General features: G+C 40.2%; 2 protein-coding genes across 4 annotated transcripts; both read left to right on the top strand.

Annotated features, from left to right (window-relative positions):
• Window positions 1–21,837: 21,837 nt before the first annotated feature.
• Window positions 21,838–187,911, top strand: LOC139743780 (plasma membrane calcium-transporting ATPase 4-like). 3 transcript variants are annotated; one of them, XM_071654236.1, is made up of 20 exons: window positions 21,844–21,914; window positions 53,434–53,517; window positions 103,555–103,760; window positions 106,857–107,042; window positions 114,318–114,548; window positions 115,243–115,368; window positions 147,634–147,786; window positions 160,093–160,287; window positions 160,533–160,735; window positions 161,809–162,051; window positions 165,882–166,123; window positions 167,763–168,000; window positions 168,755–168,931; window positions 169,460–169,654; window positions 170,145–170,336; window positions 171,203–171,416; window positions 172,050–172,292; window positions 173,442–173,665; window positions 182,124–182,317; window positions 186,774–187,911. In XM_071654236.1, the coding sequence occupies exons 3-19, from the start codon at window positions 103,586–103,588 to the stop codon at window positions 182,313–182,315; spliced, it is 3,429 nt and encodes a 1,142-aa protein (XP_071510337.1). In that variant the 5' UTR covers window positions 21,844–21,914; window positions 53,434–53,517; window positions 103,555–103,585; the 3' UTR covers window positions 182,316–182,317; window positions 186,774–187,911. The 3 variants fall into 3 exon arrangements, with proteins under 3 accessions (XP_071510335.1, XP_071510337.1, XP_071510336.1); XM_071654234.1 differs by lacking the exons at window positions 53,434–53,517; window positions 173,442–173,665; window positions 182,124–182,317; window positions 186,774–187,911 and having other exon boundaries at window positions 21,838–21,914; window positions 172,050–172,475; XM_071654235.1 differs by lacking the exons at window positions 21,844–21,914; window positions 53,434–53,517; window positions 173,442–173,665; window positions 182,124–182,317; window positions 186,774–187,911 and adding an exon at window positions 80,854–80,958 and having other exon boundaries at window positions 172,050–172,475.
• Window positions 187,912–209,941: 22,030 nt separating this feature from the next.
• On the top strand, window positions 209,942–253,622 carry LOC139743779 (ubiquitin-like modifier-activating enzyme 1). The gene is made up of 24 exons (XM_071654233.1): window positions 209,942–210,110; window positions 219,207–219,311; window positions 219,883–219,944; window positions 220,383–220,551; window positions 223,680–223,814; window positions 227,802–227,999; window positions 228,369–228,452; window positions 228,894–229,040; window positions 229,282–229,428; window positions 230,588–230,764; window positions 232,185–232,292; window positions 233,133–233,213; window positions 236,216–236,371; window positions 236,617–236,782; window positions 237,945–238,206; window positions 241,430–241,478; window positions 242,078–242,224; window positions 242,991–243,065; window positions 244,274–244,409; window positions 249,687–249,835; window positions 250,312–250,404; window positions 251,150–251,341; window positions 251,992–252,194; window positions 253,487–253,622. The coding sequence occupies exons 2-24, from the start codon at window positions 219,207–219,209 to the stop codon at window positions 253,620–253,622; spliced, it is 3,177 nt and encodes a 1,058-aa protein (XP_071510334.1). The 5' UTR covers window positions 209,942–210,110.
• The last annotated feature ends 11,040 nt before the right edge of the window (window positions 253,623–264,662 follow it).

Below are 264,662 nucleotides of genomic sequence, written 5' to 3'. Positions count from 1 at the left end.
GTAGGCAAGTGCTTGTTCAACTTAATACTTGACCATCAGTGGGTTTTAGTTTGCCACGGGCAAGGGAGAAGTGGGCAAGCAGAGGAATTGCAGACTGCAGACTTTAGTGTTTTTCGAACATTGTGTAGAGCTACTGTAGGTTGCTATCTTGAGTTCTATTGAGAACAATTGTCGCGGAATACTTACGCTTTGTTTCAGTTCCTGTTGTTGTGATACCCATATATCACTGTCCATTCCAATGTGTCAGTGAGACATGCAGACTTTCATGTACTTTGCGTAAAACTATGTAGATGCATGCAGACTGCCAAGCCAAATGTGCATACCTTATCTTTAAGTGATCGTGAATTCTATAATCTCATTGGTCAATCAACCACTGAATACATCCCGTATTCCGTGATAAGGTCATATTGTGCACATGCGCTAAATCCACCACTGAATATATTCCGTATTCCGTGATATGACGTCATGATATTACACAGCTAGCTGCGCGTGTACCAAAGACGCTTATAGGAAAGTGCGCGCTAATCCTGTACAAAACAAATGGACAGTGCGCAGTCCTCAAGCGTATTACGCACATAACCTGAGACCACTAGACGCTTGATAAACAACAACAGCAACTTACTACTGCAGTATCTAATGGCGTGTACGTATTTGTATGCGCGCATACAGTAATCAGCTCGAGAGACGTAGGCCTATTAAAGTCAACATGGTCATGGCGCATGGCTGACAGCCGGCGATTTCAACATCATTCAAGAGGGGAAATCAGCGAGAAGAAGGTTAGCACTTACACTTAAGATAAAATCGTTACCCCCTGCTTGTTCTTTATACGAAATATGGGAAATATCTACGGTCTGGTGCCATATTCCATTCGGCCTCCGGCCTCATGGAATATGGCACCAGACCGTGGATATTTGCCCGTATTTCGTGAACAAGCAGGGGGTAACTAATAATACCAAGGACTTTATTTGTCTTTATGCATAGTATAAACCTTGCAATGCTTTGTTGCAGTGTGAATGGAAGAGGTTTTAAAATTGTAATTTTCGTAATACTTATGAGAATGGTCCTAGTACAGTTTATCACTGTGTACTCGTGGTCAAGTTGCGATAGGGTGTCTTTCGCCTACACAAATCGTGTCATATCAAAGTTATGCAGTCTTATCCTTTTCTATCCAATTTTTTTTCCTACTCCCCTTCCTTTATCCTCACCCTCTCTTACGATCTCTGAGAAAAGCTTTCTTCAAATCAATGATACCCTGCAGACAGCCATGGCACTATGGGGTTTGGAAAACAAGACTAGGAGTAGAAATGCCTGGTAGCATATTGCCCAATCCCTGCCAGTAGAAATGAGTTTGTCGCCGTGCATCCACACACAGAGACACACAGTATGTATCGTGGTAATGTGTAGTAGGTATATCTATTTCCTATACTCTCGAAGTATACACATGTGCCACTCGGCTGACCTGATATGCAATTAGTTGCATTAGGATTTTAATCAACCGCGATGGATTATTTTCTGTGTGGCATACTTTGACGGAGGCTGTCGTGTGTTCTACTCGTGCTGATCTGTAGTGCAAAGGTGATTTTCCTTTTTTACCCTTGAAGCATAGCTGCATCATCTCCCAAGGGAGTTGATATGAAGCATGAAGCATTTGATGTGTTGTGATTTTTTTATGTTTTTTTTTAATGTGACGTGAGCGAATGCAGTCTGTGATAAAAAGTGCACTGGTTAAAATATGGATGCCCACGCATACGGTTGGTGTAAATTGTCTTTGGACAACGATTAACCTTCTCATGTATAGTACATTTTTTCATAGTAATTAACAGAGAAGTATATGTGCGCATATTGCATTCATGGTGGGATCGCAGTTGATATTTTCACGTGTTGTTAAATTCACAAATAGCAGCTGACTCATGAAATTCACAAAAATTAAAAACCACACGAAATACATGGTGTACTGTAAATGCAGAAATTTTGCGGTACATTAATTTTCACATAATTCACACTACTTCTAGCTAACAAGAATTCTAAAACCTGCGAAAATATCTTCACAATTTTCTGTGCACATTTTGAATGGGTTGACAATTGTGCAGTGCGAAAATGCTTTTGAGCCACTCAGCGCGCAAAATTAATCACAGAAAAATATTAACGTTCACAGTATTTCTAAGGTAGCACTCACGGTAGCCTTTTCAGTGTTTAAGGCACAGTTTACCTTTGGGAGCAATGATTTTAAAAAAAATTTGAGTTATCACATTTGATGCATATGTGTGGGTCAGTTGTATCACAAAACATCCTATTATATAAAAATTTTGCAATAAAACCTAAAATGTAGGGAGATATCACTGTGTTTCTCATTAAGCCATAACTGTAGACGGTTTTATAGTCTCGAAACAATTTTATCATAACTATTGTTCACATTTTGTATATTTAACAATACTTAACATTGATTATCCTGATTAAAATTTGTACAATGGTTGTTTCTGTGCCTAACTCACATCTTAGAACTATTTTGAAGCACCAAAGCTGGGTTTTTGTTTCATCTGCAAATGGTAAATTATGCCTTTAACTGTTACCCCAGAGGGCCCTGCCAGTATCATTACCCCATCAATGCTAGGTACTCATTTATGTTGTACATCTGGACCACATTCACAGATGTACAACCCTCATAATCGCGATTCGAGGGTTGTCATTGCAGAGCTGCTTTCGGCCGTTCGACCCGGGAAGTAGAAGTCAACTGCATACCACCAAACATGCCTGTATCATGCACACACAAAAATAGGTTGAATGAAGACAAAAATGGCGCACACTTTTAAGAAGTTGACCTTGGCAGCTTGGAGATATAAACGAGTTTCAAAACGGCATTGCATTAATCTACTCACAGAATGATGATCGTAGTCTGAAACACGTTTCAGATCGCCCTTTGAATGGTGTTTCAAAATCGGCGTTTCTAAACACATTTGAAAACATGGTTGCATTAATCTATCACCTTAAAATGCCTCAAATGTGTTTAGGATCGTGATTCTGCCTCAGAAAACTTTTAGATAAACGCACCCTAAGCCATTTAATAGTTGAGATAAAGGGGCTACAGCTACAAATATGCGAAAACCAAGGATAGTTCATGGTTCAGAAGATCCCGTGCTATAAGGAGATTTTGGCACACTTTGCATGCAGGAAATAAGACGTTAATAAGTTGTGACACGTGTACTATTGTGTAAATGGTGCACTTTGACTGGACTTTGCATCTGTTCGGTGTAAAGAAGTTTCTCCTTGTGGAAAATAACCAAAGCATCATCACTTTTTATAGCGCAGGCGAGACGCACGGAACCCGCATTGTGCTGGACTTGGGTGCCGCCCCAACCATAATTGTAATTAGATTCTTGTGAGATAATCATTGAAGCAGAAAGATCTACCAACTGATCTGACTGTATTTGGTGATGTTGCTGGTATAGATAGACTACAGATCCAACATTTATTTCGCTTGTGTAACTGTTACTGGGATTGAAGCCCTGGATTGCAGAAGAGCTTAAAAATTTGATTCGTGGGTGTTTCACTTCGTTCGCTGCCCACTGGGGTACATACAAAAACCACAAAAAGCACCGGTCAGTAAATACGTGCATTGAAATCATTGTGAACGGTTGACTCCGGTCAAGATTCTGCAGCTGTGTGTGTACTAATATAGAGATCTGTGATAAAGCTGCGTACACAATTCCTGTAAGTGTAATACGGAGATTCTTGAATACTGTAAAAGTGGATATTTTCGCGCAACTAATTTTTCGCGCTTGGCGGTAGGAGAAGAGTTTTGCGTGTTTTTAATTCCGTGGAACCAAGACATCAACTACTAGAACATATGGCAAGCAAAATATTCGCATGCTTTTATTTTCGCGCTAGTTTCGGGATGCGCGAAATGCGCGAAAATTTCAACACTGCGAAAATGTCCACTTTTACAGTACAGGACCCAAACCGGGCCAGCTTTCCTACTCCATGAATCCCCACATTACAGGGTCCTTCAGATTCATCGCGTACCCTTGGCTGCGTTTATCATCTTTCCCCTGTTTAAACGGCTTTCAAAAGCCGTTTCCAAAGTCCTTTAGAAACGGCTTCCAAAACAGTTGCATTTATCAACTCTTCACGAACACGATAACCGGCCTGTCACTGCACAGCTGCATGGCGCAATTCGACTTGAGGAGAAGAGGTCATATAAGGCGTGCATGGTTTGTAACTGCAGTACAAAGCCGTTTCAAAACAGCTTTGCGTTTATCTCGCTTCAAAAGGCTTCTAGAAACAGGTTTCTGGAAATCTGTTTAGGAAACCTGTTTCGGAAAGCACAAATTTGCGGCTTTCGAAAAGGCTTTCCAAAAAGGCTTTCATAATAGCTTTGCATTTATCATCTCATAAAAATTCCCTGAAAGCCGTTTGGAAAACCTGTTTCTGCTGAGAAAAAGAGTCGATAAATGCACCCCTTGAGAGATATGTACCTACAATGTATCAACTCTGATTTCAAAGGAGGACATTGTGCAGCAACATGTTAGGTCCTTCTAATGTCATGTTCTTTCTGAGAGAGTATTCACATGGTAAAAGGTTACACTGTTATGCTGTCATGCTTAATTAGTCTCTGTGGTACAATTATCTTCAAGTTGAATGCATTTAGTCAAACACAGGAATTAGTTTTTAGTATCAGTTACCATGGAGAACTGAGAGCTACTTGGGATTCTGTATTCTATAGGTTCTATGTTGGTTTCTAATTAGATACTGGCCAATTTGTATGAAGTCATCATTTGCAGGGTGGATAATGATTAGAAATTAATCTTGATGTGTTTGTAGACAATGAGATGTGATGTTTGTTCCAGGCAACGTGAAAGCTTTGCCCAAGCTTGTCTGACATAGCAACAGTAAATGTATGCAAACTTCCTTTGTATTCAGGTCTATTGAATCACAATGAGTGAAGTATTACAGGGAAGTATCCATGACTTCAGTGAGTTAACAAGCCTACCGTTCTGTGTCATTCCCAGCTAATTTTAGTTGTTTGTGAGTGATAATGGAGAAGAATAGTGCAACAAAGGGGGGGGGTGGGGGGGTTGAGCATTCTAGAATTACCCAGGAAATGAAGTTGTATACTGATATAAAAAATGGATGACCAATTATTTTTGCCCTCCAATTACTGTTCTTGCGTGCTACTAGTTGGCTTTCTGGGCCAGCTAATGATATCGGTGCTATGGCAGTATGCAAGTTGCATTCTAAGTGGGCCAACTTAATTAAAGGTCAATGTAATTCATCATTGTTTCGACTCCCAAAATGAATTCTTATTTCAAGTAATTTCTCAAAAATGGGATTTTGATCCAGAAGAACAAAAACAAATCCATTTTCTGGTGTGTGTAGTTGCCAAAGACACTTTGCGGAGTAGTTTTGAGTCACAGCGTTTATACATGAATGTGAATCAATGCATACACTTGTACTTTTGTTATCCTGTCATTGACCAAAACAAAAATCTGCCGAAAATCAAATAAACGTGGCTCAACTGAGATTGATGGTGATATTTTGCTCAATAACCTGTGGGATGTCAGTTGACATTTAATATTAATGACTAATAAATGAACTGGTGCCTCTGACTTTTGTTTGCTCATTTCATTTGATTCAGAGTATAATTGTGCTTGATATCAGTGATGTATTAAACTTGATTACTGTGATAAAGTGGTCATCTATGAAATTATATTGCCTTACTGTTTTATTACACTGTACTTAAATGAATATTAACATTGATCTGGTCCCTGTTCTTCCATCTGAGCATTGCTTAGCTAATATGCAACACATACGTTGTGTATAGTGTTTTACAATTGTGTGGAATATGTTGTCCTATTTGATGAAGTGTCACGTCTCGATCAACGTGAAAGCCTGTATGTGGGACTGGGGAAATTTTTTAATGGAGCAATATTACAACTTCCAGTCTTCCTGCACACTTGTTTGTCTCAGTTGGTCCTGCACCTTGAAGAAATGGATGTTTAATGGCCAATCCTAGTTCTCTTCACCCCATTTAGGAGACCATGACCGTGCACTTGATGTCCCAGAATGGCTGGTTTTTGCATTAGTCGGTGCCATAGGGCAACATCTGTATGAGCAGACTGTCCACCAAGAGACAGTGCTTCTTAACCCTACGCATGCTGGGAGCGTCAAATGGCCCAGAAAACTTCATAGCACTGTACACACTATTCAGCGTCCCTGTCGCAGAAAAGTTTCTCAGAGTGTCATGAGCATACAATATGAGACTCTCTCAAAGGCTGCGTTTATCTAAAAAATTTCTGAGGCAGAATCACGATCCTTAATGCGTTTGAGCCATTTTCAGGGGTTAGATAAATGCAACCGTGTTTTCAAACGCGTTTAGAAACGCCGTTTCAAAGGGCGTTTTGAAACAGGATTGAGACCACAATCGCCGTTTTGTGAGTAGATAAACGCAATGCTGTTTTGAAACACGTTTTTTTTAAATATATCTCAAGGTCAAATCCCAGCTGTTTCCGGTTGTGCTCCCTACCCATTATTTGTGTGTGACTGAGGAGGCATATTTGGTGGTATGCAGTTGACCTTTACTTCCCGGGTCAAACGGCGCAAAGCAGCTGCGCAGTGACACCACTCGAATCGCGATTGTATGATGGTTAGATAAACGTGGCTCCCCCAGAATCGCGTTTCAAACCACGTTTGCAAACACCGTTCCAAACGCGTTTTGAAATATGATTCTCTCTTTCAAGTTAGATAAACGCAGCCAAAATTTGCTCCTACTGTAAGAGTACTGATGAGTATGCGAATGTGAAGCATGAAACTTTACTGCAGTCAGCAGTATCCTATTGATTCTGCTTCAGTGAGAGCAGTTATGAATCAGAATTGAGAGAACAGCTACTTTGCATGATTCAAGAAGTTCAGCTGGAATTCAGCAACTTATGAAGTACCGGTACAACAAATATTTTAGACATTTTATATCTGTAAGTAGTATCAGCCTAGATCAGCCATTATATACCATACACACATCACGTCTCTACATTTTCATCTAGTCTGTCATTCTTTAATGAGCAAAGCCAGCTCTGAATCTAAATGCCATGTCTATATGCTAGGAAGTTTAACTTCCAAGCTTGATCACACATCTATGAGAATTCAGTAGAATTCAGCTTGTGATGAAAAAAAAAAATAAAACAAAAAATATATAGCATATTATTGCATATGTTTCCACCTAGCAAAAACCTCAGATTGCTCAGCAACCATCACCAAGGGAAGAATGTTCCATGTGCCCTGTACTGTTATATCAGGGAGATCTCACTAGCTGTGGACTTCGGCATTTGAACTGGGAATGATGGGATATCATTCTCACCCAAGATTCTTTCACACTTTCCACACACCTTATACATGTATGGTGAATTTTGTCATGTTTGGGAATTTAAGTGTACTTGTGATTTTGACCTTTATGCTTATTAAAATGAAATAAAAGACAAAAAGAAAGTGTATTATATCTACATGACTACACACGTGCAAGTAGTGGAATTTGGATCATATATAAATGGAACGATCAAAAGTTCAATCCTGTTGATCACGGTATACGTGTGAACGTCTCTTCTGCCACCTAGAGCGTCTTTCAGCAGGGGCCCAATTCATCAAGGATTGCCAACAATGGTATAAACTTCCAGGTGAAATCGAAATCAACCCGTTCGCAACTTGACATCTTGCAAGCTCGTTGGCTGTTGCTATGCGTATAGCACCTGCCATCTTTCGGCAGAAGCCCATGGTAATGAATGTTTTAGGCAGTGGATGTCCTGTATAGATAGTGTATTCCAACTTTTCAAAAGGGGATATCCCTTTTGTATGGATTTCCTTTTAGTGAGGTTTTTCATCTGTCACCACCAAGATTCATGTTGTTTATTCTCGCTGGGTTGGAATATATGCAGTATAACCTCGAAACAGGTCAGAAATCCTGTGATTGTAACCAAGTCAGTCATAGTTAAAACCTCAAAAGGCTGCTATATTTTGTTGGAAATGGCAACCATAATGTGGGTTTTTGTGATAGATAGTGAAAGAGCAAGAGAGAAATAGATTGACCTACAGAGAGAGGAATATTAATATCATGTTTAATATCTTCAATAATCAGTTAAAAGGATTGCTAATTACCCTCGCAGCATCTGCACAAGATCAGCTTGAGAAAATACTTCTTGCATTGAAAACATGAATTTTTTTGAGCTGTTCTTTGAGCACCATTTTAAAGTTCTGCCATCTGGATGTCGAGATGATGATATGCCAGATAGAAACGAGAATCATGCACGTACACATCAGTGACATTTCATTTTCACTTCTATTAGAAATGTGCAGCAGTACATGTGTGCACACATGCAGGTACATTGTAAAGAGTAAAAGCCTGTTGTCATGGCTTTATAGATGATATTGTCACATGATCAGAATGAGCCAGCTTGATCTGTGGAGGGTGAGGACTGGACCTTTGAAATGTCATTGATGCTCCTTTGAGGTGTATCTTGTAGATTTTCACCTACTGTATGTTTGAGAACAGCGCATCTTGAGTACTGTGCCAAATGCCACAAATGTACATCTAACTCTAAACATACCTGTAGGTGGTGAGTATTTGTAAAGGTAGATTTAATCTCCCTGTCATTTACTGCAATGAGTAGCTGACAAATATTTGAGTTTACAAAAATTTAATTCTACTGTTGATATTCACCAAGTAAGCAATGATTTGTCAGCACTTAGCACAAAAATATTCTAACAGACTACTCCAAACTCTGGCCTGTAAGTGATAATTGTAATACTCGAATCCTTCAGATATTACAAATATATACTGCCCTTGCCAGAGATAGCATCTTCACACCACTATGTTACCAATATGATGAACAAAATATGTGAGATTGATATAAGAACAAGCAACTCACATGTTCATTTAAGATTATTCAAATGTACGTGGTAGTTCAGCAGGTTCTGTATCCAATATGTTATGCTCTTTACTGTAGATAACAGACATTTCAAGGCTGTACAAAGGATGTCATTTTTTCCCCTCAAAGTTATTCTTTGACCAATAGTTTTTCTCTCCCTGTACTCGGGAAGGAAAATGTCCCATTCTCCATCAAGTCTATAAAGGGTGTACAACATCTCAGGATAGTAGGCTTATATTGCGAAGCATCGCACAACATGCAGCATATCTCTATTATAATGCATGGCTGGAGGGCCGTGGGATTTATCCAATTACACATGCGTAGGCCTCCCAGTGGCATAGTGTGTACGCCGCATTGGCATAGACTTGTACGTCTTATTAACCATCCTACATCCCCTGCTTAGAGAAGGGCAGAGCTTTTGCTCGCTCCTGAAAAATTGGCAAAAACAAGATGACATACTTTTTTTTTTTTCTGTGTGTGTTTTGAAAAGTTTATGCAGGACAGCACTCACATATCATGGTATGGGGCATGGCTGTGTGTTGGTAACTCCGTCGCACTTGATTTATTTAGCAGCATTTGCAGTTGAGGGTTGTGCTACAAGTAGGGGGCTTTATGACTGGGTTATGCAGTACAGTATGCACTCACATGTAAATAGTACATTGTAGTCCCACATGTGTGTGTACGTGCGGTGAGCAATGAATACCATGCATTGAAATGTAATGTATGATATCTGACATCCCCTTCAGAGATGTTTGCAAAGTATCTTCCTCTCTCTCCATTTGTATTAGTATATTTTTCTGAATTCTCATTGACATACACTGTCCATAATTGTACATGCTGTATGTATCACCAAAACTCACATCATATGCAAACACACACACACTCATGCACAGACATATTTTTTCTCCCAATATTTATTCAATTCTATTCAAGTCCATTCAAATGATGCTGATCAAAACAATACACTCCCACCCACCCATCCATCCCCACACAAATTATTCCACATTCACCCACTCATATCAATTTTCGTAGAAACATTACAGGAAATTTAATGTCAAAGAATTTGCCAAACTCCTGAGTTAGTTGAATATCACAACATGTGTGAAGAAATTTTCCTGAGATCGTTATATGCTAATTGATAGTTCAGGAAAAGTAATAAACATTTCAGATACAGTTACAATTGTGTGTGGCAGCTGTGTTACACGACCCACATTTTTTCAATGGCAAGAATCCGCCAACTGCAGTCTCAGTCGTTGTGGAAGCTTTGGGAAAAAGAATATTAATTTCTCTGACGTCTGAAGCTATTACAGGTGCTGGTACTCCAAATCTGTTCATGTGTGTTGCGTAAGCAAGTGGTTATTGACGCTGCAAAAATAGGAAGTGGTATTGATGCATTGTCTCACTATGACAGATGGGCTTTTTACAGCCAGTGGCTTGTAGCTGCAAGATTTGGTTGCCCAACCCCACATTATTGTCTGTTACTGGTCTTGCACCTCTGATTTCATGTATTTCCCCATACATAAAAATGTACAAATTCACGAAATTCAGATTCTTCCGTCGAGGTGTTTTTATCGCAACTGATTGACAATCAGTAGGGCACAATTTGTCAATCAGCTGCAATAAAAATGTACACTGTATATTGAAAAATTAGAGAGAGAGAAAGAGAGAGAGAGAGAGAGAGAAAGGTAGCGAAGACAGAGATTGTCAAAAGTTTGTGATAGGTTGTAAAGTGTCATAGGTTCATATCCTCTGGTAGTCAACTTTTTTGGTAGGAAAAAAATGAACTTGTATGTGGAAGATTTGATATTAATGTTCTGAAAATCTAATCGAATGTCCTAGACTTTGGGCATAATGTTCTATCACTAGCATCTTATCCATCTTCTTTTTTAACAAGGAAGTTTGTAGTAGAAATTCATTTCTTATTAGACTTCAGCAAAGTAAAAAAAAAAAAAATGTTTTAGCTTCCCCGCCTGCTTCCTTTTTTGAGGCCACCTCTTTTTTTTTTTTTTTAAAAGAGCATCATTGTTAACATCTGAATGCAAGCAACATTCTTTTCAAAAGCTGTGCCAAAAAGCAGTGGACTGTCATTCAACAAGAGACGTCTTTGTGCACTCATTCACTACATGTACAATGTGTATAGAGTCGGCATGATTATGCATGCATTGTTTGCGGAATTGTATACAAGGTCAAGCCTACACTTCTCATCCTTGATCATTTCATTTTTTAGAGGTCAGACTTGTTCAGACTGCAAACATGCATCCAGATTCAGGCTCAACTTAATGGGAAACTACCTCATCCTGGTCTGGACGGGCCACATGTGTTTTGAGACGTGTATGGGAGAAATGTATCATTTTTGTTGCTCTTAGACTTTATAAACTATACATTCCATTGGCATGAAATATGTTCTAACATGTTTACAATTGTGCTGTTCTAAACATATTTACAAACTTTTTTGGTTTGTTTTCATATAAGTATGAAACCCCGGGGAAATAAAAATAATCCTGAAAGAGAAAGTTTGTTTCTGTGTGTAGATAAAGCACATGTATGTGGTATAAACTATAAATGTAGCAACATGCATATACGGTACCATTTGTTTGGGCCACACTTGTTAATGATTGACAGTCATCAAATTTCTCATGTAGTTGATCTCCAGCCAGAAGTGTCATGGACCCAAACTTGTATTGGTGCTCAAGTTGTGCCACACTGACAAACTTGTGAACATCTCTTTATGTAACGCTCATCATCAAAGGGTAGGTGCTCTGTTTCAACTCCAAACCAGGACGTCACCATCCCTCCCTTATCTTGGCAATCAGATCTGCGGGCTGGTTTTGGTTCGTGGGTGACAATGACGAGGAAAGGCAATTAACTCACGCCCTAGATACCATGACGTTTGATGACAAACAGGGTTATGTATAGTGCTTTGCATTTATATCTCTTTGTGTGTGCCATACATTATACGTGCTTCCCAGTCGCGATGCTCTGGTTTGGGGATGAACTACATGATATTGATAAAACGTAGGTGCATAGATTGAACGTGATTACCTCCCCACAAACAAGCCGACAAATTAGCAGGGTATTCTTATATTTGATAAATAGGCTGCCGGCAGAGCCATCCTTTAAACGTTGGTTCAGTCCTGTCATATAATTGAAATAACTTTTGACATTCCGTATCTCCCCTAAAGAGCATTCTGGTTGAAGTTATGTTGCATATTTTCTGGCATCATGAAGCATCATCTCTTAAGATAAACATCAAACCAATGATTCCGAGGCGAATTCGTTTGATGTTTTTATGACAAACAGACACGGGTTTGCCACCTTGTTTCCCTATTTATGCTGCAAATGTCGTATTCACGTATGCAGCGTTGCTGTGAGAAACGCATCACCTGTGGCGTCACCAGAGCGTGTGTGTGTTATATTCACACGCCATTTTCTAGTAGAATTGTGACTCTGTGATTTTTACAAGTCTCTAAATATTATTTCTATTTCTGTCAGGTCTGTACAGACTTTTTTTTTTTTTTTTTTTTTGGTTAGTCCAAGGTTACAGACCTGTCTCCAGTTATTGAAATGCGTTGAACTGTAAAACTAAATTTGCCAAAATTTTCACGTCTGGACTGAAATTTGAATGTGTCCAGTCTTGCTCCACAGGAAAGCAAACAAATAGTTCCTTTTTTGTCCCTCTTCGTTTTTCTTACATTCTCTCTTTGCAATCATCGTGGGCAAATCAAAACAGAAAGGCATAGAACAGTTTTTGTGGACAATCAATGATAGTTCACATAATGTGACTTTTAATCAAGTATAAGGGATTATCAGGGCCAAATATTGCTGGACAAAACTAAAAAAAAAAAAGTGAAGCTCTGTCAAAAGCTTTGCTTTAAAACAGCTTCTAAACATTTTTTCTGTTTTGTTCAATAAGTGTATTATATCTTCATTTTTCATTTCAGTGGTTAAAATTAAGCTCTTGACTTCCCTGTGTGCATGATACATTCAACATATTGAAAATTTAATCTGACAAATTCTCATGGGTTGCTGACTAACAACTATTTGACGTGGTCATTCACATTAACTCTGCAGGAATTCCGTATTTGCTGTTATGGTAATGATGACATTTATCCAGGGTAGCCCCTGAGTGTTGCCACTGCTCTACTGAGAAGGCTGTGCATATTACCACCACAATAACACGTACAATGTACACTGTGTCCACGTTTTACATACGAGTGAAGAAGGATATTAGGAGCAGAACATCTTGTCCAAGAATGAGTGTACTTTCAGGGATATATGAATCTAGAACTTTCTGGTTAAAAATTCAGAGAATATTATCCAATGCTACTACAAGTCGCCATCCACAAAGCCTTTTGGTAGAGACTTGTAATATATAACATTGCAGAATATCAATTTGTTATTATTTTCTCTTTTTTCAACTGGGCAGGTGTTTATGATGAAAACATTATGGTGTCTTCTACATTTAAGATTAAAAAGGAGGCAGAATAATATTGATCCCATACTATATCGTCTCCTGCAACCCCCCCCCCCCTTCCATCTGCAGGTACATAATGTGTAGTGTATCATAATACTGATTTTTTTTTTCCCCCATTGTAGAAATGCAAGGCACATTTCAAGTGAAGCTTATAAATTTAATGTACAGATTCGTAATCTTATTATTCTTTCTATATGCACTTTGCAGTAATTCATGTGAATTTGGTATACATATTCTTTATATTCATAACCCCAAAGCGGCATTTTTGTAGACATATATTTACTTAATTCAGGGTCTGAAGGAGTAAAGAAAAAAGAAAATCAACAATCATTTGAAGCTATTAGGTCCATCTAAGAGAGGTTTTTTTTAAATACAGCCTTCAAAAGGAGCATCTGATTAAATGATTTCCATATTCCCACATTACAAATTATACATTAATTACGACCCTGAAACATCAAAAGTGAGGAAACAACAGCTGGTTTGTTTGTTTGTTTGTTTGTTTATTTATTTCTTATTTTTCTTGGGGTGTGGGGTACATGTTATAACACATACCCTCATCTCTCTCTCTGTAAAAAAAAAAGTGCTTGTTCAAGAAAGGTCATGCAAAGCTATGTGGGTTTAAGGCTCATTGTAAATCAATTTTACATTCAAAGGTTGATCAAAGGAGAAAACAAGAAACCCTTTGAGGAAAAAACAACACTAACAATTTCTATATGTTTCCTACTTCCTCTTCCGTGTGTTATTTTGGCCTGCTGTGCGATTCTTTTACCCTGCTTCCCCTAGAGCCATGGATGATATACAAAGGCCCGATGATATAAAGAGGTGCAGTTTAGGGAAACAACCAACAAAAGCAATGTGATACGAAACTCGGCCTGTTCTGTGATGAAAATGGAAGATACATGGCACAGGTGCAAGGAAGATCTAGACAAGAAATTTGCTGGAGGACGAAGTCTTCATGTTGAAATTTCATATTTGGGGGATAAGATATGATTCGTGAGCATGTATGGAGTATACTGTGCTCAGAAAAGCTGCCTTGCAAAAAAAAAAAAAAAAAATTGACATTGAGGAGGTGCTACAATGTGTGTGTTGAGCAAGTCAATAGGAAATCAAATAAAAACAACATCTTTGCATGGTGCGCAGTGCTTCAGGCTTTGAGCAAGACACTTCAGTAATGTAGTCGAGAGTGAAACATCTCCTGTTGCAATATATTCACTTTCATATTAAAGTCAACAGCAAGGGTATGTGTATGCAGTGTATGTGTACAAATATTTCCAGAGTTTCTGCTGTCATGGAAAAAAAAATGTCATCGAAAATTATTTGTTTTTCTTAATTTCTTGTGCGTGTGTTTGTCTATTGAAATGTTTTGACGTCAAAGACTGCAGAACAATGACTACTGGTAGTTGGTTTTCGTGGTTATCGAAAGAAGGATTGTCAGCCCTGCACTCTGTCTTATACACATGGCAGCAAATTGGTTGGAGAATATCTGCCTGTAAAACACATGCACGTATTGTACCAGTTATCCACTGCACGACCCATAGGCATAGTAGCTCTTTTTTGCTCCTTTATCTTTTTTTTTGCATTTATTGTTTATGAATGAATAAATATTCACTCTATCCTGATGAGAAGGTTTGACCATACACTCCAATTGGTCAAGGAAATACCAAGGGAACGCCGAATAGAAAGAGACGGTCCTACTCTGACAAGGGGGTGTATGATATCCCCTAGTGCTTGGTGGGCTGTTATGTAATGCCACAAATCTGTACATGTTTGGTTAGTAAATACAGATGTGATACTGCAAGGAGTTACGTGTAGAAAGCCACATGCTTACGTAAACGGTTGTGTCAGTAACTTAAACATGCATTATCCTGCTGGTCTTTTACAAGGTCAGCGCATACCATGCAGGGTTTAACAAGGTCGGTGCATACCCTGGATAGGGCGTTGCGGTGCACAAATTATTTTTGTCTTTGATGGGGTACATCTAATTGGGTATTTGCAAGATTTCATTTTTTTAGTTGCTGTGCACCCAACATTTGTCTACTGCATGGTATTTATAGATGTTTTGATGGTGAAGTGAATACGCTGGGAATATTTGCATATATTCATAGTAGCCTTCAGTTCATGTTTTCATGACAATCCAGTTTTAGGTATTTTTTCCCCTTCAGATTGATATAATATGTACATGTACAGTATTTTGTTTGGATGGCATGCCATGAACATAGATTTACAACTTCTTTCTGTGAACTACAATAGTGAAAGAATATTTTATTGATCATATCAAATTCTTGCTACTGCAATGATCATGTACGACCATCAACACACAACAGCAAAAAGTGTGCTATTTGAAAAATCACAACTCTATGGTGAAAGTCACATTAATTCCTGAAGAATCCCACACTGGAGTGTGATATTTCTGATACCATGTGAAGTGTGCTGTGACGGTTTGCAGTTCAAGAACCCTATTGTTAATGTTGAACATCCGTGGTTGAATGCAAACTGCTGAGCCGATCATGCATGTATGCGCATGTCTGTAACAAAACTTCACAAAATTTTTCAAGTGCTATGACATGGCGAGTTCTGTTGCAGTATGCACGAATAGGTCAAGCTGTGAGAGTATTATTGGTGCAATATATCTCATTATTTATGGGCCATTTGAATTATCAGTCTAATAATCTATCTAGCCAAATATATGATTTAGACAGTGTGCTCTAGTGTCATGTTTGACATTCCTTGATCAGCAGACAGGTTATCTGCCACAAATATAACGACTTTGCAAGTAGCAATTGATGCATTACATCTGTATCTCGCCATTTTTGTTTATGCAGGGTTATCATTTTGTCTGTGGCTTTCCAAAACAGCACATGAGCAAAAAAAAAGATTCAGTCTATGGAGATTTACAGAAGTATTTGCTGTATATACTTTGAGACATCAACAAACAATTGCAAACCTGTATTTGCGAAGAAAAAGCTAATGCAACTCGTTAGCATCTGTTCCCTACCCCCCCCCCCCCCCAGTGAGTGAGAAAATATCACTTCAGCTCAAATGTGTTATTTTTGTCTCCATTTGCTTCTTTCCTGGCTGCCTTTGAGTGCCATTGTATGTCTTCAAACTACCCACACGTACAGCATTTTAAAGAGGAAGTGGATCCCATCAAATTTGCTTGCTAAGCCTGACGTCACGCGTGTTGTAATCCACAGAATGGGTTTGCTTTGCCATGGAAACGTCACAACCTCCACAACCACGCGTCTACCAAGGTGACTGGTAGTGTGACACAAAGCACAAGGCACACCAGAGAGAAAGCAAGATCAAAAGCTGGCTGGAGAAACAAAAAACACTCACACGCAAAAAAAAAAGGAGAAAAAAAGAATTGATGGATATTACCAGTATTACAAGGGGCTTTATGGCATAACAATGCATGTAATCTACTGCTAATGCCTCGGTTTTCCAACAGTCAATTCATGTGCGTCAAATGCGCTGGAAGGTTTACACTGTGCCGTATGTTCTGTAGTTTCTCAGTGGCAGACACTACATTGTATGTGAAAGGTCTTGAAACCTCTGCAGTAAGCTTATTGAAAAGAAAAAGAGGTATTTATTAACCAGAAATTTGCATTCAAATTTCATGATTCATGCATTGGTTTTGTTTGTTTGTTTGTGTGTTTGTTCAGGGGAGGGTGTTGTTGTCGTTGTTGTTTTTTGATGCCAGCATATCCACCTGACGGCATCAAAATATTCACTACTACACAAAAACACTGAGCAGTAGGTGTTTATTTACATCGATGAAGGGCAATTTGTCATTCAGTTGCAATTAAAAATGTCCCAGAAATTTGTAGTGAAGCCATGTCAGTACCAGTGGAGACCTGTTGCATGTTTTGAAATGGTGGTATAACAAGGGTTAATCTAATTGCTGATGTGGGAACATTTTGATTTAAGCCTATTTGTGAGTCACATTAAAAACAATGTAGCTCATCTATATTTTTCCATCTTCAGAGCCACTCTGACATATTGTTGATTTGTAATTCCACTTTGCACATGAGCCGAAAAGGTCATTAGTGATAACTGGACAGAAATGCTACCATCGTTTTCGAATTCATTAAGATGATAATATGATTATTCAAGTAATGCTTATAAATGTCTGGGAAACACTAGTATTTGGAAATATGTAGAGAGTTTGTTAGTGCAGTCAATGCAAAACAGTGAAGTGCAAAAGTGAACGGCAAAAGTGTGACCCCTCTTGACCTTTCCATGTTGTGAGTGGACGCGTAAGACCACCTCATTCATTTGTGCGTAGCGTATGGCTAGCTTATGGACCCGACCGTTAGCTACGGAATGTACAATATACTTGTTGTTCATATGGTAATAAGGAGAACTAGAGATTGTAATTTGTCATTACTGACAAATTAAGGTGATCCGATTTTTTTTTAATCAATGATTCGAGTCCTGATCACAATAGGCATGACTATACAGGTTTCATCTGTGTTTAGAGACATTGGCCGTGTGATGTTTGGATTCTCATTTAGAAAAGGGAGTCAGACCTGCCATCTTTGGTACCGAATTCCGTATACACTAACGGAAATACAGAATGAAGTATATTTGACCTTTGACCTCACTTTGCACACCCAAGATGGCGTCTGAGCAAAAAGTGATTATTTTATAAAATGATTCTTGTAACATGGTCTTTGCGTGTGCAAAATATGAAAAGGAAAGATAGGACATGTATTCACCAAGATACAGGATGAAACATTTATGACCTTTGACCCTACTTTACATACCCAAGATGGTGTCCGATCAAGTAGTTGTTATTTTATGAAATAATGTACGTGACATGAACTAAACATGTGCAAAATATTAGGGTGATAGAGTATGTTTTTCTTGAGTTATTGCAAAGAAAGTTGTAGAAAGAAAGAAATATCTCAATACATCGAAGATAAACTTTAATTTCAACCATGTTTTTCACGTGATCCCGACACCGTATGAAAATTGAAAGGCATGCATATGATAGCGCAAAGTCTCAGCTACAACATATTAAAATCTGGGAGAAATTCACCTAAGCATAAGTGAGCTAGTGCTCGATAAAGACAATCATGTCAATTTTCACATCTAGAAAAAATCCCTCCCATAGAGATAACACGTCATAACGAAGATAAAGAAAGAAATACATTTGACCTTTGACCCCACTTTGCACAGACAAGATGGCATCTGAGCAAAAAGTAGTTATTTTGTGAAATGATTCTTGTAACATGTTCTTTACGTGTGCAAAATATGGGAAAGATAAGACATTTATTTACCAAGATACAGGATAAAACATTTATGACCTTTGACCCTAATTTACATACCCAAGATGGTGTCCGATCAAGTAGTTGTTATTTTATGAAATAATGTACGTGACATGAACTAAATATGCGCAAAATATTGGGCTGATAAGGCTTGTTTTTCTTGAGTTATTGCAAAGAAAGTTGCAAAAAGAAACGAATATGAAAATACATCGAAGATAAGCTTTAATTTCAGCCAAGTTTTTGGACGTGATCCCGACTCCGTATGAAAAAACTAAGGGCACATTAACCATAGCCCAAAGTCTCAACTACAACATATTAAAATCTGGGAGAAATTCACCGAAGCATAAGTGAGGTAGTACTCGATAAACATAGTCATGTCAATTTTCATTTCCAGAAAAACTGCACTCCCATAGAGATAACACGTAAACTGGTCAAATTTGACAAGATTACTTTTAATCCATTTTTCCGAGGTGATGCCGTCATCCAATCAAAATTATGTTATTACATGAGTGAAAGAGCATTTAATAAGCTACAACATACTGAAATCTGGGTGAAAATTGGCAAAGGATAAGTTAGATACGCTCGAGTGAACTTGAAATTTGATGACGTTATTTTGAAAATTTACTTTTTTTATTTTATTTAGAAATCTGATATCTTTTAGTCATTTCTCCAGCATCGCAAACCCATGAAATGACATGTACAAGTCATTAGCTTTCAGAATATGTAAAGAATGTGGGGGGTCACCGTCCATCCTGACGAGTAAAATCGGATTTAAAATTGGCGGTATTTTGGCATTGTTGCACTGTATATCGCCATTGACGCGCGCGCGGAATTCCAACTTTGACGGGCCCGTATGACGTCATAGTGAGTCAGATCGATTTGAAACTTGGTAGAAATATTCCCTGACATTTTAGACATCCGATCTGTGTGAAAAAACGGGAAATTTCTGTTGCATATGAACTGTGCGTGCGTATATGCGCGCGCGCGTACGCGTCCGTCCGATTTTTTCAATTTTTCAAAAAATGCTCCAAATGGTCTGAAACGTGTGCAAAAAAATTTTGAGCTCGATTTGAGCATACAAATATTTCAACGCGCGCGTACGCGCACGTTTTAAAGTATAGATGAATTTTGAGAATATGACTAGAATGCGCTTGACTTGAAATATATGTGACGTAAATTTCATTGAAAAATTCCATTCCATTAATGGGATATGATTGAGAATGTGTTTTCATATAATGACGTCATAGTGACGTCACGGTCGACTGATCACTTTGATTTTAGTTCGATTGTCGTCTTTTCGACACGATACATATATGGTATAAGTTTGACATTCATAGACTATGCACTTTCTGAGCTAACCTCTACACAACTTTTGGGGAGAAATAAAGAAAAAGAAAGAAAGAATCCGTACAGATACAGAAGGTGATCCGAGAGGATACTCGGATCACCTAATTACAAACTAGCTTATAGTACCAGATTGGGTAGAGGTTGTATGGGGGTGGGGTAGCCTCAAAGAGATATGAGCTTGTTTGAACTTGAAGTGGCAGCTGGTATGGTAGAGGTCACAGTGGGTAGAGCGTGTGTCATTGCCATGGTGACATTCCAATCAATGCATATTTTATGCGTACATTGATTTAATTGTGTGGCTGCTTGAAGGTGCTAATAAAGTGCTTGAATAGTAACAAGAGTGTTGCACACATTATTTACATCAGATTGCTATTGAAATGCGTGATTAGGGTGATCAGAAATGTGGCATGTGTTATTCCAAGGCTAAGTTGTGTCTTTGGATGAGGTCTTCAGGCAAAAAAGATAATAATAAAGAAAGAAAAGAAAAGGGATTTGAAATGCAAGTGCCAGAGCAAAAGAACGATGTCATTATACAACACTCAATGCTTTTGCAATGCGATAAGAAAATCAATCATTCCTGTATGTGGACACAATAATAGAAAAATGCAATGTGTGTGGCAATCCAAAAATCAGTTCATTTTGTTACCAGGTTGAAACCCTCATGATAGAAAGATTTTGATAGATTTTGAAAGATTTTTGAGTGCAGCTGGATCGAGAATCCGACTGATGTTAACTTGATATTACAACTGGTAAACATGGATGGTGATTCTGAAGAGATCTTGTGAGATATTAACCCGTTCTGTTTGGGAACCTGGTGGCCTGTGTATTAAGTGTATGGGCATTTCAGAATTCAGTATGGAACGGGTTAAGACTTCATCTCCTAGTGACGGTCAAAGTCATCAAGTCGACTTCTCTCCTGTAAAGAGTTGAAGAGCATCCAGTGTAGACAAACCATCAATACTGCCAACAGTGATGTAATACTCTGTGGCTGTCAGATTTGGCTTCCATATGTTTCCCTCCATTTGAATCTCTCAGTAATACATTATTTCTCTTGTACTTGCCTTTCCTAGTAATCATTATTATTTTCATATGTATCAGACCTCCGGACCATTTTGAATTTGGAAGAAAGAATCTGAATAGTCACCATTCCCAGCTCTTGTTTCAGTAGGAGTTCCTCATTTTTCCTCATAATTTTACTACACACTCCTGTAGGAAATATTCTTCTTTCCTACTTTTGACACAACTCATCCCTATTTTTCGGTTAGAAAGGTTGGGAGGTCTGCTTTATTTTATCATCATCACCATCACTATCATCATCATCATCATCATCATCATATCATCAGTGGTGATGATATTACTTTGAAGAAGATGCAGGTGGTTATAGATGACAAGGATGAAGATGGCCCATTGAATTCATGAATACCTGATGGTTGGAATGTCATTACATATCTATGCCTATTTTGAAGAGACGTATAGACCCGATTAAAGATTCATGTGAAAGTTGATGGGGAATGAAGAGCGTTCGCATTGCCAGTGTTTGTCTCAATGCGGATGGTTATCTCAGGGCTGCACGAAATGGATTGTTAGTCATTAATATGGATATAAGATTTGCCTGTGCAGACCACAATGAATAGCTTTATATTCCCCCCCCCCCCCCCCCCAAGCTCATGATATCCACACACCCGATTCCATCCCTGGCAAGACGATTATGTTGGTGAGGTGGTATGATTTATATGTGCATGCTAATGAGGGATTCATGATAGTGTTGGGTCAGTCACACAGGCAGCCATACATGTACTTACCACAGTTTCTCTGATTTGTGTGTTTCTGTATTACAGTCACAGGTTTGAACTGACTTCTTTCTACTGAGGAGGTGCCTTTGACTGGGGGGCATCGCAACATTTCTTTTTCTCGGTAAGTGAATGTTACTTTAAACATTATCTTCTTTCTCTCTCTTTCTCTCCGCCCCCCCTTTTTTTTTTGCCTGGTTATGTCTTTATCTATCTTTCATCGATCCATCTTTCATTATGTGTGCTAACACAGTTGATTTGAATCGCTGCAGAGCATCTGATTGTAAACATGCCAATAGTGCCCAGAATGCAGTTGGATATCATAAGACCATGAATGCCTCGATTGGTGAGAACATGAAGGAGTGGTTTAGTTTAACCCCTCAACTCCTGCCATGGGAATGTCGGTGCAAAAAAGTGTCATTCTATCATCATCAAATTGGCACCTCTGAATGTTATTACATACCCTATATTGGCAAAAGATCAGATGGCAAAAGATTCAGCAAGCCTGAAACAGACATTTCCTTTCAGGCATTGTATTTGCATGTTTGGGTTTGTACCAAATTTAATTCCTCAACACGAATGAAAAGAACTACAATGTTTCTTTGTTGAGAGGGCTGTAGTGTTTCTGTTTAATGACAGAGCTGCCCATTGGATCTGTAAGATGTATGTACAGTGCCTCAATTGGCTTTGCGATAGTTGTTCTCAATGAAAGTGCTAAATCTCATGTACTCCAACCTGATATATCATCTTTTAAGTATAACCCTAGTAACATAAACATGTGGTCGAAATTGTTGACAAGCTATTGTGAGAGATTGAATGCAAGTTGGTGAAAGAGTGTGCTCAGTGTGAATTTAACCGATCAAGTACTGTTACTGGTTTTGAGATGCAAATTTGCAACTCTTTCATCGAGGACAAATCAAATTATTTCATAGAGACAGAAATAGATGAGTGAGTGAATTGCAGATTTTAAAGTATCAACATCTCGGTGCTTGATGAATGCGCAAAAGCAGCAGATACGTGAAACTTTGCATAACAATCGATGACTAATGGAAAGTTATGACTTCTCAAATGTGGGCTTGCCATACTCTTGAGAAGTTCAAAAGGCATTTCAAAATAGTGATAAACCTGGATCGTGTAACTGATATTGTCTGTCCAACATTTGTAGTCTACTGTCAGTCAGGAAGTGTCATTGCTTTGTAGCTTTTTGTGCTTGCTTTCTCCCTCATACCCTGTTTAAATCATCTGAAAAATATGCATCCACCTTGTTGATTTCTTTGCATTAAATCATAAGGAGAATTCTATGGCAATGACATCAAAGATTTTGTGATCAGGATGGCCATTTTTAACCCCCCAAGATTCCATGTTGGGTAACATACAATGTAGCATCACACAGGTAGCTCGGCCTGCTGTCAATCGTACTTTGTAGATTTGTTGATTTTGCTCTAACACAAGATGTTGCTTCTCTGTCACAACCTTCTTCCAAAATGGAATGTCTCTCTGAGACAGTGTCCCCCTTTAAGAAAAAGTAACAGCTTGCTGAGATGTTGCTCTGATTCTTTTTCTGCTTTTGTCCAAAGCGGAATGTCCATCCAAGATGATAAATCTTTGTAAAAAATAAAGGGAGTTCGCTGCCAAATGATGAGAAACTCAGGGTCCCACTTAAATATAGCAGCGTTGCAAAGATCAATGTAGCAGTAAATTTTCGGTGGCATACTTTGCCGTGGGGGAAGAGGGACGTGAATACCAAATTAAGCTAGGCAGGGGGACAAACAAGTTGTTACTTCTTCTATGAGACTGGTAGACCGAGAAATCAATACCATAACCGAGGAGGCATCCCTGGGAAGAAGGGCGAGACCGGCCGGGAGACCCCAACGACGACTGCAGCCATGCTCGGGGAGCCGTCCTTCGCCCGCATGCTGATGTACGTCTGATGCAATTTGGAAACAGCTGAATTCATCGTGATGTCAGGGTCCACTGCTTCCACAGCTTGGACGAGAGAGGGGGGCATGGAGGATGGAGATAATCTTTTTCTTGGGCCTTTCATCCCTACATCCACGTCGTCGATATGTACTGAAAATGTAATTCCATCAAGACAGCTGTCTTGCGTGCATTTGCATTTGTACCAAAGAAATGGGTTCCTCCCCTCCATGCATGCTCTCCTTGATGTGGTTGAGCCAGGGTGGCCACTGCCCCCCTCCCCCTTCTCCTCACCCCCTATCAAATCCTCAGGTAGCCCTAATCCTCCCCAATCCTAGACTTCCACCAGTGGCTGAGGAAGAAAGGTAAAAAAACTGGTAACATTTTTGTACATTTTCATCTTTTATTACATATCTGCAATTTCATTCCCCTTTTGAAAGCTGATGTCCCTGTGCTTCAGTTAAAAAAAAAAAAAAAAAAAAACTTTTACTGTGAGGTAAATTTGCTAGTATGACTGTCAAAGCTCTGCAGTATGAAGTACTCACATCTCCTTTTCTATCTGGCATGAAATATCCAAGGGGCTATTTAGAAATACCTGTCATGTCCATATGAATAAGTTTACTCATCCAATGCACGTACTGTAAAAGTTGAAATATTCACACATTTCATGTGACCAGAAACTAGTGTGAAAATAAAAGCACAGGAAATTTTTTGTTTGTTCATATATGTTTTTAACTGATTAATGTCTGGATTTCAAGGGGTTAAAAACATGTGAAATTAATTTTACCCAGCCAAGCGTGAAAAATTACTCGCGTGAAAATATTCACATTTACAGTAGTGTATATTCATGACTTGGGGGCCAAGGCTTTATATTGTATGTGCCTACATGTATATGGCTTGCCAAATGTGATTAATGAGACAATGACTCATTGCGATGAGAATTGATTTGTTGCACACGGATGAAGGAAAAGCTATTAGTGCACATCACATTCCATGTACAGGAGGAGAATTTGAAGAGAAAGATTGAGATAAATGGATTTATTGTGCCAGCAATGATGGCTTTACCACACAGAACCAACAGCTGTCACAAACAAGGGTATAGATGAAATGTGGCATAGAATACAACAGATTATAGATTTGATGCCCCTTAACCCGTCGAGGACGAGTCCCGAGTATACTCGGGCAGGTGTCTATGGGAAATGTGTGTTGTAGCAAAATCAAACCGTCCTCAACAGGTTAAAGGGACTGTACAGTACTGGTTAAGGTGAGGATACAGGTTTTTAACATTTTAGGTGAGATGATGAGAAACCTCTCATGAAATATGAAAGAGGGTGTGATTTCAAGAGGGATTCAGCATGTATTTGATGAAAGTTTGCCTTGAAATGGCTGAGATATCCAAAAAGCGATCATAATGAAATTGACAGGCCACAACTTTTATTAGGATCTGTTTGTTTTTCCTTGTTTTTAGATATCTCAGTCATTTCAAAACCAATTTTTATCAAATAAATTTTCGATTCCCCTTGGAATTGTTCTTTAACATTTCATAGAGTGGTTTCTAATATCTCGTACTGACATTACAAGCTGAATCCTCACCTCAACCAGTGCTGTACAGTCCCTTTAATGTGAACTGTCTTTAACCCTACCAGGTCTGAACACTCTCTTGGAATTTCAATGTTAAAACCTAGTAGTTTTGCCTGAGGCTTTGAAGGGGTTAATAAGAATAGAGAGTAACATGTATTTTTTTTTTGTACAAGAACTTGCATACAATGTAATCGGACTTGCAAAAAAGAGAACGGTTTTGCTACATTTAGATTAATTTATTTAACTTCAAAAATATGCAAAAATGGCAAAGAGGAAAACAAATTTTAATTGTGGCCCAGCAATCAAATTTTATGCTCCCTAAAAGAAAGAAAATTATTGATAATGTAATCATTCAATGAAATAGTAAAATGATATAAACCTTTTCAATAAATCATGAAAATTGGCAGGCATGATTAAGTTCTTCAAATATCACTGTGAATACGATAACACACGATATTTTCGTGTCGTGAAATTTTCGCGAATTGGAGCCGACAGTCTTTTATGCAGCATGATATTTTCGTGGGTTGCCTCTAACATGCAATGCATAGTGTAGACAAGAACTTTTGTGTGCATTTTAATTTCACGAATCGTGCCTCTTGCGAAATTTGCGAAATTAAAATGCATGCGAACATTCCTCGTTTTACAGCAAGAAAGAAAAAAAAAAGCATTCACAAATGAAAGCATGTAATAAAACATTTTGAATACCACATATTGTGATTCACTTTACTCGCAATGTTGAATTTAGGCATAAGTATGAATTTCCATGACACCATGTATTCATGAATAGCATTGGGCTATACATGATTGTACCTTGTTCTATTATTTGATAGATGGGTTGAAATAAAGTCAAATTTGAGCAAGATATCTCTGACAATAAATGGACGCTGATATTTTCATTATACCATTTCATGAATAAACCTTGGCCCTATGTATCAAAAGATAAAATTGATTGTAAATTCCCTTACCACACAGGCTTCCATAGACTTATGATAGAAATCAACTAATCAATTATAACTCTTCATAAAACAGGGCCCAGGACTGCATAGCCCATCAAATTTATTGCTTTGTAGCCAATACTTTTATTATTTATTCATTTAATGCCATCAGCCGAGGATTATCTGTCCCAACTGTGATGAATCCAGCCTTTCACTGAATACTTTTTTGAAAGGCATTGTCAGTCTTCATCTGGGATGAAGAAGTAAGCTTGTAGACTCCTTTCTATGCAAGTAGCAGTTGTCTAATGCTATGGAGATTCTAATCACTGCAATCTTGCAAATTCTTTTGTTGTTGTAGTTGTTTTTGGTCAAAGAAATACTTTCTATCATTAATTTTGCATCCCGCAAGCATTCATTTTCAAGTGATCTGGTTTAAAACACAGAAGAAAACATTGCCCAGGGATTCTGTCTGGGTGAGAAATTCACGGCTCATTGGCTTTATATATATGTATATGCTGTCCACCCCAGATTTGTGATGTGGGCTTGTTTCCAAATTTCCAATTATTTTCCGTCATTACGATGCCCGTCGGAGGGTCCTCGAGTCCCATGATGTAATGATCACCGATCTGTCAATCTCATTGTTAATGCATGCGTCGGAGCTGGGATGCGGCGTGGGGAACGCAGAAAACTGGGCGGGAGGCTGTATGGGAGAGTTTGGAGGGCTGCAAATCTGTCTGGCACCTCATCTTCTCTTTGTTTCCCCTGTCTACCCTCCATCCCCACCCCATTCACTCTCTCTATCACCCCACCCCAAATAAGCAAGCAACTTTTTAAGTTCTGCAAGTGACAGGGTGAGAGATGGGTCGGGGTGAAAGGACAATGCGATGATGCCGGACTGGGGGATGATCACTCACCAAGAAATGGACCGCATCTTTCGGCAGCATATAACTAGGAGGATGGATAGGGGAGACTCAAAGGAAGGGGGGGGGGGCAGGGGGATGGAGAGGGTTTGATGAGTTTGATGGTTGACACATTCATTGCAGTATTAGGGGAATGATCATTTTGGGGCACAGACCTCATTTCTTTAAGATAGTGATGTATGGTTGAAACTGTGAAAGGATGATGGAAATTAGAGAGGATGAGAATTTGCAGTTAATGAGAATGGAGGAACTCGCCGTGGAGTCGCTCCATGGTAAATGCAACATCCGGGATTGCATCTTCAGATTGGGGCTGTGATGAAGATAAGCTACATCTCCAGAGGTATTCAGAGCCGAAAACAAACTCCATATCTCTCAAAATCATTTGTGAAATTGAACTAATTGTTGAGTCAGTACCCCCCCCCCCCCCCCCCCCTTGATGGATGGGGACCCTGATATACCTTTCTTTGTGGAACTGGAAGTTTGCTTATTAAATAATAATAATAATAATAATAATGCATTTTAAATGAAATCTACATGCATTCTCCAGTGGAAAATCTATTGATCACATTGCCGTATAGAGCCTTTCTAACTTGCCAAGTAACTGTATTTGTTACCATGTTTAATACATGCTTACCACTCCGACTGAGGATTTTTTGCTTTGTGTGTGTTTGTGTGTGTGTGTGTGTGTGTGTGCATTATAATAATAAAAGCACACTAGAATTTGGTTTCTGTCATATATACAATTTCTCTAATCATGTCCAGCCAAATGTGTTTTAGAGGTTTTCACCAATTGATTTGTACTTGATTTTGGATTCTTGTTTACAGGCTTTAGTTAAAGAGGGTTTACTCTGAAACAAGTGGAAGGTGGAGCTTATATGGCATGACTTTGTAATCACTCAACACAGTTTGTGCGTAAATGTTCTCTTACATAATAAGCTATTAAGGGTTACATGTTTTATTGAGAGGCCATTAATACAGCTGTTGAGTGAAATATAGTTTGCATTGGATAATTGGGCAGGAGATTCATTGTAGCGTCTCTACACTTTCCATGCACAGTACACTTTAATCTTTTGTATGTTCTAGAAATGGTTTATAAATGCATGGTTACAAATGAGTTCGATTGTTGATGTGACACCTCAGAGTTTATTCCCCTTGTGTGTGAGTTTCAGGGTAAAGGGTTACCTCATCACATGAAGCACATTGAAAGGAAGAAGTAACCAGCTGCCATCTGTCTACACGTGATGCATCCAGAATACATTGATCTGATGTGATTGCTTGCTGTGGAATTAGAGGTGATATCTTTCATGAATGTCTTGAATGAGAATCTGTTTTAGTGCTGGTGTGCCATGCCTGGCTTGCGTGAAAAGTCTTGAACCTTTTAATCTTAATCCCAGTCAGCCCAAGATCATGGATTCATCCCTAATCCCTCTCCAGTTCCGTCGATCTCGCAGCAAATTCTTGAAACGTAAGGTCAGTGAAAGGTGTGCTGTTCTGTCGATCTTTAGATGAAGAATAGGAGGAAAGAAGAAGGATGTTCGGTAATTATAGAATCCCGGTGATTCAGCTGAATACGTAACATTTGGCAAGCTCCCATACATTCACCAATTTGGGTCTCAATGTAGCCGAGCTTGTTTTTCCATTCTCGTGGCTTTCCCTGCAGCCCCCCCCCCCCCAACACACACACACAACCTCCTGCGCACATTGTTCATCCCTGAAAATGGAAATTGCCTGTCAAAATAAAGTAGATCAGAGCTGAGATCTGAAGATGGAGGAAAGTTCAGGGGGGTGCAATGGTACATTTAGAAAAAGCACAGCTGTTCATGTGGTGTGGGGGAGGGGGAGTTGCTCTGAAGAACATACGTCCTCTAATTTGATTATATTGGACTTGTTATAATTGTCTTTCTCTCTATGGCTTTTCTCTTGGTTCTTCCTTTTTTTTTTTTTTTTGCTGCTTGCCTTCAGTCTCTCTTCTTAGCCTCACCATTCCTTGTATTTTCTCAAATCATAGGATAGTATTTCTGCTGGAAAGGTCTTTCTGCCCAATTCTCCCTGTCACGTGTAACTGTAAACATGCCGTTCGCGGTCGGGTCCGTACGTTGGCAATATGCAACATGCGAATGAATAAGGTAATCTTGCACACCCGTATGCAATGCATGGAGGTCAAGCGGGGTCACATTTTCTGTGTGGACTGTGCACGTCAGGTTCCAGTTATTCTGAGTTACTGTGCAGCAGGCACGGGCAGAGCGTATTTATGCAGTAGTCGCATCAAATTTTCCCCTTGTTATCATGACTACAACATTGTCACTTCACAGTAGAAATGCATTTTCAGAGCTTTTAATTTGGTACAATTTCTTTTTCTGACATATAACAACTGCTGAGAACATCTTCAAACCTATGACAGTTTGGAGATACATTTGTAGAGATAGTGCTCCACGGTTTTCGTGCACAATCAAATAGATCTTGCACTGTGCACCGGCACAGCAATGTCAGTACATTGTAATGAAAATTAGATAGTGCCACAGCTGTGTGAGTTTTTGAAGTTATATGCAATTGGGAGAATTCTGTTCGTTGATATGTTGTCCTCGTGTTTTGATCTTGGGACCACAAGACTGAGAGTCTCTGGTCTTATCCACCAAACCACAATGGCTTGATATGACTGGAAGTTTGTTAGAAACACAGTGCTCATGATTTGGAGTTCGTGTATAATGCATGTAAAGTATGTAGGGTCAGGGAGGCGGGGTGCCTCTCCGGTAGGATGTTACCCCAGCAACCTGCACTGGGGTTTGCCATCAGACTTCATCTAGGATGCTGAGGCAGTCTTCAGGACCACGCCCACCATGTGCTCCTCTTCCACCACGGATCTCCCTTGGTTGTCTTGGGTCTTAAAGGTCAGACAGTTCAGCAGCCATTGCATGCAGTCCTGGTTCATTGCATCTTTGACCAAAGCGTTGACCACGTATTTCACCATTTCAAACCTTCAAATTAGTTTTAAGCAGGAATAGAATAACAATGTTCAAATAAATGTAGTCAGAGATGATCTCTTCCAACATTTATACCATGATCTAGATCTTTTTCTGCGTTTTCTTGTATGATAGCACATTCCCTAGGTGTGTTTAAGGCACCTGTTATTTTCCTCTTCTTTCGGGGTCAAAGTATCTAGACTAGAAATCAAAATCCATTTGTAATGAAGTAAGTGATGACACAGTGAAATCTGGTGAAATCTGATCATCTTTCCATGGCAATTAAACAGAAGCGCCAAAATCTTGGTGACAGTCTGAAATCCCTATGTAGTCTTCATGTGCAGCCCCTAGTGTGCTCACAGCTTGCCTGAGCTAACACCCCAACAGCACTGACCTGTATGTATTAGATGAAGTCTCAGCAATGAGAAGTACAAATGTATTGACATCGAGAAACCCCTTTTGAGGGGCTGCGTGCTGGCCAACTAGAGAAATGAGAGAACAGTCCTTCCTCGTTGGTCACAAAAGAAGGGCTTGGAGGTTCCTCATGGTCTGTGTATGAGGGAGGCCCTTGACACCCGGTGAATCACATGCACAGCCCAGCCCCCTACCCCCCCCCCCCCCACCTCCGCCTTTGCTCCAAATCTCTCCCACGCGTGCAGGCCGAGACGAGCAGGGCAGCTATATTTAGGGAGCCATCTACGTCAACTGCGCAGGTGGCGTGTCAAAAGTGCCGCGTACGAAATTGGCGAGCGCACATCTGAGACGAGGCAACGTGGGGAGGGGGGGGGGGGGGAGGGGAATGGATGGGAAAGTTGTAGAAAGTATAAAGAGTTTGAATGTCACGGGTTGACCCAGGCGCATTGTGAGGTGATGCGTTTGTCCTGTAACCATTCACATTTTACCATCCCACGTTTCATCAGTGAATAAAAGAGTCTGAAGGTTGGATGGATGTCACTGGCAGATGCTGCGGCCTAAAAATACACAGGCTTGCCTCTGAACATAATCTGTATCTAATGCCTGCGAATTTACCCTGCCCACGGCCTGGGGAACTTCCCTCACACTGTGACGAAACCCAGATTTTGTGAGGTCAGAACACTTACAGCACTGTGGGCGCAGTATACATCACACCTGTGTTGCATTTTTTCCATTGTCATGACGAGATTTGAGGCAAGATTTCTGTCTTTTAGTGTATAGTCCTGAAATTATGCTCTCTTCCTCATTCAAAAGCTGTCATTCATGGAAAACAACAACAGCAAATATTGTTGAAGGCAGGGGAATAAGAAGTGTGACTTCATGGATTTTCAGTCTGTGAAATCGGGCTTAACACATTAATTTCAGATTGACTCATAGGTTTGTCACTGTAAAGTCAAGGATTCTAAAAAGATAGAAACAGAGAAGGGAAGAGTGGAAGCGATGGGGATGAAGGGGAAGAAAAAATAAAGATAATGAAACCAGTTCTGTGAATGAATTCTCTTCGCCCAACACATTGTAATGGATATCTGCTTTACTTGAACTTCATTTAATTCCATTTGTACATGCTGACTGATCAGACTGCATAATTATGTGTTGACAGGTTGGGCACGTTTGAAATGAAAGGAAGTATCAGTAAGAGGTACGTAGGATACTTATGGATGACATATTTGGGGCAGGTATGCATACAAATTTGAAGACACGGACACAAAATGAAATACCCTTCATGACTTCATTGGCAGAGCAATCATAATATCTTTGCTACGTACAAATATGTCCTTTTTCGATTGAAAATAACACTCACATCAACTTTTGTCACCCTTAATGGATGACAGTTATGGTTCTGTGTGAGCACCGAGGTAAAGAAATGTGATTATCGCTTGTGAAATTGAGATCGTTGGCCCTCAAAAAAGAAAGAAGGACAGAAAAGGAAGAGAGTAGGGCTGGGGCTGAAATATAATGGGGACTCCCGTGTGTGGGAAGGTGTGGGTATTTTAGGTTTTGTTTACACGTTGCTTGATGTTCAACGGTGAGATCAGGATCATCTCTGTGCCCATGGAGACAAAGGTCTGACCCCTCAGCACAAAACAAGGATGTGAATCTTAGAAGACTGATACCGTGGGCAGTCAATTAGTGGCTGTTTAACCCATTGAGGACGGGCTGATTTTGCTACAACACGCATTTCCCATAGACGCCTGCCCGAGTACTTGGTATACTCTGGACTCGTCCTCAACGGCAACAATCCATTCTCTAGGTGTGAAACTTTGGTTGTTTTGCAATCACTCCAGACTACAAGTGCAATTACCTACTTCCTGAGGTCAAAGGTCACAATCTTCAATGGCACATATATTCTGAAAGTGAAACTCCACTTCTCTTTTAATCTTGACTTAAATGACCAAAAGATAAACAGCATAAACATTAGATTATTTCATGTTATTTTGCAATGACCTCAGTTGTTTTGTGATCCAGTGATGTTTTGATGACTGTAACAATCGCAACTACTTTTTATTCCATTCAAGCACACCGTGGGTGTGGCTAGAATCAGTAGAAATGTTGAATAATGTCCTATGAAAGATGTACTTTTCTCTGTTTGAATTCACAACAAGGGCAAATTCAATGAAGATTTGTAGATATATGCAAAACATGTGAAACTAAATATCCATGACTGTCTCGTTTTCCTTCCAATTATGGCGAAACTTAACCATCCTTTGTGTTTAACTCAAGTCTTAATACTGATGTCAACTTGAGCTCAGCGTTGAGTTTCCCTTTAAAATCATCATTGTAGCTAGTAAAAGGTAAGATGATCCGCCCCAGAGAAGGTACATGTAGGACGAGGCGGACATTGTAAGTGGATGGACTATAAAATGCTATTAAGGTATGCACAGTGGGTCCCACACAAATGAATCTCTAAGGCCTGTTCATACAACCCCCAAAATAATGCTTTTCAAAAATTCATATTTGAAATGTGATGCAAAAACCAAAAAGTCTTCTGTCATGCTTTGGTCATTGTTAAGGCAAGCACAGTTTAGTGAATCTGCAAAGTGATTCCATAGTTTGTAACAGAATGATTTTTTTTTCCCATGTGTGAATGGTAGGGAATGGAATAACGTTTTTGCATTGAGATCCAAAGCCTATCAATTCTTATGTGTCTTCTGTAAAAGAAAAAAAAAAGGCATCTACAATTATGGGTCAGGGCCGTATACTTTTAATAGCAACCAAGAACTCATCTATTTTACTTTCCCCATTAAAGTAGTAAAGCACTTTGCCACTGTATTTATTCATTAAAAGGTTGTAGAAGTGTCAATAGTGCTTTTTGTACAGTATATTACTTAAATACAATTTGTACTTTGTTTTCAGATTCCTCCAATAATGTTTGTTAATGAATCAGAAAAAAACTGCAGTTATGTTCATTACAAATTAAAAAATCAGGGAAGCAAATGAGTATGAGATCCACCATGAAACAAATGCGATATATATTCAGCATCCTGTAGCAACAGAGCAAGAGCCTCTCATATTTATTCAAACACAGGTTTTGTGGATAGTAGACTGTTTTGTTCAATCTCAGAACTTCGTTCAGGCTTACATGCTATAAAAGTGGACATTTTCACGATGTTGAAATTTTTCGCGCATTTCGCGCAACAAGAAACTAGCGTGAAAATAAAAGCACGTGAATATTTTTACTTTGCCATAATTATGTTCCAGTGTTTGATGTCTTGATTTCCACGGAATAAAAAACACACGAAATTCTTCTTACCTTGCTGATTAGTTGTGTGAAAATGTCCACTTTTACAGTACCATAGCTGTTAGTTTTATTTGGAATCTGACTTGTCTGTCAAAACATGTTTTGTGGCTGGCACTCATGGCCTGAAATATTGGTCAGTTTTATATGTGTAGTGATGATATCAAATAGTAAATATTAGTCAAGTTATTGGATTAAAACATTACCATTAATTTAAGAAATCGTTTTGTAATATACTCCTGTAGGCAGAATAGTATAGTATGTACTCACGACAAGAAAACACTGCTGTGTGATGCAAAATTATGCCAGGCACAATCAATAGTATACTTTGCATCCAGTGGGAAGCCCTGAGCTTCTCGTGTTTTTCGACAGCACACTTGTGTAGTTGGGTTCTCTCCTTTGGGTATGCATTGCGTGGGCACAAGGAGCAAAGATACTGAAGCTGCATTCTGCACATATCACTTAGCCGTGGGCTCAGTGGTGATGCGCCGCAAAATGGCTACCACAGATAATTCAAGTTGAAGGTACAGTATGTCTTGCTATCAAAGTACTTTGAGTGACCCCTATGACATAACAGAACGGGAAGAATGTTTGCAGAATGTTCTAAACTCGGGGTTGGAAATGCAATTCTGGAATGCTTACGCGTCCCTTAATAGCCCTTTAAAAATTCTCTGGGACATTAGATTTCATCTGTGCACTCCTCTTTGAGGCATGGTGTGTCCATACCAAGTGTTCTGATTCTTGGTGGTCGCTTTATATTCCATCAGTTGTTTCTCCCGAAATACAGGATCATTTTGTAACTATTATTAGATCATTTGTGATCTAGCAAAGGTTTATTTTCCTAGAACATTATTGCAGGTGTGTGTGTCAGTGCATGAGCATTCAAATTTCATTGTTTTCTGTGCCGTATGAATACAGAGCTATGGAAGTACAAATTGTACAAACAAACACCCACAATAACCTTTATTTGGAAAAGTTTAATTGCTTGCTCGGATGAAAATGATTCATTCTGGCAATTTTTATATGTATCCTATCAAACTGTTCAGAGAATAAAGAAGGTAGGTACCATATCAACCTCATGAAGAGTCTATGTTTAAGGACTTGTCATTTCTTGTTTTAATACCATGCTGGTCGCTAAACTGTTGTTTTATGGGGCAATGAGATCGTCACTCCCAATTCCACCCCTATTTCAATGATGCATCAAGAATCGCAAGCTAGAGTAATAGTAAGTAGTCATAATATTCTTTCCAGGCATATAACTATGCAAGGGTCGTTATATTTTGTGTGTGTTTGTACATTGCCTGTGTGGATGGTGCTACATTCAGAAGCCATAGTTCGCAAAGCGTCATATCTTTTTATGGGGGGTGGGGGGAGCAGAGCCCACGCATACTGTACTGTATGTGTGCATGCATGGTTCGTGTTGGCAGCATGGCACGGTTAATCGTGATAACCCACAGGAGACAGAAGGCAATATCGTTTGACGAAGATGATCAGATTTCTTGCCAGACGTCAATGTGTACTTGCCCTTCTTTTCTTGCTCTTTTTGCCTTCTTTTCATCTCTGGGTCTCTTCTCAGCATTCTCTTTAGAGTGTGTCTCTATTGCTGCTCTTGTCCTTTTGTTTTACCTCGTATTCCTGGCACATGTGAAGTGGCTGTTAGGTAATTTTCCATCCCACCAGGTTGCCCTTCAGTCAATTCCGCTTGCTGCTTTAAATTTCTTTGCTCTCACTGAACCATCTTCTGTTATCTTTCCTTCCAGCAGTTCATTGTCATGAATTTTGAATGATTGGGAAGAACGTGCCAAGACCAGTCAGTAACAAGTGAGGAATAAATTAAGGTCATGTCTACAAAATGATGGGTAACAACCCTTTTGCCCTTTCCCTCTCCATCCCCTGAAAAAAAAAAGCATTAGCTGTACGAAAGATGCTGTGGCGTGAATTGATACCGAACAGAGACTTTGCAAATCAATAAATAAATTCCCATTCTGCTCTTCAGCAACCTTGACAGAACATGGCACACCCCGGCAAAAGAAAGGTGGAGATTTAAGATCTGCTTGTCGTCGTCATTTCGGAATGCATTTGTATCGATTTTCAGCATACGTGGATATGGATGAATTTGCTCAGTGGCGGCTGCTCTTCATGCAGATAACCATCTCTAGATCTGGGCCATATACAGTTAGCAAGTTGCACAGCGAGCAGCAACCACGTCGACTAGCATTAAAGTTGATTGCTTGATGTGGAGGCACAGTGTGCTTCGCGTTTCTCGTAGATGAACTTGACCTCTCGCTGAATTCCCCGAGCACCGCACCGCGAAAAGCGATGGCATAGATTGATTTATTGTGCAACGGCGTGACATGAAAAATGCAAATGCGCAATGTTGCAGGTCGGAGATGTGCAAGGAGGCAAAGGTAAATCTCTTGGGGATTGGAAGCTAAACATTTCTCTCCTACCGTCACCAGAGACCAAACTTTGCTTTCATTTAGTAATCAGGCAAGAGTATAGTAAAGCAACAATTTTTCATTTTTATGTCTCCATATGTCCTTATCTGCCATCATTCCTCTGCAGTGATGGCTTAGCCACTACATTTTTGGGAGATGGTGAGATGGATTCACTTTTGCACTCTGTCCTAATAGATGACCAGGTGATCATTTGTAGCATGTTAGAGATGCTAGTGTAAACATGTTCCCAAAAGGCAGTGCTACTTGTCATATTCACTTCAACATTGTCTGCATGATAACTCATAAAATCATGAGGTGATTTTTGCAGCATAAATTACCATCTGGTTGGTATTTGATATCTTGGCAAGTCTGAATTCTTATCCATTTCCTATATCCAGAGAAACAATGACATAAATCTAGTTTAAATTTAGAAGTCTGCACACATCAGAAGAGAATAACCTAACAAACATGCGAATTTGAGAGAGAAACAATAGCTGTCATTTTTAAAGAAAATTGTTGCTAATTTAAAGATCATGTTTAAATGAGTGACATACAGGTTTTTGCTGATTCTTCAAGAAAAAATGGTAAAGACACAAAAGGGGCTCTAAATGAAAGAGAAGTTTGATTTTTTTCCTTCATACTGTTAATGAATGACCAAGCTGGATAAATACATTCAGCAATTTAAAGGACAAGTTCACCTTCATAAACATAAGGATTGAGAGAATGTAGCAATATTAGTAGAACACATCATTGAAAGTTTGAGGAAAATCGGACAATCCGTTCAAAAGTTATGAATTTTTGAAGTTTTTGTGCAGTAACCGCTGGATGAGAAGACTACTGCAGTGTGTGAAAAACTTAGATGTCACTTGCGTACAACAATATAAGGAAAATATAAAGAGAATTTCACAAAATTTCATCTTATGAAAAAAGTACACATTCCCCCGACTCGTTACCGACAAATGTTATGGGTAATATTATTCCCCCTGCCTTTAGAAAGAGGCAAGTCAAGTGCTCTTTTATTATGCGAAAAAAGTGAAAATATGTTGAATTTTCTTTATATTTTCTTAATACTGTTGTACGCATATGACTCACAAGCTGTAGTAGTCTCCTCAGCCAGCGGTTCCAACACAAAAATTTTAAAAATTCATAACTTTTGCATCGATTGTCCAATTTTCCTCAAACTTTCACTGATGTGTTCTACTAATTTTGTTGCATTCTCTCAATCCTTATGTTTATGAAGGTGAACTTGTCCTTTAACCACAGATTGGATTCTAGGATTTGATAGGTTGATTAATCCCTTCCCTTTTTAAATGGTAAACAGGAGTTTCACCCTGCTGAAGCTGCCCTTTCTTAACGATGCAGTAAATTTATCCATCTTTCCATATTCCTCGTCCCTTTATAGTCATGTGACCTCGAGAAGAAGGGTCAAAATAAATATCGTCCAACCCCCTTCTTGATACACCCTGCAATAAGAAGGTGGCCATAAAAAGTTGATATAATGCCTTCAGCAACAAGATATCAGCCCCCCAACTTGGCAATGATATTGACGTCATTGGAAGAGCTGAAAAGATACGAGGAAGGTACTCATGAAATAGGCCAAAAATTTAGCCATAAAAAAGTAAGTGCACCATGGACGGAAGTTTCTCCCATGCCCGATGCGTTTTGTGACTTTGATACTGTTTGCATCATATACAGCAACACAGAGAATACATGTATTATGCATGTTTGTAAGGGGGGAATCAAATCTCAGAATAAATTTGCTTCCAAAAATACCGACCTCCCAAAGTCTGCCGAGTTCGTTATTCATAAAGGACAGCCGGCAATTTGGTGACGTCATTCCGCTCCAAAACAGTTTGCCCCACAGCGGCGAGTAAAACTGGCGTGGATTGCGGAGGGGCTTTATTCACCCATCCCACAGATGCATATTTTGTGCATTTCTCGTGCAATTTTCTGCCTGCCGAACATAATATACACTGCAAGACATATGATTCACATGCGGTGTGCCACTCTCGCCCATTGTAGCTCGACGGATTGCGTAGAATGTAGAGAGGGATTTTGCAAAGTGCATGTTGATCATTTTGTGCCATACTTTGTATGGATGGTGATAAAGCAGACATATTTGAAAGGGGTATTAGTGGATGTTCTTATTGGTTTATGGTTTTTTTTTTTGTGTATGTGTGTGTGTGTGTTTGTGGTATTTTACCATCTTTTACCACAATTCAGAAAAGAATAGTAGAAAGTATTGAAGAAGAAAAGAAATTGGCAATTGCTAGAGGGAAATTAGGGTTGCTTTTAATGAAGTGGGAATATATTTATTAATTGAAATATTTTAATAGATTAGTGAAAGAAGCATTCTAAAGTTTATGTTTATTGATTGGTAGAGAGCGGCTGGGGCTTTGTAAGGAGATAGTTAAGTTTTATAATGGTTCAAATTTATGTGTTTTTTTCTCTGTTGCTTGTTGTAAATGCCTATTCTTTTCGCTGCTGCTTACTGCTAGCACCTGTGATTTGTAATTAGATTACATCTGTTACCCGGGTCTCGGGTAACTGGGTTGAATTTACACTCCAATACCACTCTTGATCTGTATGCAGAGAAAGATAACACACGTCCAGTCAAGATGGATGCAGGGATGAAAGTGTTTCTCTTTATTCTTGTATAAATCATATCAAATTTCAATAATGATCATATAAATCGCAATCAAAGTAATTATCAATACTTCTTTTCATCAACACAACGTGAATGACACATGCAAATTGTTGATATGAATATCTAATTCTTCTTCAGTGTAATTGATAATTTACCTTGCTCAATATTATGATGCTTGATTTATACCTCAAAGAGTCTCTAAAATCAAAGGTTAATTATGACACTTACTCGTAACAATCAATCTTAATATTCCTTTGTAGTAAGCATAATTAACTGTAACAAAACTTTAACAAAAGCAACCTTATAGCTTAACATTAACCAATCACTTAAAATACAATTGATTTAATCAAATAAACACAACTACATATCATTTGATTAATCTCTGTTTGTATCCATAAACCGAAACACAAATGATTAAATAAACCTAAACCTGGAATGCATTCACTTCTTTGGTAAGAATTGTTTTGAAAGCAGGCCGGAAAACTAGTCATCTTGGTACACTGCAAAACAAATCTAACTTCTTTAGTTTTCCTTTGTTTCTCTAAAAGCCAGGTTTTCTCTCTCTTTCCTGCTCGTTCCTATATTTTATTCCTCTCATATAAAACAAAACGCTTCTATAACATCTTTTACAGCATAAACTTTAACAACATCTGAGATGATCCCTGCCGTCAGGCAAAAGCGAAAGTATTTCGGGAATGTTACTACAGTCGCTCTGAAGACCAAACTTTGGGGACGATCCCTGAATAATTCCTTTTAATTTCTTTATACCAAGTGAGGGACTGGCCAAAAAGTGAGGAACTGAGAAGCTGGGAAAGTGAGAGAGACACTGACCACAACTATAAACACACCGTCCAGAGAGCTAGTGGTCAGAGCTCTGGCCGATAAGGTGCGGAGGTTGGCGTGAGTCATCCAAACTGTGTTCACACCGACCCTCCGTCTCTATCTCTATTCTACCTGTATCTACAAATGTACACTATTAACATCATCCGTCACTGTTTCCATTCTGCACAATGCTACACTACTATTCCATAAGCATCATGCCAACCATCCATGTATTTACAATTAGCACACTTGTTAAGGCATTTGGGCTTTCAGTCAGAATAACATATACAATGTATGTCAGTCACTTCACAGTTATTCCCAAGATAGCCTAAAGGTCAACGGACTCTTACACGGCGCACCGCCTAGGAATGTTTACACTGACCGTTCTACTCTTTCTCTTCCACAGGACAGTACAGCCTATGGCTTGTTCACACTCGCACAAGCAGCACTTAATCCGGAATTAAATCAGCTTAAGTTGTAATTTCAACTCTTACATCATGAAAAGTACTAAATCACTACACAAATATAACAGTAACACCATTTCTATTATTCACTAACAATAGCATACCAGTCTATCTAGCTGTAAGTGACAATAGATTTGTACAAATACATATACTTAATAACTTCACTGAGAACACCATTGGTGTTCAGAATTCCCTTTTTCTGAAGGAATAATTACTACATTCAACTACCAAACACTAAATATCATAGAATCACCAGATTTACCAATCGGAAGGAATGATTTTGAATAATTGAAAAGGGGTAAAAGCAAGGTTTCTTACCTGTATGCAGAGAAAGATAACACACGTCCAGTCAAGATGGATGCAGGGATGAAAGTGTGCTCAAAACCACATCCATCTGAGTGATGTCATTTTTCTCTGAATTTCAAGCAGTTTGGTTAACTCCACTCCGGGCTTTAGGGGTGGATGGATCAAGTTTGTGAGGGTATGTTCTTTCTTTTAAATCAGTGCAATTGTCCAAAACTTCTAAAAAATGGGGGGGGGGGGGTCTATTTTCTTGGGGTATCACATCTTTCCCTCCTGAAAGAAATGTCGTCCTCGACATTTACACAATAACTAGGGTTGATGCTATCAATGGATGGATTACAAAAATGTATGTTCAGATTAAAGTCAATAAAATCCATACCATATCATTGTCAACTGACATTATCTCATCTCTTAACCGTCTATTCCTACAACACAGTAAACAAATAACTTCAAATGTAACATCATAATAACATATCCTGACACATGGCGCTCCTCCACATCACACTTTGCATTTCACTTTCGCAGGGTTAAACCCCTTACATATGCTACATTGTATAGCACACTAAGAAGTAATACAGCTTCCCAGGCGCGCGTTCCTGAGAGTGTATTCTTCTGATCCTTACAGATCCACAAGCGAAATATTATAGTTTTACTCTATATTCCAATACAAAAATGATATGGCGAAAAGAAATGACTCTTGATCTGTAGAACTTCATAACTAGCGAAACAAAATAAAGTTCTCCCACTTTTACACTGCGCAGTGTTTCTTTTCTGTTCATTTCTTTTACAATTTATCTTTGCCACATGATTCAGGGGTATAGTTTCTGAGAGAAACTGCTTTCCACAGAGGTTTAAACCACTGGTTACCTAAATCACAACTACCTTCATTCGACGAATCATCGTCTTACTCAGCGTACCCCTCCACTATGGGGCACACATAATGTTCGGCGTATTGGTCAACTGCATGGTTCACTGTTGATTTCCCACCTGTTGTCCGTGGTTATACATTGTGGGGAATGCAAACGGCATTCCGTAAGGTACAAAAGGGTTATACCAGGGGTAGTTATAGGTCGGGTTCATAGGTAGGTTGGGAGGATACATATTATTATTTGGTGGCCTTGATACCTCGGGCATGGCAGGGTTTATGTCATTGATATACAATGGCATGCAATGGGGGGAAGGATTTCCGAGATTGTGGTATGTTAGGGTATTTGGGGGTTGCCTGTTTCTGCGAGGGCGGCCTGAGCTGAAGGATGCGTCGTCAGGTGGCGTTGTCTGGGGTGCCGCAGGGGGTCCCTCAGGGTTCGTAGTCATTTCTGACTCCCGGTTGAGAGCAGCATGTTGTGGCGGCACTATCGTCTGCTGCCCATCTCCATCGATCGGGGTGTCCTCGTTATGATGACCCTCAGTATCTGCGTTGATTTCCCGGTCTGGCCGGTGGTGACCCTCAGGGGCTGGTACCGTGGTGATTTCCCGGTCTGGGTGGTGGTGACCCTCAGCGTCCGGTGCTGCGGTGGCCTCCCGGTCTGGTTGGGGCTGGGCGTCCGGTGGGGGTACTGGTTCTGGCTCGGGTTGTACCTGTTGTGCCTGGTGACGGGTTTCAGTGAGGGTCTCTTGACGGCCTTCCTGCTCTCCATACCCACGGCTGTACCATTCATGATGGAGATCATCGTCAGAGCTTTCCTCCATGCAGGCATCGGAGGGATCTGGGGTCTCATTTCGGTGTCGGTCAGGAAGGTGTCGTTTTTGTCGTCTGCTCCTTTCCGGTGCTCCTCTCCCACTTCTCTCTACAGCCGGTCTTACAGAGGGAGTTTGTCGGTCAGCGAGTAGCGTGTCGCAGGGGAACAAGAGACTACGATGAAGTGTACGAGTCCTACCCTTACCATCGTCTGGCTGAATGTCGTAGACGGGGAGGTCACCCTTCTTGGACACAACAGTGTATACTCTGTCCTCAAAGTATGACCGTAACTTTCCAGGTCCTGCTTTCGGGGAGCAGTCTTTGACGAGAACCCGATCGCCCGGCATCAGCACCGTACTCGCTGGTCTCTTGTCGTGGTACTTTTTTCCTCTCTCTGAAGCCTTCTGTGCATTCTTACGTGCAAGGTCATAAGCCTCTTCCAGTCTGGTTTTCCACTTTTGAACATACTCTGGAAGATTCTGACACTTTGCCTGTTCTGAAGTTGTCAGACCGAATGCTAGGTCAATAGGGAGCCTTGGTGAGTAGCCGAAGAGTAGGTAGTGGGGTGAGTAGTTGGTAGCATCATGTCGTGTGTTGTTGTAGGCATGGACGACTTTATTGATGTGGCGTTTCCAATCGTGCTTCTGCTCCTCTGCCAGGGTTCGTAGCATGGCTAGCAGGGTCCGATTGAACCTTTCCACTTGTCCGTTGCCTTGGGGATGATACGGGGATGTCCTGGAGGCTGTGATCCCAGAAAGTTGTTGTAGTCGGGTGAAGAGTTGGTTCTCAAACTCCCTTCCCTGGTCGTGATGAAGCCGTTTCGGGAACCCGAACTTCAATATGAAGTCATTGAAGATTCGGTCCGCAGCGGTCTTGCCAGACTTGTTCGTAGTCGGGTAGGCCTGCGCAAACCGCGTGAAGTGGTCCATCACGACCAGCACATACTCTTCACCTCCTCGACTGCGTTCTAGGTGGAGGAAGTCGATGCATACGAGTTCAAATGGTTCAGAGGTGGTGATGGGGACTAACGGAACTTTGGTGTTCTGAGCAGGTTTCTTCTGCATGATGCATTTACATTGCCTGGTGATGTATGTCTCGATGAAGCGCTCCATGCGGGGCCAGTAGAACCGTTGCCGGGCGAGGTCAACTGTTCTGTCAGTCCCCAGATGGCCCATCTTATCGTGCAGCTCGGTACACGCCAAATTCCGCCACTTCAAGGGGAGAACAAGTTGTGTTTTTGTTTTCGTTCTCCGCCTGAGAATTCCATCATGTCCAACCTCTAGTCTCCTCCATTCGTGCATCATTGCTCTGGTTTCTGGAGATTCGTCTGTTCGTTCATCTGCACGTGGCCACCTTCCCTTTCGCTTGTATAGGAGCACTCGTGAGATGACTGGGTCTTCCTGCTGGGCTGTCTTGATGTCAGTCATGGAGAAGGAGGTAATGGATTCTGGAGGCATGTCTGTTTGGGTGTCAGTGGGCTGTATGAATAGTGCCTGGACCAACGCCATTTCATCCTGGGCCTGGTGAAGGGAACCTCTCAGCGCGGCCTTGGTAGTCGTTGTCGTGATCTCCTGCGTACAAGATTCCTGCCGTTGGGTGGGGCTCAGGGGCATTCTAGATAGAGCATCAGCATCGCCGTTCTTCCTTCCTGGTCTGTACTTGATTGAGAAGTTGAAATCAGCGAGCTCACCAACCCATCGATGCCCTGTGGCGTTGAGCTTTGCCGTGCTGAGGATGTAGGTCAACGGATTATTATCCGTATACACGGTGAAAGACTCAGCATAGAGGAGGTAGTTTCGGAATTGCTCAGTAATCGCCCACTTGAGCGCCAGGAACTCAAGTTTCCCTGAGTGGAGATGGTAGTTTTTCTCCGCGGGTGTCAGGGTTCGCGATCCGTAGGCGATCACCCTGAGCTTCCCATCACTCTCCTGGTACAGTACCGCTCCCAGTCCCTCCTGTGAAGCATCAGTGTGTAGGATGTACGGTGCACTGAAGTTCGGGTACATCATCACAGGGGGCTGCACAAGGTCATCGATGAAGGAGTTCACGATTTCCTGATGAGAGGGTGTCCAGGTGATTGGGGTGTTGGAGGGGGCTTGTCCGTGGTGCTTTGTCTTTTTTGTCCGTTTGGTAGGTCTGTATGTCCGTGGTTTTGCGTCCCTTGTCATCACTGGTGCCTTTAAGAGGTCATAGAGTGGTTTGGCACGCTTTGCGTAGTCCTTGAGGTATCTGCGATAGTAACCAGTCAGGCCAAGTATCTTGCGCAGGTCTCCTACCATCTTCGGGGTGTGGCTCTTAAGTGAAGTGAGGGCCTCTGTTTCACTTGGGTCCGCCTTGTACCCTTCCCCAGAGATCACTTTACCCAGGAACTTCACTTCCTGCTGGAAGAAGCTGCACTTTGCTGGCTTCAGCTTCACTCCATTTTCCCGAAGACGCTGCAAAACTGTCTGGACATGCCTGAGGTGGTCATTGAAGGTCTGGCTGTAGATAACAATGTCGTCCAGGTACACCTCACAGATGTTGTGGTTGAGGCCCTCGAGGATTGTCTCCATGCACCTTTGGTATGCAGCTGGTGCATTCTTCAATCCGAATGGAATTCTATTCCACTCGTGGAGACCCCATGGAGTGATAAATGCAGTCATCTGTTGGCATTCCTCGGCGATGAAACCTTGGTGGTACGCCTTACCCTGGTCTAGGGTAGTGAACCACCGGTTTCCTCCCAGTCCGTCAATCAGGTCCTGCATTCTCGGTATTGGTTGTCGGTCAGGTATTGTTTTTTTGTTAAGTCCGCGGTAGTCGATACAAAGACGGAGGCTTCCATCTTTTTTTCGCACACACACTACTGGAGAGGCGTAGGGTGATTCAGATTTCCTGATCCAGCCGCGGTCAAGGAGGTCCTGTAGGTAGAGTTTCACCTCTTGGTAGAGTGGTCGGGGAATAGACTGGTAGGTCTTCTGTACCGGGACGTTGTCGGTGAGTCTGATGGTCATCTTGAGGTCGGGGATACATCCCATGTCCTGGTCACCCGATGAGAAACTCTCTATTTCCTGGTGAAGGAGTCCTTCCACAGCCTTCTTCTCCTCTGCTGCCAAGTGGTCAAGCTTGAAGGAGGGTCCTTCCATTTTCTCATCGGTACCTGACACTGAGGCGATGTAACCATCGGTTTGGGGTTGGTAGTTGGTGGGTTGTGGGTCACGTGGATAGTCAGGGAGTATCGAATGCATTGATTGTAGTCTTCCCAATTGCGTATACCGAGGGACTACAATCGTATTCTTGGAGTAGTTGTACACAGGGATGTCTAGACGAGGAGACTGACCTTGGGAGACTTGTACAACACAGGAGGGAACTTCTACATCTTCGGGCAGGTTGCTGTTGATTCCTGGCTCGAACAGTAGTGTCTCTTCCCTCATGTTCCCAGGGCTCACCATTACTGTCACCTTCGTCCAGGACTCCGGGCGCAAGAGGATTGGGGAACGACCAGTTCTTACGGTGCACAACTCTTCTGGTGGTCCTGTCCTCAGTAGGGAGATTACTTGGTCAGCTGCTCTAGGTGACACTTGCATTGAGCTTCCAAGCTGTCGTGTGATGCCAGGAAGGCATCCAATTGGTGTTGCTTTGACCAGCTCACTGATCACATTGTACCCAATGATGGTCTCAGGCAGCTCCTCGGGTGTCACTAGAAAAGGTACGAGTATGGTTGATGATGTGTTGGTGTCAGGGTCGAGGCTAAACCAGACTTCTATCCAGCCTTTGTATGGTAAGGAAGTGCCGTTAGCCGCCTTGAGCTGGAGGTCAGTATCTAGTATTTCCTGGACTTCCCTCAGTTTGACTCGTGGAAGCACCTCTCGATAAATTCTCTCTGGCATCACCGAGACCTGGGCTCCTGTGTCCCAGAGAGCTGTAGACGGAATCCCATTCAAGGAGCATTTAACTAGGCACCTATCACCAACAAGGTTCACAACACGTCCCCTTTGTTTTGATGTGGTGACATGGCCAGGGCTTTGTTGGAAAATCTGGTTTACGTTTGGTTGTCCGGGTCTGGTCGTGGTTGGGGATCCTGGTCTTGGTTGGGTTACACCCTGTCCCCGCTGGGTGCCCCCTGGTCGTTTCCCTGTCGTTTTCTGCATCCCCGAGCGAAGTGTTCACTGCTTCCACACTTATAACAGTGCTGACAATCATCCCCTGTCCCTTCTTTGTGGCATGATGGGCAGCCCCTTGGTCGCTGAGGCGGTCGACGTCCGGATCCTTGTGGTTGTTGTGGTTGTTGTGGGGAGCGCTGAGATGTCGACATTTTCCCCTGAAGAGCTTCAATACTCGCTCTCAATTCTGCAATCTGGGCAGCCATCTCTTCGCGCAGGTCTGGCTTCCGTTCCTTGGGAGTTTTGGGTGGGGGCTCCTCCGTCGTGATTGTGTTGATTCTTTGAGGTTTTACCCCAACCTTCTGGAGACGCTTTGCTTCTAGTGCTGCAGCCGTGGTCAGTTTCTCCAAAAGTTCTTCATCAGACACCCCTGGGGTGAGGGACTGCTTAATGTCCTGTCGGATGTTATCGTTCGTTAACCCCGTGACCACTGCATGTTCAAACATGCTCTGGACGAGGTGGGGGTCATACCTCAACCCAGCGGTGGAGTCCTCAGATGCGAGAAGAACCCTTTGTTTCAGGTCAAGTGCCCTCATGACGAATGCTTGCGCTGTTTCGTTCTTCAGCTGGCTGATATTCGACAGCTCTTGGTAGACTTCAGTGGCGTCCTTCTCCTGAAAATGGGCCTTCAAAACCGTCCTCAGAGTGACCAAGGTCAGGCGGGTGTGATTCTCAAGGTAGGACCTTAAGCGTAGTCCTGGGGTGATGGCCCTCACTACTGCCTCGATCACTTCCCTCTCACTGTAGCCCTTTGAGAGGGCAGCCTCGATCTGGTGGTTGAGGCTGGTGTAGGTTAAACGGTCTTTCTGGTTGGGTTCCCCGATCTGCCCACTGATCCGCAGTTCCTTCCGGAAAAGTGGAGGGACAGTCGAGGGAGTCGTGGTCGGCATTGCGTGGTCGGGGATGGTGGCAGCAGGTGGTGGGGTGGAAGGAGGCAAGGAATGCGGTTCATCTTTCCGATGCGTGTTCTCATCAGCCCGGGCTTCCAAACGACGCAACCTCTCCTGGAAGTCACTCTCCAGCTGGCTCATCCTGGCCTTGTGAGCCTCTATCAGAACCTGCATCTCATCCTTGTCATCACTGGAGCCTTGCTTAATCGCGTCAATCCGCGATTTCAAGGTCTCCAGCTTTTTCTTGTCTTCCTCCTCCTCCGAGCTTAATTTTCGAAGGGAAGACTGCACAATCCGTACCAGAGCTTGTCTGGTCCGATCCTCATCTGGTGTGGGTATGCCCAAGAGAGGACATACCTGCCGTAGCTCCTCGATTCGAAGACCAAACAGCTGCTCTTCTATTTTGAACTGAGATTCCTCGAAGGCTTCCATGTCGAAAGTGTCGAATCCTCGGATCTACAAGGTCAGGCTCTCCCGGCAGCTGCTTTGCTGATATCCTGCCCCTATCTGGCCTTGAAGACGAGTTGTCCTTCGCTTTCACCCAAGCCTTCGCCGTGGAGTCTCAGTACGTATAGCTGTTAGCCAATTCGTCGTCGCATCACGAGGTTAACTGCTCATACCAGGTTCAGTGTCCAAGGACAGCAAGTCTTCATCCTTCAAACCCGTTGATTTGCTGTCCTGGCAGGGTCGCCAGAAAATGTTACCCGGGTCTCGGGTAACTGGGTTGAATTTACACTCCAATACCACTCTTGATCTGTATGCAGAGAAAGATAACACACGTCCAGTCAAGATGGATGCAGGGATGAAAGTGTTTCTCTTTATTCTTGTATAAATCATATCAAATTTCAATAATGATCATATAAATCGCAATCAAAGTAATTATCAATACTTCTTTTCATCAACACAACGTGAATGACACATGCAAATTGTTGATATGAATATCTAATTCTTCTTCAGTGTAATTGATAATTTACCTTGCTCAATATTATGATGCTTGATTTATACCTCAAAGAGTCTCTAAAATCAAAGGTTAATTATGACACTTACTCGTAACAATCAATCTTAATATTCCTTTGTAGTAAGCATAATTAACTGTAACAAAACTTTAACAAAAGCAACCTTATAGCTTAACATTAACCAATCACTTAAAATACAATTGATTTAATCAAATAAACACAACTACATATCATTTGATTAATCTCTGTTTGTATCCATAAACCGAAACACAAATGATTAAATAAACCTAAACCTGGAATGCATTCACTTCTTTGGTAAGAATTGTTTTGAAAGCAGGCCGGAAAACTAGTCATCTTGGTACACTGCAAAACAAATCTAACTTCTTTAGTTTTCCTTTGTTTCTCTAAAAGCCAGGTTTTCTCTCTCTTTCCTGCTCGTTCCTATATTTTATTCCTCTCATATAAAACAAAACGCTTCTATAACATCTTTTACAGCATAAACTTTAACAACATCTGAGATGATCCCTGCCGTCAGGCAAAAGCGAAAGTATTTCGGGAATGTTACTACAGTCGCTCTGAAGACCAAACTTTGGGGACGATCCCTGAATAATTCCTTTTAATTTCTTTATACCAAGTGAGGGACTGGCCAAAAAGTGAGGAACTGAGAAGCTGGGAAAGTGAGAGAGACACTGACCACAACTATAAACACACCGTCCAGAGAGCTAGTGGTCAGAGCTCTGGCCGATAAGGTGCGGAGGTTGGCGTGAGTCATCCAAACTGTGTTCACACCGACCCTCCGTCTCTATCTCTATTCTACCTGTATCTACAAATGTACACTATTAACATCATCCGTCACTGTTTCCATTCTGCACAATGCTACACTACTATTCCATAAGCATCATGCCAACCATCCATGTATTTACAATTAGCACACTTGTTAAGGCATTTGGGCTTTCAGTCAGAATAACATATACAATGTATGTCAGTCACTTCACAGTTATTCCCAAGATAGCCTAAAGGTCAACGGACTCTTACACGGCGCACCGCCTAGGAATGTTTACACTGACCGTTCTACTCTTTCTCTTCCACAGGACAGTACAGCCTATGGCTTGTTCACACTCGCACAAGCAGCACTTAATCCGGAATTAAATCAGCTTAAGTTGTAATTTCAACTCTTACATCATGAAAAGTACTAAATCACTACACAAATATAACAGTAACACCATTTCTATTATTCACTAACAATAGCATACCAGTCTATCTAGCTGTAAGTGACAATAGATTTGTACAAATACATATACTTAATAACTTCACTGAGAACACCATTGGTGTTCAGAATTCCCTTTTTCTGAAGGAATAATTACTACATTCAACTACCAAACACTAAATATCATAGAATCACCAGATTTACCAATCGGAAGGAATGATTTTGAATAATTGAAAAGGGGTAAAAGCAAGGTTTCTTACCTGTATGCAGAGAAAGATAACACACGTCCAGTCAAGATGGATGCAGGGATGAAAGTGTGCTCAAAACCACATCCATCTGAGTGATGTCATTTTTCTCTGAATTTCAAGCAGTTTGGTTAACTCCACTCCGGGCTTTAGGGGTGGATGGATCAAGTTTGTGAGGGTATGTTCTTTCTTTTAAATCAGTGCAATTGTCCAAAACTTCTAAAAAATGGGGGGGGGGGGGTCTATTTTCTTGGGGTATCACATCAATTAGTATAGGGTTATGGGCGGTGGATATATTATGGAATTTTATGATGATTAAAGGTAATTTATTGAAGTGTTGGATTTGGATGTGAGCGAGTACCCTAGAATATGGGGGTAGGGTAGGTCAGGAGAGGTTTGTGTGTGTGTGTGTGTGTGTGTGTGTGTGTGTGTGTGTGTGAGTGTGTTCAAGTAAGTTTGTGTATGAATTCAAGATGTATGGGTTATGTATTGATTGATCATTGTTCATTTGATTAATTATTATTGATTGAATGCGGTTGCATACATTTAAGATGAATGTTTTGTTATGTAAAATTATAAAATCAAGTGAAAATCACTGAAAAAAAGTGTGTGTGTTTGTGTGTGTATGTTTGTTTGTCAGTAAACAACAGGGATGTTGTCTGTACTCTAGACCGCAAATCTATTTACCCATCTACACTGTAGTCACAAGAACCACATACACAGTCCCAATCCCTCTCTTTCAGCAGAAGTCGTGTTCATCGGTATTAAGCGTTGCAATTCAACCAAGATTAAATTTGACCCATGAAGCATTAATTCATCAAAACTGCTTGTATCTGACAGCAAACTGCCTCGTTTTGTTAAGTGAATGAATAGATACATTGGCAGCAGTGATTATAAGCAGAATGCCGAGACTTGAAGTTAGTTTAAGATATGAAAACTTTTGCGATTTCAGCGTGTGTCTGCCCAACATCCAGATGTTCAGATACAGTTGTGACCTGTTGTTTGTATAATATGCCTACTTTTGTACTGGTGCACTACTGATTTGGTGATTAGAACATATACAGTTTATGGTGAAAAGATTAATCTTGCATCAAACAAATGATGAAACCATTTGAATTTACCCATGGCACCATCTGCAGTGAACAGTGACCTGTGTAGCGAGAGAAATTTTACTTTGAAGAGGGAGAGTACAGTAGGTGAAAGAAAGAGTGGGAGAGAGGTGTGAGAAAGCGAGAGTTTTCAATATTGTAGTGCTATACATGTTATAAGTAGCAGATCGTTGAAAACTTGAATAAATTTAGCCCACAGTGATATCCAGTAATGGTGGTAAAAAGGAAAGTGGGTAAGCGGTGAATATGGTGTCCTGTGGCTTGTGAGTGATAGTAGAATGACATTTTGCTCAGTATAAAACAAATAATGAACATATTGCAAGCAGGAACCACAGTTATGTGACCTAGAATGACATTTTGCTTAATATAAAACAAATAATGAACATAAATTGCAAGCAGGAACCACAGTCATGTGACCGAGACAGCTGATTCTCTGTGTGCATTGGCTGTCATGTTCCACGACCCACAGACATTGAAATGCTTATTACAATTTTTGTAAATCTTATCAATTTCTTCTCATGTTTTGAATTAGAATCTTTCCTCTGCTACAATTTGTAGTATTCACGCATAACATGAATATCTTCCTGGTATTATTATGGCTCTGTGTGTCTATATTATATGAAGACACTGATATACCAAGATTTTATGATGCCAATGAAGGAAAAAATACAATTGCAAAATACAATTAGGTAGACAACCACAGAGTTGAAACACAATGCTTCATGTACGGGTTCTTTCCGTCATAGAGAGCCGTAACTAGTCTGAGGTATACTGGCACGACATGTGATTCTTGGCAGCTAGCTAGTCTGTTGGCTCAGACCCAAAGCATGACTCAACCAGCCCCAATAAATACGCACCCCCAATAAATACCCACCGGTAATCTTGATCAAGCCACATGTCTGCAGGCTGCACTGTATGTGTTTTTAACATGAATACAGTGTGGCTGTATTACATTACACAGGGCAGCCCAGTGTTATGTGCCATACATTGTAATACTAGTAAGTCATCAGACACAATTTTAACAATCAGATACATTTCTCAGACATCAAAATATTTTGCATGGTTCAGAAACAAAAGGTAAGATTATGTGGTCTGTGCATTAATTTTTTCGGTGAATGAATTCCCCTGTGGCATCCTGTATTGAAGGGAAAAATAAACCAAACTAATGTATCAGTGTCTATGTTGTACTGATATGAGGTTAATGCAAAGGCATGGTTAAGTTCAACCAACAGGGGTCTTTCACATTATCAGTTTATTCCAGCATCACCAGAGACTTCCAGTACTGTAAAACACAATTTTTTCGTGGCATGAAATTTTCGTGAATGGGAGCTGATGGCCTTAATCCCAGCATGAAGTTTTTGCGAGTTGCCTCTAACATTCAATGCATATAGTGTAGACGAGATCTTCAGTGTACATTTTAATTTCACAGAATTTGGCTCTCGCGAAATTTGCGAAATTAGAATGCACATGTACATTCCTCGTTTTACAGTAAATCGTTAGGTCACTGTCCCCAAGAACCAATCCTGTATTGACTCATTATTATCATCATCCCTTCAAATGCTTCAAACCCTGTTCAGACTTTTTCAGTGAATTGGTGTAGACTCTGTACATCCAAGAGGGGAAACAGCTTGACTTCCTTGGAAAGGATATTTCATAATAGTTATCCTTTTCAGGATTTGTTATAGATATGATTCAGTCGCATTAATTTTTCATTCATAATGTGGTCTTTTTGTCAAGTGGTTGGCCTGTTTCTAAATGGGGTTGCCTAATATTGATATTCTGAGATTTTTCTGAAAAAATTATATGCATATTAAAGATATTAATAGATAGGAATAATAGATATGAATATTTGTGTTCAATGATATAGAATTTTGCTTGTTTTTAGGTGAAGAGCCATTTCCTTATCATTTTATGTTCTCTATGTTTATGTAACTACAAGCTTGTATTTTACTATGAAGAGTTTGGTGTATTTCTTGATAGACAGCAATTTGTCTCTGTGTTATTAGATATCATTCTCTCTCTCTTGTCTTGGTCAAATTCAGAGATTTATGTGAATTATGAGGTGATACATGGGTATCATCTTTTGGTGTGTGAAAGTGTGATGGAACTGTCTGTTACTGTATTCTGACTTAACGAAATGGTATTGATGCATGTGAAGTATGTCTAGCCTGTAATTATCTTGATGGCAACCATACCTTTTGATGATGTGATTGCCCTTTCACTACCAGCAATTTGTTCACTGGCAGTAGTTTGTTAAATCCATCCATGTCAGAAATGTAAATGCACCACTTCCAAGAAATGATTTGGGAAACTTTGCCTGGCAGTGGTGACATGCGATGTTCAGGGTCATTGAGCAAGTGAAGAAAGAGCAAGGAATATTTCACGTCTTTAATTTTACCACTTGACTATAAGAAAGCTTCCGAAAGCACTTTTTTGTTGTTCTATCTTTTTGTGTGTATCTGACAGCAATATCAGTCATAATGTTAAGCGTTGTTTTGTTCCATTCATGTCATTTCTTTGATTGCTTTTTATCTGAGTTGTAAATGAATGGTAGATTGATCAGTATTTGTCAGTTTTTGCTCTTTGAGTTACATTTTTAAGGAAAGCACAAATGATAGCAATAAAATGCATTTCTATTCAAGTGTTGAAGACACCATGAGCAAGCTCAACTTATTGTGTGTGACCCATCTTGTGACCACTCTCTTTCTTCCTTGTCCCCTCAGACAGGAGTTTTAGATTCCAGTCCAGCGCCCTCTGCTGGCCAGCGACGTCCTCTCTTTCTCACCGGCCCGGCGGAGAGGAGAGAGGTATGACGGCTTGCACCAAATGCAAATAGAGAAACCAATACCTCTGTTCCCTGGTGAAACAGTGTATCCCCTCGTAACAGCTCGGCATGACCTAACCCTTTACACCGAAGAATGCTGACTCTCCTTTACATACCTAATCTTTTATTTTTTTTCCCCACCATATTTTATTCACTCTAATGTGGACTTCAAAGCTGCCTGACGCTAACCATCTGCATATGACATGTACCTTGGAATGCTGCCTGATTCATGAAAAGCCTGTCTGTGTACATCTCATGTGAGCAATTATGCCCCGCATCACTGCTCAAAATATATTCGTGCAATAAGGCACTCACTTTGATAAACCACCGCATATCTTTCTACACACGGGACTAAACATACTGCGGAGAGCTTCACGCAAGTTCATGCACTCGGGTTATCACAGTAATTGGGTGGTATAAAGCACATATCTCAGTGAGGCAAGTCTTTTACTGTATCATATTTCATAAGTTGGGCCTGAAATATCTACAAATTATACCTTTCAGTGAGGGCAATAATATCCAAACTCACTCTATAATTCTAGGAAAATTTTCTCTCTCCAACCAGTCACTACTACTACATGCTCATATAAATTCACTGTCCCTTCATGTACAAGAGTGTTTAGTTGCTATATTTCTTCCTTCTTTTTCTCTTCCTCCTTTTTCTTCTGGTACTTTTTTCTCTCCTTGCACTATTAAAAAGTAAATTCACTAATCTTTTCATGGATGTCTCAATTTGGCATAGAGACAGAGTAGAGAGGGGATTAGAGATTATCCAGATTAGGAAGATTTGTCAGTGGAAGAAAACCCTTGTGAGAACATTAATCTTCTGCTAAGTAACCATGTTCCTGGATACTTCATCATAATTAGTATTGAATGTTATGTTTAAATTCATTAAATATTTCCGTTATTTTTTTTTTTTTTTTTTTTTGGGGGGGGGTAACTTCACAAGATTGACAACTTTGTCTCTTCTTTGGTTTAAAAAGTATACAAGGCCAAGGGGGGGGGGGGGGCAATTTACTGGTATGTGATACTATGTAATTCAGGATCATCCCCAACCCTTTTTGCTTGTAACATGACTTCTCATCATCAAAACAAATCATGAATTGAAGTCAATATAATCATCATCAGCTAAAGAAAGATCCAAACAAACCAAACAAAAAAAAAACAGAAGCCTACCTACAAACAACATTTCTTTCAGTAGTGCTTTGCAGTTAGGTTTCCTCAAATAACTTAAAAAACAAACAAACATACTGCCATCCCTGTACAACTCCATTACCTGGAACATCGAGCACAAAACTGCAAAATTGTTTAACCAGCCTATGACCCAACACAATAAGCCGTATGCACGAGCATGATTTCTGATTATTAATAGTTTCTAAGGGATGCTACAAGGTCCAGATTGAGAACTTGTGATCTCAGCTCATAGATGATATGCATGCAGTGTGTGTTCGTTTGCAGTCTGCAAGGGAAATTAGTGAAAGAAAAGAAAAGTCATTGGTGTCAGTGCTGTTAATAGTTGACAACTCATCATAACGCACGCTCACATTATGTTTGAAACAAAATTATATATTAAAGGTTTATGTTTGTATACATGAATAAATGTGTAGGATTTTAGTGTTTGTACTCTGAGAGTATATACCGAAATGTCAGACTATAGATTACTAAATTTCATGAAATTTTTCTTGGATTACTGCTGCGTGTGTGTGTGTGTGTGTGTGTGTGTGTGTGTGTGTGTGCATTCAAATATTCATATATTTACCGACACAAACTTCCTTTACTTCCGCAACATACTGGAAGGCTAAAGCAAATTTATCTAAAAAGGGCAATAATTGACTTCTGAACATCTAAATTCCATCAAATTGCATCTTTGTCTCTCCTATCATAATGTGGAAAATAATAGGATTAGATAGGAACTCTCCTGAGAGGGGCTATAATATCGGAGCACAACATTTGGAATTGACCATTCCGCCATGATATCCATCCACAGTGTCTTGACAAGAGATGGGCAGTTTTCGGATTAGCACTCGTTATGCATTTGATATAGGTCTATAGGTAATAGAGTCATTTGTCGTTCGGAAAGGAAAGATGCTCGCAGTTATTGGAAATTCAGAAGCTTTGAGGAGGAACAAGGGAATAATGGACAGTTTTATCTTATCTCCAGGAGTCATTATCGTCCATGTGATTCATTTCGTCATGAGGAGAGGGGTGTTTGCTAAGAGGGGGAAAGGATTTGACATTTTGATTCTTTGCATTTGATGATTCATAGAGGTATGGATATTATGGATAGAAATATGGGTATTTACGGATAGAAATATGGATATTTACGGATAGAAATGGATAGTTATGAGGGGCATTTTGCCACCATTATGGCCTGAGCACTGCAGGTTGTTTGAGGTAATAACATGCATGAAAATGAGACTCTTGAATTCGTGACTCACTAACCCTAAAACAATGGCATGAAGTGAGATGGTGGGATAACATGTAAACCTGAGTTATATACTCTAGTCACCTTTAGTGTCTTTAATTTTGCCCATTTGTCTCCTCAGTTTCTTCCATTCCTTATTAATATGCCGATTCTTTTTGGTAGATAAAGAATCCTACTGTGGTCATCAAAGACCTCCCCCTACATTTGTTTTTGCTGTGAAGTATTCATCCGGCAAAAGTTAGTTCATTGTTCGATGTATATTAATACAGCTCGTATTACAGTCTTGCCAGTAGTCTAGTCTGAAACCCAACCCACTTTTTCTTTTCTGTGAAGTTTATTTAGATGCTTTAGCCTCTATGAAATGTGATTTTGTGTTAATGATGACAAAAATGTGAACATAGTGTTGATCAATGTTGTAAAACCAAAAACATTTGTAACATGATTCTCTCGTGAATCGGAGTGTATGGCCTTTTTCACGGCACGAAACTTCCACGAATCGTCACTGGCATTCAGTGCGTTGTGTAGACAAACGTTTTTGTGAATCTTGGCGCCTCGTGAAATTTGTGAAAGTAACTTGTACGCAAAAATGTCTGGTTTTACAGCATTGCATGCAAAGTGATGATAAAGAGTCGGTAGGAGCAGTTTATAAATGATGTGATGCTGAGATTCATGCGACAGATGGCAGCATTTAATTGCCTTCAGTTTTCCCTCTCTATGAATCGAGAAATTCATGAGAAGGGATGTGCAGGTCTAGTGACAGTGGAATGATGCAATACAGACCATAGTTTCTGTATCGACACCGAAAAACATCGACGCAGATAGCTGAAAAATGTGATGACATGAAAATGGATAGTATTCCAGCAGGTCTTGGATGAGCTTTCCCACTCCCCACCCCCCCCCCCTCCCCCTTGCATCATCTTCTAATAGTGATGGTGACCTTTTGCCAAGTTTATGTAAACCGCTTTTTTCCGGCTATGATGAACACTCCTCTTCGGGTGGTTTAACCTGGTGAAGAGACAAGTTTCTCATGCCTGCGTTGGTTGTGAGTACAAAATGTAGCATCATCATCATGGGATCAATTGACTTATTCTGTCATTTCTTTCCAAAGGATGTAAGTATCAAGATGCTACATCAAGTTAGATAATCCATCCAACAAAGTTGTATAATTCAGGGTCTTAAATAAGCATTCATAGCACTGTGCATCATATGCTGTGATTAAAGTAGTGATTACCATGGCAACAGATTTGATTCTTTTTCTTGTTCTTTTTTTACTGCCAAGCCTGTACTGTTGACCCACAGTAAGAATCCATAAAACATGCATTGCCCAATGCCTCCACTGGCAGATGCTACAGAGACAGCCTACTTTACTGCACAGGCACAGTGGTGATGGCGCCGTCTGTCCCGCTGTGTGAACTCTGACCTTCTTGGAAGACATTGAGCGTGAAATGCAAGCCGCTCTGCTGCCCTCGTGTGGTGCATGCCGCCTCTCCAGACCCCCAGGCCATCTAAAATATTAGCTCCACTCTTAGCCCCAGTGCGTGTGGCTGATTAGGAGTGCATAACCAAGGATATATGCACACACACATACACACACACACACACACCCTCTTATATACACACGCACATCGGCACATATGCACATACACTCGGCAGATGCACCTAGTTTCACACACACACACACACACACATATGTGTACACATAAAAAAAACACACCCACACAGGGCTAAGACAAATCAAAGGGGTTAAGTTGCTTAACAACAACAACAACAAAACACCTAACACCATGTATAAAGACAAAGTTTTACTTCTACATTGCACTCCTGTTCGCCAACACATAGGTATAGATAGTGCATATGAGAATAGAATCAAAAGTAAAATTCAAACAGTAGGTAAACATTCTTTACATGTTCTTGAATCCATTATATGGGTGCTGTTTGCCTTAGTTTATGCTACAATAAAAGGGAATTGTGAGCATCACACATAGATTGTACGTCATATCTGTGTTTGCAGCGGAAGATAATCGTATTCCTTCAAAACTCTTTATACATTAGTCATCACCTGTGTATGTGTGTGTGTGTGTGTTTTATGGGGGATTTGTTTGCCATACTTGTAAAAACAAAACAGAAATATTCTCGGGAGGTGATTCATCACTTTCAGCTGAAAGCCCTGCAGGGTCCAGACAATGGTGGCATAAAATTTTTGAATCTGTAACTAAACCCAAATATTCCCGTCTGGACTTTGGTGAGTGCCAATGATGTGAGGAAATAAGTTCATATCTCATGCTGATAAATGTATCAGCGATTTTTCTGGCGCCGCTGCAACAACACTGTTGCTTTGCCTGCAGCTCTGTACAGAATACGCACACAAAGAGAATTCCCTTCTGAAGACCGGTGGAAAGAAATGTTTAAACCTCATGAATGTAGGCTACACACCAAAAAAAAAAAAAGGGGGGGGGGAGAACAACTCAAGTGTGAGAGCATCATTGCGACAATGTTTGTTTCTTGCCTGCAGTCATGATGCACGGGGTATAATATGAGTTCAATCCAGAGTCTGCTTTCTCAAGAGAGATAGATGGATAGATAGATAGAGATAGATAGATAGATAGAGAGAGAGATAGATAGAAAGAGATAGATAGATATAGAGAGATAGATACATAGATAGAAATAGATAGATAACAATGTAGATAGATAGATAGAAAGAGATAGATACATAGATAGATAGAGATAGATAGATAACTATGTAGATAGATAGATAGAAAGAGATAGATAGAGAGATAGATACATCGATAGAGAGAGATAGATACATAGAGAGAGATAGATATATAGTAGAGAGGGAGGGAGATATTGACCATGATGGAACTTTTAAACAAAAAGAGCAATCTGAAGATTACAGAAATACTTCTTGCTTCCTACATTTATGTGAATTCATGTGATTGTCTTTCTCTTCCTTCTCTCTTTGTAGCTATATATGCCTATATAGCGTATAAACATTCATATACATGGTGTATATATTATATATTGTATATATGTATCTGGAATGAAAGGTTTAGATTTCAATGAAAAAACATGATTTATTTGTAATATGCTTGCCTGAATGAGCAATGACACATTTGTCAGATAAATCTCTTATAGGTATTACAGGTATATTTGATAAACTACCTCCCCCTTAAAAAAAAAACCAACACAAATAAACAAACAAAAACAAAACAAATATATCAAAAACACCCCAAATGATAATCTGTATAGTTGCATAACAGAATTTTGTCGAAACTAAAAATATTTGGAATACAGACTGCCGAAAGTACTGGCAAATATTTACTCAGTGATGTACCCTTTGACATATGAAATTTATTTCTCACTGTCCACACACAGTTTGCTGCACTTAATCTCATATTTAGGAATTGTGTGTTATTTTGGCAAAATACAAATGGGTCACATGGGTGAAATTTAGGTCAAATTTTGCCTGAAGAAGGAAGCGACAAAATAAGAAATTGCATCGTGGAGCAATAATATTCCTGGCTGCTGCTACAGTAGCATCTTCTGCCACCTCGTTGCATCGAACGGCATACCCTGCGCACACAGACCCCACCGCAAGCTTGCGTGAGTGACATTAATTATTCTCAATACCTCAACCCCGGGCCTGTGAATGAGCACACCATGCGAAAAACACAGGACACCCTCTCGGTAGACTTCTGTGACAGTTGTTAAGTCAAAAACCTCATGCGGTGGTGAGAATTCTCTCTGCCATTATGTGCCTGGCAGTGGAGGGAGGGGGGGGGGGGGATATTTACAGGAGGCTGGTTTCCACTCTAGCGTGCATTATCACTGAGCATGCATAAACAACACAGAGACTTGGAAAATAATCACAGCATATGAGTTGCTCGTTATGGCCATATCATCAAGTGATGGTCGCCCACTGATACGCTGGGCACTGCCTGTGATGTGAAAATAAACCTGTGCAGCTGTGCATTTCAAATCTCGGTGTAGTGGTGGGGCTCTACCATGCTAGAATTGTGTCACCAGGTTTTTTATTTTTGTTGAAGCAAAGCTGTTTCCATCATTAACATCTTCAAAGTCCCATGTTTATTTTGCTAAAAACTTTAAAAAGACAATTCAACAAAGGAACCGAGGATGTAGTATAGTGATCAAGTATAATGTTTCATTAAAAAAAAAACAACAACAACACAAGTATTGCATATTAGAATTATAATCTTTGCTGATACCTTGAAGAATTAGTTCTGATAATCATGACTGAATGCATGTAGCTTATGTTTACTGAGGCCTGGGCTGAAATAACATTTGTGATTTCAGATAATATAGTGGGAGGGAGAGAATAATTGGCTTGTTTAGAAAATCAGTGAAGAATTGCCAGTCGTGATATTGGTGGGAGACACAGAAAAAGTGGCTTGTTGTAATCATGAGTAATAGCAAACAGCATTTTCAATCCAGATGCCCAATGTATATTACACATCCAAAAGTCCTAAAGAGCTTTTTATTTTATTTTTTTATGTATTCATTCTCCACTCATGGGATGGATTGCCCTGGTCAGCTAAAAGCTGGTTTTCACAGGGGTCCAACCAAAATACAAAACATGCCATCAGTACAAACAACAAATCAATCAATAATGTACAACTGAAATTACATAAAAAGCCAGAATGGCATGAGCTATACAATTTAACTAAGGAAAAAAAACCTACATACTAAGGAATTAGAAACAATATAATCAACATTAAAAATCGGGGAATGGGGGTGGGGGAGGGGTGAGAAAAATCGTTCTCGTACAATCTCAAATAATCTACTAATTGCGTTGACTCATTATCCTGCGAAAATAGGTATGTCGGGGTCTTATTTTATATTTGAATCTTTTTGACAGCTGTTGTCAACTTTCATGCAGAAGTTCAAATGTTGGTCATCTCTTTTTCAGGCGCTACATGGCTTTAGATAAACATTGAACAAATAAATTCAATGGAAATTTGTCAAGCAGGGGGAACAATAGATTACTCCTCTATAGTGAGAGTGCTATATATGATATTACTTGCAACATGAGAAATAACTCCCCAGTCTTGCCCTTCTTCAAACATTTTTAGCCCATCTGCCCAATCATAGCCCCTCATAGAAACAGTCAAGGTTTTAGACTACCATATACAATGTATACCTCTCCCTCGTTTTCCCCCTCCCCATCATGTACCAATTGCCCAGGCACAAATGCACTGCCGATGTGCACACGCACAAGTGTGGATTAGACGCGCTGGAAACATACAGCTATTTGACCTTTTGGGGAGCGTGAACAGCTAGCTCGCTCTCTCCCTTCCTTTCTCTCATCATGACCTGTGAGCAGACAGCATGTATTCTGTCTCTCTTACTCTGTGTCTTCCCATCTCTCTCCCTGTCCTGGTAATTAAACCGCCCAAACGGCAGAGTTAGACATGGCCATGTTAGACATGGCCATAAGGAGGGTACAAAATATTGGCCTTTGCTGGTAGGCCATGAAACCGGCCCCCTGGGCTGTCACTTGTAATTGTACACATCAAAACTTCCCTCTCTCCCTCCCTCATTTGCTCTATCTCTCTCTCCCTCTTTTATCTCTGTTTTTTTTTTCCATAGAACCTTTGTTCAGAGAACGTGATTCTGAATTTCAGTCGGCTCTGTACAAAGCATGTGCAAATTTCAGATGTTTATTCATTTCCACTGGTATGTGTTAAATGCTTTAAATTCCTACCATTCCTTCAAGGTCATTGTGTATCAGTTGAAGCATTGTTGTAGTTTTCTAGATTGTAAATATGATGCATCATGCGTTACCCCGGGTACTGTAGTACCCCGGGGTACCACGTTGTGTAGCGCCACCTCATGTCCACTTGAGGACAGCCGCAGAGAAATGCATGCACTGTGTGTGCGCGTACATAGTCATTCCCATGCCACTGCATGTCATACTATGGATGCATGGCACGCTGTGCTAGCAATAGCGTGTGCTTCAGTGCAGTGCAGTGTAGTGGCTAGCGCTCGCTAGCTCCAGCACCAAAATAATTTCCACTTTTTGGCAACCCAGGGTACAACCTCTTTAAAAGAATAAATAATTCAATGAAATGGCTGATTTTTATTTGGTACCCCGGGATACCATTTATGTGATCATATGCTACTGGAATAGGGTAAGGGTTTTTTTATCGTTACTTTTTTTTTTTTTTTCATTTTAGTCAGATACTCAAAGATGAAGTACGAATGAAATATTCATAACAAAGTGATTCAGCCTCGTATAAATGTCTTTTGAAAGTATGAGGGAAGATCTGGTTATCTGTTTCAATCTCTTGGAATAAGATACAGATAGGGGTTATCAAGATCATATGAAAGAAACATACCATTCACATGCATTCTGCTTCTTTGCATCAATTACAGTGACTCTTTTTTTGTGATACCCAGTATGGTCCAAGATTCACAAAGATCCCGATTCGTTCTGTTGAAGCAAATATGAATTCCTGCAAAAGTTTATCTCTGAATGCTGAAAAATGTGGCACTCTTTAGCAGGAGCGGATAAAACTTTATTATTTTTTTTAAACAACAGAATGTGCAATGTAATGATTGAAATTGGACATGCACTGAAGTGATACCCAACAAAGACTACAACCAGCTGATTAGCAGGATGATTAGTGACAAATGCAAATGAGATCATAGTTTGTAGTTAAGATACAACTAAATGCATCATTTACTGTCACATCCCACTTGGAGTTATACGTTAAGAGTTAACTGCAATGATGAAAATATTGGAAAATTAGTGCCACAGGTTTGTAATCGTCTAATTAATTTGATTTCCAATCCGCTCATTATAGCCTGTTATGAGTTTCTCATCTAATCAATCGACCAATGAGATCTCTGAGGATTCCTATAGTCCTTGTCTAAGGGGAGATGTGGGGGGGGGGGGGGGGGGGGGGGGGGGGGTAATGAAAAGTTGGTAGGCCAGTTCATCTAGCAGCTATCCTACCGCAAAATGGTTCACAATCACATTGTTCAAATAATTTAATTGGCTTAGCCAAAAAGGTTCCAGAATATGAGCTCTGCATCCTGGATAATGAACAGATTCATCACATTTCAGTGGAATTGATTCAATCAATTTGCCGCGGTATGAACGTCATCTTGGCGGGCATGACTTGGAAGATATTGTCGAGTGAACTTGAAGGCCAGAGAGCCGGTGGTGATGAAACATTAACAAGTTCCTGCCGTAGAACAATTTGGCGGAGACATGGGACCTGACAGCCGTGTGAAAGGCACATGGCGCGTGCCTCGTGCAGTTCGCACCTCACTAAATACTGTCCAGCACTACACACTTCTCCTGATGTATGCAGGACTGACTCTTGTGCTCCTGGACAGCTAATGGAGTTAGTCTCAGAGTCAAGAGTCTCAGGATGCTGTTCGCTTTTCAGCTCCAGTCGGGACCTCTTCTCTCGGACCACTTTCGTTGATGTGAAAGCTGTTCTCCTACCCTATTTCTTAAGATGTCATGTGAGGATTCCCAACAGAAATTTTGCCCTTATCAGCTCAAAGTGGACCACTCTTGGTAGTGAACCTGTCCCAACATAAGGCTCGGGATCATAATGTTTCAATTTTCTTCCGAGAAATGATGTCGGGACTCATCTTGGTGGGAACAAAGAAGATTTCCAGGACTGAGAAGGTTGGGAAAGTTTCAGACAATTTCTTTGGTTTCTCTTTGCCAAACCTGCTCATTAATTTGAGCTAAGATTTGAAACACATTAACAATATAACACATGAGCAGAAAATCAGGTTATGCCTGTGCTAGATACTCTTATTTTGAAGTGCGGTACTACACTGGCAATAAGTGGAGTGTGGCAGTATCACTCATTCTGAGTGCCTCATATATGCTGAAAATGTTTCTATGAGTTAGTTGAATTGCAGCCAAACAGAGAGTGGATTACTGCTGGACCTACATAATCCTGAGAGGTAGATTATTCAAGCTAGCTTCTTATCTTACTTTGTCAAAGATGTAGGAGACAGCTAATGTTTGATGATTCGAGGAGTATTTGTGAGTGTCACACTCTTATCTATTCTGTGAGGCCATGAGCCACGAAGTTCTGACGTTCACAAGTTCACAGCAATAACGTCAGGACCTGTACAAGTGCATCATGTGCTGTTTCATCGATGTTCGATACTGTGGCTCGATAGATCAATGTAATATGTGCAGATGCTGAGCAGTGAACTTGTCTCTGGGCAATAGCCAGAGAAATGATTTGTAAGTGTGGCAGTGAAGCTATCACTACAAGCTATTCACATGATCATTGTCAAACCATTGTCTAGATGGCAGAGAACTGAAAGGATACAGTTTTCCCCAAACCTTTTGACCACATTACTGAGATCCTTGTCTGCGTTTGGCGACTGATGTACTTTGTAATCAGAGTGATGAAGTTAGCAGCGTAATTTGCCCTGTTGCGTCAGCGTGGCAAGACACTCGATACTGTAAAATTTCCTTGACTGACAGCATAGCATGTCGAATATGCAGTGGGATTTCTAGCATGTGATTTTACAGCCCCATCCTGGACTTCAAAAATTGTTTCAAGCTCCAACGAGCAGGTTCACTGGAAATGGCATTCTTGAGGGTTGATAAAACGATTTAATATGGACATGACCCGGAATGAATCGTAAACATGTGGCTGTCAAAAGGGCGATGTACTTTTCTGGAAAGTCGGGGACCATGCAGATAATCCTTGGCCGGGGCAAAGTTGGAATCGGTCACGTAAGAGGCATTCCTCGCAAGCTCCGTGCTGCTGGAAGATGCGGGGTATTTCACGGCCTGGTAGGTTTCATGCATTTTGCACTCAATCGTGGTTAAGGTGCAAATTTATTGTCAACCTCAGAAAGCGTCAATGTGGAACAGGCTAGCCTGTGATGTGTATATGTGTGCGAAATACAAAAAAAAAAACAAAACCAAAAACTGCATACACTCATAGACACATGTTCAGATTATGCAGTCACTGGAATGCCTATCTCCTTTAAATGCAGGTTGCTCCGTCATTCAAAAGAGAACTTTGATAGCGAGAAATTCAAATGCAAATGTCTAAATGCTCCCTTGGGAAGTTTTTTTTTTTTATGAGCAATGCCTAATCATGCTGAAATTCACAGAAAACCTCAGCGTAGCACATAAAAATGTATATATGTTTGTTTGTTTCTTTTTTTATTAAGAGCAATGCTTACATTCGAGAGGCTACCATGGCTAAACGAGACCATTATTATTAATACAAATCAAGTACTAAAGGTTAATAGATACTAAGGAGCAGGTGACACAGAAGTGCATGTATGTCACCAGGGCCCCGTTTTATCAAAAGATAAAATCGATTTTAAATTTCCTTACCACACAGGCTGCCATAGACTTACAGTAGAAATCAACTATATAATCAATTTTAACTCTTCATAAAACAGGGCCCAGATATTTGTCATGTACCTCCAATACTCCAAACCCTTCGATATACTATATCAGGATAATATGCAAAGAATCTATGAAAGTTAGCCGCATCATACATACTTGTATGGAGAATCCTCCAAATTACCCTTCAGTTCAACTCTTGTGCGTCAGAAGCCCCGTGCTAGTTTACAATTTCATAAACATCCCACTCTTGTTACATTTTAATTTTTTCACTCCGAAGGGTTTACATGCATGTCATGTTGTCTGCTACATGGGACATGCCATCCGAGTGCTGTTTGTTATGGGTAGCCTCAAGCCCATATGGGCTGATATGATAGTCCCATGGTACTGCAGTCAAAGTGAAAAGGCTACATGGAGCGAGATTGTTCTGAAATGTTGGACACTACCTACCTGCTGTTGCGCAGCTTAGCTCTGATCCACTCGGATCACGAACCTCTCCCTTTTCCGGGAATCGCAGCCATGCATGGAAGAGCTGCTAAATATACACCCCGGTAGCAGTATCGGTTTGTTTGCTCCGCACAGAGTGGTCAAACACAGTCTCTGCAGAGCTCGCCATTACAGCACGGACTGACGGAAATTGAATATGCTATTTGCAGTTTTATGCTGCTCATGCATTTGGGATTAGAACTATATTTTTATGTATGCCACATGCTGTTTGCTTTGCTCAGAAATTCTGAATGAGCATATCTTTTGGGGCTTTTTCTGCCTCTTTGGAGTGGGTTAACCACTTGGAAAGGGGAAGTTTCCCCATTTATACATCATGTGGATTGAGTGAATGCAGCAATAAAATGTGACCCTGCATCACAAAACCAACAAAAAGTCGCCAGGCATGGATTTTTAGTTAAAGGCAGATTCTGAAGGAGCAAAAAATGATGTATTTTTATAACTCAATTCAATCTTCCTATCTATGAACAAATTGAACGCGCATTATACATTTTTTTTTTTTGGTGTTTATGTACATAATATGTGTACGTTATCCATACTGGACGTCCCAGTCAAGCTTTTCATAGCTTATGACGATCCAGACAAAATGTGTAATATGTTTCATGAACAAACTATGTGCATATTTGTGAATAATGTATGTATATGTATTGTGAATAAATCAAATCAAATCAAATCAAATCAAATCAAATCAAGTGGACTCTTCCAACCTATCTAAATATAGCTGTGAGATGAATGGGACGAAAAACAGAATGTAAACTGCCAGAGCAACAACAACGAAGAGATTATCAGATTAAGCTGAAATTGAGCATGCTCTATCAACACATTCTGTCCATGATAAATGCCAACTTTCAAAATAGAAGTATTATCCTTTCAAGAGTTATCAGAGAGTTATAAGTGAAGAGTGTGCAAAGGATTTCAAGATTAACACGATTGTACATTGTACAGTTTTATGCATCACCTTTAAATGTGAACAGAAGAAATAAGAGACTTGATGTGAGAATCATTTCGTAGGGGTCACCTGACTTCTGGAATTGTCATATGACAAACACACACACACACACACACACACACACACACACACACACGTGGGCGCGCGCGTGCTCTTAGGTGGCATAGAAGTTTTGGGGCTGGCTTCAGACCGTAATGGCTTGGTCAAGAGTGAGGGGGTGGCTCACTCGGCATGACTTCCTTACTCCTCCGGTCATTAGATTAGGAGCGATGTGCCCGCACTGAACACCCTCTGCAGTTGATGCATTGGTATTTACACAAGAACTCCGCATCTCCAGCGGCGGTAGGCACCGTTTATAAACAGGTCCAGGGCGCTGCGGAGTCGTGGATGGCGAAAATATTGCGTGGCACAGAGAGAAAATGGATTCGTCTGTAAACCCGAAGTTGCTTTCAGAATGGCAAATGTTACTTTTTATGTCCACCGGCATTTATTGACTATTCCTGAGATGAAGACATCCATGCCAAAATCAGAATTTGGGGCAAGACAGGTTATGATTTTTTTTTCTTCAAACATATACTGGGAGCAGCTTCTATTCGAATGTACAGAAATTTGATGATATGAAAAGCAATTGCAAGAAATTGAAAAATAGGTGTGATAAGGAGTAAAGATAGTATTTGATAACGTTTTATGAAGTACATTATTGTTTTATGCCATTGTGCTTAAAAGTGGTTCTTTGCAAAGTACAGTACTTGCAGATTCTTCACTTGTTTCCTGTTTAAAAAACAAATTCAACTTCATAGTTACAACTGGTAAGAAAGCGACAATATGCTCCTCGTTAATATAATTGACCGATGATCTGTATGTTCAAATGAATCATTTCATTGGTGTTTAAAAATGCCACTGGAAGGCAATTGTTTGTCTAGTCCTATGAAGAGAAGCTGAAGCGTAAGATTTCTTTACAACAGCAGCAGAGAACGAGTTACTGTGGAGAATGCCTTAGAGTGTAGAACAAGGAATGGCAGATGCATGCTTGAAGAAGTGCAGTCCATGTGTTCACCAGTTGATTAAATGCCCATGTGGAGGTTTGCGTGCTGAATGCAGCAGGATTTGATTCGATAGAAAAGGTGCGGCAACTGTATGCTAAGCTTTATCAGGCAAAACGGTATTGTCGATAAATTTTCAGGACTCGTCGAAGGGCATTGCTTGCGTTTGTTCTGTAATTTAGGGAATCTGTCGTGCTTATGGGCAATGGCAGGCAATTAACAGATCAATCTTGCTTCACCCCCCCCCCCCTCCCTGCCTACAATTGCTGAGCATCTAGTTTGCTTTGCTCATCAAACTGCCCGTCCCAGCCCCACACTCCGGTGATGGAGTAATAAGGATAATGGCCGCTTTGTCAGATCGTGCAAGAAATCATGCGGCAGTGAAGAAGGCGTTTTCATCTTTATTTTCATCTTCTTCTCCCCCCTTGTCTTGCCTTGTTCCTTCTGCGGGGCAATCAAGTCGTCGATACTTTGCCGCTGGACACTAGCACCCGCAGCTTTGGGAGACCTGGGAATGATCGGTTAAATTGGCCACTCTGAACTGAGCTTGTGCATGCTGGGCCACGGCCGCAAACTGCTTCCTACTTTCATGTCGATTCTTTGAAACGCTGTTCTGATGTCACCATCATTGTGATGTCACAGATACATGTACATGCTTGGATCTCCATCAAATAGCACATAGAGATGAGAAGAAGATATGGAGGGAAGTGCTCTCTGGAATGCGAGAGTGGTGTGCAAATGGATGAAGTCACTCCTTAATGCCTGGTACTTGTGCATCAAAGTAATGTCTCCACAAGATGTATTCTCCAGTTTGATACAGAAAAAGAAAAAAACAACCAAAACACAGAAATAATGACTGCAAGATGTCACAAACGAGATATGAGACCCAGAGACGTTGTGACAAGTAGTGATAGTGAGCAGTGAATCTTGATCAGTAGATGCATTTTGTAAATGTCATAGTCTGTGGGCTTTTCTGTGAGCTACATACATGCCTCCTTGCAGCAGTTTTTATGTGGTGTGAACAGTGTGTATCGAAGTCATTACTTGTTACATGGAATATCTGTGGTCCTTCATGGGACAGGTTAATATACTCTTGAAACTTGAATCTGTGTAGCATTTGATACATTTAATTTACTTAACTGCAGGGCACACACTCAATATCCTGCATCAATACTGTAGCAAATGAGATTTTAGTGTCAAAAACAATGTAAGAATGTTGTAGTTATCCATTTCATGATGAGCATTCTCAGTGCTAGGATAATATTAGATATAAATATATTATTTCTGGCAAAGTGCACATACAACAGACCGTTTTCATAACACATCAAAATTTGTAAATGTATCTTTTCATATCCTATTAATGAACCATTTCTTTCATTTCATTCTTCCTTTTAAGTTTCTTAAGCAGGTATTCACTTCGCATTAATCAGATTTTGCTAAGTTGGGCGAGCCTCCGGCAAGCTCTGTGGTGGTTGGTCCTGTCTTGTCTGAACTAAGCATTCATTGAATTTGAATACAGCAATGCAATGCTCTATCGGCTATCTACAGTGGCATGTCAGGAATTTCATGAATGTGAAATCACATATTTTCCTCTCCTCTCCTCTTTTTGTTTTTGTTTTTCCTTGCATTTAAAAAAAAAGGAGGAGAAAAACCTGATGATGAATTGATGTTGCGTATTTTCCCCTGGCAGGGTGCAGAATAACACACTTGTCGCGTATGTTCTCTCAGGTAGCCATGCATTGTTAATGAAATATTCAGGCCCCCCCCCCCCTTCTCAAGCGATCTTCCTAAATGAATGAGGACACGATGTCGAGGAACGTGCATTCGCATGAGTCATGCTCCTTCTGAGTCAGAAAGAACTCAATCAATATGCCATCTTTTTTTTCTTTAAAAAAAAAAGGGAGGGAAGATAAATATAGGAGAATGTTAGAGTTGCTCCAACATCCCCCATGTGTTGGGTTTAGATAAGCAATTTGTGTCAAGATGTCGCTGCGCCATCGATCGGCAGCTCGATATTTTATGGACACCGTGCGGATACTGTGCATTTCTCTTTTTGAAAGGGGATTATCACCAGTAAAGGCTTCTCTTATCTACGTGTTGGGAAGAGCTTCTTTGCGCCCAGAGCCAGCCATGCAGGTGGAATTGCAAGAAAAAGCCCAATAGAAAGAGAAATAAATCCAGTGGAGCTCACATCGCAGCGCTCCCAGCAGGGAGCACGGTTTCAGAATTGGGTCTTCTTCTGTTGTGTCAGCAGTGCTTCAGCATGAAATATCCGCGGAGCGCGTTCGAGAACCATGATTGAAATCAGTCGTGGTGGGGAAGTGTTGGGAGGCAGCGGCTCACAGATCGGTGTCAGTTTGAGTGACGGGAATATTCATTGAATCAGAAACTAATTGTGAAACAGTATGACTCAACAACGTGTTACGGGCATGTTTGGCACATTTTAATTAATCAATAATGATGCTTAGTTTAACGACTAAATTATGAAAGAAATGACAGATTATGTGTTATGGTGGGATTATATTGATGATGGAATTACAGAAAAGTGTGGAATTCTTCATAAGGTTATCAGTCTAATGACATTCATATGACCTAATCAGAAAGGAATCATTGTCATTTCACACTTCTGAGGTTAATCAATATATGACAAACATATCTATAAAAAAAAATCAAATAGTTGCAACAGATGGCAGAGCATTCTGCAGAAATTAACATTAAATGTTAATTGCAGTAGCATGCTCTGCCATCTGTGTTCATGGTCATTGGCATCAGTGTACTATCTATCTGGCTTTGAATAGGTAAATTAGGTATTCATGTTGTTCTTTCCACTCTGAAAGCCAAATATTTCGTTGATTTGCTGTAAGTGGTGATCATCTGGCTAATTATTAAAAGGAATGAAATTCTGTTCATATTTGCGTGGAAGGAATGCAATAATTGTGTCCAATGTATGGCAGGAAACCTTTTAAAAACTTTAAAACTCTTTTAAGTTGGTACAATGATTGTGCTCAAACTGCATGATATAAAAGAACCAAGCAGGTGGTTTTTATTGGATCTAGCAGACACATGCATTGAATGAATGTATTATGTACCTGGGTATTTGATATGGATTAGTGCCTCATTTTATAGAAGACCCACAGTATGCTGCTAATCCAGTTTATCATAGATTATCCCACTAGCAAATTTTTCTGATCTGTTAAATTATCAAAACTGTATTGGCCATAATGCTGAAGTAGTACTTCAATATCTACAGTGGATAACCAACATGAACTGCGCATGTACTGTAGTCTCTTTTGTTCTCCTTTCCTTTTCTTTTCCTTTTTGTGTCACAACACCACCATACCTCATAGGCTGTGCAGGCAGAATTGAACCTGATTGGGTGACATTTTCACCGGCATTGTCGACATGGTTCTGATAGCCGGCGCTGGGGCACATCTCAGCGTGCCATTAAGGCCTAGTTCCTGATTGATTGGCTGGCCAATGAGATCAGAGCCCATTGGTTTGAATCCCCTTGGCAGAACTCATATGTTTGATTTTGTTGTTTGCCTCAGAATGTCATCTTCACTGGCAAATTGTTTGTTAGATTGCACGGGGGGAGCTGTTACAGTTTTGATTTGTGCATGGAGCAGAGTGGATAGGAAAAGTAGGTCTAAGGTTCCTGTTCCTATAGCATGTGAAAAGGGCTATGCAGGGCACAGTTGCGCAGGATTGAATTTTGAGAGTGATGTATAACATGATGGCTGATTGTGTATTAAAAACGTTAATTGGGTAAATTATTGCTCAGTTGGGCTACATTTCTGCTCGATTCATGCTCCATATGAAGTCATTATCTCCAAAAAGACATTCTCCAGAGCCTTATTTTATGGAGCATCTTTTTTTTAGCATACCAGAATGACTTTAGACAAAGTAGATGAATCTTCACAGTGCTCTCTTTCTCTGTCAGACTGAATTAGTTTTTGAATGCGAATTGGGTCTCCATTCGTGTACAAGTATGTTCACTTGAATATCCGTACTATGGCCCCATTCTCTCCCAGAAAATAACCAAACGAAAGAGCAAAAGATGTAGCTGACACTCTGTCTAACCCATTGCTTCTGAATCATGGCAAATTCTTTGTAGATTTGATGCATGGAACATCAAATTCTAGTGTGCAAAGGGTTAATGTGCAGCATTCTACATATAGCTCCACAGAGACCTGAGGAATGAATAATCTGGCCTGACTAGTATCTCTGTCCCAACCCTCCCTTGGTGAAATGTTTCATACTCATGTTCAGTGGTTAGATCTTTAATAGTGAAGGCTTGAAAGGAGAGTGTGAATCGATGTTTGATTTGACATGCTCATGTTCCCGCTGTGAAATGAACTGTCATCCTCTTCGCTCTTACCTTACACCAGTAGCCACCGTTTCTCTTCCCTTCATCCCCTTCTAAGGCCTCCCCAAGAGATTTCTTGTTCTCTTTCTCTTACCGGCCCCTGAAGGGAAGGAGGGCGTGTGGGTTTATGGGGGGGGGGGGGGGGGGGGGGAGGGGAGGGGGGTGATGGGGAGCAGGGGGAGGAAGATTGGTCTACCCACTTTTGAGGCCACTCTAATAATGCTGGGCTGCTTGTGCATACAGGTCAGAGGCCAATGTATATTGATTGCTCACCCCGCTTGCCCTTTAGGCTCCAGTCCAGCTTGGCCTCCCCTCCCCTGCCATCCGAGGCCCCCCCCCCCCCCCCAACATCCCAAACCCCTAGTCCATCTAGTTGGTATGACCAGGCCGTAGAATTTGCAATTACACGCTGCCGTCCCTCGCGCCATTTGCGGGTCATCGCGTGTCACGTCTCGTTCGACCGGCGTTACATCTCAAACGGGGCAACCGGGCAGCGAGGTAGAGGTTGTTTTTTAACCGCTGCAAATAGGGATTCTGCCAAGATCTATTGATTGGTACATAGTGTGTGATTTGTGTGCCTCCTGCAGTAAGGAAACATCTACAGGGATATGTAGCACTGCTTTAAAGATAGGTCATCCCTTTTGCATGCAGATTTTTGAAAATTTGGTGAGAACACCCAGGTATTGAAGAAAACACCATTTTGAAACCTCCTGTAAATTTTGAACTCGAGAGGGTCTTTATTTGTTGAGTTAAATTGACCGTTAAGATTGGAATGATTATTTTGTACTACGAAAAAATTACAAATCTAAACTACTAGTCTAGTTTTACAGACCTGTGTGATGCACTTATGTAGTTCATGTAAGTGGTGTGTTGTTATTTGCCACATATCACAAAGTAAAAGAAGCTAGTGAATTCTTCCTCTCTGACAGCTTTAACATGCATTTCTTTTGTTCGAAGTATAAGTATAATATTACAACCACAGGAGGAGTAGTATATATATGCAGCTGTGCCTCGTACACAGAATACGTTACGGTGAGCATTTGGTGCATTATTTGAATTTTAACATCTAACAACCTTCAAATATCACAGAAATGTTATAGCTTTACGGTAGTCTTGTCATTCTGGTGGAATATATCATGTTCTGTGCTATTTGGGAAGGAGTGCAAAAGGGATGGCCCATCTTTAAGATCAGATTACATGACCAACAAATAAAATCTAGAAAATGAGGATAAGGCTTGCTTAATCCCTTCAAGACTACTCCACCAATGAATTGACAGTGCTATTGTGCAAGATCGACTTCACATTGGCATTGATGGTGGTGAAGGAAATTTTATTTCCCAGATTATTTTTATCTATATGTAGGTGTAGCGTACTTGACTTGTAATATGATGAGGCTAGATACACACACTGTGTATTTCATTCCTGTATGTCATACAGAGTCTTGTGTACAGATCATCGTGTTATCAAGAGTGTACAGTCTTACAAATGGGATACTGCTATCATTCGCTTTTTCGTGCAAAAGGCTTGGAGAAAATTGTTTTAGAATAGCTCTTGGTAACAACTGTTTCTGTATAGCGGGCAGAAAAAAGAGATGATAAATGGAGCAAGAGAAAGAGAGAGAGATAGAGCAAGGGAGAAAGGAAAAGAGAGAGAGAAAGAGACAGAGGGGGAGATACAAGAAGATGGGAAAGCGAGGAGAGGTGATTCCCGCCCCCCCCCCCCCCCCATTTCACTATTTGTGTGCCCTCTTGGCTACTGGGATTCCGTGAGCTATATGAGAAGGCTAAACTGGACACAGTCCAATGGGTCAGCAAGGTCCTGTGAGAGGTCCGTCCAGACTGTGTGCAAACAGAGACTGTGAGGGACTAGAGATGGTCAGTTGTCGGTCAATGATCGTCCTTGTCCTTCGGTATCCCCTTCTTCCCTGACCATCTATCTCCTCATCTCTCTTCTTCTCTTACTGGATTTGCCTTTAAACCTCCATAACAGCCGATTTGAAGTATGATATATTTTGCTGCCCATGGCAGTATAGTTTCCCTTGATAATGACAGGATTATAGTGGCATGCTGGAACCAGGTCTCAACAGAGGTAGATACATGTAGATAGATAGATAGATAGATAGATGGATGGATAGATAGATAGATAGCAATAGATAGATAGATAGATAAGTAGATAGGTAGATATAGATAGAGAGATAGATAGAGATAGGTAGATAGATAGATATAGATAGAGATAGGTAGGTAGATAGAATAGATAGATAGATAGGTAGATAGAGATTTGTAAGTAGATACAGATGAGATAGATAGATAGATGAATAGATTTATAGAGAGATAGAGGTAGATAGATGGGGAGAGAGAGAGGAAAAACAAACTTTTATAGAAGGATGACTTGCCTTTAGTGTGAAGAGTCTCTAGCTGAAATACATTTACAGCATCCATTTGATAGGCATACAGTAATACCGTGATCATCCACGCCAAGGCAAACACCACAGTTTGACAATGTAATATTTCTCCTACCCAGTGCAAAACAGTATAGTCCTTCGAAAGGGATGATTGGGTTTGAAAACAATTTGTTGTACAACTTACCATAGCTATAATGGTCAACTTGTATCTGCGCTATAAAATTGAGAATGTTTGGAAGATCATTTGTTGAAATTAGGAAAAAAGGAAGCCACTTAGTGGAGCAGAGATGGCATAGTATGACTTCATGTGTGAGTGTTTTATGTAGGCAGTGTGAGTATTCCATTCAAGGTCTGTTACTTTCTCTAAATGAGGTACAATGAACCAACTTCAGGTGTGAGAGGCGCAGGAGAGTGGTAGTGTAGGTGTGTCCACGGTAACAGGAGGCGGGGGTCAAAAGTGGGTCAACTTCAATTTCATTAGAGTGGAATGCTCAGAAGTGTACGCCTCTGCTTAATGAGATTGTCAAGTGTCCAAGGTTTCGGGTAACTTATTAAGCTGAGTGTTTTGCCTGCTTTTCTATGCAAGAATTGTTTTGGTCTACTCATATTGAGATGGGAACAAAGTTTTGAGATGAGAAAGAAGGAGTTAAACACTCACTTCATTGACCTTGTTATTCAGCCGAAGCATTGGCAAGTGCATGGCATGTTAGACTGAGCCGGATTCATTCGGGGAAGAAATGTAGGCCCTGCTTGTCTAGTGATCGCGGGAGTAAAATCCGGGACTTTCGTGCCCCACGATAATTTGAGAACTTTGTTTGTACACTGCTTTGAGAACTACAGGCAAATGGATTATTTCTGCCTGCAAATAATCGATCATCATTATTCGACCATGGTATGTTTGAAAATGATTTGTTTTTTTGTACGCCAGCCGCCCCAATTATGCCCAATTTGCTGGGCTGGCCAGGGTGCATGCTTGGTTAGTCCGGGTGACGAATGCATGCCATTAGAAGATCAATATTGTGGAAGGTTACGAACATTTTCTTTTTTCCTCCCACCTTTTACGTCAGATTTTCTGTCTTATCTAGTAAATCTGGTCAGGCCAAAAATGCAGAAACTATGCTTCTAAATGCTCATGGTGCCTTCTTAATATCTTATGCCAGGATGCCAACACATTGTGACATGGAAATTAAGAAAATGTAAGAAATATGTGAGCACTACTAAAAAAAAAAAGAGAGAGAGCTTCATTTAAGCATTATGTTACAGTATCAATTATGATCATGGGGGGGGGGGGGGGGATGGTCATGAACATTGTCTGTTTTATTTGCTCAATTCAGTGATAATATGTATGAAAAATTGTAGTACGTGCTTTATTTAGTATAAGAGTACAGTTCATGAAAGCTGGTGAATTTCAAGGATTATATTCTTGGGGACTTTGACAGCAGACTGTAAAAGGTAGAACTTTGAATTGACGTGAAATAAACAGAATGAGTTGAAAGTAATACTTCCAAGCTCGGAGGTAGATTTAGAGAGCTCTTCAAACCTTGTGAGTTCTTTAGCCGTTTTGTCGTCATCTGCTCATATTTTTAGCATTCCTTGTTGACTGCAGCTGCATTCCCAAATTATGCAAACGGCTCCTTGTAAATTGTCCCTATCAATCCAGACTTAGGCAAGGTGGTGATGCTCCTTCATGTTGGAGTAGGAGTGACATGCATGCATAACACCACTAAGTCAGCGGTTGATGCCTGCTGTTGTAACGAAGAACCCCCCCCCCCCTTCCAACCATTGTAGCATTTACACAAATACACACACCTTCACCTACAATACAACACACACACTCACACACGACACACACACACAAATATATATATATATATATATATATATATATATATATATATATATATATATAGATAGATAGATAGATATATAGATATAGATATATATATATATACACACATATGTTATATATATTCTCTCTTTGTCTTCTTCTATCTCTCCCCCTATCTCTTTCTCTTCCTGTCACATCAACTGTCCTTCATACTGCAATCTGTGAAATCCATGATCTGAGCCAGAGTGCCCAACAATCGTTATCTGCTGAAGATATTAACATGTTTCGTTTGTTTGGGTTCTTTTCTTTTTCTTTTCACCATCCCAATTTGGAGATGTGCATCCAATTGCTACGCACAAATCTGGTTTTCCTATCACTTGTCCATTTAGAAGTTGGATGAGCATTTGCAAAAATGTCATGCCATTTGGGGAAAACAAAGAGTGTTTCCACATTTTGCAAAAAGGTACTCTTCTCTTTGTCAACTATGGTGAAAGAAATGTCAATATTTGTGTGTGCATTCGGTGATATTTATGTATATATATATATATATATATATATATATACACATATGCACATATATATATATATTTATATATATATATATATTTTTTTTTTTTGTGCTTTTCTTTAGGCAGGCAGTACGCTCATCTCATGTTTTCTAAAATAAATTTCAAAATTGATGTGTATTTAATGAAGCGTCTGGTGCATTTACTCTTACTGGTGACTTTGAATGTTTCTTATTTCACTCAGCAAGCAACTCAAAGTGACATATGTAGAGCAACCTTTGCTGAATATACTGTAAGCTGTTATCATTCGGGTACTTCTTGAACCCCCTTCCAGAAAATGACGGCGACAACAACAACAACAACATATTATGATGCAACTGTATGACAAAAATCTATGCCAACATATACAAGGTTTGTAGTCTGTTTTATTCCTATATAGTTGTGATGGAAGCGGTAGATGCTTCATGGTCGTAAAAAAATACCCCTTTTGGCCGTAGGGTTCATTCATTGGGAGCAGAGGTTGAGAAATGATTGAATCAAAATGAAATCATGTAAAGATTTTGCTTTTCATTGGAACCACATCAAAGCAGGTCAGGTCATTTTTGCTCGCACTCTGCAGTCAGAATTTCTCATTACTAGTTGCTTTAGCTCTCGAGGAGGTTTTAATTGGTGCGTTCTGACTTGAGTATGCGCAGAATTGCAAACGGCGTATGCGTTTTATCTTAAAACAAATTGGCCATGACAGTGCCAGTATTCAAGAATAATAGAAGGAAAACGGGGCCCGACCAGCAGACTTGCGATTACATGTCACGTAAACTGCTACGGAGGAAAAGGGCAGTGGATCCGTTGTACTCCGTCCAATCATCTTGCGGGGATATAATGTAAATGTAGCCTCAACTTTGATTATAATGCAATTCTGCAACCGGCACTGATAATGGAGGGTTGGATTAGATTGATGATGGGGGAAGGCTTTCAACATGCTTGCAAAGGCTGTTCATTCTATGTGCCACAAGACTCTACCATCGTAGTAGGGAGATGAAGTCTTGAGCAATTCATTGTAGTACTCCTTTATTATTTTCTAAGTCAAGGTCACCATTATTATGTAGGCTTTCATATTTTTTTTGTCCATATTTTATGTGTGTGTGCATCTAGATTGAAGTGTCTTCATATTTTTTGCATGCTGGCAATTATGGCCACACGTTAGGCAGCACGGCTGTTCATTAGCAGCCGCAGCTGATGCGGGTGCATGCTCGGGTTTGTGCGTCTGTATGCCGAGCAGAGCTATATTTAGACTGCAGGCTACTTGCTGTGAGAGATATACTTGAATATTTCATCAAGGAGGCAGAATGGAAGAAAGAGATAGAGAGAGAGATGGAGAGTTGCCAAGATAGAGAGAGAGAGAGAGAGAGAGAGAGAGAATTAATGAGTTGCCAAGAGAGAAAGAAAAAGATTTGACAAAATGGAAATAGAAAGAGATAGAATGGAAAGGGCTCGTTCTTACATCCCTCTATTTGTTGAGAATGAAATCAGATCAGTTAAGACTTTTCAGAGCTCACCACATTTCTCTTTGTATGAATCTCTCATTGTCTTTCGTTGTGGTGATGTTTCTCTGTGTGGAATCCTTGTGGACTTAAAGGGATGATGTGGTGTTGGTTGAGATGAGGATTGAGCTTTAAACTTTTTGCAAGGCACTGAGAAATCACTTATAAACTGCTACAGAGCATACAATTCTAATTCAAAGTTTATTTGATAAAAAGTTTTGAAATGGCTGAGATATCTAAGAACAAAGCAAGCCTAATAAAAGGTAGGTCCAACCTTTTATGAGGATCCCTTTATTTTGGATATCCCTGCCATTTCAAAACCAATTTCCATCAAATAAACTTTGAATCCCTCTTAGAGTTACATGCTCTTTCATACTTTATTATGAGGTTCTCGTCTCACAAAAAAAAGGAAAAAAGTTTGAAACCTGAAGCCCCATCTCAACCAAAACTATACCATATCTTTAAATCTGTTATCTGGCATGGAGGCATGTGCTTGTGCTTATAACAGTTTTAGTGGCAAATGCACATATATGGACTATTATAAACAGAAAATGTAGAAATAGATTTCTTCATTTGTGGTGCTATGCCCTTTTACAAGAGCAAGATGCTGATGTGTCTGTCAGGAAAACCAGGTATCCCTCTCTAATGACTAAATACTTGTTCTGTTTCCAATGTAAATACTGTAAATGTGGAAATTTTTCGCGATGTGGAAATTTTCACGCATATTACGCGCCCAGAAACCAGCTCGAAAATAGAAACGCAAATTTTTTGCATGTCGTATGTTCCACTAATATTCTATCTTGAATCCACTGAATTAAAAACTTGCAAAATTCTTCTCACCCAGCCGCATGCAAAAAAAAAAATACTAGCGCGAAAATAACCACTTTTTACAGTACCACCTTGTACAGTACTCTATTATGCTTTTTACTTTAAAGTAGGCTGTTATTGTATTCGTTGGACAAGGCATTGTAATGGGAATACTCATTACATGAATAATCCTGTTGCTGCTAATGATCATGCCATGTCTGAAACTTGTGAGATATTATCTTAGTCAATTCAATGATATTTTACTGTCCCCCCCCCCCCCTCCCCTTTACCTGTTGTATGGAGAAAGCTTGTAGCACCAACACAGGAGCAAAGCTCTGACTTAATTTCAACACAGCATCATCATTAATCATTTGAGACTGTCACGTTTCTGGAATACCGTGTCCTACTCTCACACATTTTACTCCTGGAGAGGCGTGGCAGATGGAGAAGTAGATGAATAGGAATAGGGTAGACGAAGAGAGAGACAGAGAAAGAGTATTCAAATAGAGAGATTAAAAAAAAGGGAGAGATGATGATATATAAAAGAGGAGAGAGTATTTTTAATGGAGGAGGGATAAGAAAAAAGAGAGTCTTAAGATCTTATTCCACATACTAACTACAGCAGGACATTCAGAGCGCAAAGTCATCTGCATGTCTTGGTGCAAAGGCACACTTGCAGGAAATACTCTCCCCATCTCTCTTTCATTCTCTCTCTCTCCTCTTACACACACACACACACACACACACACACACACACACACACTTACACTCATGCAAACAAATGCAAACATGCGCTATACACATATATATACACACACACACATACACACACACACATATACGCAGCGTAGCCAACGTGTATTGCTTGCCTGCAAGCTCCCATTCTGCCCATTGTCATATGCACAGACAGAGAGGCGGCGAGGGACACAGAGGGGTCCCATAATCTATGCGTGTGACGCACAGGCCGGTTGCCCACATGTGCCAGAGCACTTTGGCGGATCGGGCTCCGAGTGCAGGGGGAAAAGAAAGCACACTGTAGGCTTGGCTGTAGTCGACGGCGCATTGGACTATACCGCCATCATGGCCACCGAAGCTGCAGCTTGCCTCTGAAGGAGCGAGGAGAGGGGACGAGGGAGGAAAAAAAAAAGGAAAGAGCATCTCCGTGGATACCTCATGGGTTTAAGATCGCATCACCCCACCTATGCCCTCTGACTCCATCTCGACACGTTTGCCGACTGATTGTTCTTCTTTCATGTGTAATTGTATGCGTGTGGTGTTTGTGCGAGGTTCAATCTTGGGATTATCGCTCAGTTTACCCGGATTCTTCCCCACTCGCCGTGTGCTGTTGACACCGCTTTTCTTGGATAAAGAGTTATTTTGTGGTCATCTCGAGAGTGCAGCAGCAGTCATCTTACTGTGTGGAAATTTACAAGGATCAATCTCGTCCCATTCTCTCTCTATCTCTCTCGTCGTCGATTGCTCCTAACCGTGTCGGCGCACCAGAAATCGCATCAGGGTGACGTCAGAGGGGACATAGAGCACCTTCCACTGGCCCTCCCCTTATCACCCTCCTGTGTTCAAAGACACACTCCTAACTGGCTCTCATCAGTGTAAATCTGGCGGATTCTAGAGGGGATTTGTCAAGCTAATTATGAGGTGTTGGCTTGGGGTCGGATTAAAGCAAGAATACGTAAGTATATGCAGAAAGAGAAGAAGAGTAATGGGATACCCAGAATCTTGTGTGCAAGAATTTAGAAAAATGCTGCTTCTACACTAACAATCATGTTCTATCCATGCATCAAGAACAGGGATTGAAAAAGTCTAATACTGTTTACTCATTGGTAACATTACACAAAGACAAAATATATTGCTCACATATTATATATCATTGCCATGATCTCTCTGTAAGAGATATTTCAGAGGTAGATTTTTTTAATGATTTCCCTTTCAAACGGTATTGTATCAGTTGCAGCCTTAGTTTTGAATAATTAAAGATAACATTGGGGCCCGTTGACTGTAGAGAGTTGAGTATACATTGAAAAATGTAGGTTTGATTACTATGATTAAAATTTCACTATCATTACATGTATGTCACTTATTCTCTGTTTTCACAACTAAACAGGATAAAAGTAAAACCTGTTGCACTATTCTCGCAGCTTTAGAAACACCTCCTGCTCCAATTGCATAGTTTTGAATTGCAAAGTCCCCTTTTTAGGTGAATTTTTTCGTAATGGCAGGTGTCAACCTTAGTTTTAATTCTGAATGCAACCTTAGTTTTAAATTCTGAATGTCAAGGGGCTACCCCGTGGCCCAAACTCCATTACCTATGGTTCAGCATGAATGCTGTATAAATAGTGTGCACACAGGGACACCAAAATAAAAAGATTGTCATTACCAAATGAATGAGATGTTTTGCGTGCAGTTTTGTCAATTCGTATATCATTTTACGTTGCATTTGCAATCATGTATCACGTTAAGCCTCCCTAGCAGAAAAAGAAAAAGAAAGGTCAAATGCAGTGGGGTTTTCTGTGCTAATCGGCTCTCAAAGCATGCAAATGGTTGAATGAATGGACTCTGTCATGGAGTATTTCTCAATTGCGCACAAGGTCACAATCGTCATGAAGAGAATATGGCCCTATTTGCTCAGGGTAACCTCGTAGTGATAACACTGCTCTCCCAGACAGTTGTCCAATTATTATCAATACCCCAACATTTTCAGATATATATCCATTTATACGCCTGTCTACAGGGGTATCTCATGGGCAAAATCATCTTGTGCGAGAATGAACACACATCAGGTGGGATTTGAACCCAGACCTTCTGTTTACAAATCAAGGGACCTATCCACTTACTGTAACCTATTCACTGAAACACGAGATGATTTCTTCTTAGCTAAACCCCCCCCCCCCTTCTACAGCGATAGTCCTTGTAGATGGATTTTTTTTCTTTTCTGGATAATTCCACTGATTATACTATTTTATAGGTGCCCTTTTTTTTTACAGTCCTTCCCACCGAATGATGTAAATGTAGAATAGTTCACAAGATGGAAATTTTTCCTAATGTGATGCACCACAAGTGTTTTTGGTACAATTCATACGTTATCTGCAGGAAGCGACAAAGGTGTTCATGCTGCAATGAAAATGCCCTTCTAGCTCCAATGTGATCATATTCAACTATTAAATCTAGGCCATGGCTGATGCATGGCTATCAATTTGGTGCACACCTCCATGCGAGTTCTATGTGTGTTGCTGTATTGACATTGCAGATCTTGTAGAAAACAACAACTGCATTTATTATTATGCAAACACTAAGGGTCCAGACTTTGGTGCATTACTGCCTAAATGTTCTCTCGGTGTTGGGATAATGTGATTGATGGTTGTGGTTACAAGTGGACAGAAACACAAAGAGATTGATTTTTTTTTTCTTCGGGGGGGGGGGGGGGGGTTAGGGGGGAGGGGTAGGGAAGGGGGGAACTAGCAAGTCCGATGTATACCTGACTGTACACTTCCATTCTTTCAGAGGCATTAAATCCAAGCGCTGGTTGTTGATGGAACGAGCACACACTCTCAGCATACATAATATATGACAGGAGGGAGAGCGGTTGAAAAGCAACACAATCAATCTTACAACGAACGGCACATCGACAGACCGACAGAACTGGGAAGGGGGAAGGAGAAGAGATAAAAAGGAGGAACAGCGACCCCTCCCAAAACAAGACAACGGCTACGCCTTCTCTGGCTGCCCTAATGGCATACGTTGTTTTTTCCAATCTGGGTTTCACAGTTAATGCATAATTGTCGCCATGTTTGTCCCCTGATTGTCGGTGGCTTTTTCCAGTTTCTCTCTGTCTTAGATTGTGTGTTGATGTAATTGATTTCCAGGAATCCTCAAATGCAAGCTGAGCTATCTCAGCTTTATGGGAACTTGATAAAGGAAAGATCAACAAATCATGAGTTTCTTCCCCCAAATCAGCTACACCACCATTTTGCTCACTTCAGGCTTAGTAAATCCCTTCAATTCTCTTTGATATTGGTTACGTGATGGCCAATTATATGATTACGAAAGGGCATGGAAGACTGCAGTATGGAGTATGTGTATATACATGTGTGTGTGTGTGTGTGTGTGTGTGAGTATTTCTGTGTATTGTATGATCACATTTTGAAGTGAAATTTGATTAATGTTGTAGCTTCACATTTATATGATTCAGATTTGAAATATGTAGCTAGTCTTTTCATTCTTAGGTATTGTCTCAAAATTGTGTCATTACCGTGTACCTATAGGCATACATTGTAGGTCTGTACTCTAGGGATAACTTGAAATGGTAATAGTGCTCTGATTTTAGGTTGATTCCATAGTCTTCTGTTATCAGCTTTGTAAGCAATCCGGTTTGATCATGTCTGTATGCTTCAGAATATGTATAGTGTCTTTTCACATCAAAAGTGTAAAAAGCTCTGGTAATAATGACATGTGCATGCTTTTTTTTCTTCTTCTTCAGAAAGAAGATGAAAAATACTGTGAGGGTGAAGACATTTTTCTATCTCTCTTTACAAAAACCATCATCTGTAATTCCATGTAAATATTTAAGTATAACTGTAAGTTGAATGCTGAATGATGACCCATTTTTTTCCTTGGCACAGACTGGACAGTTTGTGCCACAACCTCCCACAATCCTTTGCCAGTGTAGCCTCTGCTGCCTGATTCGATCGATGATTTGACAGGCTATCGGCCGAGTGGGAACTTGTTATAGTGTCTTCCTGTCTTTTGGTTTGAAGCGTGAAATTCTACACACCTCTTTAGTTGCAGCGTGGCATGCATCATCATCCTTGTCACATTAAATCTGTACATAGCGTGCCTCTGTTCTGTACAGAGCCTTCCTCTATGTTACCATCAATGTTCTCTATTTTTTATTTATTCATTTTTTATTTTTGGATGAAGGAGGTGCTGTAGAGTTTTAAAGGTCCCCCCTCTATTTTTTCACATTGTTGATGTAGCAGGCAGTTGTATAATAAGGGAGTTCACGGTTGCGATTTGCGCATATGTGTGCAAAATAAAGGTCAAATGAGAATAATTGTGTATTTGCCATTGACTTTCAAACGAAAAGAATAATTAGGCAAATGAGGATCCGGAATGTTAAGTTGTGGGTTTCACCGTGTTAGAACGCACAGGTGAAAGTGATTTATCGATAATGTTTAACAAAAGCTGCACACGTATTTCATTGACATTGATTACAAAGGTGGCATGCTTCAACAAAAAATGCTCTGTCACAGGTTGTTTCCATGTTATTTGAAAGTCTGTGGGGTAGGGGTCAAATGAGACATGCGCTAATCATGAACTCCCTTATTAATGTGTGAAGAGAAGTTTTATGCTCATTCTCAGTTAATCATAAATAACATGAGTGTTTGCTTTTACATATTCAGATGATCGGCCAGTTATGCACCAAATACAACTATATACAACGATTAAAAATATTCATTCATTTTATTTCATATATTAGATTCATTTAGACTGGATAAAAGTGTAAATAGTTTGCATTGCAGAAGTGAAACAAAAAACAACAGTTATAGCAGATCATGCTGTAAGCTATGATCGTCGTGATAAACTGGCCATTTTGAAGAAACAGCTCAGTGAACAGCCATCTGCCATGGATGTGTAAACATCTACACAAGATATGAACATGCTAGTGTACATTCTTGTGCATCAGTTTTAGACATTATTCATATCCTTGTCTACTTTCACAGTAGTGCCATGTTGTAATAATCATTTTTTTTAAGCTCTATTTTCTCAAGAAAGTTTTGACAAGTCTGTACTGTTTCTAATATACACAACTGTATCATTGCACATTGACCCATTGAGGACATGCTGATGTTGCTGTAACACACATTTCCCACAGACACCTGCCTGAATATCCGCGGGACTTGTCCTCAACGGGCTAATCTAATTAGCCTTTTCACATTTTCTAAATCAATATGGTAGAAAATGAGATGACACTGGAGATATTGTTGTAGATATGCTGAGAGGATTTCATCCTTCAAAATGCACAGCAGAAAGAAAAAAAAAAATATTGCCCAGGGAGTTGATTCTGACCTTTAACCCAAGCCTCCAAACAGGATCAAAGTCTTAGATTACCATGCACTTCGACACAAAATCCTCGGGTGCTTATTTTATTTCCACCAATGCTGGTTCCCCCTTAATTGGATGGAACGCTCTCTTGTAATGTTTATTTTAGACTTCGCGGAACCTTGTAATGTATTCCTTTGCTACTTTTCTTTCTTTTCCCCTCGTACTGTTTCTGCCCGTGATGATGTTATTAGTTTCTTCTTCAGTTCACTTCCCCCATCCCCACCTCTTTCTATCCAGTGTATTCTTCTGAGTTTGATGTGATCGTATCTCGAAATGTATTACCCAAATTGTGATGTTTTGTTGATGTCAGCGTTCACTCAAAGTTAATTTGAATCATCTTCGTCTCTAGCTCTCGTGTCGTGTTTGTCTCTTCCTCGTCTTTTATTTCTTGCAACTCCTGCTTTGCTTCCTCTCAGCCGTTCTCTCATTTCTCTCTTTTTGTGCGTGTGTATATAATGTACTGTTATCTCCCCTCTATTTTGCTCATGTTTGCACGTCTTTTGCATTTCTGTTTTCTCTCCTCCTTCTCTCGTCTGTGAACGACCTCTGTGCACCTCTTTCTCGTCTGTCGTCTAGTTTTGGTGTACTGTTTACCGAATGCTTGATTCTTACCCTCCTATCATGATCCCCGTGTATCCATGTTCTGATATTATGTACACACACCTTGCGACCTGTGTATGCGCAGTAATGAGAGACTCTAGATACACCAAAAGATACATACTTCATTATCGAACTGCCGAGCTACACATCATCTTTTCTTTGTCGTGGTTTCTCCTGTTTGGAGTGCATACCAGGGAGCAGCTCAGCATTGATTAGCAGCGAGCCCACGAATTCACCTACCTGTGCCCACTCTTGTTTGGCTGCTTCTAATTTCTATGGCACAATGAGAGTCTTTGTGATGCTGTGCCATACTCTTTTTAATAACAGCTCCTCACCTTGGCAAGCTGATAGAAGCAAAGCTAGTGTTGAGAAAAATAACGTAAACACGTCTCCATTCTTGCAGAGTAGGTGAGGGAGCTTGACTTAAATGTTGGCATATTTTAGGCACAAAAAAAAGAATTCCAGGAGAATATGTCATGATATAAAATGTCCGTTCAATATGCAACATTTTTCTGTTCCCTGGGCCCATAGTGCATTTAGTAGCCTTCTAGAAAAGCATTCTGAGAGCGCAGACCTCCATCAAGCAGCTTGTTTTCACCCATACATGCATCATTTACACATACGAAATAGCAAGATAACGATCATGATCCGAATCTCGAGATCTGTATAGGAATGTATAATCCAATTTCCAAGTGATAAAGAAACCTCTGTTTACTTCGTCAGCTTCCTGCACTGCTGCGCGTTGCTGCCTCAAGCAGAGCATGTGCTTTCGTGCATGTATGCAAACCTCAAGTATGCACAGTGTGAACTCCCTAGTTCATTGGTCCTATAAGCCAAAAGTTGAAAAATACCATCAGAAAATTCTTTGAAATTCTCTGATTACTACCAAAATTTACTCATTTGTTCCTTGTGCCATTTATCAACTTTTCCTGCAAGTTTCATCCAAATTGGTTCACAACTTATTGAGTTATCTTACACCCAGACAAACCAACGGCAACAAAAACATAACTTCCTTGGCGGAGATAACGAGGGATACCTAAAGCACGCTGAGGGAAAAATGAAAGAAGGTTCAGGGAATGGATCGCTTCTCTCATTCTGTCCAAGATGAAAGTGGTTTGTGCAAGAATGTTATACGAACTATCATAAGGCCAAATACTCTACCAAATGATCAGACAAAAAAAGTTGATGGGAAAAAGAGTTTAGGGGAGGCCGGGGTATTTTTCAAGAAGCAAAATGAAGGCTCTTACACTCGGCCAAGTCAGTTTGGGTGGCTGTACAAGTGCCTGTGTCTAGAAAAGAAATGGACAGATTTTATTGCTTCTTTGCCTCCATACAGACACTAAAGCTCTGAAAGCGCAACTCACCTTCCTGGGCAGAATCTATTTATGGCAGGAGAATTTCTGCACTTGGATTACTTTAACCTTGGGCATGCTGCATTAGTGGTCATTTTTAGAACAACGTTTATACCTGCTCAGTTATGTAATGATGGATGTTTTTGTCCTTTTGACAGATACAGTAGATAATGGGATTGTGTTTTAGCCGTGTTTTCTACTGGGTTTATCCCTCTGTCAGAAGGGAAAAATATGAGGGTTGCTTTTACCAATCTGGAGATGCTGTGCATTTTCATATTTTCTATATCTATAGTCCTATTTTTATGACATCAAAAACATAGGATAATTGTAGATTTTGTTCTAAATGGAGGTTGAGTTATTTGTAGAGTGCTACAAATGATAAACAGAAACAATAAACTCAAAATACATTCTCTTGAAAGCAAGGGAATTGTTTTGAGTTATTTATAGAGTGCTTACAAATGATAAACAGAAACATTAAGCTAAAAATACCTTTTCTTGAAAGCAAGGGACTTGTTTTAACCCTGTTAAGAAATAACCACCTCTCATTAGTTATGTGTTTTTCATTTGATACACACTTTTCTTTGTTTATGAACTCTTTCCTCTTGGATACAGATTTTTGAAATCTATGTTATGACACTGAAATTACTTTTATAAATATGACACCAGATTAAGTATCATAATACAATGCTATATGTTATGTTGTTGAGCACCACAGAATTGACATTGCTTCAAGGCCTTCCCAGCCCCATAAATCATCATAACCAGCTGTAGACTTATTAAGATATTTTTCAAAAATAATTGTTGCTGGACAAACATAAGTTGAGAGTTGCAGTATACATTTACATGGAGTACATTTTGCTGAATGTGAAAAGTGTGGGTAGGGCATATCTTGTCCTTCACCCCACCCTACCTTTTTTTTTTTCATCCTTCCCCACCCTTTTCTATCCTATACCCCACCCTGCCCATCTCCTGATGGCTACTGCACCATGCTTGCTGGCTTGCTTCAGCGCATACAGGCCCCCGGCCTCAAGCCTGTAATCACATTAGGCTTCTTAATGATACGGGCAGCAGTGTCCTCAGCTTGGGCAACAGTGACATGAGCAAAGTACTGGGATGGGTACATGGGGGGATTCTCCGCATACCTTGGCGGGCGCTTTCCTGCGCCTTGGAGAAAGAGTCTCGCCCCCCACCCCTCTCTCCTCCCCATCGATCCTCTCGCTCTTAATTGAAAACACAGATCATGTGAAATGATAGGCTTTATGTCCCCCTCTGGGGGTCGCTAGAGAAAGAAAGATGGTTCGTGCATTATGAATGCTTCAGAAGACAAATAGGTAACAGTTCAGTTTTTGAAGTCATCGTTAACAATTTGATCGAAGAACAATTTGATTTAAAAAATGAAATTACCTGCTGTTTCTTTTGTATCTGGAAAATGTATGATATTTTGAGTGGTGATGTTGTCCCGTGGAAATTTGCTGAAATTCCATCGAATTCATTTTGTCACTCATGTTGATAAAAATTAGATATTTATAACTGATTACATCATAGATAAAATGTCAAATGGATCATTTCCTCTGAAGTGAAGATATACAATTCATATATTACTGTATAGTGTGCCTGACACGCTCTATGGAATCAGGGGTCTTTCTTGAATGAGTTATGGTCTGTCAGTATCGCTTAGATGTCTTTGTGAGTGGAGTGCAGTTACATTCCAATTTCTCTGCTGGAAGTACTCGTAGCCTGGCTTCAAGCTTGTTGGCTGTTTATTAAAATATATTGTGCATGAATGTTTTTCAGCTTTTATTTGTTCGTTATGCATTCATTTTCAATGAAAATATATCTTCTCATATCAGAGGGTATCTAAGCTAATTTGTGGTACATCATTTATTGCACTAGGCAGGTTGTTGGTAAATGCGGTTGGTAAATGGGGAGGGAAAAAAAAAATCATTTACAGGCTTGAAGCGAGACTGATGAGAAAGGTGGCAGTACGCTGAATGGCACCTTTAAGGCACGCCAGATTCAACGTGATTGATGCTGTGTTGGTGCTGATGCAGACTTGAATCACTCTCTCCATGTTAATTGCCCCCAAGTCTAGGCAATCAAGGGTGTGTTAGGTAAGTCATTAGCATCCAAGCACTCCGGCATATCATCAGTACTACTAATGCCAGCCAGTACAGCAGCCAACTCCGATTTTGATTTCCATGAGGTCACTGATCTTCTACCATGCAGTGCCCCCCTCAAATCTGCCTTCCCCCTTCATTGCTCATCCGTTGCTTGCACACTTGTCTCCGATATTTATGCTGCTTGGTGGATAAATCTCCCCTCCACGGCTGTTCGGAGCCTGGGAGAGAGACTAAGTGGAGAACTCTTCAGGCTATGGGTCGAACAGGAATGAAAACTCATAAAACGTCAGAGATGATTTCGACCTAAATGATTCAATTCCCACAAGTGGGATAAAGCACAATCAAGATAATGGCACTTTGCTGAGCTCCCTCTATGGATGTGACTTCTACTTGCCTCACTGTTATATACAGTATGGGTCATGTGTTTAACCCCTCAACCCAACCCCCCCCCCCCTTCCCTCGTACTTTACAAACGGATCAAGTGGACAAAAATTTAGCTAATTTGAATTTGCTGTGTTTAATAGTTAGATTGTGCCCTAACCTTCCCTGGACCACCATATCAAATTAGTATTGACATTACATGCAAACAGGTTGCCAGTGGGAATGACTGGCTTAATGGCAATGCTTGACTGCAGATCCAAAAGTAATGTGGCTACTGGTCGTGAGAATACTCCTACATTGAAATTTATGAATTGGAATGAAGTTTTACATTTAGGCATAGTTTACATTAGATTCTCCTTGAAGTACGTTCCTGATTGAAACTGTTCAGATATCACAAATTCTATGCAGGTAAAAAGTAGAACAGTGAAATAGAGACTTGCATAGCAGTGTGAAAACTCGCTGGGTGTGATTCACTGCAAGAGATATCCCAAAATGCCTATTTGTTTCTGTTCCCATAACAACCTGAGTTCATAATGCCAATGCACTATTAGATATACATGATTTGGGCAAAGTCAACACATACACACACACACACACACACACACACACACACACACACACACACACACACACACACACACACAAAGTGCTGCCAATATCGATCACCTATTTTTAGAATAAAAGACAAAGTCAATAGAGCAGTTTTTAAGAAGGGCATGAATTGGAGGTTTTCGTCCAACAATACCATCACTGACCCCACCCTAGCAGCGGCCAAGCCTGAACTCCTGCTTGGGCTGCGGTCTTCCCGGAACCCCTTTCCTTCTGCTCCAGGGGTTCTGAAAAGCTGCCCCAGGGCTTGGGAGCGCCCATGCACCTGCTGATGTACTTATCGGCGGTGCATCAATTTTTCATGATAGGCCTTTAAAAACACCATGCAATCACAGGGCGCCACAAGCTTCATATACACATAATATGCTGCACGCACACTCTGCCCACACTTCCGGCTCAGCAAACCCAGCTCTTTGCGTGTGGCCAAAAATTGGCAGCAAGACCCTGTCCCTTGCTTGTTAATACAGTGATGCAGTGGAATGCTGTCAAGTATTGTAGAAGTTGCCTGTACGCCATGCAAGTTGGAGGTGTGTCCATTCAACTTTGATAGAAAGCCTGTAATCTGATATGAAGCCATTGCCATACACCTTATTAAGTACCCCACGCTCACTGGTGTAAGATTGAAGACTCGATGCAATGGAAAGACGTGAACTTTGCTCTACACAACTAAAAGCAATTCACATCATGGGCTGCATGTAGTGTAGTGTGCATGTTTTGTTACTCTTTGTTTGTTTGTTTTTTACTTTGGAATTTGGGGATTGGGTGATTTTGCGACTCGGGAGAAATATATGCGCATTTCGTGATCAACCTTGAGTGCCCTTTATTTCAGTGTCCTTGGCTTAAAATTGCGATTGATGGCACTGAATGCAATGCCAAATCTTTTTAAATCCATGCGCAAGCATGGGAGATCCCAGTCAGAATTGCTGCGTGCTGTGTTAATTTGCACAATTTTGCTGTGTGTGAGTGCTACAGCATAGCGATCTTTTCAGACTACATCATAAAGAATGCTTCCACCGCGTTAATGGAAGATGCGTGGGGTGTAGGCGTTCAACCCATTTCGGGTAGTTACAGGTGTGAAATTTCATTCTCTGCAGGGATGGTGTTGCGATCTGATGCTTTCGCTCACTGTTATTTGATTTCTCCCATAACCTTTGAAATTGTGTAGCAACCTGAAATGGGCTGAGAGTGTCATCTTTAGGAAATGATTCTCCATTATCGCGATGTCCAGAAAGATAATCAAATATGGTCAATGGGAAAGAGTCTTTATTTGTGGCTTTTAGAAGCATCAGTATTCAGTCATATAATGTGAAATGATGGATGCTATCTGATTGATACATGTAAATGGAGAGTAGTCCTCAGGAACATAAAGTCCTTTACATCTTGGGAGCCATGTATGGTCTTCTTATCTGCCTTACATGAAGTTCTGCCATTTAGTGGTCGAGTTAGAATTTTTGATGTGTTTAGATTGGTGTTTGTTTGAAAAGCCAATGGCATGACAGCACAAAAAAAAAAAAAATATTTACAGATGAGCTTGAAATGTTCTATTCAGCAGAGAGGCTTGACTCACTCTGTATGGATGTTCCCTCTTGTTTTCATTGTCAGACGTGTCCATGACGGCAAGATTTTTATTTCATACCTAGCTTGTGTGCTTCCATGATCAATATCACATTGACTTATTGCTTGACCTTTACAGCTATCCATTCTTACTGAAGTGCATTTGTCATGACAACCATGTATTGCTTCTTTGTCGCAACTGCCGCTCATATCGCATCCATTTCAGGGAGAGATACACTATGCGTTTTATTCTTGGGATTTTGTGTTATTTGCCACTGTTTTGATGATCTTCCCACATTCCCAGTCACATTTTTGAGGAAGGCCTATAAAGCATCTGAAAATGTCATTTGCAGAGTACAGGGAGGCGCCGGCTTCGCAAAAGAGACGAGTTTGGATGAAATTCACGTTTCGCTGTAGGCCTTGTCAAAGGGGGTCTCAGTTTAGTCTGCCTGACTCGAATATCAAAATGCTAGCTGTATGCCAGGAGAGGGTAAGAAAATATCAGACGATTTATCTAAAGCGAGGCAAGAGGAGACCATGCCCACTGGCAGCCTAATGCTTCCATTCCTCTTTTCCCGCTGTATCCAGACGAACAATTTATTTCGACTACACTCGGTAAATCTTCGCCGAGATTAGTCCCCCCCAACTTCAATTTTGTCGTGCAACGGTGTGTTTTGCCGCGAATCATTTCACCCCGCATCCCGGGGAATGTTGAGCAAAGATCACATGATTTTTCTGGTGAACTTTGGTAGCCTTGCATCAGTGTTGGGGTGACTGAAATCCAAGAAATGTTCATACACCCCCCAAGCATAAGTGATCACTCACCCACACTTAAGTTAAAATGCACGCACACACACACACACACACACACACACACACACACACACACACACACACACACACACATTCATAGTCCGGCACACACATTCATAGTCACACACTCACACGCACTCTCATGCCATGAGCACAGTAGGCGAAGATGCATTTCCAATGCCAGCATACAGCAGCTCCACATTAGCACTGACATTTCTGAGCCCCCCAACCCGAGCCACCAACTAATAATGAATCAATTTTAGAGAAAATTGTATCGAGGCAGCTCACCTAATCTGGGCAATTCATCCGAACTCGACAGGCACTGCTCCGCTTGGTGAGACCAAACGATTTGCTCTACGACGACACCCTCCCCCCCCCCCCCCCCCACCCCACTGTCCTCCCTTTCCCTTTGCGTATTGCTTCCCAACTTCCCGGCCCAATTTGGGCAATCCACCCCGACCGCCTATCGACAGTGCGCGGGAGCAGATCCTGTTTAAACTTGCACAGATGCATTAGGTGAATCTGCCCTTTAAGCTGGCAGACAACTTTCTTGTCGTCTTGGCGCTCGCAGATTTCCACCAAGGCCGGGCTTAATACAGTCTTCCTATGACGACTAAGCTTGTTACCGGGCGCGTTCGACTCTGAAACCATCCAAGGGAATATCGGTGAAGGAGAAAATCCCTTCCCGTCACTATATTTCGTTCCGCCAAGGTTATTATCAACCGTAGATGAACTGACAATCAAACTGCTTTAAATACTTAACTAGCACTGCTCAATGAAAACAGCATGTGTCGGCTTTATTCACAGGATTATCTAAAGTTGTGTCTTGTGACCTTCTACTACTGGAATAATTCAAGAAGTTTTCTGCAGAACTGCATTAGATACCTGGTACGAAAAACAAGGGAGCATGTCTGCATTCAACTGTATTTGCTGCAAGCAATTACTGTATTTGCTGGTGTATTAACAGCACCTGTGCGTTAACAACGACTCCATTCTGGCCAGGGGAGAAACACATGTCTGTGCTCTCAGATTCATTTCCATGAGATTCAAACTATGGTTTCCATAACAACTGCTTGTGGAAGGAGATCATTGTGCATAATATATTCATACCTTTGATTTTGACTTTGCTTCAGCTGAAACAAACAAACAAACAAACAAGCCAAAACCACTCAGATATGAAGGTTTTATCTTGCAAAGAAGCTGCTGTTTGTATAAGCTCTGTATTGGCAACTGCACAACTAAAATCTGAAGAGGGCAGCATACCATTAAATGATTTCATCACAATGCATGATGGATTGAGCTATCCTCAAATTATAGTTCAAAAGTGTCATCTTTCCCCATTGCTCATTTGATCAAAGCAGCGCACTGTACAAATGTGCTTTCACAATCTTCAATATTGGTTTGAGATACTTGTACATGTATTTAAAAAAAAAAATCACCGAAAAACGCATTTAGAGCAAACCTATTCGGTGAATTTGTTCAGAAACCATCATCAAAACTTATTCACCCATTTCTGCCACTCATTGTCGTGATATGAGGGTCCTTCACCTAACTGCAGTGTACAGGTACTATAGCCTACTTTATGGGTTTAGTAGCATGGCTGCTGTCTGCACAGTCCCACTCATATGTTTTTGTGTAAGTTCAGTGCTAGTTTTCATGGTCATTAGAGAGTTTACTGGGCAATATTGTTGGGCTTGGCTGGAAGTGAAAAGTGACTTTTCACCCTCACCATTCTAAGTCTCTGAAGTTTAGAAATTTCATTTGAATTCCCATCTAGCGTGCTCCATATCTCAACCTTTTGTGTTTCTGCTACCAAATCATCATATCAGGATGATGCCCATGTTAAAAGCATGTGAGCTCCATGTGTGCAAATACAGGTGTAAATGAATGAATTCTGTAGGACACCTTGTTGGCCCAGTGGAGGCACAATATAGGAGTACTCCACATGCAAGCTTACTGCACATAATGCCATGTTTGATCTATTGATGTGACTGTGCTTTGTCTGCTTATTATGCCCACTTCATCATGACAACAAAGCAGTTGTGTGCTACGGCAACAGAACAGCCTTCAGCTGTACGAAAGTCATTTGGCCAGAATTATATTGCATTTTGTGAAATTTGATATACACCTCATCTAGATTTGTTTTTATGATTGTAAAGCTTTTTTCAGATATTTTCATAGATGTAAAGTCAGTGTGTAAAAGTCTAGTAGACAATGGAGAGTTTTCCCATGTTAAACCAGTGAACCGTAGTTTTCTCAAATGGCACACAGTGATATACATTAGTAGTCATGATAGCTGATTGACATTTTAGCACTGTTCCCAGGAGGGTCTAGTGAATGCATACTTGGTTTGAAATGAGATAGAGAAAAAGAAAAAAAAAAGATATATGAAGGAGATAGGGATGTCACAGATATATACCAGAGAGAGAGAGAGAGAGAGAGAGAGAGAGAGAGAGAGAGAGAGAGAGAGAATAGAGACAGAAAAGAGAGATTGGAAAGAGACATATGAAATATATTTGTGTGTGTTTAGAGAGGGAGATTTAAAGTAGAGATAAGAGGGAGGCATATGTGAAGAAGATATGAGCCGAGGGAGAAAGAGAGATTGAATTTGAGATATGAGAGAGATGGAGATATAAATAAAAGAGATACAGAAGAGAGAGATTAGGGAGAAAGAGAGCGACATGCTACAGTTAATGTCCTAGATACGCTGATAGGAATACATCTTTGTGCTGACAATCATCCAGCAATAATAGCTCAATAATGATACCTGTGTCAGCTATGCAAGCTTCTGACTCTGCCGTGTCTTGTTGAAGTCAGTCTTTGTGTCATGAATACCATGTATTCTTGGCAAAATATCATCAAAAAACTGCATGGAATATAGTGATATAATTGTATTCTATCATGCACTAGTTTTATGGTGTTACAATTTGGCAGTCCCACTTTGGTACGTACATTCCTTTAATAGCTTGCATAGCAAAGCACAGAGTTTCATTGAAAGTTTAAGAGTCTACATTGCAGAGAGACACTGCGATGCTAACTGTATGAAGGTCCTCTTTGGAAACTTAGTCATGGAAAGAAATTGTTTGCTCTTTATGTGTAATGTGGCAAGAATCTCTTTCATCTTACCATGTGAGTCTGTCTGCCTGCCGTTTGCTCTCTGAAATTGCATCAGTGGAGATGTCAATGTCACATTCCTCCCCCGTGAGACATAGTACAAGCCTTCCCTGCCCCACCCACAAGCTACCAGTGCCCTGGGGGCTGCCCTTGTGTGTAGTCCACATGGGCACCCATGCCAGGAGAGCCTCTCCCAGAAAGTATCCCATTAGGTTGTAAATACCACCAGAAATCGACTCGTGTGGCATGTGCTGGGCTGTCCCAACTGCGCTTTGAGCTTGTCACTGCACCGACATCAAGCCGTGAGGTTCTTTTCACGCGGGCACGTCATGTCGCTTGTCTCCGTGAGGTTTAGAGAACAAAAGGGGCGCTAACTCCACCTGGATGCTGTGTGGTGTTTACAGCCTTCTGGCTATCTGGCAATGGTGTCATATAGTGGTGGGAAGGGAATAACCATAAAGGATGGCAGCAAATAGTGACAAGAGAAAATATGGCAAAATTGATGGTTGTGATGCTCCTGTCATTAATCTGACCCCCCTACACACACACACACACACACACACACACACACACACACACACACATTCATCTCTCCCCCGGTCCCATATCTTTTGTAGTTGCCCATGAGGTGCTACCGCCTACTCTGAGGGTCATAAGTAGCTCTCTCTTTTCTTCACAGGCCTGCCAACAGAAACATTTGGCAGCTGGCCCTGATGACATTCGGCAGCTGCTGCAGACATTTGCCGGAGAACCTCTTGGGGGTTGATTTATCGCTTGACATTCAGGAAGAGCATCGGGAAGAGATGGGGTAGGGGGATGTATGACCCAAAAGCTGAGTAGCGAAAGGAGCCGTTACTTAACCTCCTTTTTCCTCATCTCCCATCCGTGGGAAGCATGTCATGCATGTCTGGCACTTTTTTGAAGCGATAATTTCTTCGCACCCTCTTGACAGGCGGGATTTGCACTTCCTGTGTCACCGAGTCGAGTCGCTGCACTCCACCGGTGCCGGCAGTGCCGCAAACCTGAGGAAAGCGCAATTGCTGTCCAGTAATCAAGAAATCTGAGGCTGCCCAACGCATCAAACCCTTCTGATCATGTCTTGAATGATATGGAATAGATTGGGTATTTCTACAGTAAAAGGGGACACTTCAGGAATGTCAGATTTTTTTTTTTTGTCCATTTTTTTTTTTTTGCGCATTACCCCCAATACATTCTGATCATTTATAACACTTTGATTAGAGATGAAACTTTGCCTCAAAATTGCTTCACACAAGCAGTCTATAAGAATTTTGCCAAAATGACATTTTTTACATGTGTAATGCTGGACTGACGTCTATGTACTGACATAAATGAAGGTCAAAAAATAACTTTTCATTGAAAATTTGTTGTTTTTCAACTGAATGGCCTCATAATGATTACGAAAGATAGCAACCCCCAAATTCTATTGAGCTCTGTTGGTGGTAAACATAAATTGTTTCAAAAGATCATATTGTATGGGGGGGGGGGTAATGTACAGTGGAAAAACAAAAACAAAAAACAACATCCCTTGAATATCCCCTTTTACCATGAAAATACCCATTTAGCCTAACTCCTGGCTTTGTTGGCGTATCTGTTGGTACCACTTTAGGAGATTTTGTTGTGATGAATCTACGTCCCAGATTTTATTAAGTATTTGCCTCATGAGATCACTGTTTGTTGATTTCTTTCCTAGAAGGGCTAATCTATACCCAGTTTGTCTGTTGAGTCATGGGGGTCCTGCCTCATTAAGCTCTGTAATGGATTTGTGGAATTAGAGTAATTGCTACCCCCTCCAGTTGTGTGTGTGTATTCACGTACGTTTATATCTGTCTGATGTTTGCTACCTACTCATGTAGACAGTGATTAGTAGCAATCATGACTGGACAAAGAGAAAACAACAACGAAAAACAGCTTATTACCTTGTTCTTTGGATCCACCTCACTTTGAATAAGCATGTTGTTCAAATTATTATTCGACCAGCTTTCATTACCTCTGCCAAGGAGGTAACGTTTTTGCCAGTGTTGGTTTATCTGTCTATCTGACTCTCTGTTTGCAAAATAGCTCATAAAGTTGTGAACAGATTTGGATGAAACTTACAGGAAAAGTTGATAATGACACAAGGAGCAGATGATTAAATTTTGGTAGTGATCATGAAATCTTGGTAGCGATCATGGAATTTGATGAATGTTTGAAGGATTTATTTATTTATTATTATTATTATTATGTTTTGCAAAAAAGGGTCAATAAACTTGGTATTAAGTCTTTGGAAATTCTTGTCTGGGAGACATCTCGGGCAAGCATGCTGTGGCATTGTACATTGTACTTCATTAAAACAGATTAAATATGTGGGTCGGTCAGTTTGCTGGGGATATAAGACTGTCCAGTTCCAGATAGCTGTCCTCAGTTACAAAATCCTGTTAGTGGACATAAAGCAGGAATAGGCATAGCTTTATTTGCATTAAACTGAGGAGGTTACACAGCCATCTTGTTTTGTTTTGTTTTTGTACACTAACACCCTTCTACTCCTAAACTGATGACATGTCTTGATCACGTCTGAGGCATGGAGGAGTCTTACTTTGTGATGTGAAGCAAGCATAGGTCAAAGAACTCCGTAGAAGAAGGCGCTTTTCTTCTTCATCGGACATCTCGCTACCTTCCAGGGGAAAACCAAGGGAGAATGTCAGAAATATCAAGTTCGGTGGCTGTTACTGGGCCGGAGTTAACACGGATTAGTTTACAGTACTCAAGACTCTGTTGATGCTTTTTACCATCGCGTGGAGGAGGTTGTTGGTAGTTGCTCCTCGGGTGAGCTTGCGTTTTCGCAGAATGCTTACCAAAACACGACAGATGCGAGTGAAACATGAGAACTGATGTTCAGTTCTTGGCGGGTATTGATAAAACTGCTAATTCCCTCGTCCTGCTTGGCATGGGGGCAGTACATCCACATCTAACCCTGATAGCACAGAGCATAATTATAGTGATCAAACAAAAATTAATGGATGGCAGCTCTAAATGTATAATATGTCATTTATCTCCATGTACAAGGATTCTTCATGAATCGGTGACGATCCTGAAATTTATTTGTCAACAGAATTCAGAATGAAAAAAATAAAAATATTGAATGTTCTTTTATCAAATATGTGTCATTTGTTAAAATGTAATTTTATGTACATATTTTAACAAGAAAACTACATGTACATTGGTTGTACCTTTAAGCACTACAGCTTTGTGTGATTTGAAATGTATGAATGAATGACATTCCCTGGGCAAAGTCATTCCAAAATTGACATTTGCAAAAGAGATATATATGACCTTCAGTGTTGTCTGCTGTGGTTGCAGCAATGGGAGTAAAAGAATTCTTAAAAGTGTGCTGCAAACTGTGGAATCCCCAATTTGGTGTGTCAGATAGCGGTTGTGAATTGTGCAGGGCTGGTGTGTGTAATCAAACCCAACCTTACTGTTACAGTGTGCCAAGAACCACTGTGTCAGCTGTTACACACTGTACACAGTGTGATGCACCACACTGTGGAGTAAGCAGCATGAAGAGTCCAGTATAAAACTATAAACTAAACTTTTGGAAAGATGACTGTTTTATGTAAATCCCACCTTCTGGCCAGGGCCTCTTTAGCTCCTGGCAGTGCCATGGAGAACGTCTGTGGCTATTCCTGCAGTTTGCCTTTGTGACCTGCTCAGGGAGATGTCTCAAGCAGTGCGCAAGGTTCGCGTCTCCTATCTCGATGTGTGCATGTTGGCTTTGCTTGTGTATGTAAGGGTGGATTTGTAGTAAGCGGTAGTACGATGCGGAGCTTCCGAATGACCTTTAGAGGGCCTCGTCCCGTGCGTCTGATTGGCCGTATGTGTGGGTGGATAGGACGGCCTTTTGCAACGGCTTTACGGTGGGGATTCCAAGTTAGTATTGTGAGGTCAACTGATGTGTACATGTGTGTGTGTGTTTGTGTGTGTGAGTGTGTGTATGTGTTTGTGTGTGTGTGAGTGTGTGTGAGTATTTATCCCCCTCCCCTATATGTAAGGTGTGCTTGGATGAGAATGACAGAGAGAGGGGGGATAGACAGAAGAATAGACTGAAAGAGAGATTGAGAGGACTATACAGAATTAGATGGTGTTAGAAGAGGAGTTTGAAAGACAGATTTATGTCCATGAAGAATGATGACAAAATGCATAGATTACAGACATTTTGGTTTCATGGTAGTGTCTTAAATAACAAGAGTGATATTAGACAAGGAGGAACATACAAGAAAGTAGAGTCCATCATAAAGACAATTTGAAGAAAGAAAGATGAAGAGAAAGTAATTAGAAATGAGATGTATTGTGAAATGGATAAGGAAACCAGATGAACCCTTTCTCTGCCACGGACTTTGGACAGTGTCTACAGTGCTATGGGGTTTCTGTACCAGGGAGCAGTCAAAGCATACACTTGTACTTAGGGTTAAGTGCACATGACTTGGATGTGGAATGGAAGAAACTAACATTAGTGGTAATGAGAAAGAAGAAAAAAATGTTTCTTGTGGACGTCATGAGACGTAAGAGATGATGTAACATTGAAGGTCAGTGAACTATGCGTGACTCTGAATTTATCATATGATAAGAGAAACCCATTTTAAACACAGCAAGGCAAATCATTGAGATGTGGTAACTATGAAATCATGCGGAAAGGAAATCCAAAACATCCTTTGGAAGGAGTTGATTGTTCAGGCGTGGGACAAATTGTAAGTAAAGCAGGTAAAGAGAAAACCACAATTCTAAAGATCACATAGTGGGCAGAGAGAAGAGGAATTTCAGCGAAAGCGAATGCAAAAAATGAGGACTTAGTTTGGGCCAAATTCAGTGAAAAGAGGTCCACAATAATATGAAGTGGGCCAGACAGGGGATATTTTTCCAAGGTGCAATCAGGAGGATAGGGGAATTTCTCTGTATCAGCCAGTGGGTGTGTTTGAGAGAGAGAGAGAGAGGGTGGGCAGAGATAGAGTAAGAGAGACTGCTTTGTAAATGAGAACTCGGCAGCTAAGTGATAGAAGTGAGAAGGGGAGATGTCAGAATTGTCGCTGAAGGTTTTGACCGGACACCTCTCCTCATGGCTCCTCTTTCAACAGGAAGTCGACCCATACACATCCTAAGCATACAACTCCCCCCTCCCCTTCCACCTCCTCCCCATTCTTTTCTCTCCCTGTCTAGAGAAGTGCAAGGAAATAAACACAGCGGTTCGAGACATTCATTTGTCAGAACCGATTCCTTTGGCCATACATCAGAGAATGCTCGGCGAGTCTGCGAGGCCCGTGTGCTCGGGACGAGCCGCACAAAAGGTCAGGCCGTGTTCCCGTCTCATTTATTTTGCTGGTGGCGCGAGTTTCTGGAAAAAGGAGGTGGAGATGATCAGATGTTGCGTTGCCATGGGGAAAGTGGGAGGAATTGGGGAAAAGAGGCGGCCAGTGGATTGGGGGGGGGGGGGAGAAGGGGAAGGAGTAGGGAAGCACCATTTTGGGCAATGAGGGTTGGCTGGGGTGGGGAAGAATGGCTCATCATGTGTGTGAAAGAAGGAAGTAGGGGCAGTCAGGAGGATTGCTCTTCATGTGTGGGCAGTGGTGTCGCAGTATGATAAAAAATGCATTGCATTCATTCAGGTGACCTGGAATCCTGTAACTCACACCCTCACTCCACCACAGAAGATAGGGGCAGGGTCTTTCATCACATACACTATGCACCAAGGGGGTGGGGGGGGGGAGAGAGATAGATAGAGATAGGGAGAGAGAAATATATGCTGTGCACCAAGGTGGGAAGAGAGAAGGAGAGGGACAGATATATAGAGATAGAGAGGGAGAGATATAGAGAGAAATATAGAGAGTTCAAGATAGAGAGATAGAGATGGAAAGAGAGAGAGAGATAGGGAGATGGAGAGAGAGAAGGGAACACCATCTGCAATTCTGATAGCAAGTCAAGTTTCTCATTCCACAGGTGTGTCGTTTGATGCAGACTGCAGATCAGGTTAATTGGAGTAGGAATCTATTTTTATGTGGGTTTTCAGAAAACTAGATGGATTATATCATTCTTTAGTTTTGGTTGGATGGATCTTTGCCTCAGAGCTAGTTTGAACATTTAAAAAAGAGAGAAAAAAAAGTGGTACTGAACATATGAGACCCTGACTCATATAAAGAGATGATGAAGTCCTTATGTTCTTGTCATGCAGAAATTTTTATGACAAATGTACACAAGTGCAGACCTACACACACACACACACACACACACGCACACACACACACACACACACACACACACACACACACACAGAGCATTGGTACATGATGTTGAAAATAGTGACATCTACCTCTATCTTAGTGAAGTGTGGTTATCTTAGGTAGATGTAGAAATGTTGTAATAGTCTCTGTTTACAGACTGTCAAATGAAATAACCCCCATGTGGCTTGGCTGTATGCTGGTCTTCTCTAGGCACCATTTCAGCCTCTGTACCTCAGAAACACAATCATATAATCATAGTGCATTGGGCTGAGAAAAACATGAATATACATACACTTGATGACGCACCTATTTTGGATGTAGTAAAGCCATTTTCATCAATATAATATTTTTTTTTTAATGGAGCAGCAAATACAAGGCAAAGATCTTCTTTACATGATGAGTTTTGCTTGTTGGCGTGCTAATTAGGAAATGAATGTTCTTGTAGGAAACAGTGATACAATCTCTCTTTCTCCCCCCCCCCCCCCACACACACACAATCAATCTATATAAGTAATTGTATTAACCCAATCATTCCCATGGAATCATGTGAAGTAACAATGGGACTTTGAGACAGTGTGTTTCACAGGATTCGTGGGCCTAAACCCACTGAGAGTTGATGGCTGTGAACGTTTTCCTTACGGCTGCTGATTGGCAAGGCATCACGGCATTGATCTGAATGAGACCCGGTTGCCATGGAAACTTTTGTAGATATATGCAAATTCATCAAGTTGATCTTGGTCCATTGTCTCTCTAAACTCTTTCCTAGGAAACCTTTACTGTACTGGGCTTGGTATTCTTAGAATCGCTGCTCTCTAACTCATTAGGCATGATAACGTGTTTGAGTAAATGATGTGCTCTGATTTGTTTTAGGCTAGAGTTTTTTTGTAGCTATTGAATCAGTCTGCAAGACACAAAAGTTAAAATATTATTAAGGTTTTTACAGGTATCGTCTAGTATTTTTTTTTTTTACCCATCAACTTGTTAAGTCTTATCCACAAATGGTACTGCATTTAATGTACTCATGTTGTGGATGTATACCAACTGAAGCAGATACTCATCTTAGATAATCAGCATCAAGGAATATTTACTACCAGCCATTAAAACTTTACCAACTTTGGATGTCCTACAGTCTTCTGCCATGTCCATGGCATTCTGTTGGTGTTTTTTTTTCTTTTATTTGGTCCTCTCTATCCTGCAATGTCTGTCCTGTTTATAATTACTTTATCTTTTACCCTTGCAATGAAGAAAGTCTGTTTTTGCATCAGTTGCATGAGTTGACACTTCCAGCGACAAGAGAATCTAATGTCGTTGATTTTTTTTTTCCATTCTTTTTACCCATCTCTGCATCTTCCAGGAGAGGTAGTACCGACAAAAGACGATCCTAGATGACGGAGTACGCTAACATGGCGGACGAAACGGATGACGGCACCTTTGGTGTCACCGTGGAGGAGCTGCGCCAGCTCATGGAGCTGCGGAAAGGGGAAGCGATCAATGAGATCAATGCAAAGTATGGCGACGTCATGGGCCTCTGCTCGAAATTAAAAACATCGGCGACACATGGTGAGTGCATGCATGGCCCTCTGTTGCGCATTTGTGTTTGTGTTTGTGTTTGCGTAGCGTGCATGATGTGATGGGTGTTTTTTTTTTATTTGTGTGATATGTTTGTGTGTGTGGTGTGTGTATGTTTTTGTGACTTTGTGTGGAGTATGTGTATGTGTGTGTGTGTGTTTGTGTGTGTGTGTGTGTGTGTGAACATAGTATACACTTTGGTATTAAAGTTGTAATGTGCTAACAGGTGGGTTGCCTTTGTGCAGTTGGAAGCATCTTCATCAAAACCAAGTTTTCATTCAGTGTCTCCCCACCTCGGCAAAAAGGAAAAAGAGAAAATAAAGAAATTGATAAAAAGAATACACTATTGATGCAAGCAAGTAAGATCTACTTTGGTAGGGGTTTTTTTATTTTTTTATTGTTGTATTGTCAGTGGTTTTTAGTGCCTGGGAAGATTAGAAATATTGGGAAAAACATGTTTTCTTTCGAAGAGTGAGCTTTTCCTTACAGAACTAATGCAGGATTTACAGAATTTCTGCTTTGATATGAGATATAAGTATGTGGTGACCTCCCATATTTCAAAATGCAAAATAAATCTAGGTGCTTTTTTAGCAAAGTTAATGCACCACAGTAATAAATCTTGTCGCTGGGAGTCTGCATCAAAATGGAGGAACCTCCATGTGCTTCAGTCCATGTCATTGAATATTACTACTCTTTACAGCTGCTATGATCATAACTCTCCATGCCCCACTCCCATAAGAGCTTGCTGCCTCTCCTCTTTAATCAAACTAATCTTTCTCTATAAAGGGTGCATTTTGGTGTGATGTGAGTGGAAGAGTCTGCAGTACTCTGTTATATTTCAATGCTTGCAAGCAAGCATGAGTAAAGAAAGTGTTAATCGCGGAGTTTGTGGTTTGAGCTAATGCATCGACGACGGACATATATTTCAGTTGTCGTTGGCAACCGCCGAAAGATGCAGATCTTGCGCGGGAATCTAGAGCTGCTGCGGTGAACTTATCGTCCCATTTTCATTTGTTTTGTGCTGGCTGTTTTTTTTTTTAAAGAGGAATGAGAGTGCTTTGCCGAGGGGGAAACCATGTTTAGAGTGGTATATAACACATGGCGCCATTTTGATTGCAGACTTGATATGTATGTCACTGATATTCAGAATATATTTGAGTTAAAGACGCATAGGTTCACTGTGATACATTGAATACACTGTATGAATCTCTCAACAACAAACAGTACAGTGATTACCAAATATGTTGCCCGCAAAGAATCTAGTCTGTTTGAAAATGCTGAAATATCGGCTACGATTTCTAGGGTGCATACGCTGTTCACTCCTGTCTTCAAGGTTATACACATGCAGTCTTTCAAACCAAATACCTCTGCTTTTCTGCTGTGTGCCATAGTGGATTGTGCAGTGCAATGCAATAATGGGATATGTGTCTGTCCCTTGTGGGTATAGTCATGACATAGCAGAGTCCTTTTTTTTGATGGGACTGTAAGAGGAGAGCTAGAGCAGGGGAGCCATAGAACCAACATAATTACAGTTTATTAGTGTGGAACTATTTTTGGCCGCAAGCAAAGAAACCAACGGCAAATTCAACAGGTGGGGCCGCATCACTTTGTCGCAGGACTGCCAGATAATTAGCGACAAGGGACGCTGCGTGTCTGTGTTGAGCAGGCCTTAATTACGACCTCTGCGATCACAGCAGCGAACTGTTTGCCTCCCAGGCCTCTACCGTTACACGCCAAATATTTGAGCAAGATGGCCATGTTGATACAGGGTTCCTGCGGTCACAGAAAACCTGGAAAAGTCATGGAATGTTGAAAATGTTTTGCCGAGCCTTGAAAATTCACGGAAAATGTAGGATTATAGATATACATCATGGAAAAGAATTGGTATATATCTTCTGCCTTTCAGTGATCTTTTTTGCAATGTAATTTTGTTTGTAAGGGATATTTCATCAAATAGAATCAGACAAACTTGGTGGCTAAAGAAAGTGTTGGGGTGGTATATACTCTGTCCCTTTACAAGAACACTACTTATCTAATAGAATGATTTTCATCAATTTAACTCTTAACGACTATCTGAAAAAGGGTCCTTGATTTTTAAAAATTAACATGGAAAAGCCATGGAATTTCTTTTTGTAAAAGGTGCAGGAACCCTGTCGATAGAGGGAACACTCTCCTCACCACCCCTCCCCCGAATTGAAGTGAATTCTTGCGATACTTTGTGTCAGCGACCGCCATTGTCTGCAAGTGTGAGGGTGACTGCTTGACTGGGTTTGCCAAAAGTAATCAGCTCCATACACAGGTTGTGCAGAGAAAAAGAGGCAGTGGTCCAGGAAGAATAACAAGAGATTATGACATGGTTGCTGTAGAACATGAGAATGAATTGGAGATAGGCAAAGCAGCTTATAGATAGGTGTTTAGATAGGTGGATATGTATATATATATATATGTGTGTGTGTGTGTGTGTGTGTGTGTGTGTGTGTGTGTGTGTATATATGTGGTGTGTGTGTGTGTGCGTATGTCTGTAAAGTTACATATATACATATTATAGATATAGAAAAAAATGGGACAAAATAACAAATTTTACTGATTCAAAGCATTTACAAAAATAAATTGTACATATTCCAGGTGTGACAATATGATTTACTGTACGACAAAGTCCACCCATGTTTACATTGTAGGTGATCATATTTCAGTTGCGTATCAAGGTAGCATCAATGCAATAGCATATACTATCATGCTTGAAGTCAGACTATCAACTGTTCAAAAAATAGCTGCGAACATTGCAATTTTGATGTCATACTATGTAGTCCAGTTATCTTCTTCACATCATATTTAATAAATCAAAGACTTCTGAAGTTCAGAATTTATATTTGTATAACTCTTGCTGCAAGTGCCTTCATTCTATTACAGCCAATATACAAATCTTTTGTCATTGCATTCTTCTATGGTCACCCTTTCTGTTTTCTTTAAGTGTGTACTCGTTATATCACCTCAGATTTTTCTTTCTTAGTATGTTGATCCCCTGCTCCGTCTAAAATATCAATAAACAAAGAGATGCCAATGCTCGGTTTTACCATGTCCCCACAGGTATCAATGGCCTTCAGTTTGACGTCCAGAGGAGAAGGGAGACATTCGGCAAGAACCTCATCCCGCCCAAGCCTCCGAAGACATTCCTGCAGCTGATGTGGGAGGCCGTCCAGGACGCCACACTCATCATGCTCATGATTGCTGCCGTCATCTCGCTGGGACTCTCCTTCCTCCCAAAGTCCGAAAGTAAGTTTAAAACTCGAACCTCGTCGGGGTCTCAGAACCCCTCATTTTCTTCCTGTTAGCCATTGGTCACACTTGGCAAAACATTGCAGCAAAGTTTAAGTTCGAGAAGTCTTCGCAAAGTTTGCTCGTCCGTCCACACTGGCAGCCAAACTTCTCGAAGTTTCAGTTCTCAAAGTTTGGGTCACTGATGTACATGCGCAACACAGAAGAGAGTGTGCACTATCTTACAGCTAATGATTATAACGTAACAATGCACATACATACATTCTAATGAGGTAATTGGACTTACTTGAATTGGACTTACAAAAGAAAACAAGAAAAATCATTGAAGCACACAAACGCACTCTGACAAGCACCAAAAATGATCAGGAAGACCTAGATATAGACAGGACTAACAACAAGAGACATTTAGAAGGGGCAGTTAGAGAGAGAAGGAGCATATCTATCCAAAGTCAGAGAGTAGTTGTGTTCTTCATCATTAATAAGATCCAGGCACTAATTTTATTTTTGTAACGTATGACCTTTTGATAATCTTTTAAGGTCATAGGGCACATCTTGTCTGTATCATCTTCTTGGTGTGATTCTACGGCTTGAATTAAGATTATTATTATCATTATTATCATTGTTATCATTTTTCTTTAAGGGCAGGGCTTCATTCTAAAGGCCACATTATCTTCGTGCAGCATGAATTAGGAGTTCTTGAAAGGGCAGCAGTATATCCGAGGCCACGCAGTCACTTTTGAGAGGGGCATCCCAAGTCGTGTGCCTAGATTAATTCGATCCCAATGAGTCTTTCTAAAGGTCTCTGCAAAGATGGATCTTTTCTTGTCTGTAATTTCCTACTGTACTACACTTGTAGCTGCCCTTTGTAGATCTGTGTATTTTTGTTTGTCCAGCATCATTGAATGATCTTGCTTCATCTAGATTCAGGATGTCCAGACATTATCTATTGCCCTTGTTTGGGGAGTTTAGAAAAACAACGAAGACATTGTAACCCAAATCGAGTCTCGTGCAGTAATTATACGCAAATGTGCCGGCAAGCGGAGCTGATGTATGTCCCTGCGGAGAATTCTGTCTCGTCTCGTCTGTTTGTTTCGACCAAACTTCATCAGACATTCCTTTTCCGGTGCCTTTTCTTGCATTTGCAGATGTGTAGTGGTTAACGATATTAGCATTGACTTCCCTTCCTCCTGGTAGTGCATTCCAGTTGCGAACCGCTTCCCCTCGACTCAAAAGATGTTCTGTAAACACATGACATTTGATTCATGGTAATGCGTGGCGCGTGTCCTTCGACCAGACAATTCATCCATACTGCCTCCCTCCACCCGCGTGAAGGGTGGGGCGTCACCGGTGGGGACGGGGACGATTCTTCAAGAACTTATTCGTCAGAATGCCACGTCGGACAGCCAAAGGGGAGGGGATCGCATCTCGGAAAAGAAGAAATGCTAATTCTAAGTGAGCATAGCATCGATGCCGGTATCCGATGACACGGGTAATGATTCTTAATAGATGCAGCATACACAAACATTGTATTGAGATATAGAAGAAAACTCCTATTCTTTTCCTTATGCATTGAGAGGGAGGAAATAAAGAACAACAACAACAACGCATGACTAACTTCCTGCATGCAGACTTCTGCTTTCAGTGTAATTTGGATATCATGTCCGAGTTGGCTCTAGTCAAATGGGAAGAGTCGAATGATCAGAAAAGGAGACATTCCGAGAAGATGGGACCCCCCCAAAAAAAACAAACAAAACAAAACAAAACAAGATGTAATCCAGTGACTCAAGATGGAAAATAATAGAAATCCTAAAATTTCATGTACATGCTGTACTTGATCTATGATTCAAATAGAATTTATTCATAATCTGTGACAGGTATAATGTCTGTATCAGAATGGGATCTTGTCATGTTGATCATTGGTTCCCATTTTTTTTTTTTCAGCCAAGGAAACAGCAGTCAGTCAATACTCCACACATACAAAAACATTATTATGCATGATGACCAAGTTCATGTGACTCATCTTTCTCCAGTAAGTGGGGGGGGGGGGGGGTGAGATAGAAAGAGTAAAATTCTGTAGGAATCGTGCTCCCTGCTTAATCTAAAAGCAAAGGTTAACTGAAATTGCAGAGTGTATCAATGCTTTTTTCCTTCTCTCTTTGGTAGATGAAGTTGGGGGGGGGGGGGAGGGGGAGCAAATTGCAGCTGGTTTGGTACTTCATTAAAAAACAGCCAGAGACAGATCTGCGAGTGATCCTTAAATGGATGTAAGTGGTTCATAGTTTGCTCGTAGCCTGTAGACCCCGTATCACAGCCAATCCGCTTTGAAGTCGCTCAGGTGCCGACATTGAAAGTCAAGAGATGTGACTGGGAGCTGAGGTGCAGAAAGCTAAATTGTGCCAGATTAATGCGTGCCCCCGCTCGCTGCAACGATCGCCGTTGAAGCTAATAAACTGCGTCATTTCGCTCCCGACAAGTGGGTAATTTGCGTTCACACAGCAGAGTGGGCAATTTGCGTTCACATTGCAGATGACAAAGATCGTTGTGCATTTTAGAGAGAGATGTTTGTACTTACAGCACATCTGGCACATAGATGTGCATAAGGACATTTGATAAATTGTCAAGTGAAGTTTGAACGTTCTGGTAGTACATTTTTACAGCCTCAAAGACAAGACGTAGCAGAATTGTCGAATTGTGTGCTGTTTCATAAAGATTTGATATGGTTTATGGGTTGTTGGTGTTGTTTTCTTCCATTATTCTGCCCTGAAGGGTGCTGGAGACATGATTTTCATTCGATGCCATTTGTAATGTACCAGCATTATATCAAATATATGGGATCAAGAAATGCACCTCAGTAATTTAAAAAATGCTGAAGCTTGGATAGCAAGCCTGGAGGAACTTTTGAGACCCTGATGCTGGGAATATCGAGGAATGATTTTGCTTAGGCATAGTTGGTTGTAGAAAATAAAATGCAGATATCAGATTTTTTTTTTTTCATGTGTCATTTATATCCTTTGAAAATGAAGACTTATCCAGAACAATTTTTTTTGTTTGTTACAGAAGAGTAATTGAGAAACAGCTATTGTGGAATTCTAGAATGACAGGGCATGTTTTTAGAACTTTCCATCTTTGTTCATAAAGTTAAAAAGACATAAGTTGAAAAGTAGAACTACAATGTAATGAGCATTACTTTGTCTTTCCATTAATTTTCTGCTGTAGTTATTTTGAGAATATGTGCAATTACTTTTGCAAATACTTTTGTTTGTGCTGAATTAGGATTTTAGGTATGGCGTCCTGTCAATTTGTAGTATGTACCTCAGAATTAAAAGCGAAACTTAAGCGTAGCATTCTTTGACAATAATGACGACAGATGGGTAAATTTTACTAGTGGAAATTTCAATCATAATTCAATTCCATTTAGGATTTATTTCTGATTTATTGTACTTCACATTAAAATGCATGTATTGAGGAACAATTACAGAAATATAGATATAAAACATTGAAGAAACAAAGCAAGATTATTAAAACTAACATTAGGTGCACAACAAACATAAGCTTATCCCTAAACAGGCTGGGCTTTTTTGGCTGTTCTGTGGCTGGGGGAGGGTTGAATCAACCCCCCGAGATCTTGGCGATCGATTGCGCAGTCGCCATGAAAATCGTCACATGCATTACCTGTGGCGTTATCTACCAAACTGTAAAATAGAAAATTTGAATTTTCATGTAATTAATTAATTATGCTCTAATGTATGCATAAAATCATACATTTTGCTCTAAATCAGAAAACAAAGCTCCTAGAATCCTAATTTTTGGTGATAACATTCTTTGTAGCATTCCTAACAATATGCTCGAAAAAAAAATCAGGTATCAAAATTAATTTCTTATGTTTTGTATTGTTTAATGAATTTCTTATGTATTTCTTTGTTTTTCCACTTTTTTTTCCACTTTTTTTCTCAAAATTAATGACAGAACCAATTTCAAGCGTAATTATGCTAAAACTAATTGATTTCAGTCAATGAACATGAAAATAATCATATCTTTTTGAATAAGGTAAGAAAACTCCATTTGCATAGACTTTGTACACAAAATCATGTTTTTAAGCCATTTTCATTCTGACAAGCATGTATAAAAGGTCATGCAGCGTTGTAACAGTATGCCCAATTTTCGCGAAATTGATGTCATAAGATGTGTGAGACTTGAAAGTAAAAAGTCAGCGAGCGGCGCGGTCAAAATAATTTCATGTGGGGGAATAGTCGTGGAAAATGTCGAGGGGGGATTGATTCAACCTCCCGGCCGTTTTAGGGTTAATGGTAGTGTTCCGTGAATGTGAATAATCAGAAAATGGTATGTACGTAGAAAGCCTAAAAGGACTTCTTATGTTATGATACACGTACCCCAAAATATAGTCATTATTAGCAGTTCATGAAAATGATTAGTGCCACATTATTTCTGATATAAAGGCCTTGCATATATATCTTAGATATTATAAATGCTGTGAATCAACCTATCCCTGCTTGTCAGTTCTGCATTGGAAATCTGGGTGCTAGATTGACATCCAGTGCTCATCTTTTTTAAAGCCACACTACCTCTGCATAATTCCCCGACCACAAAGTGGTGTTGGAAAAGAAATAGTGCAGTAGTGTAGTCGTGGTAGCAGCAGTGTTCTTGCATACAGCTGTACCTACATGTATGACTGGGAGGAACACATGAATATGCTGGGCCAGCTGTGTGGGGTACCGAGTGGTGGCGCGACCGTGGTCGGGAGGATCACATGACGTACGAGCTTCACTCGCCAATCTCACTGGATTAGATTCTCGATTCATTTCTCTTTTTATTCTCTCTCTTTCCTTTTGTCACAAGAAAGAGAAAGAGAGAAATTGTGCATTAATCAAGGGGCAGCCTCGGCTGATGGTTTGCATGTCGTCTGCAGACGGACGAGGCGAGGCGGTTCTTGTCATCACACCGAGGCCCCGTGGCTGTAATTCCAACTTGGCAATGCATCTCGGCAATCTACTCTTTCCTCAATCCTCTGTCCCCTCTTCTTCATCATTTTTGTTGATGTTGTTTACCCTTTGTTTTCCTTTTCCCGTCCCCCCCACCCGCCCCTTCCATCCCCTTTCCACATTCTTGTCCTCTTCTGAAAAACCGCTCAGCCCCCGTTCAGCCATAAAACCGAGAATGGGAAATGTCGGATGCGGATACTGATGAATGGAGACTGCTGAAACAGATTTGTGTGGAATTGTATGTGTATGGTGAAAAGGGATGTGGGAGGAATGAAGTCTATGAATCAATGGTAGTGCAAACTAAGCAATGATGGTTCTGCTGGAGTTTGGTTTTTATCTGGCTCACCGTGACTCAGTTTCTCAGACTGAGGACCGTCTTGGTTTTGGCCCAAATCAGTGGGGACCTGATGACCATTCTTATCTCGTAAGACAGGCATGCAGAAATTATCTTCGGTGTTCAGAAATGAATTTGTCATCTTCAGGGGTAAGGGAAGGCATGGGGACAAGAACTCTTCATTTGATTAGGAAGAAATAATTCGAAATAAATGTAGTTTTCATTTCATCTCAATCCACTCACTCTTCCCTCAGTATCTGTACATTCTCTCACATGTCTCTGTTCCTTTCCTAATTTCATAATTCTTCTTCTTCTTTTTTCCGCTCCCAGATTCACTTGCTCTCATGTCCATATTTCTACATCTCATTCTCTGTACTCCTTTCTTCATCTCATCATGTCGCTTTCCTCCTATTTTTTTTTTTTAATCTCCTCCATCCGATGACTCTGAGATGGTCATCTCTTCTTGACTCTTCCCAATCATTTACGGTTTACCATTTCCTCCGACTCTTTGCTGTACTAACTCATACCATGTCATTACTTTCTGTTCTACTGGTTAAGCAATTACTCCTTCATTTAGCTATTCTCCCTGGCTTTCTTTTGCGGTTCATTCTCGGCAAATGTTGCATAATCTAATCAAATACTACTTCTACGCTGTTCAGGCTGCGCTTTCTGGTTCCGTACCCTCGCGAACATAAAAAACGTTTCTGTATTCTAGTGAGTAGCCCCCCTACGGTTTTGCATTGTCAGCCATTTGAATGTGTGGAAGCTGCCAGCGTGGTTTACAATGTGATTATGACTCAAAAGAGAGTGAGTGTATGCCTTAAATGGTACACATGTACTTGTGTTCTCAGCAATCATTCCATCTTGTATTGACAGAATCATGAGAATGCTTTCTATTGCAAACAAACTCTCGTCTCGTCCATGCTGTATTGTCAAAGATTATGTGCTCATGTATTTTTCAATGCAGTCTAAAGCGTGACTTTTTTTCCCCCTTTTCATTTCTTTTCTTAGAATTCTTTGTCAGAATTGGGAATTGAATCGAAAAGGGAGCAGTCCAGTGTAAAAGTGTTGAGTGTCTATTTGTAAAGAAACACTGTGCAGTCAAAATTGCGTTTTTAATCTACAAAGCATGACGTGCATTGTGGCATCAACATCGCAGCTCTACCAATGGCTCACTCTTGGTTTTCTGTTTAAAATGTACAAAAACCATGTAAGACTTTTTGAGACTTAAGAAAAGTCAGTAACACCTGTGAACATGAAGTTCAACCAATTATGCTTTAAGAATAATTCCTAGTGGAGCTTAAGATACAATATTTGTCTTTATTTGATGGTATGGATAGATGAATTAATCAACTATTGAATAGCTATATGATTATACACTTTTAGATCATTATTCAACCTCTGTGTCTTTAGTACTAGTATGCTGGTGGAGAGAATGTATCTCAATACATAGATTTCAAATTTCTATTCATTTACTTTCAATGGTCTTCTAGTAGATTAGAGTGTAGATTAGAGGGTAGCAAGGGTTGCATGCCTATGGGATGATCCAGGGACAATCCTGTAGACCATTTTTTTTTTTCAAAATGTGATCTGAAGTTTCTCTTCATTGCTATGTCCAGTGGTTGATGACCTTACGTTTATCATCGTCACAGTGCTGGAAATGAGATACCTTTTAATCTGTGGCACAAAAACTGTGTGACTGTGGTGTGTCTTGTCTCTCATACACTTTCTATGATCTTACCAATATCTGAGGGATTTAACTACCAGGTACATGGAAGAAGAAAAAGCAGTAAAAGTTGATGCGGTGGTGTCTGGTGTTGTGATTTTATATAACTTCAACAATTTTAGCAAGAACTTTGACATATCCAGAACACCTGTGTTTTCTGTGATGCTAACCTCTCTCTCACTTGCCACCCCCCCATCTCCTTCTCCCTCTAGCGGAATCGGGCGAAGCAACAGCCAACTGGATCGAGGGCGTGGCCATCTTGGCCGCTGTCCTCATCGTCGTCCTGGTAACGGCGTTCAATGACTGGTCCAAGGAGCGCCAGTTCCGGGGCCTGCAGAACAAGCTGGAGTCAGAGCACACGATAGCCGTCATTCGGGCGGGAGACGTGGCCCAAACAGTAGTCTCAGAAATAGTCGTAGGAGATATTTGTCTTATAAAATATGGTGAGTCCCTCTCAGCTTCAACCATTCTTGCTGTTAGGTTGTAACATTATCTAAAATCGGTTGCATTGAATCCAATCTCCTCCATACCTGTCATTTTTTGAGTTCTAAAGAGGAAAACCAACAAAGCTGTAATTTCTTTTTTCTAAGAAGACACCTGACTGCAAGCCAGCAATCTGGTCCTGCAAAAGGGACTCAGAGATGCAAAATCTTCTGAGTAGCTTGTGGAGATGGGGAGAAAGTGTGTCAATCAGTGAAATTTTTAGGGTAAGCCTTGGATCACTGCAATGGATCCTATTCTGCTGGAGAAGTTTGCTTAATAGAAATCTGGGCCTCAATTCATTTCCGTCCGAAATACATCTCTTCAAATGCTCGGTAATCAGCTTGTATTTTCCTGATTCTCTGTCCGAGAAGAACTTAGCCGCATTTTGAACAGGACTGCAATGATGCAAGTGACATTACATCAAATCTGTCTTGATACATTGCAGATACTGTGTATGTGAAAGGTCAGAGAACAAATGAGAATTTCAAAATGCTCAGCAAATGAGAATTCCAAAATGCTCAGGACATTTTCTTATTTGTGACTCTTTTTAAGCATAAGCTAGTTCAATCCATGTCATTTGTTCACTACAAATAGTGATGATTACAAAGTGTGAATTCAAAACTTTATTGTTTGGCTTGACCCCGTTGACCCTAGGTGACCTTTTACCTGCTGATGGGGTGATCATACAGAGCAATGACCTCAAACTGGACGAGAGTTCGTTGACCGGCGAGTCTGATTCCATCAAGAAAGGCGTGGACAGGGACCCGATGCTTCTATCTGGTAAGAAACGTCTTTTCTGCTCTCATTTTGAAAGCCATGTTCCCGAAATACATCAGCCCAACAATATGACTGCTTTGATTGACCTTTGAAAGTATTGGGACTCATCAAATGCGGAATTTGATCTGACATTTGTCCTCAGTGATCCTCTTGTCTCCAGTCTCAGTGTATCTTTCATCGACTTTTTTTTTTTTCGAGTGTGATTCTATTAGTCCTTGACGCATCCGATCCCTTTTTGTAATGAAATCTCCTCCCGCATATTGTTCATTTCGTAGTTTTGTCAGCCGTCGACCTAATTTCCTTCTCACGGCTGTTTGTGGGATTCCTCTGCTGCTGTTGATGATTTGTTGAGTTGAAGTAATTATCCCCTCTCCTCACGCATCAATCAACGGCTAGCGCAGTGATCTCGGTGAGGATTGGGTTCCACTCCTCGATTTGTCACTCGGTGCTGCGACTTCAAATGACCCACGTTTTTTCCAAGTATTGGATTCTCGTCTTGAAATCAGTATGCTGATAGGGGAAGGGAAAAGTACTGGAATTACATGGCAGTGCCTGACTCGTCCCTATAGAATACCAAAGTGTGATGTCATAGCCATTCATCGCCATGGAAACTGGGTCCAAACAACCTCAACTGACCCGAGTGTTTGTGCTCATGCCAAGCTATAACAACAAAAACTGTGACATTGTTACTTACAGCCTTATGTACTCTATTCTATACTCAATATTTCCTCTGGTGTATGTTTCCAAAGCTCAAGTGCAAAAAAAAAAATCCTGCATTCCTCTTACCCTGTCCCTCCCCTGTACCCCACCTTTGCCCCCTCCCCCCCCCCCCCATAAAAAAGAGAAAAACAAAGTTTGAAATTACTTCTTGAGCTTCTCAGAAGAAACTGTTATCTTCAGCTCTCAGAGATTATATAGTGTGAAAGGGAAGAAATAAACAAACTGCTGTTATGTGACATTCAGAACTTTTTTTTTCTTTCTCTCAGATCTGCCCCCACCTTAACTTTAGGAATGTGCATGCTCAAGTTACCGCTGCCACCTGTTTTCAGCCAATATTTGCATTAAATCCAATCTCCTGTGGTTTTTCCCCTACTTTATTCTTCAATCAAATTTTCTGGTTTAGCTCATTTGCTTCATTCACCTGCGTCTCAGTCTAAAATTCAACCACTGTAGTGTAATGTATTTATTTTCCTTAAGCATTGTAGATGTCCTGTTCAGAACAGGAAAAGTTTACTACTTCAGTTCAACCCTGCCTCCTCCCCCCTCAAAAAAAAAACAAAAAAACAAAAACAAAAACAGAAAGTGGTCATCTTTATGTTATTCCGCCACAAACTGACGCCTCATAGCATTGACCACAACTGTGTGTGCTGAGGCATAAAGTGAACAAGTTAAGGGATAAAAGATAGATGCAAAGTACTGGCAGTGGAACTACGGTAAACCCACTTGATGTACAAATGTGTACACTGCTGCTCTGGAGAATTGTGATCCATGGATGCATATGAAGCCACGACCTTGTACATTCAATTTGTTTTTATCTATGTCTTTTCCATTCAACTTCCAAATCTGTGTACATTTGGGACCCACATTGGAAAAGTGTGGAAATAAACTGTGGTGGTGGTTGTTGTTGTTGCTGTTGTCGTCACTGCCTTGTCAGCGCTGCCGTCGCGGGCATCATTGTCGTCGTTGCTGTTGCCGTCGTCATCATAATTGTTCTTATTGTCCGACTGAATGTTGTTCAGTCTTCTTTCCGAAGCCTGGGTAATGGTTTTGAAGAGGCCAGCACGAGCTGCTATGGGCATGCATTGGTCAGTTTTCTGTCTGTCGAACTGGTGCTGGGAATTCCATGATGGGAATTTGATACCGGAGTGCAATATTTACACTTCTGGTAAAGAATTTGGAAGTTATAGAGTCTGAAAATCCGTTTTGTTTTCCTGAGGATTTGTGCTGAAGAAACATTTGATGTTTTTTTTTTCTTTCCTGCAAATCTTCCTCTCCATCATGTCAACTGTTATTAGTGATTGTCTCTTTCAGTTGACTTTCCTAATTCACATCTTGCTCGATGCTTGAAGCTACGCTAATCTCTCCTCGAATATTTCTTCCTCCGTTGTTGTAATGAGATCTGATTTAGTTTGTTTGTTCTTTTATGAAAAGCACCTCGCCAGACGGGGTAATTTCTTGTCTCTGCATTAATTTTGATTTCTAGAAAACACAATTCCACCCCCGCCACCCAAAGAACTGAACATTACTGCACCGAAAGCACATTAAAATGTAGAGCAATGCTATGAATAGTGGCTTTCAGATCAGACACGACAAATTAAGTGTGAAAGCTACGTTAGTTTTTGACCGAGTTACACCTTCTTGATGAATTGCTTTTGATGTTTGTCATTCTTGTATTTTTAAGAACTTGGCCTGTGCTTTTCACCACAGCAGGAATAAAATTTGATACGGGACTGTCCCTATAAAATTTGTTTTTTTTTCAACACTTTAGATCCCTAGCAGTGGTACCTCTGCATCCTTCATCCCTATTCATTCACAGAGCTAAACAAAGTCCATATGATGACTTTCCTTTGGGTGGGTTTATTTCAACCGTCCGTTTGGACTTCAGAAATATGAGGTCATCTCAACTTCCCTGCGATATTTGTGTCGCCTCTGCAGAGTTTGATAGATGCTGCTGGGACGGCAATTTCATACTCCAGCCATTGTCGCGGGGACGTTTCGGACCGAAGTGAACTAGTTTTGCGAGTATCGTCGGACATCTAAGAGGCTATCTGTAATGCGACCTACTTTCCCGGGCTGCGTCCTTCTCCTCCCAACTCGTTCTCTACATGTTCTCTTCCATAAACCTACTTCACCAACCTTTGGAGGGGGGGGGGGGGGGTGATGGAGTGCGGGGGTTAATAATAAGATACCATTAAGAGAATATGGGTGGGGGGGGGGGGACTGGAGGAGGAGGAAGGAATGAGTTCTTCGAAGGTAGATCGGCCACCTGATTGGAGGGACGATTGCGAGATGGCGCATCTCACGGCCATTCATTTGCCTGCTCCCGGCAAGAATGTCGGACTCGGGGATGCAATTATGTGGAGCTGAATTGTGCGGAGCAGAGCAGCCATGATGGCCAGCCAGCAATGTGTAGCACAAAGAAGTGCTGACATCAGTTGGACAGCCACTAGCTGTGGATGGTCTTTCGATATTAATGAATTTTTGAATATGTAGAATATTGTTTGCTGTCTGAATTTCTTCTTCTGCCCTTTTTTTTAATTTTTGAGTGGAGTAATACACATGTAAGAGCATTGAAATCAGTTTAATGGCAGTGTTTGTAAGCGAACCTTGATTTAGGCATTGGTCTGGTAATATCAGAACTCCTCAAAAATGATAAGAATGTTATTTATGTCAGCTCTACTAGCAGTAGTGGCAGTGAGGGGGTGGTATGACGGTTCTTCTGGTTCGTAAAGATCGTGGTTGATAATGACGATGACGCTAGTGATAGTGGGTCTTTTTTTTTTTTTTTACATTCGATGAGACAGTGTGGTCACTTCTTTTTCAAGAACGTCTCCCACGCATGTTCCTCGTTTGTGGCCATTAGGGTGCACTTACCGGCAAAAGGGTTTAAAATTAGCTGCGCATCTGTGACCCGTGTCTCTCGGAAACTTGCTGAGTAGTTGAGACATATCGTCTTTCCATGATTCATTCCCCCCTACGGTGAGTCACCAATTCATTCATGTCTGAGAAGACGAGAAGAATCATTTGAGTTTTTCCCTTCACCCTCCACCCTCGTGCATTCCCTGCTCTCACCTCACCTAGTCCTCTGTCAGTGTGTTTGTAGAATCTTTCCAGAAGATACCCGTCCAAAAGTTTTAGCCTCATATGTCCCTGAGAGTCTCACAGCTATACAGGAGGTTGCCGTATGCATGTGTTAGGGAAGCAATTGTTACTGAAACGATGATAAGTTTAATGATGTCTTCTTAAGGAAACAATCATTGCTGAAAGGGGTTAGAAATTTGGCATCCTGAAGTAGCTCATGCACTTTCACGTTTGATTGATTAAGTAGTGCAGAGCATTTGAAACATCTCGTTTGGCATCTACATGTAGTTTCCAATGATTATAATTTGTGCGCTTATCTGTGTGGCATGGCACTTGTGGGCGAATAAAAAAAAGAGAGAAAAAAAAAAAGAGAGGAAAAAATGCATTGAAGAAGCCTCCCACGTTAAGGTCAGGGAAGCTACCAGAAGGGGATCGAATGATGTGAGGCGCTTTAAAAGGTGGGCTGCAAGAATTTTTTACGCCCAGACAGTATCCACATGGGTTTGCCCTTGATTGACGTATTCGAGAGGACAAGGAAGTGGTTGCAGGAGGCGTAGGGTAGAGGGGGAAAAAAGGAGAAGTATGATTTATTTGGAGGACGAAACGGGAGAGTGCATGCTTGACTGCCCTCGTTGGCCGGCGTCGTCATGCCATTTTACACGGGATGCGGTAACGCGAGAAGCTGCCACCGCCCTTGGTGCCGCTTTCCCTGTCCTATTGACGTCATTTTCGCATGATTTGTAGGCATCAAACAGTGAGGCATAGACAGAACGTAGGGGCAGAGTTCACCGATTTGTGCATCAGGGGAACAGATCTAGTGGGGCAAAAGTGAGGTGCGGTCATTTTTTGCTTCACTCCAACTTCGGACGTAGCAAATATAATGTGAATTCTGTAATGTAAGGTTAATATTTTGTTTGATAGTATCTGCAAAGATGGCTGAATTGTACCTAGCTGTAGGAATATACTAGTATGTGAGCGAAGTTAGAAGCTTAGGACATGTAGATAGATGCAATGCTGAAAAGAACCTCATTTTGACTGCAAGAGTGTACGGCGATCTGCTTTCGTGTCTGCCCGTACAATCACCTCTCTCCTCTTTGGTTAGCTTTTAAGTTTGCTCAATACTTGTTTGTTGTGTTTCTCTGAGATTTGTTTTTATGTATCCAAGATTTCATGTGTCAAGTACTGATGACTAAGAAGATGTCAAATTTACTCTTTGATAATTCAAATGAAGAAAACGATTTAGCTTGAGTGAGCCAAAATTCATCCCCAATTGGCCCAAATTGGCCCAAAGATGAAGGTAGGCAGTTGTGCAAGCTGTTCAAAATGGCTTGTCAGTTTAGATTCTGTGCTGGTGATGGCAAGATTTCAAAGTGCTTAATATTGTCAGTGTAAGGAAGAAGATAGCAGGGCTGCAAATGTATTTTGAGTGAATCATACGTTTGTTGGGTTTGTTGGTGAGTGGTTTTTTTGTGGGGGTGGGGGGGGGGGAGGGACTGGATGTTTAGCGACAGAAAAAGGCACCATACCAACCAAATAGGAAAACCTTTCGACTCACATCGAATTCAGAAACACTTGTTATTTGCCCTGACGCCACTGAGGTGAAAATGGCACGCTGTTTACACAACCATCAAAGCCTGGCGTATTTTGGTAACCTTCTGGTGGGGACGGCTGGAGTTTCGCTATTAGATTAGAGATGAATGGTGTTCGTCTCCACTCGCACACAGATCCGTACAAGGGTGCGTGAAACATGCGGCCCGCCCACTCCTTGGTTTCAAATGCAGCAGCGTCTGCCGCCTCAGGGGGCCCGGTGTCATAGCGCTGTGCTGACAAGCTGCCCCTGGAGCTATCAACACACCTATAGTGATTAGACCAGTGGGAGAGAGCTTGGCCTGGCCTGGCCTGGCCTAGACTGGCTTTACGTCTGTCAAAACCGGCCGTGAACAGCCTCGCTTAAGAGCTCCCCCATGAGAAGGTTTGACACAAATGTGTCACAATACCAAGTCCCTAAATGACGTGTCCCTTTAAACAAGATTTTCAAGTTCTGGATACATTCAGCATGCTGCTTGAACACCATTAGATTGTGCACGTTGAGTGCATTTGACGCTTTTAAAGTTCTCTCATGATTGTGTTTGAAAAGGCACCTACCCATGTTTTTGAGAGTCTTTTTCCTGCAACACCAATGAAGTCAGTTCATTTTGATTGTAAACAACATTTCTTGAGGGCAATGCAGATGTCTCTTTTTAAGATGGATGAAGGAGAGTAAGAGCCTGAGAAGCTTTAACGAGTCTTGTTATCCGAGAGATTGAAAAGAAATCAAATGCTGCTGTCAGCAATGAGATGTTTTTACATCTGATACACAGCCGGCCAAAAATGCGCAAATAGCGCTGCATCAAGGAAACAGCAGAGGCCTGATAAAAACGTTGTCAAGATCCCTAGCACGATGCGAATGTTTGATGCCACTCGACAGCTGGAGAGGGGATAAGCAAATAAGGAAAATGAAAAGGGGGAAAGGAAAGTGTCGACATCGATGCATCCTGCAATGTGATGTTGCGTGAAGCATTGCCCAGAGCTAGAATTGCATTAGTGCTATGCAAGTGAACATGTCCAAATGAATAGCAGCGAGTAAGCGAATATATATATATAAAAAAGGCGGAGAATGGCGAGTAGAAAGCACTACTCTGCAGCCGGTCACTGAGGTAGGAATGATTTGCTTCTCACCACCCTTCCCTTCTTGAAAGGCTCTGCTAATTTCCTCTGCCAACTCCCCAGACATGTAATTTTTCTGCCATCTACTCTGCACTTCTCGTCATTTGTGCTGCCTCTTTCTCTTGGTTATCGTAATCCATTTACGATTCGAAACCCCTGAAAGCGGCGACCACTCTCCAAAAATGCAACTCTTCCACTACAATTCTTTGCTTCCAACTCAAATCACTCGTACTTCCAGCTCCTGCATTGCCCGATGTTATTTCTTTTGATGCACGTTAACGAGCGTTGCATGCATGCAGAGTACAGCGTAGCTATTTTCTTGACGATATTTTTGGCCCCGCACATTGTGAAGTGGTTGGAAAATTACCTTGCCGTGCTAAAGATAGATTTCAGAAAAAGTGTAGGAAAAGTTGAAGTTGGATGAAAGAGTGCAGTTCGTGTAGCTTCTTTCAAATATATGGGATTGTTTTCACTCTTGCATGTTCTAGCAAACAAATCAAAGGAATGATAAGATTGAGAAAGTGAAAAAAAAATCAAGTGCAAAAAGCTTTGTACTTGTAAGTCTGTTATGCTTCTCCAAAACAGAATGATGAAACACAAATTTGGCTGTCTGTAAATAAGTTTAAATTGGACCCAAGTCCAGTAGCCAATATAATGTGAGTCAGAGTTGTAAAATCATCCTTCTTATTGTGCCTCTAGTTGTTGTTTTTTTTAATTCTGCTTAGGTGAATAGGAAAAATGAAATGCTTTTGTATGCAGTTACTAATCTGTGTGACTGTACATTTGCAGGGTCATTCGGAAAGATAGCATCTTTTCTCATTTGTTTGTTTTCATACCTGGTCAGTTTGTGTCCAGTCATACATTACACCAAACACCAAACATTACACCACAGCTTGAAAAGGATCCGTTGTTTGACGTTGACTTGTATTTTATCACAGGGGGTACTTAAATGACTCATATTAGTGGTAAGTGAAGCACATTTCTGGGCATTTTCACACTACCCTACTCGCCAGTAATCGGCACTTGTTCCCTCTCCTAGTTAGTCTATTTCCAAGTGGTCTATGCTTATTTTCAATTTCCTCGATCTGCGTGTTCCCCTCCAGTCTGGCCAATTTCTCCAAGTCATGTAACGCTACCTGAGAGATTTATAGGTTAAGGAATATGGTTTGAGACTATGGATCTTGGGTTAGAGCTGGTATTGAGATTCAACTTTCTGTTTTGGGGCCAGGCTTACAGGGTGACAGGAATGTATGTTCCGGGTGCGAAGTGTTTGGTGCAAAATGGGGATTAGCCCACATTGGCTCATGTCATGATTAACCTTTCAGCCTGTTAATTTCAAGCAGAATGCTATGCCGAGTGCAATACCTGGTTGTGGGCTACAGTGTACTTGGTTTGAGATATGCTTGGGTTTTTTTTTTTTAGTTCAGGTGAAGGTTACTGGTTTTCCATGCCTCTCATATGAATTAACTTCCCAATGGAACTACCATCAAGAGTGAACAAACAACTCAACAACAACAACAAAACAGGAGTCCCTACACAGTGCATTTGACATTCAGGATTTGGGGGGGGGGGGGGCTGTTGGGGAAGGGTGGAGGGTCTTTGCAAAAATAAATCAAATAACGGTAACATCTCCTGGTTTGCCTCATCTGACACAAGACGTTACAGAGAATGTCATTCTCGCAAACCAAAACAATAAATGGCAATCGTTTGCTGGGGAAGAGGAAACGACCAATGTTCCTGTTTGCAACCCACAGTCAAATTGCCGTGCATATATATATATATATTTTTTTACCCCCTCCCTTCTCCCTGCCCCCCCCCCCCCCCCCCCCCCCCCCCCCCCCCCCCCCCCCCCCCCCCCCATCCTCCAGTTGCCTGTTTTGAGTTGTTCCTTTTCCGATGCTGGGAATGAATGAGACTTGATCAGCCGTAAAGCGCAAGAGGCAAGCCCCGCAAAATTGTCCTGGACGTACACGCCCGCTCCAAAGTGAAATTCCAATATTGATTCATTACTTTGGTGTAGCAAACATTTCTTGACTGCTCTTCCCCCCTTCCCCCTCTCCTTCCTCTCTCTCTCTCTATCTCTGCTCTTTCTCCTTCTTCTTCTCTCTCGTTCTATCTCTCCCGCTCTGCCCCTCTGTCCGTGAAGAGGTTGCCGAGATGAGAGAGAGCTGCAGTGGTGTCTCCGCAATCGGATATCAATGACTCCCTGTGTGCTTTGCCGATCATGTGACTGGCATGGGCGGAGAAAAGAAGGAGGTTTGGAAGGAGACTCGAAGTCACCGCAGAGAACGTGCATTTTATGCACATTTGGCCAGTCTGACTCATACATGAATCTATGGCCAATGATAATGTGCTCAATGCTTGCCCTATGAAATGCTTGCATATTGTCTTTATATTTTCCCCTGACTCAGTTTTTTTTTCCCCGACAGACACAGGAGAAATATAAAGAGAAAAGCCTGTGGCGAAGACAGATTTGTCTTTCCTTCATACTTGCGTAAGAATATGCACTTTCTAGAGCTAAAGCATTAGTTTTATTCTTTACTTGCAAACCGCAGATTTATATTTCCTTTGTTCTTGATTTGTAAACCACATATTTTTATTTCTTTTTTAAAAATAATTTAGACTATAATTTTTCCTGACATCTGCATCCACAACACACATATGTACACCTTATGTACAGGCGAGTATGAAACTTCACACTGTATGACATTCTTTATATTAGGAGGGAAAATAAAGGTTGAAGATTAAGCATTTTAAAAAAAAGAAAAATTGTTATTATTCATTTTAGGGGGAGAAAAAGGTTGAAGATTAAGCAATTACTTGATATTTCATTGATTCTCTTATCAATTTACTGTTCAATATAAGAGAAATAATAATGATGATTGCATTGGACGTAAAAGTGTTGTGGTTTTAGATATTTTGAGACAGTCCCTGAAGTCAGTGCAGTCAGGTGTGCCAGGTGTGCGTAAGACCATCCTTGGGATTTATGCCAACCTCGTCCCCAGTGACTAATGCCTCGCACACTTCAGGGAGGCTCTCCGTCTGGGTGCAATTGTTTCCTTACTTTGCCTTGTCTGCTTCGCTTCTGTGCACTGAGCTGAGGATGTGTGTGACCTTAAACACAAGACATGCAAGACAGCTTGCACTATGTGTGGCCAAATACTGAAGAGGCAGCCTCTTTGGATCCCCACAAGTCACTTGCATAGGGACGGCCTCAGAAGTTGCTATCTACTGTAGATTTCAGGGTTTCAAAGACATTACAGCAAAGCCATACAGCTTAAACCATTTATCACACGTGACAGGAAAGATTTTTTTGAACGAAAGAAACTTGCAAAGTTTGTGACATTGTGATTTATTGTAGGTGCTGTTCACTTAATATGCGGATAAGCCCTTTCTTGAAAATACAGCTCAAATCTGAGTTACTCTGGTTAGAGATTTGACAACACCGGGGCATCCTCATTAACTTCGGAGTAGAAGTTTACAACATGAAAAGTTCATCCTTTTGCCAGCAGAGACAAATTTCCCTGAAGAATATATGGAAAGAGCAAAACATCAGCCTTGATTAATGAAGTGTTTACAACTTTTTTTTCAAGCCCTTTTTAGAATACTGATAAATAAAGACATATTCTAGATGTTATTCACATACTATATGGAAGAAATGTAGCACTTATTCTCTCTATATATATATCTATATATTCCACGCTTCCTGCATCTCTCTCTCTTTCTCTGCCTCTTTATGCACCCTCTGCCTTTCTCTTTCGATATATATACATCTCCTTCTCTCCCCCTCCTTCCCCCAAAATTGCTGTCAAATGAAAACTGACATCTACCCGGGAGCGTGACCTTTCGTGGTAACAAGGAAGTGGGATAGTGGTATCGGGATGTTGAGAGACACCTTCAGTTGGGCAGGATACAGGTACGGCAAAACAGAAAGAAGGGCAGAAAAAAAAAATGAATAAGGGAAAGAAAGAGGTCATCTCAAAGGTTAACCGAGCCTGATTAATTCTCCACCCCAACTCATAGGGTTGCGGCAGCAAAATGCATCTGGAAACAGCCGGCCGTTTTAAATGGCTCAGGGTTGGTAACTGCGGCGTAGGATGCATGGGTGGCCAGTTTTGCTCTCTCTCCCTCCCTCTTTTTTATACATAGCTGTGGTTTGGAATATCATGCTCTGCAAAGTGCATGGCATCTGATGTGAGTTAGCTGCTGGGTAGGAATTGCAGGGAACATTATGTGGTCATAAACTTGGGGGAATTTTGGAGGCCCAACCAACTCATATGAGATGTGACCAAATGTTTCATCAGAGGTAGTAGAGATGATGGATGCTATCTGTAGATTCCTCACCTTCCTTCTTTGCCCTAGTGCAGCTGCTTGTGTGAGAGGTGGCTTTGTTTGAATACAGTATTAGGCTTTCCTGGCAGATAATGAGAGTATCATACATCTGTCTGCCTGTTATACTTGGTTTAATGTATCTAGTGGGTACATTATTGTGTGCGCTGCAAGAAGATATGCCAGGTTTCTTTTCCCATGTCTGTTGTTGTTTCTTCAAGAGACAAGTTATATGCTCAGTTGCTGCATAGTCTGATATTATCTACCATGTTGCATACATTTTCATCGAATTAATATGTTCGTCTGAGACATTTTTGTTGTGAAAGGATCGGAGTGTATTGTTTGATCTGCCATGAATTGGCACTTGGTGGCTTATGATGTGGTTTCCACCCTCCCCTTTTTTGGTGACTGGGAATGTTTCCCTGTAGAGATTACGAAATCATTCTGAGAATATGAGGCACAACAAATAAGTCATGTTAGGTATGTAGGTGCCATGTAATGCAAGTTTGTTTGTTTGTTGTTGTTGGGTTTTTTTATGAGTTATATATTGATTGGAAATGTTTCTGAGCAGCAGTTAGTGTACAGTGCCTAGTTAATGGTAGTAATTCTTTCAGGACTCGGGGTGAGAGCAGGAAGAATTTCTGATTTTTCTTCCAGGCCTGTGACTTGTAATGGTCTCCATTTGTGGATTATATCTGAAAATGACAACAGACCTTTGAATTCTACTACATAAGAGAGTTATTCATACATATATTCCACATGGATACAGAGTACAATATAAGCAAAATATTGTGATATTTTTTTAAAATGATATAATCACAAATGTGGAGGGGACTACTAAGAAGCACTGCTTGTAAAATGTAGACCCCCTATGGAATACAGACAAATATAACATCAAAGAAAAGTCAAATTGTTGTAATGAAAAACACTATATATACATATGTACAAGGGCTCAATTAAGAACACTGGTATGGATATACATGTAATGTTCAATCTAGTAAAGGTTTATGTACACAATGTTTACTGAGTGCATTAACATGCCATTAGAATAAGAATGAAACAGAAAATCACCATCGGAGTATACGAAATGAAAATACTTCTATACATACATGTGTTGCCTTGAGTAATGTAACCTTATGTATGAACTAGGTTGGTTGGTTGTTATGTTAGAATATATTCATCCCATGTGTACCGCATGGGGATTTCACTGGAACACGACAGCCTCGGATGTGTTGCATTGGAGTGGAAGAAATGCATGGACGAAACTGAAGACCAGCTAGTTTTTGTGACTGCAGTCAAGTGAAAATCCAGGGAATTCAAATGTTTCATACGGCATTCCTTGTTTGTTTGTTTGTTTGTTTGTTTGGTCAGGGTTGTTTTGTGAATGAAAAATTGTAATAGAGAGGTAATTATCCCTGAATTGTGAAACAGTGCAAAATGTTGTACCAGGCTCTCAGAGGATGATGTAATCAGAAGGGACCACATCACCACGGGAAGCAGTGAGGGGTAGCTGCAAGTGGCGTGATGTACGCAGCAGCAGGGAACCCCTCAAATGCAAGGGAGCAGGTGTAGGCTAATGTGAGGCATCTGCTCGAGCGAACAGAAAATCCACAATTCAATTTGATTACGGCGGAAAAAACGTCAGCGCAAGAGAACGCGATTTAGTCATTTGTGGGGCTGCCTGCACACCGGGGGGTAAAGGAAGAAGAAGAGGATGAATAGACAGTGTCCGCTATAAACAGCTTTCGTCAGAGGAGCATAGAGTTCCCTCCACGTACGTTATTTCCTCTGGATCTGTCGCTGCGTTTCCTCCCATCATTTTTAGTTATTTGCCTCGCGTGAATCCGTTGCCGATTTTATTCAGAGCGTGTGTTTTGACAGGTTGGTCATGCTCGGGTATGATTTTGAAAGAATGGAGAATAAGCGTCTTGTCATCTCATGCTAGGATGGGATTTCTGGTTGAATGGTCACCCTTTTTTTGGAGGATAAAACACATTACGGAAGGGATGCACTGAATAATATTTCAAAGAAAGGATTTCGTGAGGGTTTTATGTCAAGACAAGCAGATGTTTTCTCCTTCACCTCCACCTTTCTGCAATTGATGTGAAGCTGAGCTCCATTGTAGGTTTGGCCTTTTGCAGACCAATGCACTCACAAGACTATTCCTCCCCCTACCCCCACTGCCCATTAAAAAAAAAAAATCAAACACAAAGCAGAACCAAAAAAAAATCTGAAATCAAATGTAACTGTGAATTAGATAGTTAGAAAGTAATGAAGTCCAACTAGAATTCAGCAAGATGAATATTGGACCTTTTTTAGAAGCACACTGGCATTAACTCCTTTTAACTGTTAGAGGGATGATAAGCACATTACCGTGTGATATTACAAGGTAAATACAATCTACCACGTAAGTATTACTTGCTATATGTATTTATTTTGTGACTACACCGACATTGCAAAAAAAGGCAACAGGAACTATCAGAGAGTGTCCCAGGAGAGTGAGGCTAGGTCTTTTTGTAGAGATAGATTCCTCCAAGCAAACGGCCGTCTAGCCGGCTTCACGAAAAGTGTATCAATGCGGCGCCCGGCTTCGCAAGCGTGCACTCTGCCTCACGTACAGGGCGCAATCAGAGTTGACACATTAAGTAGATGAATGCGTGACTCTGCTGCCACTGTTTGATCATCACCCCCGGACCGTTAATGGTGCTAATGCCGTCGTTGTCTGGTTGGGAGTAAAGGCTGAGGGGAGACACTTTGCTCCAGTTGGGTTGAGGGCAGCAGGCACCAAGGGGACATCTTCAAAAGTCCACAGATAGTCCAGTGAACCGTCCGCCCCCAGCAAACGTGCACACACACGCATACACAGAGGTGTAAAATACTTTTGTTTAGATGATCCCTCAACCAAGTGCATGTTCTTTACTACTGTGGCTTTGTTTCACTAATGTGAAGTCTCAGAAGTCACCATGATTTTTGCAGTAGTTGAATGACTATAAAGGTGCTAAGTTACCTTCCCTAATATGGCCAAATTGCTTCTTAGTTTATTCACCTTGTATGCATGCCTTTCACATTCAACAGCAACACCAAAATGCGAGTTAAATGGGTATGATAATCTTCAGCATGTGAACAGCGTACTTGAATTTTGCTCACACCAGTACCATACTAGATAAAAAGCTCACCAAAAGAAGAACTTTACCATCAGCTAATGCTCAGTGAATAGAAATCATGATTACTGATGGATCATACTTTAAGAGGTTTTTTGAGCATGATGGCCTTTAAAGTCTTCTCTGCAATACAGTCCTTGTCTATACTTTCCTATCTACCGGAGATGTGGAATGGTTGTTTGAGACATGGACTTACTCTGACGTATTGGCATATCAGCATTATGGCCAATTGAATATTTGTGTCTGAGATGTCGAGGGTTTCAATTTATTTGCAATTATATGTTTCCACATCAGTAATTAGACTTTTTTATTGTAAGAAGAATGAATTGTCTCCCCCCCCCCCCTTGAAACAAAAAATGTTTGGCTTGACGATGTATTACATAATGTATTTCACACATTGAGGTTTCGACGCTGACATACAGAATTTTAGAAGATGTTGTGCGTGATCCACATTCAGACAGAGATTATGTTGCAGCTGTCTGCAGACACTCTGCGGTCTGACCCAGCGAGAACTGGCATCTTTCAGCCTCGCGGGTTGTTTAGTCAGTCAGCGCACTGTTTGTCGCCGTTTGAGATGGCAGTGTTTCTCGCCGAGGCTGTTATTTGAATCAGCGGGGCGAGATGAGCCTCTGAGTGTTTGCCGCAGTCGTGCAAACAGGGCTAAACTCGCTTCGCCGCGAAGAAGACGGAAAGGGGAGCAAGCGAAGAAGGAGAGAGAGAGAGAGAGAAGGAGGGAGATTGACTGAGAGATGTGCATTATTTCCCCCCTCGAACCTGCCAAAAGTCAGGTGTTGAAGTCGAGGCATATTTGCAGGAATTCCACCTCACTTGACGGGGGTGCCTTCCGCGTTGAGTTTCTGTACCAGAACGCCTAGAAACGCTGTTGACATTTGGAGAATCACATAACCAGAGGCCATTTTCACCCCTGTGTAACACATGCAGTTTCTCTGCCTATCTCTCTCTTTATATATTTCTCTCATTCTCTTCAAAGCTTACACACACACACTTGCACACACACACTTGCACACACACACATACACACACATACACACATACACACATACACACACACACTCAAACCCTGTATATGCTTAACCCGGAGCATAGATAATGCGGTCCTGCATTCTGTGGCCCATCGTCTGTTCAGGCGCTCTCTCCCAGCGTCCACTCGCTGTTCTTTGTAACATGTGGTCGAGGCATCTGTTGTGGACTCATTGAGCATGGCGTCTCATAATCATTAAGCCTCTCCCCCCCCCCCCCCCCCCCCTTAGCAGACACTTGCCTGAACTACTTTGTCTCTTTGCTTTTGAACACAAATATTTCTAGCAGGTGTACTTGATCATTAAGAAGGTTTTTTTTTTTTTTTTTCTCTCTCTCCCTTTTTTTTTTTTGAGGGGGGGGGGGTAAAGAAGCCAAATGGTATCAAGAATGGCGCCCCATCCTCCCCCAACTCAGCCATGCCTTGTATGTCATGTTGAAAATGTCAGATGGTCACTCTAGTCTGGGGCATCATCGTCTTTCCCTCGAAGCGCATCCCACTACAATGTTTCCCCCCGTTGCAGCGTCTACTGATCACATGGTCGAGACAGATACTTCCTGCGATGGATCACACAATGGTTGGATGCTGCGCATCACCCTCCATGGTTTGAGGCATTTCTGAAATTATACCTTCTTCTTTTTTTTTATTCCCTACTCATTTGTAATTTCTCTCCTTTAGATAGTGATGCATTTGACATTTGAAGTTCATGTCCTATTACCATTTCTCTTTTCTCTCCCTCTCTTCCTCTCTGTTGTTGTTTTTTTCTGCTTCAAATTGGAGTTTTTGATGCTCCTCATTTTTTTCCCATTGTCTTGATCGCTGATGTCATTTTTAAATCCATCAGCTTTGCAAACAAAAATTTCATACTTCATAAACTTTATCTCTTCTATTTCTTTAATATCTCGTCATATTTGCTGCCATGAGTATCACTTTGCATCATGCAACTTAATATATGTGCTCCTTTTCTAAGACCCCATCCCCCTCTCTCACAGATTGCCACCTTCCCATTTTACTCCCCCATCGTTTTTACATTGTGTACCTGTCTTCCATAATTCCAAACGCCTCGACGTTGACACCCTCTGATGCTGGGGTGTGTACTCGTATCACTGTCAGTATCTATTCTCCTGGGCCATCCATTATTAATTGTCGTGGAACCAGGATGCGATCCCGTCAGGAGCGATGCCCAGTGCATCCATTAGGCATCCAGTTGGGATCTCGGCGCCACACCTGGTGCCCGACCCTCTGGCGGGCGCAAAAATCGAATCATGTATCTTTCCACCATCTGCATGTCTTGCCTGTCCAAGCCATTGTGAATTGTGTGTCGTGTGCATACGTGTACATACACACACACACACACACACACACACACACACACACACACACACACACACTCACACATACACATACACACTCACACTCACACAAAACAAACAAACACATAATGCAAACTCACGTACAAAATGAAGCCCATCTCTGGATCATGTGTATTTTTCATTCTGCCAAACTGAGAAGAAGCAGCCTAGTAAAGGAGTATTAGGGGAATAAGAACCTTAAAAGAGCACAAAATGGAGTGGAAAGAGGAAGAAAGGGGTACAATACCAGAGGACAGGCACCAAAAGAGAGATAAAGAGCTCTGGATAACAAGGGAAAACATGATATCAAAATGAAGCAGTAAAAGTTGCAGGGTAGTGTGGAGGCTAAACAGCAAAAAGAGAAACAAAAAATGGGTAGGCTTCAGAGAGAGAGAGAGAGAAATTTGGAGTCATAGTTGAATGGCCACACAAAATATGCATTGGTAATGAGTGAACAAGAAACAGTGAAGAGATTGCAATATCAACAGATACAATGTAGAAATGAAGTGATATGATGAAGTACAACTGTATATGCATTGATGCACTAAGGGAACGATTTGTACATTGATAAGAGTAAGAGATGAGAGATAATGTGTAGATTGACACTGTAGATGAAAATGATGATATAGATGGCTAGAGAGAGAGAGAGATAAGGGGGCCAAGGAGGAATATAGGCAGGGAGAGGAAGGAAGCAAGGCAGTTATCTTTTCTCTTTGTGTCGCTGAGGAATATATTCATGTGCATGTCTCGGGCCGATTGTACCCAGCAAGCCACTGCATCATGCATATTCAATGTGGTCTAGTTTGGCGCGGGGCGGCGCGTTTAGATTGGGGTGAAATTGACGAGTGGGATATTGTCGTGCATATTTAGGCTGGACAGGCCCAGTTTGGTTTTCAAACCCGAGGAGCACTCCCCCTCAGTGTAGATACAACTGACAGATTGTATAGCCTTTTCAGCTTGTGTGTGTGTGTGTGTGGGGGGGGGGGGGGGGAGAGGGAGAGTGTGTGTATGTGAATAGAGTACAGGGCTATATGAGGGGCAGTTGTACATACCCACTGACATGGTGGGGGAATGGGTATGTGTGGTTTCTTTTGTACTGTACATAACACTTTCCCATTCTGTTTTGCTGTATAATTGTTTTTTAAATGTTTTCAATTTGATATTAATTGAACGAGTGAGATGCTATTTGTTTCTATTGTCAAGTTACAATTTCTGCTTCTGTATGAAAAAAAAGAATGTGTGTATACAGGAAGGATATAATTCTCTTACTATTTGTATCCAAATTATTATTTTTTTTTTTTATACAGCAGCATAAGCTTATGATATTATACTTATATTAGTTGTATGGAAACAAATAAATATGACCAAAATGTTGGTGATTGTTTTTACACTTTTCTACATTTTATCTTTCTCAACATCCCATGCCTACCAAATATCCAAATGACTCTCTGATATGTGCTTCTGCCAGCAAGTAAAAGTTTTACAAGTAGTACAGCAGCTGAAGATGACTGTTGACTCCATACGATGTATGTGTAAATTCCCTTTGTGCCACATTATTCCGAGACTGCACTGCATAAAATGGAAAACATTGTTTTTCAGAGCCATGTAACTATTCATAGAAGCATTTATGCTAGACATGCAGTGAGCAAAGTTGTAGAGAAAACTGTAAGCTTTGCTGTGATGTAAGTTTTATAACAAAGCTATATTTATTTTTAATTTCATAGCCAAGTGGCTTACGTTATTTCTTGTCTGGGTCTAGGAGGCATTTTTTTTTTTTTTTTTTGCAGACACAACAGTGACAGAAAATTGGAATTTACTATAAAAAAAAAAAAATCAATGGAACACTATTATACAATCAATAGGCAATGCCAGCTGCATGTGTAAGGTATGGAATCACGAGTGAAGCTTACACTGTAATGTGTCATTTTGCAATTTATCAATTGGTCTGGACAGATTGCGCATTTGAGCAAAATATGCGAACGTGGCAAGCCATCGACTGAGTCTGGTGTGCGAACATGGCACGTAAAAAGTAAAGTAGATTGAAAAGTAGTTCACCTTATTAGTTATGTTCTATCAGTTTTGTGGAATAGACAGAGAGAGACTTCTGGCGAGGCTTTGCTTGCCACAGTTAATTGTCACATATTGCCTTCGCTATTCTTTGGGGGAACTTGCCAAAACATGCAATATGTCGCACCGGTATCCGGGAACTACATCATAGTCAAATATTATGAAGGTCAGCATTATTGACATTTAAACCGAGTGGTGCATGGTTAGCATGGTATCTCTATTTATGGGTGACATATGGTGTCTTGTCATGTTCTGGAACAAATGGTTCAATAACATGAATGTCTTTGTTGGTTATTGCTTCAGTGATAGACCTGGACCAAAATCCATTGCTGTTTTGTTTTGTTTTGTTCTTTTTTGTTTTTTCGTTCTACCCAATCTGTGGAAGGATTGAAAGTTTTCCGAGTGGCTTATGCCAATAATCTGCAGCATCTGACAAATGTGATCTACTTATATGACAAGGAATAAAGAAATATAGAGCATTTCATTGAAGCTGTGGCTGTTGCCCAATATTCTCAAGGCATCTTCAGATCCCGTTACTTAGGCTAGGGAACCATTGCCATTCCAATAGATAGTAGCCACAATTCAGGAAGTCGACAAACTGAAATCCATTTTCAAAAATCGTCCTGTAGCCACCATGAAGCTCCATGGAATGTTTTCCCCCTTTTCCCCTCCCTCTACTGACCATAAATGTTATGGAAGTTGAAATGTCAACCACTGACTTTGATGCATCAAAACTGCCTGACAAGGGTAAAAGGCATATGACACGCCCCATTTCTCACGGCGTAAGATAAGTGTCCTCAAAAGTTATATCAAAAGTTTTCTTACAGTTTGCTGTCCTGTGAATAGATAATCACAATCTTGTAAAATTGCCATTGGTATCTCTACATTAGTTTGCTTTCACTGCTCATCTCATATTTTCTAGTCATTATCCATGTTGAATCACTCTTTTCTGCTTAGTTTCTAACAAAGCTTTATGCTCACTTGTTTCTATTCATTCACATTCCATTTGTGCATTGTATGTTTTAATTCAAAATTCTTGAGTGTTATTTTCTTTTCGTTTCGCTGTTCCAGCTGCGTAACAAACTTGTAGACTTTGTTCATTCATTTTTCTTCTATTATTTTTTGACAGCTTCCCGTTTTTGTTCAATCCGATTTGACAAGCATGTCTTGTCTCGTTACAGTTCCTAATCCTAAAGCACTATGACCAGCAAGGGTTTGATTGCAGAATCTGCTTGCAACTAGTATTACCGGGCTTTCAAGATAACAATTAATTGAGTGGCTGTCTCTTTTCATTGAAACATTTTTTTTCTAATCTACATATGATTTTAAGCCTGGTTGCCACATGTGTTGACTGCTCGTTGATGAATGTTCCAAATATTTACCGTCACATGTCATTTGTGAACATCCCTGTGTATATAACATATCTCATACATGTAAGTGATGTTGCTTCTCCCAACTTTTTATGCAGTCGTCATCTTTTCTTGGCCTTCCTCCGTCGTTTTTTGAAATGCGATATTGACCGGCAAAATGTTGGCGTCGGATCTACACGCACCCCGAGAATATATGCATGAAAAAAACTCCTGGAGATGTACCAGCATCAGATTTCAGTTGTCCTGTATAATCTGTTTGGCTAGGGTATACTCGCTTACTACGAATAACATCCCAATGGGTAAAAGAGGGCTTGGTATTTCGGTTTAGCTGGAACTCTTTTCACCTTTGCTTCTTCACTTGACAAAAACCTTGTGGGTCGCTTGACATGTGTAATAAGGAGGGCTTGTGTTCTTGCGGCCGAGTGGCGTTGGGTTGTAAGCCATTATGCATGCATTGCGCTGAATTTGAATGTCGCGCAGTCTTACTGTATTACAGCATGAACGTTAAACCTTCTGGGGTTTCTTTTTTCCGGGGGGGGGGGGGGGGGGAGTGGGGAGGAGGGGGATATGGGCCCACACGAGGTAATTCAAGCTTTCCTAACATGAATACCATTCATCCATGAAAGGTCATGGCTTAAAATAGGAACAGCAGGAATCTGTCCTTATGTTTATGGAGAACTCGCAAAAATAAGTGCTGGAGATGAATGGCCATGCTTGTAGCGTTTTATCACACTTCATGAAGAACCTAAAAATCTGTTGTTGTACATCATCATATGTGACCTCTTCCCGAAGTAAATTACTCTGTGTATTGCTTCATTTTCTGGGAATTAAAGTTTGCATTCCCCTTTCCTTCTGAATTGTGAGTTAGATTTGGAGTTCGGATTGCGAATTGAGTTCTGTCTTGGGCAGTTCCATTGAGATGGTTTGATTGAGAAGCTAGGTTTGCAATCAATCTTTATTTTTAAAGTTCCCCTCCCAACACACACACACACCATGAACTGGCTTTGTAATCATTAAGGCAGTTAATGGTGTATGTGTGTATGTGGGGGGGGGGGGGGGGGGGTTGGGTATGAATACTTTGTAAGAGAGTATTTGTACTTATTGATTCCCATCTTACATTTAGCAGTTAGCAGATGTATTAAGGCTGTCATGGTTCTTGTCAGAAGCACATTAGGAAATAGTTTGTGCATGCCAAAAGCATTCGTAAGCAAACATTCCAACCCTCAATCTTTCAACACAATGTCCTCATTCACCGGCTCGCTGTGCAGTTTTCCCTCAATGGAATTCCATCTCATTCTCGTTCGTCAGACACTCCAGAAGTTGCCCGACACGTGGCCGCGGTCCAAGGGGGGTCCGCCGCCAGTCGATTTCTGTATAAATACACGTCGAGATTTGTCTTGGCATGCCTCGGACCGCGATAACTCCCCCGATGTATCACGTTACCACGGCGATGATGCATGAGTATAGCACAGGCCATTAGCTCTTCCCAAACAGCAAGCCCATCCTCCAACCAGATTGCGGATTGCACTCCCGCCTTTTGCTATTTGTTTTCACATGACAAATGACCACTGCGGAAGCCGGAGTCCATCTTGCGGGGAGAAAATGTTTGGCCGCTTTGATCTTTGGAGGAGGAAGGGATTACATGACATCACTTTGACATTTCATTAGCTAATTAATCAACTCTTGGGTCTTAAGATAAAGGACTGGACAGAGAGGAATACAGCATACAGAATTAAACGATTTGCATTCATTGCCTTCGTGATTCATATTTGTGTGTGTGTGTGTGTGTGTGTGTGTGGCTGTGTAATGATTATCTGTGTGTTTGTTCGTGTTTGTCATGTTTTGTAACGAAATTGTGATGTGCGCATCATAAGGGAGGCATTTTTATCTTTGTGTTTGCGAGAAGGTAGAAACTCATAGCTTCCATTTGTGTGTATGTGTGTGTGTGTGTGTGTGTGTGTGTGTGTGTGTGTGTGTGTATGTGTGTGTGTGTATGTGTGTGTTGGGAGATGGGTTTGGGCGATTAACTCGTACAGGGAAGTCTGTCACCTTTGTAGACTTTCTGAAATGGAACGAAAGCCATCAATAACCCAGCCATTTAATCAAGGAGGACATTGCATTCCTGGTTGAGAAGTTTGTTAGTTTGTAGGAGGTGCGAGATGTTTGGAAAGGTGTGTGACGCATCTTGTCTCGCTCACTCCCACCAAGAGATTGCATGATCTCCTGAAGATATCAACATACTTTTGACGTGTGTGACGGATGTTTCACCTCAACGAGCAGACGTCAACCTTTTTCCTCCCCTACTCCTTCCTCCGCCTTCCATCCATCTTCCATCTTCCATTTCCCCACCCCCTCCTCCTCATCACACACCCCACCCACTCACTGATTCCTTCTCACCTAATCCTGTCACCACTGTCATCTCTCCCCACTCCATCCTCCTCCTCATCCTCCTCCTCCTCCTCCTCTTTTTCCTCCTCCTTGTCATCGCTCCCCATGCAATTTTCTCCTTCATCAGAGATGTTTCTTCTTTGCCCCGTCCGAGGGCTCTCCAGATTGAGAGAGAGGGGTTTTGAATAACTCAGCATCACTCTCGCCTCCCAATCTGGCCACTGTGGATTTGTTTCCTCTGAAAACAGAGCCATTGCTTATCCCTTATCTCTTCATCATTTTATTCTTTCTCCCTTCTATGTGTCTTACGTAACGTATGACCACTCTGCCCTGTTCATTGCTTCTTGTCATTTTGATACTAATTTCCATGTTAACTTACAAAAAACTAGGCAAATTTACATCTCACATTGCCAACCATATTATTATTTTTGTTTTTGTTGAGACATCCATTTTGTCATTGTATTGCTTTCAGTAGAATGTTTAGAATTGTTTGAAACACCTTTTAAACAAACCAGTGACCTCCTTGTCATCCTGGAAATAGACTGACACACACAAAAAAATTACAGACTCACTAGATGATATTGGGCCTTACAAGAATAAGAGAAAGACAGGTAAAAGAAGTAGATTGATAGATAGATAAATGGATAGATAGATAGGTGTATAAGTAGATAGATAGATAGATACATAGATACATAGATACATAGATAGATAGATAGATAGATAGATAGATAGATAGATAGATAGATAGATAGATAGATAGATAGGTAGATAGATAGATAGATAGTTAGATACATGTAGATAGATAGATAGAAAGATAGACTGGTAGATAGGTATAGGTACACTTTGTAGGTGGATAGATAGGGAGAAATATAAATGGATAGATAGATAGTAGATAGATGGATAGACAGATAGATGGATAAATAGGTAGATAGATAAATAGGTATATAGGTAGACAGATAAATGGGTGGATAGATAGATAGATAGATAGATATGAAGGTAGATAGGAAGGTTTATAGATAGATAGATAGATAGATAGATAGATAGACAGATGGGAGAGAGAAGGGTGATGGGAGGCATTGATGGTAACAAGTGGGAAGAGATAGAGAGGTACATAAACATGAGAAGACAAAAGTATGGGAATATACAAAGAGAGAGAGAGAGAGATATTGATAGTGATGGGGGGAGGAGTAAGAGAGATACATAAAAGAGAGAGACAAAAATAGAGGGATAGACAGAAAGTGAAAGTCTGGGAGAAAGAAGAGAGAGATGGGGAGAGAGGGTGAGTGTAGGTATATAGGAAGAAGGATAGAGGGAGAGAGAGTGGCATCGATTAACAGGGGGTGATCATGTTCACGCACGAGTATGAATGATGTTGATCTGACCCGAGGGATTTCAATCAGTGCCATGTTCATTGATATAGAGACCAATGTTTGCTGGCCGTGAAACGATATCCTTTCGGTGGCATTCAAAGGGAATGGAAGAGTTCCTCCATTAGAAACCACTGTTAGTCATCCTCTCTTTTTTTTTTTTTTTTTTTTATTAAAACAAAATAGAATAGGGTATCATGGGAAAAGATCTGTGGATAGTGTGCCCGGGAATCTGAAATATAAATATTGTTGGAAGGCTTTGTGTGCCAACAAATGATATGTGGCCCGCCACCAGCTGGGGCTGCTGAAGTTGCAAACGAAAATAAATGAAACATGAAATATCCATTCTCTACATTTGACATCCTTAAAATTCTGTAGACTATATCCCTCCAATGAGATATGTATGGTCCCACTTTATTTTTCTGAAACTTACCTCAGAAAAGACAAGAAAGCTAGCCACAGGACAAACTTGGGTTTTAACAAAAATTGGCTAATTGAAAATTGAAAAAATTGGCTAATGTAGATTTTATATGATCAAGCGAGTGAGAGATTTGGCATTAAGCACAGTACAAGTCAATTCAAAACACTATCGAGTCGTACACTTTGTTGAAAATTAAAATGTTTAAAATTTTGAGACAGTCATGGGCTGTCAGATTCTGACAGAAAGGCGTTCAGATATCAAGCTTGCATTTACTAAACCAACATGTCAGCTAAGTCAACTAGTGTGCAGTTTTTCAGGATTTACTGTATGGAACACAATGGGGGTATGTTGCAGTGAGAGGTTTTTTTTGGGGGGGGGGGTTGTTTTTGTTTTTATTATTCCATATTCCACGTTTCAACAAATAAACCGTAAACATAACCAAAAAAAAAAATGCATCCGTGGATGGATGAATTGTGAAATACAGCATTTAATATGTGAAGTATGAGGTCAGGTGTATTGAGTGATATATCTTTTTACATATTTAAGACAGCTCCTCAGTCTGATACCAGTCAAAGGAGATGGGAAAAGTTGGATGCCCTCCCTGGTAACCATGGAGATGCCATTGAGGATGATGTAACCAGGAAGTGTTTGTTTGCGGGAATTTCCATCATGATCCTTCTGTATTGACACTGCCTGATAAATGCTGGCAAGTTTGCACGCTTCCAATTTGGATGGTGAAATAGAATGGCAGCGGTCAAGGATGCAATATTGTCTTGACCGTCAAGATATTGCCGTTTGTTTCCACCGTTACATATCATTCCCATTCTTTATCTCTGAATGATATTATCAGTATTTCTCCAACCACTTGTACTGCACAACTCCTCTCCAGCTTAATATGTCACACATAACACTTCTGATCCTTGACTTAATCACCTTGTGGGAGGGCAGTGCTTTCTCACTCTTCAGGTGTAAGAGTGTTGATCAAAAGCTCACAGTATTATATAGTCGATTCCCTTGCCAAGTATGAGGCTCCTAAGGTTGAAAGAATAGTTGTTGTAGCGTAGACTGGATGAAAAGGTATTACTTGCTATGTCTTCTTTTGGGGTTAGTTGTATGTTTTGAATATGACTCCATTTCCTCTTAAAAATACAAAGTCTGCCTGCTCTAAACAAGATAATTTGGCTTAGAATGAGAACAGCGAATTTGTACCTGGTGCCAGTGTAATGAGATATTTCATGTGCTGTAAACCGAGGAATGTTCGCGTGCATTTTAATTTCGCGAATTTTGCGAGAGCCACGATCCGCGAAATTAAAATGCATGCATAGTCCTTGTCATCACTTTTGTATATATGCATTGAATAACAGTGGCATTCGGCCAAAATTTTGTGCCGCAGAAAAGGCCATTGGCTCCCATTCGCGGAAATTTCATGCCGCGGTTATATCATATTTTTACATTATTAATAAATGCTGCAGAATGGGAAAGAATCGTCACTTGTTCAGCATTCGCGGCATCATTCGGGCGGACCGGGCGGTGCTGTGTGCCAATCAACCCTCGCGCTTCTCAAATCAGTGGACTCACTTCCAACGAACTCAATCAGTCGGACACAAAGTCGGGAGTTAATCATCTCGCCAAATTTACTCCCTCTCGCAGTGCTATCCTACCGTAGTAGGGTGGAATAAAAGCTGCAGTTACAGACCGGTACCACCATTCCCCACCCCCTCCCCCCACCACCCAACCAAATGACCTGAGCGTCCCCCTTTATGCTGCCCTTTCTCTTTAGATCTCTCTTTTGTTGTTGTTGTTGATGTTGTCAAAAAGTGCGGCGACACCATTCCGGTGACTTTGGACACGACAATTTATCATCACGGTGGAGGAGATTCATTCATCATCGCACGACCTTTGTTCCAAAGCCATGCTGCCGACATTGTCTTTATGCAATTTTTTTTTTTTTGAGGGGGGAGGGGAGTTGGGGGTGGGGGCCTTTTTTGTATAAAGTCAAAAGTAGTTTTATGTCATGCCCTCTCGGTCACAATATTCTTTTGAGATGATTACTGATCAGGAGAAGAAAGATACTAGGGTGATGATGGTGTTGTTTCATTTGTGTGTGTGTGTGTGTGTGTGTGTGTGTGTCATTTTTTTTTCCTTTTTGTATAGGTGGTCAAGATTATACCCATGATGCTCATATCATAATTGTTACTTTGAATAATGCTATAAAAAACTGTTGAATCAGCGTATGCTCTTATTTCTGATCTCGAGAATATCCTTGGAGGAGGTGGACCTTATATGCGAGTAGAGTGGTCTAAAGCAGCACACTCCATTTGACAATCCTACAGACACCAAAACCTTAGTTCACCAGTTGTATCTCTAATCCCTGGTTGTTTGTAGATTGTAGATATTATAGCCATTGGTCACACATCTTTCTTTTTTTCCACGTAGAAGACACTACTGCCATCATCACTTTGATGAAAGCACAGTACAGGAAATGTGACACACATGTCAGCGTCCATTTTACTTGAGAGTATGCTTTGTGAAGGACGCTCTCTTCAAAAGAAGTGCCTAGACGTTGTGTCACACCACAATCTGATATGGCTTCAATTGCTTGTTTTTGAATGAGATGTGCTGGTCGGCTAGTCAGAGTCTGCCTTTATACTATGAAAGTGGAAATGTTCATGTGAGTAATTTTTTCCACTTGACTGGGTGAGATTAATTTTGTGTGTTTTTAATTCCACAGAATCAAAATACAAAATAGTATTACATACAATAACAGGCCAAAAAAAAATGTGCGCTTTTATTTTTGCACTATTTACACATGTACATGTCATGCAAATGTGTTAAAATTTCCACACTGCAAAAATGTCCACTTTTACAGTCTTGAGTATATGTGTATTTATACATGTATGTGCGTGGGTGTATGTGTGCATGTGTTTGTGTGTGTGTGTGTGTGTGTGTGTGTGTGTGTGTGTATGTATCTTATTCGTCTGTATGTGTGCCAAGTATCCCTAAAGTGGCCGACAAAGCCATAACGATAATTTGCCCCGATCGAGGTGTCTTGCAAAGGTCAGAGGTCAAGAAGACTGGAGTGTCTTTTCCTTGGCGACGCCCACTACCCGACTCCTTTAAAAAAAAATATGACTCCGCCTACTCGCTGGGAAATGCCAACATGAGGAGTGGGAGTCAGTAGCAGAAATTGCTCGAGATAATTCACAATTTGTACATGGTTGAGAATCGAAGCAATCAGAGACATTAACCTGATTTTCGTCTTTTTCCCCCCTTCCCACTCGATATTCTCCTCATCCCTCAAAGAATCTGAATAAGTGCATCAATTCCGCCTCCACTAATTTTTTGCCCTCCTCAACGTTGATCAAATAAAAACTTGTTTGCAACGTTCATATTTTGAGTTTAATAGGGGAGTCAGTCCACTCCAGATTAGCCCCAAATTGATTAGATTAGACCAATTTTGCTGGGAAGGCATCACGGAGAGGCAGGTTTAATGTGCAGTGATAAAGGTGTAATGCTTTAGTGAGGACCGCATCACAAATTTCAACTCATTTACAGGGGTCAAAATTTTCCATTGATGTCATGGACCAAGTTCTTATTGGCTAGATTTCATTTGTTTATTTCAATGTCTCATAGAGGTATGTGAGACAAATGCTAATTTCTCGTTTTCATCTTCTGATGTGTGCATTTGCAAATTGCACAAAGAATCTCATCGCTGACCAAAAAGGAAATTGCGTCTTGATTAATTCTTCTCTTTCTTTGTGGATGAGACCGCCTCCTTCGATTTCAACGATAATTGCAGATATCGGCCGGTTTTTGTGTGTTTTGACCGCTTCACAGGGATTTCACCCTGCTCTTTATGAGAGAAGTGAAGTGGGTTCCTTTACGTGCATGGGGTAAAGCATTCTCCTACACATGGGGCCAATGACTTTGAGTCTCCTCGGAAAGACTTGGCAACGAAGATGAAGTTTTGATGCTTTCTTGATTCCATTAAAATGCTGCTGGTAAAACATGGAGGTGATATTGATGACAAGCATTGCCTGTTGATTACATTGATATGAAGATATCAAGTAGTGGAATTGCTACAAATTCTGAAATTAATTTCATTGTTCTTCATTTTATCTTTTAGTTCAACTAGGCAATATTCTCATTTTACAATCTTTAGAAAGCCTCACACATGGTCGGTCCTTGTCTCTGTGTAATTCCACCCCCCTTGACTCTCCCACAGTGACTTAAATTCATCTGAAGATGCCATCTTTTTGATACATTTCAGGTACAGGCCCTGTCTACCTAGTGGAGTTTTCTTCTGAAAAAACGGCAAGCTTTATCAAAGTTTTTTTTTTGAATCCTCTGATATTATGATGCACTGTGTGTCTCCCATAGCAGACAGAGGTCTGATGTCTCACACAAGTTTTCAAAGAATGTCAGTGTCACATTTACATGTACAAGAGGGCTGATTCAAAGTGAGTCTATTTCTGTTTGAAAATTCCACTGTGATCGCTTACAAATGGACTTCTGCTTTTGATTTTTTCTCAATGGCAATTTATACAGTTTGTTTGTTTTTCAAGAAAGCGGTACACAGTGTAGATATGAAGATATTAATGGTCGATCAGTATACAATTCGCAAATTGGCAATCTCCTTTTAACAAGACCACACCCTATAAGAGACAGATGACCTTTAACCCATGGCTGCCCATCTCTGCCTTCAGGAAGTAGGGGGAGCACCATGTTTGTATGGTCCTCCATTGGGATGCTGTCCCTATCTTTGCACTCCCACCTCCAAGGCAGCATCACTTCAAAAATTACCCTTATACCTTCCGACCATTCTTCCGCCCCCCTCTTTCACCAGCGGGGGTGCCTCCCATCCGCATCTCATCTGTGTTATCTCAGGTGCGGAGGGACGGAGGGTCGACCCGGGGCCAGCGCTCTTGGGGAGATTTGTTGATGATAAGACCCTCGCTGCTGTACCCAGTGCACTCCGTTCACACGAAGGCCCCTCCATTGCCCCCAACGCATCTTCAAGACATCCAAGAATTGCTCACTTGGACGCATTCGTCCTCTCCTCTCTTCCCTGTTTTTAGCAGCATGTGTCTATTTTTTTTATAGTCTCAGTCTCAATATTTTCTGCCTAAATTGCCCTTTTGCTAGGAGTTTTCCTAATTAGTATGCAGTATTTGTATCTGTTCCTGCAATTTTCTTTAATATGCCTCCCAGCGGTATGCATGCCAAGTTTAATGAGAGGGGTGTCTATTCTCACTCTTACTGTGGAGAAAAGAAGAAGAAAGTAATGAAAATACAACAAAGGATGGTGCTGACCAATATCTTACTGTGTTATGCTGTTTACTTCTTCCTATCAATACACCCTTCTATATATTTGCACATCCATTTATCCATCTACTTATCATTCCATACAGCAGTCCAATTTGTTGCACATGCATAGATCTACATTCATCTGCGTAGCTGTCATATCAGTCTATTTACCTTGTTAAGACCTTCTTTCTCTCTCTCTCTCTCTCTCTCTCTCTCTCTCTCTCTCTCCTCTTGTGTCTCTTGTTCTTAGCCTAACATTCCATTTTGTAAAATGCTTTTTTGCTTCTTAACTCATTAAAGACTAGTCCCGAGTATCAGCTACTCAGGCAAGTGCCTACAGGGAAATGCTTGTTATAACAAAATCAGCTTGTCTTAAACTGGAATAGGGATTTTATTTCTAATCTTTTTTTTCTGCTTCCTTTGCCTTTACCACTGTAATAACATATTTCATTTAGTTTTCTATCTGTATATTCAGTCATTTACTCCTTCAGATAGGCGTTTCACTCATTGGATTACAATACATATCTACGTGTGTATGTATCAATGCATCATTATTTTGTTTCTGTTGTAGATTATGCGATTGGACTCTTTGTTTTCCTTGTTATGATTTCCTTCTCTTTATAAGCTGCACTGCTGTAGCCTGGGTCAACACTACACGATATGCGCATTCCAAATGTGCCCTTGTATCTTCTCCGAGTTATGTATGCAAACATATTGATTATGTCCCCCATGCCCCTGTCACTATCAATGTGAGATTTTTTTTTTCTCTCTCTCTCTACCTTCTCTCTCTCTCTCTTTCTCTTTCATACTCTTTCCTCACACACAAAAAAATTGTATCACCAGATATATCTTGTGTTTTTTTCTATTATTGCAAATGATAGCCATGTTGCAAAAGAGATGGGAGTAGCAAGGATGGTGCCGTTCATTACTACTTGTAAACCCTGCAAAAATATTACTCTTACTACGAAATTAGTCTTGGCACTTTGTTTTTGTTTTGTTTTTTTTCTCCTTCTGCCAAATCCAGGGTAAACTATCTTCGGGTAATGCGTTTGTAATTTACAGAATGCTGTCTCCCCATCTGGCGCTTGTAGCATTTATTGGCGTCCCTGTTGAACCAGTCATTTATGATATCCTTCCCCCGCGATGGCATTAATTATGGGGAAGGTGATCTCGTCTGGCAGACGCAAAAAGACGCGACTCGTGTTTTTGTTTCTGCAGAGGAGATCGCCGCCCCCTTCCCCCCTCGTCAAGAGAACCAATAAACATCGCGTGATGATTTATAAATATCCCGATGGCTCGTGAATTCAGACCGACTGCCGATTATTCGAGCTCTTCGCAACAATGTGTTTCCTCCGTGGAGTTTACCCTGTCACCGTGTGCTCACATCAAATTGCAAAATCCATCTCATCCAAACTGAATAATGCTGTTTTATTTTTTTCCCTGCTAACACTTGAAGGCATTTCCCCTTAAATCTCATCCATTAGTTAATCCATGAAAGCCTACACACCTATTGTATACAGGGCATCTTGTGAGCCTTTATTAATCACCACATTGCTGTATTACACAGTTGTCTTTACAAGGTTACAACAATCTTGGTAATCATGGTAGACGTCTTACTGAATTTTGACAGTCTAGACTTTGTTCCGTTTCCCATTTTGATCAATCTGTGGCTGATCTGTTTCCAGGATTTCGTTACTGTCACTAAAAACAATGGTTTCTTGAGGCTACGTCCCCTCTAAAGTAAAAATGCTTTCTCTGAAGGGTGCATGTGCCTTCCAGATCCGATGAGCAAACTCGTCAATCTTCATGGAAGTGAGTAGGTCAGCCCACGTTGGATGCCAAACGAATCAGACACCGTGCCTCTGAATCGACCCATTCGTTTTCATCCAGATCGATAATTGATAGATCCAGAATGCATCGACATCTGTGTGTATTATGTTTATGTGTGTGCCAGCCAAGTGTACCCGAGGTTGCATATCCTCAAAGGAAGAGCTCTGTACTGCATGCTGCAATGGGAAAATGCACAGGTGGAATAGCATATTATGAGTGTGCTACTCAGAAGTTGCAAAATGTGTCTTGATATTCTTACTGAAAGTACAATTTTTGTCCTTAATCGTCAATGATTGTTAAACAACCACATCATGTAGAATTGTGTCAGTGACAGCATTATGGCGTCATTAAGAATGCTCGTTACGATTGTTAAAATGTTGCGTTTCTGAGCTTCAGTCCAACCCAGTGCATATATTCTTAGACAAGATGTTTATCCCTAATGCGTCCATCTTGTCCAGATATAGAATGGGTTCCTGGCAGTGCCGGGAGATGAAGAAGGGTGTGCCCTTATGGAAGAGCAGCAAAAGCACTGATGGGGTTACCCTGGGTGGATAAGACTCGATGATGATGATGGTGATGATGGTGATGATGATGATGATGATGATGATGATGATGATGATGATGATGGTGATGATGGTGATGATGGTGATGGTGGTGATGGTGGTGATGGTGGTGATGGTGGTGATGGTGGTGATGGTGATGATGGTGATGATGGTGATGATTATGGTGATGATGGTGATGATGGTGATGATGGTGATGATGATGATGATAATGATGATGATGATGATGATTATGGTGATGATGATTATGGTGATGATGGTGATGATGGTGATCATGATGATGATAATGATGATGATGGTAATGATGATGATGGTGATGATGATGATGATGATAGAGTGATGGTGATGACGATGATAAGGAGAAAGAGAATGAGAGTGACAGTAATGATTCTGATAGTGATGATGATGATTAGGAGGAGGATATTAGGAGAGTGTGTGATCATATCATCATCTTCATTATCTTGAAATATGAGCAAAAGTTGCTAACATTATTTCCTCCCTATCCTTTGTCAAACTCTTCATGGTTCTCAATGCTTTCTACACTTTCATTGCCCCTTCTTTGCTCTGCAGGTACCCACGTACTGGAGGGAAGTGGGAAGATGGTTGTGACGGCCGTGGGCCTCAACTCCCAGACGGGACAGATCTTCTCCATCTTGCTCGACGTCAAGGGGGAGCGGGGCCAGAAGATCGAGATGGAGGAGGTTGCCATTGGCAACAATGACAGTAAGAGTCCTTTTCGCTGATCTTCTCAGTTTTTAGAAAGTGGCAGATGTTCTATTTCCCTCAGACTATGTTTAAGTTGCGGGATGCGATGCCATCCAAAGGTGACTGTTACGTGGTGGTCTAGGAAGTGTCTTCAGATAGCGTTTGCAAAGATGCAGCACCAGTGAGTACCCGTTTCCAGCCAAATTAGGCCCAAAACCCAGTTGTGGCTGTTTGGGGACAGTGTTGGCTCGGTTCTGGAATCCAACCAGCCAATTGGTCACCCCTGATCCTTTGATCCAGCCTCCCCATCGTTTCCCCTGTCTGGAATTTCCTCCCTGTAGTGTAATTCCACATCTGAACTTGTGCAATTGGGATCCATATGTGCACTCCTTTCGTGGAGGGACCAGTGTGTTATAACCCCAAGTGTGCCCATGAAGATTTTAACCGCTGCCTACATAAGTGCCAATCCATAACTGCCAGATTTAGTTTAAGAGACTTTAAGATGTACAGTAGTTGTTGCCCTTCGCAAAAGACTTTTTTTTTCATGGGAAACAAATTTGCTAGAAAACTTGGAAATTACCTTACTAAATAAGAGAAATCATGTGTACCATAACAATCAGCCAGAGTTAGTGAGCTAAGACAGTGACTGTATGCTTGTTGTGAGAAACTGTGAATTTGACACTCCATATGATGTGAGCAACCAAATCAAAACAGGTCAAGGATCAAGCTGCTAGATTTTTTACTAGACAAAGACAAGTCAAGGAACATTGTTATAAGGTTCTAAAAAATGTTTTATTCCCTGCACAACACACTAGGCAAGTGGATTTTTAAAAAAAAGATTAAGAAAAAAATAGAGTGCCACCAGTATTGTTAAAAAAAACCAACCAATCCTCCCCCCCCCCTCCCACCCCGACTAAAATGAAGGTGTGATGATTATTAACAGACAACAATTGTAAAACTCTGGGCAGGATGTTTTAGAGATTAAGAGCTTACATGTATTTGCTCTGATAACTTCCTTTTTGGCTTATAAACGAGAGGGTTTGGCTGTTGAATTTACAAGAAACCAATGGCTGGTTGGAACCCATGCGTACTCAACCTCTCATTCTGTTAATCTCATATCAGTGACAACATTATAGTATGCAAAGGTAGATTACAGATCCAAGATATCTACCCTGGCGGGTGGGGGGAGGGGGAGCATTTTTCCTCTTGTTGTTAATCTTGTACTTCCGAATTGGATAGGTGATCGTACGGTCTACTCTGCACTTATTAATAGTGTGCGTAACTCAATACCTGTACTGTCATGCTCGGAACCGTAGCGTGTGCGGGGAATGTATTGAAATTTGATCGTGTACTGCGGCGTACTACGGGATATATCAGGCATGTTGCCAGCAGACACGCAAAGAGATCATTCCACCCCTTTTCTTTATGTCCACATGATTTATCCTGGGGCATTTTCTTACATTTTTCTTAATGCTTGAGATTAGAAATTTTGTCCGTGGCCGGTGGTCATTTGTGTGTAATTTGTAATGGCAAAGAGCGCGTGTTTTCTAAACATGTATTCTGTGCGCTGTACGTGTAGCGTGGAGATAGAGGAAGAATGTACATATGAGAGAGGTAAGATCACTTGGATTTTTCTTTCTTTTTTTCATTTGGATATTTTCTGTCTTTCTTCTTTTTTTATTTGCCCCCTCCCCCACTCACCCATGAGATACTAATACAATGTGTCAGATCCTTGCCTGCATAGAATTCAAACTTTATGAAAATTATGCATTAGTGAATAAATCTAAATGATATTTGCGTTTTGTCATTTTAAAGTCTGAAAAATGATACGATCATTCTCTTTTTTGCTGTTGTTCCCATTCATCTTACTGCATAACTTAAGTGATGACCAAGTCAGTTGAAACCCCCTCCCCTCAAAAAAAAATAAAAAATAGGCCAGACTGAGTCTCTCTCTATATGGGATATCCAGCATGTTCTGCAAAATGGTGCACATTATTGGAGTCAGCAGGAGGTGTGTTCCAGTTTGAGATCAGCGTGTGGAAAAGTGTGGATAATTGAAAGGTTAGGGTTCTTTATGGCAAGTGTCAAGGGCAATAATGCTCCCCCACACAGAGTTCATCTTCATGGTTGGTGTGAGGGAGTCAGTGGGCAAAAAAAAAAAGATTAATTAAATTAAATTTAAAAGATATATATATATAAGCTGTTTTAAAATGAGATCAAGCTTGTTGGCATTAAAGGTCCTGTTTACCTTTGGGAGCAGTAATTTAACATTTTTTCAAGATATCACATTTGATGCATATGTGTAGGTCTGTTGTATCACAAAACATCCTTCCATATAAAATTTTTGCAATAAAGCCTAAAATATAAGGAGATATCAGTATTTTTCTCATCAAACCATAACTGTACATGGTTTAGTCTGGAAACATTTTTATAATGACTATTGTTCACATTTTGTGTATTTAACAATACTTAACATCGATTATACGGATTAAAATTTTTACAGTGGTTTCTATCCCTAACTCACTTTTTAGAACTATTTTAAACCACTAATGTTGGGTTTTTGTTTCATCTGCAAATGGTAAATAATGCCTTCAAGGTGAGTGTAGTGATACAATGAGCATTTCTGTTCCCTCCAGTTATGTGCATTTTTCCTCTCTCATTTTTCCTCAAATTTATGTCTGAGTCTATCATCCCTCCATATTCCTATCTTTCTATTCTTTGTCATATCTGATTTTTTCATCTCTTGTTCCATCACTAATCAGGTTTAGGGCCATTCTCTTTATGGTATACTTCTCCAGTTTGCATACACATTATGAGTATTCATGGTACAAGAAAACAGCATTATACCAAATTTGACTGAGCTGTTCAGCAGGAAATGAGTGGATACAAAACCTGCACCATATGGGAGCAGAAAACAAAGCAACAAATGGTATCAGCAGTGAAACGTCATTCAAACCACGAGCACACACACAGAATTACAGAATTCTATTCCGCTTATCAATTTAGTGAGTCATGGTGTCCAGTGAAATGTGATTAAAAGTAAATAGACCGTTCAATGAACGTGTGAAATCTTCACAGCTCACACATTTGATAATACAACAGGAAAGCCCATGAGAGCAATGTTATTGTCAAAGACGTGCATTTCGAATGTGGAAGACATTCCCTGCGAGGTGCTTAGCAGCTCCTACGAATCTTCACAGATGAATGATGGTGACCTTCAAGGCGGTGCAATAAGCAGGACACATATGTAATCATGTGGGCCACTGTATCACCCCGCTTGGTACATTCACAAAGATTTCCCCATTTCCCCAGAAATGTTCCCCCAACTAAAGGTTACAAAAAAAGTGCCTACCAGTGGATGCTATCTCGCTCATTCTCTCCATCTCTTTCTCAATCTCTCAAACTCTCTCCCCTCCCCTCCCCCTCCCCTCTCTTCCTGAGATATTTGTGCCCTAAATCAAGTGCAATTGCTCTGAATCTGTCTTGTAAGCTTTCAGAGTTCATCTGTCAACTCTTATTTATTTGTTTCATGTGGTGGACTGGGCATACAGAGGCCAAAAGAAAACGAAATTATTGAACTGCCAGCCTGATTTTGTTTTTCAGACTGTTATGGAAAGTGACAAGTTCTCTTTTCTTTATCATACAAATCAAACAAAATAGATATACATCTGTACACCACACACATAGGTGTGCTATAAAAAGGGAAAAAAGGTGCAAAATTGCCAAATTTCATTGTAGGCATCAAAATGTGGATTACTTTGTTATATTTCTTGACACTAATATAGGAATTACTTTTCCAATTATCAGAAACTGTTAATCTCATCACTAAGAAGCAGAAAGCTATTACATTTCATCCATTTTGTCCTGAAAACCCTTTTAGGTTAAGTTATGGAGCTTGACGTTATAATACAGTATCCATTCTGAATATGTCATGCGCCAGGCAGTCAAAATGACTTTTGTCATAATAGAGGTATTAATATAATGTTTTTGTTTAGGCTTGGCTAAGCTTGGATTGTTAATGCTGGATAGTGCGCTGTACAGTCCCAACAAGGCACTCAGTGCACTCTCATTATAACACACATGTATAACGAAACTCTCGTTATAGCAAAGTAAAGATTAGACTACCAAAATCATTGCCCATATCTTTGTACACATTATTCCTTGGCTGTAATAAAGTTTCTGTAAAACAAAAGAAAACTGCCGGTCCTGAGGACTTCGTCATAACAGGAGTCGGTATCACGAAATGCAGGGCTGTGAGACCCAGCCAGGCAATGTGGTAAACATGTCTCTATCAAACATTGCCACTTTCTTTATGACACAATTCTTTTCACTCACCATCTCCCCCCCCCCCCTTTTTGCTATGGGAACGCTTTGCCTAGAAGGCCTGTCTTCTGATTGGTCGGCAGTGTCTCGTTCGGGCAGGAAGAAGTCGGTCAAATCGAAAGTAAATCATATGTCGTATGTCGTACCTTTTTAACAAGCAGCGACATCACACGTCCTTTCCGCGACACATGCCCATAAGTGCCCCATTAATTTGGAGATGAAATCAATAGAAATATAGTTGCGGTTATACCTGGTGTCGATACTCCCAAGACCTGTAGGACCTGTGACTCACATGAAGAAAGGTATGAGGGGAATATGCCCTCCCCCCCCCCCCCCTCCATTGATTGGATACTTGCACACCTTGCTATGAAGTCTTGTCATGGTATGAAAGGATCTGTCTCTCAGATTTGTCTCAAAAATGTGAAGGGAGTTAAGAGTTTGATATGGTATTCATCCCCTTTAAGTCTCTGATGATTAATTGCCATCAATTTCTTGATATCAGCACAAAAGAAAAAAGTGCAACTCCAGTTGTGATAAGCATGTCTTATCAGTACTAACATTTTGTCACACCTGTTCCTGTGTACAAAAAGATTTTGATATAACATGATGAGTTGGTCTTGGTCAATTCATAAAGACATGGACTTGTCTTTTTTCTTTTTTTTTCTTTTTTGTCGTGTAAATTTGGAAGAAAAAAATGAGTCACATCTTGATGCAGAAAATCAATGACCAGTGCATTTTTTTAAAAATAATCAAATTTAGGGGTTGACTTGACAAGAACGTACAGACAGATTTGATATCAAAAATCTAAATGACAGATTTAACTTCTTCTGCATTTTTTTAATGTGTGGGTGTTTTATTCAGATGCTGGTGACCTTTGCACAGTCAGTGGAGTTATTTTGCATTAGATGTTACAAAATCATGCCAGACAATGAAAAAGAATAGAATTTTATCCTAATCAGTTGTAAAGAGAGAAATAATCCCACAGTAGAATGAATCAATTTTTAGCATTGTCTCTACAAATGTAGTGATGTTTTTTATGTTAAGAGTTTATTTGCAGTGGCGCAAGTGTCTCATTTGTAGGGAAATTTGTGACCTTCCCTGTTCAAAACAGAGACACCAGACTACTTTTCCTTGCTCGGCCATTTTTTTAATGTTCTGTTTTATGATGTCAAGTTTTTAAAAAAAAAAGTTTGTTCATTTCTTTTAAAATGCAGGGAATATGCATCACAATCCTCTGCATGTAGGGACAAAAATTATTCAATGATTAGCTCTTTGTGCCAGGTGAGTAAAAGATTTATGTAAATTTGAGAGGCTTTTTTCTTCCATTGTATTGTATTTAACAATCTATTGTCATTTTTTTCCTTTAGATTTTAATCACCTTTACCAATACAGCTTATTGATTGACAATAAACCCTGTACTAAATGTATGAATGATATGTATTTATGCAAACAATGAACAAAAATAGTTTGGATAGTTTGAAGGAAGTGAGCGGGGTAAGGTGTCAGAGTAGTATTCAGCTGTCTGTCAGAATGATCAGGTTTGAGCTTACATATTATCATTCACCTTAAGTGTGGAAAGGATCCTAGGCAGTACACCCCCCCCCCCCCCCCCCCCCCCCCCCGGAAAAAAAAAAACTGTCTTCAACGATTCTGTGTATTTGGTTGTGCAAAATACTGACACTCCGATCAAAAAATAAGAAGAAATGACGAAAATGATGAACTGAATGAGGTTAAGAAAATGAGATTGTTGGCACAGAACTCACCGCTAGGGATTACTGTGTGTGGTGTTCATTGACTGCTAGAGTATCTCATTGGATAAGATACCCACCCAAGATCCACACTCAATTTGAAATTTAAGTCTTAGTGCCTAGAGCTGTGCTGAGGAATGAGTGTAAACACCTAGTCTGATGTTACTCAAGGGTTATTAAAGGCTCGGATTCTAAAACTCATTTCCACTCTTGAACTAAGGTAGGTAAAACATAAAGATTTAAAACCTTCAAAATGGGATGCATGAAATGTAATAATGCATGTTGAGATGACTGCTCTAGCCATCAATTTGTACAAAACGGTATTATCGGTGACATATTGGTAACTATTCCTGAACTACGATGTATTTGCAAAGAATAATCCTTTGTGCTCTACTAGGTTGAACACTTGCACTTCAGTAGGGAAAAAAAAATCACCTTTTGTCAAAACATATACAGTAACACTAAGTCCCCATTCTCTCCCCCCCCCCCCCAAAAAAAAAAAATGAAGTTGTACTTTGAGATGAAGCTCATCTTACACAATCCTTGCCATGACTGTCGCTGTAAGGCTCGCGTTGGTCGTATGCCGACGACGGCCGTGTACTTTTGGAAACCATAGCTTGCACGGAGGGATTAGGTGCTCGTAATCTCGGCGTGAGCACTTGTCAATGGGGCAAATCTGCCCTCAAATTTTGGGCTTGACTTTTTTTTTCTTTTAAGTAGATCCCCTTTATGAAAGCGGATACGCCGATATTATGATCAAGATTCAGGATTACAGAGGGTGCTGGCAGATACATGTAACGCCTGTATGTAGAATCTTCATGAAATCTGATAGTAGTGGGAAGGGCCCCCCCCCCCTCTTGTATTTGTTTTTTTTTCTAGGCCATCCTCTTTCTCTCTCTCTCTCTCTCTCTCTCTCTCCCTCCTTTTTTGATGTTCTGTTTTCCTTCATTTATTTTAAAGAGCATAGTAGACTTCTTACCAAAAAATTCTCTCTCTGCCTGTAACTGCTACAACATCCTTGTACAGTGTATATGCCAGTGCAGTACTCTTGTTATTTCCTCATCTCATTCTGCTTAAGCACGCCATGTACCTCTCTCCCCTTCCAATTTTCATATATATATATCTCCTGCGCTCCTGTCTGCTGCAGTCGCCTGAACTGTCGGGCAACCCCCTGGCATTTTAGCAAGTGTAAACACTTCACATTTAATAAAGGGTGCTATACTCTCCTGGGAGCAGAGTGGAGCATGGCAAATGGGTGGAATTTTCTCTCCTCAACCCACCCCTCCCTGCCCCCCCCCCCCCCCCCCCCCCCACCACCACAACCCTGCAACCTCGCTATTCCACTGACTGCTGCGCCAGTATGGGTAAAGCTCTTAATGCCTCTTTATGGCAGATCTTGCTTCGGCATCAGAAGCGCAGCGGTGTGTCACGTCAGACTGCCAGGTGCTTTTTCAACACCCATTTCTGGGGCCCGGAATGCCCCGCACAAAATTTCTTGACCGACCTGGATTCGATTTCCAGCATTTTTGTCCGCTGTCAATCACACGCCCGTGGTTGACATGACCAACTTATTGTACTGCAGAGAGATGCAGCCTACTATTTGGAGAGAGTAAGAAGAGGATGTTTTGGTTTTTTTCGTAACCAACAAAAGACAAAAACCAGAGCCAAAGGATAGATTGGCAGGTTGGCACAATTGCATTTTCAAGTTGATAACCCGATTCAGTCGTACGCCTGCTCATTGTTGATACACCTTTTTTTTTTCTCCTTTTTTTTTTTTTTTTTTTGCTTCTCGGAAACTAGTGGAGTGTTTCACAACAAGGGATAAGACTTGGAAATGTACAATAATGGTTGTTGTTACCATGGCATCAGGCTGTCAACAACCAATCAATTTTGAGCATTATGGTTGTTTTTTTTTCTCTTTCAGCTACAGGTACTCTGAATTGTAAAGAAAAAAAAGAGGAAAAGAGAAGCTGCATTTACCATTACACAATAGGGCTAAGGCATCTTAAGTCATGAATTATCAAGGGATCCCTCTTTTGGCAGCATATTATCCAATCTTACAAATGAGCAGTTTAATAATTAATTAGAATTATTTATCGACCAAGAGCACATGAGTTCTCAATTACAGACAGAGTTTCTCAAAATAGCAAGGGAGCCCTCTGTGGGCAGCACATCATCTAATCTTATTATCCCCATGTTCAAGGCTGCTGCAAAGTACTTCATGTTTCCAACGATTGTCATGGAATCGTTCTGATCTCAATTTGTCTTGTAGCATCGTCCGATGCCGATGACGATGCCTTCTTTCCGCCAACTCCCGAGCGTAAGATGTCATGGTGTGGATTTCTAAAAAAAATTAAATAAAATAAAAACAAAAGCATGTTTGCTCCCAACAACATTGCTGTGTTAGAGACAATATTTGAGATGCAGTTGGCAGTGTGCATACAGAAGACTTGCGATAGGATGTTAGCAAGTTAAGAGAAACTTTGCCGATTTTCATAGAATGCGTATTCCAGTCATAAGATTTGCTGTGAACTTTTTTTCTCCTAACCTGCATCATGAAAGTGAGCTGAGACTTTTGGTGTATTACAGGGTTTTCCACTGATCATTAAAGGACAAGTTCACCTTCATAGACATGTGGGTTGAGTGAATGCAGCAATATTAGTAGAACACATCAGTGAGAGTTTGAGGAAAATCAGACAATCCGTTCAAAAGTTACGAATTTTTGAAGTTTTTGTGCAGTCACTGCTGGATGAGAAGACTCCTACATCGATGTCACATGCGTACAACGATATAAGGAAAATAAAAAGAGAATTTCACAAAACTTTACTTTTTTATTAAAGTGCACACTTCTTCGACTTGTTACTGACGTATATTAAGGGTAATATTATTCCCCCTGCCTTCTGAAAGAGAGAAGTCGAGTGTTCTTTTGTTATGCAAGAAAAATGGAAAAATGTTGATTTTTCTTTATTCTTTCTTTATATTGTTGTACTCACGTGACATCACAAGCTAAAGTAGTCTTTTCATCCAGCTGTGACTGAGCAGAAACTTCGAAAATTCATAACTTTTGAACGGATTGTCCGATTTTCCTCAAACTTTCACTGATGTGTTCTACTAATATTGCTGCATTCACTCAACCCACATGTCTATGAAGGTGGACTTGTCCTTTAATTTCCAGTTTATGCCTCCTCTGTGGAGGTTACTGGAAACAAAATTCTATTCCTCCTGGTCCCCAGACTCCCCCCCCCCCCCCCCCCCCACACACACACCCTTTGCAGTGAGTGGAACAAGACAAGGATGATTTTGTCTTTGTCTTCCACAGAGTTCAAAAGAAACTGCATGTGCATGACGAGAAAACCAGAGATATTAATACATATTCCAATATTCTAACCCCCCCAAAAAAGAGGAAGGAATGAATGAAATTGCAAAAATAACACATATCAACTGAAGCCTGGCATCTGATTCAATATGTGGCTGTGAGAGAAACGATACAGCAGTTTTAGCTTGGTGTTGTTTTGCCACAAAGCTTGTGTCCCATTTGTGGCGCAGTTTTGTGGAATTTTAAGGCTGAATTGTGGGCTGACGGCTTGTGCATGAGTCAGACTCTAACACTGCCCTCTGGAGACTATTGTGCACTATTGATGTCATTGAGGCTGTAGTTTCAGTTCCAAATTTTGTATGGGTTCACTAATACAATTTTTACCAGGTACTGCATAATGTTACCTCAGATTTGATGAAAATTCTTAGATATGTTACTCATGATCACAGCAAAATGCTTGCGTGAAGTATATATTATGGGAACTTGGTTGTATCTTCATGGCATTTCAAAGATTCTTAAAGCACTCACAGATAATGACAAAGGACTCAAATCTTTGTTGTTTTCGATGCCAGATTTGAAAGCTGACTGATGAAATGATATTCAACATTTTGATGTGTGCAACCATCACCAGGCTATATGTTTTGATGACATTTGAAGCACTTACCTCCTCGAATGGATTAGACCCACTCGGATTAAGATTAATTGAACAGTGTTCCCAGAAGGGTAAACATCTTCATGGTGTGGTATGTCACTTAAACCAAAAGACTTCTTGCGTCAAAGTGTCCACTGATGTATAGCGAGTCTTGCTCGCAGTGATTGTCACTTGAGATGAATGTGGAAACCGTGGAGAAAATGGAGGGAAGATACACCGGTATACACGTACACCTGGATGAATTGAAAAGCAGTCGTAAGTCGAGAAATATTGCCGCAGAGAGAACCTGCCATGGAGACTTCATTCAGTGCATGTATTTTCATCAGATTATCATTCTAGTGTAAAAAGATTTGATTGAATAAAGGGCTGATTTTATGACTTCAGACCCATGCTGGTACAATGTAGATAAATGGATGCAATCTTTACACCCAGTTGTTCCCTCCACAACCCCAGGTGCATGATTCTATGGTGCTTCTGTTCACAGATACAGTAAAACCTGTCTCTAGTGGCCACCTGTCATATGCGACCACCAAACACAATTTCCCCCCCCCCCCCCCCCCCCCCCCGAGAAAAGCCATGTTACTCATAGCGGCCACCTGTCTACAACAGCCAATTTTTTTGTCTCCCTTGGGTGGCTGCAGTAGACAGGTTTGATTGTACATTGAACATGAAGACTTTGTATATATGAGGGCATTCCTCCCAATGAGGTTCCAATGACAAGGAACATTGTGAGTGTGTGTGTGCATAGTACAGGTGGTTCAAATATCATCGTGGTTGAAAGCCATGTTAAGATATATTTGATATCATTGTACAGTTGTATTCCATTTATAAATGAATGGATGAAACTGTCAGAGTTCCCATGTGTATCAAAGCAGTGAGCACCTCACCACGCTGATTAGGACAAAAAAGAAAAAAAATCACATAACATTGTTGGTCCAGTATAGGAGTGTCAGATTGCAGACCCTGTACTGTATCATAATCACACTCAGAATCAGCCATCTACAATGTACTTTTATCCCTACTGTAATATTACTTGACATTCGGATCACTTGAATACAAATATACCATGCATTGTTTTGATTAAAGAGTTGGTCTTATTTTATAGCCAAGTTGCTGTGAAGATGAACTTCAACTTTGGGTTTTGTATCTGGAAAAAAAAAAAGTGTGTTTGATGAAATTACAGCATGAAATCATAGCATGCTCCAGTTGATTTCAGGAATTTGGCTCTTGACTGTTGACGGTAAGACCAGAAAACTTTGTTTGTAGATGCCAGAATTCACTGCTATAGCAACCACAATAGGAGATGCACAAAAGTTGGTTTGTTGGTAGGTGTAGTATTGAGGTAGCCTTCCTTAGCACTCCAGACAGCATGCAGTCCACTGAGCAAGCTCACGTGCATGTAATGCAGGGAGTCTCGTACATGTATGCTGCCTTGCCTGCCAACTGCCATTTTGATCATTCAGGAGTGATGATGGACTTTATTTATTTAATCTCACTAATTACTACATGGTAATGCAAAGAACTCCCCTGCTTGTACGCAAACAAAACAGAACAGAAAATTGGGGGTCATTACCCAGTAAATTTTAGTGTAAGGTGCAATCGAAGGCACTTTTGATGTGCAGGATTAGTGTCTTTATTTACCAAGATGAAATTAAATCATGCCCTTGCATTTAATGATGAACTATGTCACATTTTCATGATGTAATTTACCCTCAAGGACCTCCGAACAGGTCTCCCTACAAACTGTCATCCATCCATTCACTCAAACATACATGTATTTGATGACATGCTTCTGTGAAAAGGAGGCCATCTGTGAAAAAGAGGTCACAGTAATTGAAGCAGCCGCACACAGATGACTTAATTTTCCAAGATCGCATCATGATTGATTGTATGACTGGAGTTGTGCTGTGTTCCGCTTGTATGATTAATCAGTGCTCGTAATACACTCATGAATTTTTCTATCGATTATTTGGCATAGTTCCATGCATAATGAATTTTGATGTTCAAATGATAAACATTTGTGATGTGTAAATTTTGCCTGCTCGCCAGTTTTGAGGTGCAAGGTGCGTGTGCAGATTTTTAAAGCCATTGGTAGCAAACTTGGCTCCAGGTTGATGAATAGACACTAAGTATATTAATTATGTGTTACAACTAACAACTGATACCACATTGATGATTAATGACAAGTCAGTGTAGGGAACTATCTGAGATTGACCGCAGTCTTTATGAACACACAGTACACATCCAAATATTGTGACCGGTCACTGCCCTTGTCCTCCCTGCAGCCAACAATGTTCCAGTGGACGGCAAGGCCGACGGCAACCTGGACACCGAGACGCCGGACACGATGCCCGGCGAGGCACCCCACCAGGGCAACAAGAAGAAGATGGTCATCCCGGAGAGGGACGAGGGCATCTCGGAGGGCAAGTCGGTCCTCCAGGGCAAGCTGACCAAGCTGGCCATCCAGATTGGCTATGCAGGTGGGTCTTAGGGTGACCAATGTCCACTGAAAGTAATACCACTTTGAACTGACCATAGGCCAGATGTTCATGTCAGACTGCTGGGCTATCAATGCTGTAAGTGTAGAGTGCTTTTCTAAACTAAGAACATATTTGAGGTGGATTCTTCATAGTGGAACAGTGTATTACAAAATTAGCCCTGTTTCTTCAGGGCAACTATGGGGATGATGAGAAAATTCTGACAAAGTTTATCTTGTCGCCCGCAGGTTGCACCGTCGCTGTGGTGACGACCCTGGTGCTCATCATCCGCTTCTGCATCATGACGTACGGCATCCACAAGGAGCACTGGACCAACAGCCACCTGCAGGAGTTTGTGGACTTCTTCATCATCGGCGTCACCGTGCTGGTGGTGGCCGTACCGGAGGGTCTGCCTCTTGCCGTCACCATCTCGCTGGCCTACTCCGTCAAGGTAGGCGTGGCATGTGGGATGCAGCAACCGTGATTGGGAGCTGTTCGTTAAAATGGGTTTGTTGATACAGAAGATTAAAGGACAAGTCCACCTTCATAGACATGTGGATTGAGTGAATGCAGCAATATTAATAGAACACATCAGCAAGAGTTTGAGGAAAATCGGACAATCCGTTTAAAAGTTATAAATTTTTGAAGTTTCTGCTCAGTCACTACTGGATGAGAAGACTACTACAGCTTGTGATGTCACATGTGTACAACGATATAAAGAAAATATAAAGAAAATTCAAAATATTTTCAATTTTCTCGCATAATAAAAGAACACTTGACTTCCCTCTTTCAGAAGGCAAGGGGAAATAATATTACCTTTAACATACATCAGTGACGAGTCGAGGAAATGAGCACTTTTTTTCAAAAAGTAAAATTTTGTGAAGTTCTCTTTATATTTTCCTTGTATCGTTGTACGCATGTGACATCATACATTGTAATAGTCTTCTCATCCAGCAGTGACTGTGCAATTACTTTTAAAATTCATAACTTTTAAACGGATTGTCCGATTTTCCCCAAACTTTCACTGATGTGTTCTACTAATATTGCTGCATTCACTCAATCCACATGTATATGAAGGTGGGCTTGTCCTTTAATGAATACCCCAGTGCCAACATTTTCTGTAATCATCCTATCCCATATGTATATATGCAGCTGTTTGATGGGGTGAAGAGGAGTTCTTTTAAACAATTGACTAACATTTGATGTTATTTGGATGCTTGCACATCCTTGAAAAAGTTCCTTCGATGTCACTCTGCTGATAATGACCCAGGTCCCAGTGTAAGAAGAAGCCACAATTATTGTAAGTTTTGACACATTTATTTACCATAGTAGCAACCATATTGCCCTCTGATTAGGTGTTGTCCAGCTGCTGCCTCAGTGATTTCAGTTTCTTATGTGTCACAGTGGACATGTTATCCTTTCTAGAACAAGACTGCTCGTCTTAATTTCAGGCAGTCATTTGCATTGTATGTGACTAGAGCACGGTGATGGTGCTTACCTTCTAAATTTCTTCCATCCCAACAGAAAATGTTGAAGGACAACAACTTGGTCAGGCATCTCGACGCCTGCGAGACCATGGGCAACGCCACGGCCATCTGCTCAGACAAGACGGGCACACTGACCACCAACCGCATGACCGTCGTCCGCAGCTTCATCGGCCGCAAGATGTTCCTGGAGACGCCCGGCAACAACGACATCGACAGCGAGACCCGCCATCTCCTGGTAGAGGGCATCTCGGTCAACAGCAGCTACTCTTCCCGCATCCTGGTGAGTGCTAGACAAGGTCAAAGGTCATGTGGTAGAATTCAAGAAAGCGGTGAAGCAGAATCCATCCTACAACTAGCCACAAGTAATACCTCTTTGAGGAAATGGGTACAATGCTGCCCTTCCTGAACACATGAAACCCTTTGCAGTTCCTTTCTTACGGGTCCAATGTATCAGTCAATGTCTCCATCACACATGTTATATGAAGAGTAGAGGTTCTCCTCCAGTATTCAGATTTCACTAGTTCAGGTTTTTAAAGATCTAAACATGTCTCCTTGCACTCTGCAGCTTTCAAACTGTAGGAACTGCAGTTAATGGCTGATGTTGAATGACCCATCACCGACATATGCTAATATTCTGTGTTTGGAACGAAGAGACATCAAAATTAATTTGAAGAGATGTGAAAAGCAGAGTTATATATATATATATATATATATATTGTCTCTTAATGTTAAAAAAAAAATTTAAAATACACAAAGGTGCTTTTATGAGTGGTTAGTGAACATATCTCAGAGAAGAACATTGCCCACCCGTTCATGTAGTTATAGACTACACATACTTGAAGGGTATCACAAATTGCACGTGTTTGATGCTGGAACTCGAGTGGTAGGCTTTCATGCAGGGCCGAACTCTTTGTTTTGATATATCCAAGCTCAAAACTGTGAACATTTCACCTGCCTGCATCTGACGCTATTGCCCCATTTTTATGTTTTTTTTTGTTGGTCGTCCTCCTCCATCTTCAAGCACTAAATTGCACTTTTGCAAGATGTTGAAAAACCACAAATCACTTTGTTTTGATGGATGACTGTCTCTAACTAAGCTATGGAGAATTCCCGTGCATGACTACATCAGTCTAAAAGCACAGGCAGGCTCCAGCGTTCTGCTGCTGCTAATCTGGTCGTGTGGAGGGAAGAAATGTCAGAGGCATTTTTTGGAAGCAGTCTGGGATTAAGACTTTAATTCCAAGGAGGAGGATTCAAATTTCTGCTGATTAGCTGCCCTCGTAAATCATAAACCACTATTGAGGATTCCTCCTCGCTCCCTCCCCCCCCCCCCACCCCTCTGCCCACCTATTTTCCCCATGTAGGAGAGCTTTTTCTTTCCTCTTCATCTTTTCTGTGAGTGCAGAGGAGCCCATGTCTATAATTCAAATGAGTCCTCATGCAAACTATTTAGAGTTGTGTCAAGCAGGCTAGCAAAATCTGCCTTCTGTGTGATCATGACTGCCTGAAGAATCAATTAGAATCCATTCTTCAAATTTGTTTGACATTACACACCCCGTCCTTAAATTGTATTTTGTAGTTGCTTGTTCTCATAAATTTTGTACATTGTTCCAGTCTGAAGTGAATGTAGATTTATACATATAAGCCATGCACTCCGATGGTTGGTTGTGGCATCTGTGTACGTCTGTTTCTCTCGCTATTTTCTCTGTAGCACTCCGCATAACCTTGACTTTTCCAGCTCCTTCCATTTGCGCATACAGCGTGAGTGTCGTCTGCACGTCTCAGAGTGTTATTTGTGACTAATTTTCTGAAATATGAGAAGGTCAGAGCAAATAGGGTCATACCAAATGGGGGGGGGGGGGTATGATGCTTAGCACTGGACAGAGTCTGTCTTCTGTATTGGTCATCCCTGGTTTAATAGGTTGAAATGTGCTCGGGCAGCTCAGATGTAACGTGGGTATACTGTTTCTCGGCGCAACAGTGGTCACGTTGCTTTTAACTTATTGTAGCTGTGCCATGCAGCGGGGGCAGAGCTTTTTAGCAGATGACGTCAAGTGGTACCATGATATATTGGGGGGGGGGGGTGGGGGGAGTCAGAAGCAAAGGTCACAGCATATCTCAGTTTGCTGATGCCGGTGCTGTTGTCATGGCTATGAGATGGGTGATTTTCACCTGATGGTCAGCCTCTACTTACTCCTGAGCTGTCTGAAATTACTTTTTTATGTGATGATATATGAAGAATTACTTTCTTTTTTCTTTCAAATTCTGAACATTGCAATTTTGTCCTGAAGATTGTTATACTTTTGTTCTCACTCTACCAGAAATGAAGAGAATGGAAAAAAAAAGAAAGACTGTAAAAAATTTGATGATGATAACGTGATATAAAAGCCGATGAGTATTATGTAAGTTCCCTGGTCACCATATGTGGACGAAGAAATTAATTTAATTGTTATCATCATCGTTCATAGACACTTAAAAAGATACTGAATCTTTCAGTCTCTATCCCTTTATCTCTATGTTTTTCCATCCATTTGCTTCACAATCTATATTTGTATCTATTTACCTACAATCTCTGTATTCTCTATCTTTCTCTATTATGTCTATATCTATCTATCTATCTATTTATCTACCTACAAGTATCTATCCATCTCTTTTCTCTCGTGCCTGTACTCTATGATACTGAAAATCATCCATATGTGTGGCATTAGTTCTAGGGTATATATCAGTCAGTAGGGAGGACATTCATGCCTTGGGTTGACACAGCATGTTCTCTAGGCATGCAAATGTCACCTTATCTGACGTGCGCCATGTTTGTTCACCTTAGTTTCTCTCCTGCCTGCTAAGAGGAAGATGTGTTGGTGTTGGTGGTGGTGGTGGTGGTGATGGCAGTTGGGGGGGGGGGGGGGGGGGAGAGGAGGGAGGGAGGATGGGGGTGAAAACTTCCCAAACTAGAATGCAGCCACTGCCCTAGGGGGGCATCGTACAACACCTTGCGCTGTCCGCTCATCCTCTGGGAGGGAGAATAATGGGCAGAGAATCATATGGAACGAGGAAAGAGGAGAAGCGGGAGTGAGAGGAAAGAGAGAAAAAAGGCTTGATCTATCCCCCGGGCTTTGATTCTGCCTCTCATATGTCGCGTCGTGAATTTTCCGCAAGTGGAAAATATTGCACGATCTCGATGTCATCCTTGTGGTCATACCGTTCGCGAGCTGTTTGCCATCCCTCATCGCGTTTCATCGTTCGGAGTGGGACGCCGCGAAAGGTGATATGGTCATTCGCCTCACTTGGATGGGAATTCCTCTCGATATGCCCGGGTATCCATGTTCGTCGAGTCACGCCTGCTGTTTGTTCCGCCTCTTTCCCGCGTAACGCTCCACGGGCTTCCTTCTAAAAATAGCCAGTGTGACATTTGTTTCCTTAAAAGCAGTTGTTAATCACATGAAATATGTCTCCAAGTCTCATGCTAGCACATATTCCTTTCACTTCTTTCCCCCTTTTTGAATGACAAGGTACCAGAATGTTCGGGATGCAAAGTGGCTTTAGTCTGTTCACAGGGCATGGTAATCCAAAGTATTCTATGTCTTTGTGGAGGTTTTCCTTTAAAGAACTCATGGAACCGTTATGGATGGTTTCGTGTTTAAAGGAGATGCACACTTTGATTGATCAAGAATGGTAGGAGGTGATTTGGCTTCGCATTGGAAAATGTAAACAATACTCTCACTCAAACGACAAACATGTGTTTCATTTGCAGCTGTGTGATTGCCATGTTGGCCCAGTTTACAATGTGATATTATCCAGATTTGGGAGGGGTTTTTTATGACTAGCAAGATTCTTTTGTGATTTTAGATTTCTTCCACCTGTGAAGAACACACATGGCTTCTCAGTTCTTTTCAAGTTCTCTCTTCTCTGCTTTGTGTCGGTAGTTTTTTAAGTCCCTGTGTTCCTACATTTTGCTGTCATATGCGCTATGAAAGAGTATTTTCATTTATTGAACAGTGTATAATTATGTGTTAATGACATTGGTGTATGACCTCATTCCAGTGTAGTCTACATATTTTGTTCTCTGTAATGTCACCAATATTTATGTCTTCTCATCCTTTTATCATTCAGCCCGCCGAACATCAGGGTGAGCTCCCACGCCAAGTGGGCAACAAGACGGAGTGCGCCCTCTTGGGCTTTGTGCTCGACATCAACGAGGAGTACCAGCTATCGCGGGATCGCTGGCCGGTCGAGAAGTACGCCTGCGTCTACACCTTCAACTCCTCCCGCAAGTCGATGAGCACGGCCATCCCGCTGCCCGAGGGCGGTTTCCGCCTCTACTCCAAGGGGGCCTCAGAGATCATGCTCTCAAAGTGAGTAGCCCGTTAACCTTATATGTGCCTTGAGTGCCAATTGGCACGGACAACCCCGTAGCATTGTACACTCTCTTCAAAGCCCCTAGCATAAAAAGTGTTAAGCTAAACACAACCACAGGATTTTGTTTTTGTTTTGTTTTGTTTTGTTTTTTGTCTGTGTGATATCACCAATTATGTATAGTAGCAAATTGTCATTCTCACGTCATAATTTAAAATGAAAGCATATACATTTTATACACTCTCTTTCTCACCAACACACACGTACACACACGCGACAGTATTACAGGATTATAATTCTTTGATGGTGTACTGATAATGAAAAGCACATGAGTAGAAAAATTGATCATTACTCTGTACAAACTCTATGATCTTGAGTGATCTTGAATAACTTGTCGCTCTCGAAGCTAGAGCTGACTTTTCTGTCAAAAAGAAACACCACCAAAGAGTCTAGGAATCCATAGCATAGTTTGAACATTACAAATTATCGGTGAATACATTTTTGTGTGCAATTTCCTTTTTTCACTGAATTACTTTTTTCTTGCCTTTATTAGATGAAGTCACACCCAACGTAAGAGCTATGAAATGACCAACGTTTTGATTTTGAAATAGATATATTTTGATATTCTGTGCCTGTCTTCATCCTTCCAACTAATTGACTATTCTATTCATGCTGCCCTGTCTTGTCTTGCTTTCTTGTCCCCCCCCCCCATATCTCTATCCCTTCTATATATCCTCTCCTCCCTTCCTTTTTGTCATCCCCATCCACTCCTCCATATACCTTGCTCTCCTTTGTCACTATTCCTTTCCTCAAACTCCATCCATGCCTCCAACCCCATCCATGCCTCCATCCCATCAATACCACCTGCCCCATCCCTACCTCCATCTTCACCATTACCTCCAACCCTCATCTTTCCTCCAACCCCATCCTTACTTCCAACCCTCTTCTTACTTCAACCTCATCCCTACCTCCAACTTCATCCTTATGTGCAACCCTCTCCTAACCTCAAACCCCATCCAAAACTCCAACTTCATCCTTACCTCCAACCCTCTCCTTACCTCCACCCCTTCCTATCTCCAATGCCCTCCTATCTTCAACCCCATCCTAAACTCCAACTTCATCCTTATCTCCAACCCCATCTTAAATGCCAACTCCATCCTTACCTCTTACTGCCTCCTTACCTTCGACCCTCCCCTTACCTCCAACCTAATCCTAACTCAAACGTCATCCATACCTCCAACTTCATCCTTACCTCCCACCTTCTCCTTACCTCCAACCTAATCCTAACTCAAACTTCATCCATACCTCCAACTTCATCCTTACCTCCCACCTTCTCCTTACCTCCAACCTAATCCTAACTCAAACTTCATCCATACCTCCAACTTCATCCTTACCTCCCACCTTCTCCTTACCTCCAACCTAATCCTAACTCAAACTTCATCCATTCCTCCAACTTCATCCTTACCTCCAATCCTCTCCTTACCTCCAACCCTCTTTTTAACTCCTACCCTCTTCTTACCTCCTACCCTCTTCTTACCTCCAATCCTCTTCTTACCTCCAACCCCATCCTAAAATCCAACTTCATCTGTATGTGACACTCTATCCATTTTGCAACCCCCTTTCCCCCTCCACCCCCAGGTGTGAATACATCCTGGACGAGTCCGGTGAGGCCCAGCCGTTCAGCATGGCCGACAAGGAGAAGGTTGTGAAGGACGTGATTGAGAAGTGGGCAATGGAAGGTCTCCGCACCCTGTGCCTGGCTTACAAGGACATCACCAGGGACAAGCCGACGCCCAAGTGGGACATGGAGAATACAGTGGTCAAGGAACTGACCTGTGTTGCCCTCGTCGGCATTGAAGATCCCGTCCGAGCAGAGGTCAGTCAGAAAATTGTTAGGTGGTCCCAATTCATGAAAAATTAGACTTGCTAAAGATATGGTGCATACAGTACGGTATGTCCCAACAAAAAATTACCATCAGATTTTCATATTGATAACACCCAATATGATTAAACTGTCTATATGCTACTTCAGGGTCTTGAAATATAACATCTTAGCTCTATTTTACAGAAAACCCCATTCAGTTTGGGTAAGCGGTCACAGAGAAATGTGGATTGTTGTAAAGCATGTCATGAGTCTGATTCTTCCAAGTTTAGCACTTGGATGCTCTTGTGTGTGAACACAATAGACAGAACTTGGAGGGAAGAGATTCCTGACATGCTCTACAAAACTCCTCATTTCTCTTTGACCACTGAAGCAAGTCAAATGGGGTTTTTGGCAAGATGTGGGCAATGAGTTATAGTTTCGTATCCTGAAATTTTGTTTTGATTGATTCACTATTTTTAAAGTTATCATTGCGGAGGATTCCGTTGTAATTTTTTTGGGGACATACAGTACTTCATACTTATATATGAAAATTACTCAGTGTAACCCCAGACCATGTTGAGCCCAATCCGGACAAGTAAAATATAGCACATTAAGATTGAATTTGGATGTTACAATTAAATCAGAAAGAAGTAACTGATGCTGCTCATATTGAAGCATTATCATGTAAAGCATTCCAAATGAAAAATTTACGGATTGTGTGGAAAACAACATTTCCTGAGTTTGCGAAGTTCCAACTCTACCGCAGGTACCACCGGCCATCGCTGACTGCCAGAGCGCGGGAATCACCGTGCGCATGGTGACGGGAGACAACGTGAACACAGCGCGATCCATCGCCATCAAATGCGGCATCTTGAAGCCGGGCGATGACTTCCTCGTGCTTGAAGGACGCGACTTCAACAAACGCATCACCGAAAATGGTGTGGTGAGTGAGATGAGGCCAATCATGTCTTCTTAACGAATTCACAAAAGCAGGAATTCATACCATCACTTTGCAGTTGCATGGAAATTTATCAGTTGTTAGCCCTTCAATTACCCATGCAGCTAGAATTAAATGGCTGGGCTATTTTGTGTATTTCCAACATTTTTGCAGCAAAGTTAGACAAACCCCATTCAGGATTGGCAATATGATGGTGGAACACCTCAGCAGCGTGGTACCATGGCAACCAAGATTGTGTAATGACTACTCATGACTGCATCAGGATATCTGTGCCAATATACAAATTAAGCATAAGTGAGGGTCAAAATTCAAGATTTATCTCATAAATAATCCCCCAAATCTTCAGAAACAACCACTAATTGGAGAGTAGGATTAAGAATGATTTCATGGTGGGTATGTCAGCTACAAGAAATTGGGACATGGACCAATCTACTGTGTACTTGGAAGTTGTGTGATATCATAGTGATACAAACGAATTTAACTTCTTGAATGGCTGTCCTTCTGCTGGTGTAGATCAAGCAACATCTACTGGACAAAATCTGGCCCAAGCTGCGCGTGCTGGCCCGATCATCGCCCACTGACAAACATACACTGGTCAAAGGCATCATCGACAGCAAGTTGACGGCCAATAGAGAAGTCGTTGCCGTAACGGGAGACGGAACGAACGACGCCCCTGCTCTGAAGAAGGCTGATGTGGGATTCGCCATGGTGAGTGAGGGGCTTACCAGAAATGATCACAATTCGATTCTGGTCATGATGATAATTATGATAGTAATTATAGGAGCGAGACAAATGGTGGTAAAAGAGAAATATGATATTACTGTATTCATAAAAGGCATATTATGATTGTGCCTCTATATGCATGAATTATAGTCTGTTTTACAGGATGAACACACGGCCCACTTCATTCGCATGCAGTGTGTAATAAAGTTAATCAAGATATGTTTTCCAGTAGAAATGTGTTATGCATTCTACATATTGAAGCAAATCTAATTCTTGCTTGACTTGAGCACATTTTGTCAAAATGAGACACATTATCTTAGTATGACTTCATTCAACAATGCATTGGAATATAATGCATGTACAGTGATATGATATTTTATAGGAGGATGTTAATCTAGGTGAATCATATATTGTTTGGAACTACTTGTGCTGTATTTGGAATTATGAGCTGTTACATCCTATTTTTCTATGGCAGGGTCTTGCTGGAACAGATGTTGCCAAGGAGGCGTCGGACATCATTCTGACAGACGACAACTTCACCAGCATCGTCAAGGCCGTCATGTGGGGGCGCAACGTCTACGACTCCATCGCCAAGTTCCTGCAGTTCCAGCTCACTGTCAACCTGGTCGCCGTCACCGTGGCATTCGTTGGAGCTTGCTCCATCAACGTAAGCCAGCGAGCACTTCGTAGAATCCAACACCCACATTTTTTTAGTCTGTAGAGATGTCACTTTAAGTCTTCCTGTGCACTGATGAAACTAAATGCCACAGACAGTCAAAATAGCTTTCACACTCTGAGAGCCTTATCCCAAACAGGCATAGAACTCTATTTTGGATATGGATAGTGTTATTTCAGCAGTATATTTAGAAATGTGTCTGTCCATTGTCAATGGGAGCACACAGATTTCAGTATTCATGATTTACCAAATTCCTGTCCATACTCCTGTCTGGACGTAGACTTAGGGACCTCTGAATCATGTGCCTTTGTGGAGTTACAGTGTTACAGATAGGGTGATCTCCCTGTCCATGTGTATGTCAATCAATATCCATTGATTACCTGTCAATTCACTTCATCCTTCTATCCATCTGTAAAATACAATTTGTCTACATCTTCGTAATTCCAGATTATCATATCCATCCGTCCATCCATCCATCCATCCATCCATCCATTCATTCATTCATCTGTTCATTCTTCCTTGCATACAAACTTGTTACATACATGTACATCCATCCATCCTATCCTTCTGGCCAATAATTACTCCATTTATTCATCCATCTCTTCATTCATCCATCCATTCATTTATTCATTCAATCATCATCCATTCATCATTCATCTATTTATTCATCCATTCATCTATCCATCCATTTATCCATCTATCTATCCATCCATTTATCCATCTATCCATCCATTTATCCATCCATCCATCTATTCACCCATTCATCTACCATTCCATCCATCCATCCACCCTACTATCCAGCAATGGATCTCATCAAATCTCCATCTCTCTCTCTCGTCCTTCCCTTCCTCCAACAGGACAGTCCTCTGCGTGCCATCCAGATGCTGTGGGTGAACCTCATCATGGACTCCTTTGCATCCCTGGCTCTGGCCACCGAGATGCCGACGGCATCGCTGCTGAAGCGCAAGCCCTACGGCCGCACCAAGCCGCTTATATCCAGAATTATGATGAAGAATATTCTAGGTCACTCGGTCTACCAGCTGGTAGTCATTTTTACAATTCTTTATGCAGGTGAGTCTAGCCCTCTCGTTACTTTCTCCTGCAATGGCCACGAATGCGATAATATGCGATTTTAATGCACAGATAAGAGTGCGTTAGAGGGGATACAGAGCACTCAAGGGTATTTTCAGTGGTGCAATATGCATGATTTTGTGAATACCCAAGAGTGTGCTGCATCTCAATTAACATAACATCATAAACTTATACCTGTGCATTATTTGTTTTATAAATTTGGTTTAGAAATTTTGAAATTTGCTTGCAATACCACAACAAGCTGGTCTGGCTGATGGTGATTTACCCGGAAAATGGGTTGTTTTAGAGTATTTTGAGATCATAAGTGTGAAATACTAAAGTGATAATTTTAATAACCACTCCCATGGGAACTGGTCTTTCCTACTTTTGAGCCAAATCATTCCCATTATTCAGTCAGAAAGGTTGGGAGGTCTGTAGTAATGTGGGTCTGTCTCCCTGCTGTGTTTTACATGTCTGTCTCCACCTTCCTTACCCATTGTTCATCTGGTTTATCCTTCTTGCCTTTCCTCTGTTCTCCCACCTTCTCTCCATCTCCTGCCCATCCCATCTCCTTCTCTCGGCCTCCTCATCCTCCTATACCTCTCGTTTCCTCACCCACCCACCCCCAACCAGGTCCCCAGATATTCGATATAGATGATGGATCTCACGAGGGGCCGTCAGGGGCGCCCACTTCCCATTTTACCATCATCTTCAACACCTTTGTACTCATGCAAATTTTCAACGAAATCAACTCGCGCAAGGTGCACGGCGAGCGAAACGTCTTCTCTGGCATACATACCAACCCTATTTTCCTCATAGTGATCATCGGGACTCTCATTACACAAGTAAGTTTAGAGAGCGGATCTACATGTACCAGTCTCTCTCTTTTTTCCTATCACATTGCACGAGATTTGTTATCGGGACTTGCACCCATTGTTGATAACATTCCCCATTCCTCCAACTTGTAGATCCTTGTTATTCGTAAAGCCTGCCGCACACTATACGACTCACGACTATATGACCATAAGACCAGGTCGTACAACCTGGCAACACACACTATACGACCTGACCTTGCAACTAGTCTTACGACCGTTCTGGCTTCAGTAGGTTACCAACGAGTATAGAAGCGCACACAGTGTGCATTGCGTGCACTTCTATACTCTTTGCATAATTCTGTATCGTGATTGGCTAAAAATTCAACATGTCATCTCTCTACAACTGGCACTAAGACCCTGTCGTAAGACTGGAAATTGGCAAGACTGGTGACGTCACATTTCCGGTCTTAAGGTCTTACAACTGGTCGGAGCGTATAGTGTGCGGCGGGCTTAAGTTGGTCTGTAACGTTTAAGTATCGGCTTCAAGATTTCTTGAAAAGTGGGGTCGGGAATTTGATGTATGCAGCAACAGAAACAAGAGCTCAAACACTTTCAGACACTACAGCATGAATGGCTATACCTGATGCTGAGAATATACTACCGCACATACAACATTGCATCCTATACGAATAATAGATTACCCCGTACATTATTCCACACCCCTCCCCCGACCTCCAGATCAAAACTAGTACTCCACTCTGCATAACTCTTCAACTATCAACCATATGAGAACTTTAGTCTACATCAATGTTACCCCTGCCAATTTTGAAAAGCATTAGATGATTATTCTCTATTTGAGCTTGGTCAATGGTATGATTCCTCTGCGATTATGTCATATTTTCATTGTTAATTGTGATATGCTGTAATAATATCATGTGCAGTGAAATCTTGCAAGGTATCATTTCATCCAAGGATTGAGATATTGCTACACTTCACTGTGTCACATCGCAGTGTAATGAATTTTCATTACACTGCGAGCCCAGGAAGCAACTCCAAATGGAGTTGCTCGCTGTCAACACTAGATGCTGTAACGCCGCTTACTATGTACCTAATGTCCATGTTTACCCATAAGACAGTTGCTCTGTCTGAGGGAGAAATTCAGTTGAGCTTTGAATTTTTGCCATTGTTGCAATGTTTAGTACTGCTTTAGATTATTCAGTATGCGTCTTCCTCGGGCTCGGCTCGCTGGTCTGGCAGCAGCTGGTGACCACCATCCCCACCCGTCAGCTGCCGCACATCTGCGCCGTCGGCCGCAGCAGCGAGCCCGAGCAGCTGCCCACCATCACGCCCATGGACGAGGACCACCCAGACCGGGTGGACCACCGGCGGGCCCAGATCCTCTGGATGCGCGGCCTGACCCGGCTCCAGCAACAGGTGAGTGAAAGTTTCTTCCTCTTTTATCTCTCTCTCCTTATATCTCTCTCTCTTCTTATATCTCTCTCTCCTTATATCTCTCTCTCCTTATATCTCTCTCTTCTTATATCTCTCTCTCCTTATATCTCTCCTTATATCTCTCTCTCCCTATATCTCTCTCTCCTTATATCTCTTCTTCTCTTCTACTCTCACATATCTCTCCTTTTTTTTTTCTTTCTCTCACTTTCTCTATACTCCTCCTCAATCTCCATTTCTGTAGTTCTGTATATTTTTCTCTCTTCCAGTGCTTTCATGTCGACTGATTATGGAAACTTGCAGAGAGGCGAAGACCACATTTTGTTTCACAGCATCTTATTTAAGGTTGCATTATTAGGAAGACAGCTCAGTTTAGTTCAATTTTTTCTACCAATAGAAATCAGACAACTATGCCTGTGATTCTTTTTTTTGCGGGGGGAGGAGGGAAAGGGTTTTTTTATCACACTGAAATCAGCAGAAGTGGTTCTATTGAAGCTGTAGGTAGGCTTACAGGGTTAGTTTGGGTTTTGTTTTGTTTTTTTCTTGGATTATGACCGCTAAGGCTTACAGAATATAGGGTGTAGTTCCTTATTTTTTCCCTTTGAATTCCCAATTTTTCTGCGCTGTTTATTTGCTTGAGAGAAACCAAGCTTTGAGTTTGACCTGCTTGAGCCTTTCGAGCCAGCCAAGGATTAGCGCTTGAAACACTTTTGATTCTACTCCACCCCCTCTTTCCCCCTGTATATATGTATATCAGTGCTTCATCTGACCCTTATCACAAGGCCATACACAAATACCTGTAACATCATTGAGATTATCCTACAAACAGTATGTTGAAGATATCTGAGTGTGATTGAATAAGGTGTCCATGAATTTATCGAGCCTTCCAAAACATCCCACCTGAATGATATCCCTGACGTCCTGCAATTTATTTCTTTATTATCTGAAAGAAATTGACAATCAAATTAGATCCCGTTCTTAGACCAGAAAATGTTCATGTCCAAGAACGTTCTCAGAATAAGAGATGAATAATGATAGAAGATTAATTTGCATGTGCGCAAATTCAATTTCAAATATTTTCATATTCGTACCATGAGTTTTCCGTCTGTGTGAGTGAAGTGCCGTTTTCATACGGGGACTTGTATGTATGTGTGTGGGAGTGAGTGTTTATGTTTTCGAGATTATCTTCTCGCCTGTTACCCCTCCTCCTCCTACCTACCCCCTCCCCTCTCGGTCCCCCGATGGTCCCCAATGGTACCCTGCCAGAGATGGCCAGTGGGTCTCTTTCTCCTTGGCAGTGTTCTCTTTGTGGTGGCCTTAAAACTTGGTCCCAAGCCCTTATCTTTCTCTCATTTGCACGATATGTCCAGGCTCTTCCACTCGTCGGCCTCCCTCCCTTTTGGCTCACAGTCCGTTGACGTCCACCCATGTTGTCACATTGTGTTGTCAGTTCCCAAGAGTTTTATATTCTTCTTTCTTTTTCTTTTTTTAAAGTTTGTTGTGGTATTCTTTTTAAGTTATGAATGTTTATATGATCTTCCAATTCAAATATTTTCAGTTATCCTCAGTAAAGTTTCCCTTCACCTGGAGTTTATTTATTTTTTGTTCTTTCTTTTGTTTGTTTGTTCCTGAACACCACCCAAATAACAAATTAATGGCAGGTCCTTTTTATCGTGGACAACTCACAGCTGTATGGTTAGAAAGATACAATTTTCTGAACTGAGTGTTTCATTTTATGTACCTTAAGAGCGACCGATACTGGTATTATTTTTAGGTACCACTTTCTTGTACGTTAGTCTGTGAACAGGTTGCTATGCCAGACAAGGCAGTGATTACCCCCTTTCAACACAGATGAAAATATGCATCATCATATGATATGTGTTTTGTTCAATTCTTATTTCCCTTAACATTGATGTGAGACGCATACACTGTTTGATTTACCAGTGAAGAAACGCAAAAGCGATAATCTGCTTGCAGATTGCTTTAGTTATTGTCTGTGTTCAGAAATGTGGTGTAATTTCAAATGATTTTGACTTACCCGTAATAAATGTCAGAGCATATACTAGTAATGCGGTTGTAGGACAAATTGACAGTTATGTGTACTTACCAGGTGTGTCTTAGGTCTTTCCGTCCCTCCTATACTTTTTTAATTTGTATTTTTCTAACAAATGTCAACTTTATTTTGTTTCTCTGAAAGTCACACTGCTAATTCTTTAATATTTTTTTCCCTTAGGATAAAACACGCGCTCCCAAATATCAGTGCTTAAGCGTTTTTGGGTTACATCCTATATTATGAAATCTGGTTGTTCTTTTTTTTTCAGCATTTGGTTTTGAATGCTTATCTCTTCTTTTCTGTTTGCTTGCGGTTTTCTTTTTTTCCACACTAGTTTCCTCAACTATTTCCCAGTCATTTGATATGGCATTTGCAATACATGGTCAAACATAGTCAGAGAGTCAATAAACTATCTAATCTGCCAATCTTATCTTATTTGTGTGGATTCTGCATTTAACCAAGAGGTCATGGATTTAATCACATTTACTTGTTTCTTTGAACTTTTGAGACTGCAATGTTTTGGAGAATTTATTGCTATTTTTCATCCATAGAAACATGTAAAAGAAAGGAGAAAGCACTGTCAAAGTGTCCTGTGTTTGTCATCATGCACATTATCACAAAATTCTTTGCAGTAGCTGACCCAAACTCTCTATGTTATCTTGATTTTCATGTTCGATTCAATTTAAATCTTAAAAGAGTGTACACTGTAGTTACACTTTAGCCCCCCTCCCCCCTTTTTTTTATCCTTCTTTTCCCAACTGTTTTAATCAAGCACTTTGCTTAAGTCAATCACTTCCATTGGCAAATTCCTTGTCATTGATGTCTGTTTCATATCAACAGAGTGGTATGGAGTAGGCTTATTATTCAGTATTCCCTCTATTGAAGTGGTCTCAAACTCTTGCGCAAGTGGGGAATTCTCCGTATTACAATTTGCTTACTACTGATTGTCAGCTGTACGTGAAGTTCAAGTCAACAGCAGGAGAAGATACACAGAATAATGACATTTGCGACAATCAAGGCAAACCAGGCAGTCTTACCAGGATTTGAATGGAATTAGATGATTTGCAATGTGGAGACTGTGTATGTACATGTACATACTCACCCATACTGCAATTAGGGTACACAAATTTGTATATCTAGATTCGGGAAATACAGTCAGCGGGCATGTAACTTAACATTCTTGTAGAGAAAGATAGGTGTTATAGCCTCTGCTTTGAGCATGATCGTCCTGTTTTAGTCATCTCATAAACTATCTTTCTTTCAGGCGGATAATTTTGAGCTTTTGTCTTTTTGTGATATTCAAAAATGGTTAAAATGTCTGACTTTGAGCATTTAATTTTTGTGCATAATTTATATAATATCCAATGGAGAGTAGCAATCTTCCCTGGCATTTATTTTTACAAAGTGTTAATCCTAGACGTTGGTTTCTGTAAGCAATCAGTCTTGATTCTTCCCTTGTATTCAATTTTCAACTAATGCATAATCAGAATGACCATTTCTTTTTAAACACACTTGCTACTAATGTGTTCTAATTCAGTTAATTGATACGTAAGATAACAAACATTTCAGAGTTACAACATTGAGTTTAATTATTTTCCAGGACATGATGTTTGATAATTTATAAATGTGTGTTCTTTGATTTTTTTTTTTTTTTTTTTTTTTGGCTGCATTGCAATTTGTGCCATATATTTCATAATGTTGCTACAGGAACAATCTTACTTTTTTCCAGATATTCTTTCATATTCCAGTGCACCAACTTAATATGCAGTATTTGCATTGTATCCACCTCTTCTACATCTTGTCTTTTGTTCTCACTTTCCCCTTTTTTTCCCTTCTTACTCTTCAGTACTAACATTCACTCTTCTATCTATCTACCTTTCTGACACAGTTTCCTTCAAATAATGTATATACTTGCATATGCACCCTGTCGTTATACATGACCATGGTGGCCATTGAGAAAATCAATGCAGTAAAGGAGATGGCCAATACGGTCTCACATTTAATCTCTTCTTGTCTGTCTGTTCAGAATTCTCTGTCATATCTTTTCTGTCCTGTTTTTTTTTTCTTAATCTTCTTTGGTTATCACCGATTCATATTTATCCTAAGCAATTGCTTTTCATATTTATTTCTCTCTCTCTTTTCACCGTTTTCTCTCATTCTCATTCTCTTCACTTCATCACTGTTATATTTTCTTCATGCTTTCTATTTTTTTTCCCAACTTTTTTTTTTTTTAAATAACGTGAAATGACTATCCACGCCTCACACGCTGCCTCCCCGGTTCCCAATCTTTTAACATCGGCCAGAGTCGTGCTGTGAGTAGTTTGATCACCGATCTCTTCAAATTTGAATCGTGCCTCTCTGTCGTGAACCGAGTTTTTGTCAGGGCGACTATGGGAGGGTGATGTTACTGCCTTACCCAATTTCTTTGCCTGCCTGTTTACCCCCTCTTACATCCCCTCCCCCTCCTGTTCGAACGTCAAAACACCTGTGCCCTTTTATACAGCTGTTTAATATACATCCACAGTTAACGCAACTGCTCCTTTCTTGTAACACAAGAGTAACTATTGAGAATGGCATTGCAGTCGTGTGTAATCCACATCAGGCTATCATATTTTGAGTTCTTCCATCCACGCTATCATTTTCACCATGTCGACCATTTTCATGCTGCATTCACGCATCTCTCTCTCTATGTGCGTTTACATATCATCCCACCGTCGATGACAACCCCCACTTGACAAGTCCTTCCCGAGCAGCGATCAGCGCTTGTCTTTTACTCAGCACGTTAGAGGGTTGATTTTTGTGCATTCATGTCTTGTCCATGTTTCCTCGTAAATGTATTACATGTTTCCACACGTGTGTATCCAGTCCCCCATCCTCCCTAAGTCTGTGTGTCCAGTGGAAGGCCTCCCTTAGCCCCTTCCTCATTACAGTTTTCTTTTGTGTGTGTCGTTCAGCCCAGTGCCCTATTCTGATGTGATGTGTGATAAGCACTCATCATTCTTTGTACCATGAAGAAAGAAAGAAAAAAAAAATTGCACCCTCACTATATACACAGAAGCACTTTTCCACTATGTTTCTTCTTCTTTTTTTCTGGTTTTTTTTTTTTTGGTCACCTGTGCACAATTACTGCACCGTTCCAGTTTCCTGTCCCCCCCCCCCCCCTTCCCAGACTATTTTCTTTATAAATTCATTTCTCCCAGTAACTCTGCATACGCATATCTTACTATTGCCTGACTTTTTTCTCTTTTTTTTTATTTCAATAATGTGCTCTCTTTTCATGGCCAGTAATCAGCATTGGTTGTTCCAGATTGTCGTGAGGTCTTTCACAGAGGGCATAAGAATGAAAGCAGTAGAGTCAGTTACGTGAGGCTGTCACCACCATTAGATGTATGGAAATGTTAGTTATAAGAATCTATGGGGAGGAGTGCATATTTGCACTAATTTGCAGGGAGATCCTTTATTGGCATGTTCCATTTCATGAAAAGGAATGTAATGTAAGACTAACAAAGGGTAGCTGTGATTGTCCGCTATTACCATGGACTGTATTCTTTCAGGTATATAATTCCAGACCTTTAGAATAGAACTAAAAACAGTCATGTGAATCTTCATTTCATTGTACGTTCAGTCTGTTACCCATTTGTAATATTTGGGGGGCGTTCATATTTTTTCGTTTGCACAACCATATCATCCGCTCTTAAGTGAGTTTCCTGCACGAGTTAAAATGATGCACATTAATACAAAAAAAAAAAGAGAATGTGAAATTGAATGCTGATCAGCTGAAGTGAGAGTGTGCTGTGATTTGACTTTCGGAGTCAGTTGTATTTCTCTTTAAACTTAGTTTCAGGTTAATCCACAGATTTTGGATGTGAAAAGCATGCGGTGGTTAATTCATGCGCTGTTTTTGATTGGCCAATGAGTTGTCACACAAGTTCTGCATGAATAGGCCATGTTCTTAATGGGAGATTTTGATTAAGTGGAATAAGTGGCGAATGCTAGGTGAGCTAGTTCAGTTTTGATATAACTTCTCTGTTAAGCATCGCTTCTTGCCATTTCATGCTTTGACTGAAAGTGAAAGGGGTGCTTGTTTTTGGTGTTTGTTTGTTTGGATATTTTTTTGGATGGGGTCTTTTACCCTCTCACTAAATATTTTGGAGAAAGTCTTGTCTTTTTGCTTTGTCCAGTCATTAGCCTTTTTTGAAGTCTTTAAGGAGTAACAATTAGTGAACCTTCTATTCTAACACTAGAATAGATGCCTTATAGAGAACCAAGATATTACCCGGTTTGTCTAACTCTTTAATCCTGATGGGCATATTTTTTCACTGATTAGTTTTTGAGCAATTTACTGCCTATCAAAAAACCATTTCATACCCCGAAGATCACTTCTCTCTAGAATTTTAAACTGTTGCAAGTGACTGGAAGCCCAAATAATTTTCTGTTGTTTAATATGCTTTTTTTCTTTCATTCACTTTCTTGCCATTAAAACAATATGTAATATCGTAATTTGTTTTTCCATTCTAGGTTCAGCTCAAGCATATCAATATGAATCAGTTTCATATGAATGTTCTGCAAATGGAACTTGTATACCCTACTTGTAAACAAACAAAAAGTTTCCTTTATGTATTCATCCCAGATGTATGCTGTGTTTATGGTAATGAGCATTAGTTCATGAATAGGACAGTTTAGCATCTGTAGTGCTAACTGCATGGCGTTGGAAAAATTAGCAACTTTCCGGGAGACAACAGAACCTTGTGAAGCCTTTGATGAATTAGTGGTTGTATGGCTTGGAACCCCTGAACCCCACTCTTTCCAAGACTGTCTGCAAGTCATGTTGCTTACTCTGATACTGAGCCTTGCGTTGTCGTGGTATTGTGCTCAAACTTGTCGTTCTGTTTTTGTCTAGTTTTCTTTTATGATAATGGAACGCCCCACCCTTCATGATACATAATTATATGTGTCCTTGTTAGTGGTGTTTGAATAATTATGCTGATTACTTACGGACATATCATTCAAAGCCAGATGTTAAATTTTGAGGCATTTTTTTCCCCATTGTAATCTATGTGTGTCTAGTCCAATCATGTTTAATATACTCTATGTACCTGTGTAGGGGAATTATGGTAGTACAGTCTGTTTTCAACAAATTTACCCAACTCCAGAAATTTGTGATGGCACAAAATGATTTTGTAATTCATGATGAGATGTAATTTTGTACCTAAATCAAAACTCCAAATTTTATTGAAGTATGTTTGTAATGCAAGACAAAATTCATGAATTCTGAGATGACTTTCAAAGGGGTTAGTAATATGTGTTTACTCACCACTTGCTATGTTTGATTCCCTACATTTTAAGAACTGCAGTGCAGTACTTCTTCAGCAAAATGCTGGGGCAAAGGGAAAAATTTTGACTATTTGCATGTGAGGCTGTGGGAAATTTTGTTAAGCACAGATGAAAGTATATAAAAGGTCAGTGAAAGAAAGTGCAATAAAGATTGCAGTTTCATAATTGATTTAAATTGAATTTTGAGAACCATCCATATGATACCCTGACTGACTTTTTATCATTTTCTCTCATATCAATTATTATATTTTATAAATTGGTTAGCCAAATAGTGTCTACACTTTGTGGAAGTCCCATTGCTTTTTGCATGAAAAACAAAACAATCTGAAAAATGCTAGGAAAATATGACTTAGCCACCAAGCAGTGAGTTCACATATATGTGAAAAAAAAATATGCAAAGTCATATTTGATCTTGTCTCTTATTCATAATCTTTTCATGGTCAATAGCAGATATTAAAGGGAAATTTTTAGGACCTATTGCTTGTTTTTTTCTGCCATGCATTAAATGCAGCTAACAGTCAAGCTATGTATTCTGTTGATGTGTGTGTGTATGTCTGCATAGCTATGTTCTGCATGATAGCTATCTGTCATTTCCCCAAGAAATGATATTTCTTGTTTTGTCTGAAGTTAGCCAAGTTCAGCATTGAATGATTTCCTCATGCAGTGTACTTTTCTGTGGAGGTCTAAACACCTGCATTGTATTTAGTATATCTTTGTTTGTGTTTTAATATATTTTTCATTGATGTTTTACGTAATTTAACTTCGTTGAGTTTCCAATATGCCTCTGTGTTTTTATAACTACTACTGGTCATGTCCTTTCCACTGTCATATATTGTATGATTAAAATTAGGATTTTTATCTAGGAAAAATATCTGTCTAAATCAATCACATTTTAACCATTCAACAGAGTGTCTGAAGTAGAGAAAAAGTGTTTGTAGACAGTTTGCATCCCTTTACTGTATTCAGACCATATTGCTGTAAGAGTTTCTTATAATGAGTTGTGCCAAGAGGTGTGACTATGACTCTCTACCCTCCTCCTCCCGTCCCTGCCACCAGATCCGCGTGGTGCACGCATTCCAGGCCGGACTTCAGCATCGCATCGAGCGCAAGAGCCTGAGCAACTCCGTGCACGAGTTCATGGCTCCCGAGAACAGCTACGACATTGAGACGACAAAGCAGAATGAGGACTCAGCACCCATGGTCTCCTTCAGCACAGGGACTGGGACCAGCTTTGAGACCCAGTTATAAAGGTACACAGACTCCAAAGGTCTCAACGGTATTTGAGAACTCAATATGAGTTCTCAGGCATGTGGAGGACTTGTTGCTTTGTTACAGTAGTACATGATTCCCTTCACAGAGGTATTTAAGACTTGGGTATGGGCATTCAGAACTATGAAGAACTTGTGGTTCAGTTGTACAGTGGTACTTGAGACCCCGTCTCAAAGGTATTTGAGACCTGGATTATTTAATCTTTGTGACTCCATTGCAATGGGACTCGGACAAAAACATGTGTACTCAGACCCATTGAAGACATATGACTCCATTAAAATGGAACTCAAGACCAAAATATGCACAACCAAACCCAGGAACAACATATGACTTCATTGCAGTCGAACTCAAGACAAAGACATGTATACTCAGGCCTATAAAAGACATGACTTGATTACAATGGAACTCAAACTGAGATAAAAGCACTAAAACCCATGAACTACACACATTGTATGACTTCATTGCAATGGAACTCAAGGCCAAGACATGTGTACTCAGACTTATGACGGACACACAACTCCATCTCAGTGGGACTCAAGACCAAGAGAGGTACATTCACACCCATAAACGACACTTGACTACATTGCAAATGGACTCAAGCCGAAACATGTGAACTCAGGCCCATGAAAGACATGTAACTCTATTACAATGGAACCCAAGACCTAGATATTTGCACCCAAACCGATAACATGACAATGGGACTTGGACCTACAAAGACATGTGTACTGAGACCCATGAAGGAAATATGACTCCATTAAAGTTGTACTCAAGACCAAGACATGTGTGCTCAGACCAATAAAAGGCCTGACTCGATTACAATGGAACTTGAACTGAGATAAGAGCACTAAAACCCATGAACTACATACATTGTATGACGTCATTGCAATGGAACTCAAGGCCAAGACATGTGTACTTAGACTTATGACAGACACACAACTCCTCTCTCATTGGGACTCAAGACCAAGAGAGGTACATTCACACCCATAAACGACACTTGACTCCATTGCAAGTGGACTCAGGCCCATGAAAGACATGTAACTCTATTACAATGGGACCCAAGACCAAGATATTAGCACCCAAACCAATTAACCTGTTGAGGACGAGTCCCGAGTATACTCAGGCAGTTGTCTATGGGAAATGTGTGTTTTAGCAAAATCAGTCCATCCTCAACAGGTTAACAATATATGACTCCATTGCTATGGGACTCAAGACCAAGATGTCTGTACTCAAACCCATGAAAGACATATGAGTGCATGACAATGGGACTTGGACCTACAAAGACATGTGTACTCAGACCAATGAAGGAAATATGACTCCATTAAAGTTGTACTCCAGACCAAGACATGAGTGCTCAGACCCATGAAAGGCATGACTCGATTACAATTGAACTCAAACTGAGAAGCAAGTATGTGCACTCAAACCCATGAACTACATATGACTCCATTGCAATGGGACTCAAGGCCAAGACTTGTGTACTCATGACTGCATTACAATGGAACTCAAACTTAGATATAAGACCCAAACCAGTTAATGATATTTGACTCCATTGCAATGGGATTCCGACCAAGACATGTGTACTCAGAGCCATGACAGACATATCATTGCATTTCATGTGGACTCAAGAATAAGATATGTGCACTCAAACCAATGAACAGCATATGACCCCATTGCTATGGGACTCAAAACCGGTATATATGTGTACTCAGACCCATGAAAGACTTATAACTGCATTACAATGGGACTCAAGAACAAAATGCATGTACCCAAACCTATGACTGACATAATTATAACTCCATTACGATGGAGATCAAGACCTAGATATGTGTAAGTTCTCAGACCCATGAAAAACACACGACTCCATAAAAATGACACTTGAGATGCTGATACAAACACTGTGACCCATATAAGACTGGTTATTGTCGAGCCCACCGAAGGTGTGGGGAGACTAAGGGATCGCCTGCGGCGTCTGTCCGTCCGTCATCCGTCCGTCCGTCCGTCATCTCTCCGTAACGCTACAAAAACTTGAATAACTCTCTACTGAGTATTTCAATTTCAATCAAACTTGGAGGGAAGAGTGGTTATACAAAGTTACACATTTTACCAAACATGAAGGGCACCTCAAGGTCAACGGTCACAGGCGGAGGTCAATGAACTTTAGGGCCCAATGTTAAGTTTTTAGGGCACGTTTCGTTTATGGCTCGTAACTTTTGATGTATCTGTCTGTTTGTGATCAAACTTAGATGGTAGATGTCTGTTAGGAAGTTGAAGGTTACCACAAGGTCAAAGGTCACAGACAGGGGTCAACGAACTTTTAGGGCCCAATGTTAAGTGTTTATGGCGCATTTTGATTATGGCTCATAACTTTTGATCCCTGTGTCTGTTTGTGACCAAACTTGGATGGTAGATGTCCTTTGGGGAGGTGAAGGTCATCACAAGGTCAAAGGTCACATACAGGGGTCAACAAACTTTTAGGGCCCAATGTTAAGTTGTTATGGTGCATTTTGATTATGGCTCATAACTTTTGATCCCTTTGTCCGTTTGTGACCAAACTTTGATGGTAGATGTTCCTTGGGGAGGTGAAGGTCATCACAAGGTCAAAGGTCACAGACAGGGGTCAACAAACTGTTAGGGCCTAATGTTAAGTTTTTAGGGCGTGTTTCGATTGTGACTCAGACCTTTGATCCCTATGTCTGTTTGTGACCAAACTTGGACGGTAGATGTCCCTTGGGGAATTAAAGGTCATCACAAGGTCAAAGGTCACACAAAGGGGTCAACAAATTTTTAGGGCCCATTGTTAAATTTTTATGGCGCATTTCGATTATGGCTCATAACTTTTGATCCCTTTGTCCGTTTGTGACCAAACTTGGATGGTAAATGTCCCTTGGGGAGTTGAAGGTCACCACAAGGTCAAAGGTCATATGCAGGTCAACGAACTTCTGGGAGTAAGAAATATATTAATGTCTTGCACGCGAATGGGCAAGACACAATTTGGCACTTGCCTTGTTACCTTGGTAGTCAGGAAAGCACCTAAGACTCTTTGACACTAGGACAGAGACCTGTTTGTGGACACTCGGACCCAATTTAGACTTCAACTCGGATGTGGTGGATCATGAGACCCCTTTTAGGCACTCGAGTCCCAGTTATTAATGTACTTTAAATTCTGTTTAAAGAGATAGTTTAGTGCCAGTACAAAGAAGCAGATGTGAGTAATAATTTTCACAATTCCCCAATTCAAAATTCCCAAATAATCAGGACAATAATTTACTTCTTGTGAACAACATGAGAGCAGGAAAGATTTGATCTTGACACATCGTTTCCTCATCCGTTCGTTAGACTGTATGGTCAAAGCAATCACATCTAAATTTTCCTCTATTGACGCTGATGACAAGTGATGGAGATAAGTGCCACATGCACTTAACTAATACTATCAACCTCGCCCAGATCACATCCAAAGAGACCAGAGAAAATCCTTCGACTTAGCATGAATTTCATCTTACACTGTATAATAAACACATGCTTATGTCCAACTGGGGTTGAACTTTTCTTGGACTTAGCCATTTGTCACCATTTGTAAGATCGACTTTGGCAAGGTTTACTGTGTATTTCGTCCATGAAGATACTTTACCACCATGCAGAATCTTTTTATTCACTTAGAGCATAACGTTGATGCTCAGATAGCATGTACAGTACTCTCCGCGTAATCGGGTATCGCTTAAACAGGTACTCCGTTTAATTGGGTAGTAATGTCAAAATCAGTTCCAATGCACATTAAATTTACCTGATAATCGGGTTGCCTCTCCGCATAAATGGGTAAATGATTTTCTTGTAATATAATTTCTACCCACATTTTATCGCAGATAAAACACTTTAAGAATCATGAATAATCGTATTCTCTTTAATTTGCAAAGAAGACCAATCATTTGGGGAGTGATTAAACATGAGTTTTCTGAATACATATTTGTCCGCAAAAAAAGAGTGTAAATTATTGCTCGTGACTCAGCAAGTGTAAGGTATGTATAATGTGCCGTGCAAGCATGTGTGTTCAAGCATACAGTGTAGGCGTTTGGTGCAGTGTGCAATGCATGTACAATGTACATACACACATTGTATGTGCCAACTGTGAATGAGATGTGTTCTTCTGTTAATCGGGTACTCCGCTTAATCGGGTAAGAAACGCTCTGCCCGAGCCTACCCGATTATGCGGAGAATACTGTATTGATATACAGCTGTACTGTCCCAAAAGTGATTCATTTTGAGTTCGCATTTTGTATGTACTATAGATTCCAGTCAGAAATTCGTAGCAGAGGTTTTTACAAACTTGCAAATAGTTTCCTACAAGAGTGGTTCTTGATTTTGTATTATACCGTCACAAACTCTTTGTAGATTGATGTGTAGCCTAACGTTTACCTTTGTGTGTGCTTTCATTTCTTTCTGTAGATGGATGGTTTTGATAGCGGCTGCTGTCACACTGGGAATGACAGTAATGGATGTGAGTCGGGTTGGCCTGCAGCGTGGACGCAGCTTCCAACATTTCATAGCGTGCACCAATGTCCCACCCTCGGTTGTGGCCAACAATCCAGGAATGATGGGTGCACAGGAAGTGGGCAAAAGTGTGTGGAAACCAGAATGAATGCTGGAGTAACAATTGGAGAGACATTGAGAAAACGGAAGGAAAAATAGACTCCAATGGAGACAAGGAAGAATAGACTGATGCAATACATCTTGTCATGCACAAAGCAGTGTAGCATCGCATATACGACTACCAGTCCTAATGTAGCCAAGAGATTTTGATTTCGTTCCTTCTTTGGTAATGGTGGTGGGAATTCTTTTCTTCTTTTTTTTTTTCATTTCAAGGAAATCGTGCAAAGTTAGAGGTGGAACATTGTATTTGATTAGGGTGTGTGAGCTAGCGTCAACGATAATATTAGCGACGCGGTTATGTCGGGATGACAGTATCGCTGCAGTGGAATCAAAGCCGTAGCCATTATCTCCACCCAGAATCAGTACCGTAGTCTGTGAGAACCCTTTGATAAGAGTGTGAACTTTTCATGACATACTGACATATCAGGTTGGCATAAGTGTATCTAGCTCTCACATTTAAATGTGGTCCATATGAGAGATTATGTGTAATCAAAAGTAGGTTTGTATTATGCCAGATCTAGCAGAGATGGTTCTCTCGGTCTCTCACTCTATCTATCTATCAATCTAACTATCTATCTATCTATCTGTCTGTCTAGCTAAATAGGTTGGTAATGTTGTTTGATTAAGACATAGAATTAACTGCCAAGCATGTGCAGAGGGTTATTAATAATACATTACGTGTGAATACAAAGTATGTATATACTAGCCAAATCAGTTTTTGTGCCCTCTTTCCAGTTCGTAAGAAGTGAAAGTTGTAATTTGAGCCACATTTAAAGAAAAAATTATGATAATAATCAGTAGCATACTCTGCTTCGTAACCCTGTAATGCTGTAGATTTTCAGCCAGTTATTCATAAGTCTGTGTGTATGTAATCATCTAACGGTGGTGAGAAAAAAAAAATAATCTGATATGTTGTCTTTCATTATCTTTTAAGTGATAGTCGTTTTATGTAATCATTCCCTTATTTCTTGTAGGATGTGGTCTGCAAGTTTTCTTGTGTTTTTTTCTGTTCATTATCATTTCAGAAATTGTTACAGTAAATCCCAGCTTGGGATTTCATGGACTTCACTTTATGGTGTGCAGACATAACAAAAATTGCTGTTAATAGAAGCATTCAAAGGGCTTGCAGAGTGGTACAAGATTGACTGGCGCTTGAACATACCGTACAAAATCTCATGTCTGTGAATATATATATATCTGCAACTTTTGAAGATTCAAATGTTTCAAAGTGAAGAGTTTGATAACGTTTGTTTTTCGTACTTACACCATGTACAGAATCAGACTCTGCAATTGAAACTTTGTTGTTTTCCATGCGACATAGGTCTCGTGTTTTTTATACATGTGGGTGTTTCTGTTTCTATTTTTTTTTCTGATTTCTCTGTAACAATAATAACCGTGTGTAAGTCAGAAAGGTTGGTTTGTCTGTATGTGTGGAGTAATTTGATAGTGAATTTATTCATTGGAATAACCATTTACCTCTTATAGATGGTCTGTAGGCCCCCAGAGAGTTCCATGGTATTATAGTCTGGACTGTTGATTACTACACTAACAAAAAAAAAAGTACAGATCATATCAGACTGGCATGTAGATTTTAGAAGAGGATAAACTAATTGATATCTTTACTTTGCTCAAGGATTAACATTTATGCTGTAACTGTACTCTTGCACAGACATGTATGGGGAACGAGATATCCTTTTTCTTTATACATACATATATATAGCTCATTGATAGCGTTATGTCGACAGTTTCAATGTGAATTTGATATGTAATGATGAACGATGCAAAAGGAACGAATGGCGTGTAAATATATTTATATGTATTCCAAGAAAGCGCATGTAAATGTACACAAAGTAAGCATCCATCCTGCTGTTAATTTGGGATTTTGTAGGATAGCGTTGAGATGCACAGTCTCTAAACAATCATTGACATTAGCTGGATTTTTTATTTCGATGTAATTTTTCTTTTTGGTTGGATTTTTAAAAACATTGTTTGCCATATGGGTCATACGTTCATTCAGAAAGAGGAACAGCTCATGCCAGAGCCAGATTGTAAGGATGTACTGTATTTCCTACCAGCATTTTTTGTCTGAGCAAGAAAGCAACTACAGAGACAGTCTTGTTTTCATTTCATTTTTGATGTCTTAGAGAAAAAAGGTGTAGATGATACTGAAAAGATGAAACCTCCCATTGCTGCCTCCCAATTTGTTTTTAAACCATCCATTCCCCTCACTCCCCCCCCCCCCCCCCCCCCCCCGCTCTTTTGTTGAGATCATCAGTGTTTATGTAACTTTTAGGTTGGCTTGTTGAAGACCAGAACCAAGCACTGTCACATCGCAAAGGATGTGTAAAACAGAAAGGACAGTACAACCCTTTTTTTTTTTTTCATTTCTTTTTTTTTTTTTTTTTAGGCCCAGTTCAAGGTTTTCTGCTGAAAATGATGTAGAAGACAAAATTATACCAATATTATGTGATAGATGTTCAGAATGGTCTCTTGGATGAGTCTGTTAATAGTCTGTGGCTGAACTTGCGCAAAGAAGGACAGGTCTTGAAAAACCCAACCAACATTCCACTGTGAATTACCTTGTACGGTACACACTCAGATTTCAATGTGGACACATGGCAACTATTGTCTGAGCTGCACTTTTCCTCAAAGACGCGAGACTCTGGTTTTCGACCACGGTCCAAAAAAAAAGGAAATCTCGCATCAGGATCGGTAACGTCAAACTCGTACTCGTTGCCCTTCTGCTAATAGCAAATAAACTATGTTGTAGCACCAGAATACAACACAACAAATTTGTGGAAGAGAGTTCTGTATTTTTTCCCCCGATGAAATTTGAAAAGATTCTTGTTAGCTTTCAATGCCTAAATAGCTCTCGAAAACTGCATATTCCCCAAACTGATTTTTATTCAGCAGTTTTGTGAGTGCGTGTGTGCTTTCTTGGAAGTGTACCGTATTCAGGAACGTTCTTTGAAGTGTCACTGAGAAGAGTTTAAAGCAAGGCCTGTGAATGCTGTTTGTTGAATAACAAATGAGTGAGGTTACCAGATTCACTGCATGTCAGTGCGCTGGCCAGTATCCGATGACATCAAGGTCCTTCCGACAGTGTTGCAGCATTGGTTGAAACAGTCATTGTACTGTGCTACATCGGTGAATGTTCTACTCAGTGTGTGCTTGATGTTAGTGCATGCCGTTCATGCATTCCAGTGCTTTGCAGCAAGTCATAGTGGCTGAAGGCAGGTTAGAAGAGTCTTTTTCTTCTTACTGTTGTACTTCTTTCTGTTTCCCCCTCCATGCTCTGTTGGTGTAGGATAGAATGAGCTCCATCACATTTTGTGAAGCTCTACAAGATGCAACATTTTCTACTCTTATGTAGAACACAAGTTACAGTTTGACGTCAGCAGTTTCTGAGGTTCACAAAGCTTGAATCATCGACTCTGGTCACCGAAACTGCACTCGCGTTGTCACTGTTGAGTCCTTCAGTGGCTGTCGAGTGCAGATGAGAAAAGCAGAAGTGTCATGTTCACCACGATGCGTGGCACCACGCACAGTAGTCGTCGGTCAGAGAAGCTTTATCCATCACTTAGTGACCGGTAGCAAGTGTTTTTCCTGCCTTGTGACTACAACAGCCCTTATTTCCTTTATTCAGAATGAGTGGATACCACAAAAAGAAAAATGCAACATATTTATACGTTTTTGGTGTTGGGTCTAGAAACGGGCAACCCATTTGAATGCTGCAGTGTGAAGGTCCTTGTTTTGGGGGTCCCCTCATGGGGGATGGGGTGGTGGGGAGGGGGCAACGGCGGTCACTTCGATGGATGTTTGTGCTAAATGCATCACAAGAGTTCAAGATGATGTCGTTGTGAAGTCGTCGTTCAGGTCCCCAGTGGGGCTGGCAAATTTGGAGAGTGTTGGCAGTTGGATGGTCAATGAGCCACCCTGGGTGAGAGGTGGGAGTCGTTTGGAAGCATTAAAGAAAAAAAAAAGAGATAAACAAAAACATTTCTTTTTCATTGATAACATGAGCTCAGGAACTTCATCTGAATGAAAACTCTTGTAGCAAATGTCATGTTCTATGGCATTTATTTGCAATAATACTAGTATCAAAACTTATTCAAAATGCTGTCCACATCTTTGGTTTCTGACAATGTAAGAGGAGACTGCAAAAGCCGTCTGAGGTGTCTGTGGATTCCTCCTCGTTTATTTTCATTTCTTTAATTTCCAATGTGTTTGATTACGAATCTAGCTCCTCTTCCAGTTTTTTGAATGTCCAGATCTTGCACCGTTTCTCTTTCTTTCTTTTAGCGGTGTATTTGTGAATATGCTCCTCCTTGTCAGGAGGACAGGAAAACCCTGCCATTGCTATGACGCAGAATCTGTCATGTGACTCGACCATAAAACATCAGGTGATCACGGCCAAGCGCCCCCAATTAGTTCTTGCTGTACTGTCCAAGTACACGTATCTCCCTGGCTAGTGGGTTGTGCGATTTTTACTTTTTGCGTGCTGATTTTGTGTTCACGTTTTTCTCCTTGTGACTGCTTGTATTCTGTGCATGATTTCACCGAAGTGCTCACCATTTTATATATATGACAATGAAAGAGACAAGAGTTATGTTTTTGTAAAAGCATTTCATTATGTTTTCAATGTGCAAAAAAAAACAACAAACAAAATGCGGTACGCTTTGCCGATGATTTCAAATATCGCGAGGAAGGGAACGGCGAGGAGGAGGGAGAAGAAATTGTTGGAAGAGACTAAATAAAAAGGGAATGAGGATTTTACAGTTATGCTTTTGCCCTGCCGCTCCCTTATGAAAGAAATATGCTGATGTAACTGCTGTGAGAAAACCTGTTCAAGAGGGGCAAAAGCACTCGAGTTTAGTTAGATTGGATGATATTTTCAGCTGATCGCATTTTTACCATGCTTTTGTTTGTGTGAGCAGCATGGAATTATATTTCATCACTGTATTTGCTCTAGATGTAGTGTGCTTCTCCTGTCTGAAGACTTTTATTGTTTCAGCATCTAGATATGATCTGAGTAAGTGAGATTGTGCAAGGAAAAACATGCTGACAAATATGCTCATTCTATTGAATTCTCAGATATAGAAGCCATAAGATGTTTTATGTTGCAGTTTGTTACAGTCAATAAATATTAGTGAGAACAAGGACAGATGCTTACTTCCATACTTTTAGTTTTTACCGTATATAATAAAGAATACTATTTGATTCTAAAAATTTTATTCAGTGGATTATGTATGTCATGTTTGTTTTTTTAATTTTATTTTATTCGTTGAAGTGAAGAGTGGACAATGATGTTTTGGTTTCTCAAAGTGTACATAAATTGATAAATAATCAAAACAACCTTATAAGTATGATTACTGATCTTCATATGCAAGTATGTAGGGGTATTTACATCAATGGCTACTAGGTTGACTAGCTGAAGTTGTCATTATCTGTTACCAGATAACAATGTGTAATTGCATATTTTATCATGGATATGTTTCCCAATAGGGAATCCGTGCTTTGTTTCTATATTTCGAAAAATTACCCGACTATTGATAAAAAAACTTGAACAGGTAGTCGTTATTCCTTTTTTGTCATATACTATTATGCACTGTAAATATTGCAAGAAGAGGGTGAATCCTAGTGTCTCATGGCAAGGCAAACCGTTAAGATGTGTTCACCAGTGTTTGGAAGACATGCCCTGTTGCTAATTGGTACTTACCTAGCCAACGCCATTTACTCAGCGTGGGACCAAAGGCACTTTCGGTCATCACAGCTTAGTTTTATGAGCAGATGACCAAGGTTGCAGACTTGTGCAGCAGGACGAAAGATGTTGCAAAGGTCCACACACTTTTATCACCAGGTGGACTCCCCAATAGTAAAAAGCGTTGCTATGTGTGGAATGCAAACGTACTATTAATGTATAAACTCGACTGTTACGCATTCCTATGCATTTTCAAGTGATAGAGACTAGGCATTTAACATTTATAATCGCATAACCAGTTTGTTGATCTTTAATTGACAATAAATTATGATTCGATGTATGACGCTTTGCAGGAGACATTATGTTTTTCCATACGAAAAAAAAAGAATAATAAACAGGTGTATGTATTTAAAGTATATGTATTTCCTTCATTTGAAGTTGAATGAACTTTTTCTGTTTACTGCTGCTGGCGAAGTGATTGTACAATGAGTAAGTTGCTAGGATGTGCAGTCTTGATTTGACACGGAACACTCAACTGTGAGCAGTCATGTTCTGTTTTCAATCTGTTTTTATTTTTTACTACTCAAAACAAAACGAAAAAAAATCTGGAAAAAAAAAAGCAATGGGTCTCTGTATATGTAGTGTCAGTGTGTAGTGTTTTGAGGTAGAACCGTTTTTTCATTGGAAATGTGTGCGGACTGTTTACCGCTCCACGTGACTAATGATACGAAGTCCATTTTACGATATGGAATGTTGACGATATTAACCACAGAGGTTACCCCCAGTTTTTGTAGCTACTTGCAGTGATGTACAGTTCATGACTGGAATAACAATAAACGGTTCATTCAAAGAATGTTTTTGTTGTTATGCTTGTTTTGTATCTCTGGTGTGGCTGTGATCCAAGGTAGCCCGTCCAATGTATACACATTAGGAACCTTCAGATTGACAAAGAAATCTTGCAATTATTTTTTTTTTCTTTCACATTGTGTCCAACACTCCCTGTCGACATGCTTAATGGGTGCATGTCACGAGTTTGGCACCTTTGACTCATACAGCACAAGAGCTCAATACTACAACACTAGGTATAAAATAAGGCCCATGAGTCCAATGCTAGGCAAACAAAGGCCGCAAGTCCGACACATGGCAAAAAAGGCTCACGATGGGACACAAGGTAAACAAGACCCACAAGTTTGACACTCATTACATCATGGGGCATAATCCGTTGAGGACAAGTCTCGAGTATCCTCGAGCAAGTGTCTATGGGAAATGCGTGTTGTAGCAAAATCAGTCTGTCCTCAACGGGTTAATATACGCCAATGTTGGTCTCGTGGACCCTTTTGGCCTTGTGTCTGCTCGTGGAATAGTGAGCAGGAAGGATCTGATGCATATCGGGATTTGAGCCAAAATGCAAGAAGTACTGTACGGATCATGTGTGTGTAAGGTATAGGAGGTACAGTAGGAGTGTAGATGTGTGGGGATATGTGGTGGGGAGTGTTTAGTGTGTGTGTGTGAGTGTTTTGTTTTGTTTTGTTTTTTTTTTGGTTTTGTTTACCAGGAATATAAGGGGAGAGTGACGGTCAAGTAATTGCTGGTTCCTTGTTTATTTCTTCTTCTTTTTTGTAAATCCCAAGTGAGCTATGATATATATATATATATATATATATATATATATATATATATATATATACATACATACATATATATAATCAAGTATATATATATATATAGTTTCGAAAAAAAACAAACAAAATGTAGGGCACACGTACAAGACACTTAGTTTCTTAGTGTTAAAAAAAAAAATTAGAGCATTTAGGTAGAATACCAATGGCAGATCCAGGCGGGGGTGCACCGGGCAAACCCCCCCCCCCCTTTTATTTTTCTGTTAAAACAAAGAGAATAATAAGAAAATGAGGTTGGGGCGTACACCCCTTCCCCCTTTAATTTTGTAAAGGCGACCCCTACCCCCTTTACAAATTTCCTGGATCCGCCCCTTAATAAAGTCGTTCACTAAATTCCTGTCCTTTGCTCTGGTGAGTTATTTATCAGAGCATTGTCCAATAATTGGACACCTTAGGGTATGATTTAGATGAGTGGGCCAGTTTCCCTGTCCAGTTTGCCTTACAGTCAATGCTATCGTCAATGCTTGTGGCATCGTACCCGTCGCGTCTGACGTGATCACGGGTATTTTGACATACTGTTTGTTCATCACCACACAAACCAGTGACCTCTGTAGGAAATTGAGATCAGTCATTGACACAAACCAGTAAGGCTGCGTTCACATAGAAGTATTCGGTATTCGGTATTCGGTATTCGGGCACCGAGTAGTCAGTACACTATCACTCGCACCGTTAACTCACCATCCCAATGCAGTGAGGATTTCTTCCTCCTACATCCCAGCAAATCTTATTAACAATTTCTAAACTGCATCAGAATGTCAGTCTACATGCTTATTCTTGCTAAAGGGCAAATCAAGACCAAAAGCGTCATTATTTCATAAACGAGAGACGGTATACACTGCAAGAAAATCGAACAAGCTCGATTCCCACTTTGCTATACTTTTCGCAGCTATTCGGTACTTTCGAATAGTGCCCTCCTATGTGAACCGGTGTGAGGAAATCCTATCGTTGGATTCAAGCTATTCGCGTGCCCTCGAAAAATGAGCCCGAATACCCGAATAGTATACTTCTATGTGAACGCAGCCTAATGGGTACTTGCGGGAGTACATGTACATTATATCCCGTTTACCGCGCGCGGCGGTTTTCCGCCGACTGTGCAACCTCTGTCCACCTCCCACATCATTGGGTACAGAGATCCTCTTTCTATCTAGCTACCCTTTCTTCGGGGGTCATGGCCATTCTTCGAAGACAATGCGATTGAACTGCGATCGAACTGCCACAAACTGCGATTGAAAATTGAAAAATATTGAAAAAATGAAATTGATATTGGAAATTGAAACAATTGAAATTGAAAATTGAAAATGAAAAAAAGGGGGTAATTGCCCTGATGCGGGTGTTTGAACTGTTGACCGTTAATTCCGTCGTCTGGAGACACTAGTCTGGTGAACAGTCCAGTGTCACCGTCGCCCAAACATAGTACAATCTTCAATCTTTGCTTCCGATTCTATACATAGATATAAAATACATGTTAAAATGAGCATATTGTACAAAAGTGTAGATATAAAACAATGAAAAATTTGACAAAACAAGGCCAGATTTTGAAAGAGAGAGAGAAAAAAGAACGAATTGGGGAAAAACAGATAGCATAGGTACATAATGAACACAAGCTCATTATCATTTTGTGTAGTTGCTCGGAAAATGGTATGTGCCTAGAAGGCCAGAATAGGCTCGTTATATTGCACATACTCCGCGATATGATCATTATTAAAAATACTTCAAAAAATACACACTATGTACCAAATTAATCATGACCAATATATGTGTATACACACACACACACACACACACACACACACACACATATATATATATATATATATATATATATATATATATATAATTATTACACTTAAAACACCATAATACAAATGGAAAGAAGATCTGTATCCATATCAATAAGTGTCAATACTTACTAATGAACATTTTCTTATACAATGTACTGTCTTTTGAAAATATTATTAAATTGTATATTAAGTTTGCTCAAATCTGAAGTATTCCAAATAAATGGAAGCATTGTATATGACTCAATGAATTTTTAGATATGTCAGTCGAAAAATGCCATCAAGGAAAATGATTTTACGATCTTGTATAATGATTATGTACACCATGCAGAGTTTACAGAAAACCAATTTTGTAAAAAAGTTGAGAGTTTTAGCATGATGACGTTGCATAAAAGAATGTGTTTGCATTTTATTCATATCATGCAATTTAAGGGTGTGTATAATGATTTAAAAAGTTAAGATAATGATACTCTATAATCTGATTTTGTACAAATTCGAATTGCTTTCTTTTGAATTAAGAAATCTCTTTAACTTTGGCAAGAATATGTATTTCCCCAGACAGTAAGATAAAACATATGAAATATAAGCATTACAAAGACCTAACAAAATGTAATTTGGCAAATCATATTTCAGTCGATTTAAAATTCCAATAAAACGAGAAACTCTTGTACAAACAAAATCAATGTGATCCTATTTAACACAACACGTAAAAAAATCACAGATTCATAAAATTTAAAACTAGTTTCACCCCTTTTCAAAAACATGTCTTCAGTATTATATTGCACACCTCCGCAATTTAAAACTAGTTTCACCATTTTTCAAAATCAGGTCATCAGTATTATATTGCACACCTCCGCAATTTAAAACTAGTTCCACCACTTTTCAAAATCATGTCATCAGTATTATATTGCACACCTCCGCAATTTAAAACTAGTTTCACCACTTTTCAATATCATGTGATCAGTATTATATTGCACACCTCCGCGTTCTAAAAATACACATTGCGTTTTGCTTATATTCAAAGTGAGCATATCGCACTCGAACCAATTATAAATTATACTTGAAGTCTCTGGATTTAGGCCGACGTATAGGAAAGGTACTACAGAAAGCATTTCACTTGTTATAATACTGACTTGCAAAACAAACTTTTGAAACAATCAAACAAGACATGGACCCAAACAAACAATAACAACATAGAAATAACACAAAACAAGCCAACGCAGAAAATGCCTGTCAGTAAAAAGATATTGTTCAGAATCAGTTACGCTATCTGTACCTTCACCAACTTCATCTCCAATTTATGATCAGTTTATATATGTCCTCAGTTAAAAACAACAACAACAACTGATTTGTTTAAAGCATTCACCCTAGCTATGTTTCGCGACATTATGATTATGATAGGCTACTCGGCAATGAGAAGCTCCTGAATGTTAACTTTTTATACTCTAGCTTTTATCAAGGATTCTTGTGCTGTTGTTAGTACTGCACTGGACAAAGAACTGGATACTTAAACTATTATGTCACATCGAGAAGATAGAATAATACCTCCAAGCTCATAAAAAGTACCATCGAGCATACGAGATGATTTCTCACCCTCTGGACCTTCACGGGACCGTGAGGAGACTATAACTGCAGGCGGGATCTAGAGATCCGAGATCACGTCTTCTCGAGCCATTGCGGTCCTACAAAGATCTATAGACATCGAAACATACGACGACAACAACACAAAAGTCTCTGCAAGAATGAGTTTACACGTTCAAACGAGCTCGTCCAACCTAAGCACTTACAAGTCAGTGGCGGATCCAGAGGGGGTGCACCGGGCGCGTGCCCCTTCTTTATTTTTGTTAAAACAAAAGAAATAAGAATAAAAAAATGGGGGAGGGGGTCGGACGAGTGCGCCCCTCTTTAGTTTTATTTATATAAAGGCGCCTCCCCTTAACGGAATTTCTGGATCCGCCCCTGCAAGTACACTTTTGGCAATAACCAATGACAAGTTATAGCATCGTCATCCGCTTTTGTCGATCACGCAGTCACTCTCGACCAATCGGAGATAAGCACGTACCTTGTTTATGAAGAGCAGAGCACATAGGTTCGATAACTTGAGATGGACACTCTTTATTTCTCGTCGGTGATAGCAATATCATGCCCACTATGCCTCCAGCATCGAACAACCAATGACAATGGTAGCGTCAACGACTTACCACTCAGTCACTCTCGACTAATCGTCCAATCACGTCTTTCCCTTTTTCCAACGATGACCAATCGCGAACAGATTGGATATCTCAAGTCTATCCCCTCCCTCTTCTTCTCCTTCCCTCCCTCCCTCTCTTGTACTTGTTTTGATATTGACCAATCACAGTCGAGACAACCTTCCGTGTCACATCGAAAATATAAGGTTGCCGAAAATCCCACTCACAGTTGCTCTTATCCTCAAACATAATAATTATATAGGTCTACTGGAGTTCATCCCTTTTGCCATATAAATCACACATGTACAATATCACACATTGTACTGAGAGGATATGTCCTGTAATAATGTAGCTGCGTTTCCACCACGTTCCCCGGAATCCCGGCAATCACGCTTCAGGCCACGATGGACAAACTGGGATGAACGTGAGACAACGTGATGAACGTGATAGGCAAACGTGACAGGTCGTGATTGCCATGGATGCCGTGTCAGATTTTCAAGCTGCCCCCAAGAAATGCCACGGCAGTCCCGGTGCTAATAAGAAAACGTGCATGCCGTGATAAAACGGGGTGAACGCAACAACACACGACGGTACGTTATAGGACTGTGCACGAACAAGACTAGAATACCACCTACGAAGAGGGGAAAGCAAGAGGATCTCTCATCTACCCACGGCCCAAGGTACTATACGTTTCGGGCAAACGGGCTGCCGTGGCCACTGGGAACATGGTGTAAACACAGCATTAACAATTCATACACTTGAGCAAAGAACAAAAGGATAAAAAGATAGATCTAAACAATCAATATTACATGTGAAGTGGAAACAATGAAATAGACATTGAACTTAATCGCAATGATTAAAATCTTGACAATGAATAAAGTGTGTGTATTCAAGATTAAATCGTTGTTGTTGCAATGTAGGCCCTATATTATGATGAATTCATGTGTCGCAATACGTATTTATCTTGAGGGATTATGCAATCAAAATGCATGTTGACTTGTACTGATTCACAAAAACCTGATCGTCACTTATGTTACCAAAAATATACACTCAGCAAAAAAAGAAAGAAAGTAAACACTTTTTCGAGGTCATATTTTTCATAGAAGATTTTTATGAATATCAATGTGTTATATACCATATCAAAGGTAATTCAATTGGCTATTAAGCTCATAGGTTAATTACAAAGAAAACTTTACGCATGAGTGAGCACATTCATTTTTGTCCTCCAAGGCACAAAATTAAAAATTGCAAAAATTGACATGTTCTCTTCATTTGCAAATGCCCTTCACGATAATATTGATGACAAAAGACCAGTTTAACACAATGAGAGACATGAATGAAATAGGAAAAATAAGTTTTTGTTCTCTTTATCTCTTTATTACCTCAAAGAAAAACAAAGTGGGAAACTAAAGGGGAAAATTAAGAATTTTCTGTCAAGTCAAACTTCAAATGACGTAGGGACTAAAAAGCATATAAAGATGGTTAAATGAGCAGAATTTCTGTATTTATTTCATTTAAACTAGTGATTTAAAATCCATGTGACAATTTCAAGAACCAAACATTATTTACAATTTTCTAATTTGCAGGAAAAAAAGCTCAAATTTATACCATTTTTGTTAATTCTTACTTCTTCTCTTATTTCATTTGAATTTAGATTTGACATAAGATGCTTTATTTTCTTCCATTGTTTTTAGCCTTCATTGGTCTTTTGGGTTTTAAAGATATCATAGAGATCAAAGGTTTGTTTTTGCAACTTAATTCATATTTCTTTTTGTGTAAAATTTGTTGTTTGTTCTTATTGTTCTATAGAAGAGCACATAGGCATGGATGACAACTTGTTCAGTTTTTGCAATTTTTACTTTTGTGCCCTGGAAGAGAAAAACGATGGTGTTCACTCATGTGTTAAGTTTCCCTTTTTGTTGACCTACCAGGTTGATAGCCAATTAAATTACCTTTGATATGGTATATAATACACTACTTTCAGCCAAATATTCTATGAGAAATCTAAACTTCAAAAAGCGTTTACTTTCTTTTGTTGCTGAGAGTATATATATATATATATATATATATATATGTGCGATTTATGTTTATTATGTAAGTTATTACCGGTACGAAGGTTCTTTCATCCGAAGCTTCGTTATTCCGAAACACACAAATTCCCCATACCTACATGACCTATTCCCCGTGAAATTGACAAACTGGATCACTTCAAAGCCTCACTCAAAACTCACATTTTTCACCAGGAATTCAATTGGTAACTCTCTTGGAGGAGTCTGCGCCGTTGAATGTTTCTATAACTGATATATGGGACTATAAATACTATGGACCATCATCATCATCATCATCATCATCATCATACCTAGAGGTTTGTTCATGCGAAATTCAAAAAAGGGGGTCATAATATATAGATCCGAACATTTGCAGCATTATTCGGAAGATTCGCTATTCCGAAGGTTCGTAATTCCGAAATGAAAATTAATAACGATTCGTTATTCCGATGGCTCGATAATCTGAAAATAAAACAAGGTTCGTTAATCCGGAAATTTAAGACGGTAAATACTAACAAACCTTCAGAGCCACTTAATTCATTTTCGGATTAATGAACCTTCGGAATGATGACCCTTTACAAGATCGAACTGCAGCCCTAGATGATTTGATGTGCTGGAAATATATTTTGTAATATTATTTATACTATATTTCTTCAGTCTACTTGGACACGTCCATTTAAAAAACAAAAACAAATCAAAACAAACCCTTCCAAACCAAGTTTCTGTCGGTGTATGTCATCATCTTTCAATCACCAGTAAAGTATATAGGCCTATATACTGATAATAAACAAAAGATATTGGAATGCACCTTCCCTATTATGATTAACAAAAGACATTGCAGGGAAACATGCAAGAAAAAAATATATGCGTGTGTGTGTGTGTGTGTGTGTGTATACAAAGAAGTATACAATGAAAAGAAGTATACAATGAAAAGAAAGAAATAGTGTCAGATAAAAATGAGATTTTGAAAATTATTAGAACATTTTATGAAAAATTGTATTCTGCTTGTGATACTTTTGAAGATGAAAAGTTAATGTTTTTATCTGGTATTCCTAAATTAAATGAAGAAAGTATGAATTTATGTGAAGGTGAAGTAACTAAAAATGAATGTTAGGGAGTTTTGAAGGAAATGAAAGTTAATAAGTCTCCGGGAAATAATGGTTTTACTGTGGAGTTTTATAATACTTTTTGGCCAGTTTTAGGAGATATTTTAGTTGAAACGTTAAATGAGGCATATAATAGGGGGGAACTGTCTACATCTCAAAAGCAAGGAGTAATTACACTTATAGAGAAGGAAGGTAAAGATGGTATGTATGTTCAAAATTATAGACCTATTACTTTGTTAAATGTTGATTATAAGATTTTATCAAAAATATTAGCCAAAAGGATTCAAAAGGTGTTACCGGAAATTATTCATCATGATCAAGTAGGTTATATCAAAAACAGAAATATCGGAGAAGCTGTAAGAATAATAGATGACATTCTTTTTCATGCATTGGAACATCCTTGCGGTTATCTAGTTGCGGTGGACTTTGAGAAAGCATTTGATTCGGTAGCGCATATCTTTTTATTTAAAATTCTGCAATTATTTGGTTTCGGGAATTCATTTCAATTTTGGGTTAAAGTCTTGTACACGGATATCAGTAGCTGTGTTATGAACGGTGGAAACTCAACGGGGTACTTTAATATCAAACGGGGTGTGAGGCAGGGTGATCCTCTGTCTCCATATATATTTTTATTAGCTATGGAAACTTTAGCTGGAGTTATTAGAAAAGATAAGGATATTAATGGAATTAAATTTGGTCAAAATGAAATAAAACAAATTTTATACGCGGATGATATTTCTTTGTTTGTGAAAGATGAGGGTTCAATGAAAAGGTTACAATTTTTATTTGATGAATTTGGGAAAATAAGTGGGCTCAAAATAAATAAAGGGAAGACTAATTTCTTATGGCTTGGGGAGGAAGAAGATAGGCCAAATATTCATCTGTTTGGGAATGTTGTCCAAGAAATCAAAATATTAGGAATTTATTTTTCCTTAGATGTTAAGGCAAAAGAGAATTTAAATTTCAAAGAAATATTAAGTAAGATAAAAAGTCTTTTAGGATGGTGGAAAGAAAGAGATTTAACACTTATGGGAAAAATACATCTTATGAAAACATTCGCCTTGTCAAAATTAAATTATGTAGCATCACTTATTGTTGTTCCTCAGTGGGTATTTTCAAAAGTCGAAAAAATTACCTTTGATTTCTTATGGCATGGTAAAGACCGTATAAAGAGAAATATTATGTATCAAGATTATGAGTTTGGGGTTTAAGAATGACGAACTTTCAGTTATTTGTTAAGGCACAACGTATTATGTGGCTAAAACGCCTTCTATATGGAGAAAAAGAAGTTGGGTGGAAATTATTTTTTGACTTCTGTTTTAGTACAGTAGGAGGTAGATTCCTGTTTATGTGTGACTTTGATTCATCTATTATGACAGATAATGTACCACCTTTTTGTTCGGAAATATTGAAGGTTTGGCTCGATATCTATAAATATAGACAATTGGAAAATGAGGTTGTAAATCCAATAATATTTAATAATAGGAGTGTACGCATAGCAGGTAGGATGTTTTTTCATAGAGATTTATTTGATGCAGGAATAATTACAATACAAGATATATTAGATAACGGTCATTTGAGATCTCAGTCACATTTTCAAAGCTTGGGTCTTGGTTTTAAGGTAGAAGAATTGCTTAAACTGAATGATATATTTAATGCTATACCCCAGAAATGGAAGGACTCTATGAGAGCAGGTACACTTCAGCAAGTTGATTCCACAAACTTTGACTTAAAATTGATTTTTTTCTGGTCAGAGAGTAAATTTGCAAGTTTTAAAATCGAGAAAAATATATGAGGCTATGGTGGAAGATTTACAGTCATCTTATGTTTTACAAATTAAAGATGACCATAGTAGCTATGATTATACAAACAAAGAAATAAAAGATCTTTTTATTAAACCGAGTAAGTGTACAGTGATAAGAAAATATAGAGAATTTCAATTTATGATGTTACATGGCGTAGTTTACACTAAGGAGCGTTTAATGAAGTTTGGTTTTGTAACAGACAGCCTTTGTTCCTTCTGCCAACATGAGCCTGAAACTTATCTGCACTTATTTTTACACTGTGTTAAAGTGAAACCGTTATGGGAATTCATAATTAATTATTTTGATATAAATGAGTTAAGGAATATGGATTGGAGAGATATATTTGGGGGAATCTCGGGTTATTCAAATAGATCAAAATGTGTAAATACTTTGATTATCTTAATAAAATACATCATTTTTAAATCTAGAACGGGAAATAAGTTACCCACTGGAGAAAAGATGCAAAAGATTATTGTTGAATTAATAAATGAGGAAAAAATCCTTGCGACCAAGGCTGGGAAGCTACATGTACATTTACAAAAATGGGAATATTTTGAGACTTCGTTGAATAAACCAGTCTGAAGTTACGTGCAACGTCTGTGACTTTTATGAAAATAGTAATGTTTCCATAGTATTCCACTCTTTCTTTTCTTCATTCTTTTGTCCTTTCCTTCATTCCTCCTCTTCTTCTTCTTCTTCTTCTTCTTTTTTTTTCTCTTGTGTTGTTTTGTATTCTCTCCCCCTCCTTTCCCATGCGTTCCTGTCAGCCTGTTGGCGGGCTGATTATATAACTATATTTACTATATTGTGATGTGTAGGCAAGAGCAGTTAACCAAATTAGGTGCATGTGTATGTGTGTGTGTATGGGTGTGTTTGTGTGTGTTTGTGTGTTGCATGTGTACAGATAGGGGTGGGGGAGGAAACAGGAAGGGAGGGAACTGGTGGGGGTGGTCATAGGGACTCAGGAAGGGATATGAGTTAGTAGGTGGGCGGGTATTGATTGTTAAATAATATGGTTCCATTATTTATTACTGTATAATTTTGCTGCATAATTCATTTGGATGATTATTAAGATTAATGCTTGAAGAATTGAATCATCACTGTTAAATTTAAGCAATTTTTTTTTGAGAGCATAGGGGAAGTGACTGTATGTAAATTGATAATTGTTCATGAAAATGTAATTTTTGTTATGTCATTATGTACAGCAATAGCAAAATTTGCTATTATGATCACAAATGTATATTTTCGTCATTTCAATTGTAGCAAATGAAAATTGTTATTTTTTTCTATTACTTTGAATGGAACAGAATAAACATCGTTGAAAAACAAAAAAAAAGTGTATGAGTGTGTGTGCGCGCGCGTGCAGCATAGACAGTAGTCGATATTTGTTGTTTGTTCGTTGTTGTTGTTTCAATGTTTGTTTGTATTGGCGAATTATTACGTCTTTTCAAACGATTCGAGAGGTTGACGTTTTATCTAAAAGCCACAACGATTCCTCTATTTCAACGAATTTTCTCTATGACATAAACCCTCTCTATTCATTGAACATTCTCACCCCATCCTCTTCTACCATAAAAGAGTGAAGAGAAGAAGAGTTTCAAGGGAAATTCCTCACTAGCAAAAGGCTAGTATGGAAGAAAAAAAAAGTTAAATTCTATAAACACATGGAAAACAGTAAACACTTGATCAAAATTAGATAAAAATTTGTGGAACTACGGAATTGTAAAGTTTCGTTAATTTTTGCAAAAACAATTCTCGAGCAGTTGATTCAAATGAGTGAGCTAATGATGTTATCACCTCACAATTTTCTGTTGATTTTGTACAGAATAAAAAATACGACAAAAATTAAGTGTTCTGCCGTAAAAGTGTATAATAATGTAATTCCTTTCTGAACAACTTCAAAATGATAGCCAGTAAGATAAGAATGTGAGACTGGGGCATAATTTGAATTTAGAAAATATTAAGATTTAAGAATTTTGTGTAAATAAATTTAGCAGCAAGTTGTGAGGTGATGACATCATCAATCACTCGTTTCCATATTCATATTGACTGTCCTGAAAAACTGTTTTGTGAAAATTAGCGAATCTTTATAATTTCATAACTTTTTTAATTGTTTATAGTGTGGTTATAAAAATTTACTCTTTTTTATCGGACTGACATTGGTTATCAGCTGGATGTAGGCGTTCATGTGTCCTGCCACCAACGGTCATATATTATGAATATGGTTTACATACAAAACTATTATGTTTTAAATACAAACCTACTATGTTATCTCAATCCATTACCTGAATAACCTATGATGAGGCCCAGTAAGTCAAAGACTTGTAAAGGGCCATTCAAGAGAGCCTGGGGAGTTCAGGCCCGTGTGTGTGTGTGGGGGGGGGGGGAGGGTGCGCGGACACCCCTCCTGTTTGCTCCCTGGTGTTGCTCGATAATGTGTAAAATAACGGAACTGAACATATAGACTTGAACTAAAAAAGTCCACTTTTTCTGATTCTGAACCTCCCCCCCCCCCCCATAATAATCTTCGGTTACGGGCCTGCTTGGGAGTTCATTGCGATTTTTCTACGGGACGTTTAATTTATGCAATCTGGATTAAATTTATTATGCTTCCGTTTCCAGTGATGATTGAGCTTAGACTTGAAGGGGTTGACTAACGTTGCACAAAGGCTATTTTAAGAATTCAGTGCTCTCTACATGACTGAAAGAGTTTATAACCTCTTACATGTCTTACCTGTGCGACGACATTCCTTAAGGGACTGTACAGTGCTGGTTGAGGTGGGGATTCAGGTGTATAACATTCCTAAGTGAGATAATGAGAAACCTCTTATGAAGGATTCAACGTTTATTTGATGAAATTTGGTTTTCAAACGGCAGAGATTTCCAAAAAGTGATAATAATAAAAGGCGACAGGCCACGTCTTTTTTATTAGGATCTCTTTGTTTCACCTTGCTTTTGGATAATATCTCAGCCATTTCAAAACCGATTTTCAACAAGCTTTTGATACCCTTTAAAATTGAATGCTATTTGACATCTCAAAGAGTGGTTTCCGAATATCTTGCCAAACGTTAAAAGCTAAATCCTCCCCACAACCAGAACTGTACACACCCTTTAAATAACTTCAAAGTGGTTGAGATAGGGATTCACGTTTTAACTTTTTGCAAGATAATTAGAAACCACTTACATGAAATTTTGAAGATGTACAAGTCTAAGAGGAATTAGAACCGATTTAGAAGTTGATTTGATGAAAATCGGTTTTGAAATGGCTGAGATAACTAAAACAACAAAGAAGGTCCTAATAAAAGGTGGGATCCACTTTTTAATAGGACCTTTTTGTTGTTCTTTGGTTTTTTTTAATATCTCAGCCATTTCAAAACCGATTTATATAAAATAAACTCTTAGTTTCTCTTTAATAGACTGTATAATCTTTGGTGTTTCATTATAAGTGGTTTCTGATCATCTTGAAAAAAAAAAAGTGAAAACATACAAATCCCCATCTCAACCAAAACTATGACCGTGTGTAACTCGATCATTGGTAACACTCAACTGAGAGAGCACCTAGAGAAGTTTCACCTCAAACGATCGGATGACCCAAGCCTTTATACAGTGGCGTATCTAGGGGGGGGGCAAGGGGGGCACGTGCCCCGGGCGCCACTCCTTGGGGGCGCAAAAAACGAAAAAAAAAACGAAGAAGAAGAAAAAAAAAAGAAAAAGAAAAGAAGAAGAAGAAGAAGAAGAAGAAGAAAACGGCGTCGCCCGGATTGGGGGGGGGGGGGTGGGGGGTGGGGGGATAGGGGGGAATAGGGGGGCAGAAAACCAAATCAAACAAGATAAAAACAAAACATGATGATGACGCGGACAAAATTACAATGTTTATTGTGTTCACACAAGAATTCCACGTTTTGTAAGCTGAAATATAAGAAATTTCGGCTCGCTCGCTGCGCTCGCTCGCCAAAATTTATATATATCAAAAAAGAAGAAAAGAACAAAACGTGATGATGACGCAGACAAAATGACAACATATATTGTGTTCACACATGCCATCGTTAGAAGGCAAAATGTTACACGGAGTAGCCGCTGCAATTTCTTTCGTTCTGAAGCGATCGCCGATTGGATCAAAGAGGGCGCCAACGGTTTCGAACATGGGGGGGGGGGGGCGCAAAAAACACCAAATCAAACAAGATAAGAACAAAACGTAATGATGACGCGGAAATATACAAATTTCGGCTCACTCGCGCTTACTAATTTAGAGTATTTTTTCAAGTCCTCAGTTTGTTGGTTTAAATCGTTATCTATAAGGCCGTCAATATATATATCTTGATCATATAGAATTGTAAGATTTAATGAGCAAAAAATGACAAGAATTCCATGTTTTGTAAGCTGAAGTACAAAAAATTTCGGCTCGCTCGCTGCACTCGCTCGCCAAAAATTTATCAAAAAAGAAGAAGATAAGAACAAAACATGATGATGACGCGCAATAATATACAAATTTCGGCTCACTTGCGCGTACTAATTTAAAGTATTTTTTCAAGTCCTCAGTTTGTTGGTATAAATCGTTATCTATAAGGCCGTCACTATATATTGATCTGAATTGTAAGATTTAATAAGCAAAAAATGACAAGAATTCCATGTTTTGTAAGCTGAAATACAAAAATTTTCGGCTCGCTCGCCAAAATTTTTCAAATCTAGTACATTTAAATCACCCTCAAAAGACCTCTTTTAAGTGCTTGAAAAGGCATATCATGTGGACTTTTTTAAAAGTCCCTACCGGGATGGGGTTGGGTTGAACACTTTTTCAGAAAAAATTAGGGGCGCAATTTTCGCGCTTGACCCGGGCGCCGTTTTCCCTAGATACGCCACTGCCTTTATACCCTATCAGACCCTCAATCAAGCTCAACACTAACTTTTCATGACGTGTAATCGGTCCATAGGATCTCGGATTCTGCCTGCTATCGTTTGACTTATCTCTTTTACGCTGTTTCCGCTATTTGTGGTAATAGCAGCTCTTTTTGTATCTCTTCTGTGAGATATAAAGATGTTTTATTTTTTTAAGATGATGATGCTGATGATTGGAAATGACTCAATTGATGGTTATCTTATACCTGGTTTTGGAGGTCTTTTTCACATTATATCCCTCACAAATTATTTCTCGTCCTCTGATCGGTCGAGGTCATTGAAAGTAATAAAACATATTTCCACCTTATGAAAATCCTAGTCCAACCATTTCCCTATTCAGGGAAATAGCAAGTACTTACTTGATATATATTATATGTAATATATATATGAATAAAAACTTTCTTGTTCGATCTATACAGATGGCGTATTTGAGACTCACTTATATATACATATATATATATGTGTGTGTGTGTGTATATATATATAATATATAATTTCACTTAAGATGACAGAGGCGTACGGTAGGAATATCAGCATCATATATATATATATATATATACGTGTGTTTATTTATATGTAATTTTTTGTTTTGCTTCGTTTTGATACCGTCATTGTCAAGACTCCTGAAAAAGGCGGAGGCCGCTAAAATTTCGAGCCAAATGAACTCATTCTTTATTGGCCAAAAATGCATTACCAGTTTATTTCTTCATTATCAAATCCCGCTACCACGGCAATTGGTGGCCCGTTGCATCTAAACAAAAGAATAAGGACATGAAGCGAGATGTCGCTGAGTGGTGGATGCGATGTTGTGGATAGATCTCACAGTGACCACACGAAGTGCTCAGCTCGGGTACCATCTGCCATGTAATTTGCTTTGTGAATATTTTGCGACGAAATGACCGTACGAATTCGCAGCGCGTGATGTCGCAATTGCTTTGCAACATAATTTTACAAATTCTGTACTGCACGTGTATTATTGACACGTGTATTTGGAATGTCGTCATAAAAAGTGACGTCATTTTCTAAATACAACATAGGGCGTCAAACATGCCAATATTCCGAAAAGTTGCATTTAGGAGACATTCATATTGTAACCACACGAAACTCTTTCTACAATCATTAGAGGATAGGCCTACAGGAGAGCCATGCATTATCAATTAATATAAGATGAAAATTTAGATTACAGCTATTATTTAGCTATCCCGTTCTCATACGAAAGCTTCAGGTTAGCCCCTTTTGTATCAATAGGCCAGTATAGGGCCTACATGCATTTCGATGATGTAACATCATACTAACATGACCGGGTATTGTGTCCAACTGAAACTGGTGTCAAGAATGGCTTTCTGCTCTTCCCACCTCCCTGCTTGAACTAAAGTACGGCCGCGAACAAGACTAGGAAAAATAAATATATCGATGACACATTGCCTCTCTCCAGATAATGTTACTTTCGAACATTTGCGGCCAATAGAATTTCGATAATCGGTCGAGAAATATTAGGTGTACTGTATAATGCCGTAGAAGAAACAGCCACAGCAGTCGCCATTTATCCCTGCAATTTGTCAGTTTACAGCAGAATACAAATAAAGAATATGTATTATGATCAGAGATGGGTTCCCCCGGAAATCTATAGCATTGGCAGTACATGTACTAGTACTAGACAGTACTACGTAAATGCATAGTCATTGGGGCTGCACCGACCCGACCGGTCGTATCATCATCACTCGGCCGAACCCGGTAGTAGTAGTGTGTGTCTCTTCCGCAACATCGCGATCTACCGTGTTAGCCTGCCTGGATACACTGAACCGGCGAGAGACATAATAAACTTGTGCTGTTGCGAGGATAACGTGTATATCCCTCATATTTATATGGCCGTTACAGAATCTGTCTCAGATGTTTGATTGACTGCAGTAGCATTCCGTTGAGTCGTTTTGGTAAGTAAAAGGGCAGATGCGTTTAACTGTGCAGGGAGGCTCAGGGACAAAATGAGATTGAGTTGAGGGCGCATGCAATGAAAAAGTACATTCAAGCCTTTTTCCCCCTTCGGTATGGTCACGTGAACAAGTGGAAAGCCAAGAAGAAAAGAATGGCTTGTCGTGCATGTAAAGATACGACGTGCCCGCACGTCATGCATGTTCAGTGCTCTCTGCGGCTGTGAGGTTTCGGCGACCGGTCGAGATTGAGAGGTACTGTCCTTTCTTTTTTTATTCCAATTTAATGAGGTATTGATACATTTCCTGACATAATTTCATCAGTGATAGCCATTTTACATTCTTAATGAGACATATAATCTTTCATTTATGGAATATAATGGACGGAAAGCCAGGTAATCCGTCTCAGAAAAGGGAAGAGCACGTGTCTTTTCATTCATTCTCCATTTTCCATTGTTGCAACTCCGTCGGTCTGTCGTGAGCTGTAAAATGTATGAATGCATTGGCATTGCGTACATGCCTAGCTATGGCGTTGCGTTGGATTGTGTAAGAAATATATCTTTAATTTTATTTAACTCTGGATCACTTCATGCAAGGAGAAGTTGACAATATGATGTTAGAAAATGCATAACATATTATGATTATTGAGGTGTAGGCTGTCTTGAGGATTTGTACACCCTCGAGAACATTGCTTTGAAAAGGTGTTGGTTGAGCTTCTTGCTTGTCAAGTTGTAGACCCCCTAGTTGTAATTTTAAATTTAAATTGGGCTGGGTGGACAGAGTGCACCAGAGGACATGGTCATGTTGGTGGAGGTTTTTAAATTTGTAAGGGACCTAGTTCTACTTGTCTATTCATCAGGGGCTTCTAAAGTGGTTACATACTTGCAGCCTGCTGTTGACTGGGAGCATATCCTCTGGCATCTTAGCCATATGGATATGTATGGTAAATTTAATTAGTTCTAGATCTTCTTCCTGTTCAGTACAGTCCACCCCAGTCCGGGAAACCTGCTCATAAGGACTGCCCCCCGTATGAGCACTGCCCCGCCTCATGAGGGGTACGCCTCATGAGGCCTCCCAGGGAGGGCCAAGAAGCCCCCCATTCACTCTTTATACATCTCACATCTGATGTATGAATTGTCGCAACTTTGCACAGTGGTTTTTTGTTATGCACTTGTCAATGTAATGACGCACCCCACTACCCCCGGACATGGGTGCGTCATGGTCATTTTTTGACTGACCACACAGGGTTTTTGACGGACAAAACGCTGCAAGTGACGAACACCACAGTCACTTTTTTGACGGACAACACGTTGAAAGTGACGCACACCTCGGTCACTTTTTTGACGGACATCCCCGGTACATTTGACGCACCCCTGTAAATACTGAAATGATTTTTGCATACGTTTTATTCACGCAATTTCATTTTCTTTTGGTTCGTAAACATAATTTGTAAAAGTTTCGGCAAGGGTCCCTTACCATGGCCCTGTAAGCACCGTACCGCCATTCACCGTACATCACGCTGCAGCTACGATATTCCGTACAGTAGTATACTGTGCATGCAATCCATACATGACAATCACATGTGTGCAGATGCGCTGTGTGTGCGCGGCCATTGCTAGTGCGGTGGATGCATACTGCTGCAGCGCAGGTACACACCATGCCACGGCATTCCCGCGAGTAAGTACATACAGCCTAGTCGCTGTACGTAGAGATTCGCACAGCTAACAGCGTCGCGCGTCTGGTTGGGCTATCCAGCGAGCAGAAAATGGCATGCTGCAGGCAGTTTCTTCTGCTGCCGCTTCTATACTGTCAAGAATTCGCCTTTGTCACCACAGATTTCATGGGTTTGTTGGAGGGAAAATGTAAGGAGAAAGGGTGGCTTTTAAATTATGTGCTTGCCAGATTCTGGCAAGCATTTTTCCCTCTTATTCCAAAACACTTCCCGAATTTGATTTTCACTTGCCGCGGGACACCGGTCACTGTAATTTCACTCGCGGTACGTGTATCCGGTACTGAAAGCGTGCAAAAATGCGTGCAGTTTTCCATAGCCAAGTGACGTACCAGGACGCACCCCTCGGTTTAAAATAATGCGTGTTATTTTCCATAGCCAAGTGACGTACCATGACGCACCCCTCGGTCAAATATTTGACCGACAATGATGGGATTTTGACGCACCCCTCGGTCAAAAAATTGACGGACAAAGCTGGTAAAATGACGAACACCTGGGTCACAAATTTGACGGACCAAACGAGGAAATGACGCACCCATGTCCGGGGGTAGTGGGGTGAGTCATTACATTGACAAGTGCATTACACAAACATGTCCACTATCCATGATGAATATTGAAAAAAAGAAAAAATTCTGTTTTTTTTTTTTTTCAATAATCCAGTTGGAAAAAAAACAATTTTTTCTTCTTTTCATCATGGATAGTGGACATGTTTGTGTACAAAAAATCACCGTGCAAAGTTGCGACAATTCATACGTAAGATGTGAGATGAATAAAAAGTGAATGGGGGGCTTCTTGAGGCCCTCCCCGGGAGGCCTCATAAGGCGTACCAGGGGGCCTCATTAGGCGGGGCAGTGCTCGTACGGGGGGCAGTCCTCGTGAGCAGGTTTCCCGGACTGACCCCACCCCGGCCCCTGGACCCTGGTGCATCGTTGTACTGTAGTGTTGTGAACTTGTCTAACTTGCATTAGGCATCTACGATGTTGCAATTTTTTTACATGTGGCAAGAACTTGACCACAAGTGGCAACCTTGTTTACTCTAATACTGTACAATAGCAATGCCCTAAAGTATGAATGATGTTGCTACATCCATGATATCCATACCTTCATTAATAGATTTCAACAAGAATTCCATATGTCTAATTTTTGCCATACCACTCTACAGTCTACACTTCCCTACCCTGGTCAGCTCAGCTTATTTGGGGGGGGGGGGGGCATTCAATGTACAATTTATGGAAGTCTTATTATATTTCTACATACTGTAAAACCAGAAACATTCATGGCATGAAACTTTCATGAATTGGAGCTGATTGCCTTTTTGTTTGCATGAAACTTTCACAAATTGTCAAAGCTACAGGCATTTGCTGCATTGTGTCGACAAGCTCTGTCGTGGGCCTTTTCCTTTCACAATTCTTCGCCTGTCACAAAATTTGTGGAAGTTTTATGTACTTACAAAAATTTTGTGTTTTACAGTATTCACCCAGTACCTCCTAGCTGGTACATGTACAGATATGATGTTAAGTCAAATGAAAACAGAGAAATTCCATACCTCATTAGCATTGTGCTTATTCTTGAAAAGAGGTGAACAGTGAAAATTACAAGTGTATACAAATGTGTGTAAATCACTCTGCTACTGAGTGAGATGGAATCACATCTCGTGTGAGAATTACTCGCAAGCTTGTAGATTCTTTATTCATTCATTTCATTTTTATTTCAGTCTATATATTGTCCATATCATGGATATTTGGTTTGTTCACATGCCGTTTATAGAACAGAAAAATAAACAATACACAATTTCATGAACAACATTCACGAGACATATTAAACATAAGAGAGGCACCTTTTTGCCAACATTATAAAACAGAAAAACATCATATATCAACACCAATTTTCAAACATTCAACCTATTAATATCTCTTTATCTTTAACTATAAATACAACAAAATATGAATGATTAATTTCTGTATCTTTCTGGCACAATATACAAAATCCTGCAAATTATTCATCCATAATCACCGAATGGAATAGAATACACAAACAAAAAATTCCTACTCTAAATCAATCTCCTCTTCCTTCTCAACATATTTCATTAGTCATAAAATAATAAACATCATCAGCTACACTAATCCAAAACCTTCCATACAACCTCCAGCTCAATCTATACATCCCCCAAACTTTCCTAAACCTTACCGCATTATCAATCAATCAAATCAATCAATTCAAAAAATCCAGTCAGTATCATTTAAAAAAAAAAAATCATCTTCTATAACAAAGAATTCCATACATTCTCACCAACCTCATCATTACATCATTCCTTTTTAAACCCTATCAATCAAATTAATCAATTCAATAAATCATTATCATTATCATTATTTATTTTACCTACATACTGTACAAAATCCAAACCTTTTCACCAACATCATTACTACATCGTTCCTATTTAAAACCCTATCAATCAAATTAATCGATTCAATAAATATTATCATATACCTACATACTCTGTATCATATACATATATCTATACAATGCATTACATGCACATGAATAATATTCCAATGACATGCCAGTAAACCATTTAAAAAAAAAAAACCTGTGTTTATCGACATTACAAAAACATAAGAAAATAAAATTCAACACATCTTTCATCATCATCAATAATCCATTAGCTTTATATCCTGCAGAGACCCGGATGTAGACTGTGAGTTCAGCGTGTGATGATATTGGAACTGAACATGCAACACTGAATTGTTGAGGGTTACTAATTTCCATGTCTTGGGGATACCATAACACAATACATATGAAATATTCTACAAATCATTTAATAACCGGAAGGAATAAGGCACAAAAGAGTTCAGGTAACGGGATGTTCTTACTCTGATTGATTTTATTCTCCTTCCACTCCTCAACATGCTGTATTGGTCATTGAGTGGATGGGTATAATCTGCTACAATGGATCGGGCTTTATTCACAGCCCTATCTTTACAAACATTGTTTAAAGGACAAGTTCACCTTTATAAACATAAGGATTGAGAGAATGAAGCAATATTAGCAGAACATATCATTGAAAGTTTGAGGAAAATCAGACAATCCGTTCAAAAGTTATGAATTTTTGAAGTTTTTGTGCAGTACCCGCTGGATGAGAAGACTACTGCAGTGTATGAATAACTTAGATGTCACATGCGTACAACAATATAAGGAAAATATAAAGAGAATTTCACAAAATTCCATCTTTTGAAAAAAGTACAAATTCCCCTGACTCCTTACCGACAAATGTTATGGGTAATATTATTCCCCCTGCCTTTAGAAAGAGGCAAGTCAAGTGCTCTTTTATTATGCGAAAAAAGTGAAAATATGTTGAATTTTCTTTTACATTTTCTTTATACTGTTGTACGCATATGACTCACAAGCTGTAGTAGTCTCCTCATCCAGCGGTTCCAACACAAAAATGTAAAAAATTCATAACTTTTGCATCGATTGTCCAATTTTCCTCAAACTTTCACTGATGTGTTCTACTAATATTGTTGCATTTTCTCAATCCTTATGTTTATGAAGGTGAACTTGTCCTTTAAGTCAACTCTGGCCTCGGTTATTTTTCCTGCCTGTTTTACAACTCTGTGCACTTTCACCAAATCCTTTTGTTTCGCATTGTTAAACCACACAACACTATCATGGGTAATTGTGCTCTGGATTACTGATGTGTAAAAAAGCCAGAGGATTTTTTTCATTCACATTCACATGCCATGTTTTTCTTAGAAACTATCAATTTACCGGTAAAGCGGGGTTCCCACTATCGTGCGATCCATTGCGAACGCCACGATTGGACATTCGTAACTGATCGTGGAAAATTTGTTGATCTCGTCTGAAATTTCACGTTTGGATACGAGGTTATGCGAGTCAATACGTGTTGGTACGCTTAGCTGCGATATGGTCACGATTGGTCTATTTCAAGCGATACGATCTGTCACGATCTGGTCTGCCGTTCAAATACGATCCGACAGGATTGCCCTGATTGAGTTCACGATTGGTACCGATCTAACATGACCATTACGATCAGGATCCCCGATCTGGTACGTGCAGCAACGTACTGATACGTTCTAATACGAATACCGCGAACCAATACGGGCTGCTGAGATAAGATACGATATCTTTTACGATCGGGATCAGAAGCGACCCCCATTTAAGGCGCGATTGGACCCGAATGGGAATATTATAGTCCGGCTGACGATGTATTTCATTGTTTCCCTTAGATTATGAAGAGTGATTAGGCCTATTAATGTTATCCACAGCCATTGATGATGGCAAGGCTTGACAAGTTGACGATGATGACAACGTAACCTTTGCAGTATTGCTAATGAAGATTATGTTATCAGAGAGAAAGCAGCACCCAGGCCAGCCATAACCTCAGATATTCCCTCGTCTAATAGTAAACGTAAAGAAATTAACAGATTATTAAATCGACATGGTCACCCTCCCCCTTCACAAAAAAAAAGAAATGAAATAACGAACCCAAATGTATAAGATCAGATGATTGCCCCTCTTCCCCAGGCAAAAAAAAAACAAACAAAAAACCACGGCAAGACAAAATGACCTTTTTCTCCAATACATGAAGAAAATAATTATATGATGAAATGGAAGCTAGGAAAGAGGATGGGATCATTTTAAATGTTATGTAACATAGTATTATGTGTTATATACGCTCGATATAAGAAAGTTTGCCGAATGGATAGTATTCCTTGTGTTCGATTTCATATTCGCAAAGTGTATGTATCATATGCCTTTTTATTTCAAAATGTCGTTATCTCATTGGTTATTAAAAGTTTGGTTTATTCGGCTTGATTTTAATAGTGTTTTACTTCACAATGTTTAACATAACTGATACACACACACAACAGTAAAGTGACTCCCTAAACAAAATGATGTCGCTTTTAAACAAAAAAGGAGGTTTACGCAAAATTATTTCGTAGGGGTATATTGCTACACTTATTGAATAACTAACTGTGAAAAATAATAAGAGTGATCTTCATTGTCATAATCATACGAGTGATCTCACATCCACGACAATGGTCACTTTTACATTTGCAGTAATAATGAGAGTTGAAAATAACAATTTTCCTCTAAAATTATGCTCTACAAAACATACAAAAAAAAAGACATTGAAAAGTGTCAAAATAGATGTAAAGGGGTCAAACGATGGCTGATGAAACAACAACTCTTAATTACTATGTACAATACACAAACAGCAGGATACTGCACCCCCAAAAAGAAATACTCTGTAATATATTTTTAAAAATTAACCATTTGCCTTTGATATGTACCCATTCAAGCACGATTCATTAAAGTATTCTCATCTTTGTACTGACGTTAGTCAATACGTGCAGACATACAATTGCCATTTTATTTTTGCTCATTTTTTGTTTTCGTTACAAAAGTTATCCCATATCCTGTTTTGTGTGTCTGTATAATGGTAATAGCAACTCATTAATGAAAACATCATTAACATAATGTATGAAAACATCTAAAAATCTGTAATACATCTTCCATTTTATGAAACCATTAAAAACATGATTTTGATAATGTACCTTAAAAAATACGACAATTAAACCCCACACCGTCATACAATTTACCGTTTGGAAATAATAATCTAAAGATGCAGGCTACCACCTATCAGAATACAAAATAAATCAATTTATGTGTAAAATAAGGGCAAATGGGCAAAAAATAATGATAATAATAAACGGAAGTGAAGTGACAAAGTCGATCCCGATCAACACGATTTAGAAGCACGATTAGAAGAGATTCGCTGCGTCTGGATACGATCCTAGACGATCTGATGCGATGATCACGATCAAAAACTAATCGTGTTAATCGTAGAAAATTTTTGAACCGTCCAAAATTTTCCTACGATTAACGCGATTGCCACGATTGACCTTGAGATCTGATACAATCTGATAAGACCATCACGCTTGCTGCACGATTAAGACCACGATTTCAATCGTGGCGCCAATCGTGATAGTGGGAACCCCGCTTAAGATTAGACTAAGACAACTGAGATAAAAAGAAAGACAGGTACTGGTATACATGTATATTTAGGATTACAGCTCGTTATTCCGAATGTTCGCTATTCCGAAGGCTCTTTATTCCTAAGAGTCGTTATTCCGAAGAGTCGTTATTCCGAAGGTTCATTGTTCCGAATTTCATTTTCGGATTAACCAATCTTTGGAATAACGAACCTTCGGAATAACGCCACAAATTTTTGGATTAACGAACCTCTAGGTATAGGGAATTTGCGTGTTTCGGATTAACAACCCTTCGGAATAACGAACCTTCAGAATAGCGAATCTTCAGAATAATGAACAGCACCCATATTTAGAGGCATTTGAGTGTTTGTTCCACTTCAATAATTTGTCACTGTCGGGAAGTTGGTAATGGCCGCTTCTTGGTAAGCAGACGATGCCAGGGTCAAGTAACTGGCTGGTGGTTCATTCTTTTCTCACTTGATCTATCATAACACATTGAATGGGCCATCTTACTCACTTAGTTCTACAGTGTAGAAATGTCGTGTCACAATGCACTTGTCAATTGTAGTCCCGACCCCTGGGTACCCCGGGATGGCCAGGAGTTGCATCTTACCCGGCCAAGTCCTGGTCAAGTCCCTGACAGGCTGGGCAATATTTGTGTGGAAATCTCCAGCCACGTCTTAGACGGGTCGGGCATTACAATGTAGTTGAGAAGAAATCCATGACCAACTCCCCAACAGGCTGGGCATCATTTGAGGCCCTCAAAAATATTCCTCAATAAAATTATTGTCCTCAAATCCAGGTATATTCCCAACCAAACCAGGCAAAATAAATTAACTTTCCCTGATAAAGCCTGGTATATTCCCAGCCCGCCCTGGCAAAATAAGTGAATCTCCCCTGACAAACCTGGTACGGTACATTGTATATTCTCGACTAGCCGGGGGGAATCCCTGGCAAAGTTGGATGCAAGTCCCGACCATCCCTGGGTGCCCAGGGGTCGAGACTACAATGGACAGGTGCATAACTAGTGACAAAATTTTTTGGAAGAGCTGTCATTCAGTTGCATTAGACGTCACGGTCATATTCCACAGATTGTGTGTCAGCTTAGGGAAAGATACACGAGTGTATTTCACATAAAATTTTTATTTTTCAGTTTTGGGGATCAGTGGAGGTTAGAGGTCAAGGTGAAATATACAACATCTGTAGTACATAGAGAGAAGAACAAAATTCAGTTCAAAACATATTTGAGAGCAATAAAGAAATTCTCAATTTGAGATGATTTGAAATGGGAGTTGAATATTATTATGAACTGAGTTTGCAAGTCTCTAACTTTTGCATCATTTCATTTGCTGTCAGATGTCTGCGAGTAATTCTGAAGACCGGACATCACCAGCTGCCAAGAAGCGGAGGCTCGAACAAGAGTCTAACAGTATCGACCAGAACTCAGTCAATTCTAACACAGTGAGTAGCGTAAAAATCATATGTACCTGTCTACTGATGAGGGTCAGCATTTGTTGTGCAAAGTTGTGGCGAGCAAGATGCTCTGGAAATGAATATGTGTGTGCTTGTGTTCATGTTGAGTATGGATCAGGCTAGCAGAATTGACTCAAGTGATGAAGTTGTCATCCATAAGAAGGTTTTCATGAGACTTAAATGGCCCAGGTACAGTGCAAAATTTGCCTGCTGAATAGATACGCAATACTTGGTAATGAATTGTGTACAACTTCTGTCAGTTGTGTTAATAATAGGGAGCTTTAGATTTTAGACGCGCGGACGTTCAAAGGGAAAAAAACATGATCTGAGCGTGCACAGAAGCGCGGGTCAAGTTGACGCACGCTTCTGCGCACGCTCAGATCATGTTTTATTCCCTTTGAACGTCGCGCATCTAAAATCTAAAGCTCCCTAATTATTATATTAGGAACTTCTGTGTGACTATTTAAAACTTGTGACGTCCACTTTTCTTGCAAAAATGTGCTGCATGATTCCCTGAACGGAAAGTAAGATTTCATCTTTGATTTCTTGTCTGTTGTAGGGTGTCATGGCAAAGAATGGCGGGCAGAGTGAAATTGACGAGGGGCTGTACTCCAGACAGCTGTAAGTATCAAATTCATTCCATTCCATTCCATTCCAGCAGGTCTAGGGCTCACCCTGCATTGACTATTGCATTTGTATTTAGCAATGGTTGAGATATGATTTTTTTTTTCATTGTATAGCACATTGTGGGGAGGAAGAATTTCCCACAGAAAAGAGATGAATTTCAGTTGCCCTAGAGATGTACTACTCGAAAGTTGATGCAAGTGGCAAAGGAAATTAAACTTCAGTAAAAGTTTTATCTTTAATTCTTTTTTCATGTTATGTGCATTATTTATGTCACAGTGTTTCAAATGAGTGAGAAGGAAAAAAAATGAGAAAAGTTGAAAAGCTTAAAAGCACTTTCCTGTGGATAAATAGAGCACCCGATTTCTGAATCTTGAATGTTAGTCATGATGCCTGCAAAGGCTGAATATAAGTCATGTACTGTTTCTTTGTTAGGTATGTGCTGGGTCATGAAGCCATGAAACGCATGGGCCAGTCCAACGTCCTGATCTCTGGTATGCGTGGTCTCGGAGTGGAGATTGCAAAGAACGTGGTCCTCAGCGGCGTGAAGTCGGTCACCATCCATGATGAGGACGATGTGGTCATTCAAGATCTTGCCTCTCAGGTCAGTCATGAACAGCATTCCGTGATGCACTTCATTTTGTTTTAGGTGTGGAGAAGTTCAGAACTCACAGGGCCAGATTGTTTACAAAATGATGTATGGGTGTCATCCAAAGGCTACACACTCGTCCAAATTGTGACATTGTGAATGTGTACATATTAAAATGTTGAATGTTGCATTTTTCTAAATTTTGACCCTTTTTTCCCATCTGTGTGCCATATGCACTATTTGTCTCCATTTCATAAGAGCCATGTGACTTTCATTTGACTAGTGGATATCTGTCATGTGTTATCATCTTTATTGGCTTATCACGTGTTATCTATTGATGGAATTTATGCCTGGAGAGGTCAAGGAACAGATTTTCAATTACAAGTAGATCAAACTTAGATGTACAATTGTATGTATGCTTGTGCAATGAGGGCATGATTTGCTAGAATATACTTAATTGTGTGTTTTTATGCACTTTTTGTGTGAATCATTGATCATGAATGTCTCACTCGTGCTCTATAGTCCATGGGCCAGGCCAGATATTGGTACCATATGAGGTGGCAAAACCTTTTTGGTGTCATTTTGTTTGTCGGGCATAGATGTGCTTATTAAGCTATGACAGCATTTCCAAATGAGTACAGTAGCTTAGTCATAGTAAATGAATTTTTAACCAATTTGGTCTCGTTGTTATATCCCTATACTTCTGAATCGAAACTAACCGCTATACAAAGAAGAGCACTGTCTTCTGTATGTTCCATAGAGCTGTAAAATGCAGCTCTATGGTATGTTCACAGGTGTTCTATTGTAAACGCGGTGCGCTTAGTCTTTATTCAAGGCAGCGAAGGGAATATCCAAAGGTTATGATGTCCACAGCGCTTAGTCTTTATTCTAGACGGCGAAGGGAATATTCAAAGCGTATGATACAGTGTATATCCTTTTATCTAAAAACAACAACAACGACAAAAGCAATTCCTCGTGAATTTTACCGTATCTTTCAATCATTTATCATTTTCCGGCGAAAACGCTACGGTGAAAACGCTGATACCACGCCAATGTCGCTTTATTTCCCTCCAACAATATAAGATATGCAAAAACAATGTACCGGTACACTACAATACATTATAATGAATGATATTGTAAATGAACAGAGTGATTTTTGTTTAAAACTGATGTATTTGTTGATAGGGTAGTATAAAAACAGTATAGATAATCCCTTTTATGAGGAACTTTAGATATGATAACGGTACATTGGTCTAGATAAAGACTAAGTGCACCGCGTGACAGCTGTGGACATCATAACCTTTTGGATATTCCCTTCGCTGCTTTGAATAAAAACTAAGCGCACCGCGTTTACAACAGAACACCTGTGGACATACAGAAGGCAGTGCTCTTCTTTGTATAGCGGTTTAGTTTTGATTCAGAAGTATAGGGATATAAAAACGAGACCAAATTGGTTAAAAATTCATTTATTATGACTAAGCTACTCATTTGGAAATGCTATCATAGCTTGATAAGCATATCTATGCCCGACAAACAAACTGACACCAAAAAGGTTGTGCCACCTCAGATGGTACCAACAACCCATTTTTCGGGTCTTGGCCCATGGACTACTAGCCTCGCTGCATCAAAGTGTGGACCATGTTTTGACTTCCGTAGAATATGGTTAACACCATTGATGCAAAAACAAACTTCAATGTTCCTCGCATGCAGGCTGCTCTGTTAACGTGACCAGTCTGCCGTACAGGTTTCAAACATCTTTTGTGTGTGTCTGTCTGCCTTGTTGACATTTGTATGTAATAGATGTCGCGATGCTACATTTATGAAGGTATAGATGTACAAATTACACATGCCCTTTCATGCCGTGGAGAGTTGCACGCTTGGTCATGAGAGCCTAGCATGAATGTGCGTCTCTAACTTCAGAAGGTTGTGATTAGTGCTTCAAGAAGAAAAAGTAAAGATTAGTCAAAATTTGCTGCACCATCTTAATATATTTCTTTATTTATGGGACTTGTTCTATAAGAAAGACCTACAATTTGTACACTGTAACTCTTATCCAAGACAGGACATTTTATGGTGTGCCACAAGTCAGTAGAGGTAGAGCCTCTTTCTTACCATTGGAACTTTCAGAGAATAGATAGAAATTCATGTTTGTGTCCTTGGAGGTGACACGACATTTGCTCCTGCGACAGTTGCTCCGGTCTTATTTTCTCCAAGGAGTTAGGGTTAGGGTTGTCATAGGGTTTTAGGTTTTAGGCACTGCCCTGAAGCACACGCTATTGCTCGCACAGCATACCATGCATGCATAGTATAGCATGCAGTGTCATGGGAATGACTATGTACACGTAAACACAGTGCAGCATTTCTCTGCAGCTGTCCTTGAGTGGACATGAGGTGGCGCTACACAACGTGGTAGCCCGGGGTACTATGGTACCCCAGGGTAACGCGTGATGCATCATTTGACATTACTGTATATTAAGGAGTAATCAGTCCTATACGTGCCATTTATGTTGTAAAATAGTGATGCTTTTTCAGGGCACTACAAAATGTATATTTTCTTATTTTACCACATGGGTATTGGGGCAAGGTTCTCATAATTTCAAATGGGCAAGTGCCCATGTAGATTACTTGCCCAGTTTTGAGTTCTAGTGGCCACAATCAACACACAGGGTGGCTTGTTTACCATATTTAAAGCTCTTTGCTTTCATTCCCTCACAATGAATATAGGAATGAGGAATTTAAGTAATAAACTTTTTGTACATTAATGGGATTACATGTGTCATAAAATTGTCGTATTCAATTGATGATAAGTGTAAGTTTTGAATGGCTGATAGCCATTTTCTCTCTCAAGAAGTTGTGAGAAAGCTGATGTACAATTGTATGCACTCTTTGGAAATGAGCAGATACAATGTCTTTAAAAAGAGTTACGTTTATACTGTGGTGGCAAAATAGTATGGTCACTGAACTTGCATGTGATGTGGTGCGTGTTGCTTTTTGCATCAATTCAAGTAGAACTTGATTGTTCGACACCAGAGGGGGTGTACCAAAAAGGGTAGCTTCTCCTTTAATGAATCTTGTTAAATAAAAATTGTGAATGTGCCATGGATAACCAAGGTGGATTGTGATTGGTCCGTCTTCGTCTGCAGTTCTTCTTCAGGAAGGAGGATGTTGGCAAAAAGCGGGCAGAGGTAACAGAACCGAGGCTGGCCGAACTCAACAGCTATGTTCCCATCACGTCCAGCACAAGACCCTTGAATGAAGAATTCATTAGCAAATTTCAAGTAAGCCAGAGTCTACATTCTTTGTATGATTGTTGAGTGCATCGATAAGATCTTGCTGTATTTGCACATTTATCATACTACAATGTTGTGACTAAGCTTCTAATATTAGAGCCAGAGGGATTGTGTTTTATCTTTTAGTGATGGTGAATTCTGTAATCTCATTGGTCAATCAACCACTGAATATATCCCGTATTCCGTGATATGACGTCATGATCCTGTATTACACAGCCAGCTGCGCGTGTACCAAAGACGCTTATAGGAAAGTGCGCGCTAATCCTGTACAAAACAAATGGACAGCGCGCGGTCCTCAAGCGTATTACGCACATAACCTGAGACCACTAGACGCTTGATAAACAACGGCAACTTATATCTATCTGGCTACTGCAGTATCTTATGGCGTGTACGTGTACATGTACGTATTTGTATGCGCGCATCACAGTAATCAGCTCGCGAGATGTAGGCCTACGTCAACATGGTCATGGCTGATAGCCGGCGATTTTAACATCATTCACGAGGGAAAATCAGCGAGAAGAAGGTTAGCACTTACACTTAAAAAGATAAAATCGTTACCCCTTGCTTGTTCTTACGAAATACGGGAAATATCTACGGTCTGGTGCCATATTCCATGAGGCCGAAGGCCTCATGGAATATGGCACCAGACCGTAGATATTTGCCCGTATTTCGTGAACAAGCAGGGGGTAACTAATATTACAAAGGGTCTCATCTTGCTTTTTTATATCCCCACCCACACATAGTGTGTAGGGGGGTTATATAGGAATCACTCTGAGGTCGGGTGGCCGGTCGGTCAGTCGGTCGGTCGGTCCGTCGGTCCGTCGGTCGGTCCGTCGGTCGGTTGGTCGGTCGGTCGGGCGGTCGGTCCGTTGCAAAATCTTGTGGATCGAACTCCTCTCTCATTTTTTTAGCAATTGACCCCAAATTTGGCATGTGTGACCACTATCAAAGGTAGATGTGCAAGACACCTTTTTCGTTAGTATCGCGTAATGCGTTGCCATGGCAACGGCATATTTTAATAAAAATTTGTGGATCGAACTACTCTCTCATTTTTTGACCAATTTACCCCAAATTTAGCATGTGTGACTGCTATCAAAGGAAGATGTGCAAGACACCTTTTTCGTTAGTATTGCACAATAAGTTGCCATGGCAACGGCAAATTTTAAAAAAATCTTGCCAAATGTTGTGGATCGAACTCCTCTCTCATTTTTTGAGCAATTGACCCCAAATTTGGCATGTGTGACCGCTATCAAAGGTAGATGTGCAAGACACCTTTTTCGTTGATATCGCATGATGCGTTGCCATGGCAACGGCAAATTTTCATAAAAACTTGTGGATCGAACAACTTTCGCATTTTTTGAGCAATTAACTTCAAATTTGGCATGTGTGACTGCTACCACAGGCCGATATGCAAGACACCTTTTTCATGAGTATTTCATACTGTGTTGCCATGGCAACGACAGATTTTCATAAAAATCTTACAAAATGTTGTGGATCGAACTACTCTCTCAATTTTGTAACGATTCAGTTTGAATTTGGGATATGTGATCAATGTATAGTTGTGCCAAAACATCTTTGGTGTGTGCGTTCAAAAATCTGTTACCGTGGCAACGGCAGGGTTTTTTTTTTACCAATCATACAAAAATGTGTGGATTAATCTAACTCCTTCAGTTTTTAAGCATTTGGCTAAAAAATTGGCATATGTGACCACTATGGTACTTAGATTTGCGTACTTACTCTTTCGTCATTATTGATCAATGCGTTGCCATGGTAACAGCATAGTTTGAATGAAAATCATGCGAAAAATATTGTGGATTCAGATAACTCCCTCAGTCTTAGAGCATTTGGCTTGAAATTGGGCACATGTGACCACTATAGTATATGGATGTGTAAACTTAATATTTCGTCAGTGATAAACAATGCGTTGCCATGGTAACAGGGTTTTTTTACCAAAAAGGATACAGAAATATTGTGGATTCGGCTAACTCCCTCAGTCTGTGAGCATTTAGCTTGAAATTTGGCACACATAACCACTGTGGTACATAGATGTGTAAACTTAATCTTTCGTCAGTGGTGATCAGTGTGTTGCCATGGTAACGGCATATTTTGAATGAAAATCATAGAAAAATATTGTGGATTCAGTTAACTCCCTCAGTCTGTGAGCATTTGGCTTGAAATTTGGCACATGTGACCACTATAGCGTATAGATGTGTAAACGTGATCTTTCGTCAGTGGTGAACAATGCGTTGCCATGGTAACAGCATCTTTTCACTAAAATGCGTACAAAAATATTGTGGATTCAGGCAACTACCTCAGTCTTTGAGCATTTAGCTTGAAATTTGGCACATGTGACCACTATAGTACGTAGATGTGCATACGTAATCTTTCGCCATTGTTGATCTGTGTGTTGCCATGGTAACAGCATATTTGAATGAAAAACATGCAAGAATAGTGTGGATTCAGTTAACTCCCTCAGTCTGTGAGCGTTTGGCTTGAAATTTGGCACATGTGACCACTATAGCATATAGATGTGTAAACTTAATCTGTCATTAGTGTTGAACAATGCATTGCCATGGTAACATCATTTTTGTCACCAAAAAGCATATAAAGATCATTGTGGATTCAGCTAGCTCACTCAGTCTTTGAGCATTTAGCTTAAAATTTGGCACACCTGACCACTATGGTACGTACAGTAGATGTGCAAACTTAACCATTTTTTATTGTTGATCAATGCGTTTCCATGGTAACAGCATATTTTGAATGAAAATCATGCAAAAATATTGTGGATTCAGGTAACTCCCTCAGTCTTTGAGCATTTGGCTTGAAATTTGGCACATGCAACCACTATAGTACAGAGATATACAAACTTCATATTTCATCATTATTGAACAATGTGTTGCCATGGTAACAGTGCATTTTGAATGAAAATCATACAAACATTTCGATTCTCCTAACTCTCTGTTTTAGAGCATTTTGGCTTCAAATTTGCACATGTTATCTCTACATTACCTAGATGTGCAAAAATCTTTTGTCAGTGTTGAAAATGTGTTGCCATGGTAACAGTATATTTTGAATGAAAATGATACGCTAAGATTGTGAATTCAACTAAGGCCCTCAGCCTTTTATCATTTGGCTTGAAATTTGGCACATGTGATGGCTATTGTGCAAACTTCATTTTTTCTTAATGTGCAACATTGTGTTGCCATGATAACACAATCTTTAATGAAAACCATACAAATTATCAGTTTATTTATCTTGCTCACTCAGTTTTTGAGCACTTGACTTGAGATTTGGGACATGTGACTAACAGTGAGCAATACATTTATTCACTTTTGAACAGTGCATTGCCATGGTAAAATTTTTTTCCATTAAAAAGTAAAAAAAAGAAATTAGTCCTGGTTGAGCTAATTCCCTCAGTTGTGGGTGGGGGTATATTAATCACAATGAGTGATAGTTCTAGTTGTTCTCTCTCTCAGGCTTTGAGCAGATTGTCTATGATCTGCATCATGATATTACTTCAAACTTAATTCAAGATTGATCACTCTAGGGAAAAATTCTTCCAAAGTGATAATGCTAAACGCATAGGCATGAATAGGAAAGCTTAGTATGTGAGGTTTGTAGATTTTCATTGTAATGTCAATTTTTTCTTGTTTTCCTTTCTAGGTATTCATTCTTTTGACCGATTTCCATAGTTTGTTTATGACACTCTCTCGCCATGCATGAACCAACCTTCAAACAACATCAACCAATTGTTAAAACTGTGTGACTTTGATATTGTGGAGTGAAACGTGTGATAGGTCTGTTCACTTGGTTCTTGCCTTAGAATGCAATTGTTGTGGATGCAGTTATTGAGAGAAGAGGGATGACATGTGTACTAAGGTTTACAAGATGAGGTACCTTGTTTGCAGCTTTTGAGGACGATCATGAAGATCGTAGATGATGCAAACTGTCCCAACTCACCTGTTCCTTCCCCAGGTTGTGGTCCTCACAAGCAGCAGCCTCAAAGCTCAGCTGAATATCGGAGACTTCTGTCACTCCAAGGGCATCCATCTCATTGTCGCCGACACGAGGGGGCTCTTCGGGCAGATCTTCTGCGACTTTGGCGACGCCTTCACGGTGTACGACACAAACGGGGAGGAACCGCTGACCGTCATGGTTTCAGCCATCTCCAAGGTGAGCCCTGGTTTGAAGACAGTGAAAAATCATGTGTGCCAGAACACTCAGAGAGTATGTCACGATGTATCACACCATTGTATTGTTTGAACTTTAGGACTGTATAGATTATCACCATTTACACCACTCAAAGGGGATGACTGTCAATCTGTAGTCATTTATTGTGGTAGTGACATATTTTCATCTATATTAGATTATCAAGCTTTTGTGTGGTTGTTTCTTTTTTCATGTATGATTCTTTACTTGGGAGAAGGAAAAGAAATTTTGATAATTATGAATTAGAAAGGAAACATGGGAAGTCCATTTGGCCTTCTGTAATGAGCATTCAATGAGATTATTTTGTGTGATTTACCGGATATCCTGTTACAGGAAGAGGATGCAGTGGTTACGTGTCTTGATGAAAGCCGCCATGGATTCGAGAGTGGGGATTACATCACCTTCTCGGAGGTTCAGGTGAGCGCTACGTTTGTTCCAATTCTGTTGGTAACTTGTGTGTTTTGTATGAAACTTATGCCTGCTTTAGGCACTCGAGTCATCAGTTATATATGCATACAGTTTGAAGAATAGTTAAAGGATGTGTCGCATGATAATGCATTCTTATCTCTCTCACACGAGATAGATGAGTGAAATTTTCTTTATGTCAGCACTGTATAAGGATTGCAACTGATTGAGAAATGCCCTTCATCAACTTAATAAGCACCAATTATTCAGTGTTTGGAATGATGGCCATAATAAAAATCATAGGTATACATAGGTACTCCTGGAATTCAAAACCCAAACCTCCTAATTGCTGCACAGTCGTCAAAAACAAAACAAAACTTGACGGAGGAATTATGAATTTGGGTGTATGAAAATTATTGTCACAGTGCATGTCGCGATTCTCTCATGTTCCAGGGGATGACCGAACTGAACAACTGTGCGCCGAGGAAGATCAAGGTCTTGGGACCATACACCTTCAGCATTGGGGACACCAGCACTCTCTCCGACTACGTCAGGGGTGGCATTGTGACCCAAGTTAAGATGCCAGAGAAGGTTGCATTTGTAAGTGTCCCTAAACAAATCTCACATGATCCTTTTCTTGAAAGGATAATATTGATTAAATTTTTATGCGAGGAATTTTTCACCGCTGAAGTAACAAAGTTCCGGAAGATGCAACATTTTCAGTAAATTCTTAAAGTTATCTGTTATTTGTCATTCAAATTTGTGAAAGAAAATGGAAAGAGGACATGGAAGAAGTATACATATTACTTGTGGTTCTTGTTTTGTTTTTTTCTCCCCCCAGAAATCATTACGACAAGCCCTGGACGAGCCAGAGATGGTCATCACAGACTTTGCCAAGTTTGACCGACCTGGGCAGCTCCATCTTGGTTTCCAGGCTTTACACGAATTCAAGGCCAGTCGTGGCTCTCAACCCAGACCACAGAATGCTGTAAGTCACTAGACCAATCATTCATTGAATCACATTTCTATCACTCTTTCAATCTATCTATTGCTCTATCTCTCTATCACTCTATCTATCCATCTATCTATCAGTCTAGCTATCTTTTTATCTATCTATCTGTCTATCACTCTATCTATCTATCTTTCTATCTATCTTTCTATCTATCTGTCTGTCTATCTATCTATCTATCACTCTATCTATCTATCTATCTATCTATCTATCTATCTAGATCTATCTGTCTATTAATCCATCTGTTTATTCAAGACCAGTCATGGCTCTCAACCCAGACCACAAAATGCTGTAGTCTTTGGACCAATAATTCATTGAAATACATCACTCTCTCTCTCTCTCTTCCTTTCCCTCTTTCTCTACATCTTTCTCTCCTTTTTCCGTCTCTTCACCTCTCTTTCTTTCTCCCTACATATCTATCTTTCTATTTAAATATATCTTATCAATCTCTGTTTTCATACCATTTTGTCACACATTTCCAGTTTTGGCTTTATAACTTATCAAGGTAGTGTTTGGAATGGAGGACTGAATACCAGTGTGACCGCTGTGAACGAGTATAGCTATTTTGCAAGGCATACATGTGACAGGTTTAGTGCACGTGGAAAAGCCGGTAGTGAATCACGTTCTGCTGTTTGTGCATAAAAGTTGGTATCTTACTTCACCGCGTTTCCTTTTAGCTCTTGGCAATCTATAGACATTTCATACCCTCATGGAGAATTCTTGATACATCAATCAAATGCTTGCTTGATTCATTTTTGCGTGACAAGATTCTGCCATAAGGCAGTGATTATGACATGAACTTGTGCATGCACTCGCGTGTGTCAGTGAAAAGTATAAGACATAGGTGATATCCATGCCCAATTGTCAATAAAACTTAGACCTTTTGCTAGACTGTCCCTTCTTCATGGCAACTTCAGTCTTTTTCCCCACACTAGAATTGATTATTTCATCGTAGACGTCAACTTTTAAATCTCTTGCACTATTCTGTAATTGAATTATGTCCTGGTCTCTTTATCATGTAATCAATGAAAGTGACGGAAGAAAATGAGCAAACATATTCATACAAATGCTCAGACTATATAGTCCCATTTTATCCTCTGTGAATACTTTTTCCTCCATGATGATTCACCTTGTAAAGGATGATGCAGCTGCCTTGGTAGCCCTGGCCAAGGATATCAACAGCCGAGCCAAAGAGACGGCCAAGCAGGAAGCTGTGGATGAGAAGCTCCTCACGCAGCTGGCCTTCAATGCCCAGGGTGACCTTTGCCCCATGCAGGCTGTCATTGGAGGCATCACTGCCCAAGAGGTCATGAAGGTGAGGGGTCATTCTACCTTGGTCAATCTTTGTTGTTATTAAATTATATAATACTCTAATTCTTGTCATTTGATGGGTTGTTTGATGTTGATCATTTGTCCCATTTTACTCTTACGTCATCATTCATGCAATTGTGGCTCCATTTACCATGCAATCTTGGATCCGTGTGATTCACTCCATTTGCATGCACATCAAGAACCGGCACACTGCGTACGTAAAATGCTTGCGTTTCCAGTGTGCATGCTATCATGTGATCAGGTAAATGGCATCATCCAGTATATATCTTGAACCACTATGCTTGCTGTTTACTACAAGAATTAAATTTTGGAGTAGTTCAATTTCAATTTCAATTTAATTCACTTAATTATAATCATAAAACCAGAACTATATACAGTGTATAATGTGTCGGGGAGAAAGCCAAAGGCTTGAGACAAATGTGATCTCCTTTGTAGGGTTGAATACATAAAAATATACAAAATACAGATTCAGAGTTAGATTCCAACTACTCAGTGACAGCAACAGATAGTTGATCCCTGTCACTGAAAGACTTGCAGTAGATGATATGGAAGCATCGTTGTATAGTGGATATTTTTGCTATGGATTTGTGATCAGAACGTCAAAGGTTAGAATCCTGCCCGTTACTTTCATCGTGGAACAAAATGTTTTACCTACAATATTCCTCATGACAGAGGTGTATAAATGGGTACCTGGCAATGCTGAGGTAATAGTAATGGCAGGTCCTACCAAGAGAGCAGTATTTACATGGAAGATGCTTCTCTGGGTAGATAGGACTACTGTCAAAGTGGATATTTTCGCGTGACTAATTTTTCGCACTTGTGCGGGTAAGAAGAGTTTCGTGTGTTTTTAATTCCGCGGAATCAAGACATCACGCATAGGAACACATAGCAAGCAAAAATATTCACATGCTTTTATTTTCGCGCTAGTTTCTGGTTGCGCGAAATGCGCGAAAATTTCCACTTTTACAGTACCTGGTAACACTGAGGTAATAGTAATGTCAGATCCTACCAAGAGAGCAGTGTTTACACTGAAGATGCTACTCTGGGTAGATAGGACTACTGTAAAAGTGGATATTTTTGCATGACTAATTTTTCACACTTGTGCAGGTAAGAAGAGTTTGGCGTGTTTTTAATTCCGCGGAATCAAGACATCCACCACTGGAACGTATGGCATGCAAATAATTCGCGTGCTTTTATTTTCGCGCTAGCTTCTGGTTGCGCGAAATGCGCGAAAATTTCAACACTGGAAAATTTCCACTTTTACAGTATATTACTGTGATTATTGTTATGTATCTAGGGCTCTGTTCTTGTCATGATATCAGTGTTACCCATCATATTCATCCAAAGCTCATCCATAGCTCTAGGCATGATGTTACTATACTACCCTTTTCCTCTCCGTGTAGGCGTGTAGCGGGAAGTTCCAACCCATCAAGCAGTGGCTCTACTTTGATGCTCTGGAGTGCCTCCCCGAGGATGAGGCTCTGGCACCCAAGGAAGCTGCCTGCCAACCAGTAAGTTTAATCCTCCTTCTGTCATTCTTAAACTTATGGGAAAAAAAACACACAACAACAACAACAACATTAACTCGTTGAAGACGAGTCCCGAGAATACTCGGGCAGGTGTCTTTGGGAAATGCGTGTTGTAGCAAAATCAGTCCATACTCGCTGGGCAAAAGTGCCTTCCTTTCCTGTGTCTTTGACCCTGTGTTGTTAGAGATTGGTACAGGTTGAGTGTAGCGGTGCTTTGCCAGAGTTTAGCCGCTACATTAGATTAAAGAAAAAATAAGGAAAACAGACATTAAAACTGTGGTGCCATGCAATCTTATCTCCATTGTTGAATTATTCTATAGGAAGACACACAACCATAGAAAGCATCTTGTCAAATAACCATGAAGATCACTTTCATATGCATGAGTGTCTAGGTTAATCCTCTACGAAAACTCTCTTATCATCTGGCAGAGTTTGTTAACCCTGATGAACATTGAGAAGCCAAGGTGATTTGCACCAATAGGGTGTATTCAAGAAAAAAGAAAAACAAAACACACACACACACAATGTGGTCAATTTATAATTTGACTGTGCCATGCTGAGGGTTCTGATGTGTTTGTGTATGCTTACAGTGATGTTTCTGTACTGTGAAGTATGACTGAAAGCTGCTTTCAGTCAGATGTAAGAGCTATTTTTGTACCATCTCTCTATTCATATCAGTGAAAGTGATACTGATTGCAATTGCAATTGCCTTTCTATGTCTTGTAAGTTCTTGTGATATGTTTATATCAACTCTCTATGATCTTGAAGTTGATTATGAATTGATAGAATTAAAGGTCGTTTAATATCTGTGCTTTATTGCAGGTCAACAGCCGATACGACAGCCAGATAGCTGTCTTTGGCTCAGAATTCCAGCAAAGAATGATAGCACAAAAATACTTCATTGTGAGTATCAACCTAGTTCTAGTCTTGCCTTTAACATGTTTACAGTCTCATGAAACTGGCAGTCAACTTTATATCGTAATCCCCAAGTAACATGCAAAATGTAGAAAATGCCACCTTGTGTATTTATAAGACATACCGTCGTATTGATAATTTACATGTAGAATGACAATTTCATAATGCTGCAGTCCTGCATTGCTACCTTTATAAAGAAAAAGAAACGTGTTCCAGCACTGTGTACCTCCTTGTTTGCTATCTAGTGAAATGACAATGCACTGTTTGCTAGTACTGTATACGCCATATATTTTGCGAGTCTAAATTTTCGTGAATCGGGAATTCCCGAAGATTTCGCGAGTGGTTAAATTCGTGATCGTGGAGTCCAGTACTGACCGGAGAAATGTACACGGATATGTCACATCTACATCGGGATCAGAGTCAATATTTTCGCATATCTTTAATTTTGCGAATAGCATCTGACTCGCGAAATTCGCGAAATATTGGGCGTATACAGTATGTGGCAAGCTTGCTCTCTCTGTGTCTAAGTTGCTTTTCTTTTAGTTTCTCTGTTTGTCCTTAAAATTCTGTATACGCTGAATATTTCATGATGTTATTATTTTCGCGAATATCACGAGTCAGGTCCTTTTTGTGAATTTAAGAACACATGAAAATATTAATTCTGATCTCAACATGAATGTGACGTGCATGCATACATTTCTCTGTTCAGTACTGTACTCCGCAATTGCGAATTAAACCACTCGCGACATTGTCGGGAAGTCCTGATTTGTGGAAATTTAGACTCGCTTTCACATGGGTTAAACCAGAGTCAGATATAATCACACATGCCACCTACTGATCTAGTATCTCAACCAATCTGTGTTTATTCGGACACAACAACCCTCAGGGCTTCACAACTTCAAAACATCGTTAACTTATATCTCATCAACTGAGTTCCACATTCGTGTACACGAATTTTGATTCTCAGATCCATACACAAGTACCTTATTCGATATCTCAGGTTCCTGATATGAACCTGCTGTGATATCTTTACATCAATAACCACTCCGTCGCCCTTACTACTGTTACAACTGTTGCAGTACGTTTTTACACCACTTCTGCAACTCACCTTTCACTTAGGGCGAGTATGGGACCTAGCTAACTAACATGGGCTAGTATACTCATGTTTAACACCATTCGATAACACTTGTAACACTTCCTCTAAAAAGGGGGGGGGGTAGAAATTATAATTGTAACTATACACACGGGTAATCGTTACTCCATTAACATCTATATGCCACCCCCACTTATATGGTCCTAGTGGTACACATAAAGCGACTAAATATCCTCCTACTGATATATCATTAAGTGTTTAACTTCTAAGTAGTCTGTGTTATCAAACAACAACAACAAAATACATTCACTCAACCTTCTCCAAATGCTACGAAAAGAGCATCAAAATGGAGCATCAAATGCTCGAGCTCACTATACACGGTCCCTCAAACAAACTTCCAGGTACATCACTCACAATTCGCCATAGGAAGGCGTGTACGTGTAGGGGACATAAACTCAACAACCTCTTGCTGAGCTAATAATCATTCGGGCTTCTTAGCCCTTTATCTTGTCAGTCATGCACACAAAAAAAGAACACCTCACGGTCGCACCATATATGATGGTAAAAAAAAAAATATTGTTGTCGTGTATCATAGGCACTAATGAACATCTCACTCCTCTCCAAATTGCAAACGTGGTGAGCCAACCCAAATATAATCGGGCGTATAACATAGCCAGGTAACTTATTTGGCCACTGTTCCTAGTACATGAAATGTCCAATGTTCAATTGTTAGTGTACATCACCAATTTTGCTGGACGCGAAAAAGCATACAGAAGTGTCGACAGGCGGATTGAAGAGCGTAGTTTTGCCAACGTTCAGCACATCCAGTGAACTGGTTTTCCACTGGCCGGTATCGCAGTTGACAGCAGCCTTCACCGCATCTTGAATGACATTGCCGACTATGGGGCGAAGTCCCGAAACCCAGTTGCCATCTAAATTATCAAAGCAGTATTACGAAACCTTACATACTACGGGCAGCTGACCTTTTTTTTGTACATAAATCTTGATGCTTGAATACTAAATTTCGTATAATATCACGATGTAACATGTACTCTAAACAGTACACATCAATGTATCAGTCTTATTCATACCTAACTTCAATAATATCATGTTGTTATAACGCTGTTTTCACCATCATGTTAGTGATATTCAATCTCACACGGCATACATGACAAATAATGCGTTTCATGTCACATCATTATTGTTCCTGTAAAACAAAACAAAAAAATACACAAATAACCGAGAGTACTGTAATACTGCTGGTTGTATGGAGAGTATTCTCCGTGGAGAGGAAAAAGAACCCTGGCTTCAAGTGGTCCCGACTGGCTTAAAAGGATTAATAACTGGCGAGGTCCTGCTACGACTCCTCCTCCTACCACATCCCCGCTCAGTCTGTCACACACATAAAATATTCTTACCCTATCATGTACAAAACTACACAATGTACTACATAGAAACCCTGGACGGCTCGCCCGAGGAATCTGGCACCTGTGGAAATTCCACCCTTTTGTCTCATCGCTTTTGTCTCATCGCATTCCCCACACAGCTGTCTGCAGTGGGTTATAGAAAACACACTCGTCATTTCGTTACAACACAAATCGCGCTTCATCAAATTTCAACGCACTTATACTACACCAGTAATGGCAACTGTTCCTACTCTATTCACTGGTATATATTCTATTAGAAACAAAAAACCAAATGCATTTCTCCTGTGACACTCGCTAAATGTATGATATATACACTGACAAGAGAAAAATTCTGTTGGTGAATATCCCAAGGTGTTCTTTGACAGTGATTAATCACAAAAACTTACTATATTTTTGATTCTGTGTGCCTTTGAGGGATTTAGTTGTAGCGAGGACTAACCATGGTCTTGTGTGACCTGCTTTTTCCTCAGGTCGGAGCAGGAGCCATCGGCTGTGAACTGCTGAAAAACTTTGCCATGCTCGGCCTCGGCAGTGGGCCGAACGGCAACATCTTTGTCACCGACATGGACATCATCGAGAAGTCAAACTTAAACAGACAGTTCCTCTTCAGACCACACGATGTACAGGTAAGGAGAAGCGCAGAGAGATATTTTTGATACATGTACTTCATTGTTCTCAGAGCAAACTTTGACAAATGCCATTTTGAATCTTAAGTGGGGATCTTGCTCATCTTTCATTTCTGACTGTACTAGTGTATTTTTGTTTTGTCTTGTTTGTTTGTTTTTTGTTTTTGTTTTAGTATAACCGTAAACTGAAAGGTGAAAATTCAGGGTTCATAAAACATATATCACTTCTTTTCACCTTGATGCAGAAACCCAAGTCGGAGACAGCAGCCAAGGCAGCCAAGGAAATGAACCCAGACCTGAACATCACCCATCATCTCAACAGAGTAGGACCAGAGACAGAAAACATCTATGATGACACCTTCTTTGAGGCACTGTCAGGGGTGGCCAATGCTCTGGACAATGTAGACGCACGTAAGTAGTCATGCTTTCGTATCTGCCATGGTGAGCCTGTCAAGTTCCAGAAACTGCATTTTTGTGATTTGGTGAAGTTTTTTTTTTCTTCAGTTATTATCAGCTTTACTATTGTGTCTTTCATGTGAGATTTTCTTTTAATTTATGTGTAATCATTCATATTGGTTCCAAATTTCCTTAAGTCTCTTCAAGGCCAAACTTACAACTGATTCTTCTATTGGCAGCACAATTAAAGATTAAAGTTCCTGTTTCACTCTGAAATTAACAAATTCTTGAAGAATTTAATTACGAATTTATGCAGGTTTATAAAATTTAGCTAGTTCTATTTAATCTTGGGCAGTGAAAATCAGAGGTGCTAGGGTAAAGATGGCAAAATATTCATTTTTGCACCAGAATGTTTCCCCAAGAACTACAGCTTAAAGTAGGTAGGAAAGAAGAAACAGTTGGTAGATTTACACAAGAGTGTACTTTCTGTTTCATGGGCAAAAGAGATGAATATGAAGAAAATGTACCACAGCTAGATGTGAATTACATTGAGAAGATATGCCATCCCACACCAGTGATTACCAGTAGCACTTTCTTGGTTTGCATTACAATGCTTGTTGAGGTGGCTGTGACAAGGCAATCTGGTTTTATATTTTGGGTTTCTAATGGACTCCCCAGGAATGCCAGCCAGGTTTTGGAGTGCATTTTGGAGTGATGTACATTTATGATTTGATACAGTGCACTCTTGTTTCAATTAACGGGGTTTTAAAACGATTCTCATTACAATTAAGCAAAAATTCAGGTCCCAAAGTTATCATCAATCTCCATGTACTTCACTGTTTGACTATAACGAAATTTTGAAATAATTAAAAAAAAGCAAAAAAAAAAAAAAAAAAGACTGCTGGTCCTGAGGACTTTGATGTACATAACAGGAGCCAGTTATAATGGGAGTCTACTGCATATGGTTACCTCAGTTTCGGTCCCAGCTAGGCTTGGATCCCAAGGCTGTCAGTTTGAAAACTAACCACCAGATGGCTACCTGACTTCCTGACCCTGAGTTTCACTTTCCCTTCATTATCTCTATTCATTTACCCACCCATCCACTGTCAACCCCTCATCCTATTCTTCTCCTTCACCTCATACCCTTTATTTCAATGATAAATCCCCCCTTCCACAGGTATGTACATGGACCGGCGCTGCGTCTACTACCGCAAATCCCTCCTGGAGTCGGGCACACTGGGCACCAAGGGTAACGTCCAGGTGGTCCTGCCCTTCCTCACAGAGTCCTACTCCTCCTCCCAGGACCCGCCCGAGAAGTCCATTCCCATCTGCACCCTCAAGAACTTCCCCAACGCCATCGAGCACACCATCCAGTGGGCCCGCGACATGTTCGAGGGGCTCTTCCGCAACCCCGCCGAGAACGTGGCACAGTATGTCGGGTGAGTCGAAAGGGCGTGACAGTAGTTAACTGTTGGTGATGTCTTTTCCTCTGCGAGCTTTAAAGGGATCGTATAGTTTTGGTTGGAGACCTAACTTCAGGTTTCTGACCCTTTTTGGTGAAATAATGAGAGACCTCTCACAAAATATGAAAGAGCATGTAACTCCAAGATGAACATTTGATGAAAATTGGTTTTGAAATTGGTGGGACCCCCCTTTATTAGGATCGCTTTGTTTTACTTTATTATACCCCTGCCAAACGAAGTTTGAAGGGGGTATATAGGAATCAGCGGACGGTCGGGCGGTCGGTCGGGCGGTCGGGCGGTCGGGCGGTCGGGCGGTCGGTCGGGCGGTCGGGCGGTCGGGCGGTCGGGCGGTCGGTCCGTTGCAAATCTTGCGTCGCGAACTACTTCCTCAGTTTTCAACCGATTCCCATAAAACTTGGCACAGATGTGTGCCTTGGGTTGTAGATGTGCAAGACATATTTTTTGACAGTACCCAAAAGTACGTTGCCATGGTAACGGCATATTATGGGCAAAAATGGGTACAAATCTTGCGTCGCGAACTCCTCCCACAGTTTTTGATCAATTTTTATGAAATTAGGTACAGATGTTCATCTGAATATGTTAATGTGCAAGACACATATTTCCGCAGTGGCAAAAAATGCGTTGCCATGGTAACGGCATGTTATTGGTAAAATATAGGGCAAAATGCTTCATGGCAAAACTGCTTCATCAGTGTTCTTCCAATTCTCATGGAATTCATATTGAATGTTTGTCTTAGGATATAGGTCAGCATGACACATTTCTTGACAGTGACAAAAAGTATGTTGCCATGGTAACAGCTCACATATTATGAGCCAAAATGATGGAAAATTTTGTGTTGCAAACTACTTCCTCAGTTTTTGCCCAATTTCCATGAAACTTGGTACAGATGTGTGCCTTTGGTTGTAGATGTACAAGACGCATTTTTGACAGTACCAAAAAGTATGTTGCCATGGTAACGGCATATTAATGGCAGAAGATCAAGGAAAGATCTTGCGGATTTAACTACTTCCTCAGTTTTTTGACCAAAGCTTATGAAATGTGGCACACACCTTGATCTTGGTGGGAAGATGTGGAAGACATAGTTTTCGGACGTGTCGGAAGCTGTGTTGCCATGGTAACGGCATATAAATGGCAGAAGATCAAGGAAAGATCTTGCGGATTGAACTACTTCCTCTGTATTCGACTGAAGCTCATGAAATGTGGCACACACATTGGTCTTGGTGGGAAGATGTGCAAGACATATTTTTTGGACGTGTCGGAAGCTGCGTTGCCATGGTAACGGCATATTAATGGCGGAAGATCAAGGAAAGATCTTGTGGATTGAACTACTTCCTCAGTTTTTGACAAAAGCTTGTGAAATGTGGCACACATAATAGTCTTGGTGGGAAGATGTGCAAGACATATTTTTCGGACGTGTCGGAAGCTGCGTTGCCATGGTAACGGCATTTAAATGGCAGAAGATCGAGGAAAGATCATTCCTTGGGTAAGACTGTCGTCACGGGGCGGGGGTATTAATCACCTTAAGTGATATTTCTAGTTCTCCTAGATATCAATCACCGTGATAAAGTTCAACATGATCAAAGGCCATTAACACTATTTTTCAGGGCATAAAAGTCTCTGAATGTCCCATAAGTAACGCACATGTTATCTTGGACTTGCCCATAATCTTCTGTTTTCTTTATTTTTGTCGAGCCCACCGGAGGTGTGGGGAGACTAAGAGATCGCCTGTGGCGTCTGTCTGTCTGTCGTCCGTCCGTCCGTCGTCCGTCCATCGTCCGTCCGTCGTCTGTCTGTAACACTACAAAAACTTGAATAACTCTCTACTGAGGATGTCAATTTCAATCAAACTTGGAGGGAAGAGTGGTTATGCAACGTTACACATTTTACCAAACATGAAGGGCACCTCAAGGTCAAAGGTCACAGGCAGAGGTCAATGAACTATAGGGCCCAATGTTAAGTTTTTAGGGTGCGTTTCGTTTATGGCTCATAACTTTTGATCCCTTTGTCTGTTTGTGACCAAACTTAGATGGTAGATGTCCCTTGGGAATTTGAAGGTTACCACAAGGTCAAAGGTCACAGACAGGGGTCAACGAACTTTTAGGGCCCAATGTTAAGTTTTTAGGGCGCGTTTTGATTATGGCTCATAACTTTTGATCCCTTTGTCCGTTTGTGACCAAACTTGGATGGTAGATGTCCCTTGGGGAGTTGAAGGTCACGACAAGGTCGAAGGTCATAGGCAGGTCAAGGAACTTCTGGGAGTTAGAAAAATAATTTCTTGTACGCGAATGGGCGAGACACAATTTGGCACTTGCCTTGTTCACAGAATGTTTTAGAAGATATTCATTACTTTACAGAAAAGATTTTGTATGCCTGTTCGATATGAATGTCAGTCATGCAACACCACTCGAAACTCCACATGATCATCGTGGCAGTGAAAGCTGCTGCTTGCTCGATTGCGTGCATACACCCGAATACAATATGTAGGTACAGGTACTAGAGTACTAGTTGTTGGTGCAGGGAGATAGGTCCACCTCCCAGCTTGTTGGTACACAACTCAACTGCTTAAGTGTACTGTAAAAGTGGAAATTTTTGCAACGTTGAAATTTTTGCACATTTGACGCAACCAGAAACAAGCACCAAAATAAAAGCACACAAATATTTCTGTTTGCCATATATTCCAGTAGTTGATGTATTGATTCCGCAGGAATAAAAACATGCGAAACTCATCTTACCCAGCCGGGCGCGAAAAATTAGTGGAGCAAAATATCCACGTAATACAGTAATAAATCACACCACCAGATGGACAGCAGGCCAGGGACGAGGAGTAAGACAGCTCAGTGCTGCTCATCCCACAGCATTCAATCATTTCAATTGTATGATTTCGTGTGCCTAATCCACAAGGTCTTGTTTTTGGATGTCTTGTCCATCCCAAAAACAGATTACATCTAATAAATTTGGAATTCGTCTTGGATTGGTATACTCTGTATTATTTCATAGGTGGTTTCTTGGTATTTCACAAAAATTTTAAAAGCCCAGTCCTCATCTCCACCAATTCTACACCATCACTTTACAAAGCTAGTACTTTTTTTGCAAAGTTTTGTATGTTGGTATGTTCTTGGACTTTCATATTCATTTCACTGACTTAACTTGCTGTTTTTGTTTTTTGTTGTCTTTACAGAGACCCCAAATTCATGGAGAGAACTCTAAAGATGCCTGGTTGTCAGCCAGTAAGTAGAGTGGAATGTTGAGAATAGTGTGAGGATGCTTAAATGTGGCAGTATGCTTTCATATAAGTAATATCTACTTTATGAGCATTCTTGGCATATTTGTCATGCTTTCATGATATTTCTAATGCATTTCATAGGCACACAACAACACTTGTTCATTGTAATATGTGTGCATTACATTTTCAGTAGATTTTTTTTCTTTGTTTTATTGTATTTTGTCTGATTTAAGTATTGTATGTTGTGTCTTCTTTTTTTTGGGGGGGGGGGGGTTCGTAGTCATTCCTCTTTCATGTCTCATAATGTCTTTATTTCAATGTCCTTACTATTTACTCTATGCCTGCCTTCCAAATTTTTCAGTTGACTTTTATTTACCTGAAAAAGGTTGTAATTAGTACTATATGTCTTCTCTTCGATCTTTTGTTTTGTAATTCATAGATACACGTCTTTTGTTAGAGCATTCTGTTTTCTGGTATACTGTATAGTGTGTCCATATTTAATCCATTACTTACTGGAAATGAGTGTACCATTTATTATGTTTGTAGTAAATTACTGTCTTTTGGAGGCGAGAAGTAAATAAACTTTTTATGTGTATTCCACAGCTTGAGGTGATAGAGCTGCTAAAGCGAGCCTTGGTGGATGAGAGGCCCAAGAACCTCGATGAGTGTATATCATGGGCCAGGCATCACTTTGAGAGCCAGTACGTCAATCAAATCAAACAGCTTCTCTTCAACTTTCCCTCGGATCAGGTAAAGTCCAAATCTTCTACACATTTCCTCCCCATCTCACTCTGTTTTAACCTATTGTATGTTTGAGTGCCGGATTGTTACAGAAGTCATCGTAGCATCGTACACACCGTCCACAGTCCCTGGCACAAAAAGGGTTAAAAACAGGATATGCATGCTTCATTTGCATTTGTGTTTGCTTTTCTTCTGAATAAGGAGATAGTTGCTTAAATACTTATTGAGAAACAAATGTCTAGGACTACATTCTACGTAGTTCGTTGGTATAAACTAGTCACAAATTTATCAATGAATGATATGGCACATTTATTAACTCTAATTTTGTTTGCTTGATTTATACAATTTATTCTTTTTTGATTGTATATACCTTTGTTACCTCTGATCTTTTACTAGAATGAATACACAAAACACACACGAAAGAAACATGCAATGCATATGTGTCTCCTCAAACTTTGATTGCATTCATTTGAAGTGTGGGTGTGTAATCACTATTCTGTGTGTATGTGTTTATGTGTGTTCAATATCTGTAAGACTGTCGGCAAGAGATATTTATAGTTTGTCTGTCAATGTCCAATCCAAGTTCTCCTAATATCTATTCGGAACTTGTCTGACATGTGCTCATTGACAGTCTTCTGAATATTTCTAAAGAGCAGTCATTAGTGACACAACGGTAGTCTATAAACTTTGTGTGCCACATTATAGTGCATTCAAACCAAACCGATAATGCAATATTAATTGAGGACTGATGGACTTTTTTTGCACATTTCTGCAGACGACAAGTTCCGGCGCTCCCTTCTGGTCGGGCCCCAAAAGATGCCCACATCCGCTGGAGTTTGACCCCAATAATGTAAGTATTGAAAATGTGCGTGTGTCTCTTCTTCTGTCTGGTATTGCTCTTACGTCGTGGTGCTCTATTTTGTGGAAGCTGATGTGCATTAGTTGTCTCTTTGAAATATTTTCATGTTTGCTTTTTGTTATTGGACACTATACAATGGATGCTTTCTATTGATGTACATCCTAAACACACTGTTGAGTATTATGATGGCTCTATTTCAGGAATTTTCCAATTATGTCGACATTTTTGAGAATTCTGCTTCACTATTGAGAGCTGAGTATACAAATATCACCGAGCATATAAACTGTTTATTAGATCATGTATTCTAAAACTACTGCATATGGGAAATATCGTATGTATTGAGCCTGGTTACTCTCAGATGTTCATGTTTATGAAGCATTAAGTGTTCCTTTTCAATGCTAATTTTCAATAGCTTCACATTCACACAATAGAGACTCTGGTACTGTGTATCGCCGTGTATTGCTAAACAGAGCCTTTAAATATAAACTGGGAACAGTGTGTGGTATCCCAGCCTTCATCCTCAATATTTTTGACCCTTGAGTCAATTCCTGCAGAGTAGGTACATGTATGTTTGTGCTGTCAGAAGGTGCACACGGATGTCATTCTATTGTGGATCAAAGGAAACCTATGTATTACAGTGCACTCCTGTTATAACAAAGTCAGTTATGAAATTCCAGTTACAGCGAAGTAAAATTCAGGACCCAAAATTACCATGTAGATATCTTTATACACTGTATTTATTCAAATATAATGCTCTGGACAATGTAGACGCACGTAAGTAGTCATGCTTTCATATCTGCTGTGATGAACCTGTCGAGTTCAAGAAACGACATTTTTGTGTTTTGGTGAAGTAGTTGTTTTGTTATTATTATTATTATTATTATACACTTTATTTATTCAAATATAATGAAATTTCAATTTAATGAAGGAAAACTGCCGTTCCTGAGGATTTTGTTATATCAGGAGTCACCTGTATTACCCGCAGAGACTCTTGAGGATACCAAAACCAAGCACAAGTAAAAGTCACCATAATTCATGATCCAAACTGCTGTGCTTTATTTCTACATGGCAGAACATGAAAAGAAAGGGGGGGGGGGAAAACATTGTGATCATAGATGTCTAGCCCTAAAGATGACATTTCATCAAAACAAAAACAAAAAAAAACGAAAATAAATGTTCTTTGACATGCTTATCCACAGGAAATGCATTTAAGCTATGTGCTAACAGCCAGTAACCTTCTAGCAGAGGTGTACGGAATTCCACAGTGCAGAGAGGAGAGTTACATCCGCAAAGTGTTGCAGACGATCCACGTTCCAGTATTCACACCCAAGGCTGGTGAGTACACTCAAACGTTGCCATGACAACAAGAAAGGTACCCGTCTTCCTAGGTGGGGAGGGGACATCCATCTTGCCTGATATAACCTAGTGTATTATACAAACATATTGAAAGACTTCTGAAATGGGACAAGAGGGAAGCGTTTTTATATGTGTACCAATTTTTCAAGTTATCAAACTACCTTTTGTGCATGCAATTGAGCAATGCCAGACTACAGTGCTACATCCATAAACGTGTGGGGCAATGCTGCCACTGAGACACGTGTGTGTGTGTGTGTGTGTGTACGCATCATACACAAACATTGTGACCGCGAGCTGCGTTGATTGGAGGAGAGAGGCCAGAAGACGCGTGGCTCTTTTGGCCTCTCTTCATGTGCATGCGCACTGTGAGTGTGCGTCCATTCGGAAGCTCGCGTGGCTCGGACAGCCATTTTAGGTCAGGTGATTTTGAGACCCAGTGTTGTTCGCTGACCCATTGAGCCAACGCTATTCTCATTCGGTGTCACGATATTAATCTAGAAGGGGGGAGGCAGCGTGTTACGTTCGTCTCCATGCCGCACAAGCCACTCGCCACAATTGTAAGGCTTTAAAACCGGAGGGGGGGCGGATTCCGCCCCCATCCCCGTCCCCGTCCCCCATCTTTACAATACATGCAACAAAGGGATGGTCATATTGTGCAGATGGACACTGAATGACTCCTTTGAGGGAAGCTGTGCTGAAGCTGTGCTCTGAGATTGTGTTCTGAATTTGTGATATATTGATCTTTCCAGAGCTTCAAGACCATTTGTCACAGCTATCATATCTTATCTAAGTATCTTCACTTGTGCCTGGTATACAAGAGGGACTGTATCTGACCATGGAAACTCGAAAAAGGAGCAGGAATCCTGCTGACAAACTTGTCACTAAGAACAGCAAACAACCCATCGGTCAGCAAGCCAAAGCCCTCGGGAGTGAAGCCGGCGCAATTTCGGACACTTCCCCGAAAGATGTTGAGACCGTGTCAGCTGGCCACCCAAGCGATTCCTTCATCACAGAGCTGGAAGGCGCGAATGAGGACAATGGAATTAACCCAGTTACCTTACAGAGAAGAATTCAGGACGCTCTTTTGTCTGAAGAGGTAATCTCCGCCATTGTACAGGCCGTGTCAAAAGCCATCGTAGAAAATGTCACCAACGACGTCTACAACGCCATCAACATGGACTTCCATTTGGACTCCGACAAACTTGTCGCCCTCGCAGCCAAAATAGAGGATCTGGAAAAGAAGCTCTCTTCATACCAGAGTGCCTTGGAAGAACACGAGCAGTACAGCAGGAGAAACTGCCTACGATTCCACGGTGTTGCAGAGAACGGCGAGGAACAAACTGACGATGTCATCATCAAGATCATTCGCGAGAAACTGGACGTCGACATCCAGCCGGCGGACTTGGATCGATCTCATCGTATCCCGCTTCGTGCGTACGACCGAGCAGAGAGACAACGGCATCCTGGACGCGGCATCACAAGCGACGAAATTCCTGCTTCGAAGCCCATCATCGTCAAGTTTGCTAGGTATAACGTACGACAACAGGTGTACACGGCAAGACAGAAACTGAAAGGCTCCAATGTGTACATCCACGAGGATCTCACACAAGAGAGGAGCAACCTTGTCTACATGGCGAGGAAGCATGAGAAGGTGAAGAGAGTGTGGACTACCGATGGACGAATCTCAGTACTGACAAGGGATGACAAGAAGGTAAAAATCAGATCGATCAAAGATCTAGAAAAGCTCTAGAACTGGTGACAGAAAAATAGCATCTTATCACATGCATGATTTTTTCCAACGGGCCGGATATTTCCATGCATTTCATGTAATAGATCTGTAAAGTATGATCAAAATGCTCTTATGTGTGTTAGATGTAACGAATGGATTCATTTGATGTGTTCGTCTGTTACTTACAACTTTTTTCAGTCAAATTCTGATTATATGTGTACTAAATGTTTAATGTTTGAACTTCCTTATAATGTTCCGGATGTAGATTTTGAACACAATGTTCTAGATGACAGTCATACAGAAATAGAAATAAGTGATCATGAACAGATTGTTAATGAGTTCAAAACAATTGGTGGAATAAGTATTGCACACTTGAATATTTGCTCTCTTCTGAAAAATATGGATGAAATTCGATTACTTCTGAGTAAAGCTAGTATTGATATAATAACCTTTTGTGAAACTCGTCTTGATGAGTCGGTATCTGACTATGAAATATGTATTGATGGGTACAAGACAGTTCGTAATGACCGGAATCGAAATGGTGGGGGCGTTATTATCTACGTGCGCAGTTCTTTAGATTACGTGGCCCTTGAAGAGTATCATAATCGAGGCTTAGAGTTAGCGTGTATACAGGTAACTCTTAATAAACAAAAGCCTTTTATCCTAATGTCGTGGTATAGACCGCCAGATTCGTCTATCAATATATTTCATGGTCTTGAAAATATACTTCAGAGTGTTGAAGCTCGTTATTGTGATTATGTTCTGGTAGGAGATGTGAACTGTGATCTGTTAAACAAGAAACCCTCGTATCATACTTCTCGTATGCAAAGTATAGCAGAAGAATACTCATTAACTCAATGTGTTTCCATGGCAACGAGAGTAACAAAGCACTCTAAAACACTCATTGATCATGTTTATACATCAAAGAGTGAAAATATTTCACAATGCAAAGTCTTGCCTTTCAGCCTAAGTGACCATGAAATGGTTCTTTTCTCATGGCGTAAGTGTAAACCGAAATCAGGTGGTAACCACTGTTATATTTCATCACGCAACATGAGAAAGCTTGATATTGAAAAATTTGTAAATGAATTAAATGACTCTTCAGTGGATGAAATATTACAAGAAACATCAACAGAGAAAGCATATCACATCTGGGTTCATAAACTAAGATCTCTGTTGGATAGGCATGCCCCAGTCAAAAAGAAAAGGCTTCGACAAAAGAGGTCACCTTGGATGACTAGTGGTGTCATGGCTTTGATAAGAGAAAGAGATAAGGCAAAACAGGCCGCTAAACGCATGAATAATGATTATGAGTGGCAGAAATATAGAAGTCTACGTAATTTGGTAACATCATCTGTGAGAAAAGCTAAAAGGAAATATGTTATTGATAATATTAGGGAAAATGTGGGAAACTCCACCCTCATGTGGAAAGTCTTAAGAGAGCTTATACCGAGCGCTAAATCCTCTACGAAAGTTCATAAAATTACATATGATGGAAACGAGTATACAGGGTACAAAGATGTTGCAAATGCACTGAACAACCACTTTTCTAATTTGGTTTTGCGAAACAGAGAAAATGTACATTTTAAAAATGATCCTATGCAATATGTACCGAGAGCACGTACAACTTTTGAATTCACTTCAGTGTCAGCTGATGAGGTAAAGAAGTGTATTGATAAAACGCCCCGAAATAAGGCTACTGGGCTTGACACCATACCAGCTTGTATCCTACGGGACACTGTGTCAGTTATCCTTAAATCTTTTACCCACATAGTAAATTTGTCATTGAAAGATGGTGTTATCCCGAACGAGTGGAAGTGTGCTAAAATAACACCTCTATTCAAGGGTGGTGATACAACTGATCCCTCAAATTATAGGCCAATATCTGTTTTACCTGTAGCTTCAAAGATTTTAGAAAAGTTGGTGTTTAAACAAGTATATGCTTATCTTAATGAAAATGATTTATTGACAAAAAAACAATATGGCTTTCGCCCAAAATTTTCTTCAGAAATGGCATTATTAAACCTCACTGAAAATGTAAATAAAGTTATAGATGTTGGACAAGTTGTTGTTGTGGTTACCCTCGATCTTTTAAAGGCGTTTGATATGGTATCCTTTGATATTTTGATTGAAAAATTACGATGTTTCGGATTTTGTGAGGATACTATACGCTGGTTTGTAAATTATTTCAGCCAAAGAAAACAACAAACTGTAATCAATGGTAATGTTTCAAAGGAGGGTGAGGTGCTCTGTGGGGTCCCTCAGGGAAGTATTTTGGGACCTTTGTTGTTCATCATGTATATGAATGATTTGCCTCGGGTAGTTAGAAATTGTCAAGTGTCGCTTTATGCGGATGATACCTGTATTTATTATGCATCCACTGATCCTATTGAACTGGAAAGAATTGTTAATGATGATTTACGTACCGTGCATGAATGGTTACTTCATAATAAGCTTATGTTGAATGTTAAAAAATGTAAATGTATGTTTATAGGTACTAAGCGTAATCGTAAAAAATTTGAAAATGTTAGTATAAGAATTAATGGTACTCAGTTAGAAAAGGTAAAAAGTTGCAAATATCTAGGTGTTATCATTGACTCAGAATTCTCTTGGAAACCACAGGTTGACAGCGTAAAAAGTAAAGTGTTACGTAATTTGTACGCTTTAAGAAGGGCAAGACCATACATTGACCAAGACACCGCATTAACCCTGTATAATACAATGATTCGTCCTCACTTTGAGTACTGTAACACCATCTGGATGAAACCAAATTCTGGTCACATAAAAAGACTGCAAATACTTCAGAACAGAGCCTTGCGAACTGTTCTGAAAGTGGATCATCGTCACAATAGACGAGATTTGTATGGGAGGCTGCCTATTGACTGCCTCAGTGCAAAAAGTGAAAAAAGATCTTGTTGTTTTTATTTACAAAGTTTTGAATAACCTCTTACCTGATTTTCTGACTTATCAAGTGAACGTAAAAGTATCTAATTACAATCTGAGGAACTCGGCATTTAAAGTATTGTTACCAAAACCAAAGACCAATTTCTGCAAAAGTAGTACTGTTTACATAGCAGCTCAATTATTCAATCAATTACCGGAAGCCACGAGAACATGTACAAGGTTAGCACAATTTCTGAAGGATATCGATTCTGTTTTCTTACTTGATTTATGAGTTTTTCTATTTCTGAGTAATATCTTCTTCTTTTTTAATCACTTCCTTTCCGAGATTTTTTTCTTCTTCTTACTGCATTCTACTGTCTGACTGTTTTGTAAAGAGTGTTGTGTATATATGTATTTTTTTTTCATCTTTTTGTTTCGTTATACCGATTATTGTCTATGTATTATTCTATACGTTGATTGTACCACATTATGTTTTTTGTACAGTGTATATCATACGGACTTGCTGAAAAACAGCCTAACGGCTGAGTGCAAGTATTTTTTACCCGTGTTTAAATAAAATATAACAAAAAAAACAAACAAACAAACCTCATAGCTGTTCATGTTTCTCGTCCTCCATCTTTTAGGTGTGAAGATTGCAGTAACCGATGCGGAGGCCCAGGCAGCGTCTGATTCGCAGGCTGATGAGACGCGTCTCAACGACATCCTGGCCACTCTCCCCTCGCCCGAACAGCTAAAGCAGGGGGTCAACATCACACCACTAGACTTTGAGAAGGTGTGTTTTTTGTTTGCGTGCGTAGGCAATCTTAACATTTCATAGGCGCCAAGGCACATTTTTTCATCTGTATGCAGTAATTCATCAAAAATAGATTAGCAAGCCCACTTGGGGGTTTGCAATGTGCCTCAGTCCTACAAGATAATCTCTATTCATGGCCAATTAGTTTCCACACATCCATGCCAATTGGCTAAAAAAGCACTTAGGTGTGTGTGTCAATTAGCATACAAAACACAGTCAAATTTAACAAATTATAAGAGGGTTTCCTGAATGTTTTTGGATTTGGATTTTTTCTGAGAAGTCTTTGCCAACAAGAGAACTGTTACAAAACAGAATATTTTTCTTGGTGATAGCAGAAGTATATTGTTATTAGTTAAAAGTCTTATAAACAATGAAGTACACGTTGTATTTGTCTAAAATTGTTGATAACTTGAATCGGTTGTGATGACTTTGCCTTTGGCTGCCGTCTCCCTCAGGATGACGACACAAACCTCCACATGGACTTCATTGTGGCAGCGTCCAACCTGCGGGCAGAGAACTACGAGATTCCTCCTGCCGACAAGCACAAGGTGAGAGCACCCTCTACTGGCAGTGTCCAGTATTATCACAAGGAGCAAGTTTTTCTTTCGGGGATGGCATTGTGAAAATGTAGGATGAGTAGATTTTTGTTTTTTCGGGCACGTTTTGAGAAACATAGACAAACCGATAGGGTGAATATATTTGTGAACATGAACATCGCACGGATCTTGGGTGTCTACACCGTCTCCCATTGGAGTAGTCGTTCCAAGTTTTCTGTGCCAGATCAAGTTTTGGAGACTTTGCTGAGGAGGCATCTCTGCCTGTAGCCTTCTCTCCATTCCCTTCAAGACATTTTTGTTGTTGTGTAGATTTTGATGAGTACTGGCTTCGTGATGTTGTTATTTCCTTGTCTGTGCATAGGCTTGCCATTCCTAGTTGTACAAGTTCATTCAAAGCTCCAGTTCTGTAGAAAAGTGGTCTCACGACAGTCTTGTGATATACGCTTACGGCAGTATTTAAATATGACATCCGCTTATTCTTGTAATATGATATGAAAAAGAGAATGCATATGGAGTTATATGTTATATGGCTTTTGTGCAAAATGGAGGAAAGGAAGTGTGGGACATAAACACCTACTTTCAAATGTCATTATTCTGTAATCAGCCTTGTAAGCAGTACTATTACAGATGTTGAATTACCATTGCAGTACAAAGTTAATAATGACAAAGTGCAGAAATAGAAGTCAAAGCTATTCAGTGCTCATGTGTGGTTCGCTCACATTGTCCTACCCACCAGACTAAGAAGATTGCTGGTAAGATCATCCCCGCCATCGCCACGACAACCTCCGTGGTTGCTGGCCTGGTGTGTCTGGAGCTCATCAAGATGGTGAACGGCAACAAGAAGATCGAGTCGTACAAGAACGGCTTCGTCAACCTCGCCCTTCCCTTTTTCGGCTTCTCGGAACCACTCCCACCATCCAAGCAAAAAGTGAGTTGGTTCGTTCAAATTTTTCCTCTTCTAGACCATAGTTGTGTCTTGTATAACACCAAAAAATGTAGAAGGCATGCTTATGAGACGATGCGCCCAGAAGTGAATGACTGTTTATGTAATATGTCACATAATTTTTGTCATATGTCAGGGAAAGCTCATATCAGATTTTCTGTGCAAGCTTGATACCACTAAACCTCACCAAGAAGAATTCCCATCGTAACTTCATCCTCAATCCTTGCATGAGTAAGACCACCCAAGGTTAAAGAATGCTAGTACCTCACCCAATTAGTGGTCAGATTATAAGATTTTGAAGTCAGTTGCAGTGCTCTGAAATTGCCGTAGGCAATGAATGGAACATTGACCTTAGTGACAGAGGAAGAGTAAAATTCTACCTGTGTTGAACGTTTTATCTCTACTGTCTCTCAGATGTTGATTTCAGATCAATTTCTGTGTCTGCCCCACTGCGTACGAATCTCGTCCGCTGTCGATTTGCAAGATTATGATTACAGCTCACTACACCAAAATGTGGTATAGTCAGAAGAAGTTTGTGGATCAATTTCCAGTTGCTCCTGTTTTCCGTGTGCACTCGCAGTACTCCAACGCAATTTCCATAATGTTCCCATTCTTACCCCCACACACTCGCGCAGTACTACGACACGGAGTTCTCGCTGTGGGACCGCTTCGAGGTCAACATGGCGGACAATGGCGGCAACGAGATGTCCCTGAGCGAGTTCCTGAGCCACTTCAAGAACAACCACAAGCTGGAGATCACCATGCTGTCCCAGGGTGTCTGCATGCTCTACTCGTTCTTCATGCCGCAGACCAAGCTCAAGGAGAGAATGCCACTCAAGTAAGCTGCTCCATCTTCCACTCGTAGTTCTTGGTCTCTCTATTTTTAGCTCACCTGAGCTTAAAGGAATAGCATTGTGTTGGTTGAGAATCTCTGGTATCAGGGTTCTAACTTTTTGGTGGGATATTGAGAAAGCTCTTATGAGATATAAAAGAGCATGTAATTCTGCGAGGAATTCAACATTTATTTGATGAAAATTGGTTTGAAAATGGCCAAAAATTGCTGGTATATGGTGAGAACTTACACTCACGATTTTCCAAAATGGCCAAGATATCCCAAGCTCTGTAACATTCCATAAGTGGTTTCTTGGTATCTAGCAAAAACTCAAAAGCTCAATCTTCATCCCCACCAATACTATACAATGCCATTCCTTTAAAGCCACTATTTACCATTTGCAGATGAAAAAAAATGCAGCTTTAGTGCTTCAACACATTCTAAAATGTGAGTCAGGGATAGAAACAAATCAATTTAAAAATATTAATCAGTGTAATCAATGTTAAGTATTGTTAATTATACAAAATATGAACAATAGTTGTATGAAAATCCTTTCTAGAATAACTGTCAACAGTTAGGGTTTATTTAGAAAATTGCAGTGATATCTACCTATATTTGTGGCTTTATTGCAATATTGTTATATAGTAGGGTGTTTTGTGATACAACTGAAATGTACATAGGCATCAGGTGTGATAACTCGAACATTGTTGCAATCACTGCTCCCAATGGTAAACAGTGGCTTTAACACTCAAGTGGCGTTTGTCATGCACCATCCATCATTTGTCTTGCGTTAACTTTTTACATTTTGAGCTTCTTGAAAACCGCTTGACCAGTTTTCACCAAACTTGGCAGGTAGCATCCATAGGGGCATAGGATCTTTATACGTTCAAATGGGCACCCTGCCCATATTTGTCGCCAGACTTGGCAGGCATTATCACTAGATTTTATTTTCACATCAAGTTCTAAAATATCGGCACATTGCTATTACTTGAACCACTATGTTCGCCAAGATACGCTGCAGACCAGTCCTGCTACTTATTGCAAACATGGGTATGTGAAACCGGGGCAAGAGATTTTTTTCGTTCTTTTTTCTTTTTGATCATTGAAATACATTAATTTTGCTTCAACCACCAGCGACCCATGAAAGTATGAGGAAGATTGGTTAGAGATAACAGAGGAGAACTGTTGCTGTCTTTTGAAACCATAAACTCTGGCTCTCCTACATTGTGAGAAATGACTAACATGTCACTCCACTCACTCACTAACGTTCCGCCATATTTGCTTCTTTCGTCCTGCAGGATGTCGGAGGTCGTCACCAAGGTGTCGAAAAAGAAAATCCCCAAGCATGTCAAGAGTCTGGTCTTCGAGCTGTGCTGTAACGATGACAAGGAGGAGGATGTCGAGGTTCCCTACGTGCGCTACACCTTCCGCTGAATCCCCCCTCCCCCTCCCCATTACCCTCCCCTTGTCCCCTTCCCATTACCCTCCCCTTGTCCCCTTCCCATTACCCTCCCCTTGTCCCCTTCCCATTACCCTCCCCTTGTCCCCTTCCCCCTTTCCTTTTGGCCACCACCATCCTTACTGAGCACTCTTAAGGAATGTATGTCAATGTAGATAGATGTATGTGCTAATGTAAGGCTGTACATTTTTTCCTGATCAACAAGTTGCATCAGTTAACGAGTGCTTTGTATAATATAACGCAGTTGTCTGAATGTATGCATGTCATGACAGGAAGCCAAGCAATTGCTTTTGTGGAGCTTAACAAAAGACCAAGCTGAAAATGTCAAGACTTTTTTTCTTCTTCTTCTTCTTCTTCATTAAACTTTAAGCTATTTAATATACAGTTGTCAGTCATTCTTCCTTCTAATCCATAAGCTAATATGTGTCCTGAAAAGATTATGGTCTTTTCCATGATGACATTAATAAATGGCATACAATTTTGGTAGCACTGATGCAGTTTATCATTGATAACTGATGTGATCATAAGTGAAAGAGGGCAGAACCGTACTTATTCATCTGTTAAGTCTTGCATTGTGAACAAGCCACATGTGGTGTGCTGTTTCACTGGTATGAACTGACATATTGAATGTCTATTCATTTACTGTTATTTATGTGCTTTCCAATGTCCTTTGTACGAAAATCATCTGCCCGTTCAGCTCTCCATTGCTAAGAATAACAAAGTTGTTCAAATTCAACTAATTTTTATATCTATAAGCAAGGGGTATGCTTTTCTCACTCGCTCTCCTCAAACACAACTGTTTTTTTGTGTGTGTGTGCAAAAGGAATTTGTCAGTGAATATCGGGTATATTTCTGTAACTAAAGAGCTGAAACTGCAATACATGTATGCCTGGTGAAAGTTTGTTGATGTTTTGCTAACAAGCTCTAATCAACTAGAGGTAATATTTTCAGGTCTAACATGGAAATGGGTCCTCTGCCATTCACTCAAGAGGAGACCGAAAAATGGCCTATTCAAGACTGGAGCCGATTTATCATAAATCAGTAAAGATTTACTCGGTGAATGTTGTCCTGTTGTCGACTAATAGTAAATTTTTGTTGTGTCCATTGGATATCGTCCGTTGGTGTTTGTGAAAAATTGTGTGTGTGGCAGATTGAATGCTTGTCAGTTCTTAAAAATTTACTTTAAAGATTTTTGAAAAGACTCTCGTCTCCTAGTCGATGAAAACATTGGTTGTAAGTTCACTGCAGTTTCCCCTACCAGACCATATCACTTAAAGGGCAGGATCACAAAGTTTCCATGCATATTCTCACATGGTCATCCGAGAAGTAGAGAGATTAAGCATCCAAGAAAGTATGTAGATCTGACATATGTGAAGCATTTGCCACAGTCAAGCCACAGTGATATTGTGGGGGATTTCGACATGTTCTTGGTTTTAATGAACCGAGGAAAATTATATTTTTGAAACAGTGGCGGATCCAAGCGTGGGCGCACCACCCGCCCCCTAAAACAACAGAAATAAAAAGGAAAAAATGGGGGCACTTGCCCCCCTTTAATTTTGTAAAGGCGCCTCCCCTTTATGGATTTCCTGGATTCCCCCCCCCCCCCCCCCCCCCCCTGTTGAGATGAGAGCATATACATTCTTGTTTCTTTGCAATTGTGGACTCGCCAAGAAAGAGATTTAAAGCAAGCTTAACAGCTGTGGTGTATTTGTAAAACACACAACCGTGAATATGCTTGGGCGTTCCGTTACCACCGTGTTCGTTAAACCACACGAGTAATCATTCTGGCCATGTCTCCTTTACTGTACTGTTATGGAGCATTATTCTTATCACAGTTCAGTTTTGGAAAAATTTACATGTGATCACATGGTTGATCAGGTGACGGATGTCCTCTTGGGTGAAACATGCTTATGTTGATAGACTAACCTAAACAAATGGCACTGTAGTTACTCATTATTACTTCTAGCGCTAGTGGTCTTTTGGCATTCAAGGAATTGTGCCCCCATTAATATTCAGTAGTCCATCCCTTATTGGTGTTCAGTAGTCCACCTGTTAGGCTCTATGGCTAACAGAATCCTGTATGCATATTGGAATGTCTTGCAGAAAAATTTGGTGAACTTGATGATGCAAAGCACAAAGTCGAGGCCTTGTTGAATAAACAACTAGGAGTTGAATGCCTACAAATAAAGATGTGGAGATTCGTATGTGGTGCATACAATTTCTGTTTGTAGTTATCGCAGCTATGTCTGATACTTGAAGCAAAGGAAAATAAAGAATGCTCTTTTGGTACATGTGCAAAATGAGTCCTATTTGCATGACCATCCTTTGACTTGTCTCTCATGATGATGTCATAATCAGTTTGTAAATGTGAAGCCTTGCTCCGAGCAAAGTGTTTTGTGACTGTGCATTATAGGATTGTATGTGCCGGCCATATCATTTCATAGTGATCATTTGATCGTGTGGCAGTGATTTGAGCTGTGTGTGGTGCTGGGCCATGTCATGTACCGGTATATATATTGCTCTGTTGCCCTTGATTAGCTGTGGTGGTTACTTTATAGAACAAGAGCTTTGTCAACCAGAAGCATGTATCTTTGGCTGGCCAGTGGGGTTCCCTCGTCGGAGTGTGTGGTCCTTTGTATTTCACAGGAAGTATGCATGGGGTTAAACCTCTTTTACCTGCAAATGATGACATTGCTCCACTAGCAATGAAATGCTTAGCATGCACGGTGGTGGGTCCTTTTTTAACGTCTTCAGTTGAGCCAGATTTTCCCCAAGACATGTATGTCAAACTTGGCTATTGCAGCTTGTTACCAGAATTTTGTCATGCTATTATTAAACCAGCATTCAATATTTGCATGAATCTGTAATCATTCTTGATACTGATTATCAGAGGAATTTGTCTATTTGTCATTGATGTCATAAAACTGAATGTGCTTGTGCCATCCATGTTTTTGCACTAACATTTTGTACCAGTATATTTACCATCTGTGTAAAGTACAACTGTATATCAGATGGCAGCAAAATGCCATAGGCTGTTGCTGTTGCTCTCCAAGGTGGAAGTGCACACAATTTGTAGTATCAGCCATGAACTGAAAATGGCTTCATTTTTGGGTAGCATATTAAATGAGTGAAGTTCAAATACAGGTCTCAAGATCATCATTTCATTGTATTGGTTTAATAACTTGTTCCCAGCATACCCATAATCCAATATCCATATTAGTAATTTGAGCAAGGAATGTTAAGTGTTTGGTAAGAGCAGGGGGTGACAAAGAGAAACACATCTTCTTGTTATAACAGAACTGTTTGTTTACTTTGGTTTTTTTTCGGTTGTGACAGGTCACATACTGTATATGCCATATATTTCGCGAGTCTGAATTTTCACGAATCGGGAATTCCTGACAGTTTCGCGAGTGGTTAAATTCGGGATCGTGGAGTCCTGTACTGAACGGATAAATGTACACGCGATCAGAGTCAATATTTTCGTGTGTCTTTAATTTCGCGAATAGGACCCGACTCGCGAAATTCGCGAAAATAAAAACCGCGCGAAATATTCGGCGTATACAGTAGGTTATAATTTGTCAGCTGCTCGTGCAGTAGTGATGCATTTATTCTGATGTGGGATGAGCCGGTCAAGTGGAAAAAGCGAACCTATCATAATTTTCCCCAAGACAAGGCGACGACCCTATGAGAAGGTAGAATTTACCCTTTACCAAGGTCTATACCCTTAATTTGCACAAGATAGCGTGGTGTGCAGGCTACCAGTAGTGGATCAATGTTGCCTGGTATTTGTATGTTTTGGAAGCATGCTTGTGTATTTCATTATGAACTAAAAGTGAATTCGTAAAAGTAAAATAAACGATGAATCCAGCAAGACGGAGTACCAGAAATAAAGATCGAGGAAACAGACCTCAGACATTGATAATTACAGACCTCAGACGTTGATAATTACTGTAATTGTGGAAGATACAATATTTTTGCGGCATGAAATTTTTGTGAATTGGAACCAACGGCCTTTTTTGCAGCATGAAATTTTCGCGAGTTGCCTCCAACATTCAATGCATATAGTGTAGACAAGAACTTTCGTGTGCATTTTAATTTCACAAATCTTGGCTCTCGCGAAATTCGCGAAATTGAAATGCAAACATTCCTTGTTTTACAGTACATTGTAGTTATAGATCTGGCACAGGGTAGTTGTGAGTTACCCATGAAGTGCAATGTTGCTAATTTAGACATGCAGATTGCGATGACCTACCCTTACGTTTCTTGGCTGACTTCCCTCAAGAAATGTTGTGCAACTATTCTTTTCTCTTTCATTCTCTGTCACATCATGGTGGGTCCTATATAGCTGTAATTACATGGAGGGAGATTTGTTGTAAAACTCAGCATTGTACACTTGTATTAACCCTCTGCGTACATTGTAATAGCAATGTCAGAATGCAGTCAACATGCATGTAAACATTTTTGTCGATGCTAATGAAGGAGTTAGATGTTCTCGCCTGAAAATCACTTGCGAGACGTAAATTCTAGAATCTGATGGATTAAAATCCTGTTTCTTTGTGATATTTATGTCTGTTGTATAGCAACCCCTAGACGCGTCAAGGCCATGGAGTATACAACCAGTACCTTTAGACTTGTCTGCACTGTGTGAATAGTTGGATCCAAACACGACATTCTGTTTTGACTGTTCAAAATCTGACATATTGCAATACATTATTCTAATTGCTGTACATGAGATGAGATGTAAGCAGCCACCTCCAATGTATTGATAAACCAAACTTCATCGTTCCCGTTAGTGAGGATTCAACCCACTTTAGTGCTTGTGTGTGTATGTAAATATGTGCCTTAAAAGCTGCTGCTGAATGAATTCTGTCTCTCTCTCTTCCCTGTTCTCGATGTCATCAAATTGTTCTCAGCTTCCCATGACTTTGGACAGTCCCGCAGTCTGACGAAGTAATTGCAAAAGCGTACAAGGACCTGCTGAATGTGATTGTTAATGCTGTGCATGTAAGTCTAAACAGGAAAAAAAAAAGACTGTCCCACACCGAAAGACAATTATACCCTATTGTTTATTTGTGTCTTGAATGTTGTAAGTGTTGAAAGTAAATCACTCCATGGTATGCTAATACAGTATTGGTACGAGTGCCATTGTGTCAGTTGTCTGTCCACTTGCACTGTCATGCCGAAAGTTGACCTCTTCGTGATGTGTTCTGTTCCTGTACTGTAAAGCAAGAAATTTTTAGAATTTTGTGCGAATTGGAGGCGACAGCCCTTTTTTGCGGCATGAAATTTCCACGAATTGCCACTGGCATTCAATGCACTTAGTGTAGACAAGAACTTTCTCATGCATTTTGATTTCACGAATCTTGGCTCTCGCAAAATTTGTGCAATTAAAATGCATGCAAAATTTATGGTCTTACAAGTCAATTTTCCACAACTTCCACATCTCTCTTTTGAAAAGGTCACCATTGTGAGTGTGTGTGTGTGTGTGTATGTGTGTGTGTGTGTGTGTGTTGAGGAGGGCAGAACCATGTGACGTGGTTATGTTCCCCCCCCCCCCCCCAAAAAAAAAAAAAAAAAAAAAAATTAAAATAACGAAACATAATGGGCTCAAATGGCTCAGGGAAATGGCCAAGTATCGTGGTGAATGTTTGGAGTGCTAATCTGAGTGAGGATGCAAGTATTCTGCAAGAGATTTCTTTTGAATCTTCTTAAGTCTTTGTTACTCTTTGCAAGGGCCTGTGTTAATTTTTTCTTGCATGACTCATTTTATACATGTACCTTGGCTCAAAGGATTTATGATGCTTGTAGATAAGAACAAGTACAGATGCACAATATTCTTTTAACTGTTGCAATTCTGTTTGATAAGCAGTAATTACAGTGTACATGTAATTGCTCTGGTGGGCAAAACTTCACTTTGCACATTCAGGAGTTAATTGAAACAAAAATACCAAGTAGAGTGTGATGAAATGCTTCAATCTTTTAAAGATTATTTGAACACAGGGGAAAGCTTTCTGTTTTCTCTTTTTTTTCTTTTTTTTTGGTGTGAATTTGCATAGTCTTTGTTTTCACTATCATTGGGACTATAAACATTTCAAACATCACGCACTTTTCCTTAGAAATGGTCATGTGATTATTTAACTTTAAATTTGTTGATTAACTCACAAACATCACACCAATAACACAAGAAAAACTGTTTGTAAATTGAAAACTTTTAGTTCAAGTGTCCATATGATATTAAAAACCATCATTGAGGTGTTGCTGACTACTGCCAGTCTAACAATGGGCAAAATATGGGAGAAATAACGACAATCTTCAAAACAAGTTGTGTGCTCAGATAGGGAATATATTCATTTATTTATACAGATTTCCATGAAACTTCCATGAAATGCTGAATCAATTTTAAATGCAACTGCAAAACAGGTCTGTTGTACATCAGCTTCAGTGACTCCTACTTGTGCAAAATTTCTCTTTATTTCACTGTGTGCACGAAGCCCTCTTTACTTTCCTTCATGCAGCCATTAAAAAGAGACATTTTAGCAGCAAGGGGACACTCGTGGTCATTCTTATGGTCCATACAGGAAGACATTCCACAAAGCACTTCTGCTCTTTTCCATAAACTACTGTATGTGCCATATTTAGCGAGTCTAAATTTTCACGAATCGGGACTTCCCGACTATTTCGCGAGTGGATAAATTCGCGATCGTGGAGTACTGTACTAAACGGAGAAATGCATACGTGTGCATCACATTCATACCGGGATCAGAATCGTTATTTTTCGCGTGTCTTTAATTTCGCAAATAGCATCTGACTCGCGAAATTCGCGAAAATAAAAACCTTGTGAAATATTAAGCGTATATAGTACATGTCTTTCATCAATATCATTCCACTACACGTCTGTATTGCAGAAGAAACACACGTATTGACAGCCAGCAAACATTGAACCTTCACGTTGGTCCTCACTTATGTTCGCAATATGTGCCATCTCAATCTTGGCCTAGGATTACAAATATAGTCTTAATTAATACCAAACAACTGAAGTTCTTCACACACTACACAACAAATCAAGCACAGTAAACTTCTTGGCCAGTGAAAAGCTTGAAAAGAAAGAGTGATATTTTATAAACAATAAAGATTTGATCAAAGTCACAATAATTATGGAAATTTTGTAATTGTGAAGTTTAGTCCAGGCTAGGCTCCATAGAAAGTGCACCTAACCTTGTTTTTCGATATATACAATGTTTTTTGATGGTTTCTTGTCAATTCGAGGGTGCTAATTCCAAATCCGATTGATGCCACTCGCGTAACCTTGAGCATTTTCGGCAAAATGCAAAAATCCAAAATGGCCGCCAGATATGCTAATTTGGCCATGATAATCCCATTTATGTCAATTTTATGACCGATTATTACATCAAACTTTTTTAAATTTTTGTTCCTTGAGTAATTCTATTTGCACTTGCTAGAAAATTTTCATTTAATGTAGGTACATTTAGTATTTTAAGCTTACTTTCAATTCAAAATGGCCGCCATTCCTATACTCATGTACTTTATGAATGGCAAAAAAATATGCATAGAAATAGAAGACGAATTTACTGTTTTTCCAGTCACATACCTACGCTGTTATCAAGTTTTGCATGTGCAATGCAAATCTGATGAGTGCCACTTGCAACACAAGCAAGCAAACAAACAAACAAACAAACAGAAAATATATTCTTTGTAATCTTATATGTTCTTCTTAATACAAAAATTCAAAATGAATGCCACTCATATACCCCTGTACAATATGAACGATAAAATGTACACGGAAATAAACGAATTATCTCTTTTTTTTCTGTCATGCAGCAACACTGTTTATCAATTCGGGCGCGGATTAGAAATCAGAAGAAATCAGAAGGTTGTTTAAGGCTGTTTTATTTGTGATGCAATCATCCAAATTTGCTTCCTCAATCTGGATTTTTCACAAGGAATTTGGGAAAAAGTCCAATAAAACTTGAATTGATGCCAACATCACGATCGTTTATCAGGAATTATTAGACATGAACATTTGATACCTACTTGCCTTGAGATGTTCAACTTCATAAAATTTACTCTGATTTACTGAAGATAAATCTCAGATGATAACACAAATGAAATTGCCAAATAATTGTCTAAAATATCGAACTACCTAAAATAACTCTAATCTGAAAGCGATATTATACAAACTGTTCAATCACCTCTTCCGAGAAGGAACATGAGGCAGGGGAAAGTTGAAAAAAGGACTACCCCACTTCCTTCCCTCAAAAAATCTCTGATATTAAAAAAGAAAAAAAGTTTTTCTTGTTCACCCACAGTATGATATGCTCGAAAATACAAATGGCCTTCTGCCTGATCTGTATAAAGTAGATCACATTTACCACTGGTTCTGTGATGGCGTGATTTTTCACCTATTTGCTCAAAGTTGGTTAAATTGTAACAGCATGAACTTGTGTACTTTCCACTGTAAAATTGGTTACAGCTCGTTATTCCGCAGGTTCGTTACTCTGAAGGCTCTTTAATCCGAAGATTTGTTAGTCCGAAGGTTCATTTTTCCGAATTTCATTTTCGGATTAATAAATCTTCGGAATGACGAACCTTCGGAATAACGCCACAAATGTTCGGATTATCGAACCCTTTTTCATTTTCGAATTAACGAACCTCAAGGTATAGGGAATTTTTGTGTTTCCGATTGACGACCCTTCGGATTAACGAACCCTTTTCCATTTTCGGATTAACGAACCTCTTATAGGTATAAGGAATTTGTGTGTTTCGGGTTGACGACCCTTCGGAATAACGAACCCTCGAAATAGCGAACCTTCGGAATAACGAACAGCACCCGTAAAATTGACACATTTTTGTGTCTGGAGATGAGTACACTGCTCTTACCTTTCCTTCAGTGATGAATTGTGGAATTATTGAATATTTACCAATGTTAGTACAATGCAGGTGATTCATGATAAATGTAATGGGATGAGTCCATTTTTAGTCAAGGGGCTTGTTTTACACCTGTTTGCCCCCATCTCTGCTGCTGCCCAGCCCTGCCCGACCGCGACCCCTGCAATCCTGCAATTGCCTTACAAGGTACTTAGGGGTCACTCGGTGATCTTGCCATAGAAAGAAGGTAAAGACGTGGGGACTTGCTTGAGCACTCCTTTACAGAAGATCGAAAGCCCAACCTTACCAGCAACCATCCACAGAGCTATCTGACAAAAGACATGCTGACATTATTGCCTAAAATGTAGCCATGATAGGTGAAAGGCTTCACTGTTCTCGCGATAGATGGATTTTACCACCAGTTTTCTCGGAGTAAAATGTCCTTGCGTATGATGTCCAGGGAGACTCTAAGATTTCTAAAGTGCTGCCTCATTCTGAAAGCAGTGCTATGACAACTTCACACTGCTTGTCTGTAATTTTCAGCACTTGCAGCTTCAGGATTTCGCAGACCACCTGACTTAGGACTCTGAATGATGGCCTCCTCCAGGGTGGCTATAAACTAACTCCACTCCTTTTAACATGGTGACATGATAATTACTTCATGAAGGAAGTTTGCTCGTGCAGATGATCTTACCCTTACGTCTCATAGAATGTCCTTGGATGACATTAGCCGAGTACTAACCCCTCTCAAGACAATAGAGGAGTAATTCTCCTTCTGGAGACTTTGCCTCCACCTTTACATGATAACCATTAGGCCCATGCCTTCCATCTTAGCAACCATCTTGCCAATGCTATACAATGTTCAAGGTAGCCTTCTGTGGCAGGCACATAGGCTAAGGAAGTCTACCCTCCTTCACTGGTGCTCAATCACTCTCCCTCCTTACGCTGGAAGGAAAGGATGGCAAGTGTCCCCAGTGCCGTCTACGCATACCCCGATCTTGGCTTCCAGTCATGATAACCTGATAACCTGACCTTTTTGTCTGACAAATTTGTTCTCAGCCAATCAGATGCAATGGTTTTTAGGCTTATAACAGATTTAGGCTTATAACAGTTCCCCCCCCCAAAAAAAAAAAAAAAAAAATATATATATATATATATATTTATATATATCTGACAAACCGCTTCACGAAATGCCTCCCCCCCCCCCCCCCCCCCCCGAACCTGCCATCAATGTGTCAGAAATCCCACAAGCCAATCTAGATCTCCCTCCCCCGTCTCCCCATCACTGAAAGCTTTGACCCCAAAACCGGATGGTGCAGAAGATGGTCTGAGGCCATGGACCATCCAAGTTACCTACAATTTACTGTCTCTGGCCTGGCAACAAAGCCAGACGGCTTCAACGGACTTTCATCCTGGTCCTATGGCAAATAATCACCCTCTGACCTTTGAGGAAGTCATGGAAGTGCTGAACATCATCAGATGTGGTTGCAGTAAAGGTAATTGCGGGTCGGACTGATATGCATCTTTAGTCCTACAATCCTGCAAATTTGGGGCTGATGTCGCCTGGTGTCAAACATCAAATTAAAGAGATCTTTGAAGACAATACAAAAAGAACAGTTTTGGTTTTAAAACGAGAATGAATGACCTCATGATGTCAAAGTATATATGATAAACACATGGGACAGAACTGAAAGAGGTACTTCATATTGGTCCTTGGTTTTGAATAGTTTGAAGGTATTGCGTTTGGACAGTTTTTTTTTTATACCTTCACCACTGTTTGTTGTTGTTTTGATTCAAGAAGAAAATAAAGTTTGCTCGATAACATCAAAGCGGTACTCTTAAATCATATCATATAAAGTGATTGAAGTTATGATCCATTTCAAACTCACCACAGGACCCCCCCCCCCACCAATTCCTTGCACCATTTCTGTCCCTATTAATAACAGTTTCAGTGAAATACATGTTAGAAGCCTTGCTTTCTAGCTTCCCCTCCATTTCAACATTATTTAATAAATACCATGTATCTAGGTTCTTAACAATGTGTAAGTATTGCATTTTTATATGCAACCTGCATGCAGAACAGGATGGTATATCAAATTTTTTTGCGTGATGTGTAATGCACTTATATT

This window comes from Diadema antillarum, unplaced genomic scaffold (genome assembly GCF_040938485.1).
Source record: "Diadema antillarum isolate AM-2024a unplaced genomic scaffold, OU_Dant_1.0 seq00001105_RagTag, whole genome shotgun sequence".
Taxonomy (NCBI): Eukaryota; Metazoa; Echinodermata; class Echinoidea; order Diadematoida; family Diadematidae; genus Diadema; species Diadema antillarum.
Note: the sequence above shows the minus strand (reverse complement) of the source record. Positions and strands in the feature narration are given on the sequence as shown.

Coding starts and splice junctions, on each gene's coding strand:
- LOC139743780 (XM_071654236.1), top strand. CDS start 103,586: ATGACGGAGTACGCTAACATGGCGGACGAAACGGATGACGGCACCTTT. Junction 103,761..106,856: donor AAAAACATCGGCGACACATG/GTGAGTGCATGC, acceptor ATGTCCCCACAG/GTATCAATGGCCTTCAGTTT. Junction 168,001..168,754: donor AAGATCCCGTCCGAGCAGAG/GTCAGTCAGAAA, acceptor ACTCTACCGCAG/GTACCACCGGCCATCGCTGA.
- LOC139743779 (XM_071654233.1), top strand. CDS start 219,207: ATGTCTGCGAGTAATTCTGAAGACCGGACATCACCAGCTGCCAAGAAG. Junction 228,453..228,893: donor TCACCTTCTCGGAGGTTCAG/GTGAGCGCTACG, acceptor CTCATGTTCCAG/GGGATGACCGAACTGAACAA. Junction 233,214..236,215: donor TAGCACAAAAATACTTCATT/GTGAGTATCAAC, acceptor CTTTTTCCTCAG/GTCGGAGCAGGAGCCATCGG.